Genomic DNA, 245,874 nt, shown 5'->3' on the forward strand with positions numbered 1-245,874 from the left:
GTACCACAAATGATATTCAAGAAAAGCACGAATGGAAATCTAACCTCTCTTCAATAATAAGTATGAAAGCTTGTTCATTTAAGATCTTTTGCCCAATATATTAAGTATTTTATCCACATGAGAGCAATTTAATTAATTTTCAGAGTATAAGATCAAAACTTATATACTTGAAAAACATATTATCATGTTGGATCATTAATTCTTAATGACTTCAAAGTTTTTTTATGATAATAAGAGCATTGGGGCACAAATACCAAAATATGGATCCATGCAATTTTTTGATACATCTTAGAGCTCTTTTAAAGATTTTCTTTTATTCCTTTAGAAAATAAGCACAATTTGGTACATATAATAATGAATTGGCATAAAAATTGAAGTTCTAAAGAACAAGCCAATAAGAACTCATTAGTAAATTCCAAAAATAGGTTTTCTAAGAGATACTCAAGAACATTCAACACATTATTCTCTCCTTTTGTCATTAAGTTAGAGGCTCTTAAGATCAACTGTTTGAATTGCAATTTGGTTCATGATTTATGCATAAGATATATTAACCAAATAACAAGCCTCAAGGTGTATCATAAAGATTTTCAGATTTAAATTTCAGATGATACATATTGGAGAGTATTAGGATCACTTTTCATTTAGTATTCTTTCTCTCTCCTTTAGTTATAGATTTATGCGATTAAATTCCATAAGACCTCTCCTTCTGAAATTTTCTTTTTCTCCCTCAATTGATCATTCCATTTAAGAGTTTAAAATTTGAAGATAATGTTCAATAAAATTGTCAATCTCAAAAAAAAATATATTTTCTATAAGTTTCAGCGTATTTTCATAAGACTCAAGGTTTGAGATAAGACAACCTTTATAGAACTCATCTCAAGGTATAAACTTATAATTAAAGCAAGTCTTGCCATATAAGGAGGTTCATCAAAATCAATCCATAAAAATCAAGGTATGCATCAAATTAAAGTAATTTTTAGGATAAGATACTGAATATCTAAAGCTCCCCCTCAAAAGATGCATTCCTCTTTAATCATTCTTTTTTTTTGTTGAATTTCAGATTGTAATGACAAGTGTGAATAAAACTGAAATTCTATGATATCGAGAATGTAGAGTGATCTAGAATTATTCAAGATTTATAGCAATCACTCTTTTTAATCTTTCAAGAACAAGTTATGCTTCCTCTTAATTTTTGAGAAAATGTACTGAAATATTAATTAGAAAATGATTCATTTGAAGCTCAAATTCTTTCAAAAGCATTTACACATTTTTTTTAAGAATCATTTGAGTGAGCTGAAATGTTTCTAGACTTAAGATCATTCACTCTTTTAATAATATATATATATTTTTTGATGGAAGTCTTTAATAATGTAGGAGAGAGAAAAACATGTAGATGATCATTGAAGTATATATAGTTATAGAACTCAATTTCTTAATCATAGTTTTTCAGCAATGTATACATGAAGCACAATAAATCTTTTTAATATTAAAATAAAATCATATATTTAAAAATATTTGTTTGCAATTAAGATCATTGAAAGACACATCATTTGGACCAATATTAGTACACTTTAAAGATAAGAGATGATATGTTTCGGATGCGTATCGGAGCAATCAACCAAGGCATCAAAATTAATTCTGTTTTTCTTACATTAAGAATTTATTTAGAAATCATATTGAGTTTAAGCTTTTATACAAAATCAGATTCTGAATTACATAAGGATTTTCAATAGAGGCTTTCAAAATCATAATTTGAGATATGTATCTTCCACATTGTAGCTCATCTTAAATCATTACGATTGAAAACACATATTTCAAGCATATAAGCGCATATTCAGAATATTTGTATTTATGTTGAGTTTTGGTATGAATTAGAACATTATATACCAAAATTAGGCAAGTTGAAAGATAAAACAAAATCAATTCATTTTGCCTAAATAGAGATATACTTCTCTTCTCCTTTTTACAAATTTATTCAACTTTCAGATTTCAAAAATGATTGTGAACGACAAATCTAAAATTTCTTTTCAATAATACCATAAAATAACTTCATACAGTATTTTAAACATTCAATCAAATTATCCAAGCATGCAACATTACAAAATATTGAGAATCCATAATTCAGAACATCATGCCATATGCAAAATGTATCATGTGTTAAGTCATGCATTAAAATATTAAGAAAAAGCATGTCAAGGATCAAAATCAATTCTTTTCAAATAAACTCCCCCTATTTAAATATAATTTTGCACTGATTTCATCCTTAAAATGTGTTTTCAAGTGATTAAAAATTTGACTTGATTCTTCTTATATACTTTTATTTACTTTGTCTTTCATTTTTACTTTCTTATGCTCTATACTCTATTTGCTCCCTATCCGGTGGAGTTGGAAGGGGCACGAGGTACTACTACTAGCCTCCCTCTTGTGCCGTCCCTAATATACCCTACACCGAATAGTTGGGTCAAATAGTGCCGGGTACTACCACTAGCCTCCCCATTGGCACCATCCCTATGATGAGCAATATAGAAAATTTATAAAGTTCACTTCAAACTCTCCCTGTTTAAGTGTAATTAATTACGAATTTTATCCCTTCCAGATGTGCCGAATATTTTATTCTTGTTTTGCTTTTCCTTAAGATTGGAGTATTTGCCTTTACTTAGATTTTACTTCTCTTGAATAATATCCATTTTCTTTTCTTTATCTCTCTCTCATTTTGTTATTCTCAAGTAATTTACATGAAAGAGCAGAATAAAGAAATAATCTTATGTATCATATAGATGTATATCATGCAAACAACATTTTCATTGTGCTCAAGGATTCATAACTTCTCACAAGTTATTTTAAATCAAAATTTTAAGCATTTACTTGTGTATTTCATGGTTATGATATAGGCAAAGAAATATTTTAGTTTGAGCAAACCATGAAATAATTTCTAAAAGCATAAGTCAATTAATGCATATATAGACATGATATCTAGAAATTAATATTTAAAAAATTTAAACATGCCACAATAAGATTTAAGTTATTGACTTTGCTTAGCTAATTTATGAGAGAGGTATCTAAAATTACCGATTCATTCTGCATTCTTCAAGTCAAATACCTACTAGATTTCTTATGTATGAACTTTTGGCTGAAGAAGGTCCTCTCTCTTGTTTGCATGTGAATGTTTATTGTATCTTACATGGAGATATCCTTCAAGTTGAAATCTCTCATTTTCTTGCTCAAGATCCTGCATTATTAACAAAATTCTTCTCTTTCTTGAAGGAAAGTCATCAGTTTCTTCAAGATACAAACCATTCATCCTACATATTTTTAACTAAATGACTCAATATAAGATATGACAATAGTTGAATATTGAGTCACTTTACTCAAGAGATTGCCTAAGTATAAGCAAGCACATATCACTTGAACTAAAGAGATAGTTTCATTAACCAAGATGGTTCAAGGACAAGCATGTGAGGCACTAGGAAGATTTATCAAGGTTAAATCAGTTTCTTATTTTCTAAATCAATTTAGTTTAGATTTTATTTGCTTAAGATAATTATCAACAAGACATGCTAGCTAAGTTTTAATCAACTTATCTTAAACAGTTGTTTCTATCAAAATTCAGATTATGATTTATTTGTTATCAATAAAATACGATTCATGAAGTCTTTCACAAGGTCACATAATGAGCATACAATCTGGTCTACTAGCTGTATGATAAAATAATTGTTCTATCATGCTTCAATACAGCTTTAAAACAATAGATCTACTTTGCTCATCCTTTTCAAATTCTACAAGATGGGATCATAGACATACCTTCTTCATGCCAATCTTCTATGAGAGTTTTCTTGCGGACTAACTTTGGTCAATGAAGATCCCCTTTCTTGTTTGGCTTAATTTGGAGTTCGAGAGAAAATGTTAATTCATTCATCATACATATTTCAAACTCACCTTGCATGAGCTTAGTAAAATCTTCATATAAATCATTAGTAGAACCAAGAATGATGTCATCAATGTATACTTTGAGCAAGTAAGATATCACAAATTCTTCTTTTTGATGCAAAGATTTATCACTATTACTTTCTATCAAAAGGTTGCTTAAGCTTTTATATCATGCTTTTGATGCTTGTTTCAAATCATATATTGCTTTATCATATTTGTAATGAGTGTTTTCAAATATGGTGGTTATTTAACATATATCTTCTTTAATAAAGTAAGCACATAGGAGTCCATTCTACACACTCATTTGATAGAATATAAAGCTCATAAAGCAAGTAAATGATAATGGTGATCTTGACTTCTAATCATACAAGAATCTCATCAAGATCTATTTCATCTTTTCTTGATTTAGTCTTTTAGTAGTCATCAATTTTTCTTCATTAAGTGCATTTCTGAAAAACTCAATTTGGTTCTAATTATTAACATGTTTTCAGATTGTTATATGTAAAAGATTAACCATATACATATATAATTTGATTTTAGTATCTTGATAATAAATCATTAGTCTCATAAAGAATAAAATGACTTGATATTTCTGCAACTAAAATCTTTTCATTGAATATTCTATATGCATTGCTTGATGAATGATATCCAAGGATAGACATATCTCTATCAGATTTGGCATTATTTTCATAAGAACATATCAAGCATAACATGTACGACTGAAAAATATGAAAGATATGCAATAGTTTATTTTCTATTTTTCAGAAGATCAAAAGGAGTTTTCATCAAAAATAGATATAATAGAAATCATATGTATGACAAGCAGTGATGATAGCTTTTAACAAAAATCATTTAAGTAGACTATCATACACCATTGTCTTTTTCATTTCTTCAAGAGTTCCATTAACACTATTTTACTTATGGTGTCCTTAGTGCTGAAATAATTGGATTTAATATTATTTTCTGTATAAACTTTATCAGGATTTTGGTTTTCAACACTGTGCCTTGAACTCTTTATCTTCACAGTTTGGAAACCTTTTTCATTTGAAATACTTTTACAAGATTTAGCAAATACAGAAAATACTTTAATTTTATTTGCCAAGAACAAATCCAATATAAGCTTTTGAAAACTTAGTGATGGAAATAACATCTTTAGATTTAGAAATTGATTCTTGTTTGTTTTCTTAGTTAGCATGCATAGCAAATTTTGACCTTTCAGAAGATAATCTAAGTAAGTCAATGACAAGGTCTTTTGAGATTAAGTACATACTAGCATGAGTTGATTTTATATGCCAAGGATGGTTTCTTTAATCTTGGTATTCATAGTGCATATATTCAAAATCACACCAAGTACACATTATCATATCTATGATCAATAATCAATAATACCATGGATAAAAACTCTCAATCAAGCATATAGAGAATTCATAGAGTTATTCTTAATAAATTGATTAATCATTTAGCAACTTATCCAATAGTGAGTAAAGTATACTATAAAATGAAATGATTTGATTATATTTCCAAAAGTATTTTTTATATCACAAAATTGATCAATACTTGCAATTCATATCAAATACTAAAGCAAAAATAATGATGAGATGCAAGGATTATTGATTTCATTATTATTATTTTTGTTAATTACTTTTCATAAGTATATTTTAAGTTTCTTTTGTTCCATGGGTATCTTGGCACACCTATGTCTACATCCTCATATTTTCATTTTGGGTACCCAAGCTTGCTTGGGTCCTTGAGAGCTAGGACATATGGTTCCTTTTGGAACCCAAATCTGTTTAATAGTAATAACTTTACCATTTGATTTAATTGTGTGAGAACGATGGGAAAAGTTGTTATGCCCATTTTTTTCATGTTTGAAATAAGTTATCTTATTTAATGGTTTGCTTGGTGAATTGATAACTTTTTTCTCTAGAGATTTATTGTTAAGTAAAGGAGTCAAGCCAAATTTTGATTTATCATAAGCAACATATTGGCTTTCAAACATCATTTTTAATCGTTTTGAACTTACGGTGAATTTGTTAATAAAAGATTTTAATTGATTAATTTCTTTACTTAAGTTTTGATTTGCTTTAATTAAACTCTGATTTTTTTGAATCAATTGTTCTAAATTTAATCTTAAGCTTTCATTTTCAGAATTTAGTTTATCTTGTATCTCATCACTAGAATTTCTTTCTTTTAAAAATTTTCAGATTTAGTTTCTTAAGATTTTTATTCTTTATAGCTAATTTTCTACATTCACCATACACATCATGAAAAGCATTTAATAATTCATCATAAGGAAATTCTTCTTGAGAATCATTTGATGTAAAAGTAGATTCAGATTTTACCTTATCTTCTTGTGCCATAAAGCACAAGTTAGTTACCTTTTGTAGTTTTTTGGAGCTGAACTGCCTCGGAGTCGACTCGGATCGTTTTGGAGTCGACTCGGCTGACTTGGGAGTCGACTCTAGAGCGCTTGGAGTCGACTCGGCTCTCAGAGTCCCCGAAGTTGGTTCTTTGCCTTTTAGTCTTGCTTTCTTCTGAGAGTCGACTCGGACGTAACTAGGAGTCGACTCGCCAAACTTCGGAGTCGACTCATAACCTTCTGGAGTCGACTCGGTTGCAGGGTCTGAAATACATCGTTCTGTCTTTCTTCTGTTACCCTTAGGAGTCGACTCGAAAACGTCGGGAGTCGACTCGGCAACCATCGGAGTCGACTCGAACCTTTCTGGAGTCGACTCGCTGACAGGGTCTGAAAATCTGAGTCTCTGCCTTTCAGACTGTTTTCCTCTAGGAGTCGACTCGGACAAACTGGGAGTCGACTCGGCTGATAAGGGAGATTCTGCAGTTTCACTGTTAGTATGTAATTGAAGCACATGTGAGCTAATCTGAGATTTATCATAAATATTTTTTAAAGTATCCCAGATTTTTTTAGCAGATAAGCATGCAGAAATCTTATTAAATATAGTTTCATGGATAGCACAATATAGTATGTTCATAGCATTGTCATTCAATTGTGCTAAGTCTTTTTCATTAACAGTTTGAGAGAGTGTGTGAAGGTCATTTATTATGATATTCCATAAATAATAGTTTTGTGATTGAATAAAAATGCGCATGCGTGCTTTCCAATATGTGTAGTATATGCCATTAAATAGTGGAGGTCTATCAATTAATTGTCTCTCTTCTAGAAAACTATCTATTTGAGTTGTCATGATCTTTGGCTCTGGATCGTGAGATCAACAATTAACTTTAGAGCACCTGCTCTGATACCACTTGTTGCCCAAGGTGACAACCCAAGAGGGGGGGTGAATTGGGTTTTCTAAAAATTATGTTCCCTAATTTTTACTTTGAATAGAATGCAGCGGAATAATAGGATGTTATTTACTTAAGCTCTAGGCAATTACAAGTAAAGCAGTGGAAGATTAAGCTAGAGCAATTATACTATGGCTTTAGGGTGCAATTGATCTAAAATTAACTTATAGTTGTATGATCAATCTTAATCTATGTGTATGGTAAGAATAGAGTGGAAGCTAAGCAAATCACTTATAACTCTATAGAAAACAAAGCTAGAGATATTACACAATCAAGCATGAATGGAAGGCATGAAATACAAGAGATAAGGCATCACAAACACAAAGATATATAGTGGTTCGGTGCACCCCAGCACCTACATCCACTCCCCAAGACCTCTTGGGAATTTCACTATAATCCTTTAGATTACAGTCGGTTGTTTTACAAGCTCACAACCCAACTTGTTGTTTTGCGAGATCACAACGAACTCGGTCGGTTTTTACAGGCTCACCGACTAGAACCAACCGATTGTTTTCACGGGCTCACAATCCAACCCAGTTGGTTTTCCCAAAGGCTCACCAACCACAACCTTACAATGATTGTTTTCCGGGTTCACAATCAACCCAGTTGGTTTTCCCCAAAGGCTCACCAACCACAACCTTACAACGATTGGTTTTTCCCTTTGGCTCACCAACAAACCTTAACCCCTTGATTCAATTCCTTGATTGAATCAAGTTACAAGATATTAGAACAAGAGTTTAAATCAAATACAAGCTTCTCAAATAAGCAAATATAGCAAATGTAAATAAGTAAAGAAAAGAGAAGAAGCCCTCAAACTAATTTGTAGATGGAGGAACTCGGCTTCTTCTTCACTTGCCCCTCTTCTGATTTTGCACGAAGTAGAGGATCTCCGAGGCAGCACACGGATGGAGAGGAAGCTTTGGGATTCACTTGGATGCTCTTCTTCTCTCTATTTTACTTTGAATGGCCCTTTTGTGCTTATGGGAGATTTTCCTTGTAATCTCTTTGAAATCTCTTTCCTAAATGTTTTCTCCCACTTCCATACCCTCTTCCCTAGCTCTCCTCTTGATTTTATAGCTTTAGAGGGAGTGGAAACAAAAATCTAGCCGTTAGAGACAAAAATAGAGCCGTTGGAATCAAGAAAAAACTAGCCGTTATGCCTCCCAGCGTGCTAGAGTCGACTCGGCTGAAGCAGGAGTCGACTCGGCTGAAGCAGGAGTCGACTCGGCTGAAATAGGAGTCGACTCGTGAATAGTAGTCTGCCGGCACTGTAGCTGGGAGTCGACTCCGCACTGTAGCACTGAAGTTGGAGTCGACTCGAGATCACTGTAGCGCTGAAAATCAACTCTCTGTCTTTTTGTTTGTTCTCAGTCGGAGTCGACTCGTAAAGTTCCGGAGTCGACTCGAGCACTGTTCTTTGAAGCTCTAGAGTGCCAGAGTCGACTCGGAACTTCCAGGAGTCGACTCGAGGACTATTCTTTTGAATCTTTCTTTGAGTTTGCTCCTCCAACTTGAATCCTTTGAACTTGAAACTTGGCCCAATTAAGTATATCTTTCTTCCAACTTTTTGAGAGCTTTTGAGGCCTTCTTCTATTCTTCCAACTTGTTATGTTTCTAGCAAAATAAAAATAAATATCTTTCTTCTTGCAACATAAACATTAGTAATTATACTTCAAAGTTTTGTGATCATCAAAATCAATCTTTAACTCAATCTTTGGGTCATCACTAAGAATACATACATACAAAATAGATCCTTCATAATTTGCCCGGTCACATTTTTCAGATTTCATAATATATATCATAATTTTAAAATAATTATTAAGATGCCTAACCTGTTTAGCTAAGTACAAAACACGTATCAAACTTTAATCCACTAATAATTACTTTACCAAATAATTTAGAAAAACATACTTTGAAGCATTAGGTTACTTACATCTTTTCGCTTTAAATCCCACTTTAGGCAAACATGTCAGATACATCTATTTAATATTATTAAAATATTATTAACTTTAACATAATTTCATAAGTCAAAATTAGATACTATGGTCTCATGCCCCCAAATCAGTTCGGTCCGAGCAAGGAGGATTCAATAGGTTAGAGGTGAAGATCGAAAGTAGCCAAATCTAGCTGGGGTTGAAATAATGGCCAGTCCACCGCTCGAGTATCCGGACGGTTCAAGGTCTCTAAACTGGGTCAACTTAGATTCGAGCAACAAGAAGAATAGGGCTTACACTAAGATCTCCGAGCATGTCTAGAGAGAGAAAAAAAGAGGAGAGAAAATCTTAGCTCAGGTTTGGATTAATCTTGATGAGAATTTCATGGGACTTTAGAAATTCTCATCAAGATTAATTTTTTTTGGGTCATATATATGATGTACCAAAGCTTGAAGTTCATGAGTTTGTTGCACTACTGATTTTTCATCTATCATTTTATAGTCTAGAAACTTTCCTACAATGTATTTTTCTATACCTTCATCTTCCTTACCATATTTTTGTTCCAATGCATCCCTTAACTCATGTGCAGTGGAAGTGGTGGAATACATATCATGAAGTGTATCAAAAAGAGCATATGAAATTCTACTACGGCAAATAAAATCCTTTTCTATATTTGATTGTGGAGGGGTGGTAGCAGTGGTTGTTGAATCCAGAGTGGTAGAGGTGGTGGTACCCTTAGCAGGATTAGGATTTTCAATAACTGAATACAATCCTAAAAGGGTCACCCAATAGTGCATTTGGCACTGCCAGTTGCTAAAATTTTGTCTAAATTTTTTTTCTGGTTTGGTGGATCAGTGTAATCATCTAATGATGCCTTAAGCACAATAGCAAACAAGATGAATCCTACTCTAAAATTGTCAAAAAATAATCTATCTGCTAAACTCTTATAAATCTCTTTTATATGATTTTATTATTTTATCTTCAATATTTAATTAATGACTTTTTGCACGCACTAAAAAAAATAAATTAAGTTTTAATATTTCCTAGTTCGAGGCAAGCTATGAAAGGTGCTTCCATTAGAGTGGAATTCACCCTACTTAGGTGCAAACAATTGATTGCAGTCTACTCTCAAGATACAACGAACCGTTTCGTGTTTTTCTTGAAGTGCATTCTAACAAAGGAGAATTAGGGTTGAACCCGAATTAGCCAAATCTAGATACATTGAAAATCAGTAATTTTGATTGAAACAATTTTTCTCAATCCTCTTATATGTGGACACAATCCTCTTCGCAAATGCTTATTGAGTGTACTTGAGTTTACTCACTTACTGCTCTCAATTTTTTTCTCTAATTTGGAGTTATTTAGATAGAAAGGGGAATGTTTTGAAGGATACAAAGTATGATTCCTCTTCAATTTATAGATGTGAAAGGATGAGTATGATTAGATGCTTAAGCATCCTTTCATTGAATGCATCCCTTCACATAATCCATCCATTTATCAAGGTTGTGTCCCTTGGGGTCACCATCGGATCAAATGCATGTTTTCATGAGAATGCATCTTTTCATCTACAGAAGTCTTCCAAAGAGTCCGTTTGCAAAGCATCTCTTCGGGATGTCTTGTGAAAAGAGAAAACGTCTCTATACTTCTTTTTAAGATACCGCATGAGAAACAATTAGAAATGTGTCCGTAGAATTCTGTAGAATTTTAAGAGAGGAGAAAGATAAAGATAGAAAATTAAATCTTATATATTTAGAAAGCCAAGTTATTTGAAATCTAAGATAAGTTTTTATATTTAACTAGATTTATGTTTTGATAAATATCCAATATGAAATTCTAAAATCCGAAAATTTTGAATTAAATATTTTATTAATAAACCAACAGTTTGTAAGTCGATGCCTATGTGGAGTAATTTGCCCATTCCAAAGCAAGATTTTGCTACTTGGAGAGCTACAGAAAGTCGTTTACTGAGGACTTGCTCTAAGACAGGAGAGGAGATCTTGCCTCGTTTAACATGCGGAACGAGAGTAAGTTTATTTATTATTTGCTGCTCTCTTGTTTGCATACTAGTTGGCCATGGAAAGTAATTAATGCTCCTCAAGTATGCTATGAGTAGTTCTCATGTACACAAAAGATAAAAGAAGAAGTTGGGGCTATTCGCATGCTTTTCTTACAAAAGATAAAGTCATTAGACAGCAAGATTCAGATCGTTACAAGATTAAGTGGCTCTTTCGATCGAGGGGAAATTTTAAGGATCTTTGTGATTGAAAAACTCGATGCCCTTCCTGATTGTATAGAGGCGATAAAAACTCTTGGTCGTCAAGGGAAAATTATGCCAATTGGTTTGCTGGAAAAATAGGATTCCTGTTGTTTTCCCTTCTATTTATAAAATAATGGATGCTTATGTATTTTTGGCTGTCCAAAAAATAAAGTAGAAATCCCCGTGGCCCAAGTTTTTATCAAGGTTATCCGAGACCAACAAATGTGCCCATTATGTAATATTTAAAAAAATTAAAGTTGATGCCCAAAGATATGCAACTCGATCTTATGGTTGCTTATTTTTAAATTTTTTTTTTTGGTAAATAATAGGAGAGGAGGGGAAGGGGCAGAACCCCACTCGCGTAGCAGCTTTCATTGGACTTTCTTTCCATTAGGAAATGTTCGATGCGGGTTGCAAGTTTCCGCGTGTCTTTTCCAATCTATGAAAAATCCTACTGGGTCATCCTCGTGTGAGTTTGTTACCCCAGCGCCACCTCAGTACTGATGGAAGAAAAGCATATCCACATAGAGCCATCCGGGCGTGGGGCATGTGGTCCTCTGATTTAATCGACGTCCGCACGTTTCGAACCCTATACTCTGTTAACCATCAGGCGATTTTTGGGTAGCGCATGTACACAGAGGATAAATATATATTTATTGAAGAATTATAAAGTTTCTTGTTCCATTAGTATTATTTTGCACCCGTAAAAATCTTTGATCGGTTTGCAAAATTAGATAAAAGGATGCAACAGATGCCCAATTAATGAAGCCTAAAGTAGACCAAGTAGAAGGAATAATAACCTATTAAATGTAACGAACATGCCTTTTAAGTATCAAAAGAGCAAATGCTACGGAAACTCAGAAAAAAATCATTGGTCACTCGGGTGCCATGCACGAATCAATTGTCTTCATTTAGTGGCACGCTTCACGGTGCTAATTCAAAGGGAGCAATCATAGTTTAAAGTAATAAAAAAAAAGGTTTTGTTATTACAAGAGTTGCTCCGAAACTAGACCCGGCCGTCTGATTCTGGCAGGCTTGGGTATCATTTTTCACCACTAAAACGAAGATCTTTGATGGGTTTGCAAAATTTGATAAAAGAGTGCAACGGAAGCCCAATTAATGAAGCCTAGGTAGACCAAGCAGAAGTAATAATAACCTATTAAATGTAACGAGCATGCCTTTAAGTATCCAAAGAGCAAATGCTACGGAAACTCAGAAAAAATCACAAGTCAGATGCCTTGCACGATTCAGCTGCTCTCATTTAGTGGCACGATACATTCAGAGGGAGCAATCATAGTTTAAAGTAATCAAAAAAAGTTTTTTCATTACAAGAGTTGCCCCGAAACTCGACTCAGCCATCTGATTCTGGTGGGCCTGGGTAATGGGATTCGGATCAACAGGACCGGATGGTTTGAAAACTTAGGCTTGATTAACAATTGGATGGGCCTTGGGCTCATCAAATTTAACCTGTCCCTGTTCGGCACTGTTTTATGTAATACGTACAAAATATATAAATTTAATATAACTATACTATAGTATACTATATATTATATTATGTACGGTAGTACTTTGCTACACTCTCTAGGACAATATAATATAATATAGTATAAAATGATATAGTATAGCATGGTATAGTATATAACATAACTTAATGTGCAATATAAAATGACAATGTAATACAACATGCATAACATAACATAACACAATACACGGTAATACAATACAGTACAACAGAACCTAATATAATATAATATAATATAATATAGCTCAAATTTGGTCCAATATCTGAGTTGGTCTGATCTCAGTTATATTGAGCCAAGTTGTCCTCAGACTTGGCCCATCTTTTTGTTCAACGAGACGGGCTTGGACCATCTATTAGTGTTCATAATGGAATATTCTCGTGGAAACAAACATTTACGCCTAATTATTCCGGCCTCCCATCCGTTGCTCTTAAATTTTATTATATTATATGTTATATTTGGCGTTTTCTTTTGGCAGCCTCTATGAAAACAACCTTAACAGCTGTATGCACAGGTACTCCATCAGCTGGCGTAATTAGACGATGAGTCATTAATTTAAAAGGGCCCCACTAAAACTTGAAGGAAAGGAACGCGCGTAGACTTATAATAGCAGTGCATAGAGGTTTGTAACATCCGTTTCTTATAAAAAATTTGACAAGAATATTTATTACCAAGGAACGACTGCCCCTGAGAGGCCTAATCAAGGTTCGCAGCGGTCTTTTTTGACCTGGTCAGTATCTGACCACGTTCAATTCATTGCCACCCGTACTCATAGAATCTACGCCAAAGTCACCCTACATGCTTTTATGAAATAAAATTAGACAAATACCCCTTCAAATTTGAGCTAATTATACTCCTAAAAATTTAGAAGGTTCCGTATAGCCACCAAAATTTCATTTTTGTTGTAATATAGTTCAATCGTTTATCTGAATCTTAACACTGTTAACAGAGTGAAAGAAAAGATCAAAATATTTTTGATTCAGAGAGACCAGATAGTGGCTCTCACACAATCTTAAAACACTCCGCCTTTTATAATTTATCCACTTGTACAGATCTCAAAGCGCTCCATTCTCTATCATCTATCCACTTGCACAGATTTCAAAATGCTCCATCCTTTATCATCCATCCACTTGCTTAGATCTCAAAGTACTCCATCTTCTATCATCCATTTGCTTGTATAGATCTCAAAATATTTCATCCACTATCATTGACACACCTGCATAGAACTCAAAGCACTCAATTTGTCATTTATTAGTCTGCATAAATCTCCAAGCACTCCATTTTTTACCATCCATTCGCTTGTATAGATCTTAAAGCACTTCGTCTCTATCATCCATCCATCTGCACGATCTCAAAGCACTCAATCTTTCTCACCCATTGACCTACATAGATATGAAAACTCCATGCTGTATCATTTGTTATGAATACAGATCTGAAAATGCTCTATTTTTTATCATTCATCTACTTGCACAGATCTCAAAGCACTCTCTCTTTTGTCATCTATTTGCTTGTACAGATCTCAGTTCATTTGTCTCATAGATGTTAAAGCACTTTATCCTTTGTCATTCATCTACTTGCCCCAATCTCAAAGCGCTTCATCCTCTATTATCCATATGTTTACCTAAATCTCAAAGCATTCTGTCCTTTATTATCTACTCACCTTCATAGATCTCAAAAGCATTTCATCATTTATCATTCATCTGCCTGCATAAATCTCAAAGTATTGCATTCTCTGCCATTTATCTATCCACACAGATCTTAAAGCCCTTATTTTTAATTTACACTAGAACAAGAGCCCCTTTCTTAGCTGGTGAGAAGGGTAGTTCCGAAATTTTATAAAAGTTTAATTATGAGGTGACCCTCACGTCATAATTTTAGTGATAACTAGACCATATTGTAACGAATTTCAAGTTTTGGTGGCTAATCATACTTTTTAAACTTATGAGATTTAAGCGTAAGCATCCTAAATTTGGAGGGGGTATATCTATAATTTTTCTATTTTTTCTGCTAAAAAGTCATTTTACGTTATTGCAACCTGATGGTAAATGCAAAGATGTGAAATTTAGTACTTGCTTTCTGCTGGCCGGCAGAGCTTTTGGACTTCTAGAGACGGTATGGGATCTCTAATTTGATCCATGCTAAGGCTGAAAGATTTGGAAAATGGTATACTAACATGAGGCCAGATTAATAATCCAGAAATATCACCAACTCCAAAAAAAGCTTCAGCGACCGAACCCTTCCGTAAGCAACGGATCTTCTACAAAAACCTTGACCCCTCGAAGATGTTGACACTGCCCTGTAAGTTTGGCATTGAGAAAGCTCCAGAGGAACGGGAGTTGGAAGACTGACTTGAATAGTGGGAGCCACAGCAAGGAAGCTTTAATTAGAGTTATGAGAAAGGATCCAACAATACCATGAAGAAAATCCTGAGCCACCAAGATAGTAGCCTGATGATAAGGGGACGATAATTCCACCCGAATTGCCCGAATTCGAAACTTGCAGGCGTCGATTAAATTAGGGGACCGAATGCTCCACGCAGATTGGCTCGTTGGCGGTGATGCTTTCCTTCCACTTATACTAAGGTGGCGCTGGGGTGACGTACCCACACGTAAAGACGATGAGCCCAGTTAGATGAGTCCACGGGACGAGGAAAGTACGCGAAACCTACGACCTATATTGAACATTTTTTTGTGGAAGGGGGGCTAGTGGAGGCTGCTGCGCGAGTGGGCCCCCCTTCCCTCCTATAAACCACAAAAAAAAAAAGAAAAAAAAAAGTCCTGCCGTCCGAGGAGTGGAACTCCCGCTGCCATGCACCCTCCAGCCGTCGCATTCCGTTACCTGCCACTCCAGAAGACTTGTGTGCGGTCTTCCAACAATTTCTCGAGTAACACATAATGGAATGCGACGTCTATTTCATCAAAAAAATAATAAAAAAAGGATTCCGGTCTAAACACTCCGGCACCAAGTCTCCAGAGCTGAGGTAATCGGCCAGCGCAGTGATACGATATCTGCTTCCCACGAAGCCGCCCAAATGAGGTTTTAAGCTTTTATCTAGGTAAAGTGGGAAATGACAGGATAAGGCTATTCCAGAACAAAATGGTCCATTTTTCATTTCTTTCAGAGTTTCACGGATAGAGCCGGAGAGAATTTAGGAGTGAAATCTGCTATAGTTGAGTTAATTATTTATTTATTTTTTTGCTGCATAATTTCTAGTGGCTGCAGGCGATCACCTTGTCACTGGTATCTGGAAATTAGACGGTCAAGGAGGGAAAGTTTTCTAAGATGTGGTTTGTCATTACGTTTCCCTGAAAAAAAGAGAGGCCATCGCCATCGGGGGGAAGGGAATCTCATACAATTCAAACTGGACCAAAAGTTTTACCATTTATTAAAAATTTAATAGACCGGAGAAAAATCAATTTACCTAGTTAGACACCGTGCTAAGCTCTTCAACCATAAAAGAAGAATCTAGATTAGAACTTGATTCACGTTCTGTGGTCTGCCAAGTACCTTCTCTAGCTGCCCAAGCCACCAAATGGCCTTGGGATGTCTCCGATCCAACATACCAAGCATGGCTCCCTCCAAATCTAGAACCCTTCCATCCCTCCAACTTTTGCTGCCCCTCTTCCACCTGCTGTCCATCCTAATCCCCCTTGCAAGCCCGCTCTCCTTCAACTACTCTGGTGATGATCTGAACATGGGCAAGATGATTTACCAGGGTGACGCCTTCTTCGACGGCAGCATCGTCCAACTCACCAAGAACCAGGCCCACATGAACCTTAAGAGGAGCTCCGGAAGAATGGTATATCCTGAACCAGTGACTATCTATGACGAAGCTTCCGTCATCAACTTCACTTCATGTTTCTCCTTCTTTATCTATGGCTTCAAAAGACCAGTCAGTGCAGATGGACTCGCCTTCTTCCTCTCGTCATACCCTTCGGCAATCCCAGATTTATCCTGCGGCGGAACTCTCGGTCTGTTTACCAGTCCTGATGGCAACATAACGCTCCCGAGTACTGTCGTTGCCGTCGAGTTTGATACCTTCTTCAATCCTCAGTACAAGGATATAAGCGCCAACCATATGGGAATCGACGTCCACACGATATACTCGGTTGTGCAGCTGGACTTGAAAGCTAACATGAGAAAGAACACGACGTTCAACGCGTGTGTTAATTACAGAGCTAGTACCAAAAATTTGAGTGTCTTCCTCAGTAATGCCTCAGATCCTACAAGGAATTGGAGCCTGTCTCATGTTGTTGACTTGAGGAAGGTTCTGCCTGCTAAGGTAGCCGTTGGCTTCACAGCTGCCACAGGTAACAGGACCGAACAACATAGCCTTGTATCCTGGAATTTCAGTTCCTCCGATTTGAGTTCTCAGGGTTATGGTTCTAGACCAAGCCCTACTCCAAGAGCTAGACATCTTTATATATTTTTGGGGTCGGGTATTGGCGCCGTGGTCTTACTATGTGGGTTGGGTTTGATGTGGTTTATGAGGCGACGTTTACGCAAGAAAGGTGATAGAGGGAAGAAAGAAGTAGATATGAGTATTGATTCGTTGATTAATGTTGCATTTGAGAGAGGGAGTGGGCCTAGGAGGTTTCCTTACAGTGTACTCGAGAGTGCTACCAAAAATTTTATGGAGGAGAGGAAACTTGGCGGGGGAGGATTTGGGGAGGTATACAAAGGGGTGCTGCGTGATTTACAGCTTGAGGTGGCCATTAAAAGGATATCCAGGGGTTCCAAACAAGGGACGAAAGAGTACATATCAGAAGTAACGATCATAAGCCGGCTAAGGCACCGCAACCTTGTTCAACTCATAGGCTACTGTCACGAGAAAGGCGACTTGCTGCTTGTTTATGAGTACATGCCGAACAAAAGCCTCGACTACCATTTGTATGAAAAGACAAGATTGCTCGCATGGCCGGAGAGGTACAAGATAGCTCTGGGTTTAGCATCAGCGTTGCTATATCTTCATGAAGAGTGGGAGCAGTGCATCATCCACAGAGATGTAAAGCCAAGCAATGTGATGCTAGATTCAGGGTTCAATGCTAAACTTGGTGATTTTGGATTGGCAAGGCTCATGGACCATGACTCCAACCGGGAAACAACAGTTCTGGCCGGGACCAGGGGATATATTGCACCGGAGTATGCTATTACAGGTAACAAAATCTATGCCACTATAGTACATTTTGCGAGATCTTTTAATTGCTTCTTAATAAAATTGAAAGGCATCATAGTTATTTTACTTCTCCTGGATAAAGATGGTAAAGATGGCAGGTCCGTCACACTATGGATGTGTGGTCATCCAACATGGCATGGCATTAGCTGCACTTTAGGATGTGGTAGATGTGTGAACAGTTTCAGCAAAATTTTTTAATTTTTTATTTTATCATGTTCAACTCTATGTATTTCTCTATCTGTGATCCATGATGACAGATGTGTGCATGATGTGCTCACGCCTCTTAGTGCATCAAAAGTAAGATGCATGAGGTGGTCGATAAGAGCTTAATTCATTACAATAGGTACCATATAGTGTCAAAGTACTAATTTACCCTTTTGTTGAAAAGACATATATGCCACTCGAATTTATGCACTCACTAAGTAAAAAGATTTATGTGCAAAATCGCCTAAGAGTTCCATAAAAATAAGATCAAAATACGGTAATTTTACTGAATAAACTACGGAAATATGTAAGAGATTTAAATCACCGTTACTCTAACACACACTTTTCTTTTTTGAGACAAAACTCTTCGCACATATCAAGGTCTATATGCATAGAGTTATGATGTTACACCTAACCTGTCTGACCTATGATATTTATGATTTGACTTGTCCCAGTCTAAAACAAGCTAAGTAGTGGTCCAAATTCTTATGCCTCAATCAATTATTGTTTGCTGTTGGTGTCTAGTAGTCTGGGTTATTCCTGCAGAACCATGTCTATAAAATGAAATCATCAAGCTCTAGAGAAACCAGAAAAAAAGAAATCATTCAGTTGAAAGAGTAATACTAAGTCGCTCGTAAAACTTTGCTCGCATATGTCTGTAAAATTTTAATATCATTGAAAATGCTAGATCATTTTATTTTCAACAAAATTAAATTCTAGCAATTATAAGCATTTGTTTATTTTGACAGCCTAATTTAATTATGTCGTAACATTCCACAGGAAAAGCTAGTAAAGAGACTGATGTTTTCAGCTTTGGAGTAGTTATATTAGAAATTGCATGCGGTAGAAAGCCTTCTGAAGTGGAGAAGGATGATCAAGTGAATTTGGTGGAGTGGATTTGGAAACTTTATGGAAATGGAAAATGTTTGTCTGCAGCAGACCGAAGGTTAGAGATGGAATTCGATGAACAACAAATGGTGTACTTGATGGTTGTGGGACTATGGTGTGCTCACCCTGATAGAACTCAAAGGCCAAGCATGAGGCAAGCAATCAATGTACTTAAATTCGATACCCCATTGCCAGATTTGCCACCCAATATGCCCGTTCCAATGTTTCATTCTCCTCCAAGAAATGTGCCTGCTACTCATTCAAATTCTGATAGCTGCTCCGTAATTTCAAACACAGCTCTGTTGGGCCGTTAATGGTGAGTCATGTTAGAAAAGTTTAACAATGATACCATGTTACCCATCATACCAGTGATTTATAATTCAACTATATAATTAGGTACTTTTTGTTTTTGATAGGTGTTTCATTATATGATCGGGTGTTGTATGTCTTTGCCATAAAAGCTTGAAATGTAATATATTTAAAATCTCCTGCATGGGCAGCTGTAATGATAATTCTAGTCGAGAACATGTTGTACGTTATTTTGATATGCTTATCTCCAAGGTCATGTAATAAAGTATTCAGTTATGCTTTGGTACCTTAATATTTTATGAGCCATTTGTATATGTAGATTGGATGACTAAAATTAAACCTCTAGCTGGTTGATACCTGATATAATACCTAAGATATTTGTCATAACCATCCATTCAAGTATAATAAGTGAGAAAACTATTGATTTCTTGTTTGTAAGGGGAGTTTTTCTCAAATTGCGAATCTCCACAAGAATTCTTAGACCCTCCTCGACATCAAGCTGTTCTTATTGGGTCCATGCATCCATGTGATGAGCATGGGCAGCCTCAATGGAGATGAAGGGAAGGAACAGGCACAATGCCAATTAGGGACATAGATGAAGTTCCCATGGAGGGAATTGCCGGAAAAGAGGAGATGAAGATTGACGGAGACGATAGCAGTGCAAAGAAGACAACAAGGGAGAAGGAGATCGTACTCTCTCAAGAGAGAGAGAGAATGAGATTGCGGTGAGGCTGGATTCTGCAATCCAAGGAGATAGGGGTAAAAGTCCTTCAATTGGTTATGGTGGTAAGCTAGCAGCATTTTTCAACATAATAAGCTTGTCTAATCTAGTTTTAGTATTCAAACCAAGCAATTCCTATGGATTCCCAACAAATTACCAGTCCGTCCTCATTCCCTCCTCCTCTCCTGGACTACCCCCTCATCTTGGACCATGGAAACTCCTCCCTCATCTTCCATCCAAATGGCCTCTTCCCCTTTCCCATGGCCCACAAACTCTGTTCGACGTATGGTTCCATAAATTGCTAATAGATACGAAAAATAATAATTGCAAATAATAATAATAATAATAATAATAATGATACAAATTATGAAAATCAAAAGAATGAAGGTGTGTTTGGATCGAGGTGTGTGAAATTTCTGATCTAAGAACGAAATATGTCTTTTTGTGCAAGTCTATCGCAAGATCGTGCCCAAGGTTCAATGAACTAGAGCTGAAAATGAATCGGGTACGGATAGGATATTGAAATATCTATATTTGTATCCATATTTTTCAACGAATATGAGTACAAATATGAAAATTAAACGGATATCAAAATTAATATCCATATTTCTTCTAAACGAATATGGATAAGAATTAGATATTAGGCATATCGATATTTGTTATAAACGGATATGGATACGAATCAAATTTTGAATATATCTATTTTTTTTAATCCAAATATGGATATAAATCAGATACTTTTCAAATATTATTCAAATTTGAGCAAAATTCAGTGATGAAAGCTAGCAATGAAAACATGATCATAAAAAGAAGATTTAATTTAAAAAAAATATAATTTTGACAAGTATTTATTAGTAATAAAAACCAACAATTTTATAAAGGATATACCGCTCAAGGTTGCTTGTCACCAATCGCCGTATAGAAACTAGAAAGTGGGCAGGATCTTCGAAACCGTAGCTGCTTGAAGACGATGAAGAGAAAAGAAGGACAAAATAGATGAACAAGTGGTTTAAGCGTTTCAGGCTTGCAGGATCATTTGAAAGATTTTATTCGAACTGGAATCTGCATTCAGGTTACGATCATTCGATATCTGAATTGCTTTTAGTTTAGATTTGGTTAATCATTTAATTGGTTCTCTGATTTAACTTAACTTAAACTTTTTCTTTTCAGTTATCTTTATTGTACGGATATCCGGATCCGGATTTGAATCCGAAAAAATTAGGTATATCCAGATTCGTATCCATAATCGAAAGATTTTGAAACTGACTATCTTGATCTGTATTTGAATTCGATCGGACCAAAAAAACAGTATCGAATTCGATCCGAATCGAATATAAAAATGGATATGGTTGGATATAATCTAATTTGCTTTTAGCCCTACAACGAACCCAGCTCAGCCTAATTTTCCTATCATGAGCACGATCACATTTCAATTGCCATGGAAGAGACTAAGAAAGGCTTAAAAGAGACTAAAAACTGATGAAAGAAGAGCAGGAAATAGAGGGCAATTACAAAGGAGCAGCAAGTGGCCTATAGGCTATTGTGGTGTACTAAAGACCCAGATCTTGGGGCTCAATCCAATTCAAATTCAACAGAATGTGCGGCCAAACATGCTAACCACGTGTGTGTCCATGCGGGTGCCACGCCACGCCATGCAAGCCCATGGTTCCTAAAGCCCAACTTGGACTTGGACTTGAGTGAACTGGACATCAATGAACGCTAGCATAGTTGCATGTATTTATCCAACGTGGGACTATTAGTTATATAATTTCAAAAATATGAACCATTTTTAAAAAAGAAGCATTTAAGCTTTTATTTAAAAATTTTATTTTTTAAAAAAAAATGAAAATAAATATCTCCAACAAACTATGCCCCAATTTTCTCTCGGTTTTGAGCTTCTTATTTTGCCCTCCTTGTTTTTGTTTCAATGTTTCATTTCTACTTAATTAATCCCTTACCATTTGTTAAAATTTTTGTTAAGTTTTGGATTTGGATACAATTCAACAAGTCTGTCTTTATAACTGTTTCTACTACCATCCCTTACCTTCCGCTGTCCTTTTTCTTCTACAAGCCTGATATAAGCACCTCTAAATGCCTCTTTTCTCATCTCTAATCTTGTCTTCAGGGACCCACTCTTAAATAGAGCATGAGATATAACGAAAATATAGAAATATAAAGAGGAATGGTGGTGGAATCTAACCTGTGATCAGCTCTCTCTATTGCTTTGTTTCAACTATTAAGCTCTCTTCTAGACTTGCTTATTCGCTTCTAGTTCCAATATACTTCTTTATCTTGTTTGCTCGCAAAGAAGGCCAAGATAGGATCCTCTTCAGTCTTTGAGATTGAAGTACTTGACAGGCTCTCAATAAACCGAGAGAGAGATACAAGGTGCTCCAAGTATAGCAACTAGAAAGGGCATGGAAATTTACGACTCAAGGAAAAGAATCCACTGTCAGGCATCATCTTGCCTTAGTACATGGGACACTCCAAACATCATGCTAAGGGAATATAGAGAAAGGGAGAGAGGCAAGGAGGTTGGGGTTGTTTTGACCCCGTCGAGAAAGTCACATGTTAGATTAGAGTGCACCACGGAAAAGTGAATTATCATCAAAGTTACTCTTGAGGTAGTCAGTAGGGCAGGGGTGGAGCTGGATTTGTGATTAGAGGCCCAAACTCATGTTTTGTGGTTACAGAGGGTTGCTGCTTGGATAATATGTTGCTATATTGGGGGGTGATCAAATATGCTACTATCATCCTACAAGCCAACCATATTATTTTGGAGGGAGATTCGAGGAAATCTGATCAGTCAAGTGAGGAAATAATTTGACTCGACTAGCGCCTGCCCACCATCATTGGATACTTGGAAAATCATCAAGAATCTTAATGGCCTTTTGAAATGACTCATGTTTATTGAGAGGCAAATATTGCAAGTGATTAGGTGACATCTTATGTAGCTAACTATTTCAAAGATGTTATCTTGGAAAACTTTTCTTTGGTTCTTATTTAGCTTGAGGATATTTTGTTTTCTAATTTATTTGGATGGTTGATTCATCCACTTCAATAAAAGAAAAAAGAAGTGAATTATCTAAGCAAGAAATCAAATACTCTAAGCATGATTTAATCAACATATAGCATACGAAATTAGAAAAATCAAATTTGAAAACTAAAAGGCCAAGGAAAAACTAGATCTATGCTAATATAAAAAGTAACTAGTAGCTACCCAAAATGCTTCACCATCACCAAGACTCCAGGAAGAAACGTTGCCGTTATGTGCCATAATGAAGGGCTCTACCACTAATCTCATTGTTATCCCCAGCATCCTCCAGGTCTTGTGCCTAATCCATCATGCATAAAGAGAGAGCAACATGGCAAAGCGAACTCAAGAAAGAGTTAATTTCATCGATTGACGAAACATTAGGGTATATATAGAATTTATAGGCCCTGAAATCTCTACAAGTGCTAAAATCAATGGAGTGTCCATATAGACCAAAGAAAACTCAAAAACAAAGTCCTTGAACAACTAAGTAAGCCATCTCTTTATTTTCTCACTTCTAGAAGGATTTATTTATTTATTTTTTATTGATGGTGACCTAGCTACTATTGGAAGAGCTCGGATGATAGTTATTCTATCATCGGATGCTATCTGATGGTTACTAGTCCACCTCCGGATATTAATCTAGTTTTGGTCTTCAAGTTGAACTCAGATCTGATAGAGTTCATCTCAGACTCGGTTGCTTCGTGGCCAACTATTCTAGGCGGTAATTCACCATTAGATGTTTTTGACATGGTCTCTTCATCTAACTATAACTGTGGCCCCATTGGATGGCTTCTGAAGGTGCAGAGTTGACCATCAGTTCGATCTGACCCATTTTGGGGTGCCCTTTTAGCATTTGGGCTGGGCCTGCCCTGTGTCCAGTTTTGGTTGGATGAGAGGAGAGGATGAATGAAGAAAAAGAATGGAACATTACAGGAAACTGTGATTTGAGGGACAATAGGAACCAAACTTGGGAGAACAAACTGGCAGCTTTTTTTTTAGTTTTTTAATTTTTGCTTCAAGACAAAATAACCAAGAAGCTAGAGTTTTGCATTCTAAGACTTCTTTTTTATGGAAGATAACTAATCGAGGGTAGTTATCTTTACCTTTAGATAATCCTCCCTTATTTATTTATTCTTAGGCTAGTAAAATCCCTTGTTTGTCTGAAGAAAGTTGATATGGTGCTTAACAATTTTTTGACCCCACTTGTGCCCGAGTAGAGCCAACCGATTGCCACCGATATGTCTTAATTGGAACTTTTGAAAGATTACCGTGAATTGGATATTGATGATCATAGATATGGAGAAGTGGACTACTGGCAACCATCTATGTAATTTCTTGTGTTATTCGATGCATTTTTAGTTATTACAAAAGGCTAAAACGATCCAAAATGCATGAGGGCACTCAAATAGAAAGATCAAGAGTAACGCCTGCCTAGAAGGCAAGGCACCATATGTTTGGGTGAATTTGTATAATAATCTTCTCTTGTCAAATATATTCATATGCCCTCGTTTTAGTTTGGTATTGCTCAAGCTTTAAATAAAGCAGCTATCAAGAAAATTGAGAGGAGCAAGGGCCAATGACAGAACTTTAATAATGTGGAAGCCCCTGCACATAATTGTCATATGACAACACCAAAATATGCATGTCGACGAACTCACTCGACCTCCAACTTCTTAGGAAGTCCCCAGCACTTGCCTCGACCCATACCTTCTGGCTTAAGTTGCATGCATCCTTCCAATTCATTGACTTGAAGAGGAGACTCGCTAATTAATAGAAAGTTAACGGATACTTCTTGCTGATCAAGCCTTTGATATATATATATATATATATATATATTAACAGCTAACAAGACTGGTTTCCATTAGCTTACACATGACAGCCAATATATTAATGACAACTGCCGGATCGCGTCCTAGAGCCACTTTAAGATATGTGTTCATGCATGATCGCACGTGGCCACATATCTCAAAGGACGGATAATCTTGTGAATATGAAAGGTATTGAACGGCATGGTTTTCATTGTAGATCATAGACACCGACCTAGGATCCAAAAAAAGCACCAATTAAATCAAGAAATAGTAGTAAAAAAATTATTTTGGAAGAAGAAAAAATTATTTTTAAAAATAAAGGCCACAATAATGTATTTAGCTCGCCCACGCAAAGATGACTCAAGAAAAAGAACTCTTCCCAAACTTCGCACCTCACTCTCTCCCCCTATTAATAAACACCACACACCCTGGAACTAAAAGACAGAAATATTATTTTCTCCCAGAAAAAAACAACTTTAGATATGTTAAACCTAAAACTCAACCTAACTAGCTTGCATCAGCAGATAAAAAAAAAAATTTATTAATGAGTTGTAGTTCGTGATGATTCTAATACTCCCCTTCATTACGAACTCCATGCAAGAATATCGTACTTGTTGATGACTTGAAAAACATGGTAGCCACAGCCATTATATTACAATAACAGCAAATGCAATGACTTATTGAGCTAATAATTAAACAACACAGCTCCTTTATTGGCTCAAACCATAACTCTTTCATCAGCTCATCCCCTTGATGCGTATCTAGGAGTCAATGATGTTCTCCAGCACTTTTCCTTAATATTGACTCCACAGTCACTATGCCAAGATTCCATCAAGCATCGAGCTTGCACCAAGAAACGTCAAATTCTTAGTTTTTATCGCTACTCGCTATAGCATTGGCCATTACCTACAAATTAGTAAAATTAACAACAAAACTTTAGCCATATTCACATGCCTTTAGTTAAGCAACACTATATATCTGCATACAGTTAGCTTCTATACACTAAGTCAAATCCTCATGCGTAGAGTCTGCTAACTATTCAAACTCTAGAGTAGCTTCAAAATTAATTAGGGCACTAAAAATCTTGTTGAATATAAGGCAAAATATGAATTATCAACATTAAGAATGTCTTCATGTTTCTTGATCTCTAAAGCGACTTCAAAATTGGTCAGCTCTTCATCTTCATGGTTGAGTAAATCTTCAAAAAAAAAAAAAACTCAATATCTTGGAAGCTTTAACATGAGACTCTTTTGCATGATATGGCTCTTCAATATGTACATCTATGGCTAGATCAACTATAGGATCCTTAAACTCCTATGAAATTTGAAAATCAGCTTGTTTTTCAATTTTGATCTCTTCCGAATTTGATACAACGCTATCTATTTGATCAGGCTCCTCCTGCTCTAGGTTTTCTTCTAGACTTGGTTGATCCTTGAGTTGATCAACCTTGCCATACTCTGAAATTTCTTTTAAACTCGATCCAACCTCTAACTGATCAAGCTCTTGTTGCTTTAAATCTTCATCTTTAAATTAATTCCACACTTCATTTGGATTTTCGGCAAAGTCTGAAACTAAAACCCACACTTTAAACAATTTTTGTTGGAAAACATTTTGATGCCCTGCCTTACTAGATCTTTAGTGGACAGCCATAAAATTAATTTTCTTCCTTTGACTCCTCTATATATTGGGAGTGGAGATAATTCTCTCTATCAAATGTAGCTTAGATAATCAACATCACATTTTCAGATTTGGGATTCTACTTTCTTCTTGCAAACTCATTGTAAAGAGTATTTGTTGGCATGATCTCTGACTCTTTCAAGATATCCTACAAATCTTCTCTCATCAGATATGATTTAACCATAGATTTCCAAATAGGACCTTTGGTATTATTCAACTTATGGAGTAGACAACTGGTAGCAAAAATGGCTTTATGATGTTGGTGAAATCATCCATGATGGTCGAGATATCGAATTAGAGTTCCCATATTTATAAATATATACTATGAATTACTAAAAGCTCTAGAACCATACTGAACAATTATTTTTAAAACCTCTAACAATGAAGTCACCGCTCTATAAATTGTACCCTAGATAAATCTCAATGAAACCGCACAATGCTTGGCAATACTTCAGCCTCACTCTGATGCTATGTGAAACAACATGTTTTCAGTGTGGATCAAATGTGTTTGTTTAGGATCCAGAACAAGTACCAATAAAATCAAGCAATAGTAGTAGAAAAAAAATGGAAAGAGAAAATTTTATTTTAAAAAATAAATGCTAAACACTACAAAAGAAAGGATATCTCCCGACGGTTTTTTTGGTCTTTACCGACGCTTTTAAGCGTCGGCGAATTTCCAGCCCACGCACCGCAAAGCGTGGGTCAGACGTCGGGCAGGTGGGCGTGGGTCCGGTTTTTGCCGACGCTAAGAGAAAGCGTCGGCAAAAACAGGACTTTCCCGACGCTAATTAAAGCGTCGCGAAAATACTCAACGCCGACGGCGTTAGCAACCTGTTTTTTTAAAAAAAAATTAAAAATAGATGCATTAATGGCTTTCGAAAGCAAAGGAATTAAAGCAAACCCAGCGTTCATAGTTCCGGCAGCTCTCTTCTCTTCCCCGCCTCCTCACCTTCAACTCCTTCCTCTCCCTTGCCGTCCGCCTCTTCTATTCTTCCTTCTTCTCCATTTACTTCGGTTTCTCCCACTTCTGTAGCCTCTGGCTTTTCTATTGCCTCGGTCTCTCTCGCTTCCTCTCCCTCCGCTGAGCTGTCTTCTTCTTTCTTCTCCTCCTCCCCTTCACAAAAGGCATTCTCTTCTTCGGGAATGAGGCCTCCTTTGTCAACGGAGAAGCTCCATCTTCTCCTACGTTCGACGGAGAAACTGGCTCTCCTCGCTTCTTTCTCGCTGGAGTAGCTGTGACTCCTTACATCCCTCTCCGTGGAAAAGCTGTGCCGCCTCCTTTCCTTGTTTTTGGAAGAGGAGCTGCGCCCCGCTCCTTTCCTTTGCTCGGCGACGCGGGCCCGCCGCCTCCTCCTCCTCCTCCTCGATCGTGTTCAGATCGATCCCCATCCTCTCCCTCCCAACACCCCACGCCAAAGAGTAGCAGAAAGAAGAACGGAGAAGCCCAAAGGTGCAGTAGATAAAGAAAAGGGGAGAACGGGTGGGGTCTCCGGTGTGGGATTAAAAGAAGAACTTCGGCGGATGGAGCGGCTGGGTGAAAAAGGAGGGATCGGGGGAGCGGCTGGGTGAAGAAGGAGGGATCGGGGGAGTTGGGCCCCTTTTGGCCTCCGACGACGCTTTAAAGCGTCGTCGTCTCTAAGATCGGGGGACCGGCTGGGTGAAGGAGGGATCGGGGGAGTTGGGCCCCTTTTGGCCTCCGACGACGCTTTAAAGCGTCGTCGTCTCTAAGATCAGGGGACCCGCTGGGTGAAGAAGGAGGGATCGGGGTAGTTGGGCCCTTTTGGCCTCCGACGATGCTTTAAAGCGTCGTCGTCTCTAAATTTCACCCGACACTATCAAAAAGCGTCGTCGAGTTTCGACCCCCGCTCGAAATTCGCCGACGCTTTTTGATAGCGTCGGCGGGGAAGAGTCGGCAAAACCATATTTTTTTGTAGTGAAAATAATAAGTTTGGCTCTCTTTCATAAAGACGCCTTATGAAAAAGAAGCTCTCTTGATACTTCGTGTCACTCTTTCCCTCTCTTAATAAAACACCAAATATGCTCTCTCTCTCATTGGAAGATAGAAACATTACTATCTCCTACTAAAAGATAAACTCAGGTATATTGAGTTAGTCTATAATTTTTTGACCCAACAGGTCATTTAGATAGGGTTAGGTCTATGTATAACTTGGTCCCAATTCAAAAAAATTGGGTCTGGTTTGAGTCTGGGTCGAGTCTGTTTGTTCGAATTTGGTTCATCAAAGGACTATCAAAGTGTAACAAATTTACCAAATTAAACCAAACTAGAGTATTCATATCCGGAAATTATGGTAGAGCAATGGAAGTGATTTCATCAACCGGATCGGAAGAGAATAGAGCCTGCATATTCCACTGACCTTGTGGTAGAGCATTTAGCGTTGTTGGCCAGAAAAAGAATAAGGATATTCCATACCCAAGTATCTGAAAGAACATGTACTCTTATACCATCGCCTATACGCCACTCGAAAGCAAATCTAAGCCACTTGGAATGATTAACTATTTCCTTCCAAATCGTAGATGCTCTTCTACGACAGTTGTAGTCCTCCTATTTGCCATGAAATTCATACATTGTTGCAACCACTGAAGGCCATAAAGAATCTAGATCAAGAACTAAATTTGCGACCCGCGGGTCTAAATAGTTTTGTAGGTTTGGGTCGGGTCGGGTTGGAGCAGGTCGTAGGCGACACCCCATGGTCGACGGCCCCGACGGTGCCGGCAGCGCACCACGCTCGGCGACGGTTAGCTGAATGGGAGAGAGAAAAAAAAAAAGCAAAACAAGGGAGTCTTGTTTTCATATTAATCCGACGGCTTGCCGACCGGACTCAAAAGGAATGGTGGCCCAAGACCGGAGAAAAGAAGGAGAGGGAACTCACCTTGCCTCCGGTGAGCTTCTCTAGCTGGCCCAACAACAAACACTCCGAGCTTCTCCTACAGATCACTTAGCAATCAAAAGGTCTAATGGAAGAGCTCCTCGGTTGATGCCAGGGAGGAGGGGGATGAGTGCCTTTATAGGCGAGGCTTAGCTCGAATTTGGTAAGCCTTGATCTCCCTCTTCCGGTGGAATCGGAGGGGAAAATGGAGAAGGGTAAGGGAAGACTCCGATCGAAAGTCTCCCTCCCCTGCCACACGGGCCGAGCGGGCGCAGTCACCCAGGGGCCGGTCTAGGCGCCGTGCCCCGATGCCCAATAAGGTAGGTTCTTACACTAGTACAATATAATATAATATAGTATAAAATGATGTAGTATGGCGTAGTATACTATATAAAATAACTTACTGTGTGCAATATAAAATGACAATGTAATATAACATATATAACATAATATAATATAATATAATATAATATAATATAATATAATATAATATAATATAATATAATATAATATAATATAGAATAGATAGGATAGAGGCAGGGCGTGGCAACAATCCGACAATTCTATATGCTTTTCTCTTTCTCTCACTCAGACATACACAGTGCTATTCCCGTGGAAACAAATATTTACGCCTAGTTATTCCGGCCGCCCCACCCTTGCTCTTAAATTTTATTATATCATATGTTATATTTGGCGTCTTCTTTTGGCGGCCTTGCAATGCACGCACAGCTATCAAAACACGGCCTTAACGGCTGAATGCACGGGTACTCCATCAGCTGGCGTAACTAAACGATGAGTCATTAATTTAAAAGGGCCCCACTAAAACTTGAAGGAACGTGCGCAGACTTATAATTGCAATGCACAGAGGTTTGTAACATCGGTTTTTTATAAAATTTGTCACATCACAAGAATATTTAATATCAAGGAACGACTCTCCCCGAGAGGCCTTATCGAAGTTGGTAGCGGTAATTTTTTGACCTAACCAGTACCTGACCACGTTCAATTCATTGCCACCCCAATGTTCGCCAAGGTCACCCAACCTGCTTTTGTTAAATAAAATTAGACAGATACCCTTCAAATTTGAGCTAATTATACTTAGATCCTAAAAATATAGAAAGTTACATGTAGCCACCAAAACTTTATTTTTATTGCAATATGGTTCAGTCGTCTATCTGGATCCTAATAACATTAATAAAGTGAGAGAAAATACCAAAATATCCTTGATTCAGTAAGGCCAGATAGTGGCTCTCACACAATCTCAAATTATTTCGTCTTCTATAATTCATCAACTTATACAGATCTCAAGGCGCTTCATCCTATCATTCATCCACTTTGCGAAGATTTCAAAATACTCCATCCTTTATCATCTATCCACCTTCATAAATCTCAAAGTACTCAACTCTCTATCATTTGTTATCTGTACAAATTTTAAAATGCTCTATGCTCTATCATTCATCTATTGCACAAATTTCAAAGCACTTTGTTTTTTGTCATCCATTTACTTGGACAAATCTCAAAGCTCTCCATTCTCTTATCGTTCATTTGTCTCATAGATTTCAAAACACTTTATCCTCTGTCATTCATCTATTTGCACCAATCTCAAAGTGTTTCATCCTCTATCATGATCTGTTTGCATAAATCTCAAAGCATACTATTATCTATTATCCATTCACCTTTGTAGATCTCAAAACATTTCATCATTTACGTTCATCTGTCTGCATAAATCTCGAAGCACTACATCTCCTGTCATTCATCTATCCGCCCAGATCTTAAAGCACTCATTTTCAATTCGCAATAGAACCAAAGTCTTTTGCTCAGCTAGTGGGAAGGGTGGTTATTAAGTAACCTTCGCGTGATAATTTTGTGGGCATAAGTGTGGCGCATCCAAAGTAAGGAATGCAAGAAACTGCAGTGGAAACAGTAGAAAAGTCGACTCATGCTGATCTGGGGTCGACCCCTATAGAGCTGGGGTCGACTCATACTGTTAAAGGGTCGACCCCAGGCATGCGCTAGATTTACGTAGAGACGGAAATTGGTCTTCTACCTGCTTGAGACTCAGATAATTTGGGTCTTGAGGGGGCTAACTATTATTGGACTAGGTTTAGGCTTAAAGAGAGAGAGAGCATGCAAGTCCTGGGTATACATGGGCTTGGGTTAAGTGCTTTCTCGTGTGGTTTAGCCTAAGGAAGTTTTTGGGTCTAAGTCATGATTGACCATGTATATATACACTCATGTATTTTGTGTATGTGGGGAATGAAATAAGATGATACCTCTTTTTCTCTGAAAATCTTATTCTTTTTCTTCTCTTCCTCTCATGCACGTAAGCCGCCATCTCCAAGAACCCTAGGGCACACAGCCATCAAAGGAGAAGTCCTTCACGTCCAAGGACTTGAACCATCCATCAGCCGCACGGCAGAAAGGGAGAAGTCCTAACTTGATTAGGACTTATGTCCGGTTATAAGGAAGAAGAGCGTATTTACGCTTGGCTTTTGTTCGGTTATAAGGAAGAAGAGCCTATTTAACTTGATTATCCCCCACAATTGATATCAGAGCTTATGAGCACAACAAATTTTGGTGATAAGTAGACCATATTGCAACGAATTTTAAGTTTTGGTGGCTAATGAATACTTTTAAACTTATGATATTTAAGAATAAATAGTCTTAACTTGGAGGGCTATAGCGATAATTTTTCTACTGTTTCTGCTAAAAAGTCGTCCTACTTTGTTGAACCTGATGGTCAATGCAAAGATGTGAAATTTAGCAAGGCTGAAAGATTTTAAAAATGCTAAACTAACACGAGGCCGGATGAATAATCCAGAAATATCACCAACTCCAAAAAAAGCATCAGCGACCGAACCCCTTAGTAAGCAACAGTAAGCAAACCTTGACCACTCGAAGATGTTCGCACGGTGTCCTGTGAGTTTGGCGTTGAGAAAGTTTCAGAAGAGCGGGAGGTGGAAGACTGGCTTGAATAGTGGGAGCCACTGCAAGGAAGCTTTAATAGTGAGAAAGCTTTAATCACGGCCAAAAACACCCTCAAGGCTGTCGTGCCGTCGGAGGGTTGGAACTTCCCTCTGCCTCCCTCCAGCTATCGCATTCACTCGAGAAGACTTGCGTGCGTTCTTCCAACAATTTCTCTAATGGAAAGAGGCGGCTATTTCATTAAAAAAAAAGAAAAAAAAAGATATCGGTCTAAACCCTCCGGGCCCAAGTCACCGATATTCCAGAGCTGAGGTAATTGACCTCCGCAGTGATACGATATGTGCTCCCTGCTAAAGCCGCCCAAATGAGGTCAAGTTTTTATCTAAGGAAAGGCCACCTACAGGCAAGTGATCCAAACCCCCAGGTCTGGTTTTGTAGCAGAATAAGCAATCCTCAGGAGGATAGGTTGCTTTTTGACTGGATATTCTTTACCTACTTTCTAAATATCCTGAAAGAATTATCTGATTCGATGTGAATTATTTTGGCTGCTACGGATAGAGTCGGATAGGATTTAAAAGTGAAATATGATATATCGAAAAATCAAATTATGTGCCAAATTTTTGGACGCCATAACTTCATCGTATAATAATAGATTGAGGTAATATTTTTTTTTCTTTTTTAATTAAATTGGGTAACTTCTCGAGCTCTATAATCTAGCGTTACCTCTCAAAGGGTGAAACACACTAACTGATCATAATAAAATTCCATTGCTTAGGTCTCCAAATAGGCCGGTGAAACAGAAAATTTTCTTCTTAAAAGATATTTTGATCGGGTATATCTCCAAATCTAGAATGAATTAAATAGAGCAGTTGAAGCTAAGTCTATATAAGAGTCGATACCTAATTTCTGCATAATTTTAGCTTTTTCATGTTTATTTCTACTGGTCATGCCTATTTTGAAAAATTGAGTTCAATTTAAATTAGAAGAAAAATCCTATTCAAATTATGCAAAGACTGGCCTTACTATTAGAAACTATATATCTCCGTTTATCTATCTTCAATTGAAAAAAGAACCAAAAATTTACTTTGATTATTTTTTTAAAAAAATAGTAAAATATTCGAGTTTAACGGATAAAGAAAATATATCCTTATCCTTGTGCTACACGTGTGTAACAAGGAGTGCTTTGAGTTAATTTTTTATGATTTTTCGCTGCATAATTTCTGGCGGCTGGAGGCCATCACCTTGTCGCCTCTACAAATTTGTCCGCCAAGGAGGAAAAGTTTTCAAAGCTGTGATTTGTCGTTACGTTTCCCTCAAAAAATAGAGAGACCATCTCATACAATTCAAACCGGACCAAAGGTTTTACCATTTATTAAAATCAAAATTTAATACACCAGAGAAAAATCAATTTACGTAGTTAGACACCGTTCTAAGCTTCAACCATAAAAGAAGAATCTAGATGAGAACTCGATTCACGTTGTGTGGTCTGACAAGCACCTTCTTTAGCTGCCCAAGCCACCAAATGGCCTTGGAATGTCTCCTTTCCAACATACCAAGCATGGCTCTCTCCAACTCCAGAACCCCTCCATCCCTCCAAATTTTGCTGCCTCTCTTCCACTTGCTGTCCATCCTAATCCCCCTTGCAAGCCCACTCTCCTTCAACTACTCTGGTGATGATTTGAACATTCCAAACATGATTTACCAGCGGGACGCCTTCTTCGACGACAGCATCGTCCAACTCACCAAGAACCAGGCCGACATCAACCTTAAGAGGAGCTCCGGAAGAATGGTATATCCTGAACCAGTGACTATCTATGACGAAGCTTCCGTCATCAACTTCACTTCATGTTTCTCCTTCTTTATCTATGGCTTCAAAAGAGAAGTCAGTGCTGACGGACTCGCCTTCTTCCTCTCGTCATACCCTTCGGCAATCCCCGATTTATCCTGCGGCGGAACTCTCGGTCTGTTTACCAGTCCTGATGGCAACAAAACGCTCCCGAGTACTGTCGTTGCTGTCGAGTTTGATACCTTCTTCAATCCTCAGTACAAGGATATAAGCGCCAACCATATCGGAATCGACGTCCACACGATATACTCAGTTGTTCAGCTGGACTTGAAAGCTAACATGAGAGAGAACACGACGTTCGACGCGTGTGTTAATTACAGAGCTACCACCAAAAATTTGAGTGTCTTCCTTAGTAATGCTTCAGATCCTACAAGGAATTGGAGCCTGTCTCATGTTGTTGACTTGAGGAAGGTTCTGCCTGCTAAGGTAGCCGTTGGCTTCACAGCTGCCACAGGTAACAAGACCGAACAACATAGCCTTGTATCTTGGAATTTCAGTTCCTCCGATTTGAGTTCTCAGGGTTATGGTTCTAGTCCAAGCCCTACTCCAAGAGCTAGACATCATTATATATTTTTGGAGTGGTTGGGTATTGGCGCCGTGGTCTTACTATGTGGGTTGGGCTTGATGTGGTTTATGAGGCAACATTCATGCAAGAAAGGTGATAGAGGGAAGAAAGAAGTAGATGTTAGTATTGATTCATTGATTAATGTTGCATTTGAGAGAGGGAGTAGGCCTAGGAGGTTTCCTTACAGGGTACTCGAGAGTGCTGCCAAAAATTTCATGGAGGAGGAGAAACTTGGTGGAGGAGGATTTGGGGAGGTATACAAAGGGGTACTGCATGATTCACAGCTTGAGGTGGCCATTAAAAGGATCTCCAGAGGTTCCAGACAAGGGAAGAAAGAGTACATATCGGAAGTAACGATCATAAGCCGGCTAAGGCACCGCAACCTTGTGCAACTCATAGGCTATTGTCATGAGAAAGGCGACTTGCTGCTTGTTTATGAGTACATGCCAAACAAAAGCCTCGATTACCATTTATACAAAAATACAAGACTGCTCGCATGGCCCGAGAGGTACAAGATAGCTCTGGGTTTAGCATCAGCGTTGCTATATCTTCATGAGGGGTGGGAGCAGTGCGTGATCCACAGAGATGTAAAGCCAAGCAATGTGATGCTAGACTCGGGATTCAATGCTAAACTTGGTGATTTTGGATTGGCAAAGCTCATGAACCATGACTCCAACCGAGAAACAACAGTTCTGGCCGGGACCATGGGATATATTGCACCAGAGTATGCTATTACAGGTAACAAAATCTATGCCACTATACTAGATTTTGCAAGGAATTCTAATTTACCCTTTGTCGAAAAGACATATATGCCACTCCAATTTATACACTCGCTACGTCAAAAGATTTATTTCCAAAATCACCTAAGAGTTCCATAAAAATAGGACCAGGATACAGTAATTTTACTGAATAAACAACGGAATTCTGTAAGATATTTAAATCATGGTTACTCTACACATACTTTTCTTTTTTGAGAAAAAACTCTTTGCCGCAACAATATATATATGCATAGAGTTATGATGTTAAACTTAACCTGTCAGACCTATGATTTTTCTGATTGACTTGACCAAATCTAAAACAAGCTAAGTACTGATCCAAATTCTTAAGCCTCAATCAATCATTGTTTGTTCTTGGTGTCTAGTAGTCTGGGTTATTCCTGCAGAACCATGTCACACCTTAAATTGAAATCATCAAACTCTAGATTAACCAAAAAGAGAAATAACTCAGTTGAATGAGTAATACTATGTTACTTGTAAAACTTTGCTTGCATATGTCTATAAAATTTTAATATCATTGAAAAAGCTAGATCATTTTATTTTTAACAAAAATAAATTCGAGCAACTATAAGCATTGGTTTATTTTGACAACCTAAATTAATTATGTCGTAACATTCCACAGGAAAAGCTAGTAAAGAGGCTGATGTTTACAGCTTTGGAGTAGTTATATTAGAAATTGCATGCGGTAGAAAGCCATCTGAAGTGGAGAAGGATGATCAAGAGAATTTGGCGGAGTGGGTTTGGGAACTTTATGGGAATGGAAGATGTTTGGCTGCAGCAGACCGAAGGTTAGATATGAAATTCGATGAACAACAAATGGTGTACTTGATGGTAGTGGGACTATGGTGTGCTCACCCTGACAGAAATCAAAGGCCGACCATGAGGCAAGCAATCAATGTACTTAAATTTGATACTCCATTGCCAGCTTTGCCACCCAATATGCCCATTCCAATGTTTCATTCTCCTCCAAGAAATGTGCCTGCTCCTCCTCCAAATTCTGAAAGCTGCTCTATAGTTTGAAACACAACTCTGTTGGGCCCTTGAAGGAAGGTGAGTCATGTTAGAAAGGTTTAACAATGGTACCATGTTACCCATCATACCAGTGATTTATAATTCAACTATATAATTAGGTACTTTTTGTTTTTGATAGGTGTTTCATTATATGATCGGGTGTTGTATGTCTTTGCCATATAAGCTTGAAATATAATATATTTAAAATCTCCTGCATGGGCAACTGTAATGATAATTCTAGTCGAGAACATGTTGTACGTTATTTTGATATGCTTATCTTCAGGGTCATGTAATAAAATATTCAGTTTTCTTTGGTACCTTAATGTTTTATGAGCCATTTGTATATTTAGATTGGATGACTAAAATTAAACCACTAGCTGGTTGATACCTGATATAATACCTGAGATACTTGTCATAACCACCATTCTAGTACAATAAGTGAGAAAACTATTGATCTTTTGTTTGTAATGGGAGTTTCTCCCAAATTGGGGAATCTCCACAAGAATTCTTAGACCCTCCTCGACATCGAGCTGATCTTAGTGGGTCTATGCATCCATGTGATGAGCATGGGCAGCCTCAATGGAGATGAAGGGAAGGAACAGGCACAATGCCAATGAGGGACACAGATGAGCTAGGGGTAAAAGTCCTTCCTCATTCAACCTAATAAGCTTGTATAATCTAGTTTTAGGAATCAAACCAAGTAATTCCTATGGATTCCCAACAATTTACCAGTTCGTCCTCATTCACTCCTCTCCTGGACCACCCCCGGCCCTCATCTTGGACCATGGGAACTTTTCCCTCATCTTCCATCCAAATGGCCTCTTCCCCTTTCACATCGGCAACAAACTCTGTTGGACGTATGGTTCCGTAAATTGCAAATTATATTCAAAAAATAATAATTGCAAAATATAAAGTAATAATAATAACAATAATATATTATGAAAATCAAAAGAAAGAAAGTTTGTTTGGATCGAGGCCTGTGAAATTACTAATCTAAGAATGAAATATGCCTCTTTGTGCAAGTCTATGGCAAGATCATGCCTAAGGTACAACAGACAAGAGATGAAAATAGATCGGATATGGATCGGATATTGATATATCCATATTTGTATCAACGGATATAGATATTAAACAGATATAAAAATTAATAATCACATTTCTTCTAAATAAATACGGATACAAATCGGATATTAAACATATCCACATTTGTTATAAACGAATACGAATATGAATCAGATATTAAACATAACCATATTTTTTTATCCGAATATGAATATAAATCAGATACTTTTCGGATGTTAATCAAATTTGAACAAAATTCAGTGATGAATACTAGAAATGAAGACATGATCATAATAGAAAGGTTTAATTAAAAAAAATATAATTTTGATAAGCATTTATTAGTAATAAAAATAAACAATTTTATAAAGGATCTACCACTCAAAGTTGCTCATTACCGAAGTAGACAGAATCTATGCTGCCACTAAGGCATCTAACAACTGTCTCTGGTTTGCAATCGCCCGATAGGAACTAGAAAGTGGACGAAATCTTCGAAACTCTAGTTGTTTGAAGACGACGAATAGAAAAGAGAGACAAAATAGATGAACAAGATGTTTAAGCCTTTGAGGCATGCAGGATAATTCGAAGGATTTTATCCGAATCGGATATCCGTATTTGGGTTACTATCTTAAATGGCGGTCATCTAATTGCTGAATTTCTTTTAGTTAAGAATTGGTTAATCATTTAATTGGTTATCTAATTCAACTTAACTTAAACTTTTTCTTTTTACTTACCCTTATTGTACGGATATCTGAATCTGGATCTAAATCTAAAAAAATTAGGTGTATCTGTATCTATATCTGTATCCGGAAGATTTTTGAGCTAATTATCCGAATCCGTATCCAAATTTGATTGGACCAAAGAAATAGTATTCGAAACCAACCCGAATCAATTATGGAAATTGATACAGCTGGATATAGTCCAACCTAGTTTTAGCCGTACAACAAGCCCAGCTCAGCCTAATTTTTCTATCACGAGCACGATCATGACATCTCAATTCCCCCAAAGAAGAGACTAAGAAAGGCTTAAAAACGACTTACAAAATAATGAAAGAAGAGTAGGAATTAAATAGAGGGCTATCTCTTGGGTTGTAGGCTATTGTGGTGTACTAAAGACCTAGGACTTGGAGTTATTTTATAGGCTCAATCCAATTCAAATTCAACAGAATGTGTGGCAAAACGTGCTAGCCACGCGTGTGTACATGTTGTTCATGGCACCGCCAACATAGCCGAGCGCATGCATACGTGGTTCCAGCCCATGGTTTTGAGCTTCTTATTTTGCCTAAAGTTCTCTCCAACAAACTATGCCTAAATTTCTCTCGGTTTTGAGCTTCTTATTTTGCCCCCAATTTTAGTTGATCATTGTTTCATTGCTAATTAATCCCTTACCATTTGTTAAATTTTTTGTTAAATTTTGGATTTTGAATACAATTTAACAAGTCTGTCTTTATAATTGTTTCTATTACCATGCCTTACCTTCCACAGTCTGGCTTCCACTGTCCCTTTTCTTCTAAAAGCCTGATATAAGCACCTCTAAATACCTCTTTTCTCATCTCTAATCTTGTCTTCAGCGACCCACTCTTAAATAGAACAAGAGATATAATGAAAATATAGAAATATAAAGAGGAATGGTTGGGGAATCTAACCTGTACTCGACTCTCTCTCTATTGCTTTGTTTCAACTATTAAAGCTCTCTTCTAGATTTTCTTATTTGCTTCTAGTTCCAATATAGTTCTTTATCTTGGTTGCTTGCAAAGAAGGCCAAGCTAGGATCCTCTTCAGTCTTTGAGATCGAAGTACTTGACAGGCTCTCAGTAAACCGACAGACATACTCGGTGCTCGAAGTATAGCAACTGGGAAGGGCATGGAAATTTACGACTCAAAAAAGAATCCAATGTCAGGCATCATCTTGCCTTAGAGGGAATTATCGGCAGGAAAGTCGCATGTTGAATTAGAGTGCAACACGGAAAAGTGAATTATCATCAAAGTTAAATTTGAGATAGTTGGTAGCGAAGGGGTGGAGCTGGATTTGTGATTAGAGGCTCAAACTCATGTTTTGTAGTTACAAAAGGTTGCTGTTTGGATGATATGTTGCTATGTTGGAGGGTAATCAAATATGCCACTATCATCCTACAAGCCAACCATATTATTTTGGAAGGAGATCCAAGAAATGTGCTTGGTCAAGTGAGGAAATAATTTGACTCGACTATGGCCCGCCCACTGAAGTTGGATATTTGGAAAATCATCAAGAATCTTAATTGTCTTTTGAAATAACTCATGTTTGTTGAGAGACAAATATTGTCCGTGGCGTCCTATGTAGCCAACTATTTATGGGATGCTGTTTTAGAATACTTTTCTTCGGATCCTATTTAGCTTGAGGATATTTTCTTCTATAATTTTTTTGGATGGTTGATTCATCCACTTCAATAAAAGAAACAACAAGTGAATTATCTAAGCAAGAAATCAAATACTCTAAGCATGATTTAATCTAAATATAGCATACAATATTAGAAAAATCAATCTTGAAAACTAAAAGGCTAAAGAAAAACTAGATCTATTCTAATATAAAGAGTAACTAGTAGCTACCCGAAATGCTTCATCATCACCAAGACTCCATGAAGAGACGTTGCCGTTATGTGCCATGATGAAGGGCTCGGCCGCTCACCTCGTTGCTATCCCCAGCAACATCCAGGACTTGTGCCTAATCCATCATGCATAAAGAGAGAGCAACATAGCAAAGCGAACAGCGAACTCAAGAGACAGTTAATTTCATCGATTGATGAAAGATTAGGGTATATATAGAATTTATAGGCCCTGAAATCTCTACAAGTGCTAAAATCAAAGGAGTCTCCTTATAGGCCAAAGAAAACTCAAAAGCAAAGACCTTAAACAACTAAAGTAAGCTATCTCATTATATTCTCACTTCCAGAAGGATTTTTTTTTTCCGATGGCGACCTACCTACTGGAAGAGATCGGATTATAGTTATGCTATCATCGGATACTATCTGATGGTTACTAGTCCACCGTCGGATATTCTAGTCTTTGTCTTCAAGTTAACACTGATTTGATGGAGTTCATCTTGGACTTGGTTGCTTCGTGGCGAACTCTTCTAGGAGGTAATTCACCATTAGATGTTTCCCATTGGATGGCTTCTGTGCATAGTTGACCATCAGTTCGATCTGACCCATTTCGACTGGCCCTTTTAGCATTTGGACTGGGCCTGGCTTGTGTCGAGTTTGAGTTGGATGATAGGAGAGGATGAATGAAGAAAAAGAAAGGAACATCACAGGAAAGTGGGATTTTGAGGGACAACGGGAACCAAACTTGGGAGAAACAAACTGGCAGTTTTTTTTAGTTTTTTTATTTTTGCTTCAAGACAAAATAACCAAGAAGCTAGAGTCTTGCATTCTAAGACTTCTTTTTTATGGAAGATAACTAATTCGAGGGTAGTTATCTTTACCTTTAGATAATCCTCCCTTATTTATTTATTCTTGGGATAGTTAAATCCCTTGCTTGTCTGAAGAATGTTGATATGGTGCTTAACAATTTTTTGACCCCACTTGTGCCCAAGTAGACCCAAACGATTGCCACCACTATTTCTTGGAACTTTTGAAAGATTACCTTGAATTGGATATTGATGATCGTAGATATGGAGCAGACTGGCAACCATCTATGAAATTTCTTGTGCTACTTCGATGCATTTTTAGTTATTACAAAAGGCTAAAAGGAACCAAAATACAAAAAAAAAAAAAAAAAAAAAAAAAACATGAAGGCACTCAAATAAAAAGATAAGGAGTAACGCATGCCTAGAAGGCATGGCGCCATATGTTTGGGTGACAGGAACCTTGTAAGCTAGAGAATTTGTATAATAATCTTGACTTCTCAAATATATTCATGTGCGCTCATTTTAGTTTGGCATTGCCCAAGCTTTAAATAAAGCAGCTATCAAGAAAATTGAGAGGAGCGAGGCCAATGAAGGGTACACCTCCATGAGGATTTGCCCTCTTTCTCTGATTTCTTCTAGTCTGGTCCGAATTTGTCTAGTCGTCGAAGCTTTCCGTCCAAAGCGACGGAAGTCTGATCTCTAGTGGGATTACTGCCTCCGTACCAAAGGCAGCGTTGAAGGGTGTCTCCTCGTTAGGGGCTCGAGATGTTGTCCGGTATGCCAATGAGACATTATAGAGCTCTTCGGCCCATAGCCCCTTTGCCCGATCCAATCTCGCTTTCTGCACCTATAGAATTATTCAGTTGGTCACTTCGGCCTCTCCATTGGACTGGAGGCGCATCGTCGAAGTGAACCACTGATTGATTCCAAGCTCGGTGTAGAACTTTTTGAATTGGGCATTATCGAACTGACGCCCATTATTGGTGATTATTATCCAAGGAAGTCCAAACCTGCAGATTATGTTCTGTCAGATGAAGTCCCGAGCTTTGGCTTTGGTAATTCGAGCTATTGTTTGTCTTCCGCCCATTTGGTGAAGTAATCTACCCTACAAAGAGGAACTTGCGCTGCCCTATTGCCAGCGAAAAGAGTTCGAGAATGTCAATCCTCCATTGCATGAACAGGCAAGGGGCACTGATCAGTGCCAATGGCACCACCGGTCACCGTTGGATGTTTTCATAGCGTTGACACCGATCGCACTTTTTGACAAAGTCGGGAGCATCCTTTTGCATGGTCCGCTAGATGATTCCCACAGATGTCCTTGTGCTCCTCCTTAAGTGCATAATCTACTTTGGTTGGACAAAGGCACCTGAGAAGCGGCAATGAAAACGGCCTCCAATGTAACTTGTCATTGAGGAGGACGTAGTGGGAGGCTTGTCGCTTTATCTATCGGGCTCCCCCCCCCCCCCCCCGCCCCGATCCATAGGCACTTTATCATCCATTAAGAAGTCGATGAGGGGGTCTATCCAGCTAAGCTCGACGTCGGTCTTCAGCACTGCCTTGGGCTCGTTGATGCTCAGTGCCTCTAGGACCTCGAGGTAGGTGGCTTTGGTCAGCTCGACTGTCTTCGATGTGGACAACTTTGACAGCAGCTTGGCTCTAGCAATCTCTATTTGAGGGATCTGTTATATGTCAAAACTATAAAAGGCTGAGGTAATATCCTTTATATTTGTTGATATTTGATGATTGATGGCCCTCAAGCCTCGAATTCTCCTCGCATTTGGCCGACCACTAATTGGGAGTCCCTGAAGACCTTCAATTGCCGAACTTTGGGCTCCTTGGAGAGATTGAGCCCGATGATGAGTGCTTCATATTTGGCTTTGTTTGAGGCTGAGAACTTGAACCACTGATTATACTCCATGATTACTCATACTCACCAACACCATTGCCCCTTAGGCCCGACAAACTATCTATGTACAGGATCCATGGCCGCTTAGTGGCTTTTTTCTTGGGGAGCTCAGCGGGATCTTTATCATAGCTCCTGCACCTTGATTGATGGTTGAGGTCGATACTGTATGTCAAATTCATCGAGCTCCACTGTCTGCCCCTTAGGCCCGACGAACTATCTATGTGCAGGATCCACGGCCACTCAGTGGCTTTCTTCTTGGGGAGCTCAGCGGGATCTTTATCATAGCTCCTGTGCCTTGATTGATGGTCGAGGTCGATACTGTATGTCGAATTCATCGAGCTCCACTGCCTATTTTGCCAGTCGACTTGCATTTTTAGACTTTACAAGATTTGCCTCATCAGCTGGTCGGTTAGGACATAAATCATTTTCTCCAACTTGGAGTATCTAGTCTCAGCATCTCACACGATCTGTAAATTGGCTATTGGCACCTTTCTTCTTCCCACACTAGGACCAAACTTACCACAGATAGGGAAATGGCTAAGTATAGGTAAAGCATTTCTCCAATCTGTGGTTTTATGAGAAGAGGCGACGAGGCAAGGTATTCTTATAGTTAGTCGAAGGCCTTTTGACATTCCTCGATCCATTTGAATTTTTTTGGATGCTCTAGGGTCATGAAGAATAGGTGGCAGTGCTTTGCTGATTTGGAGATAAATCTTGCCAGCGCTGCTACCTGACTAGTCAGGAGCCTTCTTTTTATTCAGGTGAAGTGGCAGAAATGTAAACCTTGTAGTTCTAACTCTTTTTACCAATAAAGGATACTGAGAGAAAGAAGGTGGATAGGAATGTTCCAACTGAAAGAGATGAATAAGAAGAGGCACTGAACACTTTGACGGCCTTTGGGGGCTTCATGTCCTACATTGCTCAGATTTTCTCCGGATTCACTTCAATGTCGCACTGCATCACCACGAACCCCAGAAATTTTTTTGAGATGACTCTGAAGGCATAGTTCATCGGATTGAGCTTCATTTGGTACCTTCTGAGGGTTGCAAAAGTGTTCTTCAGGTCAGCGATGTGCTACTATGTTGTTTGGCTTTTCATAAGCATATTGTCCACATACACCTCCATATTTTGGCTGATCTGCTCTTTAAAAATTTTATTGACAAAGCACTGGTAAGTGATCTCTACATTCTTTAACCTAAAAGGTATTACTTTGTAGCAGTAGAGGCCTCTATTAGTAAAAAAGGTCATTTTCTCCTTATCCTCGAGCATCATTGGGATCTGGTTGTACCCAGTGAATGCATCCATGAAAGTTAAAAGCTAATGTTCCAAGGTCGTATTTATGAGCTAATCAATCCTCAGCAGTAGGAAGATATCTTTTAGGCAGGCTTTATTTAGGTCTGTATAGTCGATGCAGACTCGCCACTTCCCATTAGATTTTCTGACAAGTAAAATTGTGGCTAGCCAGATAGAGTCACTTATCTCGTGTACAAAGTCGACCTCCAAAAGCTTATCGACCTCCCAATTTATGATTTGTTTTCTTTTTGTGGTGAAGTTCCTTTTCTTCTGTTGCATAGGTCGATGAGTCGGGTCCACGTTGAGCTCATGAACCCTTACCTCGAGGCTTATACCTGACATGTCAGCAGCCAACCAAACGAAGACATCTGTGTTAGCTCAAAGAAAGTTGATCACTTTGGCTCAGTTTTCTTCACTTAGGCTAGAACCGATCTGAACAGTTTAGTCGGACTCATCTTCCTGTAAGGGGGCCTGCACCAACTCTTCAACCAATTCTCTTCGTTGCTCCTTCAGCTCGTCCCTTGTGTCCAGCCTCTTGATCGGTAGGGATTCTACCGGCTTCTTTCCTTTAAAGGTGGCCATGTAGTACTATTGAGCTATCATCTGGTCACCTCGAATCTCTTCCTCTTTGCACCTCATGAGGAATCACATGAGCAAGTGATAAGTAGATTCCACGGCTCGAAAAGCATTCAAACTAGGTCGATCCAAAATTGCATTGTAAGCTGAGGGAACTTGAACCACAAGAAAGTCCAGCCGCAAAGTGTTACTTTGGGATCAGATAAAGTGTTATATATATACATATGTGAGCCCCTGCACGTGTGTGCATGTATATGTGCATGCGTGCGCGTGTGTGCATTTGGGATCAGATGGGAAAGTTTGATATTTCCCCCCTTAATTATTTATTTATAAAAATATAAATGCCTACATTTCAAATAGTTGCGGGTTTTCAAAGGAGCATTTACTGGTTCCGTGTTGACTTCCTAGCCAGAGTGGTCTTTTTTTTTTTTTTTTTTTTTTTGGTAGAAAGCCAGAGTGGTCTTCGGTCTCATCCATCGGCTGGACGATATGCATGGTCCCGTCCCGTCAGTGGTGCTTGCTTCGTCTCCATCTTAGTTTTCCTCGAGTCAAGGTCAACTTTATAAAATGCTAAGCAAAAAATAAAAGCAAATAAATAATCTAGAAAATCAAGATTTCTTTTTTCATGTTTTTTAAGGAGAGAGTTTTCAGAAATATTTACATGGCCTGATGCTAGTTTAGCGGTACTCGAGATTCAGATAAAGCAGCCGCCAGGAAAATTCACATGGATTTCGTCCACCCGAAAAAAGGACAAGGATAAGAACAATGAAAATACATGGCATGCACATAGAACTAATAGTGGGAGCCACTGCAGAAAACTTTGCTTCCCAGATACGTCACAGGCTATTCTCGGAAAGTTGCATAGATTGACTTGGACGTCTTGACCGCATGAACACAAGACTTGATAATTAATTAATACATTCCGGCGCTCTAAAACGGGCATCTCGTAACTTTCCAACAAAAGAAAAAATTGCCCTGAGGCACCTAGGAAAGTTATAACCCATGACTTTAACAAATTCTCCTCACTGATTTGCAAATTAGACCATAGCCTAGCAAGTTTGATAGAACATATATTACAAGCTGATATGACTGGTCCTTTGTTAAAAGCGGGCCTCTTACAAAAACTAATAAAAATATTTATAAAATAAGTACGAAAATGAGTTTCCCAGAAGATTCAAAAATAGATGCGCCATTTTAAATAAAAAAATTAAGCCACCTCGGATTGTATCATACGACCTCAAATTTTAGCTGAAATACATGGTTCAAGCTGACATGGCATGTCATTCCAATTAAGCCACTACGGAAATTTTTCATATGGTCTCTTTAGATAGTATAATAGATGTACAAACTACAATTAGACCATCTCATATTTGTGGTTGTTTCAACGCAAGATGTTGCTGTCATTTATACCAGTCGTTTGCTTTATATCATTGAATATTGTTGTTTACTCAATAATTCCTAGAAAGACAGATTTTCTTTGCTGGAAAAGAGCAAGAAAGATTGCTAACTTGTGGTTCGTCATTATATTCTTTGACTGCAAATTCCTGTTTGTTCTCCTTTCATGGTATATAGTTTCCCTCAGCCAGCTGTTTACGAAGCTGCGCGTCATTGAATATTCTTGAGTAGCCTTTTATAGCCGTCGTTTGCTTTATGTCATTGAATACTATTCTTTACTCAATAGTTCCAAGTGGTTGGGTCCGGCAAGATAGATTTGCTTTGCCAGAAAGAGCACAAGAAAGATTTGCTTTGCGTTTCTCCTTATATTATTTTATTTCAGATTCCTTTTTGTTCTCCTTTCATGGCAGTTTCCATCAACCTACCGTTTGAGAAGCTGCACGTTCCTTGACTTTCTACGGCCAAGTATGGACCAGATCTTCCGCCACAGTAATTGTACCAAAATATTTTCAGTTTATACAGGTTCAAGCTTGATGGGTTACAGAAGAATCTAGTCAGATACCGTGCACAAGAACCTCAATTATAAAAAGGTTTTTTTTGCATATATGGACCATCAAAAATATTTGAAATTATATCAATATCCTCACAAATTTACTATTTTCATATAGACCCTCATAAATATATTTTTTTGCATGTATACCATTATAAATATCTAAAGCCATATATATTAATATATACCCTTGCAAATTTTTTACTTGGATGTCTACCCTTGCAGATTACTGGTTTTTGCATGTATATACTTATAAATTATTTATTTTTGTATGTATACATGTATAAATTATTTATTTTTGTATGTATACCATTAACTCAATAATGATAGGTGTGCGAGAAGAAATAATTTATAAGAATAAATAAGGAAATAGTAAATTTGTAAGGTCTTTTGGGCAGCTGTTCACCGTTAGATCTCGCTAATACAACCTCCTATGGTTTTCGTTACCAAGATATCTTTCTTTTTTCCTAGGATTTTTTTGGAAATCAGCTCCCATGCTGCAAACAGTCAAATATGAACAAGATAAGGATATGAATGTAAATTGCAAATTTGTGAGGATATTGACAAGAAGATTCCTGCAAGTTCCCACTCACTTGCCACGTCACAGGATGGACCTCTCAGATGCACAGAACCGGCTTTCTAATTTGATAACCTTTGATTCATGGTTCAAAGACACTGTTGCTCATTGCATAAAGCTAAGCAAAACGCCTTGGCATGCGTCTTTTCCCCTTGCAACCATGACTCCTTGCTGCAACCGCCCCAGAACTCCTGTTCCATCCCTCCGACTCTTATTGCTGTCCCTCTTCCAGTTGTTGTGCTTCATGATTCCCCATGCAAGTCCACTCTCCTTCAATTACTCTATCTTCAATCAGGATGCAACGGGAGACCTAACAAGCTACGAGGACGCCACGCTTCAGAGCAACGCCATCCAACTCACCAGGAACCAAATGAACACGTACTTGGAAAGGAGCATGGGCAGTGTTGTGCATAATGAACCAGTGCATCTCTGGGACAAACGTTCAGGTAAACTCGCCGACTTCACTTCGAATTTCTCTTTCACTATCGATGGCCTCAACAAATCAAGAAGCGCCGACGGGATCGCCTTCTTCCTCTCGTCTTACCCATACTATAATGAGACCTTCAATCATTCATGGGGTGGGGCTCTTGGGCTATTCGACCGCAATGGTACTAACATGACGAGAAACAAGATCGTCGCCGTCGAGTTTGATAGCTACATAAACCCCGAGTATGATGATTCTAGTGCCAATCATGTGGGAATCGACATCCACAGGATTGTTTCCGTTGCGCATGTGGAGTTGAATACAAGTATAAGGCAAAAAGCCATACTTTTTGCATCTGTTTGTTACAATGCTAGTACTAGAAATTTGAGTGTCTTCCTTAGCAATTCCTCAGATCCTAGGAGGAATTGGAGTCTGTCTTATGGTGTCGACTTGAGGGATTACCTGCCAGAAAAGGTTGTCGTTGGCTTCTCAGCCTCCACAGGTGACCTGTATGAGGTACATACCATCTTCTCCTGGAGTTTCAGTTCCAAAGATCTTGGACTGAGGCATAAAAGGTCTAAAGCCTTGGAGTTTGCTATTCCTTCAGGAATTTTAGTAGGTTTGTTCTGTGCGATGTTTTTTATCAGAAAATATATGCGTAAGAAGGTTAGTAGAAACATGGCAGAAGACGAAGACACGGCTATGGATGTTTTAGTCGGTGATGCAATTGAGAGGGCCAGTGGGCCTAGGAGATTTCCTTATAGCTTACTTCTGAGTGCAACGCATAATTTTGCAAGGGAGAGGAAGCTAGGGGAAGGAGGATTCGGGGAGGTTTACATGGGAGTATTGCATGATCCAAAGCTTGAAGTGGCAATTAAAAGGTTCTCTAAAGATTCCAAGCAAGGTAAGAGAGAGTACATATCTGAAATCACGACCATCAGCCAGTTAAGGCATCGCCATCTTGTGCAGCTTATTGGCTATTGTCATGAAAGGGGCGACTTGTTGCTTGTCTATGAGTACATGTTGAACAGAAGCCTTGATTACCATCTATATGGCAAGGATAGATTTCTTACATGGCCAGTTAGGTACAAGATTGCTTTGGGGTTGGCCTCGGCGTTGCTCTACCTTCATGAAGAGTGGCAGCAATGCATCATCCACCGAGACGTGAAGCCAAGCAATGTGATGTTGGATTCAGACTTCAATGCTAAACTTGGTGATTTCGGATTGGCAAGGCTCATGGATCATGATTGCAACCCACTAACAACGGTTTTGATGGGGACCAGGGGATATATTGCGCCAGAATATGCTGTTACAGGTATGAGAAATATATATCATTATAATGCATTTAGCAAGGCTTTTTTAACTACACTTAAAACTGAAAAGGATGGCATTTTAATTGCTTCGCATGTCTGCTTTCTTTTAGCATATGCCCAACTCATATCATTCCATCGTTGCTACATTTCTTTATTTTTTGCTTGATATATTCATTGCTACATTTCTTTTTGAAGAGATTGCATTATAGATAGCTGTGGGATGTGAGGCTAACAAATGCATGGATGCTAGGGATGAAATTGGACCAGATAATATCCATTCAGATCTATTTTCATATCCGAATCTATTCAAATTTGGATAAAAATTTGAGTATTCGACTAATATCCTTATTCATATCCATATCCGTTAAAGAAAAATAGATATTGATATGAATAGATAACTATCAGATTCATATCCAAAGATCCAATTCCCTTGTAACTTTATTTAATTTTATATAGCACTTATGAACTTTAAGAAAACAAATAAATAACCATATTAATATATTATGAATTTGATTTATCATCCACTTAGTAATATTTTTAATTTTGTAATCGTAAGATTTAATTATTTGACTTATATCCATATTTTTGATACTCGATTTATATTCACTTCTTTTTAAAATAAATATGAATATGAATTTTTGCATTCGACTAACATCTGTATCTATATTCATCAAACAAAACAAATATAAATATGCTCGATCTAATCCAATTTCAACCCTAACATATGCATGTTATACATGTAGATGTGTCTGGCATATGTTAAGAGAAAAAAGTATGACCAAGAGTTTTTTTTTCCTTTAATTTTCTTTTTCTTCCCTCTTTCTTGCTTATCCAACATGCATTTCACCAACTCAACTCATAAGTCTAGCCCGGTCCTAGACGCATATTTGCTACAGACGCAAACATGCTTCAAGTCCATGCAGGATGGAAACTTGAGGCCTAGAAGTTTTATCTGCAATAAAGATCATCAGAGATTTTTCTGACAATTTCGTTCTCAGATTTTTAACTAAAAATTTGGATTTTTTTCTCAAAATACCTTTTGAAACATGGAAGTTAAAAAAAAATACATGAAAATATCTTTCCCTACATTTGAGTTTCTATTTCGTTACGTCAATCAGTCCCATCAATTGCTGTCCATCAACTTGTGTCATTACTTTCAGAAAGAATGACAAAGGGGCCTACCCACGGAGGAAAAATCCACATTTCTAATTCACATTGTAGGATATCATAAAAAAAAACAAAAAAAGTTCACATGGCAGGAGAGGACCGACGCCCGGTGAAAGGCAGAAATCCACGCGTTTAACGCACCACTAGACCGAGATTTCCTAGCCTGAAGATTATTCAACTCCAAGCCAATTTCTTCCTCATATATCACTATAGCTTATTGTTTAAGGGCCTCCTCTTTCTTCTTTGTCCACCAATGAGCTGGTGGACCTATTCCAACCAAATATTTCTCCATTCTACGTATAACAATTCAGAATTTCATCCAAAAAAATCTAACCCGAGATCTCCAGGATGAATTACCGTCGTGAAACTAAACAAATGCCTACATGAGTTCTTAGATACTCGAATCCACTCTGCTACTATTTGTAGAAACTTAGAACCACATCCAAAAAAACTTGTCAGAAGATATTATGTAAATTCTTTGATTCTTTATAAGTATCCAAGATCTTTCTAATAAATAACTAATGTAGGACTAAACACATGCTCTTGTAGATCTTCGAGCTACGAGGACTCAAGCTTAAGAGATTAGTTTACAATGCAGACATTCTCTTTATCTATTGAGCTTATCCTTAGGAAGACGCCGACTGCAGTTCCATGAAATACTGGAAGCTCACACCATTGACATAAGAACATGGTTCTTTTGTGAATCCAGTCATCCCACAATGATTCTTTCCACTGATACAACATGAGCTATGTTCTTAAGCAAATTGTCTTGATTTCTTACCTACGCCCTCAAACTCAGCTTGGCAGAACGAGCTCGCGGGCCTAATTGTGAATATCATCATTTCGCTTGCAAACGTGTCCACGTGCATGAATACTAATGCACCCACACATGCTTATATGCACGAGTGAAAGGAACTCTTAATGCATGCTTACTCTAGATTCCTTATGGCATGATTAAAGATAGAAACTACGTTAACCCGATGAAAGGTGGAAATCTCTTGTGGAAAATTCATTTTCAAAAACTATTCAAGACGGGATCAGAGATTGCTCATACTTCTACTTACATATCAAATCATCAGAAAAGTAAAGTTATTGTCTCTTAATCAAATTAACAATGAGTAATTGTGTGTATAAAACTATTTTTCATGAACTAATTAAATGCAATACACCATGCATTCCAACAGGAAAACCTAGCAAAGAATCTGATGTCTATAGCTTTGGAGTGGTTATATTAGAAATAGCATGCGGCAGAAAGCCCATTATTGAAGATAAGGAAATGAAGGGTAAAGTAAATTTGGTACAGTGGGTTTGGGAGCTTTATGGAAGAAAGATGTGTTTGACTGCAGCGGATGAAAGACTGAAGATGGAGTTTGATGAGCAACAAATGGAACGCTTGATGGTTGTAGGGTTATGGTGTGCCCACCCGGCATCAGATCTAAGGCCATCCATAAGGCAAGTGATTCATGTTCTTGAGTTTGATGCTCCAGTACCAAATTTGCCACCTAAAATGCCTGTTCCAGTATACTGTCCTCCATCTGGAGATTTGTTTAATCCTGGATCAACTTCATCTGATACATACTCTGCTTCATCATGGTCGATATCTGGTCGCTGAAGGATGGGAAGTCATGTGAAAAGGTCTAATCTTGAACCTATACCAATTAGATAAGCAAGTTTTGTTTCAGCAATACAAGGAAGTTCCTAATTACATAGCATGGGCATTTTTATTGTTAACTATCTTTGGTTGTATATGACCAGGAAAGTGTATACAGAAACATGCAACATCTATTTGAATTTCTGGAAGTATAATATGTTGTTTGTGTGTATTGTGAATTTGTAAAATAAATTGAATAATAAATATATGAATAAATAAATCTGACCTCAAATGAAGATTCAACTATGTTAGATCAAGGCTAGTGTTTGACACTGTCCTTGAGACAGATTTCGCCCTCCACACAGGTGCTTTGGATCTCGTGAGCGTCTGCCTCCCAGGATACAATGATCTTCACAAACAAAAGGAGCACACCAATTTGTTTGTACGGCGAACCAAAAACTGAGTTTTTGTACTCTCTTTGAATGCTCTTTCCGAAAAGGCTTGGGTCGGCCATTAGTGCTCTTTTGTTGTAAGCTTTTAGGCCTTTGGTCTGTCAGTTGCCGACGCGGAACTCACTTATGCTCTCTAAGAACTCTAGAATGAGAGAACTAGATGAATTGGAAAAATTCAGTGTTTAGAATGGTTGGAGGAAGGCTCTATTTATAGAGTTCATGGTGACTTTTCAGAATAGACACCAAGTGAAGAGACATGTCTTTTCTATTCAAATGAATAGACACATCCCTATGAATAGTTATGTCTTTCATGCTAATAGTCATGTCTTTTAAATGAAAAGATGTATCATACAAAGATGCAATGAAAAGATGCAACTCTTTTGAAGAGACATACCTCTTCTAAGAAGCACCCTTTCAAGTGGGTCATTTTGCAGCCTATTTTCTCATTCACCTATTATAGTCTAACAATCCCCACATGAATAGAAAATTGGCTGAATGCATGTAAATGTTAATGCAGACACTTAAGAGAGTATATTGCGAAAAGATTCTGCATCGAGATAGGTAGCTTTTGGCCTTGAACCTTCTCTAGTGAAAGGCTATCGGATTTACTAGCTAAATAGTGAACAAGATGTCTTGAACTATTCAGCTGATTAAGTAAATCGAATCAAATAGACTTCACACAGTCTCTTTTCTAACACAGTTAGTTCTCATGATTGTGTTCATTTTGGCCCTGAACAACTCCTGGTATTCATGAGTGCTCTAGAGAATTCAGCCTTAAAAAAATTCTCTTAGAAGCGGCCCCTTCACCCTCATATAGGTGACTCTTATTAGGAATATCCTGCTATATCCCACTTAGATTTTCAAGATATAAGAGTTCATTAAAAGCGAAGCTTACCCTTAATTATAAACGCTGCAGGCAGCACTAGTTAATCTTAGGAATAGGTTGGAGATTTTGTCTACCTAGTGCTTATGTTAAGCCACACATAATTCGGTTGTCCCTTTGAACCTAGATCTTGGGATCTCCAGTCAACTAGGTTGGGTTGCCATTATGATGACTCTTTAATTATAGGCTTTAATCCCATTCCCCTCGATGTGCAATTTACTTGCTCTCTAGTTAAACCTTTAGTAAGCGGATCCGCAAGATTCTCTTTAGACTTTATATAGTCTATCGATATAATTCCATTTGAGAGCAATTGCCTTATGGTATTTTGTCTTCGACGGATATGTCGAGATTTACCATTATACATATTACTGTATGCCCTTCCTATTGCTGATTGGCTATCACAATGTATACGTATTGCTGGCACAGGTTTTGGCCATATTGGAATATCCTCTAGAAAATGTCGAAGCCACTCTGCTTCTTCTCCTGCTTTATCTAAAGCAATAAATTCAGATTCCATTGTGGATCTTGCAATACATGTTTGCTTAGAGGATTTCCAAGACACGGCACCACCACCAAGTGTAAATACATAACCACTTGTGGATTTTGTATCTTTGGTATCAGATATCCAGTTTGCATCACTGTATCCCTCAAGTACAGCTGGATATCTTGTATAGTGCAAACCAAAGTTTAGAGTGTATCTCAAATATCTAAGCACTCTAATAATTGCCTTCCAATGATCAACTCCAGGATTACTCGTATATCTACTCAATTTGCTAACTGAGTATGCTATATCGGGTCTAGTGCAATTCATGACATACATTAGACTACCAATTATACGAGAGTATTCCACTTGAGAAATGCACTCTCCAGTATTTTTGGCTAAATGAAGGTTTATGTCAACAGGTGTTCTAGCTACATTGTTATCTTCTTTGTTGAACTTTTCAAGTATTTTCTCAATGTAGTGAGATTGAGATAATATAAGTCCATCAGATGTTTTAGAAATCTTAATTCCTAATATAACATCTGCAACACCTAAATCCTTCATGTCAAACTTACTGGATAGCATTCTCTTGGTAGTTTTAATGATTTCATTATTACTACCCAGAATGATCATATCATCCACATAGAGGCAAACAATGACATAGGCTTGGCTATCATTTTTGACATAAACACATTTATCACATTCATTGATTTTAAATCCATTTGTGATCATGTGTTTGTCAAATTTCTCATGCCATTGCTTAGGTGCTTGTTTTAATCCATACAGGGATTTAACAAGTTTGCACACTTTCTTTTCTTGTCCTGGAACAATGGTACCTTCAGGTTGTTCCATATAAATCTCCTCATTTAAATCACCATTTAGGAAAGCTGTTTTAACATCCATTTGATGTATTTCAAGGTTATACAATGCTGCAATAGCAATTAGCATACGAATGGATGTTATTCTCGTAACAGGCGAGTAGGTATCGAAATAATCAATACCTTCCTTTTGCTTGTAACCCTTTGCCACAAGTCTAGCCTTATATTTATCAATTGATCCATCAGCTTTCATTTTTCTCTTGAAAATCCATTTACTACCCAAAAGTTTACTTCCAGGTGGAAGATCTACCAATTCCCAGGTGTGATTTTGCATAATGGATTCAATTTCACTATTAACAGCTTCTTTCCAAAAAGGTGCTTCAGGAGTGGACATTGCTTCTTTGAAGCTTTGAGGCTCATTTTCTAATAAATATGTTAGAAAATCGGGACCAAATGACTTTGCAGTCTTTGCCCTCTTACTGCGTCTAATTTCATTGCCTCTTTCTTTTTCAATGGACTCATGATCCATATCACTAGTTGCAACATCATAAGTTCTTTTATGAGAACTTGTATCACTTGTATTTTTGCATGGAAAAATATTCTCAAAAAATGATGCATTTCTAGATTCAATAATTGTATTGACATGTATTTCAGAAATATTAGATTTATGCACAAGAAATCTATAAGCAGTACTATTATTTGCATATCCAATAAATATGCAATCAATGGTTTTAGGTCCTATTTTGCTCTTTTTGGGAGTAGGAACCAATACCTTAGCCAAACACCCCCACACTTTTAAATATTTGTAGGAAGGTCTTCTACCTTTCCATGCTTCATAAGGGATTTTGTTTGTTTTCTTATGGGGTAACTTATTGAGTATGTAATTTGCAGAAAGCAAAGCTTCCCCCCACAACGTAATCCTGAACTTATCAACATAGCATTCATCATCTCTTTTAGAGTTTTATTCTTTCTTTCAGCAACACCGTTTTGCTGAGGTAAATAAGGCGCAGTAGTTTGGTGAATAATGCCATGTTCTTGACAGAACTTATTAAGTGGTGCATCATATTCACCACCTCTATCACTTCTAATTGCCTTAATTCTTTTGCTAAGTTGATTTTCAACTTCATCCTTGTATTGGACAAACATATCTAATGCCTCATCTTTGCTTCTAAGTAAATACACATAGCAGTACCTTGTGCAATCATCAATAAAAGTAATAAAATACTTTTTTCCTCCTCTAGTTTGAATATTTTTCAAATCACATATATCAGTATGTATCAATTCTAAAGGTTCAGTACTTCTTTCAATTGAATGAAAAGAGGATCTTGTTAGTTTTGATTCTATACAAGTCTCACATTTATTACTAGTATCAATATCAAATTTAGGCAATAAATCTAAACTTACCAATCTACGCATAGTATCAAAGTTAACATGTCCTAATCTACCATGCCACACATTTGAGGACTCAATAATATAAGCAGAAGATAAATTCTTATTATTAATAGATGGTACAATAGTCGTTACATTCATCTTAAAGAGCCCTTCGCTCACGTACCCTTTGCCTAAATAAATCCACCTTTAGTGAGTACAAATTTGTCAGACTCAAAAACCAACTTAAAGCCATTTTTGCTCAACAATGACCGAGACACGAGGTTCTTTCTAATATCAGGCACGTGCAGCACTTCGTTTAGAGTAAGTTCTTTTCCCGAAGTCATCTTCAATATAACCTTGCCCTTGCCTTCAACTTTTGAAGTGGCAGAATTACCCATGAATAGTTTTTCACCACTAACTGTTTCATAGGAGGTGAACATATTCTTATCAGAACATATGTGTCGAGTAGCCCCAGTGTCTACCCACCATGTCTTGGTATTGGAAACCAAATTTGCTTCAGATATGACAGCAGAAAAATTTAATTCTGCAACATTCGAAGCTAGCTTATCCACCTCGGTTATATTAGCTTGTGGAGACTTTTTCTTGAAATTCTCGTGTGCCTTTCGGTAGCGACAATCCTTAGCACGATGGCCGGGTTTGTTGCACACATAGCAATTTCCCTTGAATCTCTTTTCGTTGCCACTTTTGGTATCTTGTTGATCATTATTCTTTCTTTTTCTTTTGTTGGTCTTTTGTCCCTCTTCCACCACATGAGCCTTGGACTCCATGAAATGGTTTCCAACCTTTTTCTCAGAATTTCGATTGTCTTCTTCAATTCTCAATCTAACAATCAAGTCTTCAAGTTTCATCTCCTTGCGCTTATGCTTGAGATAATTTTTGAAATCCTTCCAAAGTGGTGGTAATTTTTCAATAATTGCAGCCACTTGAAAAGACTCACTTAGTATCATCCCTTCAGTATGAATGTCATGGATGATCACTTGGAGATCTTGAACTTGACTTATGACATCCTTGGAGTCGACCATTTTGTAGTCTAAGAATTTGCCCACAACGAACTTCTTTATTCCAGCATCTTCCGTTTTGTACTTCTTATCCAAGGATTCCCATAGTTCCTTTGCCGACTTGAGAGGACTATACACATTATATAATGTGTTGTCCAATCCATTAAGAATGTAGTTTTTGCATAGAAAGTCAGAATGCTTCCATGCTTCTACAGCGGCCATAGTTTGAGCATTCTCTTCACCCTCGGCAAGAATAGGAGCCTCTTCACGAAGAACCTTCACAAGATTCAACGTAGTGAGATAGAACAACATTTTTTGTTGCCATCTCTTGAAATCGTTCCCATTGAACTTTTCGGGCTTCTCTCCATGGCTCACATGTGAGGCAATGGGAATGGCGGTAGGCACCACATTGCTTGAACTTAAAGCCATCTCTAATTACTAAATAAATGAATAATCTCAAATTAGAATGAGTAATATCAAAATTTAGTTTGTCAAGTTAATGCAAACCAACAATGAACAAATTTTGCAAACAGAATTATAAAGTGTATATATAAAACTATTTGTAAATAATTAAATAAATACAAAATCACAATATACACAATATAAAAAGTGGAAATCTGTCTTAAGATTGTTGTTTGTGTGTATTGTGAATTTGTAAAATAAATTGAATAATAAATATATGAATAAATAAATCTGACCTCAAATGAAGATTCAACTATGTTAGATCAAGGCTAGTGTTTGACACTATGTCCTTAAGACAGATTTCGCCCTCCACACAGGTGCTTTGGATCTCGTGAGCGTCTGCCTCCCAGGATACAATGATCTTCACAAACAAAAGGAGCACACCAATTTGTTTGTACGGCGAACCAAAAACTGAGTTTTTGTACTCTCTTTGAATGAACTCACTTATGCTCTCTAAGAACTCTAGAATGAGAGAACTAGATGAATTGGAAAAATTCGGTGTTTAGAATGGTTAGAGGAAGGCTCTATTTATAGAGTTCATGGTGACTTTTCAGAATAGACACCAAGTGAAGAGACATGTCTTTTCTATTCAAATGAATAGACACATCCCTATGAATAGTTATGTCTTTCATGCTAATAGTCATGTCTTTTAAATGAAAAGATGCATCATACAAAGATGCAATGAAAAGATGCAACTCTTTTGAAGAGACATACCTCTTCTAAGAAGCACCCTTTCAAGTGGGTCATTTTGCAGCGAATTTTCTCATTCACCTATTATAGTCTAACATAATATGTTGCTATTTTTGTGTATATCCCCTATCAGGGGCCGGCTTTGTTTAATTTTGTGTCAACTGCATTCAATACATGCCTTGCTACGTCAAGCTCAATATTTGGTCATTAAAGGATGGTAACTCATGGTAAAAGGTTTATTATTGACACCTACACCAATTAAATTAGCAAGTTTTGTTTCAGCAATACCATTAAGTTTCTTGCTACACAGCATGGGCGCTACTATTGTTTACCATTTTTGGATGCATACGACCAGTAAAGTGTTCGCAAACTCTTGATGCATTAGGTTCCTTAGCTGGTTTGATCTTAGTTTGGATTCAATCTGAAGTAACAGGTCGTCCTATTCATCATGGCAAATTCTCAATAAGTACTTACTTCTCCATTAACAGCAGCAGCCACACTTCACTGTTACAAAGGTCTATGGCTGCATGACAGAACAAGCCGCCTTCTCTTCTTCTTTGAGCAACTAAAGCTCTTGAAGACCCTCGTCCAGGGACCATGGGTAATCATCGGTGACTTCAATGTGATGTGCTATTCCTCTGAAAGAATAGGAACCAGTAGCAATGATTTTATTACCTCCCTTGCGTTAACAGAGATAAGCATTGTTAGCAGAAGATTCACATGGTCTACTTTTAGAGAGTATGCCAGTTTGGCGAAACTTGATAGGTCTTAGCGAAATATAATACAAAGCATGGAATAGGATACATCTTTTTCGATAAATCACTATGATCACATAGAGTGCATACATATAATAGGAGAGAAATATACCTGCTAAGAGATATGGAGGCTGCGAAAGCATATGATTTTTTGCAAATTACTATTCCAACTACTTTAATCCATGTGCTATTTAGAACATTTCTTAACTCTCGGTCTCCATTCCTACAAGCGAAGGAGATGAACTGCAAGAAGCGGTTATCACACAAGTTTTCTCTCTCTCTCTCTCATTCTCTTCTTTCTTGGAGAAGAAAAGAACCTTGCTTTTTAGCACCCTCTCTTATAATGTATACCCTTCTTTCATGAAATTCAACAGAATAAAGAAACTTAGTTAAAAGGGAAGTAAAAAACCTACTTCTTGAAAAGAGAAGCAAGTAGCTTTATCATAGGATAAACTAGCCTATAATCCACATGATGGCAGGATATGGTTTTCTTAATCCTATGGACTAGATCATTAGATCAAGTATGCCAGAAAAGATAGGCTCACCCCATGTGAATCTACCATCCTATTCCTAATTCTTATCTAGTCTGGATAAAAAAAATTAGCCAAGCTCGCTAACCGATGTTTATGTTCTTGGATTGCTCTCTTGCAACCCAATCCCTATACAATGCATTGGGTGCTTTGCTAGAGAATTAAAATGCTCGGATCCCTATCTTCACTCGACCATCCATTCTCATCTCTCATTAAAAATTTTATGTTATAATTTAATTCGGTGAAACTTAAATGCCTTGGATCACTCTCTTTACTCGACTATGTAATTCCGGCTTTCATTAAATTTCTATGATAATATGTACAATCCACCATTAGATCATTTTCTATGTAACCTCGACAAAATTCGATGTGCATAAAAGTTACTGTCAATGCTAAAGACCAAAAGATAAATGTTAGCAATTATGCATTTTAAGATCTATAATTGGAGGATATACCATAATAAAATTCCAAGCCAATCAGAACAATCATAACTGGTCATTACATAAGTAGAGCCTCTATTTTAGATATATTTAATAGATTGAACAAACACAAGAAAAAAGCCTGTGGTTTATCAAAACCCTTCTTTCTATTTTTAGGTGCTTATGCTGTCATAATGTTGTTGTGGAGACAAATTTTTATTGCAGTATACATTAGATAGTCAATTAGAACTTGGATGTATCTTGTATTTTTTTGATCACTGAGCTATAACACTGATTTCATTATTTTTACAGTTTGTATTAATTTAAAATGAAATGTGATGCAAATACTCGAATATTTTCCATATGAGATTGCACTATATGTGTCTCCTCCTGATTGTGATACACTAATTTGGCTCATTTTGAAGGAAAGAATGGATTAGAACAAAAGAGGAATGAAGAAGAATAGAGACTCAAATAGAGAAGAGAAAAGGATTTTGGAAGGTATTATAGCATAAGGGGAAGCAAGGGAAGAAGGGCAGGTTTGGGTTTGAAAATAAAAAAAGAAAAAAAAAATTGAAGGGTATCATTGCAAATGAAAAGGTCATCTGCCGACTGCCGGATTTATCCATGTGATCATTTAAGACATTTCCTAGGGGTATTATTGTAAAAAACAAGTCAACAAAGGTTGTCGACCCTTTTAGAGCATTTTGTAAGGGCATTTATGCAAGAAGGTAGTTATTTAATTCTTAAGCAGAGGATTCCTGACGGCGTTAGGTAGAAAAGTCATGGCAGGGTTAAATCTACAAAACATACTGGCACTAGAGTAAAAATGCAAATTATAACTTTCAAGCGTAGATATGTAACCAGGAATTTTAGCAAGGATATATATGTCAAAACCTCGTCACATAACTGTTTCATTAGGGACCATTGCTGATGTGATGGTAAAAGGCTTGGGCTGATTGGCACAAGACATTGCTGTTTATAATAAAAGAGTAGAATAATTCAAGGAAGTCTAAGAAAGAGGGGGTCCTCTTTTTCTTTTTTAGGGACAGGAAAATCTCATCTATTGGTTCATTGTACATATCTATTTTAGTCTAAATACTCCTGGATGACCGATAACGTAGTAGTACCGTGAGGAAAAGGTGAAAAGAACCCCCATCGGGGAGTGAAATAGAACATGATAATCATATATGGTTGGACAGAAATTCTGGCGTGTTTGAAGGTAGAAGATTACCGCCGAGGATGGTGGTGAATAGAGCGATTCGTCATGCGAGGGAGATCATCACAGCTACCGCGAGGTTCTCTTCTGGGATGGCCGGGGACATCTGGGGTACTTCTTCCGCTGTCACAGCGCCCAGGTTCGTCCTTGTTTCTTGGGTACCCCCACCCCCTGGTTATCTCAAAGTGAACTTCGATGGTAGTATGTCGGTGGACGGAGTGGCCGGAGGCGTCGGTTTGTGATCAGGGATCATCTTGGGAGGATGATAGCAGCTGGTGGTCGTCGCACGCCCGGACTTACTGCTGTTGGGACGGAGTTGCGGGCAGCTTGGGAAGGGATATCCTTTGCCAGGCAGGTACTGGGTGCTGAGCGGCTCTGCCTTGAGGGGGACTCCTCTGTGGTGATTGACTGGGCTCGTGGATTGGATAGATATGGTGACGGCCATCCCCTTATCCGTCATATCCGTAGGTTGGCTCAGGAGTTGAGCGATTTTCAGGCTCTACACGTTTTCCGAGAGACAAACCGTGCAGCTGATTGGGTGGCCTCTTATGTAGCCCGACATTCTGGGGAGATCATTTGGACATCGGTAGGAGGGATACCCCCTACCTTGTACTCTTTTTTTGCTTCCGATATGGCTGGATGTACTCAAGTTAGAGCTATATGAAATGCCGTTTTTAACCAAAAAAAAAAAAAAAACATGATAATCCACTTGGTTGGGGGACATAATAGATACACATACAAATATATATGAATATACGACCTAGAGTCGTAGGAGAATACCCCCGAAGCCACGGGCAAAACACCTGGCATAGAGACCCAATCTTGAGTAAAAAAGATACCGCGACTTCGGTCTTTTTCAATAAAATCATCACGTAATAAATCATCCATATTTGTAGCAATAAATCCATATTTGTAGCAATGAAATAATATTGTTCCTTCCCTATCGTTGATCAGAGATTTTTATATGAAAAATACGAATCGGAGTTTGAAGAAGGGGAAGGAGCCGTCGACCCGCAACAACAGGTTTTTGTTTTTCTAATGAAGGGGGTTTTCTTCTTCTAGACACATTTTTTTTCTATCTATCTTTTGGATAATAGACCGAAGACTTAATTAAGAGCAGAACATATGGTTGCTTGTAAAAGATTAAATTTCAAAGGAGCGAGGCCGTAAGAGAGAAAATTTGGAGTAGAACTTAGGAGTGTGCACGGTTTGGATCAAATCGGTTTCAGAGAATTTTTAAAACCAAACCTAAAACCGAAAACAACACCTAACCAACACAATACGAAAATCGATTCAAACCGATCCGCAAAATTTGGTTCGGTTCGGTTTGTTTTATCGGAGAGAAGAGAGAACTTCACCTGTTGTAGAGGAATCAGCAATCGGCAACCTCTCCCATTACTCAATCATGCTCTCCCCCCTTCCTTCAGTGCCTTAATCCCGGATCCTGCTGGTTCCACCTCCACTGCTCCTGTGGTTCTGAACAAGATTCTTGCTATCCCAGTGACCATAAAAGAGCACAATCCTTTAAAATTCTACAGGAAAAGATTAAGTCCATATCAAACTCCTAAATCCTCAGAGAAGCCTGGAAGATGAATCTAAGTCCCATTCGCCGGTGGGGAAGAAAGTCGAGGCAAGTTACATAGCGCATTTGCCAGCAGAGGCGGCCATGAGTAGGAGTTCTATCTGCTAGACGGTGCAGGGCTCGAACATGAAGCACAGGTCTAGGATCTGGAGGTCCAGCAGCAGCGGCACAACCACCTCCTCCATCTTTGTCGCCACCGACAGCAGCTGCATTGGACACCTGCTACTCTGCACCTGCGTTGCCTCTCATATTTACCCCAACATCAAACATAGAAAAAATAAATCACGCCAATCTAAAGTTGGCCTCGTTACCTCGTAGCTAGACCGGCTTCCTTGGCTTCTGTCTCTCCTTACCTGGGCCTTCTTCTAGTTTTTTTCTCTACAAATAGATAGGAATGCTCTGATCTGCTCTGCAATGCTTGTCAGAGAAGAAATGGATCTTTCTAAAGTTCTAAAAGACGGACACGCCTGCACTTTTTGGTGTAAAGACCACTAGGAGTTTTTCATAATTCTAAGCTTTCTTGGCCGTCTGATCTATCGCATTGGATTTGGGTTTTGCTGGTTTGAGGAAAGAAATTGAGGATAAAAAAAGAGGGGATTAGGACGCATTAAATGAGTTGCTACCAGCCGGCTGCCGACCAGCTTGTGTGCATGTGTGCTTGCGAACAAAAATCATGCAGAGGGCGGGGACCGGAGAAAGAAATACGACACAGACTTCTAACGGTACATACTATATAATTAAATAATACACACTAAATAAATTAATTATATAGTAAATTAATAAATATTTCTAAGTAAATCAGTTCATAGTTTCTAAAATATAATATTCATGAGTACACAATACACAATCAGATGATACATATCTAGCAAATTAGTTATCTAGTAATCTAATATGTAAACATTATATTCACCAGTACCCTATATGGCCGAATGATACACACTCATAGATTTTTTGATACATACTACAAGCCTCTTTAATCTAATCTAGTAATGATCCAATATATACCTATAAGTAAATTGATACGTAATTTCCAGAATATATTTTTTTATCAGTACGTACTTCATAGTCAGGTGATATATCAAGCAAATTAGTCATTAGCAAGCCGATACACACATTTAAGTAAATTGATACATAGTTTCCAGATTATGGTATTCATTAGTACCAGTATACAGTTTTCTAGCTTTATCTAATTGGTTACATGTGTATCATCTGGACATATATTGGCTCGGAACTCTTCCAAGGGTAAGCACGAATTCACAAGACAACTTTGGACTCATCATTGGTCCACTAAAACATATATAGAGAGAAAAAGTAATGTTGCCACTGAGAATCAGTCTGCCCTAGGCACCGAACAAATGGAGCGTGGGTGCTGGAGGGCTCGACGATCGAATGTTTGGATTTTGCTGAGTTGAGACATGAGGCGGACGGTAGTTGTCGGGATGCTGTTCTGCAACCGCGCTCTAACCTGAAAAAGTACAAACGTAGAAGTCCTCTTGCCGGGATGTGTCCAGCGGGAGACTTTCCGATGCCTAAGTTAGTATAATACTCAAAGAATAGGAGGAGGTTCTTAGTAATCTTTCAGGGCACCCGAACAGTTACCTGAAAGGTCCCCTAGAGAGTTGGTTGTTTATGCGAAGGTGTGAGCCTATCGCCATAAAATTCAGGCACGTGAATTGGATAGGATTGGCTGGCCTTCACATATTCCGAATATCGAGAGCAAGCATTTCACACGCAGATCGCACCCTGCCTGATAGGTCGGTGTAATTTCAGAGATCGCTTGAGAATCGGCCTGCCCTAGGTGTCAAGCGAGTGGAGCATGGATGCTGGAGGGCTCGACGATCGGCTGCTTGGATCTTGCTGAGTTAAGACTTGAGGCATACGGTAGTTGCCGAGATGCTGGTCCAGACTGTACTTTCAACTAAAACATCATAGACGAAGAAGTTCTCTTGCCGGGGTATGTTCGGCGGAAGACCCTCCGATGCTTAAGTTAGGACAATACTAAGGAAATAGGAGGAGGTTTTTAGTAATCTATTAGGGCAACCAAGTACTTACCTGGAAGGTCCCATAGAGAGTTGGTTATATATGTGAAGGCAAGTGCCTGTCACGATAGAATTTGGGCACATAGATCAGCTAGGATTGGATAGCCTTCGCACATTTCGAATATTGGGTAAGGGCGTTTTGCATGCAGATCGTGCTCTATCTATTAGGTTGGCATGATTATGGGGATCGCTTGAGATCTCGGCTCTCGTGTCACTAGCTGCAAGGGGTTTTGAAATTCAAATATCTCCTAGTGCTTTCGGGCTTAGCTGGCCCTGACTGGTGGTGCTTTGGCCTTATTGTGAGCTTTGGTTGGACGGCTCCTTCGGCGAAGTGTGATCGGTCTCGATGCACATCAAGTAACGGAGGAAGGGGGGTGGGGGGGGGGGGGGGGTGGAGGGGGAGAGAAGATTACAGAGAAAACAAGAGGGAAAGAGAGAAAGGGCCATGGTCAGCCACCCCCATTGCAACGATCCCCGGCGTCAGCAATTGTGGAGACGTACCCCGAGCGGCGTCGGCTCCGGCGACATCCCACGTCGGTGGTGATCGACCGGACAGGAAGAAGAAGAAAAAAATGAAAGAGAAAAATACGTTGGCCGGCCAAGAATATACAAGACAAGAAAGACGACCAAAAGAGAAGAAAAAGAGCTCAAGTCCCTTACCCAAGTCCAGCAAGGTCCTGCGGCCGAAATGTTGGAGAAACTCCAAGAAAACTTCCCGGACAAGGCTTGAAATCAATGGTGAAAATCGATGGAGCTCGAAGCTGGGATGCTAGAGATTGTTGAGGATCAATTTTTGTAGCTAAAATATGGTGTTTATCATTGGGAAAATGGAGTCCTAACTCCTTCAGCTGCCGGAAACGGGGAAGACGATGGACTCCTTTCAGGAGTCTCCATCTCACGTGCGAGCTACGTGAGACACGGAATTTAATTTTTTTTCCTTTTTCTTCTTTACTTTAAGATTGAAGCAGAATATTTGGGCCTGCATAATCTTTTGGGCTGGTCGATGGACCGGGCCTCACACCAGCCGCATGAGTTCTTAATACATATTGCAAGTGACGAGAAGTTGTCAAGCCATGGGCCATCACCTATCCTATTTGACCGCTGCAGTTTTTTAATTACCAATTTTTTCCATCAAATGGTTAAACAAATATGGTTCTCATTCACCAATGCGGCCGTTTGAAGATGAGTATGGGACCACAAACTCTCTTGATTTTTAACTCTCTGATAGCAGAAGGAACTTTCCATTTTATTAGTTATTAAACGTTCCATGATTTAAACAATTGACTTAAGTGCTATCAGAGAAGCCGATAAACAACTGACGTCATTGAATATGGTACAGGCAAGCCAGCTCAGACGCACCTAAACAAAGATCAAGCTTTCCTCGGTGACGGGGCTGATTCTGATTTTCCTTTTAAAGAGAGCTAAGAAGCCAATATGGGACTAATAAATTGATACAAGTTTGTGGGCAGCAAGCCCAGAACAAAAACCATATAAGGCAGGCACTAGAGAAAGAAATATAGAGTAGACTTCGTATTTTGCTATAATTTTTTTTTATATCCATCTTAAAGAAGAAATCTGAAAGTTCAAGACTCTTCTTAGTAACGAAGTTGTTAGTCTTGTAATTAAAAAGAAATATATTATTCTTTTTCTTCCTTATTTTTATAATATGCCTTTTACCAATACATACTATATAACCAGATGATATATATCAAGCAAATATAATTATCTAGCAAGTCAATATACACATCTAGATACATCTATACATAGTTTCCAAAATATGGCGTTCACTAGTACACAACATTGCACGACCAAAGGCTCCAAGCTGGTATTATAGACCAAGAGGTCCTGGATCGGCATTTTGATGTCCTAGGAAAGTTTCAGGTCGGCGTTATGCTGCCTTAAGAGAGTTCCGGTCGGCGTTATGTGGCCCTATAAGGAGGTTTGAGTTGACCTTCCTATGATTATCTACCATAAACCATGGACGGTTATCATTTTTCTAGTTACGAGTTCTGGCTCTATAGGTGAGCAATTGTTTGGGCAAGAAAATATTAAGAAGAAATTGTTGAGGAGAATATTTTTCCTCCGAGTTCATAAATCGAGCAGTAGAACAATGTTCATTGTACTTGAGTCTTTAACTAGTAGAGATAAAAATCCCTCAACACAATCATCTACATGTTTATAGAAAATTTGTAAATAGATGAATTATATATTCATGATTAAATAAAGAATTTATGTTATTGTCTATATGATTGCGAGTATTTTACATACGTTGGTATTTGTATTATGTGCTAATGGTTTGATGATATGTCCCTTAGTCTAGCTTTTTATAAAATTTATTAATTGATGATTAATCATGTAGACTATTAGTAAATTAAGAAAAATTAAAAATTCGATATAATTATATGATAGGGTATGGGCGGCATTTAGATTGGTTGGTCACACAAGAAATATGGTATATGTGCTAGGTCAATCTTGGGCTAAGATGCAGTATTATATTTAGCATACCATGGGCTAGAGCGTGACTATAGCTAGTCCAACGTCAGAAAAATCAATTCTAAATAATGAATTGTGTTTAATCATAGTTGTGACATAATTAAATTGAATTTGACAAAATTGTAAGTATGGGAAAAAGGGGGGCATTGGATTAGCCGACCATGTATGAAAAGTGGTATATCAACCATAGGCTGAGTTGTGATATTGTGGTTGCCGGCCATGCGTGGAAGCATCGCCTGTGTTTGGCTACCACAGGCTGGAGTATGGTTGTGATTAGTTCAATATTGGTATTAAATCAAGTTGTTAAAATGTGTTTAACTATAAGTAAATTGAATTTTTCATAACTATAAGATTGGGAACAAAAGGAGCAACTGGACTAGCCAAAATGTCTGGAATGTGATACATGTTATGTCAGCTATGGTTGAGATGCGATATTGTCGACAGCTATGGGAGGAAACGTGGTTTGTGTTTAGGCTAGCCACCGGCTGGAGCATAGGTGGGAGTAGTCCAAAGTTGGAATGATAATGCTATCAGGATCTAAATTGTGCTAACCAGTTAATGAAAGTAACCTCACTAAAATATTGTTGAATAGAACTTTTGATTGGATGATATATGATGTGTCTACATAAAACCGTGATGATATATGACATGTATCTCAAAACTCCCATTACTGCTGTTATATATGTAACTAAATTGCTATATGCTTAAAATTTGATGTATATGCTAGCATGGCTTATATGGGTCTTTATAATTATATATACTACATATGTTGAGCATTACTATTTTCCTATCAGCTTTATATTGGCTAAAAGATGTTTACATATTCATGTTGGTATGCATGTGTGGAGGATTTATATTGGGCTTATAGCTCATATTTCTTATTGAATTTTTTTTTCTAGAGTCACAGGATGCATAGTTTTGAATGGGACGTGCACGGGTTCGAACATCAGAGTTATTAGCTAGCTACATTATTTATTTCTCATACCAATAAACAACTAAAAATTTTATAATCGAACAAGTTGGTCATTCAACTATAGTGGATTTATTTAGTTGAATTATTTGGCTATTAATTGTTGAGTTATTAAATATTTGTTCATATTAGATCTTGCATAATTTTTAGAGCATCACTCTAACGGGTCATCTTCTGTTGGGTCACAGACAGCGCCAGTTGACAAATAGCATATTAGTCTTGATAAAAATCATACTTTGTTGGACAGAAGCAAGGGTTTATTTCTCTTTCCTGTTTTTATCCTCTTTTTATTTTAATTAAAGTTGGGGTAGGTTCTCCCTCCATTTTCATCAAAAAAAAAAAGAGGATTTTCAAATCATAACACCAAAATGATAATCAAACATTGACACTTGTGACTTACTGCAAATCAAATGATGATGCATTATTATTTTCAATGGAACTAGGTTGACAGTTGGAAGGTGCCTATTTATGATGCATGTTTCATAAATAACAACTAAATACAGTAAAATAATAAACAAATTCAACATATAAAACAAAATAGAATTAGAAAATATACATAAAAGCGATAAAAATAAATTTGAAAATGTAACAATCAAAACCTAAGATTGGTATAGTAAATCAGCTGACAAATATAATAGAAAGTACAAAACACAAAAAAAAAAAAAAAATATTTGAAAATGATAGAATCTAAAAAATAAAAATAGAGCATCTTATTTAGATATAATCAAAGTGAAACTAATAGGTAATAACTAAAACTAAAAATATGCAATAAATATAATAAAATAAAATAAAGAAAAGTTGTAACTAGAACGTTGCTTTCCAGTAATCAAATAGAGACTCCTAACAAGTATCAAGGTCTCATACGGTGATACAGGCACATTATAAAGAAGAAGGGGCATATTGGCACGAAACAGAGGAGCATGCATGGTGTCAAAATTAGGGGTGGCAAAATATGATCCGATCCGCCAACCCGACGCCTGTTCTACCCGCCATAAACAGGTTTGGGTTTGGCCTAAACAAGTTCGGGTCGTAAACAGGTCGACCCGTTTAACCTGTTTATTAATTGGGTTGGATACGGATTTTAGATGTCTAACCCGTTTAACTGTTGGGCAGATTAAACAGGTCTAAACGGGTTAAACAGGTTAAACGGGTCTAAATAGGTCTAAACAGGTCGGGTTGGGCAGGTTAAACAGGTTGGGTTGGGCAGGTTAAACAGGTCTAAACATATTAAACGAGTTTTCAGCACACAGCTCTACCTTGCCCTCCACCACATCCCGACCCCGTGCTCCACCGCATTCCACTCAAGAATGCCTTATCCGGTCTCTAAGCCACCGGTGCCCTTCCGCTCAATTTCCTCAACGATTTTCAGCATCAAACCCACCGCATCACCCCACCCATCCTCCCTGCCCAAACCCCTCTTCCCCTTAAACACCCACGGGCCGACTCCACGGGGGGCTTCATCAGGCCCCACGCCCACACGCCCGCCCACCCCTTCCTTAGTCTTCAGGCCCAACAAGTATCAGGCCTGCGCCACCACTGCAGCCCATCTTTTCCTTCTCCACGTTTATGGGCCCAACAGGCCAGACCCTCTTCCTTTAGCTTGCCCTCACAACGTCTTCAGCCCATTTAGCCCAAAACCCAATCAGGCCCGACGAGTTGCTGCGATCCGGTCTGAGTTAGAGCCATTTGACGAGCTGACTTACTGCACAAGCCATTTGACTTACTTTGGTGGGCCGCTTTCGTCGAGGTCGATTTCTTTCCAACCGAAAAGAGTTGGTACAGATACCAGTGCCAGGTCAACCATCACTCGAGTCTACGGTCGCCACAGGGTCCAACCAGTTCAAGTCTTATGATGTTATTTTGGATTGATTTTATGTAATTTTGTTTTATTTTATGGACTTATTTGCATATTGTTATTTTAGGGTTTTTATGAGATTGTTTTCTATATAGGAGTCCTTTTGTTATTTTGTGACCCTATATAAATGAATCGTTGCACTTATTTAGGGTTGATGAATGATTAAATGAAATAACCTCATTTCTTTCTGAAGCTCTGGTATGAAGCCATGGCCAGAGCCAGATAAGAAATCTGGTTCTTCTTCCTCCCCCTCCTCTTCTCCTCTTCTTCTTCTTCCCCCTCCTCTTCTTCCCTCTTCTCTCTCCTTCCTGCAGTTGTCCTGTATCATTAATTCTCGCCAAAGGTCATGTACATCCATAAAGATGATTCCAGTGGACAAAAAAATCTAAGCACCATTCTGAAATACTCAAAGATATATATAATGTTCTAGGGATTAGAGGATCTAGGTCTATATATGTACTAACCACCATGTCACCAATTTCTGGACATTACCTCAAAAAGTTTTCATAACAAGTTGAATATAAGAAGGTTGGACTTTATGTTTCTGAACAATTTCTTAGCATGCATGCACCCTCAAACTTCTTATCATTTTTTCAGAAACATTCCTAGTTCACCTCCAACTTCTATGCTACCTTTTTAGCATCAATCCTTTCTGATAAAAGGATCCATCAATTGTTTTTTATAGTCAATCCATCACTGCCATTAGAAACTCATAGGCAAGATTAACCATTAATGTCTCTAAGAAGACAAAACCAGACAGTAAGTTTCGGCGGCATATGCCTTATTTGTGTATCTATCTTAAAAATATGTGATGCATATACATTTGGAATCAGAGGAACATGAGGATGTTCAAAGAAGAACATTCAGAAAAGACAACGAGGTTGTGATTACAGAGCAGAGAAAATTTGGAGAAGCTTCAGAGTTTAAGCTAAATGGGCAGAGTTCTTGATTGCAAAGGAGTGACCACAGTTGGGCATGGCAGAAGCATGCAATATTACCTTTTGGACTCATTGTTCTCTTCATTTTCTTTATGTTTTCCATTGCATTTGTAAAATACTAGATGTATATTGTTGGGGTTATACTGTTTAGCCACTTTAGTTAATGATAATATTTATTTATTATTGTTCAAAACACAAAATAGTCAAAACATCCTGTGGCAATACACCTTGACTTGGAGGCTTTAAGAAGATTGGCACATATCACAGTTAGAACAATGTGTTTGTGCTTTATCCCTCAGCAAATTAATCATTTAGTAACTTAATACATATTTTCAAATAAATTAATTTTTTCCTGAAATATAATATTTTATATTATAACGTTTTTTTGCATGAACACCCTTATCAAAATTCAAATTTACGTGAATACCCTCTTAAAATTTATATTAATTTCTGTATCCTGATAAAACATTGTTTTTGCACAAATGCTCCAAATATAACGGTTCAATAAAAACCATATTTATTTTAATTAAAAATAAAATAAAATTTTGAAATTATTTTTTTGTCCTCTATTGCGATCGCCTTATAAATATTTTTTTTTGCACATCTACCTATTAAGGATATTTTAGTCATTTTAATTTGAAAATCATTAATTTTTTAACGGCATTAAATGGAATAGGTATATATGCAAAAATAAATATAAAAAAGTATAGAATAGCAAAATAAGTGTTTTACGAAGGTATACACGCAAATATTAATTTTAGAAAGGTATCATGCAAAATTTGATATTTAGGATAATATTCATAAAAAAACTCTATATTATACGACGGCCCGTAAATGACTGGTAAACCTCAGCCTTTTCACTTCATTCTTGGGGGATGTTAGGACTAGCTCATCCCATTGGACTCACCTGGCCCTGCACCCCTTGAGGACAGAATTTCCATCGCCAGAAGGGCCCCTCGATGATTCCATGCTCCGTTCCCCATTTGCTTGATGCACGGAAAGTGTTCGGTAGAAAGCCTCAGTCACAGCACGAAAATCAGCGCATTCGCTCACCAGGGAGCGCAACCTAACTTGCTCTGATCTTTCTAAAGTTTTGAAGGATGGATACGCCTACAGTTTATGGTGTAACTGTAAGCCGACCAGGGAGTTCCTTTATAATTCTATGCTCTCTCGGCCGTCTGATCTATTGCATTCGATTTGGGTTTTTTTTGTTGTTTCAGGAAAGAAATCGAGGATGGGTAGTAAAAACAGGTGGCAGAGGTTGTACCAAAAATAAAATGGAGGTGGGGTTCAGGACGCATTACATGAGTTGGCACCAGCTAGCCGCCCGCTAGCTTGTCTTCAAAACGTGTGGATTCTCGTGCGTATGGCTTGCGAACAAGGATCTAGTGGGGCGGTCAGGTGTGGGCCTCCAATCTTACAAAGTGAAAAAAAAGACTTCTTACCTACACAATCATCTATTTTACATAATATTTTTTATTTTTAAAATATTTTTTTAAATATATATTATATGACCAAATGATACATACCAAATAAATTAATTATTTAAAAAATTAATATATATCTTTAGATAAATCGATATATAGTTTTCAAAATATGATGTTCAGCAATAGACAATACACGATTACATGATGCACATTTAGCAAATTAGTCATTTAGTAATCCAGGCAGCAGTGGCCGACCAGTAGGTCTTTTGGGCATTCGGATTCGGAAGTTAGAGACTCAAGAGGTTGCTTGCCTGTGACTGGCTTATTGCTCTTATGGTAGGGCAGTAGCAAGAAGCCTCCATAGGGAAAAACTTTGGGAATAAAAGCAATCCAGGTTTCATTAATCGATTTCGGAACCGAACCTTCACGGAAAAAGAACTGCACAGCAAGGACGAGGTCCTCCTGAATAATCTCCCAACACGACTGATAAAAGCTACCTTCGTACCCGTCATGGACGTTACCCCCCTGCCCCCTCGGGGGGATATCCGGTCCATAAATGGACCTGTCACCTGGGAATTGGTCGTTACCCCCCTTCGGCCTGTGGCCTCGTCCCCCTCAGGGGGATTTACTTATTCGCGCACACATGCGCGCTGTAATGACACAAGGTGTCATTTTAAGCGAAGGTGTTATACCGAAGGGGATGAGCCTAAGGTTATATCCCCTTCAGGGGGATATAACTACTTAGGCGAACTCCCCCCCCACTCCTACGTGAAAGTGGTAACGTAGTTATTTTTCAACAAATTAATATATAATTTTTGAAATATTATATTCATTAGTATACACTACATGGTTGGATGATACATACTCATCGATTTTCTGATACATACTACAAGCTTTTTTGATACAATCCAATAATGATTCAATGCATATCTCTAAATAAATCGACATATAGCTTCCAGAACGTACTTTCTATCAATACGTACTACATAGCAAGATCATACATCAAGCAATTAGTCATCTAGCAACCCAATATATACCTTTGTGTAAATTGATATACAGTTTTCATAACATGGTATTCATCAGTTCTAGTACATAGTTTTCTAGCTTTGTCTAATTTATGTATCATATAGATATATACTATTTACTGGTGAATATTATATTTTTGAAAACTAAATATTGATTTACCTAGAGGTGTGTATTAAGTTGCTAGATGACAAATTTGCTTACTGTGTATCATTTGGTCATATAATGTACATTAAAATTTATATCCTAAAAATGAGGAAAAAAGAGAATACCGCAATTTTTTAGTCACGAGATTGACGACTCCGATAGAGGAGTCTTTAACCTTTAGATTTCTTCCCTAAAATGAATATAAAAAAAAACATGGCAAAATAAAAAATCAGCCCTATATTTTTTTGTCAAACCTCATATGATTTTTGTTCTATGCTTGCCGCGCACCAGCTTGTATTAATTTATTAGTCCCATATCGGCTTTCTAGCTATCTTTAACAGGAAAATCGGGACCAGCACTGTTGCTGAGGAAAGCTTAAGCTTCGTTTGGGTGCATTTGAGCTGGCTTGTCTGTACCATGTTCAAGGACATGCAACTGGGTCAGTTTGGATTAAATTGATTTTTAAATTTAAAATAAAATCGAACGAAATAATGGATTTGGATCGGTTATATGGTTTCATCGGTTTTCCCAGCGGAACTCGTTGCTGTTCACCGAATAAAAAACCTGCGGAAAGTTTCAACATAGACTTGGCCGAAGACGTTTTTTTTTATATTTTTTATGGATAAGAGAGAAGGTTTAATTAAGCGTCGGAGCGAGTCAAAGTTTCTACGGGGCGAGGTTTCGAGACAGAAAATATCATATTATTTTGGGTGAGAGAGAGAGAGAGAGAGAGCTAATTAAGAGGGAAAAGCAACGTCCACCAGCAGATGCAACTTCCTAAAAAAAAATTTTATAATGTCAGCATAATTTTAAAAATTACGCAACAATCTATATCAGCCCCTAATATATTTTTTATTAGCATAATCATATATTATTAGTATTATTTTTTCGTTAATACGATCTTGTTAGAATGATTCTAGAGATCATATAACAGTTTGTATCGGCGGATAATATTTTTCTTTGTTAGTATAATCCTATATCAACTTATATTATTTTTTTTGTTTGGAGTCTGTAAACGAGTATATATATATAACAACTTAGAATTTCACCCAAAATGGCTAGCTAGAAGATATCATTTGAGTTTCTTGATCCTATATAAGTATCCAAGATCTATCCATCGATACACGTCCTCACAGGTCTTCACATACTCTCTCAATTAAACCATGACGTCTTCGTCACGCTAAAGGTTCAAATCCATTCAAATCTAATTACAAATATCAGGATCAGCCCGTGGTTAACTCCAATAGAACGTGCTGCAGTGTCTCTTAGTCCTTATAGGTTATATAGGCTGGGTCTGCTCTGATATCATTTGTAACAACCCAAAATTTCATCCAAAATGGTTAGCCGAAAGGTATTATTTAGGTTCCTTGATCCTATATAAGTATCCAAGATCTATCCAGCAAATAACTGTGTGGGACTAAAAACACACGCCCGCTCGGATCCTTACATACTCCCTCTGTTTAAGCTCTGACGTCCTCGTTAGGCTAAGGGTTTAAATCCATTCAAATCTAATCACAAATATCACGATCGGCCCGTGGTCAGCCCCAATGAATCCGTACTGTAGTATTTTCTAGTCCACATAGGTAGTGGGCCAAGTTCGCTCTAATATCATGTGTAATAACTTCAAGACCTCATCCAAAATGGCTAGCTGGAAAGTATTATTTGGGTTCCTTGATCCTATATAAGTACCCAAGATCTATCTAGCAAATAACTGATATGGGACTAAACATACGCCCACACGGGTTCTCACATACTTTTTCTGTTTAAGCCTTGACGTGTTCGTCAAGCTAAGGATTCAAATCCATTCAAATCTAATCCCAAACACCATGATCGGCCCGTAGTCAGCCTCAATGGATCTGTGCTGCAGTGTCTCGTAGTCCACATAGGTTATGGGCCAGGTTCGCTCTGTTAATATTTTGTAACAATTCAAAACCTCACTCAAAATAGCTAGTCGAAAAGTATTATTTCGGTTACTTGATCTTGTATAAGTACCCAAGATCTATCCAGCGAATAACCAATGTGGGACTAAACCGTGACGAAGACGTCATGGTTTAAATGAGAGAGTATGTGAAGACCTGTGAGGATGTGTATCGATGGGTAGATCTTGGATATTTATATAGGATCAAGAAACTCAAATGATACCTTCTAGCTAGCCATTTTGGGTGAGCTTTGATACCATTTGTAACAACTCGGGACTTTAACCAAAATGGCTAGCTGGAAAGTATTATTTATATTCCTTGATTCTGTATAAGTACTAAAGATCTATCTAGCGAATAACCGATTTGGGACTAAACACACGCCCGCATAGGTTTTCACATACTCCTCTCGTTTAAGCCCTGATGTCCTTGTCATGCTAAGGGTTCACATCCATTCAAATCTAATTACAAACACCACGATCGATCCATGGTCAGCCCCAATAGAACCGTGTTGCAGTGTTCCGTAGTCCACATAAGTTATAAGTTGTGTTTGCTCTGATCCCATTTGTAACAACCCAGAACCTCATCCACAATAGTTAGCCGGAACATATTATTTGATCCTGTATAAGTACCCAAAATCTACTCAGCAAATAACCAATGTGGGACTAAACACACGCCCGCACGGGTCCTCACAATAACTCCTGAAATGTACCGAATGTGATATATTAGAGAAATAAAAGCTCTTTTTCTCTTGTTTGTCTCTTCTTCTACAAATATTTTAACATGGTGTCAGAGCCGCCGATCATCTAATTTACTGCCACCATCTCTTCTGCTTTTGATATGGTCATCGTTGCAATGTCTGGAGGCTTTGAAGACCTCCATTGCTGATCTATCGATTTCTATTCTCAAGTGAATCAACATCCGAATATCCTCTATTTTTCAGTGGATCTGCTGATCTTCTATTTTCCCACATATTCTCTATTTTTTGGTGAATCAACATTCGAAGATTTTATAATCCATAGTAAATCTGCATATCCTCTATTTTCGGTAGATTAATACTCGAATATCCTTTGTTTTATAATGGATCCATAGCTCCTCTTCATTATTTTTCTCCTCAGCTTCAGATCTTCAATCGTCTTTCCTCACCATCACTTGGCCCCTTTCTCTCCATCTCCAGTTTTATTTGCTACTTCCACCTCTTTCACCATCTATTTCAAGGTCTTTTGCTACTCTCCCATAGTGTCTCCGTATACGAGGATTGTCAATCTTTAGTTGCCTTCTTTTTGAGCTTTGTTCTCGCTATAATTATCATCTTCTATGTATCTTCTCGCTGCCATATCATCAAACAAGTCAATCAGCCACATCGGCAGACACATCAATCTATTATTTCAGTCAGAGACATCGACAGACACGCCAGTTTGCTATATTAGTCAGTCTTGCCAGTGAATGCATTAGTCTACCACGTCAGCATTACGAAATATTTCAATTTGCTGCATTAGCTTACTTATCTGCTGTATCTGTTTCTAAGCTCCTATGTCAGTTTTTGTTCAGCCATATCAAATTATATATTGTCATATTAGCTTGATACATCAGTATGCTAGATTACCTTCTAAGTTATTACGTCAACTTCTAATCTACTACAACAATTTTTGAATTATTATAACAGTTCATGTTCTGCCACATCAGGCTCTGTGTTGCGACATCAGCTCTTGATCTATTACCACTTCAACCTCTGAGCTACTATGTCACCTTATAGTCTATCACGTTAGCTTCTTGGCTGCTATTTCAGCTCTTGATCTAATATGTCAACCTGTATTAGCCAATAATATTTTTTTTATTAGCGTAATTTTGTATTGGTCAATATTATTTATTAGTATGACTTTGTTAAATTGATTTTATGGATCACATAATAACTTATATCAGTGAGTAATATTTTTTTTTTTAACATGATCCCATATCGGCCTATATTATTTTTTTTTGTATGGAGTCTGTACATAAGTCGTATATATAACCCCTAAAATGTATCAAATGTAATTGAACATAATAATAAATTTTTTTCTTATTTTTTTTTTGTTTTTCTCTCCTTCTATAAATATTTTAACATATAATTTTCTGTGCCAGTCACATGCAACTTCTTAATAAAATTATTAAGAGAACCTGCACACGCAACTTCTTATTAAAATTATTGAGAGACCCGCATCATTCCAATTCATTGACTTGAAATTCAGTGGGTTGTGCAGCTTTTTATCGCACCAAGTCTTATGCACCGTAAAATGGCACTAAGTCATTTTTTTCAACCATGGAACGTTTAATAACTAATAAGATGGAAAGGTCCATCTGCTATCAGAGAGGTAAAAATCAATTGAGTTTGTGGTCCTGTACTCATCTTCAAACGGCCGCAATGGTAAATGAGAGCCCAAAGTCCGGTTTCTCCCAAAGGGAGGTACGCATGCAAGTGATGCTGTGGGAGAGGCGAGAAAGGTATCAGAAGTTGCTGGTTATTTAGTCCACGGAATTAATCCATATTTGTTTAACATGTGATGAGAAAATTTGATAATTTAAAAGCTGCAATGCTCATAGGATAGCTTGACAACTTCTCCTCACATGCAGTATATATTAAGAGCTCATGTGGTTGGCTTGACTAGTTGCTTGTAATTATATCATTTTCAACTTAGCTTGTATGACTTTCTTTTTGCAATTTATACGGGTCAACTTTTGCTAGGTCACAGATGGCGCTAGTTGATAAATAGCATACTAGTCTCGATAAACATCATACTTTGTTGGATGGAAGTAAGGTTATTTCTCTTTCCTCTTTTTGTCCTCTTTTTATTTTAATTAAAGTTAGGGTAAGTTCTCCCTCCCTTCTCACAACAAAAAGCCAAAAAAAAAGAAAAAGAAAAAGACAATGAAAGGAGCATCTTGATGAGAATATGATGGCCTTTGGGAGTGGGTTTTGGAGTCACCCTCGGCAGGTTCATGAACCACCGAATGGTAGGTAATGCTGCTGCTCTTCCTAAGCATGATCCTCAGCAGGTCCAGAACTCCTCTTCCATCTATCCAACTCTTGGTCCTCCTCTTACAGTTGGTGTGCGTCAAGATTAGTCATGCGCTCTCCTTTAGCTACTCTAGCTTCGATGCCACCGCAGGAGGCATAACAATGGATGGGGACGCCTATTTTCTTGACGGAGCAATCCAAGTCACCAAGAACCAAGCCGACTCTTCCATTTTAAATAGCACCGGCAGCGTTGTATATAATGAACCTGTACTTCTCTGGGACAAGGCTTCAGGTAAACTCGCTGACTTCAGTGCAAATTTCTCGTTCATTATCCAAGCCCTCCAGGGAAATGTAAGCGCCGATGGGATTGCCTTCTTCCTCTCATCATACCCTTACCAGAACGCGAGCGTGAGTGATTCAAATGGTGGGGCTCTTGGACTATTTCTCCGTTCTGGTGCTAACTGGACGAGGCCGAAGCAGATCGTTGCTGTCGAGTTCGATACCTTCAAAAATCCTGAGTATAACGATTCGAGTGCTAATCACATAGGAATCGACTTCAACAGGATCATCTCTGTCGCGCATAGGGACTTGGATACTAGCATCAGAGAAGGCCACAGATTGGATGCATCAATTAGTTACAGTGCTAGCACTGGAAATTTGACTGTATTCCTCAGCAATTTCTCTGATCCTAGGATAAATTGGAGTCTGTCTTATGGTGTCAACTTGACGGATTACCTGCCAGAAAAGGTTGCCGTTGGCTTCTCAGCTGCAACAGGTAATCAAACTGAGACACACAAGATCCTCTCTTGGAGTTTCAACTCCACTGATCTTGGACCAAGACCACCGAGACACAAAAAGTTTGCCTTGTGCTTGGGTCTTGCTATTGCTGCTGTAGTTCTATTATCATGTGTGTTATGTTCTGTGCGGTTTATAAGAAAATATATATGCAAGAAAGCTAGTACAGAGATGGAAGAAGATGAGGAGGAAGAAGAAGATATGACTATTGATATTTTAGTCAGTGATGCGGTGCAGAGAGCCAGTGGACCTAGGAGATTTCCATATAGCGTACTTGCAGATGCAACCAATAATTTTGCTGCCGAGGGGAAACTTGGACAAGGAGGATTTGGGGGGGTTTACGTGGGAGTATTGCATGACCCACAACTTGAAGTGGCCATTAAAAGGATCTCGAGAGATTCTAAGCAAGGGAGGAAGGAGTATATATCTGAAATCACGATTATCGGTCAATTAAGGCATCGTAATCTTGTCCAGCTTATTGGTTATTGTCATAGAAGGGATGACTTGTTGCTTGTTTATGAGTATATGCCGAATAAAAGCCTTGATTACCATCTATACAACAAAGATAGATTGCTTGCATGGCCGGAGAGGTACAAGATTGCTTTGGGGCTGGCCTCGGCATTGCTTTACCTCCATGAAGAGTGGGAGCAATGTGTCATCCACAGAGATGTGAAGCCGAGCAATGTCATGTTGGATTCAGAGTTCAATGCTAAACTTGGTGACTTTGGATTGGCAAGGCTCGTCGATCATGACTGCGACTCGCTGACGACTGTTTTGATGGGAACGAGGGGATACATGGCACCTGAATATTCTAACACAGGTATGAGAAATATGAAGTGTTATTTTTCAACAGGCTTATTAGCTATCTTTAAGCATGCAATAGGGCAAATCATTCTAATTGTATTGAAGTTTTCTTTTCAAAAACGCTTTAGTAACTCGGAAATGTAACTCAAAAAGTCACTCAGCGCTGGTGTGTTGTATTCTTCTTGCTTCCTTAGCGAGCCTAGCTTGTGAACTGCGCCATGTTTTGAAGCAAAGTGGAAAGTGGAAGAAAGCTGAGTGACTTTCTTGTGTGATATTTCTGAGTAACCACGCCATTGCTCTACTTCTAGTATGAACAAACTTGGCGATAAATCTTGCATCAGTATATGTTGAATGTGTGGTTCGTACTTGTATTAGTTTATTTCTGTTACTTTAGTTATAGGAACAAACAAACACCGCAATGCTTTAAAGACGAGCTCTAGTCCGGTTTCGAAAGAACTAACTTCAAGCCTTTGCAAGACCCATGTTGGATGACTAGATCATAATAGCAAACTTTGTATCAAAGTTTTATATCCCATTAAAAAAATCTTCATTTTTTTTGTGATAGATAATTTTAAAAATTATTTTATTAAAACACATCATATTTTTTTAAAAAAATTATTTTGGGTTTTGGTGATTGATATCTTGGACAACCAAAAATGGTAAATAAAAGAACATAAGAAATATATTTTTTGTTTGAACTTTTGGTTTATTAGTTGTGATGCACGCGCAAACACACCAACAAGTAATTAATGATTTTAGAGTTTATCTTACAGCCTATTATATAGTAAAGTCAATAGACGGGACAAAAGTCAATAGTTGGCTTTTCTTATCTTATCTTCATTCCAAGCAGTACAGATCTGAGTTGTATCATCAGTTGCATCATCAACTGCATAGGATGGTAACATTTATATACTAATTGTAAAATTATCATCAACTTGATCATCAATTGCTATTCCCAAAATGAACCATGAACAACCACCTCCGGGAAAATGAACCATGAACTTTCATCATATTTCTCACAACCAGAGAAAAAATGAAGGAGAAACGTTGAGAGCAGAGTGAGATAGAGTAGTGAAGGCTTTGGATTTTTCGGAGAATGGAAGTCAATAAAACTACTGAATACTAGCCGCTGTGATATTATTTTTTTACCTTTGGGGTAAGTGGGCAGGGGCTCAGCAACTTTGATCCTTGATTAAGAAAATTTGAACGTTTGCCGGGTACATAGCTGGTGGAAATTAACTGCTCCTCACACACACTGACACACGCACACACACGCGTACGCGAGCACAATTGAAAAGTCTTTGAATTTAGATTCATTCTGAAATCCGTTAACTTACAGCATGGTTATTCTTCAACTAAGTGAGTGATGTGGAGCGCTTGTGAATTTTTCTTTTCTTTTCTTTTCTTTTTTAAGAAAACCATTCAACAGGCGATGGCTGGTTTGTCTAGAATCTCTTGTAAGATTTTGCTGATGCATCTACTTAGATAGCTAGCAAATTATTGAAAAGAAAAGGTTGGTATTCTCCTTGCAATTCAGCAAAACAAGAGTAATCATAAATTTAAAATTATTTTTATCAATTAAATAAAATTCTCCATAAAATTTTATAGGAAAAGCTAGCAAAGAATCTGACGTCTACAGCTTTGGAGTGGTTATATTGGAAATGGCATGCGGTAGAAAGCCAGTTGAAGCAAGAAAAAAGAAGAGCGAAGTTAGTTTGGTAGAATGGGTGTGGGAGCTCTATGGAAAAGGAATGTGTTTGGTTGCAGCAGATGGAAGGTTAAACTTAAAGTTTGATGAGCAACAAGTGCAACGCTTGATGACCGTGGGACTATGGTGTGCCCATCCAGCTTACAATCATAGACCCTCGATAAGACAAGCAGTTCATGTCCTCCAATGTGATGCTCCATTACCAAATTTGCCACGCAAGATGCCTGTTCCAATATACTGTCCTGCAATAGAAGACTTGTACAATCTTGCCTCAACTTCATCGAACATGTACTCTCTCACTTCAATATCCGGCCGCTGAAGGATGGTAAGTTATGCCTTTTGTATTTTTTATTTATTGTGTGAGAAATAAGGGATAATAAGTCATGTTAAAAGGTTGAATTCCGACATTCAGAATGGCATGTTTCTTTCTTTTTTTTTTTGGTGCATAATGGGTTGTTTCTCAAACACAATTAGTTCATGCAATATGATGGCATTGTCATTATTAATTGTTTTTGTCTGGACATGACCATAGAAAATGCATGTAGAATAAATGGAGATCCACAAGTATTTCTGAAAATATAGAACATCGGAAAAATCTTTCCTTCTGAGTATAATGATCTTTTCATATCATAACACTAAAATAATAATCAAACGTTGACATGTGACGTAGTGCAAATCATACGTTGACGCAGTATTATTTTCAATGAAACTAGCTAGACGGTTGGTAGGTGTCTATTTATAATGCACCCTGGGTTGACATGTGGCTCGATCTGCTTGAAAAATCGAGCTGGTGCTTCGATTAGAGCTGCTGTGCCCCTATATAAGGGTTTTCCCATCCTTTGAACTCCACTTCTGACTCCATTTTCCTTCTCCATTCGGGTGCTCGAGTCATTCAAGCGCACGGGCAGTGCTCTGATGAAATCTTTTGTTTCTTGCTCCAGCATCCTCTATCTCTGGTTCCGGCATCCTCCGTCTCCGGCTCTAGTATATCTGTGTCTCTTCATTTCCAGTAGGCTTTCGCTCCTTGGTTGCTCAGTTCTTTCGTCGTCATCTCCCTCGCTACCTTGTCTCCTTTTCCTTCATCTTCATCTCGCTCATTATGAGAGACCGTGAGGTTAGTACCCCTGAGGGGAGTTAGTCATCAGATCATCCTTCCCTAGCTCGGCAGCCATTACCTTCGGTTGAGTTTGAAGCCCAACCGAGCCCGGACCACGAGGCGTCTGTCCTTACACAAAAGGAGATGGACCTCGTGCGAGCCTAACATTTTATCCCTCCAAAATTCGTCTTCGAGCTCGCCCATCCTAGTGCCTGGGTCACCCAACCTCTTCTTTCTCTGATCGATCTGTATGAGAAAACTCTGAGGGTCAGACAAGACGAGTCCTTGTCGGCTTTGTGTCTCTTTATCTTCTCTAGGGCATCCAGGCCTCGACTTTCCTCTTTTGGAGGTGCTTCACTTTGCAGAAGCATTTCCGAGACAGCAGCTGATGGTACTTTTCTCTAAGAAAAGATTGCCAGCCGATCCAAGATGCTCCTCTTCCTTTCACGGATGGAAAGGGAGATTTTTCTTGGTCCGCTCCGAGCAGCCATGGAGGTTGAGACCACATGGAGGGCACCCTGGACTGATCTGAGTCGTTCTCCGAGGTTGGCTGGCGATAATTGAAGGCCCTTAGACAAGCCTATGGAATTTCTACCAAAAGTTGATCTAAAAACTTTCCTTTTTTGTTTCCCTATTTTTCGACCCTAATTTTGTCACTCTCAGTTTTTAGCAACCATTACCACTGCCACATATTATCGGAACCCCAGGTTGGTGCTTCGTAATTGAATGGCGAAGGCTCATCCGTTGGAAAGCGAGGTAAGCTATGATGAAGTTGAACCCTTGCTTTTTAGACCAACCCTCCATATCGGATTTTTTTCATCCGCCAGCCATCCTTGTCAATGGTCGTTCGTTGCCTCCCATCAATGCCATAGGCTGCCACCCTCCGAGAGTGAACTCTGAGAGTAAAATCCCTTCCTCTATTTTGAGGGTGAAGCATTTGTGGTTCTCTCTTTCTCTCTCTTCTCTTTCTTTTACTTTCTCTCTCTATATGGTTCTATGCACCTCAATGGAGAATCCTAATCTCCATCTCTATGGATCCCAGATTGACCCGAATAGAGGCCCCTTGATCGGCACTGATGCAACTGCGTATCATGTTGGCCTTCTCCCTAACCTCCAACTGGCATCTCTGAACCCAATAATTGACAACCCCTTTTACTATCCTTGCACTAATTGGATACTTGCTTTGTGATCCACTATTTGAGTCATCCAGTTTTGACCCACCCAAGCTATTGGATAAAATTACCAGGCTAGTTAGGTCCCTTTTCCTCTCTCTCGAATTTTTCCACCATTAATCATAATTACTATAATTTCTGTAATGGTGCAACTGTCCAGACAAGAAAAGGCTAAGCAAGAAGGTTTTACGCTCTAATCCTTAAATTAAGCTAAAGCCCTAATTTCTTTATGTATTTATTAGTCTTGTATTTGGTAGGATGGAAACATTTGGGCTAAAGTTATTTTGGACATGAAGATTTTGATATTAGAAAATTAAGATTTAATTAATTAATATTGTTGGTACTTGATTAATGACAAATTGGTCTCATATTGATGATCAATAATTAATTGGACATGTTATGCATGCACTCAAACTAGTAAATATTACATCTGAATGTTGCTGATGATAGAGGTAAGGATCTTGTGTGAGATAACGGGCTGAAGCCGGCAGCCCCAGCCGACTTCGGCCCAATGCCCCTTTTGGAAGGGGCTAGAGTAGGGGATCGCAGTCGCGATCCCCTCCGGGTTCTTCGGGCGCAGAGGCGTCGCGGGCATTCCGCAACTGCACCGCAGTTGTTCCACGTCCAATTTGCGGCCGCACGAGCGGCCGCTGATTTCGCCTCACTGCCTCGATTCCCGCAGTGGAGAGCCATTGAAATTGGGTGATAAAACCCCCATTCCTCCTCCTAAGACCACCTCCGAGGCCTCTCTCCCTCTCCTCCCTCTGCTCTTGCTTCCCAAGTGGCCGGCGTGACGCCTCGGCCAACCACCATCACCACCCGAGCGTTCCTCTGTTTTGAGATCTACTTTCCCTTCGGAAAGCGCCGCCGCTGCCGCCGCTTGTCTGCTACATCGAGCAACCGCGGCCGAGATCTCCCTCCCACCGCCTCTGCCACTACCGGCAAGCTCCCTCCGCTCTTCGATTTCAAGCTTAATCATGCTATATTCCTCCCTTTGTTTTGGCCCCAAACCAAGACCATTCTCGATTGTTTCTCGACGTCGGCCACCGCAGCGGCCCCTGGCCATCGACCGGGGGATGGCCTCCAGCCACCCTTGTCTCTCTTCCCATTTCTTTGTTCCCTTCTTCCCTTGTCTGTGGGAGTTTGGGGAAGAAGAATGCCCATCGTGGGCCGAACTAAGCCAAGCTTGTTCACTGTGGGCCCAACATGGGCCCAGTTCAGTTGTGTTGGGCTTAGATGGGCCGTACCCATTGTGGGCCCAATTTGCGCCTACTTCAGCCGTGTTGGGCCGTACCCATTGTGGGCCCAACTTGCGCCCACTTCAGCCGTGTTGGGCCGTACCCATTGTGGGCCCAACTTGCGCCCACTTCAGCCGTGCTGGGCCCTATTGGGCCATGCTTATTATGGGCTGACTCTAGGCCCTATTGAGTCGTGCCCAATATTATATTTGATTTTGCTTAGCTCTAAAATTAATAAAAAATAATTATATTTAATGACATTTAAACAGGTGAACCTGATTCGCCTAAGCATGAAGAAGTAACTTAATACTTCAAAATGTATTTTCTAAAGTGTTTGACAAAGTAATTATTAGATGATTTAATTTTGAAATATATTTTGTACTTAGTAAAATGGGTCAAGCATGTTAAATATTATTTAAAAATGTTGTTACATGTTACGAAATCTGTAAAATATAATTGGATAACTTATGATATCTATTTTTATACGTATATATCTTCAGCATGACTATGATCTGCTTTGGCCCCGCCAATGGGGTTTATTTGGTAGCCCTATCGACTTGTATCTGTGAGGAATCGATTTCGACACCGCACCACCGGTGATTAGAATAGTAGATTTGGACACCGTTGCCACCGGTAATTAATAATAGTGGATTTGGGCATCGTTGCCACCGGTGACTAATAATAGTAGATTTGGACACCGATGCCACCAGTGACTAATCATAGTGGATTTGGCACTTTGTGCAACCTATGCCACTGAGTTCTATGGCCGTAGCCTACATTCGTGGCATGACAGATTTGGTGGTATTAGAGCTTAGGTTAAGATCACTAGGGATCGTCATTGAAATATTTATATTTGAGCCTAAGTTTTAGAATCCTAGGATTCGTCGGAAAGGTTAAGAGATGGGTAAGAACTAGACAAGGGGATAATTTTTATTTGTTTTTGCTAATTATTCCATATTATTCTGTTTGGATGATCTTATGACATTTGTCTATTTTATTGAATTAGAATGTCGCCTCGCCATGTCCATAGTCTAAATCAGATGCTTGGGGGCTCTTGGGGTAGTGTCCCTACTAACTAAGCGATCGAGGCATCACAAAGCCCGAGGCCCCAGAATGAGGCCTTTAGAATTCACCAAGAAGGAGGGGCTGGTCAATCAGTCATCAACCAGCCAATCCTAGGTCAATCAACAATGACTCCAAAAATTGTCGCCGGGAATCAAACCCGGATGCTCGAACTAATTGAGGAAGTCATCGGGTTAGTACGCCAATAGCGACAACAACCTCAACAATCAGTCCAGCAGGATATTGTTCCTCTTGATCAAAGAAGAAGTGTAGCAGAATTCAAGAAAATGGCTCCTTCAGCTTTTAAAGGCACCACTAGTCCTCAAAAGGCCGAAGCTTGGATAGGTAAAATAGAGAAAGCCTTCAGGGCAATGGAGTGCATTGATGAAGAGAAGGTCAGATTTGCCATCTATATGCTTCAGGATCAAGCTCATCATTGGTGGAAGTCTGTGGAGCGCACATTGGCACATGTGCATGAGTCAGTTACATGGCAGAAGTTTCGCACAGCCTTCTACTCCAAGTATTTTCCTTCTAGTCGCTTGAGGGAGCCAGAGAGGAAATTTCTCAATCTGTCTCAAGGAACTATGACTGTGGATGAGTATGAGGTAGAGTTTGATAGGCTCTCTCGGTTCGCTCCCACCCTCGTTATGGATGCAAAGTCCAGAATGAAGAGATTCGAAGAAGGGTTGAAGTATAGCAGCTGCCATATACTAGACTCAATCATGCCTCTTAGTATCTCAGCCTCTGCAGACTACTCAAACAATTGTATGCCCTCATCATAATCAAATTGAGCTGGCCGACTCTTGAAAGTGAATCCTAGGTTCTTCGGTGTTAAGCATACTGAATTATTTTTTTTTTTTTGAAAACCATGGCTGAACCTGATCGGGTTGCCTACGTACCCCTTCATAAGGAGGATCAAGCCATACGTAGTTTTTTTTAAGTTTTAAAATGCAGCGAAAAAATCGAATCAAATAATTTAATTCATGCATGCTTACAAGATCAAATCTAGGAATCAACACCTTAAGAACACATAGGATTATGCCGGAATCGTTTAAACAATTATGCTAAAACTTTCATGCATGATTAACTATCAGATCTGAAAGGTAAACACTCTATTCCGATTAATCTCCAAATATCCATTGAATGGATTCTGGAGATAACTCCGTGAGGAGCCCCAAAGGAGGGTAAAACCTCGGAGAATCAGACCTAGACCCTGACTCCAAAATAAAAGATTAATATAGAATTAATACCTTTTATGATGGAAGAAACTTGTGAATCTGATCCTTGACTTCGCAGCCACGCACACGAATGGCCTCTACGAGAAGTACATGCGAAGCCCTAGGTAGATCGTCTCCGCGGGAGTGCTAGCTCGCGCAGGAACGCTGCAATGGCTGAAGCTTTCTCCTTCTAAACACTAAACCTTTGATTGTTCTACAAGAAGATGGAGGATGGATGTGAGGAAGAAGGAGAAGAAGGGATGGAGGCTCTCAGAAATTTTTTTTAAAATTTTTTGAAACTTCTAAATATTGTATATTTTGAACCCAAGGCATGGGGGTCTTTTATAGCCAAAAGACCACCCCATGCCTCACACCTAATTTAGCCAACTAATTTAGCTGATAAAATCCCCAAAAAATTTTGGTGGTTTGCAGCTAAGAAGAGATAAACATATCCAAATTTCGTGTATTTTGGATCTCTAAAAGATAAGAATTCATACGTCCAAACTTCAGCCGCAGACCACCCTATTTCATGCACCATGCAATCCCTACAAATTAGGAAATTCATCTAAATCTTTCTAGAAAGATTTAAGGTGCCATTTTTATAGAAAATATATCCCCATGCCTCCTCTCTTCTCATACCAATTTTTGGCCAAAATAAGGAGGATAGGCATGAAAAATATTGGGGATAAATCAAGGTGTCATTCTTCTCCAAGAAGATAAGGATGGATTCCTAAAATTTAGGGATTCTTCTCCTTATCCAATTCTGATTATTTGGACTCATAATCCTCATCAAATAAGGTCTTCTAATTGATTTGGATCAAGCCCAATCTAATTGGGTCAAGTACCATTAATTGGGTCAAGCTCAATCTACTTGGGTTGAACCCAATGCAATTAGGTCAAACCCTGATGCAGCCCAAATTGAATCCTATTCAATTTGGCTCAACCTAAGCCTAATTACTTAATCAAATTGAGTTCATTAGCAATCTAATTGCTAATTAATCCTCCAATAATTCAATATTTATTTTAATGCAACTTTTGCTTAGGATAATTTGTCAATCGAATTGACCAAATTATCCCTGAATGATTCTTAATCATCAATCAGCCATTTGATCAATCTAGAAACTTTTATACGTGTGACCTCATAGGTTCAAACCTAAGCCGGTAGTATAGGAACATCTTTCTATACTAATCGATGTGACCATCTAGTAATGGTACCTGACGTCCGGATAGGCCGAATATATACGAAGCAAATATTCCGGAATCTTGGACTATGGTTACTGTATAATTCAATCCCTTTGACTCCTAATGCCAGGATGATTTAGAGCTCGTTGTTAACCCTATAATTAGTACATCCATTATGTGATTAACTTTAGATATCCCGTGACTCCTCACTGGGATTATCCTGGCCAAGGTTTTGCTAAATTAATCACAAGACATTATCTCCTGTTTCCAGGAGGGGTCAATTCTATCTCGACTCACAACTGACTACGCAAGTACTTGACTGCACCCAGTGACCTTCCGTCACTGAATTAGAAATTCAGGTAGTCCGGTACCAAAGTACAGTGAGTTATTTACTAGTCACAGGTTGCGATCTCAGGTCAGAGGGCCAAACTTATACCCATATCCACTCGGAACATCTCTTGACAGTAGAGCATTCCGGAATTGGTCACGTTCAGTGAAATGTACTCCTACACTTCACCTGTGTGGCATACCAGTGTCTCCACACTCCTTGGTTAAGAGGACAACCAACGTATATGTCACACAACGACCTAATCTCGATAATGCTGTCGTCCTGGTAACAGCATATCATTTGATCACGAACAGTTTTAAGGACTTAAAGATAAATCCTCCTTTATCATAAAATAAGTCCTAAGGACTTCATCATATAAGAGTTCATTTGAACATGTAATGATGAATAATGCCAAATAACACTTTATTAATTTGTCAATTCATTTACAAAATTCAATCATTAATATGCTGACAATTGACATTTAGGATACAAATCCCAACAACTCTATCTTCTCACCTCTCTCTCTAAGTCTGTCATTCTCTCACAAAGCCTAGTGACCGATCTTCGAAGATATGCAAGCTCAGAACTCTGCTCAGTCGGCATCTAAGTGATAGTAGAAATATGAGGCACTAGTGTCATGTCCGAGGAAGAAGCCATATATGTAGCCTCAGAACTCTTTTGTTGCATCGAAGCCCTAGCTACTACAAGAATAACGGCCACCTGTTTAGATATGGTCTCGAGCTAATCATCATCTGGCCAAAAAGATGTGGGTCGAGAACTGCTCTCAGGCTGACGAGTCTGTGACTCAAACTGGAAAGCCTCCACAAAGTGTCTCCCAAAAGAATCAAAAGTATACTGCTCAAGAAGAAGGTGGTATGATAGATTTAATATTCAATGTTATAATTGCACGAAGTTTGAGCACTACTCTTCAAATTGTTGGAGTACTACTAATCAAGTTGATGAGAAGGTTAATTATGGTGAAAAGAGCAATGAAGAAGAAGAGCCATTTCAACTATTAGCATATAAAGGAGAGCAAGGCAATAAAGACGAAGCATGGTATCTTGATACTGGAGCAAGCAATAACATATTTGGCAAAAGGAGCTTATTTGCGGAGCTTGATGAATCAGTCAGTGGTCAAGTTATTTTTGGAGATTCTTCTAAAATTCTGGTAAGACACTCATACATTTATTTTCTAATGTTTACTATGTGCCAAATATGAAGAATAATATTTTGAGCTTGGGGCAACTTTTGGAGAAAGAATATAATTTTCAAATGCAAAATCATACTCTTGCTATAAGAAATTCAAGAAATAGATTGATTGCAAATATTGAAATGACAAATAATGGAATGTTTATTCCAAACATTCAAAGTGAAGTTGCTATGTGTTTGAAGGCTTGTTTTAAAGATTCATCATGGCTTTGGCATTTGAGATATAGTCATCTTAACTTTGGTGTTTAAAGTTTTTATGTAAGCATGATTTGGTAAAGGGATTGTCATTCATAGAAGATTCAGAGCAGCTTTGTGAAGGTTGTCTTCTCGGTAAATATCATAGAAGGAGCTTTTCAAATGAAGCAACATATTGAGCACGGAAGTCACCAGAACTTATACACACAGATATTTGTGGGCCAATTGTTCCTACCTCTTTCGGTGAGCACAGATATTTTCTCACTTTTATTGATGATTTCAGTAGAAAGATATGGATTTATTTCTTGAAAAATAAATCGAAAGCTTTTAGTGCTTTCAAAAGATTAAAGATATATGTTTTGAGAAAAAAAGTGGTTATACTATTAAATCCTTGAGATCTAATAGAGGTGGAGAATTTACTTCTAAAGAATTTGAAGCTTATTGTGAAGAGAATGAAATTCGTAGACCTTTAACAGTTCCATAGTCTCCACAAAAAAATGAAGTTGCGGAAAAAAGAAATAGAACTATCACTACACCAAAAAAGAAAATTTCCGACTCTTATTTGCCGACGCCTATTCCAAGCGTCGGCAAAAATTTTTCTCCGTCAACATTTGCCGACGCTTTTTAAAAGCGTCGGCTAATGACGACGCTTAAAAGCGTCCTCAAAGTTAATATGTAATTGACGACGCCTTTAACGACGCTTTTTAGCGTTGTTAAATAACGACGCTTTTAAGCGTCGTTAAAAGCATCGTCGGAAGCCAAAAAACCACCTCATTTTAGTCCCACATCGGTGGATCTGAAAAAGAAAGAACTGTTTATATAGCCAAACCCAACCACTCTACATGGATGGAATGAAGGTACCGATCGGGGAGGTTGTTTATATTTCTCTTTGTGTTCGATCAGCACCATGGAATGGAGGAGAAGATGCAGACTGCCAATGGTAATTTTCTTGGCAAATGGTAATTAGCGACGCTTTAAAGCGTCGGTAAAGGGTGACGCTTTAAAGCGTCGGGAAAGAGCGACGCTTAAAAGCGTCACTAAATTGTAATTAGCGACGCTTTTAAAAGCGTCGGAAAATATTTTTTCCACTGTAGCATAGGCGACGCTTTACCAACGCTTTGTAAAGCGTCGGGATGGTTTCTACCGACGCTTAAAAGCGTCGCTAATAGCCAAAAAAAGCGTCGCTAATGTCCAAGTTTTTTGTAGTGTATTCTTGATATAGTAAGATGCATGTTGAAAAGCAAAGGTATGTCAAAGCAATTTTGGGCCAAAGCAGTAAATTGTATCATCTACATCTTGACTAGATACCCTACAAAAGGCTTGTGGAATGTCACACCACAAGATGTATGGTCTAGTAAGAAGCCTATTGTTTCTCATTTAAGAGTTTTTGAAAGTACTGTTTATGCTCATTTATCGGAAGAAAAGAGAACTAAACCTAATGATAGAAGTACTAAATATGTTTTCATTGGTTATGATGCTTGCTTAAATGGGTATAAATTATATTAATCCATGTAATGAAAAGTTGTTGTTAGTAAAGATGTTGAATTTAATGAAGAAGGCATATGGGATTGGAGTTCTCAAGAAGAGAAAAGGCAATCCGGCACATTTATTCAAGAAGAGCAACCAAGGAATGAAGAGTTATAAGCACCTACACCATCTTCATCTTCATCTTCATTCTTAGCAGAACCAAGTTCAAGGCCAAGAAAAATAAGAAGACTAAGTGAAATATATGAGGTAACAGAAAATCAAAATAATCTGACTCTTGTTTGTCTTCTTGCCAATTGTGAGCCTGTAGATTTTGAAGAAGCCATTAAGGATCACAAATGGAAGAAAGCTATGGATGAAGAAATTAAAGCTATTGAAAAAAATGACGCATGGAAGTTAGCTATTTTAATGGACGGGCACAAAGCAATTGGAGTAAAATGGGTATACAAGATGAAGAAGAATGCACAAGATGATGTAGAGAAGTACAAAGCAAGGTTGGTGGCCAAATGATATAGTTAAAGGTATGGTATTGATTATGAAGAGGTATTTGCTCCTATTGCTCATATGGAAACAATTAGATTGATAGTTTCTTTGGTGGCTCAGTTTAAATGGCAAATATTTCAAATGGATGTGAAATCGGCATTTTAAAATGGTTTTCTTGATGAAGAAATATATGTTGAACAACCACAAGGTTATTTCAAAAAAGGAGAAGAGAAGAAAGTTCTCAAGCTAAATAAGGCTTTTTATGGCTTAAAGCAAGCTCCAAAGGCGTGGAACCAAAGAATTGATTCTTGCTTTCGTGTAAATAATTTTTATGAAGAGTCCTTATGAGCATGCACTCTATAGTAAGGTGAACAAAAATGGAGATATATTTCTTGTTTGCTTTAAGTCGATGACTTGATCCTCACAGGAAGCAATCCAAACATGTTCATGTAATTCAAGAAATTTATGATTCGGAAGTTTGAAATGACAGACATTAGCTTTATGTCCTATTTTTTGGGCATAGAAGTGAAGCAAACTGAAAAGGGCATTTTTATTTTACAAGAAGAATACGCATAGGCAGTATTAAAAAAGTTCAAGATGGAAGATTGTAATCCGGCAAACACTACAATAGAATGTGGCACAAAATTAACGAAGTATGGTGATACTGAAAAAATTGATCCTACTATGTTCAAGAGCCTAGTTAGAAGTCTTCGTTACTTGACATGCACAAGGCTGGATATATTATATGGAGTTGGACTTGTGAGTCATTATATGGAGGAGCCAAAATCATATCACTTGAAGGCCGCTAAAAGAATTCTTAGCCACATCAAAGGTACTATTGAACAAGGCTTATTTTATTCTTCTTCCAAAAATTTTTGTCTTGTAGGTTACTCGAATAGCGATTCGGGAGAAGACTTGGATGATAGAAAAAGTATTTTCGGCTATGTATTTTACTTAAGAGACACTACATTCGGATGGTGTTCGAAGAAGTAATCAATTGTTACTTTTTCTACATGTGAAGCTAAATATGTAACTGCCTCCTCCGGTGTTTATCATACAATTTGGCTAAGAAAACTACTAAAGAAGATACAATTTTTACAAAAACAACCTACAAGATTGTTCCTTGACAATAAATCTATCATATCACTAGCCAAGAACCCCTTATATCATGAAAGAAGCAAGCACATTGATACTCAATATCATTTTATAAGAGAGTACGTGAAGGACAAGGAGATCAAGCTTGTACATGTTAAATCTCAAGATCAAGTGGCAAATATATTCACCAAGCCTCTCAAAGTTGACACCTTCCAAAAATTAAAATTCAAGCTTGGAATAATTGATGGAGGAGAAGAATCAAGTTTAAAGGGGGGTGTTGGATAATAAACTTGATTCCTATAGTGATGTGGCATCCAACTAGCATCCTAGTTGGACAGTCAAAGTCAAGTCAAGGTTAAAAAAATGAAAGGCCAAGGGTCACAAGAGTCATCATGAGTTATAAAAGGTTAAAAGTCATAAGTTGTAGAATGTGAAGAGTCATGAGTTATTAGAGATTTAAAAGTTATAGATCATAGGTATATCAAGAGTCATGAGTTAGAAATATTAAGGATAAAGAGTAATGAGTTAGAAATATTAATGAAGTTTTAGAGTCACATGAAGTCTATGTGAAGGGTTGTAAGCATCTATTTGTATGGTGTGAGTTAAATAAAAATTATCCTTCTTCTAAACTTTGTTTTTGAGAGTTTCTACTACCTTCTTCTTAAGTATTCTTCCTCGTCTTTTTCTAAGAGGAATATGGAGGGCGACCCTCTTTTTTCCAAATATCTTAAAAAAGTAATCCAACCATTTTCATTTATTAAATTAGTTGAAAGGAAAAACAAGCAGTAGAGACTGACGAATGCGATCTCTACATCACCCAAAATGCAAATTGAAACCACTTTACAGAACATAGATGAAAAAAAAATCATAATTGTCTCTTTAAAATTTCCTGTTCTTTGAAAAGCATTCATGGCTGGTCTTGACCTTTGGAAATTTCCCAAGCTCTGATTCACTGTAAAAGTTTCCTTCAAGTGAAATGACAGGGCAGCAAGGTGATTTGGGTTGAAAAATGGTTCTGAAAGTTGATAATGCTTGTCCAGGTCCATGTTTCTCGGTCGAATTAACAACATGGTCTGCAAGTTCACAGTGGGCATAACGAACTATATCAGAATGCTTCAAAAACTTGTACTTCATATATATTAGCAATAATTTTTTGTTAGAAGATGCATACGTATGCAGATGTCGCCACATATGCATGCTATGAATACATGTATGACCTGAATGCCAAAGTGAAACTTGCCTGATACTACGCAACCACGGCACCTGATTTTGTTGAGAGTAAACCCGAGTTGATGCCATTTGTTTGATCTGATAATTCAAAATAAGCAAACGAAATGTCTTAGAACTAGATGGAATTGGATAAAGCAACACATGGAAGCGCAAATATTCTTTGATCAACTCTTGTTTTTTTTTTTTTGATGAAATATTCTTTGATCGACACATACTTGGTGGGGTTTTGAGGACGAAGAAACATGCGCCAATGACAAAATAACAGAGTAGGAGAACAACTCCTTTCAAGTAATGTGAAGTCCCATCCTGCAAAACACATATATATCACCCATGTTGTGAATGCAAAAATACGCATATCAGGGCAATAAGAATCAGACGAAGTAGAGCCAATAAAAGGTGGTCAGTGGATAAATATTTATGCGGACAGTTTATCAATCACCATCTATTTTTGCAGGAAAATCTAGTCCAAATTTAAGTTAGCTACAATCAGATATCTTCTGATATACATTTTCTATAGGAACTTGATACATATAAGTCAGCAATTTAAAGAGAAACAATCTTATTTAACTTGAAATTTGATGAACGATCAAATTACCTGAAGGGTGAAGGTTGTCACCAATATTGACAAGATTAATGAGCCTGTCTCTAATAGTTTGAAATCAAGATCCATATCGACTCCCATAATCCATGCCACAAGCACACTTAGTGGAACCTAAATCATGTCAAGAAAAATTATTATAGAGTCTTCCTTAATCAACAGAGGGAAGCTAGCTAGGTTGTGCTTTGCAAGCTCCTTAAATTCTCACCACAAACATGGCGACCTGAGTTGCTGATCCTAAGGAAACTCCTAGTGTGATATCCTGCAACATATCCGCATGTATGAGCATTTAGTTTTGCCTCTATAAAATCATGTAGGAATATGAGCACTTGGTATTCACTGACCAACTTGTTCTTAAAAGCAAATATGACGGCACCCGCGTGCTCAGCAGCATTTCCGACAATGGGTAGCAAGATAATGCTTATGAAGCTTACAGATATGCCCCAAGATTCTGAAGCATCCTAGATGAGGAAATGAAAAATGCCATGGTTATTGGAGTTATCAATAAAATAAGCAAAACAGAAATAAATCTTACTAGTCTTTTGAAGAAGAATGCAATAATCCATCAAGCATGAGAGAGCCGACTGTATTGATATGCTATATTTCATCATAAAAAATCTTATATCCAGATCAGGATGAGTTAAAGCTACACTACAGTAGAGGAAGAAATTGGGAGAGATGACAAGTGGGAAATTAGAACTAAAAGAAAAAAGAAAGAAGACTCCATATGCATACCCACAGCAACCTAGCCATTTATTTCTTCAATAGCAACAAAAAGTTCTGTACATGTATGGAAAGACCATCTACGTACTACAGAGAATGTTTTGCATTGAAAATTCTTGGCATCCCTAAAAGATAAATCCATCTTCTATGCAACTTCATAGGAAAATCAATTTCAAGAGAATGCGTAATCGCTCAAGAGTCCATGTAACTTTACATTTGTGTTGCCCGTACTTGAATTGCTAAATTGCATCCTTATATTACTCACTATCACACCATGGAATCTTGAAGCTTCAAGATTAGATAATTTAGAATGGTGTCTACCTCTCTTCTGAGAGACTACACTTTATATTTCACTGATCATTGTGCATGAATAATTTTACACAACTCTTGAGCATTCTGCTAGAAATAGTCAAATCGTTCCCTCTCTCATTTTTTAATTTCATTAGTAAATATGTAACCAGATAGCATCTGCAAACACAAACCCACACCCATCCCCACACACAAACTCACGCATGCACGCACATGAGAGAGAGAGGATGTGTGGGAACATTGAGTGGCGAATTTTACCTCAATTGTGCCAACAATATATTCAGATAGTATTGCTATCACAATCGTCATTCCCACCAGCCAAGCCAGTGCACTTGGGAATCCAATGACCGGCTCTTCTTCAGAGGTCACATCATCATTGTCAACATCTTCCTGCCGACAACATGAAAGGAATTAGAAGTAGGAAGGAGAACATAACATAAATCAATGGGATAATTTGCTGATATTAATTAGCTGTAACAACGTGGTACAGTTCTGTTGGTGTTGTTTAGGGCCTTTAAGCATGGGAGCCTTGCATGGCAATCAACCATGACAAGCAAAGGGGTTGGTTCAAGTAACTCACCTCTTGCGATTCGAAGAGTTGGCGATGAGTCTTCAACTGAAAGAACAGGAACGCAATATAGGCAAACAGCATGACAAAGCTGCATGCTCTCGACAAGTCCAGTATTGGAACCTTGGTCACTGCGCGCTCACCAGAGCTTATGGCATACCTCAACCCCAACGGCAGCAAGTGGCACAAGGCAGCCAACATCAAAAGGCCCGAGTTCGCATCAGCTTGCTTCTGCAGAACACAACACAACCAATTAAAGGTGGAGGCAAGGTAGCAGGGGATTGGCAGCAGAATCAGAAAAAATCAAGTAGGCTATATAGATCAGAATTAGGTGCAACAAAACCTCATTTTATTCCACAACTTACTCGATCATACAACTGCTCCTTGCGAAGGTTGGCGATGCCACCGCAGAGGAGCGAGGTGCCAAGGACAAGCAGCAGGTTGGAGAGGACAGAACCCACCAGGGATAACTTAACCACCTCGATCTTCCCCTCATACAATGCAAATATAGCTATGATCAATTCTGTGGCATTCCCACATGTGGCATTCAAGAGACCACCCACTGCAGTTGCATTACACAGTTTTTAGTACATAGAGATCGATTCGCATGCTTCAAATCATATTACAAGCAATCCAGACAAAAACATGGACATGATGTTAAGGAATGGAGAGAGTGTACATACCAGTGGGGCCAGTATAGTGCGCAATTTGCCTGCAGAATCGTATTCAGGTAGGGGGAGAAACTAGGTCAGTCGATGAGATGACATGTTATAGCTGAAAGACACGGTGAAATAAGAAAGAAAAGGATGTGCATCTAGTGTCCAAATATCATCGCTTTCTAGAAATCAGCTAGCTTAACAAAAAGTCATGAACTCTTCCTTGGTGCAACAAATAACTCTCTTAACTCGGCCGTAGTGTTTATAGAGCCAATCTATGTAGCAGTGCTAACGAAGTGCGCAAATCGCAGTGTAAATAAGTTGCCAGCTATTTTACCAGTATGAATATCAATGTAATTTGATTGCAATACACCCCCACTCAAAATCTATATTTGAGTGCCTGGGGACAAGACTGACTATTAGACAAGCTATTATTTATTATTATAATGAAAATAATGATCTATATTAGTAAAGAAATAATTTCTTGTCAAATAAAAGATATTTCTTTCGGCTATAAAAGAAATAGTTTTTAGAATATCATATTTTATTCAGTAAGCAGTGTAAACGTCAAAAAATAACTGTGATAGCAGAATAATAGTGTCCAATACAGCCACTATTACAATTCCTATTTTATCACAGTTACTATATTTTTAACGTTTGACGGGGTCAGAAATGAGCGCAGATGGAGATTTGTCCTCGGGTTGTTTTCAGGTGTGCGCTTGTTGTCTGCGGACTGGCCGACGATTCCCGGAACAAACACGAATGGCCGAGAACGAGAGAGACAAACTTACTCGGTGAGGAAGCTCACGCGCTCAGCCAGAGGAGTCAGTCCCAATAAACTCAGCGCGAACACCCATGCCTGTTCCATAATCGGATCAGCGGAATAACTATTTTAGAAGGCCAGAGAGATCCATGTGCCCATGGCGGCTCAGACGAGGAGGAGGAGGGAAAAGAAAAGAGAGAGAGAGAGAGAGAGAGAGCGAGCAAAGGCATACGCGACCGAAGTGGAAGTATTGGGCGGCGATGGCGAGGGGGACGGCGGGGAAGAGGACGAAGAGCTTCGTCCCGAGGAAGATCTCCTGCAGGTTGGCGAGGAGGCTCCGCAAGAAGCCCAAGGGCACCTTGGACACCAGCGTCATATCCGACTTCTTCCGCAGCGACGACGACGACATGTTGTGCGCGGTCCGCCCGTGCCCGTGCCCGTGACTGTGGCCGTGGCGCAGCAGCCCGCTCTTGAAGTCGCCTCCCTCGAGGCTCCTCCCCGCCTCATACGCCGTTGACGAAGCCATGGTCGCCGCTTGGCTGCCCCTCCTTTAGAGAGAGGATGAATACGAGATACCGGGCAGTTTCACCCACCCACTCTCTGCAACTTCTTCCCACTTCCCTCACCTGCCCGTACTCCGTACCCGTACTCGTACTCCTCCCACTGCACCTCCCCCCTCCCCAGGTTTATATCGCTCGCCCTCAGGACGTTTATGGGAGGACAGGAATCTTAGAGACACTCAGAAATCCCACGAAAGAAACGCTACTAACCTGGGGGATTCCGTTTTGGTGTCCCGGAAGGCACAGATATTTTGCCACGTCGCTCGAGCAGTGAGGGAAAGGTTGGCGTCACGCAAGGTGGCCTCGGCAGTTATGGAAAGTACAACAGGGTTGGATAACGAACGTTCCACGAAGCTTCACCCGGTGTCCGATATGGCAAGCCCGGTCACAGTGGGCGAACGGCACGCCATGCATGCTTGATTCATGCAATCATTGCCACCCAATTAATCTTTTCCTGTAACGCCCCGCACAATTAATAAAGTAAAATAAAAAGGCTACGAGTGGCCCCTCGTCCACCACAATAGTTCACGTGGCTTACCATCGGGATATTGGCACGGTGGAGATGGAGCTCTAATTTGTGGCTTAGATTCAAAATGCGCCGACTAAACATGGAGACCGAATACTACCTATCCGTTTACTCGATGAAATCGCTATCTGATTCGTCGTTATTTAGATGGTGTTAGTGTGACGTATTCATACGTGAGGCAATCCATCAATGAAGAGGATATGAGTAAAACGAGCAAGAGGCCCAGTGTGGAGTTGCTACGCGGATGAGATTTTTCTCACCTCTCTCTTTTCTTTTTGCCTAAGCAAAAAAATAAAATAAATAAAAAAATAGTTCCTGCGGCTTAGAAAGCTCTGGTCTGACACAGGTTTGACGAGCCTTGGTACGTTGTATTAGTTTTTTCGGAAGATTTTGTGTGATCAGAAGCATATCTTCTACCATCTCTTCATGAAAACTTCGATTTTGGACTCGGGTAGTTTTGGTAGGATACAAACCAGGGATTTATTAATTAATTTCCACTTTTGTAAAAGTTTTTGTGTGATGGGAGGGATTCTTCTACATCTCTTAATTGCTAATATTTATTCAAATGAGAAATAGATTTGGTAGGATATAAACCAGGATTTGCTAATTAATTTTCACTGGTGCTCGGATCATGCAACGCACTTGGCACATGCAATGCATTTGCTATAAAACTTTTAATTTGCAGTTATCTGATATGATAGGATACTGGCGCATTCAATGTCCATAGAAAATAAATATGAATTAAGAATGTTGCTGGGACCAAGTAATTTACATCAAAATAGGCCAAAACGAAAATACAATTATTACCTCCATTGTCTCTTGCTCATCACATTGGAAAGCGTGCTATTAGTTGCACCCTAGTGCGTCCTTTGATGAAAGCAAACCAGATTTTGTTGCCCCATACATGGCAGACGAGTGGTTAAGGAAAAATTGTATTGATACAGTAAATTATTAGGTAACTTTAATCCTCATTGATTGGAATTTTAACATCCTTGCCAAGTTTCAAAATTTATTTAATACCCGTTACCTAGCGGTTATACATGCGGGGAGAATATAGTTGCATGCAAAAACTAGAATAAATATATGCAACATAAGAGTAAGTGTGTGAATTTTATACTAAAAATTAAATAATACTAGTCAAGGGATTTCTCGTTAAATTCCTGTAAAAAAAAGAAGTATTAAGTTTCTATTTTTAAAACAAAATCCTCACCGCGGCATGCATCATGGATTCATGGTAGACTGAGGCCCTATTTGGGGGAGCTGTTGGCAGTAGAGCTGTTGGAAGTAGAGCTGTTGGAAGTAGAGCTGTCTGAAGCAGGGGTGCAAATGGGTCGGGTCGGGTCGGGTCCTAGGTGACCCCGATCCGACCCGGTTTTTTGTTCGGGTCCCAATTTTGGACCCGGACCCAACCCGGTTGAAGATCGGGTTGGGTCGGGTCGGGTCCGAGTCGGGTTCGGGTCGGGTCCGGGTCTGATTCGGGTCGGGTCGGGTCGGGTCTGTTTGGTAAATACTAGAACAGTCAAAAAAAAGAATAGCCAGAAGTTCTTGTTACTGTTTGGAATGATTCAGAGGGCACCTGAAATATTTGCATTAGCAGTGTTTAGCTTCATTTCGATCTGGTTTCTTGGAGGGCTTGTTGTCTTTCATGCCTATCTTATCACTTTAAACCAGGTGCACTTATTAGTTTCTCACCTCTGTTAGTGTTTAATACTGGGGACTCAAATCGGTGCAATTCTATAATCTTCTTGCCGGGAAGGACAACAATAAGTGGGCATTGCTAAGCGGAAGTTGAGCATTTAAGTAAATGGGGCTACCTTTCGATGACTGAAATGGTAGTCATAACTTAATATATGTTGCAATTCATTGGACTACAGGAACAGTCACAAATAAAAAGCTAATGCAAATATTTGGTGTGCCCTCTGAATCACTGACCAACAGTACCACAACCCATGCCAAAAAAAAAAAGAAAAAGAAAAAGAAAAAGAAAAGACTTTCTTTTGCTTTTCCTCTCTCTCTCTCTTCGGGTCCATTCGGGTCGGGTCGGGTCCGTTTGGTAAACCCAGACCCGACCCAGAAAATGATTCGGGTCCAATTTTAGGACCCGACCCGGACCCGCGGGTCCTAAAATTCGGGTCGGGTCGGGTCTACGCGGGTCGGGTCGGGTCGGGTCACGGGTCGACCCGACCCATTTGCAGCCTTAGTCTGAAGTAGAGCTGTTATAAAAAGCTGTTTATTGTTTAGTAACTACATTCGTAAAGTGCTGTGGTACTTTGTTTTGTGTTTGGTAAACAAACTGAGAAAGTACTTTTGTATGACAAAATTACCATAAAGGATATTGCATAGTATCATACAACAGAACATAATAAAACATAACATAAATTAATACATAAATATACGATATAGTATAATATTATTGTAATATAAAATAATATTATGTTAATATAGTATAATAGTAATATAATTATTAGAGTAAATTAATATTTGGTAATATAACATAATATTAAATTATTTAACATAACATATTAATGTATTATGATATAATGCAAAATATATTATATTTATAGTATAATACAATAATAAAAGTATAAAATATTATAATTATTAGTATAAATTAATTTCTCATAATATAACATAATATTAAATTATTTAAAATAACATATTAATGTATTATAATGTAATGTAATATAATACAATATTTATAGTATAATACAATAATAAAGGTATAAAATATTATAATTATTATTATAAATTAATTTTCCATAATATAACATAATATTAAATTATTTAAAATAACATATTAATGTATTATAATGTAATGTAATATAATATAATATTTATAGTATAATACAATAATAAAGGTATAAAATATTATAATTATTAGTATAAATTAATTTTTCATAATATAACATAATATTAAATTATTTAACATAACATATTAATGTATTATGATATAATATAATATGATATTATATTTATAGTATAATACAAAAATAAAAGTATAAAATATTATAATTATTAGTATAAAATAATTTCCTATAATAATTTCTCATAAAATAATTTTTCGCGGTCCAGGGGCTCTTCTTCGTGGTCCACGCTCGAGGAGGACCTCGGCGTGGGCCGCGAGGTTGATAATAAAAAAAAAAAAAAACAATAAATTGATTTTGGAAGGTATGGAAAAGGATTAAAATTTTTTTCTTCTAAAATGTGGTTCAAGAGATGCATACAAAAATTGAAAAGAAAAATACATTTTTCTTACGGAAGGGAGTCTGACGGCTAGGGTTCTTGGCTCCAGCAGATTTTTAGGTTTATAAAGGGACAAACTATGTAATTATGTTATTTTGATATGGGCATTTTTGTCAAAAATACAGCTTTCCGAAAAAGCTGAAACAGCTTCCTCCCAAAAGCTGTTTTCAGCTTCCCGCAAAAGCTAAAATAGCTTTTTGAAAAATTTACCAAACACAGTTTTTCATCTAAAAGTACTTTTGGAGGACCAGAAAGTGCTTTCTGGCCCTCCAAAAGCTCCCCCAAACAGGGCCTGAGCATCATTCCCTTTAAACTCATGAGGGGGAGGTGGAAGAGGGATTTGGCACACACTTAGAGGTATGCTCTCCCCACCTTAGGTGAAATATAGGAGGAGAAATTTCCTAGAATCTTCTTATAAGAATTAGACAAGAACAGCAGCAACCAAGTTGTATACGTTGTCCCTCCTTCCCTGACCTGGCCGTTATTAAGCACAAGACGTATATACGACACTGACTGCTTCGGCATCTTCATAGGGATGGAAGAAGGTCTGCGGAAGCTTCCCTCCTTCCAACTCCGTCCCAGTTTCCCATAAATTTGGCATCAGCTGGCTTGCCTCCGAGCAAATGCATGGCAGCCAAAATAGAACGTCACTGAGTTAGTGCAGATATACCTGCATGATTTGATGTTGCCGATCTTTTTTTTTTTTGTTACGAAACTTAGTTTTTAATATTAGTAACTTATGATTTTATTTTCTATAATTACATATTAGTATGATGAAGAGTTACATATCTTTTGGATTTTTAGTCATATAGGAGTTATATGTCTTTTGGATTTTTAGTCATTTGGAAGTTATATGGAGTTATAAAGATTTTATTTAAAAGGAGTTATTTGAGATTAATTTGGAGTTATGAATGGTGTAATGGCCAATTCAATTAGAAAGGTTAAAAGACTATCTAATGGTGCCTATAAATATCCATATACTCTAGTTGTTTTTTTGAAATTAGTGGAATGCAAGTTATTCATGTGTGCCTAAAATTCTCTCCATTTTTCTTCCATACAGTAATTTGTGAGTGTGAACCTCCAACACTTTTCTACACATTCGTGTCCGTCACAGGACAATCTCTCTAATCTCATGGTTAAGCAGGATTTGGTATTACTGTTGGTCCCAAACTTGTTGGCTCAGATCCAGGGGCGGCTCAATACATTCTGGGGCCTAAGGCGAATCCAATGAACGGAGCCTCTTTTTTTTAATAATAATTTTTTAATAAATATAAAATACTTAAAAAAATATAAAAAAAATAGATAGCTATCAAGTACATTATTTCAACAAAGATACATGAATCTAACAAAGATAAACAAGAAGCTTTTTCAATTTAATATAATTCTTGAATGGAAGCACATAAAAATAATTACTCTAAATGAAGGGCGATGAAACTGATTAAATAACTGAGATAATGCTTGGCAATACTGTTTACCATGAAAAGGTCATCCCATGGCACTTCATGATCAAGGTAAAGAAAAGAATTTGTCCATAAAGAAACCTCTCTATAAAAGAAAGTAGGGTCATTATGGAAAATTCACCCCATCCCACCATCTCCCATTCAAGTGAGTACCCAAGCGGCAACTGCAACATCAGGAGAAAACTAAAAGAATCTCCACCCTCGAAGAAGTCCATCTCCAATCCCCCTATCTTTCTTCCGTCTTCCGGATGGCCCAGCTGGATCAGGAGTAATGTGAGGAAAAGAAAACCAAGACCAAAACCAAAAAAGAGAAGGGATGAAAGATAAGAGTGACTTCAGGCGTCTATCAAGCCAACCAAATCCCTCCTCTCTCTCTCTCTCTCTCTCTCTCTCTCTCTCTCTCCCCCACCCAAAACAAAACTACTGTCCCCAACTTCCCAAATTGCCCCCTGCAGGCCAGGAAACTCTCCACCCCCCTTCCATCAAGGGGGAAGACTCGTAGCCAGCTCCAGATCCCGTTTTATATGGGGCCTTTGCTTCCTTTTGGTCAGCCTCCCGGGGCCTTCCATTGGCCCGGGGCCTTAGGCGACCGCCTCGGTCGCCAAGGGCTCGGGTCAGCCCTGTTCAGATCCTGCCTTCCAAACTGCGTTTATGTATCTTCTTCGATTGACATGCAATAAAGATTAGCACACAAATTTTTTGAAGTATCTCATCCTAGACATGCATTGGGTCTCATCTTTCCAGAGCAATTCATTGCAGATTCATGGTTTTATGTAGCATTTGGGGCTAATATATTCTCTTTCTTTGGATCCACTCAAGCAACTAGCTAAGCTAATTATATTAAATTATGGTCCATGGGCCAACCTCCCACAAGTGCACAACCAATCGATGGGCTCCAGCGGTTCCATGTAACAACAGAACGCCAGTAACATTTTTCTCAGCATCTACAGCTTCGATATTCTACAATAAGTGGCGCGCAGGAAGAAACAGATAGCAATTAGTATGAAACTGCCAAATTCATGAATTTGCATAACCATTTACCAAATTTCTCGGATATGAAAATCATTGCAAAGATATATGGATTATTACATAAGCAAAGTGTTGCCATCAAAGCCCGACCTGACTTGTGAGCAAAAAAAAAAAAAAAAAAAAAAACAGATGTTGCCGGAGAAAATGCAGCAGATGACCCTTCAATACAGAATTTTGGCAAGATAGAAGGGTAAAGGAAAGAATATTTGAAGAGCAGAGTGGCAATATTGTCATGCCCCAAATCCAACATCTGGGTCGGCTATGTGACATGGCAGCATACTTCCTAGGGCAAAGTGCTAGAGAATATGTAAGGCCTGAAAGTTTTTTACAACCTCAATATTACTAAACAATAATAATCATAATTCATAGCAAATAACAAACTTGTCCAATTTCAAAATTTAGTCATCCGACCGATATCAGTGATAGTCGATCTATTCATCCTTTCACCCATGATCCTAACCATAGCCAAGTACCAAATATTTTGCAACTCTAATAAAAGAGAGAAAAGGTGGTGTGAGCTTTACAGCCTAATATAAAAATCTCCACATATCCATACCAACACTATAATACAAGTTTGAAAATAGTAGGTAATTGTTACACAAATATTATAAAAACTGATTATCAAGAATGCTCAAATAAATAGTATGCATATGTACATCAAATATCAATAAAAATCCAGCCACTAAAAGGTGATATAATATATGATATCTTATAAATTTTTAATAGTATTTTCAAGCAATTTATCATTCAAATATCAATAAAAATCCAACCACTAAAAAGTGATATATCATATGATATCTCATAAATCTTTAATAGTATTTTCAAGCAACTTATCATTCTATTCCTTTTTAATCCAATCTGGATTCAAGATTAATTATCTTTGCAACTTTGGGCCAAATTCCGATCATGTTTTCTGCCTATGATAGGGCAATCATTAGATGTCATATTTTTCGTCAGTGACAAGGAGTCGATAGTGTCATATTTTGAGCCTGTAACTGGGCAATCGATGATAACAAGATCAGTCCATATATAGTCCTTGTCCATTCAATCAAGTTCACATCCACATATCAATTTATTTATTTTCGGCTTTAAACTAACCACGATCATGTTTTCCACATGGGGTAAACAATATATATCATATTTACTGCCCGTAATGGAGCAATCTATATAATATGGTTAGTCCAAAGCACCACATTCATTATTCCGATTATGTAAATATAAGTTATACTCATATATGCATTCATCATACTATCAATCACAAATATATATGATCAAAACAAAATTTAGTACAGAAACCATCATAAAAGAATCCTTGCATCTTACTTATCTCAATCATTAGTATATCCCACAAAATATCTATAAACATGCAGATGGGTGTACAAGAATTTTTATCTCTACATCGACAACCCAGACAAACTAGCCACCTATCTACACCGCAACCTATAAACTAGGGTGCAGAATCTTGCTCAACATCCTCTTATCTAGAAGATAGTTCTTCTATAAAACCAAATCTCATTATTAGAATAACCATAATCATCCATGGAATATGGTAGATGATCATAACAAGATTAGTCTAAAAACCTGGGACCCCTCTTACGGTCCTATAATGCTGACTCGGGACCCTTTCTATAGCTGCATAATGCCGACCCAAAATCCTTCCTATGGTTGCATAGCATGGACCCGAGACTAATGCCGACTCAGAGCCCCTAGTTGCATAATGCTTGCCCAGGACCAGTATCGGCTTAGGACACTTGGTCGTGCAATGCTAGCTTGGGACCCCTCCAATGTTCAACCCGAATCCACATGACAACTCTAGACCCACCACCAGTCCACTAAAAAAACATGCTGAGAGAACATAAATAGAGAGAGAAAGAGTGATGAAGAGAGAGAGCAAGAGAGACAAACAAAGAGAAGGCAAGAGAGAAAATAAGGGCTCGTTTGGTTCGCGGAAAAAGAAGGGGGGAAAGTGTGGTCAACGGGAAAGTAATGAGATGCCTCTTGTTTGGTTGGAGTTTTCAAAGGAGAGAGAAGGGAAAGTTGTATTCCCATGGGAATGTGATTCCCACATTTCATGGGAAAGTCTTTTCCATGAGAAACATGGGAAAGTTACTTTCCCATGAGGCGGGAATCACTTCATTTTTACTTTTTCCCAAAAAGTCCCTTCAGTATTAAAGAAGCATTAAAGAGGCATTAAAAACCTAATTTTTATTAAGGGCATAATAGGAATTATATATAACTTTCCTAGGAAAGTGGATGGCCAACCAAACATAAGCACCTTGGAAATTTGTCACTTTCCCATGGTCAACCAAACATGCCAAAAATACTTTCCTAGGCATCCTCTTCCTAGGAATTTGTTTCCCAGGAATCATATTCCTAGGAAGGAAAATGCTTCCCGCGAACCAAACGAGCCCTAAGAGGGAAAGAGGGAGAGACATGGCCAGCCTCCCCCATGGCGGCGACCTCCAACAACAATAGTACCAGTAGCAATGACTCCGGTCCTTAGCAACTTGAGTAGGGCTACATACGGCGATGGTCATGGTGACCAGCCAGATGGGAAGGAAGATGACTCCTATTGGGATTCTTCCTCCCCCATCCCACATGCCATGCACGCAGTCAGCCCAATGGCTGGCCCAGCTCAATCCAAGCCAGTCTATGCCAAAACAAAAATCAATTCTCACATAAGCAAAGTGTTGGCACCAAAACCCTACTTAACAAAGATGGAGATCTGACAGTTGATGGCGGGTTTGCTCGAAAAGGGAGTCTAACCTATGAGCAAAAAAAATGATCAGAGGTTGCGAGAGCTAATTCATCAGAGAACCCTTTGATTCCTAAGTCAAGCAAAGTTTTGGCAGAATAAAAGAGTAGCAAAAAAAAGATCTCAAGAGCAGAGTGACAATATGAGCTAAGCTATGTGTTTAGTGCATACCTAAATCCTCGGTCCCTATATATAGAGAGTTGAGGGTATACATCTATTATGATGGGGCTCCAAGATCAAAGGACGAGCTGTAACCATCCTTCCTTATCTAGATCCCCTTAATTGCATGGAGCAATAATTAATCCTCTTGTCTTGCCTAGAATTCAAATCTAGCATACCACATATCAAATTATCATTGGACACCGAATTCGAGCAATAACCATCGCTAGGTGTCAAATTGGGCTACATCACTTGGCCCCACTTTCGAGTTTGATGGCTTGGTCCATCTCGCGCACCTCCTCTTTCTACTTGACAGTCATCAGATGTCCTAAGGTCTTTCACTTCTTTCTACTGCTAATGAAGTGACCAATGAACATATGGCTAAGCCAGTATAAGAAGCTAATCGAGCCAAGTCGAAGGCTTGAATACCATAGTCGAATAGCTTTTCTGAGTGTAGAAGAGAAAAGCTCGATGCATAATAGCATTGGTTGCTCCTTGCAGAATCATGAGAGACTTGGAGATCTCTAGATAATCCACCAGATCTGGGTGTCATCATAGTGCTTGAATTGAGACATCATAAATCTCCTTGATAGGGGCTCCTCCAAAATTTATCTAGTGAAGGGGGGCTCATTGGCAACCTCCAGGTTGTTACCAACTTCTATGTTCCTTCCCCTTAGCACTTCAATCTTATTGTTCATTCGTTCAAATTTGCAGTTGAGGTTGTCCTCCCTCCCAGAAAACCTCTTGGGTCAGCATGCAAAGGAGTGATCAGGGCTAGAACACATTTTGAAATGGGTTCCAGAGTGGCTGCATCATTGGCCTCACTCAGGATTCTTAAGGTGAGGATAACAGCTGCTCTAAGTTGGGTTGTCTAGAAGGTTTAGCTTGCTGACTAGAGGATCGGTTGCTTGCTGCTGTAGGCTCTACACCATGGTCGTGAGGGCTTGCACTTACCAGATGACCAGGTTGAACTACTTAGCATTAACAGCCCTTGGAGCTGACTGAGGGTCCTTAGGAGGTTTTAGAAGGTTGAGGCCGCCATTAGCTACAACGAGAGCTAGGGGACTAGCTAGATACCCATCTAAGCTTGGTGGATGGCCTCTTGGTTGTTGCTTCTCTTGGACTTCATGGATTCAAACTTTCTTTTGCTTCATTCCCACAGATGGTGCCAAGCTATTGCCACCAAAAGCTAGTCAATGGAGGGTCTACTATGAGAGGGAGTCCAACCTATGAGCACAGAAAATATCAGAGGTTGCCAAAGTTGATCCATTGGGAGACCCTTCAATGCCTAACTCGGGTAGGGCTTTAGTAGAATAGAAGAGTAGAGGAAAGAAAATCTAAAGAGCAGAGTGATAGTATGAGCTAAGCTATATGATCGATACATATCTAGGTCCTTTGGTCCTATTCATACAGAGGTGAGGGTGTAGATCTGAGAACAAGTTGTAACCATCCATCCTTATCTAGGTCCCCTCAATCATACAAAGTAGTAACTAATCCTCTTGATTTGCCTAGAATTCAAATCTAGCATGCCACCTATCGGATTGTCATTAGATGCTAAATCCAGGCTGTAACTATCGTTGGGCATTGAATCCAACCTACATCACAAAGTAAATACAATAGATATAGCAAACAATTGGTATGTTCCCATGAGCATATGCCAAAGTATTGGCAAAAGCTAGGAAATTTTCAAATTGTAGTGACATGAGTCTAGAAAATAGGTAAGAGTGCCGATTTTACTTGGGAAACAAGAAAATGTGTAAAAAGTGTCCATTTCTTCTTTATTTTTCTTTTAATTTGGTAAAAAAGATTCTCCAGACTTCAACTAAGCAGACGTGTAACAAGACATAAGGAAGCAAACTACTTCTTACCACTTCTATATTCTACTATCTATTTGTTCTCATGCACTATCTTACCACATGCATGCTCATCAACCTTGATCTTAGACTTAATCCTAAGGGAACCTAGCAAGCACTTAACACCTTATCTCCATCTCTAATTTCAATCAAATGATTCCCAACCCTATAATTTCTTGTTTTATATGGTTAGTCTAGTTATCCCTACATCCTCTCGCTGTCTCTCCAACTTCACCACTAGGGTAAGCTAAGGAAACTCTCATCATCTCATAAATATATTTCTTCCTAAAAGACAAAATCCTAGGGTGCCTCAGATCAAAACCTAAATGTGCCAGGGGTTGATCATAGAAGGCAGGGCAATAACGATGAAGGAATGTTATGCCTAGACCCTCTCTATCTAGCTAACTCTTCATGTAAGTAGCGACATCAACCCATGATTTTTTCTATATAAAAGCTTCGATTTATAAAGAGAAAACTAAGCAAGAATGCCCTCAAGTTGTAAGTGTTAGCTCACTTCCTTCTTTGGTTAGGAACCGTTAAGATTCATAGATAAATCATTTCATCCATTAGTTTAGGTTTCTTATTATCTCCTTAAGAAACATGGATGGCAACTCTGTCCCTCTCTTCCCCTTCATCACCCTCATTTGACATAGGTGCTTTTTGGATAGGCACAAAAATATACTATTATCCAAAAAGCAAAAGCTGGACTATTGGATTCTTACTGTAGTTCAAATATATTTTTATAATCCAATCCCGATTATTTGCATCCCGATTACAATGATATTTTGGCATGCTTGCATAATTTTTTATATTTTTAGTTCAAATATATTTCATTCAATTTGTCATTAGTCTTTAAATTGATAGCAACCAATTATAAAACTTTCAAGCAGCTTGTGCAATGGACCCCAAATTCCAAGTTTTCATGTTTACTTTATAAATTTCCACAATGATTCTGGCATAACATACCCCCTTTTGAAATTCTCATTCTCCATCATAATGGAGATGAAAGTTATTATTGATTATTGCAGTAAAATTTTAAATATAATAATAGTAAAATAATAACGTTATTCAATAATATAGCTAACTGCTTGCAGAATAAATTATTAATTTTCGTAAAAATGATTATCTGAATTTAATTGATGCAATATTAATCATGTGAATAGAAAATAGAAAATAAGTTTCCCTGCCAACAATTATTAGCTGAGGATGTTGGTACATCTCCTTTAAGAACTTTCCATCAAAGGATGTTCAGAGTTTCATTCTGAATATTGATAAAAAAGAAAAGTATTGTTCCTGCAACAAGATAACATCTTAATAACATCTGTCGTTTTTAATGACTCTATCGCAATATAAGATCATTCTATCACACCTCTATTGACCTGAGCAAAACATCACTCTGCTGCTCCTAGCAGATCAGCATGCACCAGTACTACCAGTAAAAATCCGACACCTGTATGATGTAGCCCGAATCCGTTGACCTGAAACGTGTCAAACAACTGTTTGTGGATCGCTGAAGATACCGACTTGTAGGATTGGGAGGTGACCGCAACGCGGTCTGGTCGCGGTTTTCAGTTCCCGCAACGGTTAAATCCGGTCCCATAGGGAAAACCGCCGCCACTGTACAGAACTCCGTCCATTGACTGCAGTCCAGTCTTTTTTATTCTCTTACCAAATCCGTCGATCTATTCTCTTACAAGAAGAAAACGTTCCCGTCCAAATCACCACCACCCACCAAACCCTAGGGCGCCTCTGGACTGGGCTGTTGAAGTCTCTTCGCTTCCTTTCTCCAATTTCATCAACTTTTCTTGCAGGAAGATTGGATTTTGGGGATTCCGGACTGATTAATCTGGCTTCCAGATGAAGTTTTTTGGTGTTTTTGGTGGGTAATCTGTCAATAATGGCTCCGTATCTTCTGGTTTTGGTGATTTTGGTACATATACAATGGAATTTGTTAGCTGGGTCGTCTGCGACCTATTTGATGGATTGTGGGACTGATCGTGTCGGCTATTTGAAGTCGACGGATCAGTTTGAAGTCTATATCGGTCAGAAGAAGGCGGAAGATGTCGGTTTGATCTGTGAAGAGTTAGAGTTGTGTTTTAGAAATGGATGTTCTATCTGTGACTCGAATGAAGAGGCGTGGGCGAGAATTGGCAGGGAGTACTGCAATCGGGACTTTTCGGTCTCTGCCCGTCTGGAGAGCGATATAGTTTCTGGTAATTCTGGTCTTCAGAACTTTTTTTGGGGGGGCATATTGGTTTCTTTACCTTTCGTTAATCAAGGGATTATGTCGTGGAACAATTCTTCGTGTCGATTTTAATTGTTTTAGATCCTATGGAAGTCTTTGAATTGAGATTTTAGGAGCATAATTTTTAATAAGACTTTGGAAGAGAGGCACCATGCAAGGAAGAAGCTGCAAAATTTCTATACTTACAATCACTTACGGCGGACAGGGAATCGTGTAACGTTTAGCATAGCATCTCCAACTTCCAGCCTCTTACGATTCTTTCCTTCCCGTCTGGTTTGTGGAATAATTGCCTTGGACATGCTTTCTTGCCCACCTCAAGACTACACTAGGAGATGTCTCATGTTAGTCAAATTATATGTGCTGCAAAATAAAATAGCACTTGGTTCTCCCTTTTTCATTTAGCGAAGCTAAGCTTTTGGCTTCTTTTGATCATCTGCACTACAATATTTAGGGCCATGAATCTTAATTTTTGTAGGTGATTATAGTTATCAGGTTGCTTTCCTATTGAACTTTCCTACTTCAAGTAGGTCTACTTTACATGTCGTATCGCATCCTTGCATCTAGTTTTGCAAATCCATTAATGGATTTTAGTATCATGGTGCAAAATAATACTAATGAAGGAAGCTTGGTCATGTTCTCAAGATTACTAATGCATTTTTCCTTCTAAATATATGTCCCATGTACCTCATCTATCTTGTCAATGACACCGCATGATTCATTTTTAGGTGCAAACCTTGTTATGGTCTTTGTACTTCTCAACTTTCTTATGTATCTTAACAATTCAAATGTACATGCATTGCCCTTTACCTTTTCCCTATGGCAAACATCTTAAGCCTCCGTTTGGTTGCTAAGGCTGTCTTACCGTGTTACAACCAATTCTTGCACCTCAAGTTGCAAGTTTTGGAGTAAATCACAATCTTATGGCATTGACTCTGATAAATGCACAGTTGCTGAGATGAACGTTCTATCACATATATGAATCACATGCACAGGCTCCTATTCTGAATAATTGAATGAAGAAGATATCATGGATAGATACCATTCTATCCACTTCTTAAAGACTTTAACCTGAGGTGGACCTCTGCTAAGAGTTTTCCATGAAAGTGACTTGACCATGTAAAGAAGTAGTAATTTCTTTGAGCAGAAATAATGGATGCTAAGAATATAGCTTAGTAGTAGTATGAGTTGTGGGAGATGAATTAGCAATAATGTCTATAAGATGTGATGAGAAGCTCAAGCGGACATGATGATGGTGGGGAGATCACAAGCAAGGGGCACCAATATGGCTGACAAAATGAAGCGACAACAGTGCATTGGGAAGATGATGTAACCAATGGAGATCAGCATGGAGCAATGTTGTGACACTTTAACTAGGATGACAAAAAATCTCTGGGTGCCGCTTATAGGAGATAATCTACTAACGGACACAAAACACAGCAAAGCAGGTCTTGAATCCTTAGGAACATAGTGTGAAGGAAATGAGTAACCAATGGATGGCTTCCATGGTCAAGAAAGTAGCTGGTCCTTGATACAATGATCTCAAGGCAACGAGTGTTATTTGTTTTTTGGTGTATATTGTGGAAATGAACTATATATCATTTGGCTTTGCCTATAGACTGGAAAAAGTCTACAAGATATAATGGTGCATTAAATGAGTTAGAAAAATAATAAGATCAATCATCAGTTGACCAGCTAAATGTTCCAAATATTTTTGGCACTTTTTAACTTCATGGGAACAAAGTTGAATGGTGTATTGATGATGTCTTTGGTATGTATATAAAACACTCTTGATTGTATATGGTCCAATGAACAAACACTATTTAATCCATTTAAGTTTTTAAAAAAAATTCAATTTTTCTGGTTGATGTTAAGCTTGTCATCTGGATAAGCTTAACATTGGTGATGGAGACAGGCTTAGTTTATCGAATGAGACCTTTTACTTTACCTTTTGCTGCCTTATATCTATGCAAATGAAATGATTTTTTTTACAGTGTATGACTGCTTTTTTTTTGGTGCCCTTTGTAGTGAACCTACTTAGATTGAAAGGGAGAAAGTTTTTGCTTCAACCGTTAGTAAATGGTACCATCACTGATAAGCTAAGCAAAATGAGTCAGACACAGGAGAAACAGCAGCATCGTGATTTTGATTTGGCGCCAGATCATCTTATGCTAGCTGTACCAGGAATGTTCCTTCTATGTTGGGCTATACTTTGTCCTTGCTTTCATTCAAAAAGAAAAGATGTGAGTGAGCATCCTGTTCTAGCCAGAGAGATGCATTCAAGTAAGTTAATTAAGCACAATTTTGAAGTCTGAATTTTAGTAGCATATAGATTGTTATACATTAGCATTATATGAGTAGCTTTAAGCCTGTTAGTGAAAGTTTTAACTGATATTTATTGGCTTATTTTGTTGCCTCAAAAATGAAGATTATTCCTTTAATGGAACATTCTTTTTCCTCTTCATGTTGACTCCTTATAAGCCTAGAGTAAGTTTGGAGATTTGCTCCTTGGTTGCACGTGCTTAATCTACAGCCATCAAGGTAGGTTTTCTACCAGCCAACATACTTTCTAGGTTTAATGGCAGGTCTCTTTCTTGCCTTAAGTTGTCTAGTCGAAGAATCTGGAACCAATACCTTACTTTAAGTTCGTAAGTAGTAGTAAAATCCCTTTGTGCTGTTTTCTTGACTTGTGCACCAAATCCGCCCATTTGATAGAAAAGGCTTCGATCATATTGGTGATTAATATATTGTTCTATCTGCTGCTATTTATGTTCTCTATGCAATTATTGCTTTTATCTAACTAAACATATTCCATAGAAAAAAAGAAAAAAATATTTGGTATTTCTCTTCGCACAGTGCCATTGCACAGCATGGCTGACTTCAGTTTTTGTTGACATCAATAAAAAGCATCAGGTTCTCTTAATGACCTTGGCAGACATGTCTTTAAATCGTTCTCTGAATAGGCAAGCCAGGCAGTAGAAGGCAATAATGCAGCAGATAGAATGAACTAATTCTTTCTAAACCCTGTGAGCTTGATTGCTGATATCCTGCGGACCTGTGCTATGATCTCATGGTTTATATGAAATAAATGAAAGATTTTGTTTCTTAAAATGAGAGAACTCGTTACTTTCTGTTATCCAATGCATCATAATAAAGAAAATCTTTAAGCTACACAGGAAAACTGAAATTTCACAAATATTGATTCTAGAGTTTCTGGCTTGCCTACTAAATGTTCAGCCCTTCTTTTTTAAGATTAATAATCGGTTTATGTATTGGCTCTCTGAATTGGCCATGGAGGATCATGTGTTGCTGCAGTATTTTGAGATAATGCCTCGGTTTCTCCCTTACAAAGCCCTATTCTGTCACTGGAGGTATAGAATGACTGAAACCTTGACTCAGAACCTTATGGGATGACTGCTAAAAGCTCCAATCCTTCAGCCTGGTTTCTTCTTGACGAGGAGAATCCTGCTTCTCTAAGGATATTACCAGAAAATGAATCAAAAATTTTTAAGGCAAATGAAGATCATTAATTTCTTATATATTAAGTAATGTTGTGTATATTTCATTAGGCAGAAGGAAAGAGAAATGAGCACTTTACAGTTAGAAGAAACTCTCGGATCGAAACTATGATATTAATTACTAGAATGTTTTTATACTCTTGTGGAAAACTCATATGTTGTTATGCATAAATCAATATATACTCACACTTTTTTATGGTTAAATTATATCTGTGGAGCAGAAAAATTGGCAATGTGAGATAATAAGATAGAAATTCATCTTTTACCCTCTATTTGGTATGAAGGATGGATTAGATGAAAGATGGATAGGAGAGGAAGGATGGATAAGAGAGAGGATGGATGGGTCTTCTATCGTTCATTCAGTGTGTTTGGTGAAACATAGAAGAATAGATGAAAATGATTCTCTCCTCTGTTTGGTATAGAAGGAATGAAAAAAAGGATGAATGATATTTGGATGACAAATTTAGTAAACTATCCTTTAATAAAAAGTATCATTATTATCAAGTTATAACACTTATTTATACTAAAGAAGTAGGGTAATATATAAACTTATTATCTTTATAATTTGTAATTATATAAAAATTAAATAAATATTTAATTTTTATTTAATTTTAATAAATAATTTTATAAATATATATTTTTTTAATTATATAAATAACTAATTAATTAACGATAATTTTGTCAACGTAAAAACCCACCACTCATATACTCCATCCATCCTTCCTTGCATTCTTCTAATTTGGGAGGATGCAAATTGATGGCCTAGGATGGATGGGCAATCCCTCATTTTTATCCATCCTTCTTAAGATTTTTTGAACCAAATGGTAGATGGGGTCCATATCCTTCCAACCCCATCCTTCCACCCTCTTATGATCCCAACCAAACACAGGGTTAAATTTCTCAGATAAGTTGGAGTCAATAGCATTACCTGAAGGTTGCAGTACTTCTGTAACTAAGCTAGGACCTTTGGGCCTATATATTATTTATTGATGGATTCTATTTACTTATCATCAATGTCAGTGGAAAATTTTACTAACAAATAGCTTTTGATGTTTCAGTGGATTCAGTTTCCTCTTTTGAAAGCTCAACCCCTGAAAGAACACCAAGAAATTCACTAAGAACACCTCCTAGTCCATCTCGATTTTCGCTATCTTCTCAACCAAGTATCATTGGACCATTACATCTCAGCATCGATCAGATTGCCAGACTTACTCAGAACTTTTCATCTTCACTAAAAATAGGTGAAGGTGGTTTTGGAACTGTCTACAAGGCTGAGCTGCCAGATGGTCAGGTTGTTGCTATTAAGCGAGCAAAGAAGGTGATATGTTCTTTTACTTTTCTTAAGACGAAACTCCTTTTCTGTGTCTTTAAAAATTTCATATGCTCAGGATTGCTCTTATGTTATATTATTGATGGTATGCAAATTATGCATTCAACATGTGCTGATTATCCATACGGGAAGCTTATCCAAATGCCCCTAGTTAAGGTTATATTCTGAGCATATCTTCCTACTAACACAGTTTTAGAATTTTTTTTGTGGGGCTCATCCATTTTAATAATTTGCAAGCTTTGCCATGGTTGAGACACATATATTGTGATAATGGTATGATACAGAACATTAGTTTTACCAATTACAAATTTTCAACTCATTCATGTTTAAAGAGAAGTGTTTACGAGATTTACTATGCTTCTCTTTTGCATAACATTGAGTTCTTTATTATGTAAAAAGTTGATCAATTTCCTTGTTCTTTATTATATTAAAAGTTGATCAGTTTCAGTGAGGAGTTGAACTTTTTCTTTTACTCTTGAATTAGTTAATGCTTGCATATAATAGTGCTTTTCTGTTATTTCCTGATTCTCTGCTGATTAATGAATGAGAAGAGAAGATGATACTGACCAACAAAGCCATTGTATATTTTTATGATTTGTAAGGAATTTAAATTCTGGAAAAGATATTATCAAACTAATAACATGTACTAAAGTTGCTAGTCTATGAAATGACAATTTATAATTTTGCAATGCACATCATCAATTCAACTATGGAAACGCAATCTGTTGGAAGTTACCACCTCATTTTGATTGTTTTGAGTAAGGTTTGCCATGCCGATCAGTACCGGTACATACCGACCGTACCGTACTGGTACCAAATCAGTATAGAGTACGGGGGATATACCGATACTCGATTCATTGAACTAGCTGCCATACCAAACATACTGAGACTGTAATACGATGGTATTGGTACGAGGTCCAGTACCGAGATAGCGAACCTTAGTTTTGAGCGAGAAATAACAATAGTGATGAAGCTCTCACAATTTGGTAACCTTCAAACTGTATTTATCTATTTAAATCCAAAACTGATCTGACTTAAAATCCTTGTTATATGGTAAATTGATAAATTATCAATAAACCCCCCACTTTTAGCATTTAACTCTTTCTCTCTTTGTATATGTGTCTGTGACATTACATATTATGAATCCTTTGTTCATTTTATAAGGAAGTAATCATTATCAATGATGAATATTTTTCTCTCAAAATATTATGTAGTTGTTCGCTGTTATAATTTAATTTTTGACAGGAACGTTTTGCTGACCTACGAGCTGAATTTAGAAGTGAAGTTGCACTTCTCACCAAAATTGAACATAGGAATTTGGTCAAGTTACTTGGCTACACTGATAATGGAAATGAACGTATTATCATTACTGAGTATGTTTCAAATGGTACTCTCCGGGAACATCTTGATGGTATGTTGTGAATGTTCAAATTCTTAAATATCACATCAATTATGTAACTTAGAATTGTTAAATAAGTTGGTTTATTTGGCAGGTAAGGGTGGGAGGATTTTGGACTTCAGTCAACGGCTAGAAATAGCCATTGATGTTGCTCATGGTTTGACATACCTCCATCTATATGCAGGTGAGCTGCTATTGATTCATCATGGAGGATAGATTCTTACTTTACCCCATGTTTGAGAAAAGAAGTTTTCAGCTATAATCATTACACATATATATGGACACTAGTAGCATGGGGTGCACTTTGTCTTGATTCCGTGTAGGCCTTTTTTCTTTCACTTGGTGACTTGATGTTAGATGACTATGATGTTTACTTGTAATGTGATTTTTGTCAGTGGACTTTTGATTGTTTTCGGTCCCTTTGTGAAGCCAAAAATGCCCCTCATCTCTTATTTGTCCCTTTTAATTTGTCTTTCTATTTCTCCTTAATGTGGGGTGTACCTTTCTCCAACTTAGCATTCCTTTTATCTGACACATTTTATTGATCTTCTTGCCATTACATCTCAGACAGGGAGTCACAAAGTCATTCTCGTGGTTGAACAATTTGCTCTCAAGGCTGCAAAAAGCACTGTTTATGTTTTCAATATCATCTATTTAGACACTGCTGGTGCTGGTCACCTTACCTATTAAATGACAAATTATTGCCAAATGTACTTTGATGCATATTACGTTAATGCCTTCCTATCAGTTTTAGGACTTTTCTTGCGAACTACAGTGTCAAGACTACAAAGTATAAATGGTTATATCATCTTATTTGGGTCTTTTTCCTGATTACCGTTTAAATTGTGGCACATTCTTTTATAACAAGTTATAGGCATCTTAGTTTGCAACACATGGAGAGTTGTTTGAACACCAAGGATTCTGATACAAAACCCCAAGGGTTCAGATACTGCTAGTGGGCTCGATACTAGTCGTGCCTAGTATATTGTATCACAGTGGTACCAGAAGTTCTATGCCAGCTGGTACATTGTTGACCGGATTTTAATTTACTCGTTGGACAAGAAATATTTTAAAAAATAAGAATGAAAAAGCAATTTTGAAAATTTGAGACTTATTGTGGTCTTTCTTTTTCTCAAAATATATATTAGAGCATAGGTTTTAGATGCCATCATCATATCATACACAAAGTTCGATATATCTAGGGGTACATTATTAATTCTAAATACTGTACCTGACCTGGAAATGTTAAAGAAGGTGTTATGAATATAAAGCTATTAAATCCATGAACCAGTCATACACCAGATAACAAGTCAAACTCATACTGGTATGGCATGCGAACCAATTTGTACAAGACCATTTTGAGGTTGTAAAAAATTTTGTTCAATACAACTTTGTCTATTTGCTCCTTGACCTCTCAATAGAAGCTATTTGGTTCCTAACATGTCCTTGTTGATTCAACCAATCTTCTTTTGGCCTTAATGTTGAATTTCAACCAAATTGTGCCTATCTTGAAAAGTCTCTGCATACATGAATAAGCGACTGGTGTTGGTTTCACAATCGAATGGTTTAGCTATATGGAATTTTGCCTGGATCTGTTAAATTAGGCTCTGGTATTGGTCTTGGCATGTTGAATGAGGTCCATGCCTGTTATTATATCCTGAGTATTAGAAAATACTGATTAAGGTGGGTATTGATAGTAATAAGTCACAACTATGATCTATATGAGATCAGCTCTGGTTTTCTTCATGTAAAACTGTGTATAGAGCCAAAAGAAATCTGTGGATTACCATGATCATAGCAGCATTCAATATATAATGTGAGAGAAAACTTTTGGACTTGTTTGACTTCAATATTTATTATCATAAAGTACATGGCTTTTTTCTATTTTAATTTAGTTTTAGGAATACTAGTGATCCTGAATCATTTATATATCAGGATGGATGCATGTGTATGAGATTAGGGTCCGATATGGAGTGGATGTATTGGAAAATTTACCTTTTTGAGTTATGATTATACTTCAATACATTGTGACTTTTTTCTAAGTGACTCCTCCCTCAGCCATTTTCTACTGGTGGTTCTCGAACATTTCATATCTAACCAATTTTCTTTTTGGTATCATGTCCTATTAGAGAAACCTATAATTCATCGAGATGTCAAGTCATCAAACATTCTGCTGACAGAAAGCTACAGAGCAAAGGTGGCTGACTTCGGATTTGCAAGAACTGGTCCAATGGAAGCAGATCAGACTCATATTGAGACCAAAGTGAAGGGCACAGCTGGATATGTGGACCCAGAATACCTTAGGACATATCGCCTCACACCCAAGAGTGATGTTTACTCCTTTGGCATACTGCTTTTGGAAATCCTATCCGTACGTCGTCCGGTAGAAGTGAAGAGAAAGGCTGATGAAAGGATAACTGTTAGATGGGTAAGCATAGCAGATCTTCGCTACGAAATCATTTTGATAAATACTATGATGGTTACTAACTTATTATTAGAAAATTTAATAAAGTCACAAGCTATTCTGATGTTATCCTTAATTTTTATCGGGAAGGAAAACTAAACATGATATTTGTATGGTTTGAAGATCAAATTTTAGCACATGTTTTTCCACCTCCATCTAAACCTGTGCAACTTGGTGATTCAGGCCTTCAACAAATATAACGAAGGCAATGTGCGAGGCATATTGGATCCTCTGTTAAAGGAAGTGGTAGATGAGGAGGTACTAAAGAGGATTTTCGGTTTGGCCTTTCAGTGTGCTGCTCCTACCCGAACTGATCGGCCTGCAATGAAGGAAGTTGTAGAACAGCTGTGGGAGATAAGGAAAGATTATGCTAGGAGTCGTAGGAGAGCATGAAAAGCAGCTATGCTTATCTGTAAGTTTAAAGGCAAAATTATTGATCTGACCGATAGGGGATCAGCTATTTGTATCAGATTGTTGTCGTTTCTAGTATACGATGTTTTGGGCATTCAGATGCCTTGTCAAGTTCTTACATTTTCATAGAGAGCATAACCTTATTTGGAGAGTGGACAGGTTTGTCAGCTGTTGATAGAAGGACTTTATTTTTGTACTGGAAAGTTTGATGATATAGTTTTAAACCTGGAAGCTTTGATAATTCTTACTTCCAACTAAAAGTTTTTGGGGTTATGCTGTATTTAACTTGCTCAGAATTTATATTGAGAGATGCATCCACGATCGTTGCATATGTTCATCATCATATCCAGATTGATGTATATATTATGATACCCTAAAGATGAACTGTGAAATTTTGGTTATTTGAAACTCGTGTAATCCAATGCCATCATGAAACTCAGAGCAGCAAACCATAAACCATCAAGCCTGCTCCTCAATATGGAGGTCAGCTAGCAAGGCATGCCACAATGTCATAGCTGGAGTCTGACACATAAACCTCAATCATATACAAAAAGAACGGTCCGAATGATTTATGTTACAGGTCCACAAGAACAACCACTGAGACAGGCTACAAAGTTGAAGCAGCTATACGCAAAGATGGAAGTCATACCTTATCATATTAACGTCGACATCTATTTACCGTCTCAGAAAGCTTTTATAAGCCCTTGGTTCATGCCGTCTTCCACCATGGATTGCTAATGGTATTTAATGTCTTCGCTCTTAATCAACAAAAGCATAGGATAATTTGAAATCACATCTTATAATTTGCAACCAGTTTCCTTTATTATATACTACAAGGAGACCTTTGTACATGGAATGTGGAGGTCGTTCGCTACCCCCATGGCCAGCTCACTTTTTCATGGTGTTTGGAATCTTTGGATTTCCAATTCGCTGCATAACAGTGCCTTCACAGCATATAGATCAGATACTGGAGGAATATCTTGCCACCGGATTTCATGTTAAACGCAATCAATTGATGTTTAGATCATCCGTATACGTTTATATTACAATCAAAATAAAAGACTTGTATGCGGTTGGGGCAACTATCACAAACAAATCAACAGATTCAGAATCTTTTGCCAGTTATTTTCCCAAGGGAAACTCAATACTTCAACATGCAATTTTATATTAATATTAAAATGCAGTCGCTGATATATGACAAAAACTATCATCTAAAAGTTGAATTCTTGGACATCAAACTCCAGTATGAGACTCAAGAAAGCATACAAGTGGCTATTGCTCTGAAATCTGGAGATAATCAGATTATTTTGTGGTACTACTTGCTATCAGAAGCATACAAGGCTAAAAACCAACCCATGTTAACTAACTGATTGAATAATGATGTCCTCTGTAAAAAATATTAACTTGCAACAGATATCTAAACTAAGAGTGGCGTTGAATCCTGTATAATACAATTGAGTATACATCTCCAAAGGCACTTTGGAAGGAGAAATAGAATCTGTCTCCTCTTGTGTCTGCTTCCTCAAATAGTTTGATATTGACTCTGCACATATAGAAAAACTTTGGAGAGATTTCTTGTAAGCTGTACCCGTTTCCCAAAAATGCTTAATTTCTAGATATGACTCGCTTCCTTTAATATCCACCATTTGAAAGGTAAATGCAAAAAGTTAGATGTTCACCAATTGGAGGAAGAAAATCTGAGGCCTTACCATTATTCTGGAATGGTTACAATCAAACTTCTATGCGGAAGTGCTAACAGAGGCTGCTAAAAAATTTAGTAATAGTGGACCTTCCGAATCGCAGTCTCTTCCATCTGCTCTTCAACAGGCAAGGATGCAGTCCCAGAATATGCTCAGGCATGAAATCATGCCTTGTCAATATGCCCACTACAGGTGCCCTCTGCAGTAACTCAGTGAGTATCAGAGATGGAAACAAAGCCAGATACGGACACTAAAAATTCTTAATATCTATCAAAAAATTGAAAAAGACTATAAAAAAGATACCAGAATTTATCTTGGCAGTAGCCAGTGACTTAGGTTTTAGATGTACTCTGATAAAGGTGGTGGAGACATAGTTTATATTAGACACAATGTCACTTACTGAAGAGGACTTTGGAACAACCAAGAGGTGCCTTAGACCAACTTCACGGAAAAGTATGAGAGCTTTTGCCAGTGACATAGTCTCGACAACAGTGTAGGGTGAAGTGTTTGTAAATGGATGCAAATCAATGTACATTTCCATCTCTTCTGTAGTCAGCTCTATATTGTCGATGCTGTCACGCTTGCCAGAGCCGCGCTTGGCAAAATCATCAGCAGAGAACTGTTTTGAAGCATCAACCCCTGAGAGTGCACAAGTATGAAGAAACTCTCTTTTCTTTAATAAGACAAGTAGGTGTGCACGAAGAACTAGGCCAAATAGCACAGGTGAGTCAGAAAATGGAGGCTCGTCGATAACAGGGAATCCATGATGGCCAGTTGTTTTCAGAACATGGACTATATTACCAACCTTCTCTACACCATGAAATATCTGCAAAGGACCAGTGACCACATCACTGACCGTGAGCTGCCTCATGTAGGGTTCTGCATGGGCTTCAAGATAAGGCAGACCCTTCAATTTGACAATCATATCATAGATGTTTGCATTAAAAGTGTCGGCCACAGTTTTGGATATGAGCAAAACAAGCATGACCAGGGGAAGCAACAGGAGATTGTTGGTCAACTCTAGGATGATTACACATACAGAAACAGTCATCCTCATTGATCCACCTAGAAGGGAAGCAGATCCAAGGATTGCAAAAAGCCCATGGTCCAGAGTTGAATGTCTACCCATAAGCATCCCAACGAGGCGTCCATAGGTCGCACCTGTCAGAATGAGAGGAACGAAGAGGCCAGAAGGAGCAACAAGACCATAGCTCACAATCCCTAGGAAATAAGAGGTAACAAAAAACAACAAGATCGAAGATTTTTGGAACACAGAATCTGTGCCAGCACTATAGAGGTTTCTAATTGTGTCATCATTGGTGTTGAAAAATAAGCTAGCCAGATCATTGTATTGGTTAGGCGGGCACTGGAACTTCTTGAAATTACCAGACCTGCCTATTGATGGGCAATCTTCTGATTGGTCAGCTGGGCAAGGTCTACAAGATGCAAGCCAGGGTAGCCCGAAAAGGCAACAGGATGTGAATATGGAAATTGTGGCAGCAAGAAGCAATTTGTAGCCAGTGCCTTTCCTGAAAATAAATGGACAAATATTTCCAAGATGAACAATATATCACTTTGCAAAATTTGCAGAACTTAGAAAAACATATTTGAAGAATAGTGCCTTTAAAAGATAAAAACATTAATAAACTATTTTACATATGAAATGATTTTTTTTTTGGCTGTTGAAGGACGTTTGGTTATGCAATCAATGATAAGCTCCACGATTCGTCACTTGTTAAAATTCTTAGCGTGTCTCAAGAAACATTGAGCTAATCAAAAGAAAGAAAAGGAAACGAGGGAGAAAGTGATACATACTCATTGATAAGATTGTAGATTCGAAGAACCTTGTCCAGGATAAAATTGTAGAAACTCCCCAATATTCCTCCAATGATTCCTAAAAGGATCGCTGGCGGTAAGTCCACCAAGTGATAAGCAGCAGTATCTGAAGTCACATCAAACATTATAAGCCCACCCTTTCCAAACAAACCACACTTGCCACTTCTACATATGTCTATCAGTGCCCTAAGCACAACAGCAACTACAGCTGCTGTGAAGAATGCTCTCCAAAGTAGGGCACTTCTCCACCTGTAAAGCCAAGGACCAGTATCAGAATCATGAAGACAGTGTGAAAAACGCTGCTTATGGAAAGCACGAAACTAAGTCAGGGTTAAAGTGCCTGATCTGACAAGAAATGAAGCAATTCCTAAGTAATCACTGATGCATATTTCAAGGTGGACAAACTGTCAAAACTTTTAGTTTTTTCCTTTCTTTTAATCACTGCTATTAGAAAATGAAACAAAAGTTTCAGTCTGTATTTTGAGGAAATATTAGATGACTAACACATATAGAAATACTACTTACCTATGACAACTTTGGTAGTTGAGATTACATTCGCTCATATCTAATTTTGAGAAAAATATTCACTGGCTTTCATCATAGAAAACCTACTCACTGATTCCCTCTTCAGAGCATAAACAACCTCCAGGACATATATATAGAACAGCAAAAGAACGTATATAGCTGGAAGTGAACTATGTAATACCATGATGATACTGATTCAAGGGCAAACAGAACACCACCGACCGGCGCTCGGAAAGCAGCAACAACCCCAGCACCAGCCCCACAAGTTACCAGATCCCGCCGATCTCTGTCATTCTTGAAATACCTCAGCCATTTACATGTCAAGTGGAATTTACGGGACCCGCCCTGCCCGAGTATAGATGCTATGCACGCTCCTGTATGCACCATTGGGCCTGCCTTGCCCACATGGAGAGATGACGACACCGCAGCAATGCAACCAACTACCTGTCGATCCCAACTAACATTCAAATCAAACATTTTGCTCAATTAAAGTGGAAAGCTTTCTCCAATTCACTGTTTGTAACAAGCATGCAACATATATCATGTTTAATGAATCATTATTCAAGTCTCAGAAAACACCTCCATATAGACTGTGCTTCAATTGTTGATGGAAACGAACTGTACAAGTACGGTAATTCCGACCTCTTGCTTTCATCAAACCTTTTCTTTCCCTTTTTTCCGATAGTTAGGTGAATAAAACAATATAATGATAAAGAACCAAAGGAATTTGATTCAGCAAAGCATAAACTAAACAGGGTAATGAAAAATGACCAAGCACATCAATGAGAACTTGCAGACCAGGAAGTGAATGCTTTAATTACAGGGTTCGAAAAAGGGCAAGAAAGTTTTTGCTACTGACTCAAATCAGAGTTTATAAATCTCAGCTGATAACTGGATCACAGAGAGTAGAGCTCAAAGAGAACTCAATCACGGATATGAAAAATTTGTTCGTTTGTGTAACCTGATTACAAGAAAAACGCCATTTAACAGGAGGAAACAATTCGGCGATCCCAAAATCTCACCTTTACAACCAGAGTCCTCAGCGAGAATATATCCGGCGCGTCCACGCCATTCAAATAGGCCTTCACTTCCGGTATGCCCGATCCGGCCGCCGCCGGCGCCATGTAAGCCGTGATGACCGATGCGAACATCGTGAGCACGAAATTCGACCCGGCAAAGACCGCAAAGGCCCATCCATACCTAAGAATCCCAGATCAACAACCAAAAAAATCCAATTTTTACAATCAGAACGAAGAAAAATCCGATTTTTACAATCAAAAACAAAGAAAGACGCGATTTTGATCGGATCTACGCGATGGTTTCTTACTTCCTGGCGAGCATCATGTTGGAGGTGACGACGAACTTGACGCCGGCTATGTTCTCGACGGCGAGGTTGTTGAAGAAGCCAACGGCGCCGGCTAGGGCGCCGATGAGGAAGCAAAGGGACCACTTGAGGGTGACGTAGCGGAAGATGTGGGAACGGCCGCGGCTCCGCCAGTCCTGCTTGAAGAAGTCGTTCTCGATGAGCTCGTAGTCGAGACTCTCGATCGGACACACGTGGGCGCCGACGATGGCCACCTGGGATGTCGTGTTCGACGCCGACCGCCGGAGGTCGACGCGGTGCTGCTCGTCGACCAGCATCTCCTCCTCCTCCGCCACCACCGCCGCCGTCGCCATGACAGTGGATCCGAGTCGTCCTTCTCTTCTCTTCTCTCTCTTCTCTCTCTTCCACTAATAACTTCTTTTGTAGGACGCTTCGTCTGTGCGGCTACTGGGAGTACGGGGAGAGAGAGGAGAAGTTGCGCGGAAGAACCGAGTGCAATCGTGGGGTCGTACGGGAGGGAGAGAGAAAAGGGGGTTGGAGAAGTGAACGGGTCGGAGATACGGGGAGGACAAGCTTCTACTGTTAAAGTGGAGTAGGGACTTGAAATGCACCGCATGAGATTTGCTGACATCCTGTACCAAACAGTATAGTGTTGTATATAAAGAGCTCAGAAAAAACGAAAAGAAACTCCATCAGAGCAATGGAACATAGCGGCGAGGAACGGGAGACCGCGTGGGAAGTGTTGTTGCTGCTAAGAATTATGTCCCATACGGCGTCCACCGTCAGGCCATGCACGCCGAAAATCACTGCCGCTTATTTTTTATACAATAATATATCAAGATAAATGTATATTGAATGAAATTTATAGAAACGAGCAGATGCGGCGGCAGCACGCAAGCCATATGGTGCAAACAATGTAAGGTATAATTTTTTCTGCAATGGAAATTGTAATACATTACTTGTGGAGTTATATATGTGTTTTACTTGCTTGTGAGTAGCAGTAATATGGATGGATACACTTGTATATGTTAAAAGTATTAGAAATTCTATTATTATTTGATTCTTTTACACATACATAGATCAAAAATTTGAGATTATTTTTTGTTGTTCTTCTATTGAGGTGGCCTTTATTATTGTGTTAAATGAATCTACATGAGGTTTATAGAAACGAACGGCGGAGTTGGCAGAATGCAAGTCATGCGGTGCAGACAATAAAAAGTATAATTTCTTCTACCATAGGGATTGTAATACATTTGTGGGGTCATATATAGGTTTTATTTAGTTGTGGGTAGCGGTAAGATGTATGGACATGTCTGAATATATCAAATTCTATTTCTATTGAGGTGGTCCTTATTATTGTGTTAAATGAACCCAGCTTGACATTGGTATTTTATTTGCCACGCGAGCACATATTAATGGAAAGGAATTTAAATGATGTTAGTTTCCCACCTTGATAAGGGAAAGTAGAGATGGACATTCAGTGAAGATTTTAAATCCCAAAAGTCAGCCTATTAGGTAAACGATGATCCTATCTTAGCTTTTCCTTGAGCTCCATTCTCTTCTCATGATTGATGCCCTCCTAAACCTTGCATTTTATCCACAAATATTTATTGCTAGGCTTGCTTGGGCACTACCTTCAACCCTACTATTTTCATGCAATCTTGTAAATTTATGTGCATATATTTGGACCTTAATTATGGGGTAAACGATCATGTAGTAGTTGATTATTTAGATCCATATCACTTTATGCCATGCAGTCCTACACAAGCTCGTAAAGTATGGGTCATAACATTTGTGAATTATAACATATTGCAGATAGAAATAGACTACTTTGAGTTTTAAGTGTGTCCTCTTTAGCAAAATTAGAGCATGTGAGAAGTTAAACAAGTAGGCCAACATGAGTTTATCGGCATGGCAATAATCGCTAGAAGTATATTAAAACGCCAAAAATCTATGTCGGGCACACAAGATGTCAAGGGTCCAAATATTGATTCGAGATTATCAGCTTTACTAAAAAAATCCAATCATTTATCTCATTTGATTTCACATGTTCTGCAATCATACAATAAATTTACAAGATATATTAGTTTCTTCTTAAGTAATGAGATGATATGTAGATAAAATTTCTACTAGAATTTTTAAACTTGATCCTTTTCATTTTTTCCCATAATTCATGACTTAGCTATGGATTTAGTGATGGTTTAAGAAGTCAAAACATCATCTCATAAATAATAATTATGTAGTTACAAGTGATGAAATATATTTTTAACAATCTTAAAAAAGTCTGACACCGGACCTCTACAGCTTTAATAAACTGATCTTGCGTATTATAGCTTAAGGATGTTACTATGAACAAAGCACTTGACATGTTGGTGAGATCATTGAATGGTTGGTTCCCATGAGGTCCCCAGCTTCTTTATAATTCCCTGCTGGTTTAAGCCAAGATTTATATAGATTTATCTCGTTCTCTACGTCGTGTGGGGACCCATCCCCCAATAATTAGCTGTCTTCATGCGTCGATAAAACAAGCAGTAGTTTTCCCTTCACAAATACCCGTATGAACCTGGTGGAGGTATCCATCCATCAATCTCAAAGTGGCGTGGATGGCGATGACTTAATCAGCCAGCAAGCCGGCCTTGGAGTTGGAAAGGGTTGAATTGGGGGTTGGTATTTTAGTTTCAACATGCAATCTGGCTTAATTAAGCTAGTCCTTGTCCCACCCCAATCATAAACTAGGATCGAATACATTTAAGAGGTTAAATAAATGGTAAGAAATGTTTAATCAGATGGAGAATCATATAATTTCATACTACTACATATTTCCTCTCACATTTATTTCGCATGTCTAAATATACTTAAGTAAAAATAGATGAGAGGAGAACTTATACAAAGATATTTAGAGTACATGAGATAGAGATTTATATGATTCAAGTTTTTGGATCAGGCTAAATTGGGTTCAGGTTAGGTCGAGCCCATTTCCGAAAAAGACAAGACTCAATCCCCATGCAAAATTTAAGTCAGGTCCAATTTTTGAACCTGACCTAACCTACGGGTCTTCAAAGAAGGATCAGGTGGAGTCATGCATTAACTTGACCTACTTGCACCCTGTTCGAGACCAATAGCATATCCAAAGATTTTTTGTTGCGAGAGATCTTATAGGCCAACCTCGAACAAGTCTATTTGACCACTTCTATGAAGCATATTCTAGATTGGGGCTCCTTCCAGCCCTTAGAATTACCATCAACAATGGAGATGAATTGAAGTGGTTCATAAACACTTCTATCAAAAAAGTCCATTATCTCGACTCCTAATACATTATCGACTTATGTTCTCCAGCCCACGTAGTTTGTAGGAGAAAGTTTTATTGTCACAATATTATCTAAAAGATTGATGGCTAAGTGTTATGGAAATTTGGTAGAATTAGAAAATGTCATGAAAGAGGATGTAGCCATTAGTAAACTCACACTAAGAGAATCTCAGGAAAATTCTAATTTTATTCATAATATTCATTATGATGCAATACATCACATATATATAATATTTAGTGCATAATTATACAACATAAGAAAATTTGTAAGGTAATCAATATCATGGCTTTTATAGAAATTTAAACCATGATGATTTTAGTACGAGGATCAATAATGCAACTTTTATGGATAATCAATATGAAAATTTTTATGGAAACTTAACCATTATAATTTTTGTAAGAGAATCAATACCAATAGCTATTATGGAGAATCAATATCACAACTTTCATGGAAACTCGATTAACCATGATAATTTGGTAAGAAGATTAATACTACATCTTTTATCAAAACTCAAATCATGATACGTTTGGTAAGAGAATCAATACCACAGCTATTATGGAAAAGTAAAACGTTTATGGAAACAGAACCATGATAATTTGGTAAGAGAATCAATATTTCAGCTTTTATGGAAACACAAGCCATGATGGCGGCCTAGAAAATCTATGTTCAATCACTTAGGAGAATCAGAATTTTTGAATTCTCAAATCTTGATCTAGCCCAGTTTTCTTATCAATCATTCGAGAGAAGCAGAATTCTCAAATCTTGATCTAGCTTGGTTTCTTCATCAACCACTTGAGAGAATCAAGGTTCAAATTTTAAACTTTTGAATTTAAGTTTTGAATTAATGAATTTGACTTTTGAATTCTCAAATTATAATTTGTATCCAGTTCCTTTTCCTCATCTTGAAGGGTGGTACATGAAAAAGTAATGATTTACTGCTTTGTAGAATGGGGTGTACCTGAAGTTGACCATTCGAATGTTATGTTTAGCTATTATATTATTCCTTTCTTCCTCCTCTATCTTCATCTCCCCTAGCTCTCTGCACCTAGCTCCTTCCATTCTAATTTAATAAACATAATGGAATATGAGGTAGGGCAGAACGTCTCGTGCTTATCTCAAGGCAGGGCGGAATGGGATGGATAGAGTCAGACAAAATAGATTGGATAGATCGAGTTGGATAAAGATGTAAAAATTATTTTTTTATGCAAAACAAATAAATAAAAAAGAATATAAAAATAAATCTTAGTATTTGACATAATATTAAACAAAATAAACATTGATGACATTCCTAAAAAAACATTGATGCATTTACAGAGGAGTTGGTGCCAACAAAAAATGCCAATTAGGTTGAGATCGATATTCGTTCTTTCTCTTTTTTGTGAGAAATTTGGATTTTGCTGCTGCCATGTGAGATAGGAAAGAGAAGAAAGAAGGATGAGATACAGAATTGAGCATTAACGGAGATGTGAAGAGATGGGTGGATCGCTTTCCTTTGTCGCCCATTCCTTGGATTACTCCTTTGAACCCCCTTGTTCGGTAGGGAATGCAAGCAACATGTAATCTTTTGATAGCGATGTGGCAGTCATCCGATGTAAATGAAATCTAGACCTCGAAACAACATCCAATCTCTATAAATAGACATTATCCGAACTCGCCACTGTTTTATCCAATCTCTACACGTGCTAAAGGCGTACGTATTAAATCCTCCAACGGAACGCCGCCGTCTGTCCCCGGCCCCGCGTATCCTATATAGCGTACGGACAGCGATGGTACGTCGTTTTCATACGTACGACACGTATCAGCCCCTCCGGGTCTCTCTTGTTGCCGTAAAATCTCAGTGAAATATAAAGGAGAAACGGGAGCGAAACAGGCCGCTAAAAGTTTCTCTTTTCCTCCTTCCCGGCTTCTCCTTGTCGACTTCTTGGCTTCTTTCCTTGTTGAGAGGTGTAGGAGGGTTTGGAGAAGCAATGGCGTTCTTTCTCGGGCTGGTTCTGGGGATCATCGCTGGGCTCGCGGTGTTCATCGCTTTCCGCCGCTCCGAGAAATCGCGTTCCAGGTGCCGCCGCGAACTGGTGAGCATTTCGCTCTTCTTTTGGTCCTTGTTCTTGGCGTTCTACTGCTACGGGGTTCTTTCTTAGGTTCTTGATCGATTCATTTCTCTCATGAAGATTGATGTTGGGTGAAATCATCGAGTCTTGATAAAGTGATCCCTGCTCTTAGTTGCCAATTTTTTAAGCCCGCTCGTGGTTTTGTAATCCATGCAATGATGAAAAAGAACAAATCGCTGCTTTGGTGGTTTTGATTTTACTGCACGTCTTTTTTTTTTCCCCATCTTGATGTATTTTTGGGACTAGAAGCGATCCATGTGCCGCCAAGGACTGGTAAGAATCCTACTCTTCTTTGGCTCTACCTTTTCTTCAAGAATTCTCCTTGTTTCCATGGTTCTAGTGCTGCTTCATTCTTGGTGCCTGTTTTCTTATTCTTGAACAATGCTTTGCAGGCAATTGTAGCTTAGAAGTTTTCTCTGGATCGTTGTTTCCTTCTGTTTCTTGGTCAAGATTGATGTGCATCTAAATCGGCGAATATTGATAGATCAGTCCTCATTCATTCAATACTTTATTACGTGTAGTCACCAGATTTAAGTGATGTACTGATTTTTAATCCATGTAATTGATGAAAAGAGCAAATCTGTTCTCTGTTTTATTTACACTCTGATAGATTTCTCATTCCTGATGATTATGACATTTAGGATATGATGTTTGATATCCTTAAGATGTGGAGTTTGGCGGGGCAGGATTATTGGAGCGTGTCATGGCTCTAGATTTCATGTGTAGATGGGTCAAGAATCTCTGTTTAAAGGAGCTTTTTCTTTTTCTTCTTCTTTTTTTTAACAATAAGGAAGAAAAGAACATTTTGGAGGAGGTCAAATGTTGCCATATAGATGATTAGGAGGTTCCTGTGTCCTCAATCATCAGATTGCTTCTTCTTCTTTTTTTTTTTTTTTTTTTGTTTAAAGAGAAAATATGGGACCCCTATCAGAGTATCAGAATTTTTGATGAGCCCCAACAGCTGGAGGCCTGTACGATGTAAGCACAATATCTGGCACAATTCATTAAAAAAAAAAAAAAAAGGTTTGGGTGGGCGTAGGCAGAATGCGAATGCAGGGAAGCAATGCAATTATAATCTCTTATTACACCATATATTTAGGTTTCTTGTTGTAAGCTGTTAGGACACTCTTAATTGTCACTGCCAGTTAATATGCTATAGATCATTCAAAAGAAAAGAAAAGGAGCTTGAAATTCTTTTATTTCATAATTCATCTGTTCATATGTCAGGTCATATATGTTCTTATTTATCCGTTACTTATTTATTCATTTTCCTTTGTCCTAAGGCATTTTAGAGTGTCATACATATCAGATTATCACTGACAATTTATTGTCTTATAGATATTGTTTAATATTATTATTTATAACATGCATTAGTTTCTCATTTACAAATTTTGTCCCCTATTTTCTATTTTTTTAGATGCTCCTGTGTTTAAATTATTTCAAAATAATTGTGGATAATTTCAGACTGAAACCACTAAAACCAAAACCGTCGAAATGGCTGAAAGATTTTATTTTGCCTGTGAAAGGAAATTGAAATGTGAACTGAGACTGAAATCATGTAGCACATGGAGTGGAGATTAGTTGTCCATACAAGATCATTTTCTAGAAACTTATTGAAAGGCATGATCGATATCGCGCGCTTGTTCTTGTCAGATATTCTACCCAACAGAAGTTAGAATGTTGCTTGTCTGATTTGGTTCCGATGACAGAAGAGTATAGCTGTGTTATTGCAGCTTCTAGAACTGAGAGGAAGTATGTTTATTTCTTGATGCAGGCTGATATCGTCGCAGCCTCTGCAAGGATGACACTTGAAGATTCGAGGAAGATTCTTCCTGGAGAATTTTTCCCGTCATGGGTAGTTTTCTCACACCGCCAGAAGTTAAGTTGATTATGTTTTTTTTCACAATTGTGATTTTTTATCTGCCACCACTATTTCAGTGTATATTGATATTGATTTTGTTCTTCTTGCAGTTGAAATGGCTAAACCAGGAGCTGATAAAAATCTGGCCTTATGTTAATGAGGTACTCCCCTGTCTTCTCTTGCAGCTTCAGATTTCTATAACCTTTTAATAGTAATTTCTCTCAGACATCATTATGTCTTGCTACTTGTAGCTGGGATAATTAATGTATTCTTGACAAGGGAACTTGTCTGCATGTATGACAATATACTTGTGTTTGTTTTATCGTTGTTACAGGCGACATCTGAGCTGATAAGAATTTCAGTTGAGCCAATTCTTGAACAATATAGACCTGCCATCATAAATTCCCTCAAGTTTTCAAAGCTAACTCTTGGTACTGTTGCTCCTCAGTTGACAGGTGGGGTTTTTAACCCATAGTTAGCTCATTCAATTTCGTACCTTCTGATGCAAATTCTTTGACAAATTTTTCATAGAGTAAGCCTTATGCACAGGTACGAATTATTAAATGTGAATCTTGGTCTAGTATAGTGTATAGCAACAAATGCATATCCATGTTTGAAACTTAACAGCATTGTGTAATGAAATTTCTCGAGAAAAAGAATTGCATTGTAACTTTGATCCTTGCATTTGATGTATTGTAGTTTTGGATATGGCGGGATTTACAACTTTTTCATCTAACCAGTTTGAATCAGTCTTAGAGGCAGATGTATGCAAATTTTCTACCTGACTGAAGTTTTCAAGGGTATAATTGTTTAAGTTGCATATCCTCTGTGCCTAACTGAATTCCTTAAATGCATCCTGACATCATAAATTACACTGGCAAGATCATGCTATTGATACGGTTGAATCATGAGTTATATGTTTTCATGAACTGTGATGCTGATGAAATCATGGAACTATATGCCAAGGCATGTTTGTGTTGCACAAATATTGACAGTTGGCAAGAACCTTTGCAATAGAAACCTATATATGGGCACTAGTAGAAAGTATATGTTTGGCTGAACCCTTAGGCAGACTAGATGTCAATGTAAATGTTTTGAACTGATGGCTGATGAGTCATGATCAAGATAATGCAGGAAACTCTTTTTCTTGTTATTTTTAACCTGGCCTATTTTGTTGATTAAGATCACAGCCATGATGTTGATGGACCAGAATATGATACTTCTTAGAAGTGTTTACATCATGGATAAATTTATATGGAACACTGAGGACTATCAGAACATATATTTTCCTTTTTTCTCGAGAAGTCAGGAGGAGGAACAAGACACTCCCACCAAAAAAAATATTAATAAATAGCACATATTGTTCCATTTTAGTATGCTCATTTATAACTATTGTTGATACATAAGTTATGTATTGAAGAATATATTGAAATACCAAATCGAATCGACAGGGAATCTGGACAGTTCCCCATATCAGTTTGGAACTGGGGCTGAACCACTTGGTTTGCACCGGTTCAGCCTCAATTCGCAAATCCCCCACTCCCCCCATTTCGATAGTAGAAGAGGGAGGTTTAGAAGGTATGATTGCATGATATGTTGTAGATATATGGATTTTCTACATAATGTCACCATAATGATAATTTTCATTAACTCAATAATTTTTAAAATTAAAAACATACTTTTGGGCTAAAAATTTAAAAAATAAAATAATTATCAAAAAAATTATAAAATTAGTAGAATGATTAGAGTGTGCATGCTTCTTCTATAAAAATTTGGTGTCAATTTATTTCAGTTTGAATATGACCATGTGCATCGTGACATAGGCCCAAATTTAAATTTCAAAAAAAAGTAATGTTTTGTGCATAATCATCACTTGAGAAAAATTTATATAGCATCTTTGGTAGGATGCTACACAATCCGAAGTTAAATTAATTTTTTAATATTTGATATTAAAATATTATTCTAAAATACAAAATTATTTAAAATATTTAAATAATAATAAAAAAATAGTATTATGTATGGATAATTTAGAACTATTTGTGAAGTAGAAAAATGATTTTCTGCATTATAGTGAAAATTCACTATTTTTTAAAAAATAATTAAATAACAATGCTTTGAGATAAAAATATATGTAGCATCCTTGTTAGGATTCTACATTACTCTGAATTTAAGTAATATATATTTATAATTAAATATTAATTTATTATATAAAAATTAGTAAAAATTATTTAATTAAGCATAAAGTTATAAAAATTTGTATTATATGGAGATAATGTATAGTTATTTTTTGGGCTAATTTGGTGAAATTTTAACTACAATATAACTTCACTATTTTTAAATAATTAATTTCCTAAATATCAATTGACAAAAAAAAATTGACATGTGCTTGATAAACTTGTAGGAATGGATCCACTTAGAAAGAAAAGACCCAAAGCATGGTTGGAGCATGGGCAGATGCTTCGGACTAGCACCATTGGAGGTGTAGGTGGTGTGATATTACCAAGATGTGGTAGTGGCCCACGCCGACAGCACCGACACATTGCCAGATGATGGATCTTCAAATCCTAGCCACTGCCTCCTTTCCTTAATCAAGTGTTGGTCACCAAAATTGGGTAATCCGTGGTACAAGAAGTGCTAGGCACCAAACCAGGTGAGTTGATGTAAACCCAAGTTCAGTTCGTTTTAATGGATGGGCTCAAATTTCATGCATGGCCTAGCCGAAACCAGCCTACCAGGCTTAAAATATAGGCCCATGCACGTCCAAAATGCTTCAAGCTCGGACTAGCCAAGTAGGTCATCTAGCATTTGAGCAGGTCTACATCCAGACGAGCCTGGATAACCAATAGTAGATGGAGAAGATTGCCAGGCATAGAGCTCAGTTTGGGCCCTCATATTATGAGTCAGGCTTTAGTTCGAGAGCCACTAAGGCAGATCCGGAGTTCAGAAGATAGAAGAACTTTTTCATGCAGAAGTGGTTGAATGACCTCATGTACATCCACTACAATCTGCCTCTATGGTTAAAGTGCATTGAACAGGAAGTGGAGCTGAAGTACAATGATCCATTTCACAATGACTTCGTGCATGATGAAGAGGATCCAATAATTGGTTGGCTTGAGGGCCACAGCAGAAGCTAGATGAGCTAGGATGGCCTTCTCGACTAGCCAGTTTCATAGACAAAGAGGCTAGGAAGTATTAGGAGCAATGGGTAGAACGACATATTCTACGCTCACTTCCAGCCAATCAACTATAAGGGTTGGGAGGGGTGAGCTGATCATCGCACAGCTTTATGTCAGAGCCACCCTTCTAGCAATTTGATTAGAATATGTTTAGGAGAGGTTATCATTGTACCTAATCTACACAGGGTGGAGGGTACAGTTAATCCTCCTAGTAAAGTCAGAGAAAGAAGATAGTTGTTTAGGTCAGCAAGAAAGGCAAAGAAAAGGCAATTGCATTTTCTTTGGAGAGACTCGAGGAGAAATTAATTCACTCTGATTCAAAGACCAACGACTCATCTGATGATCAGTTTTCCAGATCATCACGCAATACCAGTGGTGATAGTTTGAGGATGATGCATATGGTGTCTAGAGAGGTAGCGAGGCATAAGGCACTACAACTTATGACTCACAAATCCTGGGTAGTCTTCGATTCATGGATGAGTCCCAATTTACTTATAACACAGGATAAGGACTGCTGTGCATGATTTGGTAGAGCCCGCAAGGATATCATTGCATGTAGGAGACGAGCACCTCATGGTTGTTGGGGTCCTGATGCTGCTGTGGTAGATGGCATCGCATGTGGAGTAGAGTCCTTGGACATATCTGGTTCTGAGTTACACATCAGCAACCTATGACCCACATGCACATGGATCGTCTGAGGTATCGTATTTAGGTGGTTACTATCCTTCGTTACCTCATCCATCTTTTGGGTTGGATTTTACTGTCGGCATCTTCAAACTGCCAGCCCAATCTCAGGCAGATGACTCCTAAGGTAACTATCTAGTGGAGACTAGGGAGGACTATCGTAATATTGACCTCTTGAAAAGTTGGTGTGAAGCTCCTTTAGAATACTATTATGATCCTGATGTCTATAAGGCAACACCCATCAGATTCGAGACGTCGTTATGTATTTTATATTTTAAATATGTCAAAATTGATTCAAATTGTTGTATTATATGTATTATACTTATAAGTATATTGGTTGGTCTATTTCAATTATATTTCATAATAACAAGGTTAAAATTGCAAATTAGACAACAATCTCAATCAAATTTCTAAGTATAAATAAAAAAAATGAGAAAATAAAAAATTTAGAAAACAAAAAAAAAATAGCATACCAGTCAAATAACCGGTATGCCAACCCATGCTGCATGTAGTACGATACGAACCTATCATAGTATCGTATCGAAGCTGATCGATACCATTCCTCACCAGTTGCTGACTGGTATGGGTCTCGGTACCAGTTTGGTGAATCTTTATTGTAACTATATTGTACTGCAGTGACTGCATATTTAAATTTATGATGAATCTTAAGACATCAGGTGCAAAAGGTGTTGCACCTACTCCCACAATGTTGTATGAGTCAGGATGTTGGGCAGTTAAAAAGCTATAGGCATGTAAGTGTCATCCAAGATGAGTCTTAATTCTTCAAAGATGTTACCCACCTATTGATTGTCACTTAAATATCGTGTTTGGTCTCCATTATATGTTGGTCATACTCTTATCTTTATAATATTTTCCATCTTATTAAAAAAAAGGACGAGTCTTATAGAAAAAGCATTAACTCAAAAAAATGGGGGCTTTTGACTTTGTCATCTGATCTTCGTTATTGATCTTATGTACATTGCTAGAGTAATAGGGTATATCTAGTTGGGAAGTGGTAAAGAGGAGTTTATAGATAATAATGAACAAAGAATGACTTTTCTCATCATTATGAGGCAATTATATGGAATTTCTTAGATAACATATATCATTTTTTGGTGGAGACTAAAATTGAAGGAAAAGAATATAGAATAGCCTTCGTGGGAGCTACTTATTATCTAGTACAATGTGGATTTTATCTGTTTACACCCTATCTTGACAACTTAGATGGAGGTCATGAATAAGCACCACATAGATTAAGTTTGATAGAATCAGTGCAAATGAGAGCCACATGTCTCTTGCTGAACTGGATAAGACTTCGGTCGTGATAAATTTCACCAAGTGAGGAGGCATAGGACGAAGGATGAGGGTTTGGTCATGGTGTTGATAAGCAGGCTAAAGGCTTAGGACTTGGCAGTGATCAGTCATAATATGTAGAAATAGACCAAAATAATTGAAACGGTTCGAAACCATTCCCAAATACAAGAATTGTTTTATAGGCCAAAATAAAATAGGCGCTAATGTAAGTTATGACTGATAAGATATGATTATCAGTTTGATAGTTGGTGCAAAGCAATCATGCTAATGAACATGCATAGAGGAGGATAACTAGTATCAGTTATCAAAACCATTAGGAGTGGAGGCCAGACATAATGACAATCGTTATAGTATGCAATTATTATCTGTTAGTATAAATAAGTAGAAATTATACTTTGTAATGGACCCTTTGACATCTAATCCAATGCATTTTATCTTATCTTAGTTTTATCTACCAGTAGTTTCTACTCTAGGAGTAGTTGTAAACCTTCTACCGTAGCCCAATGCTACACCCACTACCTAATCCATCTCCTTCGAATGGTGATGTGACGGTGGCGAAAGTTTTTGAAGGTCAAAGCACCTAGACGTCATACTACTCTTTATCCTCCCTTCGATCATCATCATCATTTTTTCGGTTGATCCACTGTTGGTGGCATGCCCGTGCTCCTTTACCCTAATCTTTTGGCTTGTCACCACTCTCTTCTGGCACATTCGGATGGAATGGAAAGATTATCAATAAGGTTTGTACCACATCCGGTGGGATCTTAGGTAGTCATCATCATATTGGTTTTGATACGATACTGTGAAGTTGCCATTATGCTGTTGCAAAAGGTAATCAAGGAAGCAACTGCAGAAAAAGTAGTTGTTGTGTTAAAGCCACTTTTGGAGCGGTATGCGACATCTTTGGCTTTGATAGTAGAATGGTTTGAAAAACTTATTTCTGTGGTTGAAAGTCGATACATTAAGCCCCAGTGCATTCTAGCATGTCTTGTAGAAACCCATTCCATTTTCTTGAAGGATGAGTAGGTTTTACATGGAAGTATTGTGGTTTATGATGAACTTAAATTTGAGGCTTCAACTCATCAAGAAGTAACCGCCAAAAACTATTCGATAGAGCTCTCAGAATTCTTTAGTCTAGACAACAAAGTTGTGTATCAGGACGAGAGAATGCATGCTTCGGTCAAGGATAACAGTTGTCCCTTTATGGATGGGCAGTAGCATTGTAGCCTTGTGGTCATAAGAGCTGGGGGCAACCCCATCAATAGGAAAAGCTATGCCTCCCATAGGTATCGTGCGTATGGAGGTTTTATGCAAGGGGGCATTATCACCTTATTTTTGTGTGGAGGTGCTACAAGGTATGGAGATCGATCATTTGAATGATCAAAGCTTCTTATGTAGATTATGGACCAAGGTACGCGGTACTGACTGTACCGACGTACCGGTGGGCATCGATACCGGTATGGTACCGAACCAAACCGAGCCGAACCGGTACTGTACTGATGGGGCTAAAAGCCAAAAAATTTTTGGAGCCGGTACGGACTGGTCGGTTCGGATTGGTACCGGTTCAGTACGAGCCAGTACCGGGCCGGTACGGATCAATACCAGTTCGGTACGGGCCAGTACGGGTCGGTACCGGCCGGTACGGTTCGGTACGGGCCGATACGGGCCGATACCGGTTGGTACGATTCGATACCGAAATATGTAGCTATACCGTACCGATAGGGTCCGGTACCGGTATGTACCGGCCGGTACCGACCCGTACCGACCAGTACGGCAGACCATGTTATGGACAATATGAAACTATGAATTTTGGTGCTATACAAAAAGCCACTAGAAGATCGGAGTAGTGATAAATTCGGTGTGAAAGAGGAATAAATAAATAATATTATATTATCTAGTAAGAAAAAATTCTATAAAAGTTTCGGCTAGCAGATAATAATGCCCCACTATGCTGGGTTCCATTCTATAGGTCTTTCATAACTTTAGTTTCTTCCACTCTTCTTGGAGGACTTTGGGTTCCAATTCATAGACTTTCTAGGAATGGTCCTTCAAAGCGGATGTCGGTCAACTCTGTTTTGAAGAACTCGATCCAGCTCTTCTAATCAATGTTGAAGATCATTGGCCTAATCTGCTAGGGGATAGGCCAAACACCAAAAAAATATTGATGCTCAAGTCATTAATGGGAAGCTTGCATTGAAAGAGGCATACAAGAAATACAAAGTTAGAAGGTCATGCTATTTTATTACAATCTGATATAATTATACGAGTATAAGTACAAGGCTGATTGAATTGATACTTTCAAGATGCTCACTTCTCTCCTGGCCTCAGTAAGTCCTTTGTCGTCTCATCAAAGCTTTAGAATAATCTAGTAGCCTACACATCATCATCAATTGCAATGGAGGTAGACTAAGTACAATATGTAGGAATAGACCGAAGCAACTGAAACGGTCTTAGAGATATTTCTAAGTACAAGAATTGCATTATAGGCCAAAATAAAAAACCGGCTAATATAAGTCATGACCGATGAGACATTATTATCAGTTTGATAGTTTCTACCCTAAGAGTAGCTATAACTTTGTTTTCACTACCATAGTCTACTACACCCCTTTACCGTAGCCTAGTACTACACTTTTTACCCAATCTATTTTCTTCGAACGGTGGTGTGACAATAGTAAAAGTGCTTGAAGGTCAAAGCATCTAGATCTACGGTACTCTCTATCCTTCCTTCGATCACCATCATCATCTTTCCGGCTGATCCAATGCCAATAGCATGACCATGCTCATCTTCCCTTGCTATTTGGCTTGTCACCACTTTCTTCTAGCACACCTGGATGGAATCTTGCCAACAGGCCCCCTGGCATGTCCATACGAGATGGAAAGTGCACCAACACTATGTTTACTCGAACAGAAGGATATTTAACCTAAATTGTTTGGATCACAAGGGCATATAAGAAAAACACTAATTGATTCATTGAAGTCAGTAGAACATGTCAGCCTTATATTAATGCATTCTTGGATAACTAGTCTGTCATTGCCATTGTGATTACATTCAATCAGGTATGGAGATGGATGGCTGTTTTTTCATTCATGTGTCTGAAAAACGAGATTGCAATCATGTATATCTATTCATTTAATATGCTGGCCAATTCTTCAATATGCTTTTTGGCAAAAGAGAAGTGTTTAAGAGACGCAAACTCGGAATGGTGTCTATGTTAGGATGTGAGACGGCATTCTGAAGCCAAGTGGAAGAATTTTGAGTTTGTGGCTTTATAAGCTATTATGGTGGATTTTGGTTATGGATGGAAGCTCAAACTTCCAATTCTATCCCAGCTAGGTAGCAGCTTAGGATATATTGTGGAATTAGTAACTGATGAACAGGTTTCATGGCCCTCACCAGATCTGGAAGCCCCGTTGATCAGAGGATAATCATCCTTTAGCTTTTTTGGAATTATAGTCATTGTTGCAGGCTAACAGCTGTCCTGCTGCTGCCTCTGTCATGTTGTATTGTTCCAGCATTCGGATTCATACAAGGTTGCTATTTTTTCCTTGGTGCTGGATGCCTTTCTCCAAAGAGCTGATAGAGGCATGTGGCAAGCTTAATTTTGGTCTGGACTATATTCATTATTTAACTGCTTGTTCTTTTAACATAAAAACATCTTTCCAGGGATCAAAACCAATTATCTTCCCATACTATATTGCTTATATACTGCCAGTGCATAGTTTATAATTTTTTGGTTTTTTATATTGTGTTTCATGTTGGTGTAATTACCAGCCATGATAGAAGTATCTTCTATTCAACCCCCCTCTCCTACCAAAAAGAAAGAAGACATAAAAAGATTTAGTTCTTTAGACTAAGTTGTCTATGCCATCTAATGCATATAATAGAAAAGTAATATATTTCAGAGAAACTAGACTTTCTAGAGTTTTCTTATGGATTTAAGGAGATCTGTCAGATCATGAATGTGATTTTCAGCATACTATCTTTAGGAGTTTCAATGATTGAAGATGATCAATCTGCGATCACCATGGAGTTCGAGTTGCAGTGGGATGGGAATCCAAATATTGTACTCGACATTCATACAAAATTAGGTGTTGCACTGCCAATACAGGTAAGCTTTCTTTACATTCAGCAAAGTGGATGAAAATCCGATATGGAAAAGATTACATCAATGTTTACATTTTATATAGAATATAACTAACAAATTACATGTTCATAGCTGTCCGAAACCATGATCCTGACCACCAAGTTTGTCAGCTTTATGAATCCTTGTACTCAGTCAAAATAAGTCCTTAGATATCTCAAAGCCTTGAAAATCTTGTTTGTCACATTGAGTGTTTCTCTGATTCTTGTTAATCTTTTGAAGTTTTGAACTACCTTTCTGTTATTACAACTTAGTCTTCTCTCCAACATCTAACCCAATAGTGACATAGTGATGGAGAACAGCTCAAAATAGTTTAGTCAGGTTCATTTATTACTAATGAGGTGTGTTGGAATGATGTAAAACTACAATGAAATCACTAACGAGGAAGTAACTAATTAATATACTTAGAATTGGTTATTGCTTCCCAGGGGCAATATTCTCATATGACATAATTACACAAGCATGAGCATATGTCTAAACAAATACTATGCATAATGTCAATACTTACAGGTTATTTATAAGGCATATTCCTAACAATTAATGATTACATATCAAGTAGAAAGACCTGATAGATAAAGAAAGCACATCGTACAATGGGTCATCTTAGAGAGATGAAGCTGCAGCATGTTGGTCATAGTCTGAGGCATTGCATGGTATTTGTGATTGACGTTAAATTTAGTGATATGTTCTGATTCAAGCTCGTTAATGAGATGAGGGTTCCTTAGGGAAAACCCCAGAGCCATTTGTAGAAAACTTATCAATCAGATTACTGCCTAAGAATTATTTGGCATAAGTATGAGACACTAATTAGCGGGACTAGAAGAGGATCAAAAGATTTAACATGCTTATGAAAAGCTGTGGCCAAAGATTTCTCCCTAAAACTCAGGGACTAACAATTTTGAACTTTTAAAAATCACAGGTAGAAGAATGCAATTACTGTAGGCCTTTAAAAAGTTTGGGTTAAAGAATATTTAATGTCTAGAAGTTTCAAAATTGGCTCAGAATTCGAAATTTTTCAAAACATGCAAACACTCAGGTATGTAAGTATAAGGGGTGTGGATTTTTCAGTGAAATTTACCATGCAACAAGGAAAGGTGGCTTCTAGGATTTTCACCTTCATTAATGTAGACCAGGTTCCATATGAGGGGAATTAAGGATCTATGATAAATCAAAGTTGTTGTACTAGGCTTGCTTAGTTCAAACATCAGCTCGACACACAGACAAGTGGTAAGAGGTTTGCTGTTGGTTTTTCACGTAGTTGGCACATTAAAGGCAATCTGCTGGTATACCCATTCATTAGTGATTTAGTGTTCAAAACAAATATCCATAGGCAATGGCCTACACTACCACACTCATATATGTAACTCCTCAAAAGTTATTGCAGAAATTTTGCCGCCATCACATCCAAAGCAAAGGTCTTCCTAGAATTTTGTTGTTGTTCAAGCTTGAAGCAACTAGGGAGCTATTTGGAGAATAGCTCCAGCACCATGCTTCTGCTCTCTTGTCTTCATGGAACATTTTGTCATCGTATTTTCTGGTCAGAAAGTTGGGAGTCCATTAACAATTACCTATTTGTGGGCTTGAAATCCATCCACACAACTAATCGAAGTATCTGCTTCTTTTATATGGTTGTTTAGTTAAATGGCCAACAAAATATACAAAGTCATATATTGTATTGTAATACCGTCCGTATAAACATATAGGCACATTTCTATGTCATGGGAATCAAAAAATTAAGTAACATATTTTTATCATAATTGTCATGATATTGACTTGGGGTTTGTTTTATGCGTGTATGCATATATATTATGTATATATATCTAAACTGAGCACCCACATTATCAAATTTTGTTCATTAAGTCATCATATCATGCAAATGTCTGCCATTATAAGATAGCATTAGTTACAATAATTGTCATGCTCCCGACCTAAGATCGCGAGTCGAGGGTCGCAGCAACTACCGTATACTCATAGGGAACCCTCCCCACAAACATGCAAGATATCTCAACACGATATCATAAATAAGCAGTGAAATAAATTTAAATAATCAATATTCAAACTTTAATTTAAATAACTAAAATCAAATTTTAATATCTCACAGAACTAACAATATTTATAAGTTCTTATATCAAACTCTAGTCAAATCTTGATCTAAATTAAAGATGTCAAATTCCGTCTCTAGTTACTCTCTCGATCATAACCCTGTGCCATCTTATTCTTCAAAATTTGAAAGACATAACTAATTCTGTTTCAAAACAAATTACCACGAATAATTACTTACAATAATAAAATACAAATTACCACGAATTAGTGTAAAGACATAACTAATTTTGTTTCAAAACACAAATCCATTAAAATACATATCTTTTAAATATTCATAAATATATTCATAAATTTGATTTGAAACAAATCACATTCAACTCAATAGTCTTTATCGCCACGCTTATACCCTGTGGCTAGGCCAGAAATAGTACCGTACTTATACCCTACGAAGTGGGCCAGAATACTATACTTATATCCGATGAAGTGGGCCAGAATACCACATTTATACCCTGTGGTGGGGCCAGAAGTAGAACCAATGAGCTCAATAATAATCAAAGTGCTAATGCATAACCGCCAATTGACAGGATCCAATACATAGTCAGGCTAAGAGTTCAAATCTCATATATGTTAACATTCTTTTATATATCATAATCCAATCAAAATATGCATATACAATGTAACATCAGTAAATAATATAACAATATTCCGAAAAATATTACTCTGAATTACATATTTATTTTTCATTCAAAACACCATCTCATACAATTTATAAATCATATGTAAATTGATTAACAATTTCTTCGATGTAAAAATAATATTATATAAGTGAAGAATCTAGAAAAGGCAGATCATTACTTAACTTGGGAGCGAAATCGAACTATAGGTCCAAATAATTTCGACAATCCCTCTTAGAACCTACGACTCTGGCGAGCACTCCATTGAAATCTCCAGTGAGCACCGTGAGCTAAGACCATTGGAAATCAAGAGGAGAAGGAAAAGAAAACAACAATGGTCCAACGGTGGTGATCGAAAAATTTATCGGCGATGAGGTGGAAAGAGGTGTGGGGATCTTTAAATAGCCGTTGGAGGCTAGGTTTCCTAGCTCTCATAGAAAATCGAGATGGAGGAGGAGTCTGTCTCCTACTGTAAATCGAACAAGACTTTATCTCCTTTTTTTCGGTCTCCTACTCCAAATCAAACAAGGCTCTATTTCTTTTTTTTCGGTCTTCTACTCCAAGTCGAACAGGGCTCTATCCTTTTTCTTTCATCTTCTGCTCCAACTCTTACATCTGGGACGGTCATGTGGACTAGGCTTAGTTCCTTATTAGTTAGGTTGGGTGTTACAATAACACTATAAAGTATAAACTACTAGTTTCTTATGTATATTTGTTCTATAAATTAACAACACTCAGTAAGGTAATATTGAATCTGTTGAGAATCTTAAGGAATCCATCATAGGATGGTATTAGTTATCATCAGCCAATCATTATTTCATTAATGAATACAACTGAGCTACAATTCATGATTATCGTACTATTCATAATTTAATATCATACAGTATGTTTCATCATAATACATAGGATGAGCATACAAAGGAGGCAAATTCATGCACCATGCTGGGTAGTTGTCAGTATGGCAACTCTAGGATTATCAATGTCAACTAAGCTCAAATGTAGGGCATGAACATGTCAAATATCATATAGATGTTAAGAGCTGTAAGTGATACCAATACCTAGAACTCAATTGGAATTGAGAGAAAGATTTGGTGACACTCCATGGGAAAGATATTGATCCTCTTGCACTATGTTAAAAAGCCAAATATGTAAATCCTGCAAAAATCAGAGAATTGACTGATGCTATACATGGAGAAAAGAAAAAATCATATTGTTTCTGCAAGTTAGCCATTATAAAATGTTTGCTCAAGTTCTTTAAGTATTAATACTAGATGATCTCATAACATTAAATCTTACGCCATAAGTCATTGAGCCTGGTTTTTAATAGTTCTAGTTCAATCTGCTTCAACTAAAGTATTTTATTGCCCTATACATCTAAGAAATTATAACAAACAGAATTATTGGTGTTATTTTCTTGTTATTATATGAAAATAAGCATGCCTCCTTGTTTGGTCCTTTGCCACAAAAATATTGTGGTACTAAGAACTAACAAATGCTCATTCTGAATCTTGATGGTCCATGTTCCATAGGTAAAAGACATCAGATTCACTGGGGTTCTCCATTTAATCTTTAAACCGCTGGTTGAAGTTTTTCCCTGCTTTGGAGCTATATCTTATTCTTTGAGAGAGAAGGTACTAGTTATTTTCCCTGCTTACTTGGCTTTGGTATTGGATATATTCTTACACGAATCTAACAATGAATTTTGTTTTATTTGCAGAAGAAGCTGGATTTCACGTTAAAGGTTATTGGTGGTGAATTGTCATCTATTCCTGGAATTTCTGGTGCTATTGAGGTTTGAGCATCCATCACCATATCCGAATCCGTACTTTAGAATATGGATTTATTTTAAATGTGCTTCATTGGCATGCATCCAGGAAACAATACGGAATGCTATTGAAGACTCTATAACATGGCCAGCACGTAAAGTTGTTCCTGTATTGCCAGGAGATTATAGGTATCATGGCATTACTGGTTTTATATCTCCCATGAAGAATAGAATATCAATCACATCTCTGAATGCTCTCTTTCACCCCTTGGGTTTAGTGACCTTGAACTGAAACCTGATGGCATATTGGAAGTAAAGCTTGTGCGAGCAAGAAATTTAACAAACAAAGACATCATAGGAAAAACAGATCCATATGCCGTGCTGTACACACGACCATTACGTGACAGAATGAAGACTAGTAAAACAATTGTAGGTCTCCATGCAGTTTTTCTCTTCCATCTTCCTAATCTTGTTTCTTCTAACTGGAAGTAACTTGTGATTCTTTCAGAGCAATAACTTGAACCCCGTCTGGAATGAGCACTTTGAATTTGTAGTTGAAGATGCAGCTACTCAGCATTTGGTAGTGAAGATTTATGATGATGATGGGTTCCAGGCATCTGAATTGATTGGTTGCGCTCAAGTGATGTTGAAGGACCTGCAGCCTGGTAAAGTGAAGGATGTTTGGTTAAAGCTTGTCAAGTATTTGGAAGTTCAAAAGGATAAGAAAGATCGGGGTCAGGTCAATTTTCATTTATAGTGTCAAATATATTCATCTATCTGTAAACATTTCTATCTATAGTGTCAAATATATTCATTTTTCGGTCAGTTTTCTCTATCTATAAACATCTCTGATAAAAGACACTTTAGTTAAATATATACTGTCAGGCTCCAAGCTTCATATATACATATGTTTAAGATGCTTTACAAAAGCAAAATAAGATACTGATATGGAATTAAACTTAATTAGACATTTAAAGCATACAATAGTTTCAAATAGAGTGAAACCAAAAATGCAGTTCAGAAAAATTTATATTGATAGCAATGTGGTATATACAGAACATGGTAAATATGCATTGTGTCTTTCTTTCATTTTGTGTGTGAATTTATATGTATTTCTCTTTGGGAAGTCTGAAAGCTTCTTTGAATAATAACCCTAGCTGCATCAGGTGCACCTGGAGCTTGTCTACTTTCCTTTTGGCATGGAGAACAAACTTTCTAATCCTTTTTCAAGCCAGTTCCAAATGACTTCTTTAGAGAGGACTCTCAAAAGTGGGATAAATGGAACAGAGGTCACTGATTTTGACAGGACGTCAATGCACCGGAAGAGGGAAGTTATTATGAGAGGAGTGCTTTCTGTGACAGTTTTATCTGCAGTGGACTTGCCTGCTATGGATATAATGGGAAAGTCTGACACTTACGTTGTGCTCAAGATGATGAAAACAAGAACAAGGAACAAAACAAGGGTACTTTGCGATCTACATGTGCCTTACTACTTGTTTTCCTTTCAAATTTGGAAATAACATGGCCTGTTCTCAGGTTGTGAACCAGAGCTTGAATCCAATCTGGAATCAGACTTTTGACTTTGTTGTTGAAGATGCACTACGTGATATGCTTATTTTGGAAGTTTGGGATCATGATATATTCATGAAGGTACCTTTTCTTCATCCTTTTAATTTATTGTACAGTTAGATGCATCATCATTTGTAAAAGACTTGGATGGAATCTACTTCTGCATTACAGCAATTAAAAGTGTTTTTAGTATGTGCTAAGAAATTTCTTGGTCAACATCTTGCTTTTTTGTGTGTTCAGCCACCTAGCTGTTTACAATCATGTTTAAGAGTTGAGTCTGTTTGCTCAATTCTGAAACTAAAGTTATGCCATTAGTTAAGCAATCATGTTAACATTTTTGTTGATCATTTCAGGACTTCATTGGGAGATGCATCATGACGCTGACGAGGGTTATGATGGAAGGGGAATATGCAGATAGTTTTCATCTTGAGGGGTCGAAATCTGGAAAACTAAATTTGAAACTCAAATGGATGGCACAACCAATTTATCGGTATTCATAATGGATGTAAGCCATATTGATTTCCTCTTCGATGCACAGGATAGTTAACTCTTTTTATGTCTTATGGTTTCTATACAAGGCCTCAGGCAAATTGCTATCAGAGAGGAGTTGTAAAATTGATTGCAATTGCTGTTTGTTATATCATTTATTTCATTTGGCCCTTGTTTTTCTATGGAAGCCAATTCTTTTTGTAACCATTGTATACTGTGAATGTAGAATGCAACAGCAGGAATGTTTGGTAAGTCATGATGTATGAGCACTGTAAACCTCCTGTTTTGACTTTGGAGTATCTTTAGGGGATGGAGAATTGTTTCATTCTTGATATAGAAGACAAATATGTAGCTGAGAAGTGGGTTGAAAAAAAGAGAAATAGTTCTTTTAGTATTATTTGTTGCAAGGTCTTCCGTATCAGCCGGTACGGGGCAGTACAAGCCAGTACGTACCGGTACCGTCTTGAACCGGTACCGGATCAGCGTGGAATCCGGTACCAAAAGCTTATCATTGGAGAACCGGTACGGAACCGGTATGGAACCGGTACAGAACTAGTACGAGACCGGTATGGGCTGGTACATGACCGGTACGGGCCGGTATGAGACCAGTATGTGGAACCTCAAAACTCGGTCATTTAACGGAACCTGTGCGGAACCAGTACAGGCCGGTACGGGACCGGTATAGGGCTGGTATCATACTGGTACCGCCTGCCACCGGTACGCCAACCGGTACCGGTACGGCAGACCTTGATTTGTTGTTTGCTTCATCTAACACTCTGGTTTCTCTTCTAACATATTTGTTTATGTTAAGAGGGGCCCTCTATTGACTCTATTTATTACTCTCGTATGGTTGCATTTTATCTATATTCAATTATTCATCAATAGATTATTGTCCTAACTTCTTTTATGCCTCGGTACTCGAAAGCCTGCTGCTTGGAGAGCTTTACGGTTTGGACAACTTGCTTTGTCTCAATGGAACATAAGTTATATGTATAGTTTTAACCTAATCTTGGATGTTATATGGTTTACATGGATGAATAAGGTCAATAGTGCTTATTATGCTACCTTTGAGATCAAAGCGAACTTCTCTAGTGCCCCCCCAACAAATGATCCCCATGTCTCATTGGCCCTCGATGAATGATGTGCTTAAAATCTCTTAGTTTGAGGTGATATATTAGCTACATGAGTCCCTCTTTCTACAAGTTTTATAAACATCTATAGAAATGTAGACAAAAGGATCATCTAAGCTTTTTTTACTAGATAACAACGTCCCCTCCCCCTTCCCCCTGTTTTCATTGACATAGAGCTTCTAGTAATGGGATAAATTGGATACATTCCAAGCAAACCCATTTTTATTTATATTTTATTTTTAAATTTATTCCGGCCTTTATTCCAGTTTGTCTTGCTAAATGTCAAAAAGGAATTCCAACAAATCTTTTTACACTTTCCATCAAATTTGAATAAAGTTATTTTGAAAAATGGCAGCATAAGTTTATTCCTTTCTGTTCCTCTGATTTCATCCCCAATATGCCCCTTCTTTTCACTTTTCTCTAGTAACATTGTTCCTAAGCCAGAAAGAGTCTTGCAAGTAATAAGCGGAATACATGTTTAGATAGAAGATCTGTGGCATGATTCCATTCTTTACATGTATCGAGTGACTTCATAGGTTTTCTAAAAGACTAAAACACATTCGTAATGTGATAAAGAAATGAGAGGAATTCTAACCCTTAGTAAACCAATGTAAGGATGAAATCGGATTGGATCGGATATTAATATATTTATATGTATATTAGTTTTGTTTAACGAATATAAATACAGATGCAGATATTTATTGGATGTAAAAATTTATATCTATATTTATTTTATATGGATACAACGAATACCAAAAGTATAGATGTGAATATAGCTATAAATCGGATAATTAAATTTCATAATAATAGAATAGCAGATATTATTAAGTAGATGGTAACTTAAGTTAATATCATGTCAATATCGTTATATATTTTACTTAAAAATTTATTAATGCTATGTAAACTTGAATAAAATTACAAATAGAATTACATATTTCGGAGTGAATAATTATTTATCCGTATTTATATCCATTTTTTTATGGATATAAATATGGATATAGATGTTGATGCTTAAATTTTTATCAATATCTAAATAAATTTGGATATAAAAATAAATTCGGATGGATATTCTCCGATCCACTTACACGTCTAAACCCATCACAAAATTAAAAAAAAATATATCTTAAAAATTATCTCATATATGAATTTCGCTGTATCCTTTCCCACCCCATTTTGTCTTAAAGGAACGTTTTCTGACAAGCTGTACCCAAGCAGCTGCCTGCACGTGCGAATCGTCTGATACATTCAAAAATCGAACGACAACTTCCTGTCGCGCGCCTCCCTCCCACCAATAAAACTAAGGCAGGCTATCCGCTTCAGTCCAACACACGGAAGAAGTATCGTCACCTCACCAACTTTAGGGTTTTCCGCTTTTCTTAGCTGATTTTTTTTTTTAATTGCATGTTGGGAACGACTTCGTACCTCGTACTCAGAAAATAATAGAATACAGTCGATAAGATAAGCTCCTCCTCTTCTCCTCCTCCTCCCTCTTGCTCTGCTGTCTTCTTTTTGGCACCGGCCTGGGCCAGATCTCATCGACTTTTGATCCCTTCTTTCAATCTCTGACTTGGAGGACGGAGCAATAGCAATGGCCTTCGTTGCCGGCCTGGTGCTTGGGATCATCGCTGGGCTCGGGCTGGTCATCGCTTTCCTCCGCTCCGAGCATTCCCGATCCAAAAGCCGCCTCGAGCTGGTGAGCTATTCTGATCAGAAAACGATGCCCGTCCAATTTGTAATCTTTATGGTTCGGTCCCTATATAAATTAATGCTATCACGTTCAGATTAGGAAGATAACGTTCTTTAGTTGACACAATAAATGGAAAGAATTAATCTGTCACTAATATGTTATGGTTCTATTACTGCATTCTGATTCTTGATTCTCGATCAACGTGTTATACTGGAGTCCTCTTTTTCCCCTTTCTGGGGGGAAGCTATAGATACAAGTTTTTTGCTGAATTGTTACCTGCTTATGTTTCTTTGATCGAGATTGATGTCAGTCCAAGTTGGCAATTCTCGGTAGTTCCAATCACTGTCTGTTTAATTCTTTGTTAGGTGGCTGATAGTCATCGATTTTTAGATAGCTAAGGAGTTCTAATCGACATGGTTGATGATCATAAGAAATCTGTTATTTTGTGGTATTATCTTTGATACCATTAAGGTGTAAAATTGGTGTCGTTGGATTGTGTAGCATGCTGTACTGTCATGGCTCTAGATTCCATGTCTAAATAAATAACTATATGATCTGCCTTTTAGAATTAGGAAGAGAAGAATTTCTTAAGGGAGGATAAGCACCCTCACTATGATGACTAGGGGGTCCTAATCCCTCCAAGTGATGGATCATCCAATCATCTCTTTTTTTCTCTTTATTTTTTCTTTTTATTTTTTCATCAAAGATATGATGGATTGTATCAGAGGAGCAGACAGTTCGATGAGCCAAAACAGGTGTACCTGCATGACATAAGCACATTATATGGCACGGATATTTGCAAAACTTTTCAGTGGGTATAGGAAGTTTGAGAATAAGGAATAGGTCAATTACTTCAAGTACAATCATTTAGCATGCCATGTATTTAGTAGTTTCATTTTTTTTTTTTTTTACATCTTTGGCTAAAAACTGCTAGGACCCTCTCAATTGTCACCCTCAATTAATATGTCAGAAATATGTTTGTTCAAATGTTTATATGCTGAGCCAGCTTGTTCATATATATCCTTTATTTATTTATTTATTTACAAAGACATCTTCATGTTGTTAATATTTGTTCATATTAGAGCATCGCCAACAATATATCATCTTATGCATATTGTTTAGTATTTTTGGGAACTTGCAGTATTTTCTTGTTTTCTGATTTTCCTCAGTTTCTATATATGTATATATATATATATATATATATATATATATATATATATATATATATATATATATATATATATATATATATATCTGTGTTTTAATTATTTAAAAAATGATAACTTAGGGATCTAAAACTAAACCATTTAAATGGCTGAAAGTTTCAGTTTGTCCTTCAAAAAAAGAACTGAGGTTGAAACCATATAGCACAGACTGGAGATTTACATGTCCAAGCTAAGCTATTTGCTAGAATACATTTCTGAAAAACTAATTGTTTAAATCTAGGTCATACAGTGGGTTTGTTATTGTCGGATCTTCTATTTAATAGGATTTAGAATCTTGCTTTACCAATTTGGTTTTGATTAGAGATGATTGTAGCTCGTGTTATTTGTGCTTCTAGAACTAAGAAGTGTGCTTATAACTTGGTGCAGGCTGCCATCTTGGCGGCTTTTGCAAAGATGACAGTTGAAGATTCGAGGAAGATTCTTCCAGGTGAATTTTACCCATCATGGGTAGTTTTCTCACGCCGCCAGAAGTTGAGTTGATTGTTTTTTGTTTGTTATTGTGACCCTTTATCTGCCACTTGTATTTCAGCATTTATTGATGCTGGTTTTGTTATTCTTGCAGTTGAAATGGCTTAACCAAGAGCTGATAAAAATATGGCCCTACATTAACGAGGTGCTTCTCATTCATTTCTTGCCGCTTAGGATTTGAGCATTGGAACTCTGGAATCTTTAAGTTTTTATATTAATTTCCCTCAGATGTCATTATAAGTAGCTTCTTTTAGTTGAAAAGGTTGACGTATTGTTGAGATGGGACTTGTCTGCTTGTATGGTGATGTACTAGTGTTATCGTGTCTGCTTTTTGTTTGCTACAGGCAGCATCTGAGCTTATAAGAAGTTCTGTTGAGCCAGTTCTTGAACAATATAGACCAGTGATGCTAGCTTCCCTCAAATTTTCAAAGCTAACTCTTGGTACTGTTGCTCCCCAATTTACAGGTGGGCTTTTCAAAATATTGCTAGCATATTTGACTGACTGTCTGCTGTGATGCAAATTTCCTGATAAGTTTTTCATTGAGTAAGCCTTATATACTATGCTTAATTCTAATTGTTGTAATGGAAATAGGTGAAAGTGGAGCGGATAATATCCATCCAGATTCATTTTCGAACCCAAATTTATTTGGACATGGATAGAAATTTGAGCATCTGACTAATATCCATATCTACATGCATATCTATCAAATAAAAATGGATATGGATATGGATAGACAACTATCGGATCCGTATCCGAATATCCGATTCTATTTGTAATTCTATTTAATTTTATATAGCATTCATAAATTTTTAAAAGAAATAAATGACCATATTAATATGCTATTAACTTGATTTACCTTCCACTTATTTTTTTTGATTTTATGGTCATAAAGTTTAATTATCCGACTAATATTCATATTTATATCCATATTTCAACTAAGATTTATATTTATATCCATACTTCTAGTATCCAATTTATATTTGTATCCCTTCAAAACAAATATCGATATAAATTTTTGCATCCGACTATCATCCGTATCTATATTTGTATTTGTCAATAAAACAAATATGGATGTGGATATACTAATATTCGTTCCGTTTCTGATCCGGTTTTAGCCCTAAATGGAAAGCTTCTTTGAAGAAGAACATGTTTATGGATGAGAAGTTTCTCAGCATCATTGGTTTTCACTTTTGTGTAAGAAAATTCTAGACATCATTGCCATTGTATACAGAAAATGGAAAAACAACTAATATGACATTTTTACACATAACAAAGTTCCATTTAGCAACCAACTCCATCCACATGTAAGTTCCATTTTTACACAATCCATGTGTCACTCACGTGATGCACACTAGCATTCTTTCTCTCACCCTACATGTAAGTTCATGATTGCATGAGGTTATAGACCCAGCATGAATCATATGTTTCTATGAACCATGACATTACTGAGGTTATGAAGCTATAAGTATTGGCATGTCTTCATTGCATATAAATGTTGACAAGAACCTGGCAGTGACAATTAGACATATATATTAGTGGAATAAATATATGTCTAAAGAGCAGGCAATCTAGATATGAACATAAACATTTTAAACAGATTGTTGATGAGTCATCATAAATATAGTGCTGGCACCTTTTCATGCTGCTTATGATTGTAGCCTTGATGTGGATTGACCAGAATATGATACTTCTTTAGAAGTGCTTGCACCTTGATAAATTTATGAGTAACTACTAAGGACAATATAACAAATTGTGTGATATTGTCTGATTATTTGCAACTAACTTTACTCATATAACTAACATGTTACATACTGAAGAATATATTGACAAACCCTATTAGTACAATGATTTTGTCTATGAATCTTACACATCATCTGCAAAAGGTGTTGCACCTGGACCTACTATTATGCTGCATGGATTAAGATGTTGGGCAACTAAAAAAGTGCTGGCATGTAAGTTGATCATCTCGCAGTTGAGAATGCCAAGGCTGTGCTGTAGAACTTGGCAATACAGGGTCAGAAATCAGTATATTGAAAAGGTATAAAAAATTTACACCTGTTGAGTATGAAGCTGTAGATAACTAATTGCCTGAATGTGATGACATTTGCATGGACAACTAATACTCAATACTCTGTTAGAGGAGTGTAGCTCAGGTTTTTAAAGGGTCAAGAAAGTAGAAGGGGCGAGCTAGAAAAACCTAAATCGAAGTTCTAGAGAAGGATTTAAAAGACTTGCATCGATAAAGAATACACCCTCAAGGGGGATGAGTGGAGAGAGGCTTTCAAAAATTACAACCAATAGTTGGTTAGGACAAGAATGCTTTGTTAAGGTTCTGGCTATTGTAACTGGATTCTGAGTTCACCCTGAATGTCACAGTTCAGTAGTGTACTGCTTGTTGCATAAGCATGATGTTGTTAAATAGAAACTTGAAAATGGAACTAAAATCGTATTTGTCATATTAGGATCTCTTGAACATATAATGTTGTTTGTAAAAAAAAAAAGGAAAGGGATTGCTAATGATATAATAAGGCCTTCCTTAGCATGTCAAGCCAAGATCGTGAGATAGGTCATTAAAGTTAAATTTTGAAATTTGTATTCAAATCTATCTTCTATTAATCTATAGTTTGATATATGAATACAGCTTCACTAGCTTGATGTAGTTTGATCTACGAATAATTCTCGGATTGGGCTGCATGAACCCTGGTTTGATCAAAACCCAACCCATTGTAAGACCTGGATGGACCTAAGTCTATTGCCCAGGCAGTCACCCAGTCTCTTCGTATATCACCGACATGACTGGCTTAGCAATAAAGACACACAATGAATTTTGATTCAACTACTCCAATATATTATTAGAGTTTCATATTATTTCAATCAAATAGCATTTTAACATACCTTAAGGCATAGACAGTGAATGTAAATAATTAGAAACACTTTTAAGATAGATTATGGTTTCTGCAGTTCATACCGAACTCATAAATAAACATGTAAGTAATAAAGATATATTATGATTCTCTTAGATCCAAGTCGAGCTTCCTGGGCTGTCCATCTTTTTCCTGGTCAGTAAAACTTTAGAATTTTGAATGAAAAACCTCTGGTGTCCGCTTGTTTAAAACTTGCATGAGTCATTGTGGCAAGCTATTAGAGATGATCTCACCACCTCCATCATGTTGTCCCACCATGAGATTCAAGGTTTCTAGTTTTCTTAAGATGTTATGTTTCTGTATCCTTAAAGATGATCGAGGCACCTCACAAGCTTAAACATTGATTACGTCTTCATTGAATATTTAGTGACTTTGTTCTTTAGACAAAAGTATCTTCCAGGTACTTAAAGCTACCATTAATTCTGCCATGCTTTGTTAAATTTTTAAATATTTAATCTCATTTATGTTGTAATTTGCTGAGGAGAGGCACTGGTAGTTGTCTTTACAAAATTATTGTCTGAAGATTGTATTACTTAATTCTGGCCTATTCATGAAGGAAATATCTTCCCTTCAATGGGGAAATAAAGCAAGCGTATTAAATTCTTTATGTTAAGTCTTCTATGCCATCTAATGCAAATGATACTTAAGCAAATTGTTAGAATAAATGGTCTTTTTTGAGCTTACACATATGATTTCAACTTATTCTCTTTAGGAGTTTCAATCATCGAAGATGATAAATCTGCGATCACCATGGAGCTGGAGATGCAGTGGGATGGGAATCCCAATATTGTACTTGATATTCAGACAAAATTTGGTGTGGCATTTCCAATACAGGTAATTATATATTACTCAATGGGCTAAGACTCTAAGTCTCACTCAATAGGCTAAGTGGTAGATTGTCTAATATATGAAGACCTCTACTTTTAAGAACTTTATTGTATTTGTTAAAGTCAGTTATTAAATTTTATAATGCTCCATTGTTGAACTTCTCTACTAATTACCTTTCATTTAAGGTGTTATTTGTTTCAGTTGCAGTTTTAAAGGAAAACAATGATATTTAAGTTTTATGTAAGTATAATGATAAAACAAAATAAACATCCTCTTAAAGATCAATGACTAGGATCATAACCACAAGTTGATCATATATATCAGCTTTGTGAATCCCGTCTCCCAATTAAAACATGTTCATGGAGATCCAAAAGCCTTGAAAATCTCGTCTGCCTTATTGATAGATTATTCATTTCCTATCTAACAGGCCTTGTACTATCACTAATCAGAACTTGAGAGTTAATTGTTTATTTTGAATTTTCCATAGTTTTGAATTATCTCCTGTTATTACAGGTAGCTTATCTCTCCAACATCTAACCCACTAGGGTCATAAGTCATAACAATGGATAACAGCTCAACATAATTTGCTTAAGTTCAACTATGACTAATGGAGAAAGTGATGGAATGACATTAATACAGTGTATTCCCTAATTAGGAACATCCTAAATTCCTAATAGACAGTTTCGGTTAGGCATTACCGCCTAGAGAAATATTCTACAAATAATTCTACAAATCATATGGATAAATATGAAACTAATCATGAGTTATGTATGACAAAAATATTTATAGGTCATCTACAAGACACTTATTCAAATAATTCAAATTCATGCTGAATCATCTAGTGGGGTCCTAATAGATAGTGAAATTGCATAAACAAATAAGTCATTTTAAAGTTCACGAGTCCATTGTATAATAAAGAGAAGAGTGTTTGAGGCATCTCATAATAATTGACATTAATGTTAAATTGATTAATGATGTCATGAGTTTAGCTTGTTTCTAGGAGATGAGGGTTTCGAACTTACAAATTTTAAAAAGAAAATTACAAAAAAACATGGAGTGGCATAATATTCAAGTATTAGACCTTAAAGCTTAAAAGCAAAAAAGCTAGTTACTACTAACCTAATTTGTTACAGTTTAATTTTTGAAGTTAATAATTAATATTTTGCATGATGTTAGATAGTCCGCCATTATAGGTAACCAGATGAAAGCTCTTTAATTCTTTGGGACTTGACTAATTTTATGACACAGTCAATCATGCACTGTTTGTGGAAACTCTCTTCGAGGGCTTCAAAAGCCTCAAAGTCGCATCACAGTTTGATGAAGTGGTTTTTCAAGTTTGCATAAAGATGTCAATCCTAGAATCAACAGTGTTAACTAAGCTAAAATATGGGGCACAAAGTGTCAAATAACAGATAATTGATGAGCCATAAACAAGTTAGAACTTATTTGATGGGAACTGCAAAAAAAGTCAGTGGCACTTCATGGAAAAGGCTCGATGCTTTGATACCATGTTAAAAAGACCAGTATAAATGAAAATAGAATTTTCATCTAACAACACAACTGACTGATGATATATATGCATAACTTTTAGTGCTAAATTATTGAGGACAATAAGCAGTATTATAGTTTTTGGATCTAAGCTTTTGACCAGAGGTAACAGATGACTCCACGTGGAACACTGATCTTATACCATAGGTAAAGCTTTTGAATCTTAGCTTTTAATAATTACAGTTCGATCTTCATTCTGAGAGTGATTCACAACCTTAATGTCAACATAGTTCGCAACTAAAAAAAAATTATTCTCTTCTACAAATTAGACATAACTTTCTATTATCTTTTTGTAACTTGATAAAAATTAGCTCATTTCCTTATTTGTTCATGGAAATTCTACAATCAGGTTTTGCATCATTTACCACTAAATTCTGCTTGTTGTGCTGATAAACAAATTGATTATGATGACAATGTTGGTCATCCATTTTCAAATATAGGTAAAAGACATCGGCTTCACGGGGGTTTTTCGTTTAATCTTTAAACCACTGGTTGAAGAACTTCCATGCTTTGGAGCCATATCATATTCTTTGAGAGAGAAGGTGAAAATTTTCTCCACTAATTACTTGGTATTTCCTTGCATGAATATGATGTTAAGACATACACTTTGATTGTAGAAATATCTGGATTACACACTAAAGGTTATCGCTGGTGACATGTCATCTATTACTGGAATTTCTGGTGCTATTAAGGTTCAAGCATCCACCACTATAACCCACCCCATATATTGGGTACGCAAGGATTTATTATTTAATGTACTTGGCTAAGATGTGTATCCTTATCCAGGAAACAATACATAATGCTATTGAAGACTCTATAACATGGCCAGCACGGAAAGTTGTTCCCATATTACCAGGGGACTACAGGTATTATGATGTTGCAGGTATAATTTTCCAGTGAAGAATGCAATTTCAAATGCAACTGAGAATGTCAATTATTTCCTTTTTTGGTATAGTTTCCTTGAGCTGAAACCTGTTGGCATACTGGAAGTCAAGCTTGTGCAAGCAAGAAATTTAACAGACAAAGACATCATAGGGAAGTCAGATCCATTTGCTCTGCTGCATGTACGCCCATTACCTGACAGAATAAAGAAAAGTAAAACAATTGTAAGTCTTCATGCAGTTCTTTTTCCCATCCATTTTCAATCTTGTTTCTTCTATTTGTTTTTAACTTCTCATTCTCGTCAGAACAATAATTTGAACCCTATCTGGAATGAGCACTTCGAATTTATAGTTGAAGATGCAGCTACTCAGCATTTGGTAGTGAAGGTCTATGATGAAGATGGGGTCCAAGCATCTGAATTAATTGGTTGTGCTCAAGTAATGTTGAACGACCTTCATCCTGGTAAGGTGAAGGGTGTTTGGTTAAAACTTGTCAAAGATTTGGAAGTTCAGAGGGATAGGAAAGATCGGGGTCAGGTCAGTTTTCAATATCTGGGATTACTGCGGATTCACAATTTTCCCTTTTATTTATTTTTTCCTTAACACTATGCATGTTAATTTACATTACCTGGTTCGAAGATTCACATTTCGTTATATGTAATATAGATGCCTTATAGGAGCGACATAGAAATATAGATATGCTAAATAATAGAAATTAAGATATTTGATGTATACCAGAAATCAACTTAAGCAAGACTAGATAATGCGGTGTATAATATAGAAATACATGTTCATTGTGCCATTAATTTGTATCGTTTCATTTTATAATGAGTCTGCAAAAATATTGCATTTTATGGAGTTTCTATATAGTATCTAAACATGCAGCCTCTTGTGTTATGATCTCTTGCTCTGGTGAGATTATTACATAGAGATAACTAATGCCAAGGCCTGCTCATAGAGTTTTATGGTATCAAAGCATAAAATTGTTGTTTCAGGACTTATGCAGCCGGAATGCCCTTCCATGTTAGATCCACATAAAAAGTTAATCTTCATCATTGAAGATGCATCCCCTTTGTCCAGGTTTGTATTTGCTTCCATTTCTCCCTTATTGAATAAATTCCTTTTCCTTTTTCCCGAGATTAGAAAGCAAGTGACCTATTTGACCCTAATTTAAATTCGTCGTAAAGTCCACCAATGCATATATTTGCCACTTCTATGGTCCTGCATCAAGGGACTAGAGAGAGGAGCAATGATGTCAATCCTTCAAATTGAGTAGGGAACTTTCATTATCAATCACCAATGAAAATCATGGTGAAAAACTTGCAGCTGAACTGCTTTATCAAAAGAGTCAAAATGACCTCATTGTCATAGTACGACGTAACTTGGTGTGAGAGGTTACTATTTTGGAAATCTAAGGATTTCGGACCAAAAGCTTGAGCTAATAGGAGGAAGCACCTTAGAGTTTTTAAGGACGATCAATGTCCTTTGAACAGCTGATGTGGACTTGTCACGCTTCGAACCTGTAACCCGGGTCGGCCACGTGATACGGCTGCATGCACCCTAGGGCAAGGCCCCAAAGAATATGTAAAGCTTGAAAATTTATTACAATCTCAATATCACTAAATAATAATGATCTCAATTCATACCAAATAACAAAACTTGCACAATTACAAAATTTATTCATCCAATCGGTAACAATGATGCTTTATCTATTTATGCCCTTCACTTGTGATCTCAACCATAGCTAAGTACTGAGCAAGTTGCAACTCTGAAAAGAAAAGAAAAAGGAGGTTGTGAGTTTTACAACCCAATAAGAATCTCTGCACATTCACACAAATATAATAATATAGTTTGAAAATAGCAATAAGCAATATTAAAATGAAAACAAATATTATGAACCCTGTTTTCAAACATCTATTATAACTCAATTAAATCGACAGATCTTTGCATATGCAATAATCAAATATTGGCTTATCAAAAGAGATATATCACAAATACCAAGAAGTAAACTTTCATTTGGCATTGGTTTCATGTGTCTTATCATCCATTTCTCGTTATCTTAATTTCAAGTTTCATAACAATTATCTTTCCGGCTTTGCACTAATCAAGATCATGACCCAATTCAAGATTGCTAATCCTATGCATAAGCCTGTGGAGGCTATCCCACACATAAGCTCATGGAGGATGTCTCATGCGTAAGCCCATGGAGGTTGTCCCATGCGTAAGCTCGTGGAGGTTGTCCCACCTCTTATCCATCTGATTTATATGTTATCCTTGTCAAATCAAATTCCAATTACATAGCGTATTTCTCACAAATTCAAGGTATTTATGATCATTGTTTATATAGTCATGTTTTCAATATATGGTGCATATAATAATCATATAAGTATGTGCACACCGAAAACTATATAAAGCATATCTTCTCATGCGAACCAAATCCATAAACACAAACCTCATGATGCAAAACCAGTGATATAAGTCAATAAATATATATATATATATATATATATATATATATATATATATATTGGTAATCAGATGCAGAGATTCTTACCTCTACCGTAACCAACTCAGCTACAACTCTACTAATCCTCACCTAACATGTCTAGTTAATTTAATGTCAATATAAAACCAACATATCCTCAATCAACGACCAACAATATTAATAAATTAATTTCTCACTAATTTCATAATTTTAGTTCCAATATTTGAATTACCTATATTTTCTCTATCCTTCTTTGATTAAAAAATAAAATAAATAAAGGATTAGGGCCTTACCTCGATTTAGAAACTAGGGTATAAAATCTCATTGGGCTTCTTTATGTTCGGATGACTACACCCCCATACAAAACCAGAGCTGACTATGAAAACAGATTCGTATAGGATGAAGTAACAGGCCGGCTAGATGACAACACCCAATTATTCGAATCAGTCAGCATAGTGTAACCCAATTCATCTGATCAAGAAATATATATCCAATCAAAAAAGATAATAGATCAGGAGTCATCAATTATGGGTTCATTGGTAGCCAACAAAAATTAGGGTGAAGGAAGGACATGCGTTGACTAGGTAGCAGCGTCCGACGATCCGGATCAGTCCAACTAGTCAACTCATGAAACAAGAATCAGACTATAGTATACGTAACATAATAGAGATTCATGATGATAGAATCCAATGGTGCTCGGCGATGGTCGGGGTAAAGCTGATGCGCTGCATGGCCACAAGTGGGGTTCAAGACTCTCTTTTCTAAGAGTCAACTAAAGGTCCATTGAGGAGGCCATGACCCTCCTCTAGGGTCCATAGATCCATGCAAAGAGAGAGAAAGAGAGGAAGAAAAAACAAAGAAAGAGAGAGGAAAGAGAGAGAGAAAGAGAAAAGAGGCGAGAGAAAGAAGAGAGAGGGCTCTCTTCTTTTCCAAAGTAGGGGAGAGCCCATCTCTCCCTTTCTTCTCGGATTAGGGGTAGTGCGACCAAGGTGGCCATGCTCCGGTTGCGGTGGCCAAGGGCAGACCCTCCGCCAAAGCATCACCAGCAATGGTGGTTGGTCGGCATAGAAAAAATGAGAGGAAGATCAAGAAGGAACCAACAACTCGGCCTATATCATGGCTATCTTTCTGACCAATGACTACCCAACTTTGGAGATCCCAGAAAGCGGCGAAGTTTGGCCCCATCCGGCGGCCGGTGGCAGTGAACAAGTAAGAAGATGACCGAAATAGGGCACCCCTATTTCGGATGGAATCCCGACGATTCGCTGGCTCAGATCAAGGTGGCAATGGCTAGAAACCAAAACAAGGAGAAAGAGGATTGCCTCAGTCCGGCGAGGTAGTCTGGCGACTTCTCTAGCAAAGATCCAAGAAAAAGATTTGGAGAAAAAAACTTGAGATCGGCGGCTATTCCTTGAATTATCGGTGATGGAGTTCAAAGGAGGAGGAGGACTTTAAATAGATAAAATCCCTAGGGTTTTGATAAGGTTTGCTCGCCCTAGGACTCTTAGAGTTCGGCAAGATTGGAGAAGAAGAAGACCCCTAACCAGAGTCTTCCTCTCTTCGCTCACACGTGCAACACATGTGCTCCCTCCACTCCACGGGCCCTAGCCTCTCAGGTCGGTCTATTAGCCCGAGGGACTAGCTATTAAAGGACTATCCTTCAGCACCTTGTCTAATGTAGAGAACCTACAAGATGAAACCTTCTCAAGGGCAACACGTGGAATGGAAAGGGGAAGCATGGAGCTGTATTGGAAACAACAAGGGAGTAGACCAAGCTCTAGTACAATCTTAGGAATCCTACTTGAAAGCCCAAGCTAAGAGGAGAGTACCTACAAGATGAAACCTTCTCAAGGGCAACATGTGGAATAGAAAAGGGTGAGCATGGAGTTGTATTGGCAACAACAAGGAAGCAAACCAAGCTCTAGTACAATCTTAGGAATCCTACTTGTAAGCCCAAGCTAATGGGAGAAAAGGCCCAAGAGTATTTAAGGACTGTCGACACCCCTTGCACAATCGATGTGGGACTATTTTTTAATACGCCCTTTCATGTGGAGAACCTGCAGGATAGTCTTACATCAGTTATACAAGGGATGTTGATGATCCTTAAATACTCTTGAGCCCTTCCACTTATTAGCTTCTTAAAATTCAAGCCAAAAATTGGAGCTAATAAGGGTCCAAGAGTGTTAAAGGATCATTAGCATCCCTTGCAGAGTTGATGTGTGACTATCTTTCAATATTCCTCTCACGTGGAGAACCCGTAGGATGGAAACTTCACAAGGGCAACATAGAATGGAAAAGGGGAAGGGCAGAGCCATACTGGCCAATAATGAGGGAACAAATTGGACTTTGATGTTGTCGTAGGACTACATCCAAAAACTCAATTTAATAGGAAGAAGGGCCCAAGAGTATTTAAGGACCGTTAATAACCCTTGCACAACAATAAGGAAGGATCCAAGAGTATTTAAGGACTATCGGCATTCCTTGCACAACCAATGTGGGACTATCCTTCAATACCCCTTCTCATGTGAACAACCCACAAGAAACCTTCATAAGGACAACATGCGGGATGGAAAAGGGGGATCATGGAGCCATATCGGTAACGACTAGGGAATGGATCAAACTCTAATACTGTTTTAGGATACCGACTCAAAAGATCGGGCTAATAGGAAGAGGCCCAAGAGTATTTAAGGACCATCAATCTCCCTTCCACAACTTATATGGGACTATCCTTCAACAAGAACCATTCTTTTTACTTGCACCGCATTCAGCTTTAAAGAGCAAAGGTATTTCCAATCAACGTTATAAATTTCAGCTGAAGATCCATTTAGTTGACACTAAGCCAAACTCACCCTTGGTTGCAAGTTTTGGCCAATTTTGTTAACTTTAGTGATTTTGGCCAACTTTGGAAAAAACTAACCAAAACCAATTATAGGTGATACTTTATAAGATTATATCTTTTAACATCATGTTTAGATCTCTTCTTAATTTCTCTAAGTATGCTTGTGTGGTTGATATCAATTATGGGTCTTCAGATACACTCTTCTGTGAAGGATTAACATATAGATGGATGAATGGACGCATGGTGGATCAAGATGTAGTTGCACTCATAAGCGATAAATGTCCTCCCTAGGACATTTATATAGGTCAAAAAATGAGTTCCTTTCAGCTATCTTAGGAGCAAGCAGATGTTGTAACCTTAGTTGACCTAGATTCCTTCATAATTGATCAAAACATTTACTGTATATATGCATGTGTGTGTGTGCATAATGCTTACTTAAAGAAAACATAAAGTTACTTGAAGATGAACCTAAAGCTCCTGAGGATCTATCACCATTGCAGAGAAGCAACATAAAGAAGAAACTAGTTGATAAGTATGAACATTGGGATTATTCTTCTATTGTTGTTGATTAGCTAAAGCTCACTTCATATGATGAGGCCAAGGGCATTGGTGTTTGGGAGGATGCCATGAAAAAAGAAATTGCAGCTCTTAAGAAGAATGAGACATAGGATTTAGTTTCTTTGCTTAGTGGTATCTCTCCTATTTCTTGTAAGTAGGTTTATAAGGTGAAAAGGAAGAGTGATGGCTCTATTGAACGCTATAAAGCTAGGCTTGTAGCAAGAAAATTTTCACGAAAGTATGGAGTTGACTTTGATAAGGCCTACAATCTAATAGCAAAATCAACTACAGTCGAAGTGCTTATTTCTTTAGCAGCTAGCAAGGGTTGGTCTTTGTAGCAAATGGATGTCAAGAATGCCTTCTTATATGGTGATCTTGATAAGGATATTTATATGATGCAACCTCCCGATTTTGTTGACTGATGCAACCTCCTGATTTTGTTGACTCCTCTCTTCCTATGTTTGTTTGCAAACTTAGGAAAGCTTTGTATGATATCAAGTAGGTGTCTAGAGCATATGGAAAAAAATACATAATATTTATTATTTTGTAGCTATTCTCTATCTTCTGTAGATTCTAATATATTTGGGAAGCACACTAAGGGTATAGTAATTGTTTGCCTCTATGTTGATGATTTGATTGTTATCGCTAATGTTGTTGATGAGGTCCATAGTGTTTGTGGACAGCTATCTATACGGTTTGAGATGAAATAACTTGGTGAATTGAGATAGTTCCTTGGCATTGAAGTTGCTAAGCTTAAGGATGGCTATTTTGTTTGTTAGAGAAAATAATCTCTTATTTATTGAATGCATATGGATTGGCTAATTGCAAGCATATACGGACACCAATTGAATCAAATTTAATGTTGAGCAAAGAGCAAGGCAAACTTCTTGATGATCGTGCATGTTATGGGCAATTTAATTTATTGGACTCTTGCAAAGCCAGATATTTCTTGTGTAGTTGGACTGATATATGCAGTATCCTCGGCGGACACATCTTGATGCAGTTTTACGAATCCTAAGGTATATTGCTAAGGATGTTGATTATGGTATTTTATATATTGATAATTCTTCAATCAAGTTTGTAGGCTTTACAGATGCAGACTAAGGTGGTAATGTGGATACATGTAAATCTACCACTGGTTATTCTTTTAGCTTGGGATATGGAGTTGTTCCTTGGTGTAGTAACAGATAGCCTATCTTGTACAAAGACAAAGTATCATGTTGTTGCGATAGCAATTCAGGAGTCGACTTAACTTATGAGGTTGCTTGGTGATTTAGATTGGGACGCTAACTATATTGTTCCTCTTTATTGTGATAATGAAAATGCTATTCATTTAGCGAAGAATCTAATGTTTTATGCAAGGATAAAGTACATCGACGTTCATCATCGCTTCATTAGAGAAAAAGTTGCTGATGAAGGAGTTGATTTGCTTCCAATTTCTACAAAAGACCAGCTGACAAATATCTTTACGAAGGATTGGTGGTTGAGCGGTTTGAAGATTTGCACAGTAAGCTCGGCATTGTTAGCATGGAGTTCGCAATGAGGGGGTGTGTTGGAGTCATCACGAACTCCAATGCTTAATTAGCTTTTCTTTATTTTAGTGTTGGTCTAGGAATTGAGACTTAGGATCAACATACAAAATTTTATCTTTTAGTGGGCATTGGTTTCCTATTGTTTTTTGAGTTTGGGTGGGAATTGAACTTATGTGAGGGCTCTTTCTTTAGGGGAAGCATGTGGCGTCCTAAAAAGGGAGAGCTTGAGGCGCCTTTTCATAGGGAACATGAGGCATCTTTTGGTATGTGGTGTAAGAAAGAAAGAGAGAGAGAGAGCTTGTGGCTTTCTTGCTTGTGAGAGAGTTGAGTTTGAATCTCGGCTTACAATTTTTTAAACAAAATATTTTTTCTCCTCTTAAATTTCTCTTCCAGCATCTCTTCCTTGTTATAATTTTTGGTGTTTGTTCTGGATCCTAGCGCGTTTGATCTACTCCAGGTAGCATGCTGTTCTGCAGGCCTTCACTGAAGTGCTAGCCCTTAGGGAAGTGGTGCGACCAATTGAATTAACAATTCTTGGCAAAAGTAAGGTCATTTTGGTTTGTAATGTGATTGTTGGAATCTATTCAGCATATTCCTTTTTAGTTGATATTTAATATAGTGTACATGTGGGTTAAAGCATCCAAAATAGTTGATTTTGGTTTGTATATATTGTAAGATGTCTAAATAAATATTGATGGCCCAGCTTCTGAATCTATGTGCCCTACAACATGTTTTAGCACATTAACTTGATGGATGGTGCATCCACATTTAGACAGCCCTATCTCTAAACATATGATTTTTCGTTTGGAAGATGTTTATTGTTGTAGATTATCGCATCATGTTTTCATTTGGATACTTCCTTACTGGAATTGCCATCAAATTCAGTTGAGTGTGGTTATCTCTCTATCATTTATATCTAGATATACATACCCACTTGCATGCGCACGTGTATGTGCAAGGTTGTGGTATAGACAGGGTGAAAGAAAGAGGTCTGCGCACATGCCCATGTATACACACATATGCACATGCCTATGTGCATGCACACACAGATGCAACTACAAGCATGCAGGCATGCACATAAAAATAAAGCCAGGTGCATGTACGAACATGCAGGAATATGTGCACCGCGCATGCCCCCACATGTGCACGTGGCAAAGGTTGTTACACGAGAGCAAATTAGAGAGATTTAGACACTGCCGAAACTATCTTAGTAGCTTTCTTACTAGGCATGCACTTGAGAGTAAAGAAGACAATCTTCATAATTTAGTTGGGAATTAAATGTGTCATACTTAGCCTGTGTGATTGAATCTTTGGGCTCCATTTATTGCCTCAGTGAAATTCGCAAAAATGTCCTTGCCTTTGATGCAAGGGGAATAAAACAAAATCTAGGTAGCAAGGGTGGTGTGTATAGAAACCTTTCTTTTCTGCCAATTTCTATAATAATGCTGTCTTACATATATGTATATGTATAAATACTATATACATACATGCATGCATGTGTGTATGTGTATTGAGAATGCCCATGAGTATCTGTAGTAGATTATGCATTTATCAGGACCAGCTATTTGGTTACATCAGTAGAATCATTTATCTTTTTGTTATAAAACCCTTCTAAACAGCCCAGATTAAAGAAAATCTTGGTAAATTTTTCTTTTATTTTTCTTTGTACAAGTTTTATGTGAGCTTACTTGTATTTCTCCTTGAGAAGTCTGAAAGTGTCTTCCGATAATTGAACTTGTCACATCAGGTGTACCTTGAGCTTCTCTACTGTCCTTTTGGCACGGAGAGAGAGTTTCCTAATCCTTTCGCAAAGCAGCTATCATTAACTTCTTTGGAGAAGGTCCTTGCTAATGGGGCAAATGGAACAAAGGTTGCAGATTTTGAAAGAGCAAGACAAAGGAAAAGAGTTGGCATGGCGAGAGGAGTGCTTTCTGTGTCAGTTATATCTGCAGTAAACTTGCCCGCTATGGATATTACAGGAAAGTCTGACCCATATGTTGTGCTTAAGATGATGAAAACCGAAATGAGGAACAGAACAAGGGTAAACCTGTGATCTACGTGACTTCCTGCTACTTGTTATCCTTTTGAATTTCAAAATAATATGGGCTAGTGCAGGTTGTGAACAAGAGCTTGAATCCGATCTGGCACGAGACTTTTCACTTTGTTGTGGAAGATGGGCTACATGATTTGCTTATTTTGGAAGTTTGGGATCATGACATGCTGAAAAAGGTATGTCTTTTTCATCCTATTGATGCATTAGTAGTTGCAGCGACTTGGTTAGGATCTACCATGTTACAACAATTAATATTATTGTTAGTATAACCCAAGGTTCCCTATGTTGGTACCAAGGCTCAGACCGGTTACCCAGCGGCACAGTTTAGTATGCGTCCGCATTGTTCCATACTAGGTTATTGCTGACACAGCAGAGAGGGCAGGGGAGAGGGAGAACGGGAGAGAGTAAAAGAGAGAGGTGGGGGAGGGAGGGAGAGGGAGAGGGAGGGAGAGAGGAACAAGGCCGGTGGAGAGCAGCTCGATATGGCAGAGAGGGAGAATGAGGGAGAGGGAGAGGGAGGAAGAGCAAGGGAGGGTGGCAGACGTTCGGCTCAAGGCCACTAGTGACCGGGAATGAAACAGGGTCCTGGAGGGGACCTCTTTTTAATTTGGAAAATTTTAAGTGAAGTCGTCAAATCTCTTGCTGACTTCATTTAAAATTTTGTAAATTAAAAAGAAGCCTCCTCTAGGATCCCTGTTTGCGGATTCTTCGCCCCTCCGCATGGCTCCCTAGCCATCCCGGTCTCTCGATTTCATCGCCAAAACCATCCTAATCTGCTGCCGGTATGGCTTAGTATGCTCCAAACTAGGTGGTTCGAGATGGTTCCACCTTTCTTGGTCATCTAACATGAACTAAAGAGTTATCTTGCTCAACATCTTGGTTTGGATATTTGTCCGCTTGGTTGTTTCTAAGCACATTTAGAGTTGAATCTTGTTACCCAATTCACATTATGTAGGTATAACATTCTGTTCCTGAGAAATCATGTTAACCATCTTTTCTATCATTTTAGGACTTCATTGGGAGATGCATTATTACGCTGACGAGAGTTATAATTGAAGAAGAGTTTGCAGATAGTTTTTGTATTGAGGGGTCAGAAATTGGAAAGCTAAATTTGAGTCTCAAGTGGACACCGCAGCCAATTTACCAGGATATATGATCAATAAAAGCCAGTTTTACCTCCATTTCATCGTGCAGGATTGGCAATTCCTTTGATTTCTTTCTCTTAAACCCATGTTTGGAGAACATCTTGATATATAATTCAGTTCTGAAGGTAAGACAAATTGCAGCCACAGCCGTGAAACAGTGTTGTAATAGCCGCTTGTTGTATCATTCACCTTGGTTATTCTCAGAAATTTTTTTAATTCATCTTGATCTCTGTTTTTTCGGATGAAAATCGTAGCATACAACAATTGGACAGAGAATATTTTGGAAAATCGTGATGTGTAAGAATTGCAACTGACATTGGATATTTGATATCGGAGATATTTAAGGTATATAGAGCACGGCGTGTTCTTTTTCATATCAAAGATATACTATGTAGCTGCAGATTGAGAAAATGAAATAAGAAATCGTTCTTGTCATATTTATCAGTTGTTTGTTTTCATCTATGCCCTGTTGTGCCCTCATCTATTTGATATTCTCATTTCAATTTCATTTCATCCAAATTGTTTAATCATGCATCGGAAGACTGTTGGCCGTCTCTATTTTAAACCAGCATTCCTGAAGACTGCTAATTTTGTTTCTAAGAGGACCTAATGCTTGTTACTTGGAGAGACTTGATGATGTGAAACTGAATAACTTGCTCGACATTAGAGAGCACACAAGGCCATGCAAAACACCAGTCGTTAGCTCCTTCAAAACACTTATATCATCAATAAAGTGAGACAGTCACAGACCTTATCACTTCTTGAGGAAACTAGAAGAGAGGCTAACTGAAGAGATAGGCTTTTCTCCACGAGAAATTAAACGGGAAAATATTTAGATATTTCATTTACTCGGGCTGTTCCATTATTTCTAAGCTTTGGATTGTTTAAAGGGCTTTGCCATTGGATTTTCACCTAACAATGAGCCAGGCTTCCCATAACTAAATGAGGGAATGAGTGTTTAACCGAAAAAAAAATAGTCTCGATGTCTCATAGTCCTGCATCTTTATCTTAGGCCCTGTTTGGGGGAGCTTTTGGAGGACCAGAAAGCACTTTCTGGCCCTCCAAAAGTACTTTTAGATGAAAAACTGTGTTTGGTAAATTTTTCAAAAAGCTGTTTCAGCTTTTGCGGAAAGCTGAAAACAGCTTTTGGAAAGAAGCTCCAATTTGAAGCTTTTGGGAGGAAGCTGTTTCAGCTTTTTCGGAAAACTGTATTTTTGACAAAAATGTCCATATTAAAATAACATAATTTTATAGTTTGTCCCTTTATAAACCTAAAAATCTGCTGGAGCCAAGAACCCTAGCCGTCAGACTCCCTTCTGTAAGAAAAGGTATTTTTCTTTTCAATTTTTGTATGCATTTCTTGAACCACATTTTAGAAGAAAAAAATTTTAATCCTTATCCATACCTTCCAAAATCAATCTATTGTTTTTTTTTTTCATCAACCTCGCGGCCCACGCTGAGGTCCTCCTCGAGTATGGACCACGAAGAAGAGCCCCTGGACCGTGGAAAATTATTTTATGAAAAATTATGAAAAATTATTTTATACTAATAATTATAATATTTTATACCTTTATTTTTGTATTATACTATAAATATAATATCATATTATATTATATCATTATACATTAATATGTTATGTTAAATAATTTAATATTATGTTATACTATGAAAAATTAATTTATACTAATAATTATAATATTTTATACCTTTATTTTTGTATTATACTATAAATATAATATCATATTATATTATATCATAATACATTAATATGTTATGTTAAATAATTTAATATTATGTTATATTATGAAAAATTAATTTATACTAATAATTATAATATTTTATACCTTTATTATTGTATTATACTATAAAAATTATATTATATTACATTACATTATAATACATTAATATGTTATTTGAAATAATTTAATATTATGTTATATTATGGAAAATTAATTTATAATAATAATTATAATATTTTATACCTTTATTATTGTATTATACTATAAATATTATATTATATTACATTACATTATAATACATTAATATGTTATTTTAAAGAATTTAATATTATGTTATATTATGAGAAATTAATTTATACTAATAATTATAATATTTTATACTTTTATTATTGTATTATACTAATATAATATATATTACATTATATCATAATACATTAATATGTTATGTTAAATAATTTAATATTATGTTATATTTCCAAATATTAATTTACTCTAATAATTATATTACTATTATGCTATATTAACATAATATTATTTTATATTACAATAATATTATACTATATCGTATATTTATGTATTAATTTATGTTATGTTTTATTATGTTCTGTTGTATAATACTATGCAATGTCCTTTATGGTAATTTTGTCATACAAAAGTACTTTCTCAGTTTGTTTACCAAACACAAAACAAAGTACCACAGCACTTTACGAATGTAGTTACCAAACAGCAAACAGCTTTTTATAACAGCTCTACTTCAGACAGCTCTACTTCCAACAGCTCTACTTCCAACAGCTCTACTGCCAGCAGCTCCCCCAAACAGGGCCTTAGAAATTTAAGTGCGTACGTGGCAAGTTATATATAGGCGAACACGAGATTATAGCCATGAATTCTTATCTACTGCATTTATTGTATATATGTAATAAAATGGAGGCCCTGCGTGCTGAATTTTTCACTTTTCATATGGATGCTAATATTAATGATGGGATTTAGATCCTTCTCACATTCCATATTATTATTAATAAGTTGAAAGTCGTGTATTAATTAAATCAATATATTAATTAAAGTCATATAGTAATTAAATGAAGGCTATACAATAATGGTTTTTAGTTATCACCATGTAGTCATTAATATCAATAAAGAGATTTAAATTCTTCTCATATTCCATATTATCATTAATAAGGTGAAAACCACGTACTAATTAAATCAATACATTAATTAAAGTCATATAGTAATTAAATGAAGGCTATACAATAATGGTTTTTAGTTATCATCATGTAGTCATTAATATCAATAAAGAGATTTAAATTCTTCTCATATTCCATATTATCATTAATAAGGTGAAAACCATGTACTAATCAAATCAATGGAACAAGGGAGCTAAAACTGTTAACAAACAATTGTAGGCTATAGAATAAAGGTTTTTAATTTGTTAAGCAAACATTATAGCAATTACAAAAGAATTTATAAAACAATTGAAATAAATAAATCCAACATTCATATTTTGTTTAATAAAATATAATAAAGATATATACCAAGAGAAGACATATAAAATAAATATACTTTTAATTCATTCCAAAAGTATGTTTTATATCATATATAACAAACTATATATTTATAATTTAGTTTTAACTCAAACTCAAGCTAATCAATAAATCTATGGTCTTGAAATTTAGTATAACCTGTATTCTAGCTCGTACAAATATAATTTACTCTATTACTTCAAGCAATAGTTGTTACAGTACCATAATAGTGTCGCGATGGTTTTGACAAATCTACGTAACATTGTAAAGATAATATACTACACTGTTATATTATATTTTAAAGATAATTTTAAAATAGATTAAAACATTATATTACTACATCTTTGGATTATCCTCCTCCATGGCATGTACACTAAACTCTACTTCCATGAAACCATGGTTCTTCTTGTGTGCATGACATGCTATATTCTAGGAAAGGACTTATACTATATAATTAGGGATAGGAGTATATAAAAAACTAAATTTTCTGCCTAAGGGTATATAACTTGGGACATATTCCAAATTCTCATTAACAGATCCGAATATCCGCCCGAATCCGTTTACCCCCTCACGTCAATCTACTCGCGCCCAAAAACGGAACCCCACACGGCACTGTCCCCGTAATTTGTTCAACTTCCCCCCGGTACCTGCTCCACCTACTACATCCCGTCCGATCTCAATCAGACGGATGTCCTCGCACCTCGGATCCCGCGTTCACCTTTTCCTGTCGCTCCCCTCCGCCCACGTCCAACCTGCAGTCAGCTCTTGTCATGAGTCTGCCCGCCATTCGCTCTTCTTGCCGGGCCCCACCCATCACTTCCCCTCCATCCATCCCGTCCGATTCCCATCCTACGGTCCGGAACAAAACCCAATAAATTATAGTTTTGCATTTTTTTAACCACCAAGAGTTTTTATATTTTGTCCTTCTTCCTTGTGGTGTAGTCCTCAATTTTTTTTAACCCAATTTATTGATTCCGAGTCCATGACGCCAACGTACTGAAGCTGACCTAAGCGCAGTACGCGTGGACTTTAATAGTCCTGTGGACGCATGTAGCACTGAGCACGAATGACAAAGTAAGCGTTGTATTGCAATCGCTGCTCAGTTTGTACAAAAGCTTAGAATTCGCTAAGGAGCTAATCCGACCACGTGCCGCACGTTTGGCCCGTGTGGCCTGGTCCTTGGTTCGCCGCCCGCCACTTCTAAAGACTAGTGGTTATAGAATTGGGAGACCGAGCGATGGATCGGAATCGAGGAAGAGCGGTAGTTCTAGTACCCTCTTTCTCTTCTTAGCTCTCTCCCTTCTCCCCTTCTATAGCGTTTGGCTTCGTTCGTTAATGGAAGAGAGGCAGAAGAAGGAGGTCTTGAAGGCCCTCGAAGCGCTCAGGAAGGCTTCCAAAGAGATCGAAGCCAACCCCGACGGCGGCGGCGGACACGCCGCCTCCCCTTCCATGAAGGCCCTCCTCGAGCTCCAGACTGGCTCCGACGACCTCCTCTCCGGAGACCCCCACCTCTCCACCCTCTCCCGCCTCCTCTCTCACCTCAAGGATCTTGCCCTTGCCCTAAAATCCAAGCACCAAAAGTCCCGCTCCTTCTTCCCCCACTTCCGCCGGAGGTCCGGCAAACACGAAATCTCCCGCGTCGCCGGGTCGATCGGGACCGAGATCCAGTCCTGGATCGACCGGGAGAGCGTGGATCGGCTGATTTCCGCCACCGACGACGAGGAGCGGGTGGCGCTGCTGGCCGCGCTGGAGGTGAGGCTCGCCGGGGAATTCGATCGGGGGCTCCAGGAGGTGCTCCTCCGGTCTGGGGCGTTCGCCGCCGTGGAGTCCGCCCTCGCCGACCCCGCGGCCTCGAAGCGGGTCCGGGAGCGGTCCGCGGCGGCGGTACTGGCCATGGTCCGGTTCAACAAGGACGTCTTCGTCGGCCCCATCCTGATGGGCCCCACCGTCGGCGCCCTGGTGGCCATGTCCTCCGCCGCCGCGCTCGCCGCCCTCAACGGCCTGATCGCGGCCATCCGAAGCCCGCTCGTGGACGAGCTCCACGCCCGTGGGGAGATCCCGCGGCTCGTCGGGCTCCTCGCCGCCGGCGAGGTCGAGGTCCGCGTCCTCGCCCTCGACTGCGCCCTCGAGATCGGCTACTACGGCCGGAAGGATGCCGTGGACGCGATGCTCGCCGAGGGCCTGCTCAAGCGGCTGGTCTCGCTCCAGATGTCCGATCTCGGGGGCGCCCTGATCGAGATGGACGGCGAGGATCGAGGGGCGGAGAGGGGTGGTGACGGGATCCAGGCGGGGGGAGTTGGGAAGGCGAGGCGAGGGGAGAGCAGGGAGTCGCAGTACCTGTCTACGCGGCCGTTCGCGAGCTGCGTCGCGCGATTCGCAGTGAGCGTAGAGGTGGGGGAGGGGCTGAGGCAGAGGGAGAAGCGGGCGTTCAAAGCGGAGGTGCTGGCGAGGGTGAGGGAGGCGGTGATCGACGAGGCGGAGGCCGCGACCGTGCTGGCCGAGGTCCTGTGGGGGTCCACGCCGTGGTGAAAATCCAATTTAGCACTAGAGACCAAAGGACACAGCATGGCCCGGATGCCCGGACGGGCACGAGACAAGGAGGAGAAGATGATTGGTTTCTTCTTCTCGGGCTTCAACGTGGTTGAAAAAAGGCCCGTAGGATGTCGATGGGGTGGGTCTGCTCTTGTACAGGTGTTCATTGGTGGTGTTCTTTTGGTGCCCATTTGGTTGCCATTTCATGTTTGTTGTTAGTTGGTGTAAGAGAAATGATAAAAAAAAATGGAGAGGGAATGAGAAGAGGACAAGAAGATGCGAATTATTTGAGAGAGGAATGGGGCCATGGATGAAATCTAGGTGAACTTAGTTGTTTCTAGAAATTATATACATTTTTTTGTTAATGTTGTCCTGATTTTTTTTTGGTTTTCTTTTTTGTATTATCTTTGATTCGGTGGATAATTGAGGGTGAATTTAAGATTGCAAGCATATGATGGATGCATTTTGGAGCTACTTTCAAGCATCACCGCCACAATTATTGTAAGGCACCGATAAAGAGACTGGCTTGGGTTGATGCGAAGGATTTAGAGAGATGATTTCGGTTGATGAGGATACACTGCATTGATTTGACGTTGTTGCTTCATTTGGGACCCTTTGGAAGAAGTTAAGCGAGCTGGCTTGATCATTCTTATTTAAAACAAGGAGGAATTATGAATGCCATAGTCGCGGACAAGACAACTAGAAGTGTCAATTCACTCGCATGGAACAAACTTGAGGCCAATCAAGCTAAGGGTGATGTGTTCGTGCCTATGTGGCGGCTGCCCGTAAGTGAAATTTTGTGCTTCTCGAGTAATGTCTCTTATGGTTGTTTAACTGGTTTTCTTATATTCAGAATTGCTCAAATAAATGAAAGCATGAATCGTTCGTCATTAATTATTTTTCTCCTTTTGTCCTTTGCACTGATTGCAGCCATTCCGTGATAGTGCATGTTGGAACCAACTTGAAGGGCCTGACCCGGTCACGCCCTGAACCAGAACATAACAAACACCACATATTTGTATAGCAGACCATACAAATATGCAAGACTACAGATTATATCAAGTAACAATAATTTCTAAAAATTTATTTATTTAAGAATTTATTCAAATGTTTCTTATAATAGTTCCAAAATGCCATAGGTCAACATTTGTTAATTATTAATATAAATTAATTAAAATATTTTAACTAGTACGACTAAAATTTAAATAACTAAAAATATCTTCAAAAAAGTTAGCATACTCCCCAAGTTCGGAGCAATCATGTATTAGATATGAAAAATACAATCATGTATTTAGATATGAAAAATAGAGAAAATATAATAATAAACTATACAAGCCCAATAAGCAACATAACATTTCAAAGTGGGGTCAAAGCATACTAAAAAATTAGTTAAAAGTACAAAATATTGATTGAGAAATAAATCATTTCTCGAATAATTTATATATCTTTTTAAAGTGTACTACTATTTTCATAAAGCATTACCAGAAATCAGATATCAGGCTATGGCAACTAACCTAGTGGCATGGCTCAGAATACACTAAGTGCCCAAGACCATTATTATTGACCACCGGTTGTACGGTGTCCTAAATACCACTATTCTAGTCATCGATGGTACGGTATCTAAATCAGTTTCTCATAGATTACAAGTCGATAGGGCTAACAAATAATCTCCATTGGCAGGGCCAGATCATAGCCTTGCTGAGAATTCATATATATATATATATATATAACAACTTTTGCTCAGTTACATTTTTCAGATTTCAAAATATAACACATAACATATTTTTAAATAATTACTATCATAACATCAACATGCTTGACTCGTTTAACATATATCATAATTATATTTAATAAACTAAATTATTATTTTACCAAAAAATCAAAAAATATATTTTGAAGCATTAGGTTATTTACCTCTTCTTACCTCACAAATCTCACTTCAGCGGATCAAGTGCCCCTATTTTAATATCATTAAAATATTATTAATTTCATCATCATTTCAAAAGTCAAGCGAAGTCAGAATTAAACATTATTGAAAAACGACATTATGCCTCCAAATCAGGTCGATCAGGTGATAGTTTTCGACTGCCCAGGTCGACCTAGGCAAGGTGCTTTCATCGAGTCATGCTTGGACTAGGGCACAGATGGTTCTATAGAGATCAGAGGTGATCAAATTTAACAGGACCAAGCTGGGGGCTAGCACGCTGCCTAATGACCCTTCACTAAGGTCAATTTAGAAATCACTAATAGTCGTATTTACGGGTTCTAGTCAACTCTCTCAAGAGAAGTTCAGATAGAGAGAAACTTTGTAGAGAGAAACAAGAAGGAGAATAAGAGAGATAAAGTAAGGAAGAGAAAGAGAGAGGAGAGAGAAAGAAGAGAGAGACTCTTTTCTTCTTCCCCAAAATAGGGGAGTCTCTCCCCTTCTGACAGATCTAGGGGGCAGTCGATGGTGGCTCAGCCCCAAGCGAAGGCGGCCATAGCGGCTCTCAATCACAGTCATATTCGGCAACGGTGGCGGCAACGGCAAAACTCGGAAGAAAAGGAGCCAAAATAGGGCTCCCTATTTCGGATGGTTTCCTGGTGATTCGCCAACCCAAATCAGGATGGTTCATGGCTGAAAGACTAGGAGGGAAAGAGAAGAAGAAGAAGAAGCCTATCTCGGTCAAGCGAGGTGGTCCCGCAACTCCTACCAGCAACAAGTCGAAGAAGAAGATCGAAGAAGAAGCTCGGGATTGGTGGCTCAAAATCGGATGAACTCGAAGGAGAAGCGAGGGGAACTTAAATAGCGGATCTCGTCCTTATCTAGCCGGTCTCCGAATCAGGATGAACTCTTGATCTTCATCATAATTGGGAGGGAGTCTTCGTCGCGATTGAGAGGAAGAAGACTCCTAGGCGAAGTCCCCCTCCCGATCCTCATGTGCGTCGCATGAGAGGCTTCGGCTCAAAAATGGCTGGGCCAGTCAAGTAGACCAGGCCCAGTCCAAGAGCTTCACAAGCCCCGCCGATGTGAGGTCCTGATCTTTTGGGTTCATCCCAAAAGTTTTCCCTTTACCCTGCTAGCCAAAAGAACTAGCACATGCCGGCTGAAGTATGTCCAAATTTGTATGTTTGTATGTTTGTAAAAGATGGTGCATCTTACTTTGAATTATTCTAAAAAAGATATCTGGAACCTTTATATGTAGTATTACTAATTACAAAGTTTATGGGCATTTCTTTTTATTTTTTAATCTGAGCAATATATAGGATTTTGACCCTAGATCTTCTCCAATAGCAAGTGTTTAGGATAGAAGTGCCAACCAAGCTAACAATTGTCGGCATGAGGATTTGGGGCTTGCGTTAAACGTCTAGGTCAAAACTTTAGGGCATGCTGGACCTACTTGAGTTTGGAATTAACCATTAATTGACTGAGAAAATCTTCAAGTTAGATCATCAAGTTTTTAACCAAAGGGATCTAATATTCTTGATGGTTTCTCAACAAAGAGACCTTAAGGCCCTATTTTTGATGGGATGTGTCTCATGTGCATGGCCCCACATGCTTCATTTTCTGCACCATTACGCTCCCTATCCCATGGATAGTAGACATGAATCTTATAGAACTCTATAGCTGCTTTCTTAACTCCATTTCTTAAAATATTTTTAGGATTGTTGAACAAGAAGCAATAGAACAACAAAACCAAGAGGTTATAATTAAAGGTAGCAAAAATTGACTTAACCTAAAAATTCAACATTTTGGGTCAGATTTGGGTCAAGGGTTTTTAGTTTGGCCATGTATGGATCGTTTTCTAATCTGAACTTTAAACAAGTCGAATATAATATGAAAACTTTAGTTTGACTCGAGTTATGAGAAATTGAATTCTATTGAGACAAAAAAAAAAATACTTTAGTTCGTTTGAGTCAATATCTTGGATAAGAATTTTTGAGTGATGATCTTTTAATATCAGTTGTTTTAATCAATTTTGGAAAATAGTAGGTAAGAATTATAAGCATTAGAGATAGTTAGTTTAGGTATATTAGAAATTAAGTCTTAGAAAATAGATTAGGTAAGGATCAAATATATGATTAGAAATAACCTGTGTGTACATATTGATCGAAAAATCTTGACCCAATATTGGGTTGATTAAGGTACAAGTCAAGATTTTGTGTGTTGTAGTCCTATCGAAAAGGGTTTGCTTAAGTGAATAATTAGGACCAGATAAAAAGTCATATCGAAAAACTTGGGACATAATATCCACAAGAAGATGGTAGGTTAGCTTGCTAATAAAATCTCTTTGTGTTCGTCACAAAAATGTTCTATATAATCATTATCAATCCCATCTGGCATGTTTAATAGACAAGTAAGAAATCGATATCCAAACATGACATATTATTTAAATTGGTAATATTACTTGATCTATGTAACTCCTTTTATACAAAAATCAAGTTAAGTTGATCTGAGTCTGTGAGGACACATTTAACCTACTAAACATGATCAAGAAGCAAAACCTATTAATTCTGCATAGATAACCTGATTTGATGTAAGTCTTCGAGATAAATTAGCTATGAGTTATAAATGGATCTAAGTTCTCATCTGTGTCTAGTCACGGTACTTATTAAATAAGTCAAGCTAAGCAAATTAAGATTCTAAACTTGAACACAATTTGGCTAATAAATGGATTAGTGAAATCGGAGTTGTTTTCAATGGAGAATCTTTTTGTGGCAAACCCAAACCTGCAATTTTAAATCGAATTCACAGATAGGCTTAAATATTGCCACCTCTGTTTAGGAGAAAGTTAAGCTACACCATTGTTTTTTTGGTGTAAAAGACCACAATACATTTCATCAAAAATCAAATGGATACAAAAAGATGAAACTAATAATAATAATAAGAAGAAGAAGAAGAAGAAGAAACGGATAGGAGAGCCTACCTGGGCTAACGAGTCCAAGCAACAGTTACAAGTTCAATCTCTCGCATGCAGTCCTAGGCCAAACGAAAATTTTGACCCAGATATATGGGCCATCCGCTTAGGCCCAACAACAGTAAATCTAAATTTCGAAATTCAAAATTGAAACTAAAATTGAATCAAGTCGGACTCCATCCAAGCATCTCCTCACCCTAAAAGCCTATCTAAAAACTTGGACACTGGAATAAGCACCACAAAGATTCTTAACCTATCCGATATAGAACTATTATTCCTCAACAATTGATATGCATTGTCCTCGTATACTTCACCATTCCCCGACTGGGACAAGGGACTGTGCACTAAGCAAAGAAAGGAGTGGTGCTAGAAGGTAGCACTTTTGTGGAGTTCATATTTTGGATGCATCAGGAATCATAGCATCATGTTGTCTCGGACTGGTACTCCTAATTCTTATGTGACCAAGTATCATAATATAGATCCATGTGGTTAAGCCCTCTGCATCTCAAAGCTTCACATACTTTCTAGGAATGGCGGACTTTCTTTAGGTAGCGTTTGGTGGCCCAAATGGAATCACTAAAATGATCTTAGATTACTGGTAATTGTTATCCGGAGGTACTTTGATCCTGAATGATTTATGATCATCATGTTTGGTATACTATGTTCCAGTACCAATATCTATGAATATATATTGGGTATTCTATAAAAATCCAAAATTACTGACCGTATAATACCAAAATCATCCTTGATATATTGCATAAAAATATATTTATTAATTACACAAAATATTATAATAAAATATTGACATATCTATTAATATATTAATTATTAATATATTCTATAAAAATATATTTATTGGTCCTATAAATTATTAATCTTATAAAGATATATTAATTGTTATGATAGAATTAATATTTTTATTTATACTTATAATATATTAAGTATTTTTTTCTTCAAATTTCAGCTCAAGATTTCTGCCTTAGGGTGATCTTGGATTTCCAACCTCAAGAACGGGTATTCCATCATTAAGTTGGGTGGTAATTGGAAGAGTGAGGGTGATTTAGGATCACTACTATATAGGATCACCATAATGCAATCAAACATGATGATTTCATCATTTCCACCCACATCAACTTTGCTTTTAGGATGATCACCCTATACCAAACGCTCCTTTTCCTAGCTCTCGGCATCAGTGTTCTTCGTTTGTAATAGGATTTGGCACTGTTACTTCTTCTGACATGCATATGTAACGATGCATTCTCATAGGAAATATGAAGAAATCATAGTGACTGGTTTTTTTTTTTTTTCTTCCACGTGCATCACACACATCAAAAATTAGTCAAGCATGTAATAGAGACATAAGATTTTCTATTAACTAGGTCCAACTTGAATGGGTCCAACTCGATGTCGTTGTTTATTCTAGCCCACAAAATCCAACAAAATCTACCCAAATTGAAAGTTTCATCTGACTTAATTACCTCCTTTCAATCAAACAAAAGATTTGATTGTGTGTCAAACTCATTAAATAAAAGTGATACATAAACTTTTATAAAACTAAGATTGTATTTAGTTCAAGCTTAGGGGTAGGTTTCATGCCTGCCAACAGGATTTGCAAAATAAGCATAACCAAGGAAAATTATACCAGTCAAACTTGCTTAGATAGATATAACCAGTCCAAGGAAGAGCTGCTGTAAGTTATTCTTTGACATAAATATTTGTATACAACTATTCGCATGGACAACTTTTATTATTTTCATTTTTCTTATTCCCGTACCAAATGAAGCCTGAGATTTGCGCAATTTTAATATTTACTTGGAAAAAAGAAAAACAAATGCTATGTAAAAGAAGTATAATTTGAAATACTCTCATCTCTTTTCTATTACACTTCCATTATGGACATCGGGAAGGCGGCGGCACCGTGGCCATATCGAACTCCTTGCCTAATGAGTCTCTTTCCATGATCTCGCGTCGCCAAACTCTCGTCAACCAAAATTATTATCTCTCGACATTTTCCACAAGGCATTAGGTTATTGCCAAAATCACTTTTTTCAAAGAGGATATGGCTATTGAAATCTGCATGCTGCCATAAACAAGTGGAGTGCAAATGCCTGACTAATTGGAACAAGTAGCATTACTCCAAAAAACTTCAAAAGATCAATTTAATTAGTGATGGTTGATTAGGGATAGTCAATTAAAGAAATACTTTCAAGAAAAAGTCAATTGTTGGAATTACGTGATCATTTTGTTCAAAAGACCAAAAACTAAAAATTATTGAGGAGATAAGGTGCATTAATTCAAAAACAAACTTTTATTTCAAGGATTGGTCGTTCAGTCATCAAGGGAGATGGCTTTCCTGTTGTTGATATGAACAATTGGACATTCATTCACTGAATAAGAGAATCCATTCTTCTTGCTTCAGATGCCGTTATTCCTCCGGTTCCTACTTCTTTCTACTGCCAAGAGGCCATTACATCATTCCTAGGCAAATCAATCACTCATCTCTTGCAAAACTTCCGTTTAGAGAGAGCGTGTTTATTGGTTTAAAAGCACTACAACTTTATTATAATCATCAATTTGCTTATTAATTTAGTTGTGACGCTAGATAATGATGTACTTTGGCAATTCTAGCACTTAATAAAGAGGTGGATTGATAACTTTGGTAATGCTCTCCCTTTTTTTCTTTTGAAGCATCCCTTACTCTGTTTGACCAACCGACAAGTGATGGATTGAAGAAACCTGGGTGGACTGCATGAAAAGATCTTCCGACTATTTATACATGTCATGTTCTAAATTTTAATGGTTCAACTCCCAACAGAATTGACAAGAAGAAAAAAAAAATCAGTACTCTGAGAATGTGAAATAAGAATCATCTTAGAATTTGATACTCATATGGTGATATCTTTGAAAGAAGATCGTTAGTGACAAAATTTTGATGAAAAAAATCAGCAATAAGAGTATAATCTTGATGATGAAAAATTAGCTTTCATCACGCAACTAGATTAGCATATTTTCATGATGGAAATTATTTTTGTCGAAATATTATGTCACCAAAAGTCTAGCGTCAATTACCGCATAGTTGACGCATCGATTGGGTAGATGTTTCAACTAAGACAATGGTGATCATAATATATAGTGAAGAGACTTCTTTTATCTATACAAAGATAGTGAAGAAATTTTTTTTAAAAAAAAAATTGAGGTGTATGAAGAGTGAAGACTCATTCTAAGGAGATTCTGTCTTCAAATTTGGAGAGGTGTCTTGAATTGTTAGCCATAAATCATTTTTGATGATGCAACCATTATTTAGTACCAAGAGGAGGAAAATGGAAAAGGCTTATGCATGCATCATTAGCATCTCGATAGCACCATTTATTTGTTAAAACAGGCCTTATTGTCATCGGTATTGACCACTCTAACTAAAATAAAAATGATTATATATGTTCATTTGTTGTGAGAAGCTCATACGAGTATGAGAGAAGACCATACGGGCATTTGTCAAGTGACTCTTGGAGAAGTACAAAGGATGAGTTACTCAAACTTGGACACTGGTTAGTAATTAATAGAATTTCAACCAACTTGTCTTTAATTTGACCACCGCTGTAACAAATGATACGGACCTGCTTACATATGATATGCCGAGGTCCACCAATTAAACCAATGGTCAGGCCACAGTGATTGATTGGATCAGAGGTCGGAGGTGTGCAGGCGAAGGCAAGCCGCTGCTACTTGACATTCGCAGTCTACTGCAGAGTGTGGTGCCCATTAGGCCAAACATGGCTACAGAGAAACAAACTATGCGGCTGACTGAGTTGTTCCTATGCGACTCACCATTCTGAAGGTTTTGTTTGGAGAGAGAGTGACATAGTGCCGGATTCTCTATCTGATTTGTTGTTTTCAAATTTTATTGGCCGCATCCACACCTGTAGAATGTAAGCCGCCGTTGTACCAAAAAAAAAAAAAAAACAACGGTCCAACATAGTAAAGTCCTACCAATATATGCAAGTCCTTCCTCTCTACTTCCTAGACCAAGTATAAATCTCCAACAAGGTTGCTATGATGTTGGTGTCCCTAAGTAACACAATCACAAAAAGTTTAAATGCTTGATAATTTTCAAGTCACTTTAAGTCTGAGATCTCCTATTCCAAACATAAGTCTATCAAGGGGTTTTACTAAACTTAAGCTTCGTACCATATCCATCCAACTAATAGGTTAAGTCCAACCTAGCTCAATAAGATTCATTAGACTTGTCGTTCTTTTTTGAAAACTCATATGTCTAGTTCAACTGTGGATCAGATTTACATGACAATCCAGTAATATAAAATACTCTTAAAAGTTATAAAAAGTGGGATTGTACTAATTATTAATTGGAGGGTTGAGAGGATCAGTTAACGTGGATTTGTAAAAAAACATAACATATCCTTAAGAGTTATAAAAAGTAAGGATATTTTTTATCCAATGAAAAATGGGTAGATTGATAACCTACTATAACATAGAGTAGGTTATCAATCCCCATATATATATATATATATATATATATATAACTTAATTAGAGATAGCTCTATTTATCCCTAATTAAGAAGAAGTTAACCATTATTCATTTATTGCAAGTTATCCAACTAAACAATATTTGATTTTGTTTATTCAAGTTCAAAAATTTGACATGTTTAACTTATTTAATAATTTCATATACAAAAACTTGTTTAATAATTAAGTTAAATTATGTTGGCCCATTGATGACCCATTTTACAAGTCATTACTGGCGTCAAATTGCTTTGAGAGGTCGATGCAAAATAGACTTGGTATGACAGGTTTCTTAAATAAATTACATGGACTAGAGGAGGTGTACGTTACATAGACCCATTTTACAAGTCATTACTCGTGAGGTCGCTCAAAATAGACTTGGTCTGACTTGTTTCTTAAATAGATTACATGGACCAGGGAAGGTGTTATCTATCTGTCAAATAAGTTTAATTCAGTTTTTAATTTTTGATTACATGTTGTTATCTATTTTTGAGACAGATCACATTGCTTTTCCAAAGAGAAAAGTACTGGCGGAGAAGAAAGAGAAACAGCAAGGAATTACCGAACAAGAGGATGAGTAAGACTTTATCAAGAAGCAGACTTATGCACACTTAAAAGCTTTCTAAAGATCAGTAAGTACTATTTCTTAGATCAATCAGTACTCGCCTTGTAGTGTTGTCATACAAGATAAGCAAGTCGTTCGCCTGTCCGTGGGGCGAATCGAAATTAGAAAAGTAAACATATGATATTTGGATTGGCACTTCTTTTAATTTTGCTAGTATTTGAATCCATCGCCTGCATGCCCCATTCAATGCAATAGCTAGAAAGCAATCAATTAGTTTACCAAAAATTATACATATATAAAAAGCAATCATTTAAGTGTTTTAACTGGTACGGTGAGAAACTGGAAAGCATCATTCATGAATCTCCATCATATTTTTTAGGAAAGGAAGAACTTTGGCAACAAAAAAAGGTGATAACACCGTCGCCGTTGGTGAATTTACCGTTGATGATGAACCCAAGTGCTCAACGCTGCATGTGGCTGCCACTTGGCTCTAACTTAACGGCTCTCTCTCTCTTCCCCTCTGTTTTTGTCCGGAGCAATTATTTCATGCACTGCATCCACCACGTCATGCAACCAATCACAACCTGTCGTTTCTATGGGCCCTACTCATCAAGCACCAATCTCGATGCATCCTTGCATAAACAAACGGCTGTGGAATAATTTCTCTATCACATGGCCCTCCCTATAAAAGGCCCCCACCCCACCCCCCTTATAGCTGCAGAAAGAGAGAGGTGGGTGAATGAACCGAGATCGAGAGGCCAGGATTGAAGAGAAATCCGCGAGAAGGGTCTCTTATCCTATCCTCCGACGGACCTCGTCTCTCTCTCTCTCTCTCCCCTCCCATCCTCCTCATAAGCTCTCCTTCTCTTTCATTTGTTCTCTTTATTTAGCTGCAAGAGTTCATCTTGAACAAAGGGAGGTTGGTGCTGAAAAGTATCCACAAAAATATTGTCGTTCTGAGTCTCTCCCATGGCCCCCAAAGCTGGCCGGGGCAGGGGAAATAAAGGCAAAGGTGAAAAGAAGAAGAAGGAAGAGAAAGGTTTGTTCTGCCAATCTACACTCTTTCTCTCTCCACGCACATATGCAAGTATGGAGTAATAGTTGTTGTTTTCTTCCTTTTTGTTCTCTGTTTAATTTTATTTTCAATATGATTCATCTATTCTGGGCTTGAGGATGGTGGCAAGGAGCAACTACACCATTTTTTGATTCTCTGTTTACATATTGCCAACCTTTTATATTTCCTATTTGATTTAATACACATAATAATCCTTTTGAAAATAAATAAGCCCGTTTCCCCTTATTGTTTTATGTTCTCTGTGGAGTTATAGTTGTTGTTACGGTCAATGCTTCGTCATTTCCTATTGATTCTTTCGTTTGGGTTCAGGAGTACTGTTAAGAAAATCTTATTTTCCTTTGCTCTAGATATAAAAGAGATGGCTTTTCCTTTTTCCTTTTTGTCATTTTATAGCTGCACTAATGATAGCATTCTTTTTACTTTCTTTTTCTTTTTGATACAAATTTATCAATTTAGGAGTGCTAATAAAAACTATGGCTAATAAAAACTTACTCTCCTAACAGTTGTGCCTAGTATTGTTCATATCACCGTGGACACACCAATGATAGCATTCATTTTCTACTTTCCTTTTCTTTTTTATACAAATTTATCAATTTAGAACTGCTAATAAAAACTCACTCTCTTCACCTAGTGTTGTTGATGTCCCTGTGGACACACCATTGATAGCATTCTTTTTCTACTTTCCTTTTCTTTTTCATACAAATTTATCAATTTATGAGCGCTAATAAAAACTCACTCTCTTTACAGTTGTGCCTAGTGTTGTTCATATCACCGTGGACACACCCTATGAATCCCAAGTGACACTCAAGGTACTTCTCTGTTTTCTGCTTTAGAAAAAAAAAAAAAAACAGATACAATCATTTAAATAATTTCCTAAAACGCACTCTCTTAAGTAATTTCCTAAAACTTGTAGTCTTAATTCTCTCTATTATTTTTTTTTTCTTGTTGCTATTTTTAGGGAATATCCACAGACAGGGTACTGGATGTGAGGAAACTCTTGGGCTCTCATCTGGAAACGTGCCACCTCACCAATTATTCACTGATCCACGTGGTAAATAATGGCGAGAGAAACAGAGAGAGAGAGAGAGAGAGGAAAAAGAAGGCTTCTTATTCTATCTATATTTTTTATTCATATTTCTTTTAATTTTGGAATACGAAACAGAGGCAGTTCTGGTTGCTTGGAATTTTACTTTGGTTTCTTCGGCTAATCAATGACCATGGCAGGCTCGTGGGCAGCGGTTGAACGATGGCGTGGAAATCGTGTCACTGAAACCATGCGTACTAAGGATCTTGGAAGGTGAGTGGGGATGCTGCCAAAGTTGCAACTTAAGATAATAAATATTTTAATTTCTTGGTAGAGATGATAAATAGCTTCATTAATGTCTCTCATGTTGGTGGTAGCTTCATTCCTTGACTTTTCAACTCTTTTTGAACTATGACTTGAAACTCTTGGCAGTGCTTTTAAAGAGAGATGGACGAGTGTAAAATAGAATTGCTAGTTGAATATTTCTCAAAAATTTTAAGATTTTTAACAAAAGTTGGGTGCATTTTTTTCCCCAAAAACTTAAGGCCTTTTTTAATATTATTCTAGCTGGAATATCTAAAAGCAGTTATTTTTTTTTTATTTTTTTTTACTTTTTTTTCCTCGGTGCATTACTATAGGCATGCAATTGTCAACAAAGTTTGCCGCATTTGGATATTAATTGTGCACATATTTGAACATTTTATGGGCCTCACTTGTTAGCGAGATAGGACCACAAATTAACAAAGAAAACTAATGTGTCGAATCATGGTCAACTAATCTTTTTTACTCAAGATTCATTTTGTTTATCAATCATTGAATAAGAAAGATCGATAACATTCCATGAAAATAGCTGCCGCTAGAAGAGGCAGCTTAAACGGCTGTAAAATTCCCCCACTTTAATTTCTTGTCCTTTGCCTTGTCGCCATCCGTTCTGAATCCAATGGTTTCGGCTCTGCAGTATCTTTCCAATTGATTCCATTCAAACTTAGTCATAATAATGCTTTGTCACATATTCTATGTAAGTAAATTATTGTCTCCTATGAGACAAACCAGAACGCTAAGAGGATCAAGTTAGGAACGTATTGTATTGGCCGCCAGGGCTTTCGTCCTCTCCTAACATCCTCATAAGATACTTAGGCATTTGATTAGCTCTCCTGTTTGGTTGCGAGCAGTATATTTGCTGCTCGGCCCAATCATTCTTATGTTGAATCTAGGGTTAGGTGCTGAGTATAAGGATCTAAAGAAGCAAGTTAGATCTGATGCTTATTGGACTATCTGATGCAAAATGACTAAAATGTAAGAAATTTGAAGAAGATGCCAACCATGTGGGGCAAACCATAAATTCCATGCACAATGTATGGTCAATTCGTTTAATGATCGATAGGTCTAATTATTTGTTGGTCGGATCAAACCACTCCCTATGCATGCACATGTGCTCTACATTTATTTTTTCAGTACAGTAAGAAATGGCTCAATTAGTACAGATGAGATGTGTCGCTTCGTGGGCTCAAACAATATATAACCTAAAATCGACACATGCTTTTCTATTTTGAACTAATATAACTCATTGATGACTTAGGATCACTATTATCCTAAGTCTCAATTGAATAAGGTTGTACCCCATTTGACCAGAGCTAAATCTTAGACGGTTGTATCCCATTTGAAATCTTGATCGATACAATAAATTCGAGATTAAAAATTATTTTATTTTTTAACTTTAAAAATTACTAATTATAAATTTATTAAAAATATAAAAAATGTATAAAAATATCAATCAATATAAATATTTTGAATTTTATTGATTTATATCTATTGAGAAAAGAGGGCCCAGATGTTTATGTATCATTTTTTTTTTAATTTTCCCTTCTACTTTGCTTATTATATGTGGTCCTGTGCTTTAGCATAAAGATACCTTGAGGGGACACACGAGATATTGTGATTTGTCCCATGATCGTCGGCAATTTTGTGAGGAACGATGCAAATTGTAAGCCTTTGTCTGCATCTGTCCTCGTGTCATTGCTCTCTATTTCATCACAGTCCTTCAACCTGGGGCGTGGAACATTTGGAGTTGAAAATAAGCAGCAAATGCAAACGTTGCTATGGCCTTCGAGTCAATTTATTCAGCTCTCCTTTTTGAATTCTGTTGGATATCTCGATAAATAAAAGCAAAATAGTTTTTTTTTTTTTTTAATTTTGGATAAGGTAAAAACACAATAGTTTCGATGTGTCCCTTGGGAGATGAAAGCTTTTTCTTTAAAAACTAAATATTGGTGACCTTTAATTTTAGTAAGTGTTGGTTTTTTGGGCTTAGTTGGGCAGTTTCTTCCTCTCTTCCTCTTTTATCTGCACACTATTCACGGCAAGACTTTTCTCCAAAAAAAACAAAAAAAGTTTCAATATTTTAGAGAGACAAACATGAAGTATCAACTTTCTTTCATCTTTTTTTCTTCCCTCACAAGCATTTGAATGGTGATTTTTGTATTCTTTTCATTATGATTGAAAACTCAGTCTTCTAATGTTGAAAATTTTATTTTGGCACTTTTTAAAATAATTCACGAAACTTGAAGTTTTATTTAATATATATTTTTTTGTATGTTATTGGTGAGAGTTTCAGTATTTGTCCATGCAGGGAAAAAGAAAGCCTCTTGGTGTGTCTTATTATAGTTAAGATAGTCTTGCATGCCATCCGTCCAATCAAAAAAACAAAGAAAGTCTTGCGTGTGAGTCACACTCAGTTACATTATTCTCAAGTTATGATAGATAATTTGGGGTCACGCCCATCAGAGGACGTGGCTGCTTTTTGACTAAATAGAATGAGTCAATGGATATCGCATTTTCTTCTTCCTTTCTCTACTTATTTTTAGTTTTCACAACGCACGAGCTCGGAGCACTTTAGAAAAGTCATCACCCCCTTGCCACTCCATTTGAAAGGAAGCACTTAAGAATTAGAAAGTCCATCACGTTACTTTTACGAGGCATGTGTTGTTGATAGATCTTATGGATAAAATCAATTGATACACTTGGCTTCAAACTTCTTGAATTCAAACTCTTGCAATGACCATCTTGAATCAATCCACTTTCATTTTTGTTTCAGTAGTAGAATTGTTTTAGTGCCCATTAGATGATCCAATTATTTAATCAAAGCGATGCATGGAGTGTGACTTTAGTCAAAACCATACTAACATAGCGTTGTGGAAAAACTCAATCTCATGGATGCATTTTCTTTAAGAAAAACAAGATTCATGCTAGCAATTATTCCATTAAAAATTTCAATCATGTGTCGACATCAGAGTTTTTGGTTTTTGTGATATTATGCACTTTTTAAAAAGATTTAATTGATGAACAATACCATACATGTGAAACACATGATTGTTGGTTTTGCATCAATGAAAATAGCTAAGTCCAATATTAGCAATGTTACATGAGATTCAAAATAAAACTCCAAGCAGTAACTCTGGTCGATATTAATTGACCAGATATGCTTCATGTAATATGATGGTAAAAAATAACAATAAGTTATTTTAATATTTACATAAAAATATCACTATTTAGATTGGCCAGATTTTTTTTTTTTCATGACAAACATCTTAATTTGACAACAGTTACAAGGTAGATTGATGATTGTTAGTGCAAGAGCTATTATAATAAAATAATGGCCTATTAAACTGATTGTATACTTATAATTATATTAAAGATTGTTATGTACAACTTTAATGAAACAAAAAGATGTTATGATATTTCAATGATTACATGTTCAATTTTTGTAATCCTCCACACGTGCAGAGGACTACACGACGGAGGAGCAGGCGGTTGCGCACGTACGAAGGCTGTTGGACATCATCGCCTGCACCACCGTGTTCGGCAAGCACAAGGACGGCGGCGGCAAGCCCAAGAAGCAGCAGACCTCCGCCGCCTCTCCCTCAGCCGCCGCCGGAGCGAATGGCGGACCCTCGTCCGGGCCCTCCTCGTCGCCCACCGCCGGCGCCTCCACGGCGGCCGCCGACGCGAAGCTCCCCTCGGCGCCGTCCCCGGACGCCTCGATTCCTGCGATCTCGGAGAAGTTCGACATGGCGGCGATCCAACCGCCTCCGAAGCTCGGCGATTTCTATGATTTCTTCTCCTTCTCCCACCTTTCCTCTCCCATTCTTTGTGCGTACATCTCTATCGTCATTCTTCTAAAGATGGTATCTTTTCGGTTCTTTTGGTCGGCGCGAGTCTAAAGATCGTTCTTTTATTTGTAGCTGTGAAGAAACGTGAACCGGGGATCGCTGGAGATCGGGGGGAAGGCGATTACTTTGAATTAGAGGTGATTCCTTTTTATATCGGCTTCTTCATGTCATACTAGTTGATGATTTTATCCATGTTAAATTGCTACCTGAATTGAGGCGATGCCGTTTCTTGTTTTTAACATGCATGATCATTGCTTGTTGAAATTCTTGAGAGAACGAATGGAGAAAGGAAAAGAATGGAGGCCATTTTGATGGCCTTTTCCATGTAATAAATGTTACATGCTCTTTTTTTTCTTTGTCCAACTTTAATGTTGATCTCATCATAAAATAAGTTTTTCTTACCAGCTGTCATTACCAGGAATTGATCAAAATATTGCATGATCTTTTTTCTTGCTGAGATTCTCTGAAAAAAGAGAGCAAAGAAAGGAAAAGAATGGAGCCCAAGTCCATAGTCTTGCCATGTAATAAATTATCTGTTTTCTAATTTTCTTGTTATATTGTGATGGTGATCACTTGTATCTTAATGGTCATAGCTACTGATAAATGATCAAAAAATTATGTTGAAGTGTCTTAGTACTGGTCATAATAATTTCAGACGTTTATATATCAAGCTGTCAATGCAATTGTAAATCGCTCATCTTGCATCACTTAAAGAGGCGTCCTAGCGCTGAGGCTCCTACAACTATGGGGTCTAAGGAGGGTCAGAAATAAGCAGCCTTACCCTCATGTATGTAGAGGTTGTTTCCGTGTTTCAAACTTATGACACTCAAGTAGAACTGATCATGGGCTGGGCCTCGGGCCTAAACCCTATTTATTTTTAATCGGGCTTTGGGTTGGGCCTGTGTAAAATATGACATTTTCTATGCCCAAGCGCGACTCCTGATTAGCTTTATATGTAGGTCATAATAGAGCAATCTTACTATTGCGCCAATGTCTGTCTTCTTCATCGTGCATCAGTTATGCTTATAAGTTTGGATTTTTAGTTATAGTGTGATGTTTCACCAGTATGTGATGCCTTGCTTAATATCTTTGATCAGTGACACAGTTTGATGGGACCCATTGATGATTGTACTATTTCTATTTCTTTCCTTTTAACGTAACCCAAGACCTCATATTATAGTGTACTAAGGAATTGCAGGGATGTGTGCAGGTTAAAGTTTGTAATGGGAAGTTTCTAAATGTGGTTTCTTCGGTCAAGGGGTTTTATGCAACTGGGAAACACAATATTCTGTGCCACTCTCTAGTGGATCTATTGCAGCAGCTTAGCAGAGCATTTGCAAATGTAGGTGACTTAAATTTTCTTTCGTGTTTTGCTTGAATCCCATATTCCTTTTGAAAATCTTGTTGCTTCCCATTTGCTGTATTAGTTTCCCATCTCAATTGTAGTTCTTGTCATAAATGATGCATAGCAAACTTTCTTGCTCACTTTTCATGCTGTTCCCAAACTTGCTTCATGTTATGGAAAATATGCACACTTTCAGCAATTCAAATCTAATTATTTAGCGTGATGGTACATGCCTTGACCAACAAATATGATTTCATGATTATGTGCAGGCGTATGAGTCCCTGATGAAAGCCTTTATAGACCATAACAAGGTGTTAACTGCAAAATTAACTCTATTTAATTTTTATGTTGGAAATTGTTAACGATACTTGCAGTTATAGAACTATCCACTAAAGTCTATACTTCTCAAAAAATTTCAGTTTGGTAATCTGCCGTATGGATTCCGTGCAAATACATGGCTTGTCCCTCCTGTTTGTGTTGAGTCACATTCAAAATGCCTCTTGCTGCCAACAGAAGATGAGAACTGGGGAGGGAATGGAGGTGGGCATGGACGAGATGGTAAATATGTTGATAGGCGATGGGCAACAGATTTCTCAGTTTTGGCAAAGATTCCATGCAAAACTGAAGATGAGAGGCTGATACGAGATCGGAAGGCCTTTTTACTTCACAGTCTATTTGTTGACACAGCAATTCTTAAAGCTGTTTCAGCAATTCGTCATCTCATGGACTCCAACATAAACTTGACTGCTTCAAACGGGGTTCTGCACGGTTCAGTCATGCATGAAGAGCATATAGGAGACCTGAGTATAATTGTAAAAAGGGATATGCCAGATGCTAGCGTGAAGCTTGAGGAGAAAGTTGATGGGAGCCAATTACTTCAGATGTGCACCAAGGAGGTTTCCTCAAGGAATCTTGTTAAAGGCTTAACTGCTGATGAGAGTGTGGTTGTTAAAGTAAGAAAGTGATACTCATTATCTGTTTTATTAAATAACTCCACTTTAGGAGTACAATTTAGGAGTATCAAGTCATGAGAGAACTTGATTACTTTGCAGGATACCGCCACTCTAGGAGTTGTCATTGTTAAACAATGTGGCTATACTGCTACTGTTAAAGTCTCGGGGCATGTGAAGGACAAAAATTGTGCAATGGAGAGTATTTACGTAGATGACCAGCCAGATGGAGGTTCTAATGCCTTAAACATTAACAGGTTTGCAAATTCCATGTCTTAGCTGACATACTGTTTTAGAACCATCTATTTTTTCTCAATAAATCTTCTCATCCTCAACTACTGAACCAAGTTTTTAGAACCATGCCTACCATACAATGTTAGACAGTAGACGTCCTTATCGAAACTGCTGAACCAATGCTTTATACTGCCAGAATTCTTGAAACATATATCTGGCCTCCTGCAATAAATATGTATAGGAATTACCAAATCTCAAACAAGTCAATATTTTTGTAAATACACACCCAATGTCTAGAATGTTGAAAGAAGTACCTTTGCTAAACTTCATGCAACACAGTCTATTTTCTATTTGCATGCAGTACTGTTCCAATCACAAAATATCATTTTAGTTTTTCATTCATAATAAGAAATCCTACACATGCACACGCACTCAGTCTTCAGAAATTCTTTCTGCAGCTTAAGAATATTGGTTCCCAAGTTAAGCAACATGGATCCATCTGTGGGGCATCAATATTCTTCTAGTTCTGATGATGCGGACGCAAGGATTTTAGCAAGGAGGGTACTAAGAAATAGCCTGATCAAGTTAGAGAAAATGTCTGCCGCTACTGAGGGACCCATCAGATGGGAACTTGGTGCTTGCTGGTTAGAACATTTGCAGAAAAAGGAGACTTCAACAGTTGAGGAGCCAAAGGGCAATAAGGAAGACAGTTTGGCTGAACCAATTGTTAAAGGACTTGGAAGGCAGTTTGAACAGTTAAAGAAACTTAAAAAGAAAGCAGATCCAGTTGGCATGTCTGAGAAGGAAGATTTTATTACCGGCAGCACGATTGTAACAGATTTGGAGAAATTAGCACAGAGTGAACTGAATGAGGAAGTTGAGATCAGGAAACTGCTTTCTGAAGAAGCCTTCATGCGTTTGAAAGATTCAAGAACTGGTCTTCATCAGAAGGTCTGTAAGCAACTTATTCTGGCTTACTTGCATCCATATCTTTTGAGATGATATTCTGTTTAAATGTAGCTCTTCTGAAGTCACATGGGGAAAAGTAGCTTTGATATTAACACTTTAAATAATCAGAAATAACTGAAAGGTAGATTAACTATCATATGATAAACCAACATATGTTAATGAGAAAAAGACTGCCATTTGCATGTAAGTTTGGAGAAACTAAAAATATGTTGAAACGGTGAAAAACACCCACTATGGAGGGCAATAGCCATTAACTATAAAACCGATACATTATAGACCAGAAATGGTGCAGATACATGCAGTGCTGAACCATTTACCTCAATTCTCTACAGACCAATTTGCAGGATATCTGCTAGAGGTCTTTGCTTTTCTTGTATACATCTGCTACACTGATTTTCTTTTTTGTCAGGTTTTGCCCCAATATATTTACTGCTTACATGGGCATTTTGTGATTAGTTTCACATTGTCATTTAAAGTCTAACATCATGTCCTATTGACTCAATTTGCTGCTTGAAATAGTCAATGGATGAGCTGACCAAGATGGCACAAAAATACTATGATGATGTTGCGCTTCCGAAGCTGGTAATCTTTTATCCGATCAATGTACTTCATAAATTATGTATTTAATTGTAATTGCATTCACACTCGAAGCTTTTGGATTTGGTCTAAAACAACTATCACAGGTGGCAGATTTTGCGTCACTTGAGCTTTCTCCAGTTGATGGGCGAACTCTTACTGACTTCATGCATACAAGGGGACTTAAAATACGTTCCTTAGGACGTGTGGTGCGTACAGAAAAAATTGACTTGATGAATTTCTGTCAACATTTTGTATTGCCCTTGCATCCAAAACAAATGCAGTTATTTTTCTTTATCTCTTCAAACAAATCAGGTTGAACTTGCTGAGAAGCTACCACATATACAGTCAATTTGTATTCATGAGATGGTTACTCGTTCCTTCAAGTACATTCTACGAGCTGTTATTGCTGCAGTGGACAATATGTCTGATTTATCTTCTGCAATTGCTGCAACTTTGAACATCTTGCTAGGGCCCTCAAAATTAGAAAATGGTGATCAGGATCTGATTAGTGAGCATAATCTCAAAATGAAGTGGGTGGAGACATTTATTCTAAAAAGATTCTGTTGGAGGCTAAAAGATGAATTTCAACATTTAAGAAAGTTTGTGATTCTCAGAGGACTTTGCCATGAGGTACTTTTGTTAAATTTGAGATTATGAATTTCTGGAGTTCTCTGGTTAAAACTTTTGTGTTCACGCCCTGATGCAGGTTGGGTTGGAGTTGGTAGCTAGAGACTATGACATGGATAGTCCAAACCCATTTGAGAAATCTGATATTATCAGCGTAGTTCCTGTGTACAAAGTACGGTGCAACATATTTTAGTACTGAAAACTTTTTTTGTGTTAAAAGCATTTACTGATTGAGTTAACTCGCATGCTGGAATTCTGTTCTGCAGCATGTGACCTGCTCATCTGCAGATGGTCGGAACTTATTGGAATCATCAAAGACAGCATTGGATAAAGGAAAGTTAGAAGATGCTGTTAGTTATGGCATAAAGGTGGTCAAGTTAATTTTCTGTTTGATATACATGCGTATATATGTGTTTTGATGCTCAAGCTTATCTTGATCACCTACCGCTGCCGAATCAATTGATAGCTTCTCTGCATTTTTTTTCATGTGAAGGCATTATCAAAAATGATAGCAGTTTGTGGTCCATACCATCGGATGACTGCTACTGCATATAGTCTACTTGCAGTAGTTCTTTATCACACTGGAGATTTTAATCAGGTTAGAACATCTGGGGTACATATATTCTAATACTTTGAGATGCCTGCATGAAGGCCATGTATTTTTCTAAGTTCTGGAACCTGGCCACAATGTTATATATGGTGATATATGACATTGTGGTGATACATATATGGTGATATCTTTTAATGTTATGACACTCTTGAATCTTGATTTTGCTTTGTAAATTTTTGCACACTTTTCCCTATGTAGCATTAGAGAGCATGTTCATATCTAAGGAAATTATGCATCATTCAGTCTTTTATGATTAACACAATAGATTATATTAAACATTTTCTTGGGTTTTATAGGCAGCCATATATCAGCAGAAGGCTCTAGATATTAACGAGAGGGAGCTTGGTCTTGACCATGCTGAAACGATGAAAAGTTATGGGGATCTTTCTGTTTTCTACTACCGACTCCAACACATTGAATTGGCCTTGAAGTAAGTCCCACAATGTTTGATATTTTTTTCATTCTCAAGCTTATATTTTTCAGGGATCTTGTTCTTTTTCTTGTCTAACTAGAAGCTAACTTCTATATTGGTTTGTAATGTATAAACAAAGGCATTTGTTTTGGTAGATTATACCTGGACATGTCAGATATTTATTATTGCTTCTGTCAGTATCATTTTTTCGTAACTTTTTCTTTATAACTTAGAATGCTGAAACAAGTATTCAAGACTTTTTAACATGCTGATGTGGTGCTTTGCTTGGCATATTTATAATGGCTTGGAGGGGCTTTCTTCCTTTTCTTTTTTAGAAACTTAAATTATACAACTATACATCCATTCTTAATCAGGGGGAAACTTCAGCTCATTCTTCTAAAGATAAAACAAATTCTACAAACACTATGTTGCTGATGTAACCATATGAATGATGTGAGATGTTACAAACAGGATATGCAGTTTGTATACATTATTTGCTTTGTCTTATAATCCTTTCTTTTAATACTGAATGTCATGTTTGCATTTGTAAGAACAACTCATGTGTCTTTTTATTTCTTTTTATTTTTATTTTTTGTTAAGGGCAAGCTAAGAAGTATTGAACTATAATTAATGGGGTGGAGGTCAGATCACAGTGAAAGCAATTGCATGGAAACTAAAGTGACCCTCAGACTTCCCAGTATATCCTATAGTTGCAATATTTTGGGTGAATAGGTGAGGGTTCACTAGAATTTAGTTATTTCAAGAGGTAATCTCTCTTCATCTTCAGCAATAAGATGTGGCTTTGGGGAAAGACCAAGCCAAAGGAAGGGAATAGTGTCGATAAGGGAGGCAGCTGCAAAATGTTGCAAATTATGTGAGCTAGTTTTGGGTCAAAAAGGTTTAGCTCATAGAAGGCAGCGCCATCCTAAACTGCTCAGTTTGGGGCATACCAAATCATACTGGGGGCGGACCAGAATGGTTTCGCCCCTCGGTTCAAGAAATCCGGCAAGGGTGGGGGAGAGAGAAGGAAAGAGAGAAAAAGAGAGGGAGGGAGGAAGAGAGAGAGGGAGGGGGAGAAAGAGACCGAAAGTGGGAGAGAAAGGGCTTTCGAGCCCCCACCTTTTCTGACCACATGAAAATAGGGGCGGGGCCCCTATTTCGAAACAGAGGCTCCACCCCTTTTTTTTGATTTTTTTTCAAGTGAATTAGGAGGAGATGGGGATCCGAAAGCGCTCTCTCTCTCTCTCTCTCTCTCTCTCTCGGCTGCTCTCTCCCCCCTTGCCTCTCCATCACTCTCCCTCTCCCTCCCACCCTCTCTCCAAACAAAAATTTCAAAAATAAAAGGGCCAGAACCCTTGTTTTGTTTTGAAACAGGGACTCCGCCCTTGTTTTCGTGTGGCTAAAGGAGATGAGGGCTCGAAAGCCCTCTCTCGGTCTCTTTCTCTCCCCCTCCGTCTCCCTCTTTCTCCCTTCCTCCCTCTTCTTCTCCTCCCTCCCTCTCTCTCTTTTCCTCTCTTTCCTTCTTCCTCTCCCCCTCCCTCACTAGCTCTGGCTATGTCGGTACTGGCCCAGAATAGTGCAGCATGGTACCATACCATACCGTACCGCCAAACAACTGGTATAGATCCCAATATCGTCATAGCATACCTTGGTTTAGCTATAATTTTGGCTTTGATATTTGTGATGAAAGTGGGCAGTTATAATTACTATAGAACTGCTGTTAAAATTGCAGCTTTTAATAACCTTGAACATCATTATGTCTCATTTTCCTAATTCCTACTCATCAAGTATATTGTAGTGACTCATTTCCCTAGCTGTGTGTCATTCGAAAATGATACCATGTGGGCTGCAACTTTATAATGTAATTACTTATTTCTTGCCGGAAGTTTTAGTTAAGGTGCAATGTAATGAATGAGGAATCAAAAGCATAAATAGGAAAAAAAATGCAACAATAAATTTTCTAGACAAAATATAAAGGATATTTTTTAATTCAAAAAAGGATATAAAGGAAATAATTATGGTTTTTACAGAACGAAGTGGTAACTCAGTTTCTTAATATGATAACATGAGGTTTAAAATGTGGTGTAAAGAGTTTTCAATATTGCATGCTTTTGATGATCAATAAATTTTCTAGACAAAGTATAAAGGATATTTTTTTTATAGTTCAAAAAAGGATATGGTTTGTGGGGATCTCTAAAGGAAATAATTATGGTTTTTAAGGAACAATGATGTAACTCAGTTTCTTAATATGATAGCATGAGTTATAAAATGTGGTGTGAAGAGTTTGCAATATTGCATGCTTTTGCATTATAATCATTGCCTTCATATGTGGTTATCTTAAAGTATATGTGTGTTGGTTTAAGTGTCATAAACAAAGTCAAATTTAGCAAAAGTCAAATACTAAAAGTTGGCCTTGTGTGGGATATTTCAGTAAGTCGCTACCATCTTGGGCAGGTTAATAAGAAACTATACATTTGGTGTTCTAAAATGATCAAGAGTGCATTCAAAGAATGGAGCTTCCTTCTTTGAAATATTGTAAGTTGTAATATCAAAGTCTTAATTAATGATCATTATTCCTATTGCTCTTGCTACCATAGTATTTAAAGACATTGTTGCTTGGACGCGAGTCCATCCCAAAATGTCATGCTACATATCAGACACATTATACAGAAGATGCGGGACTTACCAGCTTTTTAGGGTTAGTGAAGGGTCAGACTCTTCAAGAGGTGAGTCCAGCATAGCTCTTTGCCATATCCAAGCACAAAGAAAGGATCACAGGCTTAGAAAAAGAGAAGAGGGAGGGAAAAGAGAGAGCACAAGATGCAGGAACCTGAAAATGCTACGAATAAATCCCTTTGCTTCCGCCTGGACTGCTTGTTGCCTTCTTCTCCATTGTTTGTTGCATTGCCCTTACCCTATGGAAAGGGAAGCATGTAGCATCAGGGAGGTAAAAAGCATAGCTAGACTTTCCCTTTTGCAAATTCGATTTGGATCCTCTATTTCATGGAGGATTGTAATTCTTCAGGGCCAAAATACCTACTTTACCCTCAGCTGTAGCAGTTTACATCTCATTTAGGAATAACTTTTTGAGAATTCTCTATTATAATAAGCTATTGTTACCCTTTCCATCAAAAAAAAAAAGCTATTGTTACCCATTCACTTGGTCTCCAGTGCTAAACTGGGAGTGGCCATACAAGAATAAAAAAAGAAAAGTACGCAGCTGGTGCTAGCTACCAAAGAAGCAATAAAAGCATGAGAAATCTGCAGTTTTTTTTTTTTTGTGATTCTTTGTTTAATTAATAAAACAACAAATCTCATCCAAACAAATTTTGTAGCAAAATTCTGAAACAAAGGTTACAACTTACAAGAATTATTCTGTCACTCTCATTGCTTCCAATCAAATAATATTTGCTATCTATTTTTATCTTTTAATAAATATGTTGATTAATATTTTTTATTCTATAATGCTATGAATTTAATTTATTTTATAAAAGTAATTTCTCTGTATCCCCATATCTTAGTATCTCCCATTTGAAGAATCAAACGCCCGGATATGTGTCTATATGTGATTCTTGTATTGCTGTTCATGTGATGCTGTGTATAGAATGTACGAGACTGGTGATATTCATGCTCTCCATTTTGGCATCCTACACAGCTAGCATGGCGCTTTAATAACCCATATTCTTATGTTCTAGATCCTAAAAATGTGATAGGAAGCCATAGCATTCGGACAGACTGTAATTATCAAATCTCCCAGCCCCATCATTTGATGAACTCCTAGAAATTGAAGCATTATTTAATATGCACTTGTTCATCTTTTTTTTTCCTGGAGGGGGGAGAGGGCAACCTTGTTTAAAGAAATTTGAAAACTTTATATACAAAACCATTTTGCATGTTGTATGATCTGATTTCTAATAAAGACAACCATTCAAAGAACCATTTGGTTCTATTCTTGTAACTTATGTTCTCATCATGATTAAAGTTTTCATACATAAGAAGAAAATGCACAAATTAAAGGTGATGATAATGGTATGTTATGATATAAATGTTTAGTAATGTGTAAATTGATCATCACCCATAAAGATGACATCCTTGGTAAAGGGACATTTGACTATCATACCGCTTCCAGAGATTTTCTTTAAAGAAGAAGGACAAATCTTCTCGAATATATTGGCTTTGACTAGGACCATCAACTAACATACATAATACATGTACATATGTATATGTATATATAGCTATTAATGATATTTTGTCCAGAAAAATCACAACTCTTAGTTTAATCCTGAACATCATATTCATTCATCCTAAATCTTAAATAGGATAGCTAGTCGTACAAAGGTTTGAAGCAAGGTTTGCCGTGCCGGTCAGTACCGTACTATACCAGATGTACAGTATCATACTAGTATAGAACTGGTATGCAATCTTGTACTGTACTAACATTTGGTACACCTCGCCATCTCATACCATACCGCATACCGATACTATAATAGAATAGTACCAGTATAGGGTCCAATACCGAAACAATGAACTTTGGTTTAAAGTTTAGCTTCTAGAATTTTCATCCGACTCTAAGTCTTGTGCTGATCCTTGTTCACTGCATAATAGGGTGCTCCCCCACCTCCTTGACATATGACTACTAAATTCCAAGAGCATTGTCCATGGCCAATTTGCTTTGCAATCAAGGGTATGGACGTTCACCAAGGGTTTTTGACTTCGCTCTTCATGATGGCCTTTTCTGTCATGGAATTTGAACTAGAGAAATGTAAAGAAGATATATTTGAAGGCCATTCAGCAAGGAATATTTTAAGGGATATCTGAAAAAAGAGTATGGAATCTGGATCCTCTTTGTGGCCAAAACCCTATGTCCATGAAGTAATTGGCTCACATAAGGGGGGCCATAGAGCAACCAGGGTAGAGGAAGTCAAATTGTGGTATGGCGTAGGCTGTACGTATGGCAATGTAGTTCCCAATCTCCTACGGTCCCACCTTTCTCAGGCCATTTGGAAAATTGTACTGTCTATTTTGTTTGGTTAGAATTTTTTGAAAGGAAGATTAGAAATTTTTACAAGGAAAAAGTTAGGCAATTTTTCAAGAGATGGTGCAATGAGATTTCTAATTTTCTACCTTGTTCAATTGCCAATCCACCATTTTTGGTATATACATGGGATCACAACTATCCTTTAGTTGTTTTAGATATATGAGTTAATAAATCAGAAAATACCCTATTAAAGAGTTATCTTTGACTCATGAATCATACTGGAGGTTAAGTGGGGATCAAGAAATTGGATTTTTATTTTTATTTAATTAAAAGAAAAAAATATTATCAAAATACTTAATAATTTAGATGATTTGATATGTTTGATCTTGCTTTGAATGTCATGTTTATATAGGGTGTTACAATGATTGACTTGAATTTAGTCCTAGTTAAGATTAGATGCAAAACATAGTCAATAGAATCTGGATACTATTCTTAATTTTGAATATCTATAGCTGGTTGAAATAGTTAATATTTTATTGATGAAAAAAGACTTGAGCAAATAGTGGTGCTATTTTGTATTATTATTCATTATTTTTTATTATAACTGCTAATAACAACATATATATTAGCTGTCTTAAACAATTCCCTACAAGGCTAAACTGCTCCAAAGAAAATAAAAGTTATGTCCGTTTATAACAATAAATAATAGTATTAGAAAAGTGCTTTATCCTTGCCTTGAGTCTCAAGTCATCATTGCGAAAGAAAAAGTGCAGATACATCATAACACCAACTTGCCAGGAAATTTGAAATTCTATTTTTTAATTTTTCACCATGACAAAAATTTCAAAAAAATAATATATAATTTTGAAGGCACCTCATGGTGTTGAGTAGGAATTTTCTAAATATATTGGGGTTGGTCATTTAAAATCACGGTTTGGTAGCCTCAAGACTTTTCCTAGTTGGATGGGCTAGAGGGCTCCATTGACTTGGGAGACATTTGTTCAATTTGGCTAACAAGAGAGTCATGCGAATTATGGAACATACTAATGTATAGGAGACATACTATATCAAATCGTGAGCTTGTTGAGTGGACATTGAAAAGTCTACATAGATTGATCTCATCTTGTAAATAGGCTAATCGAGCATAGCAATGTGCAAGGACTAGGACTAGGTGATGCCACATGGCCACCTTGGACTACCTTGGATGCGGCCAAAATAACAAATATGCTGGGAGGCACATATGTATTAGTATTAACAACATGCATGGTCCTCAAAGAACAAGTTTGCCTAAGCAACGACAGTTAACAGAACGATGACAGACGGACAAATGGCTTTTAAAGTGATAAGCTCGCTGGAGCAATGGTAATTAACAGAACTGGAGACATCGGAAACAGTGAGCCCGAGGAGCCATGTCCTTTTCACAATCACTAGCAGGGGCATGTTCTATTTAAGAGGCCGAGAAGAAGAGTCAGGTCATCTTCATCAGCAACTCCAGCAACAACACAACTCAATTACCATGGAGTTTCAGTTCTTATCTCTATAGCCTTAGGAACTAGTGTAATCCTATAGCATCATCAACACGCTAGCAATCAGGAGTGATGAAGGTACTTGCTTTAGTTGCATCATTATCTCTTTCTTGTTATCTTAGGACTAGTGTTTAACTTAATTACCTAGTACCTTAGGAATCTGAAGTCCTCTTCATTAGGCAATCCAATGATACCACAGCCGCCTACCTATAAATCCATTTTTGTTCACTAGCCTAAGCCATCAAACGACCTCCTTTGTTCTAGGAAAACGGATAGTGACCTTGTTGAGCTGTTGATTGCTGACAATGATCAGAGGCCAACACATCCATAAGAATTTGAGATTAATTGAGCATTCTAATTTAGGAAGAGAAAGTCAAGTATAGACGAGAATAATAAGATAAATTTGAAGAAAAATATTCAAGAGAATAAGACTTGAAAGTATTTTCGTGTTTTTTAGAATAAAAGTGCAAAAGTTGTAAAACATTCCCATTTTTGTACAGTTGTTAAGATTGCAAAAATTATATCACCATTTCACTTTTTTTGAGAAATCTATTTATATTGAGATGAGAAAAATAATGCAATCGAACTTCATTTGTCTTCTTAGGATACTAGTGTTTATAATTGTTATGTTATAGATAGATTTTTAAATTCATTTGGAATAGGAAATGATAGTAGTTTTTAGTTTCCATTCTTGGGTTATTGAAATGATCCCAATTTTGATCAAAGTTTTGTTACTTGAATAACTTTCAAGAATGAATTAATCTAAAAAAAGATTTTATTTTCATTCCATTAATTGTCGGGCATAATAGACTAATCAACCCATGATGTAGACCATTTTCAAGATGGCACAAAAAATGTCTAAAATTCCTATGGTCATTAAAATTGAAATTATTTGATATAAGTATTTAATTTAACATGCACAAAATTTCTGTCCAAAAATGATCATGATGTCTAACTCTAAATAAAGAAATCCTCCATCTAAACAACTCTCTAAATAGTCCTCATATGACTAAAATTCCAAAAAAGGAAGAAAGTCATCGTAAAATAAAGTCAGCTTCAATTCACTTTTTGATCCAAAAAGATATTAAAATTTCACCAAGGGCTGTGAGATATCCATTGCAGATCTCAGGAGTCCTTTCGATGAGTCTAGGATCATAGGAATTTAATACTTCTAAAAGCCTTTTCTGAAATTGGAAGAAACTCATAACTGAATTACAGCCATAGCTTGGCCACTATTTTACCCAAAAACCATTGAAATTTTGTCGAGAGCTGCGAGATAGCCTAACTTTGCAAGAAACTAATTCTCGAACTTCTACCAAGAGTTGAGTTCTTGTTATTGTAGATATGATCGAACTTTGAATCATAGGACATCTTATTGCAATACCCTGCACTATATTATTCATGATAGACTTGCAGAGGTGAGTTTAAATATAAGAATCAAGGAAGCCCAACGACTGTGATCAAAACCTAGCCACTACTGAACCCCAGAGATTAGTCCTTTCCATTGAGTCTGAGATCATCAAAGTTGCTATTTCTGCAAGAAGTTATGTGCTTCCAAAATTTGGAAGAAAATTGTTAATTGTAATTTGTAACTATAACTTTTCGCCATGTTTTGATCCAGAAATCATTGGAATTTTTCTGAGGGCCATGATATATTAATCGTAAATGTTAAAGAGACCTTTTCAAGAAGTTCATGGTCATTGAAATTTGATATTTCTGCAAACTGTTATAGCTTCTGAAAAATTATTGGTTCCATATATCATGGCAAAGACAAATGTTTAATCTAACATATCGTCAAACTACAATTCTAACATTTGCATAATTCTAATGTAATTATATAATTATATTAGATGACAATTATGAAATAGTTGTAACATAATAATGGTGTAGCTCGATAGTATTCAAATTTCAAACATTTTTATCTTCAAAACTACAATTTTAATATGAATGTATCTCGTAATATTCTAATATAAATTTGTGAATTTTCATAATTAAGTTGTGATTGATTTTGACTTTTGATTTTATTTTTCCTTCTGCACTTGCATTTACACATATGTTTTACAAGTGCGCGCGCGCGTAAGCATTTGTGAGATCACTTATTTGGTAAGCCTATGAGATAATTTTTTGCTATGATTTTCATCCATGTATTGGTGTAAGATCATAAAACATTCAACTGGGTATTTACTGCAGTAATGCTATTTCTACTACAATATCTTAAATTTTCATTTGCTACTTGATCTTGCCCCTTATATTGTGACCTTTCACTCCTTGTGAGGTCAATGTGGGGGAAAATGACGGAATCTAAAGGTCAGAATCTCAATTGACTTTACTGCTTTAGTTAAAGCTGAACCCCTAATTAAAAAGTTGCGCACTCCTGGTCACCACCACTATGCACAATTTAGCCAATGACTCTTTACTGTGGTTATAATGATATAGAAGTGTCAAGTGTTATTGTAGTATCTAAAGGTGGAATTCCAAAAGTATATGCATATAATCTCGGTACCAGACCCGTAAAGGTACCATTATATGGGGTGGTACACACCAGTACTGCAAATCTTCTTCATATGTATGTATTTGCTTATTCTGAATTAAATGCTATTGTTTTAACAATTGTTCCTTCTCTCAGGTATGTCAATCGTGCACTCTATCTTCTGCACTTCTCATGTGGACTCTCTCATCCAAATTCTGCTGCAACATATATCAATGTGGCAATGATGGAAGAGGGCATGGGAAATGTTCATGTTGCACTTCGCTACCTGCATGAGGCCCTTAACTGCAATAAAAGATTGTTAGGAGCTGATCACATTCAGGTCTCATCTCTCTCTCTCTCTCTCTCTCTCTCTCTCTCCCCCCCCCCTCCCCCCCTCCCCCCCTCCCTCCCCCTCGCCACCTCGTCCCGTGTGTGTGTTTATCTTTGTGCTTCTGTGTTGCAGGTCATTGTTGAGGTTTGTATATGTTTAATGCGAGTGTAGCTCTAAACCTCATGCTGTTGTCATTGGTGCACATGCATATGGTTGTTATGGTGTTTGTGTCTATTCATTGTTTTGCACGGATACACACACTTGCGGGCATATGAACACGTACAGAGTAAAGTTTCAGGCCTTACAGAGAACTGGAAGTCCAGTTGAATCCATATATCAATCTGCCAAAAATCACATAAAAATCAATATTTACATATGACAAATTTTAGTAGTACAATTGCTTAATAGATTTTTATAGTAGGCAGTATGAAGATCAAATTCATCATCTACAAAGTTTCTAGCTGTATCCAATACCTAGCTGCATAATTGAACTTCCATACATCTGTTTGACAGACTGCTGCTAGCTACCATGCCATTGCCATAGCTCTTTCCATGATGGAAGCCTATTCTCTTAGTGTGCAACATGAACAAACCACATTGCAGATACTTCAGGCCAAACTTGGTTTAGAAGATCTTCGTACAAAGGTTGCCTCTACATTCATATCTGTCATATTCCATTAGATGGGCATAGGAAGTAACATAAAATTGAGTATTATAAATTTTTGTGCAGGATGCTGCTGCATGGCTTGAATATTTTGAATCAAAAGCTTTAGAACAGCAAGAGGCTTCTCGTAGAGGCATCCCAATGCCTGATGCATCTATTGCAAGTAAAGGTCACCTTAGGTGTGGAAATATTACTCCTTATTTAGATGGTCTAAATGTTTATATATATATATATATATATATATATATATATATATATATATATATATATATATATTCTTGAAATCTGAGACCTTTTACTTTTTCAGTGTATCAGATCTCCTTGACTACATAAACCCAGAACAAGATACAAAAGAAAGAGATGCACTGCGAAAACAGCGGCGTTTAAAGGTAAATTTGTTTATTTGTAATTTATCTTTAGCCTTTCAAAGCCAAACAAATTTAAAGAAATTTTTTCACTATAGCAAAGTGCCCGGTGCCAAATTGAAACAATTGCAGATTTTGCTCCTTCAATGTTGTTGTTGATCTTGAATTGATTGATTTCCCAGATATTCTGTTTTGGATGATTAAAATTCGAAATTGTAGGAGTAATTGTTGAAGTGAAGTATGTATAGCTCATGCAACTAGATGTATATAGTTACAGACCTGAACCAAGTAAAGCATGTAAAGCATGTCCCAACAGTAATAATGCACAATGTTAACATACTACTCTATCTCCAACATATCTCTAGCAATCACGAATTGTATACTAGGTCTGCCATGGGAACGAGTGATCAACCATGCAATGGATATTAGATCTGCTGAAGGGAAAGGACGAATGTCAGAATGGTAGCACAACAAACAAAGTATGACCTTATATAAGTAAACACTCTGGCTTAGCTGCCAGCTCCATAACATGAAGAGGATAATCATTGACCCAACTGCAAAGGGGGGTCATGAGCATGATGATGCATTTATGTAGTTGACAAATAAAAGGAAGATGCAATGTTGGTGATTTGATACTGCGAGTAGCGACATGATGTCATATTGGTAACCACCACAGTGCAGACAAACTACCATGCTGAACCTTGCTGTGACATTGATGATAAAGAAATCAAATATAACTTTACTGCTAAAGAGTCATCACGTTGCCTAAAAATATTGTTGTCCTTTGGGGAAAAAATATTTGATTTTAAAATAAGGTGCAAAGTTGGTAGCATGACCCATCAAATATTGGATCTAAGACTTGCATCCAATGCATGAACTCTTTTTCCACTAAAAAGTTCTCTCATTCTCTCTCTCTCTCTCTCTCTCTCTCTCTCTCTCTCTCGTGCGCTCATGCGCGCTCTCTGTGTGAGTGTCTGTCTGTGTCTGCATGTCTCCCTCTGTGGGTTTTCATTTGTTGTATATATTTAACATGTTTTTTAATTGGCTATTCATATCTTCTAGTATTTAATGCAGAACAACAATAAATCTAGTCAAGAGCAGTCCATCTCAGTCACAGATGATTCTCAGTCTGATGCACAATCCCTAACCAGTCAGGACACAATGGAACTCGAGGAGGGGAAGAAATCTGAAGAACATCACTTGGAAAATTTCAAAGAGAATAACAGTGTAACTCAACATGAGCTGCCACAAGCGAGTGTGATATCACCTGAAGAATCTTCTGATGAAGGGTGGCAAGAAGCCAGAGGAAGGTTTGGACATTCGCACAGAAAATTTGGCCGCAAGAGACAAGCTCTAACTAAATTAATCATAAACAGCTCAGAGCCTGCAAGTTCTGCAAATGACAGTTACGAAAGAAAAACTGTCTCTTCAGCACTAAAACCCAATGTGGCACCATCAAGGGCCCCTCCAATTGATATTTCTTCTGGTGGAAAAGTTCTAAAGCCTACAAATGTGACTGTTGGAGGAGATTCCAACAAACTACAGGTAAAGACTCCCTATACAGATACCAATACAGAACAAAATACGAAAGCTTCTGTTACCGGTAGGCTCACTAATGTGGCTTCAAAGTTTGTATCTTACAAAGAAGTAGCAATATCACCTCCTGGTACGGTCTTAAAGCCAGCATTGGATCCAACAGAAGAAACAATAGAAGTGATGGATGGTACTCTAGAAAATGCCAATCCGGTTGATGCATCTAAGGAAGAAGAGAAGTGTTTGGAAGAACCATTGGATGAGGAAATACCAACTAATGATAGCCAAAAGGAGGCTAACCTGAGTGAATTAGATCAATTGAATGGAGAGGAGAAAAATCACAACACCGATGTGAATGAGGACTTGTGCACTTCCAAGAAAGCCACAACAAATGGAAGCAAGCTTTCAGCTTCAGCTCCTCCGTTCAAGCCAGGCTCGCTGTTGTCTGTGTCCCATCCATATAACTCAATTGAAATTTATGATGTAAGAGCTGCTCATCAGACAATTTCACCTCGGTCTATGGAAATCCCCTCACCTCAATCTATTCATACTAGGGTACCTTGCGGCCCAAGATCAACCCTGTACCACCGAACTGGGCATTCTTTCTTCAGGAAACAAGGTTGCTCAAAGAACCAGAACACTGTTGTAAGATGCAACTTCACTCGGAGCAATATGAACCCTCATGCACCAGAGTTTGAACCTCAGAAAGCTTCGCAACAAGCAAATCATGTTAATGAGTACTCAGAAGCTCAAAATCTTGTAACTGAATCAAGCCAGCAATTAGATCCTCCAATCATCACGAAGGAGGAAACTTCTACTGCAGTTTCAGAAGAGAGAACAGAAGTTGACAAAGTCATTGATGCCGGGAAGAGTGGGAATTGTAAGGGGAAAGACAGCACCCAAAACTTACAGAAGACTGAGATGGCAAGACAAATTCTATTAAGCTTCATTGTTAAGTCAGCTCGGGACAGTTTGGACCCTCCAAAGGAAGCTCAGTCAATTAACAAACCAAATGAAAATGAGAGCAAAGTGAATATTAAACATTGTGATGTAGCAGCTAAAATGGAGTCTACTTCTGAAGCCTATGCTCATGGCCCGTTGAAGGCAGTAAATATGTACAATAATAAGGATGCAGAAGGATTTACAGAAGTATCAAAGAGGAGGAGAAGCAAACAGCATTTCAGCAATGCAGTAAATGGTTTGTACTCTCAGCAGTCAATTTGCACCTCAGTTAGCTGAAGTGTGGAGATGAAACAAAGGCATCAATAAAATTTCTGGGAGAACAAAATGAGATCTCTTGTTACCTATAATGTGGCAGACATACACACTTTTTGCTATGAGGGTCTCTAATTTCACCTGATAGTTGCTTTACAAAAAGCAGTTTGTCAATAGAAGCCCTCACATCATACAGTGATCTCTTCATCTGGTCGCCTAATAATCCATGGTCCTTTTGGAGATTCATGGTTGTTACTGCAAAGCCTTCATGATATTTCGTTTTTAAGTTTTGGATGTTGTTCATCTGGAATTTTGGAACCTGAAAGTATTGTAGAAATTGAGAGAGGGGTTTAAGAACTAAGATTTGATGTCGTTTAACAATTCTTCTCTTTGTGCTGAGCATGGTATCATGGTTCTCTCTTTCTATCTCATGGCCATACATCTTCATGTTGCTTATTTCCCTAACAACTCCTTTATTTTTAGGTGATCCAACCTTCCTTTTGGTCTCATTTGTTTTGATATATGTGAAGTGGCTCGTTACATTCACAGGCTTTTGGTTGCCTGTGATTGGAATTGCAATGTGAGTAAATTCTATGGCATCATGGAATGGAGCATATGCAGCCACTGCTGTTCTGTTTGGTTCATTCATTGCATGTGGTTGCAATTGCAGAAATTATTATTATTTTTTTGTTTGGATGCTTACAGCTGAATGATTCATTAAATCTTTATGTAATAGTGTACATACTGAAGGCTTCACACGTATGGCAGCTTTTCATGTTATAATCAGGATTTCTTTTGCTGTGCCCTTCAGCTTACATGAAGCTAACATGAAGCGAGCTTTGACCACAGGAGAAGAAACAGGATGGATAGTTTGTGATCTCAAGCTATAACATCTCGTCCTCATATCCCCTGGAAGTCTAGAAACGCTGTCTTCCTTGATCTTAACTTTCCAGCAACAAAGAAACCAAAGGAAGAGAAAAGCTAAGGCTCTGTTTGATATTTATTTTTTTCTCTTTTTTTTAACAAATATATCGTATTCAATGCAGAAAAAAAATTGATTTTTCTGTTTTTTTATTCTTTTAAATAATTTTTCTTATTTTTGAAAGAAATAGAAGTGAAAATTTTCTTTGATCTATCCTTCTACAAATCCATTGAGAAGTCTAATGAGATGCATATGGTAATAGAGCAGGAAAATAAGAACAGATTTTAGAATTATTAGCCTACCATCGTAGGACAACATCCGGGTCTTCTAAGAGTAGTCTCTTGTCGGTTTTCTCTAGCAAGGGTACCAGTCTCTTCTTGCAAGCTTTCGATCACTCAGTAGACTAAGGTAGGAGAATGGAAAATTATCAAGATTACGGTTGAGCAAGCTGGCAAGCAAGGTTCGTTGTCTTGGTATCGGATCTTGTACTGGTACTACACTAGCACAGTATCGATATGATATAGTACGAGATTTTTTTGGTGTACCGAATGTTGGTATGCTATCCGTACACTTGGTATACCATCCGTACCGGATATCAATACCGAACCAGTATGGTATGGTACGTCCAGTATCGTCCGGTTCGAGCCGGTATGGTGTACCGTGTTGGCAAGGTTAGCGACTTTATCTTGTTCTACGTTGATATTGATCGGTGAGCTTTTTCAAAAGTTGATCTTGAGGCCTGTGGAGCATTCGGATCCTAAAAGAATAACTTTGATCACCATAATATTCATGGGGCTTGCGTTCCCAATATATGGTGGAATCGCAAGCCAACTGTAGACTCCTTATGCTATCAATGTCTCTGTTACTGCCCGGAGATATAATTTGACCAGCCATTTCCAATGACATTGATAACATATCCAACCTAATATACATCTCTCTTACGAGACATGCACTTGCCTGGTGAGCAATTTAACTAGTAGTCCAACAATGAGGATGAATGAAGAAATCTGGACCAGACTGGTTGAGATAGAAGGAAGGCGATGAGCCTCCTGCAAAGAGAAGACAAAAGATAATTCATGATTTTTTTTATTTATAATATAATTAAAAATAATAACAATATTTGATGCAAAAATATTAATATTTTTATATTATATTTTTATTTTGAATAATTTTTAATTTTACTATTTTAATCTAAATTTGGTTGAATCAATGATATGGGTCCTTGACCAGGTTGGTCACTGTGCATATCATCTACGATTTGCATAATAAATTATGTTCTGTATCAAGATATAACTTAAATCTATATCTGTTCGGAATAAATATGGCTATGCATAATATTTGATTGGTAACCGTATTCATTTGGAACAAATATCCATATTTCTATTCAGTGAAAAATATGGATAGGTATATGGATATGAAAGTTTTTGATATGGATTTCATTCATTTTCGGTCCTATATAAAACAAGTAGAACCTCTTGCAGATATCCTCTCGGGTGCATATTCAATGCCTTCATGCATTGGATTGACTATATAATTGCATCTCTTCGACCTTATGAAATAATTTGTATTTCTATCCCCTTACGTAGGTAACTGCATCCATGACCTTTGCCTCCAATATAGCTCTTCCTTCCTTAGAGTATATGTCTTTCAAGGATCTTATAGAAGTCTGGCTTGTTGTTCTTCTGCGGAGGGATCGATCTTTTCTTCCAACTTATCTAATCTATCCAACTGTGAAATGATTTTGATTTTATTCTCATCCATGATTTCCTTTCATCAAGCACCCACCGTTTGAGACCACTATTGCATTGTCTCAACTTTTTCAGCCAAGCTCCTGCCATGCAGGCGTTCCCATTCACTGAGAACCAGTTCTACTAGATGTTCTCACCAAGATCCTGCTCTTTTGTCTGCACTGCTCGAATCTAAATAGACTTTTTCTTTGGGCCGTGGGGATAAGGATCTTCATAAGGCACATGATTTGAAAAAGAGTGCCATATGGATTGCTAAAAGGTAAGTGGAAATGATATTTCCCATTCTATTAATGAGGAACCTATCCAGACTCACCAATATAGGCTGCCCTCGTTGGTTGCTCCAAGTACCTCGTCAGATCATGGTTTTCTGAACCATCAGGAGCAAAGTTGGCATTTTGGCCTATGATAAACCACCTATTTGCTGTATTTGGTACTAAAAAACCCGGTTTGCACCAGCTCTATAGTAGGGTTGGCACAATTGGATCGGGTACAGTTCGGATCAAAAATTAATCAAACCAAATCAAATTTGTTTATTAAATAGGTTAAAAATTTTAAAACTGAATCCGATCAGTTTTAAATAGGTAACCCGATCCGACGTGTATAATCTATTTATTAAATAGGTCAAGTTAGGTTTTAAATGAGACAAATAGATTTAACAGATTAAGCGGGTTTAGCAGATTTCAAATAGATTAACAGGTCAAGTTATGACCCGATCCAATTATTAAATTAGTCAAAATGGGCTAAACGGGTTAAAGGTTTAAACCTAAACCCAACTGTTGTGGGGGGGGAGGGGGCCTTGTTTTACGAGGGCCCTTTTGTGGGACAAAACCGTGAGGGCAATCCCCCCGTCAGCGCTGGACGTGCGGGCCGGAAACGTCTCCCTCCGTCAGCGCTGGACGCGCGGACCGGAGCGCCCAAAGCGGACAATACCTCGTGGGGGACGCGGTCTCTTTCTGCTCGGCTCGGTTGGGACTAAGGCTGTTGCCGGGGTGAAAATCCCGCAACAGATGGCGCTAGAAGGAGGGCAAGCCTCCTCTCTCCATTGACTACCCTCCAGGACTGTGGGGGCCCGTTGGGGTAAAACCTGGCCGGAACCTTCCCACTGGGGGGGCTATGTTGTGGGGGGGGAGGGGGCCTTGAATTTAGTCCCACATCGGCTAGAGCGGAAAGGTTCCGTGCCTTATAATGAGGAGGGCGAAGCCTTTTCCTCACGAGGGCCCTTTTGTGGGACAAAACCGTGAGGGCAATCCCCCCGTCAGCGCTGGACGCGCGGGCCGGAAACGTCTCCCTCCGTCAGCGCTGGACGCGCGGACCGGAGCGCCCAAAGCGGACAATACCTCGTGGGGGACGCGGTCTCTTTCTGCTCGGCTCGGTTGGGACTAAGGCTGTTGCCGGGGTGAAAATCCCGCAACACCAACCTATTTAATAAACAAATCTAGACGAATCGACCCATTTATGAGCCAAACCCATTTATATCAAACTCAAACCTACTTAAAGTGAGTCGTTCATGTGTCGGATTGATAGATCGGATCATAAATTGCCACCTCTATTTTATAGAGATTATCAGGTAAATGTAGCAGCATCCCGTTGACTTACATGTAGCTTCTGACGGTTGAGATTTAGTTTAGATAGTTGCCAACCCTCTCCTTTTGAGCAAGGACTTGGGTTTAGACCTATATGGATTGGATGAGCAATTTGTTCATAGAAGTGTTGTTGGATTGTTTTTGGTGCATGTAGATCCTGAGCTAGACCTAGACTTTTTAGGCGAAGGGAGTCCAGTCAGCATTTTAGTGAGCTCTACTCATCCAAAACTTAGGAGGTCGGATAGGATTGGATAGAGATGGAGTCCAAAATGAATCAAATATGAATTATGTTTGTATTGGGTGGGATTGAGAATAGGTTTGAGTCTTAAACAAGTACCATTATTTTGAAAAATTTAATTTCCTGCACCCACTTAAAATTATCCAGTAATGGCAACCTCAAATATAAATTATTTAAAATAATACACATATATACACACACACATACGCACACTATACATTCTAGGTAAACTAACGGACTAGTTATGATCCAGTTAGTCTCATAAAAGCTAAATCCATGTCTTAAATAATATATGATCACATTAGATCGGCACGAGTTGCTAAATCTTTTTTTACCTGGTATCTAGCTATGAAAAATACACTGGTCTGTATTCATACGCATGCCTGATGCATGAGTTACATGTTTGAACTTGAACCGAGCTGGATTTAGCCTCCCAGGAGGACCAACCTTATTAAATATCAGGAACAAAAGCACCCATAACCTGCCACAAAGCGAGATGGGATTGGTCCTTTCTACCATGCACGCAACTCCTCCGCACCTAGAACAAAAATCCTATGGTGCCCACACGAGAGGAGATCATGTGAAGCTGTCTTCCTTTTAGCTATGTATCTACTACATTCATTTTAAAGTAGAAACTGAAGAATCAAAGCGAGACAAAACTTCTCCTACCAAGAAAGCCTATATGTCTCTTGTCTTTAAAAAATATATGCATATGTGAAGTGTTGCATGCGACATATCTCTTTCTTCTTTTTCTTCAAGTCATTATTCTCTCTCCATCCATTCTTCCTCCTTGAGTCTTTTTCTCCTTCTTCAAAATACGGAGTCCCTTCCCTCCCATGGTCATGAACTGTATTCACTGGCCAGGTGATATACATTTAAAAAATTAATCATCCAACAACATGTACACATCTTCAAGCAAATTGATATATAATTTTCAGAACATTATATTTGCTGCTACATAGTACATAACCTGATGATACATATTTGATGGATTTCTAATACATACTATAAACTTCTTTGATGCATACCCAACAGTGACCTAAAACAAACCGTAAGGTAAAATATTGATATACATCCAAACAAATAGATATTCAATTTTTAACATATCGTATTCACCAATATAAAGTATATATCCAAGTGATACACACTCGATGAATTTCTAATATATACTTTAAACCTCTTTTATATATACCAACCCAGTCCAAATAAATCGATATATATCTTAAAATAATGATGCATAATTTTCAAAATATCATGTTGACTATTACATAACAAATATCCACGTGATATATACTCGATAGATCTCTAATACATACTTTAAGTTTTTTTTAATATATTTTCAGCAACAATTTTGCACATAACTCCATGCAAATTTTTTACGATTTTTAAAATATAATATTTATCCATATTTGGGGATAGATGGCTTCACAATGAAAAGATTCGGAGGGGAAAACCTCAAAATAGAGAGAAAAACGACTGGGAAAGGAACAAAAGAAGAATACGGACAGATGGCCTCACGGATTCATATATTTTATTTTTTAATTTTTGTAAGTCACGAAATAAATGGATCCTAATAGGAGAATAGATGTGATAGGATATATATATTTAAAAAAATTTCGCTCCGTAAGGCCTCTTGGTACCCACGCCAAAGGGGCCCTCGCCAGCTACACTAACCAAAGTCAACCCAGGAAGAAACGGGGAGCAAGATGTGACCACTATGCTGATCTGCAGGAATACCATACCTAACCTTTTGTTCTCGGTCGAAAAAATATGTTTCCGGCCAGTACCCGGGACCCGTTCGATGTAATGTGCAGCCATCAATGGATCTTTCTTTATTGGGTCATTATTACCTCTCATTACTTTTGTTTCGCTTTACCTTAACTCCGAATCCTGTACGGCCCATACTCATATAAATAATTCTGAAAGTCCACTTCAACAACTAAAATTATACCAAAACATTAAGGATGGCAGAGCAAAATGCCTCTACTTTTCCTTAATACAACAGAAAGGAAGAACAAGAGAATGCCTAAACACATGGTAGCCTCTACACGCTCAGGCAGTAGCATTAATAATAGCTAATCTTAGAGGAGAACATGACCGCATAAAGAGAACATAGCGCCCGCATAGTTCCTCATAGAAAGAGGTAATAATAAAAGTAATCTTATAATTACATTTTCCTACTTCTCTAAGAAAAAGATCGCAGGGCGTAACACACACACCCACTTAGAGAGAGAGAGAGATCTCTAAGGAGGAGAGTCTCGGTGGCAATGGAGGGGGAACAAAGCCAAAAGCTTGGGCGGCTCTCCGCCACTCCTCGGCGAAGGATGGAGGTAGAAGAAGCCCTTCTCCACTGTCGCTCTCTCCTCCTCCTCCTCCTCCACTTTCTCCTTCTTCAACGAAGAAGGGGACGGCGTCGTAGGACTCGGAGAAAAGACGTTAAAGAAGAAGGGATCCATAGGAGAAACCGGAGAAGAGAAGCCGGCCGCCACCTCGGGTTTACTACTCCAAAGGTGGCGATGATGAGGTTTACTACAGCGAGCCGAGGAAGGGCCCAGCTCGATCTCCAGCTTGGCTGGGGCCCGTCGCCTTTCCTGGAGCTTCTGCCGCTTCAGCAAGCTCGCCGGCGGGGGTGGAGGAGCTGGGGCCCGGCTACTGCGAGGGGTCCCACTGACGGGGAGCTTGTGAGGGGAGTCCTCGGGGACGCCGGTGAGCTTCTGGACCACCGCCCGGAACGCCCACGGCTCCGCCTGCACGTACGTTGTCTTATTTGTAGCAATCCACGTCGCCTGCGGCGGCGGCGGCGTTGGAGGAGAAGAAGAGGAGGAGGGGTTGGACTCCAGGTCTTTGGTGTTGGTGGGTGTGGAAGAAGCCATCAATAGGTGGCTTAGAATAAGGAAGTGGAGAAGGAAATTAAAGAAGAGAGGGGAACCAAAGCATGAGATGATAGTGGGGTTGCTTTATACTACTGTTACCATGCTCTCTCTCTCTCTCTCACTCACTCACACATTCTCTCTTCTTTCTTTACTTCTCTCTCTGTCTCTCTTCTTTCTGTGCTCCTTTCTCTATCTTCTCTCTTTCCTTCCTCGCTTCTGCCCCTGATGTACGGGCATTAAGGCGTATGGTAAATGGTAATGAGGGAGAGAGAGGTGGAGGGGTGGTTTATTAATAGAGAGGGATGGGGGTGGCAGAGGGGCTCAAGGCCTTCTCTTCCCTAATGGGACGTGAAACGAGGAGACATAGGAGTCTCTGGCTCGCTGCTCTCTTCTCTCTTCTCTCTTCTCTCTCTTCTCTCTCTTCTGTCCGTCTCTCTCTCTCTCTCTCTCTCTCTCTCTCTCTCTCTTCTTTGGTGTGGTGGCTGGTTTGCGTGAGGGAAAGAAGAGGGGCAAGAGTTTTGTTGTTTTATCAGGATCTGCTGCATTTAGGACAACTCCGAACACCTTTATGAGGCATTTGGGTGACATCCTACGTAGAAACTGTTCGGCTGGATGTTACATTTCGGACGTTTCTAGCAAGTTGGTGTTCTGCATCGCATGCATTGCATCTTACTGGCTTCATGCTTTTTTTTTTTCTTTTTTCTTTTTTTTTTTTGGGGGGGGGGGGGTACCAGTTTCACGCTGTTTTTGTCATTGCCTCATGTGGTATCATTTCGCCGGCAGCTAAGATGCTGTTTGATGACGTGTCTCCTTCTTATTGGTTCATTTGGGTTAGTCTAGCGTGTGTCCCAGCAGCAACTTGGTTGGACGCCAAACGCGTCTTCCAGTCTTGTACGTAGAGCAGCTGTTCAGTCCCAAACGGCAAACAAAAATTCTAAGAGGCGCCACATACTTCAAATCTTCCTTCTAGTGCTTACGTAGGACTCCATGACTGGCTTGATGCATGAACCAGACAAATCCTCACTTGCCACGTTGGACAGGTAATCTACTGGTGTTCTGTAGCATCAGAAGGGATATGAATGCTGTTAAAAAGCTCATTTGCGAGAGTCTCAAACATTTTTGTACCAAAAAAAAGAGTCTCAAACATTTAGCTCTCCAATTAAAGCATCTGTTCTTCTATAGGTACAGGACTTCCCCCTCCATGGCTATCTCAGAGAGGAAGAGAGAGAGAGAGAGGGAAAAAAGAAAAAGGCTTGCACCTGTGCCTTTCTCGGGTTTTGGGGCAAACAACTATACCTTTGCGATGATCATTTTCGTACGACGTTAGGCAAATTAAAATGTTAAGTCAAATCAAGTATGGTCGTCTTTCAATACTTTTTCCAAGTCTCTGGTGCAAAATGGTAGCAAGCGTGCCAGGTTTCATATTCAAATTTATTAATAAATGTTTAGAACTTGGCCTTGGCAGCAAAAAAAAAAAAAAGAAGAGGAGATCATTTCAGTAACACATGTACTTTGACCGTATTGTACCTAGTGACATTGCATTTAAGCAAATGCATTAAGATGCAAACTCGAATTCATTATAGAGCTTGTCTGCCGAGTTTTGTTTTTTTCTTTTGTTGTTGTTCAGTTTAATATATATTGTTGATCTTTTTTCTACCAGCTTAATTTTTTTGAAATAAATTGATTATTTACTACATTATTCAGAGCTCACGTAAAGGAGATAAAGGATGGAGATGGGTTGTCTCGTAGTGCCCCCCCACCACACACACACACACACACACCAAAAAAAAGCCAAAAGTTACACACAATATAGCACCCAAGTGATCTATTGAAAAGAGGTGGTAGCCTTTACCCACTCATCCATTTCTCGTCAAATGGTAAATCATGGGGATGCCCCCTCCAATATGGTCCATGGTGACTCCTTGGAAGGTTTGGAGTCAGGGCAACGACAAGACCAATCACACAGGGTCGCAAGCAATTTGTGGAGGACCCATCATGTCAAGTAGGTTCCAAAAAATCTGTGGCTGGGATCACGACATACAAAAATTAAAATTAAAATTAAACTTGAATCGGATACTAATATATTTATATTTATATTTATGTTATTTGATAATACAAAAATAAATATTAGTCAAATGTAAAAATTTGTATTCATATTTATTACAAATCGAATACCAAAAATACAAATAGAAATATAGATATAAATCAGATAATTAAATTTTATGACCACAAAATTAAAAATATTACTAAATGGATGAAAACTAGATTAATAGTATGTTAATATGATTATTTATTTTTTCTTAAAAGTTTATGAGTACTATATAAAATTGAATAGGGTTATAAATGGAATCTGATATCCGGATACAGATCGAATAGTTGTCTATCCATATTCATATCTCATTTTTTTTTACATGAATACAAATACAGATATAATTGGATGCTCAAATTTCTTTCAATATCCAAATATATTTGATTATAAAAAGGGATTTGGATAGATATTATCCAATCCACTTTCACCCCTAGTAAAAACATGTGCCTTATTTTTTTAAAAAAATGATATCATACACTACAACAAAATTAATTATTAACAATATTTTTTAAAAAAGAGCAAATATCGCTACTATTATTTTTAGGGTATTTTCTTATGTACCGTCTTAAGATAGTATCCAAAATTAATTGTTGGTATTTTCAAAAAATTGTCGATAAAAATTTCTAATTAAGTGGCACAAATAAATACCCTTAACATTTCAGTCCATGTATTTTATAAATGCCAATAATAAATTTCTCAAAAATAAACAATATAATCTGAAACTCAAACCAATGTCCCATGTTTGAATAGCAAGCTCTAATCCACCAAGCTACAATTTATATTATTTATTTAACTTATAAATATATATTAATATCATTAAATAATTATTCAATATACATTTTAATATTTCATATTTTAATCATTATTTTTTAAAAAAAATATTTTTACAAAAACAAAAACAAACCTACTTTATTTTATTCTTTATGTTATTTTCAAAGTTTTGTTGTTAAAAATATTTAAAAAATAATTTTGTGTGTCACTATATTCATATATATTACAAACTCTTTAAGAATATCTAATTTATGATTATTTTTATTTATGCTATGATAAAATAATAATAATAATTTTTGATGAAAAATATTAATATTCTTATATTATACTTTTATCTTTAATAATTTTTAATATTTTAATACAAGCTTGATCGAACTAGTGATCTATATAGAGTAATGCTAAGAAAATATATTAACTAGTTGTAAAAATTTTCACCACAAAAGATTCCAACCATGAGAAATTCGATTACCACCATAATATATATGATAATATATTTGATGGCCTCATTATGACCAAATCCAAGCTTTGTATAAAAATAAACAATTTAAGATTTAGCGACAATCTTCCAAAATACCACAAATAATATTATTACTAGCATATTAATTAAATGCCATAATAGCAGTTTCAATTTTCGGTGCTTCAAATTATATCGCTAGAATACAAATTTATAGCAATATTTACAATAAAATACCAATAATAAAAAACTACTTTTGAAAGTTAACAACATTTATACTATAATGCAACAAAAAAGATTTTTAATGATATAAGAAAGGAGTTCACAAAATTGTTTTAGTATGATTAACCACATATGTCGCCATTCAATCAGCAGCACTATTAGCTTCTCTATAAATATTTATCCCCTCATAAAAAAGTAGAGTAGAAGCTATTATTCTAACAATCCAGTACCAATGGATGGAATGTTAGTTTTAGTAATTTACAGATTTGACAACCACCAAATTACGATCAACGAGTCACCTTCAAAAATAATGTGGGTTGCCTTCAGATGCTTCATCGCATGCAACTTAGCCATTGAAATATTGTCTCAAAAACTCTTACAACACTTGCTACCACTAGCGCACCGCTTGTACTTCTGATAACAAAGTTAGTCCCACCAAAATCATATTTATTTAAAATACTGCTATCAAAATTAATCTTAAAGAAACATGAGGATGGAATAAATCATTTGAGGGAACGCAGAATTTGTGTTATAGGAACCATAGAATTTGCCTTATTATTTCCTTCATAGATTAAGATAAACACTAGACAAATGTCTCATAATGTGTCAGCTTGTAAATTAGAGAATGACTTGATGTTTGTGGGGCTGTATTTCGATTGACCACCAATGGTGTGTGTGTATGTCTATATTAATCCTTCTAATTATAAAACAAAAACATTTTCTATTATCGCATTCATCACTCTTTGGTTAGAGCTTGTCTGATCTTCTTACTCTCTCCAGCAGTCCAACCCCCCCCCCACCCCAAAAAAAAAAAAAACAAAGGTTTCAGTGGGCAAAAATTTTAACCATATCTCCATTTGCAAACCAAAATCCACAATTGATATTGTTGATGTTGCAGCCCTGCAAAATTACTTGATGTGCAGATCAATGGCTTCATTATCCAAGATTATCCACCTTTCACTTGCCTCTAGAAGAATATGAACTGCTCGAACAGGTAACGAGAAAAGAGTCGCTTTTCCAAGGAAAAGAGAAAAGAGGAGTTGGAAAGCCATTATCGACACAAAACTCTGCATCCTGCAATACCTCCCAATGATGCCTGCAAAGTGTAAAGCCTATCGGAAGCATCCCACAACTTTTGAAGTGCAATATTTTGTGTTGGGTTTTATCCACAAATTAAATGAAAAATGTTTCTTTAGCCCATTTACCGATTAGAAGATTTAGCTTATATGAATCACCATTGGTTTAATACAAATAATGGCAATCATTTTAGTATGCCGAGGTCAGAATCAGACTGGGATATTTCTGAAGCTGCTGGGTCTCTGAACCGTTACCTATCGGTGTCATAACTCATCCTAGATTCTGTGTAATGGTAATTTAATGTCATGATTTTTTTTCCTCGTACAAATGGATGGACTTGGTATTACAAAGTGGCGGCATGGTAATTTATGAGAATAGAATAGGAATAGTAAGCCCTTTGCTTCTTCATTGGCCTATCTTCAGCAGGGTGCAAGGATTTTTGGAATAGCATAACACAATAAGAGTTTTATGTTATATAATGGTGTAAAGAAGCTAATTGTATCATGTTAGAAACACAAGCAGATATCCTGAAGCTATTAACATTAACCACGAATGGAACAAGATGGGATGCCTACAGTAATAAAAATGCCCTTTAAGGACTTGAGACAAGAATTCAGTGAGTTATCTTGTTACCAATTTTTAATTAATCTGATCTTGATAAGAACAGCAAGCAATGTCAGGGCATGGGCCTTTTACTCAAGGACTAATGCCATGGGGCTCTTCTTATGTGCTTAGAGATAGTTCTCTTGCCATGTGGCAAAAGGGAGTTGGTGCAACTCATGGATTTTGTTTCAGTACTAGAGGGTTAGTTGATTATTAAATTACCAAATCAGCATCTTGTGGGTCTAATTAACTTTTTTTGTGCATAAAAGAGGCAGCCCAAAACATTTCCACACCCAAGTATATACAATTTTATGCTTAGGCTTTTAGGCCAATTTGTACTACAAGTCATAGGTGAATTTTTTTAGTACCATCTTACTGTCTTAGTTGGAAACTTCTTTTATTAGCTCATTTATGCACTTAATTAATGTAGTTTCATCCCTAAAATATAGAGAATGGAGTTTCATCCATAAAATATAGAACCCAAAGTAAATATAACCCTTTTCAGGTAACCTAAATCTAATGAAATTAACATGTTTTCAATTGCCTATGACACCAATTGGCAGAGGTGCTGTGCTTCTACTTTTAGATCCATCATACAGGAGATTGGGTCCATAATTATGCAAGACAGAGTGGGCTCTGGTCAATCATATGAGCTAGCTCATATCCATCAGTTTTTAACCTATACGTGAACACTTGCTTGGTGTGTTGGGTCCAATTGGATCCTTTCAAAGAACATGGGCTTTGTTCCATGAAGTGCTAAAAGCTATTCAAGCTCAAAGTTATTGGTTGTATCATCCTAGTAATGGACAAAGAATTCTGAAGGGTTATTTTTTTTTTCTTAATGAAAACGTAGGTATTCCCTCGTTATTATTTATTAGATCGGATTTAATATGCAGGAGCTTTGAGCTCTTTATTTATGAGAACTATGGGGACCTACCTCAACAAGGTGGGGTAGTGCATGACTACATCTTGAAGCAATTTACTATAGAGGAGAAACCTCTGTTCTCCAATTGAACTTTCTATTCACTGCATTTTGCTTTGATGAGCTCCACCTTTCGGTCACTTTGGTCTGTTTTGAAGGATACTATCCAAGCACGTGTTTAGAGAAACTAACGGAGCTGCAGATTGAATGACCTTTTATATAACTAATCACTCCGGAACTTGTTGTTTTCCGATTTTATTAGATGTATTCATACTAGAATTATATGAATCATCCGTTTTAGCAAAAAAAAAAAAAAAAACTGTTTCATGATTTTCTGATAGGAGTATGCCTGGAACCAGAACACCGTTGCCGTTCTAACCAAACTCACCAGGTGGTGATAGCGAGTATAAAATCCATTGTCTGATTCATAATATTCTTTGGTAGGGATGCTCTCCATTCTCTCTTGTGTCTTTTTCCAAACTGATTGAGAATGTTGTTACTATCTGCTTGGTAGTAACAATCCCGAAGAATTATTGGATGGTATGTTTGCCGGTTACTTTCCCAGATGCGTGAGTAATGGGGCTCTTTCCTGCCCTTTTATATCCATCATCATCACAATCTTAACATCACCCTCCGCATGTCATAATAATTAGCTGGCAAAGATAGAGGCTGGGGACCTTCCCCTGTAGTTGGAGGAGACCAAACATCGCCATCCAAAAGCTTTATTTGACCATAAAGAAACAATATTATGATAACAGAGAGAGGTCCTATCCCCTTATTGAAAGAATCAATTGGGCAGTACCAGACAAGCAGGCAAATTTTCAAAGATGGTTTCGGTTAACCTACCAAAAAATGACAAACTAATATCGGTCTGGTTAAACCTATTTCTATTCTACAGTAAAAAAGACAAATTTTGATTCTTTTGTTTGGATACAAATTTTTATGATGAAATTGATAAATCGCATATTAAAATGATATACATCAAGCATCTCAACGAACAAGTAGGTAAAGTCAAAGAGCCTTCTGCTTGGCCATTCTCAAACTAGCTATTAACATCTTAGATAATATCATCCTCGGAAGCAGGCAATTTTTTATATTTCTCCTTGAAATATCTTTGATTCAATTTATTTTAACAAAAATTTACAAAAAAGGCAATTGCCAAATTTCTTGTTGAACTTGTTCTTTCATTTTCTCAGATTGTCTCCTCTCTTTAAGTTTTAGTATGATCGTACTAAAAAGACTAAGATAGAATTTTAAGGGGAAAAGAAAAGAAAGAAATAAATTAAAATATTGTTTTATGTTTTTCTCAAATGTTTATGTATGTTTCCATTTGCCAGACTAAGCTTGAGAAAAATAGAAATAGTTTTTTGTTTGCATGCTCTTGTGTCACGAATTTCTCTTATAATGAATAATTCCGACTCTCTATTCTGATTTTTCATATTATTTGTTTGAGTTGACGCTAAGTTAGCACCACGTTATCTCCTAAGTGTCTTCAAAGTATGGCAAATGCTTCAGGGTTCCCATCATGCACATATAAAAAAATAATTTAGATCCATCTTGGCAATGTTATGTTTAACAATCCAATGTATCAACCCTAATTTTGTGATTCATAACAATCTCATTTCAACTCGTGATAGGAGACAACTTTTTGTGCATACAAATTGAACCAAGAATTGTTCTTGAAGCATAAGCATGCAGTCCAAGCAACAAGTTTGAGTGTCCCTTAAAATAGTAGGACGTTCCATGTGATAGAATTCATCAGGATCATCGGATTGGCTCCATTAACTCTTTCTATTTGCAATTTATGTATTTATTTATTTTTGTCACATGAAAGGTAAGCTACGGTTAAAAATGTCTTTAAATTGGTAAAGAAGAATGAAGGAAAGGTGCCAACTCTTTGACCGGGCCGGTCTAATAATGAATGTACGCATTCTCCTTTCGTTTTATGACGCCTCAACCCCACCACCTAAAAATTCCAAGTAGAAGAAGAGACTAATAAGAGGGGGCGAAGCGAAGAAAGATTTTGTCCCAGATCTGACATTAACGAAACAACCGCTATTTTTTCAGATGCCGCCATAAAATCCGAACCGGTATTCTAGCTTCGCCTTGCTTTCGGATCCGGTTACCGACTCCGCCTCCTCTCTTCGGTCTTCTCCTGCCGACAAAGAAAAGGAGAAGAAAAGAGGGGCTCCAAACGAGAGGAAGAAGGGAACCGACGCAATTCCATCTCTGCCTCTCGATAGCTGAGCTTTCGCCGTTCGCAATGGGGCCTGGCGGGGCCGGATCGCGGGATTCTCGTAGGCGAGGAGGCTTGGTGTGGATTGGCGTTGACTGGCCGGCGCCTAGATCTTCGTGACCTTTGAGCTTCTTCGTTCCTCGAGAGGAGCTCGGGTTTGGATTGTTTCTTCTTCTTCTTCTTCTTCTTGTGTGTTGCTGGATCGGAGGAGGAGAAAGAGGTATGGGTTGGAGGTACAACGCTGGGTTGCTTCTCATCGGGGCGGTTGTTATTATATGGGTCACCTCCGCGGAAGTGACGCAGGTCGGGATCCCTTTCCAAAAATTTCATTTTTTTTTGGTGTGTTTTATCTTTTTATTTCAATTTGTTTGCTATCTATTGTTGCATGTCTTTCGTGCTTTGAATTGTGGGCTTTTATGGAAACCCTTTTCAAAAAATTTAGTTTTTTTGCTCTTTTTGTGAGTACCTAATTTTGTTGGTCTGAATTGGTGGAGATGTCATCCAAAGGTTTTTTTTTTTTTTTGTAAGGGACAGAGTGTGGTTTAGATAAAGTTAAAAATTTGGACTTTCTATATTTTCGGTTAAGAACTCTGTGAAATTTCATAACTTGGAATTCTATGCCTCTTCTATGGCAGAATAAAAGTAAAAAAAAAAAATCTGGAGAACTTCATGAAGTTGCTAAGGACAGGAACAAAATTATAAAGATGATGTCACGCCTTGAACCCGGGGCGTAATAGATGCGGCATATTTGTACGACGGACCATACAGATGTAAGGCTACAAATTATATCAAAACAATAATAATTTCTGAAAATTTATTTAATCAATAACTTAATTAAATAGTTCTTACAATAGTTTCAAAATGCCATAAGCCAATATATACTAACTATTAACATAAATCAAATTAAATACTCTAACTAATCTGACTAAAATGCCATCAATTGAACATATCTTCAGAAGATCTAACGCATTTTCCAGTCCCGTGCGATTATGCATCTGGATTTGAAAAATAGAAAAAACATGATAATGAGCTTCACTAGCCTAGTAAGCAACACAATACCTCAAGTGGGGTCAAAGCATGCTAAATATTTAATTAAAGCACGCCAAATATTTAATTAAAGCACAAAATATTGACTATGAAATAAATCATCAATAATGCATATTTCTCTTTTGAAATTTATTATTATTTTCATAAACTAATATCAGAAATCCAACATCAGGCTATGGCTACGTAGTTCAATAGCATAGGTTGCATAAAGTTCCAAAAATCACTATTATTAACTATCGGTGGCACAATGTTTACCACTATTTTAATCACCAATGATATAGTATTGAAATCAGTTTCTCACATATTACAAGTTGATAAGGCCAATAAATAATCTCTATTGGCAGGCCAGATTATAGCCATGCTGAGAATGCATACATACAAAACAGATTTTTCATAATTTGTCCGGTCGTATTTTCTAGATTTCATAACATATAACATAATTTTAAAATGATTATTATCATAACATTAACATGCCTGACCCGTTTAACTAGTACAAAACAGATATCATAATTTAATCAGCTAATAATTATTTTACCAAGTAATTTGAAAAACACACTTTGAAGCATTAGGTCACTTATCTCTTCTCGCTTTAAATCCCACTTCAAATAAACGAATCAGGTGCACCTATTTAATATCATTAAAATATTATTAATTTTAACATCATTTCAGAAGTCAAAATTAAACACTACTGGAGAATGACCTCATGTCCCTAGATCAGTTTGGTCAGATGATTATGCCCAACTGCCCAGGTCGGTCCGAGCAAAGAGGATTCAATGGTGAAGATAAAAAAATAGTCAAATCTAGCTGAGGTTGAAGTAATGGCCAGTCTACCGCCTGGGTATCAAGGTGGTGCTGGGCGTCCACTCAGGGGTCAACTTGGATCCGAGCAACAAGAAAGGTAGGGCTTTGAACTAATAACTCTAGGTCTTGTTTAGCGACAGAAAGAGGCTTAGAGAGAGACTCGATCCAAGTCTTGGTCTATTCCTGATCACGGGCTCGGTCCAAGTGGTTCGGGTCAACTATTAGGGAAAAGATTTAGATCTACTCGATTAAGGAGAGTCGGGGACTATTTTCTTTTCTCTTGGCCCAAATGGGGATGAACACGGTCCAAAATGGACACGACCAACAATGGATGAACAGAGCCCAAAATGAATAAACACGGCCCAATAGGGTTCTTCATCCCGTTGACTAACAAAACAAGGAGGAAGGGGGAAAGAGGGAGGAGAGGCTGGAAGGGGTGGTCGATGGCCTTGCAGTGGCCTGGCCAGCGGCTCTTGGTGGTGCGGTGGCGCAGCCGGAGGTGAGTGCCACGATGGTTCGGCCGGTCAAGAGAATAGAGAGGGGAAAAATGAAAGGGGCAAAGCTCCTAGCTACCTTAGGTGGCAACTCCTTCGGCCAAGGAGGAAGCAAGAGAACTTATCAGGGTGTGGCGGAGCCGAAGGGTCTCCCGACGACGACAGCTCCCAATGGGAAGATGGATCTCGGAATAGGGAAAACAGGGGCAACCAAAGAAAAATCCAGAGAAAGGAAGGAGATCTGAGGTGGCGAAGCTCGGTTGCGGCGGTATGTCAGATGCTAGAGGGAGGAAAGAAGAAGAACTCGTTAGGGGTGGATTGATTAGAGGGTCGAGGGGGTTTTATAGGAGGGTTTTCGAAGGGGTCATGGCTCGTTCACTGTCGTGATTCTCACGATGGTTGAGCGTGATCGGCAGCCGTGGAGCTACTGCGGAGCTGCCGCGGATCCGGCCCCTATCACGCCAAGAAAGATGGAGCAAAGGATCGCGTTCGCAATCCTCTGTTCTGGCTTCTCCTCAAACCATGGGCTGAAGTCGGTTGGGCCTGCCGACTTCAGTCCAATACGGACCATTCAAGGCCTGTTCTTACAGATGAAAAATCATTATCCAACATGGAGTCAATTATCAATTGGAATTTAGAAGGGTTGATGGAATGAGTCATCATGGTTTTTATGAGTTATTGCCAGTAAACAGTTATTTAAACGATGTTATGATGAGAATAATGCTTGAAGGATAAAAATGAGATTGCAACATGTCCATTGGCAAATGTTGGATGGAAGCTTAGCTACCTGAGGCACAGAAGAGGACTTCGGTGCAGTTGTGTAGGTGTGGATAAGCAACTCTCTCTCTCTCTCTCTCTCTGAGTGGGAGAGAGAAACTGCTTAGGAAGCAAGTACTGGAGTGATTTTCTTGAGAGATTCAAAAACAGGTTCAACACCCTGAATAGAATCTTCTTACTGCTAAGACTGCAGTGGGATCTTGGGCTAGAATCTAAGCGGAACTGAGTACTGGCTATGGGAGAAGAAAAAGGTAAGGAGGAGAAGTAGATGTATAAGCTATGAATTACAGGGAACAAGTGATTTTTTTGGGTTAAGTAGATGGCTTGTTGGTCTAAAATTTGGAGGTCCAATAGAGGTGGATTGGAATCCAGTTCTTATATTTAAAATAAGGGTCAAAGACATTTGCCCAGGAATTTCTGGAATGCAGACCTTTGACCAAGAATTGCTGGAATGTAGACCTCTGACTTCACTGGTGGTTGGGAGTCCACCCTTCTATGAGAAGGAAGTGTTGTCTAGCTTTATGAAAGCTTAAATCAGGAAATGAATTCCAAGATCCTTGGTTTTCTACACAAGGAATCAAGATTTTAATATCAACAGTTGGCATGCTAAGGAGCTTAAGGATGCTAGGCTCAACCTTAGTTCCCAGAATTGAGAGTGGGTGGGGGAGTGACTGGAAGTGCTAATGAAAGGTTTTGAAGGGACCATGGAGCATCTTTATGGATAATATGAAATATAATATATTAATATCAAGTAAAATCAAGGTTCACTGTACCAGTGCATATCCCCCCAAAGTGGACATACTTTATCGTATCGATACCAAACCGAGACTCAGCATGGGGATTCAGTATGCCGAACTAGATTCGGTATCAGGTGTATTGACACAACACCGACATGGTACCTGTATGGGATTTATAACCGAGATTGCGACTTCAGTAGAATACTTTTTGTTGGTTTCCTTTTTACTAAGTGGATGCAAAATTTGTGTTTAAGAAAACAAAATCAAAGGTATAGTAAGTAGCAATATGGAAATCATGCGATGTTGGTATTATTAGTTAGCAGTAGCAATATTAGAAGTTTGGTTAGAAAGGTTGTTCAAAAGTTCAAACAGCGAAAGCCATACTCTATAGTAGGTACTTAGTGCTCCATAGTGGGAGCTAGTTCTTCATCATTTTTATGCCGTAACTTCTTAAACCTTCCCCATTTCTTTGGTCTATTTTTGAATTGGATATTGGTGAACATGTATGTGGCCTAAGTTTGTTCCTCTCTATATGGTTGAGAATTACATTTTTATTGCATCTTGTTATTCACTTTATATGAAGCATGAATCACTCAATTGTCAAATGATGTCAAACATCATAAATGGTTGTTAGTAGCATGGCATCAATGAGGAACTAATTCCATGGAAAGTGTAAGCTGTCAAGGTGATCCAGTCAATTAGATACTTGTTGGAAGAAGCATATCCTAGGATCAACTTAGTTACATTTCTTCAATTAATTTAGTCATAATGGCTTAAGGCCTTAAACAACAAGCTTTTTTTATTTATATAAAAGGAATTATTTCTATGTTTTGTTCACGATGTATCTTGGTGGCCCGTTAACAATTATTTTTAAATGATTAATGGGACTTTGGTACATTTGTAGCTAGTTGGAAAGCTAAATGATTCAAGGGGGGTTATTGAAAGATAACCTAGTATGTTGTGTTGGTTTTTTGATGAAATCATGTGGAATTAAACCCCTTCCTGAAAATTCAACCTGATAAGAACGCAGAAACTAACTTCTTTTGGGCTATATTTGGCTTGTAAGGCTGGTCTACTCTTTGAGCTGATTCGTTGACTTTTGGATATCTGTAGCATAATTGCTTTTAATTTGTAAATTCTGAATATCCTTACCACTGTCCTGCAGGGCATATTCACAGACTACAAACAGCCATTCGCAGTTACTTATTTGGGGGCCTCTCTCATGGTTGTTTATTTACCAATAGCATTTATCAAAGATTGGTTATGTAATTTTTTGAAAAGGCATTCTTCTAAAAGAGGTAGAATTTCAGAAATCATCATCAAGTCTCCATCTGGACTGGATTCTTCTCTTAAAATTGGTGGGATGCAGAAAATCTTGGAAATGGAATCACAAGCCCCTTTAACTAAGAAAGACAGTGAACTAGAACATTCCGTACAAGAAGAGGAAAATCCATTAATTGTCAAACTTGATGAAGTTGAAGTTGAAGTTGAGGTGCTGAAAGAGAATAGAACGTTAACCACTAGGGAAATTGCAATGTATGCATGCTATCTTGCCCCTCTTTGGTTTGTCACAGAGGTAAGATTTTACTATCATTGCAGTATTTATTTTGTTACCATATGTTGTTTTTATTTATGTTTTGGGCTGGTGTAAGGAATTGTTGATTATAACCCTATCCTGTCTCTTTTTTTCCCTGCTAGATTTGTAAAACTTAGTTTTGATGTAAGTGAAAAGATGAATGTTTGTTAGTTTATTTTTATTTTGTTTTATTTATTTTTATCTTTTGATATATTTGAAAAATGTTTGCCGCTTCCTTTATTGAAATAATAAAATACTTTATCAAATTTCTGCTTGAAAGATTCTTATCTATTTTTCTCATTTATCTTCTTATTTCAACAATTTATTCTTTTTGATGAATGAATGAGTTTTACTCATAAATCTACTTATTAAACTAGCAACAGATACTAAAATATTTCTCATGTTGGATGAATACAGTATTTGTCAAATGCAGCACTTGCACGAACTAGTGTTGCAAGTACTACTGTACTATCTTCAACTTCAGGACTCTTTACTCTTTTCATCGGTGTAATTCTGGGCCAAGATTCCCTAAACATAGCAAAAGTAGTTGCTGTTTTTGTTAGTATGGCCGGTGTTGCTATGACAACTCTGGGTAAGACGTGGGCAGCGGATGAGTCACAGTTGATCTCCTCTGGGTAAGCTCTTCTATATGCGTGTTATATGTGGTTGGTTTACTTTGGGATGAAAAGTTTTCTGCCATGCTTTTTTAAAGGATTCATTTGTTTATTTTTTCTTTTGCTGAGAGTGCTTTCTTGAATTTATATTAAATGAACTTAAGCTAAGCTAGTTGTGAATATGCTTTCTACAACTTCTATAATATTTTAGTTTAGTCATTTTCATGTCCAAAGAATTTCTTAGCTTTATGTTTGTAATGGGCAAACTTTGAGCTTCAGCATTCTATGATGCGCAGGAATGGGCAAAGGTCTCTTGTAGGGGATCTTTTTGGGCTTCTTTCAGCTTTGACATATGGTCTATTTACTGGTTGGATATTATCCTTTGCATTCTTCTAATCGCTAATCGGTTAAATGGATTATTGGGCTACCACTAATCTCAGGAACATTATTTTTGCAGTTCTGCTCAAAAAGTTTGCAGGAGAGGAAGGACAAGGAATCGATGTTCAAAAGCTGTTTGGATATGTTGGACTCTTTACACTTGTAGCTCTATGGTGGCTTGGTAAGGCTCAACTATCATGTTAGTCATAAACAACCAATCCTGCAAGCACCACCTGCAAATCCACCCCCAACCACCCAAAAAAGAAAAAATGAGGAAAAAAATCCACACCCACACCAAAAAGAAAAAAAGCGGAAAAAGAGAAGATGCACCCCAGTATTCACAGGGATGATAGATAGAAACATGTCATTTGGTGGTGGTTAACAACAACATGTGCTATAGTAAGATCGCAAAAGCACCCTGCAAATTAATTGATCTATGAGTTGTCGAAATGTTGCATTCATTACAGTTACTACATTTGCTCAACAATACCTAGTACTTGTAGACGGGAAAAGAACCATGGGGCATCCTTTGGGAGGATTAAACAAGTGGAAAAAGATAATAGAGCGCATTACTTACTTCAAACTCCTTTGAGTTGCCTGAATATCAAAAACTAATATATGTACATGATACAATCTATAGAATTGCTAGTAGTATTGGCATCATAAAGTACCAAGATCATCATCTTATGGCAGTTCTGCTAATGCATTAGTCCTCTCCCGTTCTTATGAAAATATACTGGCCTTTGAACCTGTTTGATCGCAAGTAACTGGTGGCATGGTTGCACTAGGTAAAATGAGTTTTCCTGTGCTTGACTAACTAAAATTTGGCAGGGACCATGTAAATTACCAACAACTCCTCATTTACAGTAACCTGCCCTCTGTTTAGAATGGTCATAAATTAGTTGTAGTTACTAAGGCTGCAGTACTCACACTTAACTTACATGAAATATGTATTTTATATGAGCAGATACAATCACCCAAATGTCATATTTTGAAATACATTAACTAGTGACATATGCAAACGAACATCAGAATATGACTAAAGTTGCTGTTACTATAGCAGCATGCAACCCCAGCTAGATGAAAACTCCTATTACTGGCAACCAGGCAGGCCCTTTATTTTTGAAATGCAACAGGCCTAGGATCTAATGCAAAATGATCATGAATATATCTTAAATTAGGCCCCCATCTGGATGCTTCTCATGATAAAATTGTTGTTTAATGATAAATGAAGAGGATTCAAGCTCTCCAATATCATCAATCTATTGTCCTATTTTTTTTCTCTCTGATTGGAGTGATATATCGCTATCCTTTCTGAACATAGTGCAACCACTGAACCATCTGTCGTTAGCTTTGTTGCATACTCTTGTAAATGTATTATTTTTCTTTTGTTTTCTTTATAGTGTGGCCATTGACTGCATTGGGGATTGAACCCAAGTTCACGATACCTCATTCAGCTAAAATGGAAGAAGTTGTTCTTGCTAATGGCTTTGTTGGAAGTGTACTCTCGGACTATTTCTGGTATGTGCGAGACATCCCTGAACTTTATGTATATTACATAGATTTGTTCATTTGATGAAGGATGATCTTTATGTAGGGCATTATGTGTTGTTTGGACTACGCCCCTGGTGGCCACCTTAGGCATGTCCCTCACTATACCACTTGCCATGGTTGCTGATATGGTCATTCATGGTCGGCACTATTCAGCAGTCTATATTCTCGGGTCAGCTCAGGTAATTCAATATGGTGGTTTTTAGCGTGACTATATGTATGCTTTAATTTAGACTTTATTATTTTATCTAGATGTCCAAGCAGCTTGCCTTGTGTTACTGCTTAAGCAATGGAGGTACATATATTGTTTATTATAAAATGAATATGATTGACATTTATTGGGAATTACTTAACTGTAGATACTATTACTATATAGATTATACCTTCATATGCACAAATTGTCATTTGCTAGTGTTCATCTCGTGCTATCAAGGAAAACACTCTTTGCTGCATCTCCTACCATCAGATGCAAGCTTCACCCTTGCTGCTGTCAGGTTAATATTGAAAATGCAAGCTTCACCCTTTCTTCGCTTAGGGGTGAGGGTCATAAGAATCATAGGCAAAAAATGCATGATTGTTAATGAAATGATATGTTCAATTTCTTGTTTGAAACTTTATTGTCGACTCTAAATTTTCAACTTGGATGAAAATTTAATTTGTGTAGCCCACGGAATCTGCTTTAAATTTTGATGAGTGCATTCTGAAAAATATATATTCTTTCTGCCACATTCAAATTGTTTTATTTGAAATTATATTCTAGTCAAGGTTTTAAATCTCGTGGGATGAGGGTGCCCCGGTTTCTCCAAGGAACTGTGCTATCTCGCCCCATCCTAGAGGCCATTCTGGTTGAGGATTCCGATAGGTATCCTCTGTCTCTTTGCCGTTCTTCTTTGCTCTATTTCTTCTCTTTGTTTATTTTTTCTTCTTTCTTTTCTTTCCTTCATTGTTTCTTTCTTTCTTCTTTTTCTTCCTCCTCCCTTTCTTTTCCTTCTTCCTTCTTCCTTTCTTTCCTTTCTTTTTCTTCTCCCTTCTTTTCTTTCTTTCCTTTTTTTTCTGCCTTTCCTTTTGTTTTCTTTTTTTCTCCCCTCCTTTCCTTTCATTCTTTTTTTTTGCTTTTTCTTTCCTTCTTTTCTTTTTTTCCCTTTTTTCCTTTACTTCTTTCTTCTTAATATTTACAGCCAAAGAGAATCTTGCTTTACATTTTGCACCATGAGCTGCAAGTGTGCGCACAAAAGTATATATGCTGTATATGAATAGAACATTTTCACAGCTTAGCTTGTTCAAGTTTCAGATTTGCAGCATGTTTATTTGTTAATCCATTCTTTTTGTCCTATATTTGTATCTGCAGGTATTTGCTGGGTTTGTAATAGCTAATATTTCAGATCGCTTGTCCCAATTTTTGGGATTATAGCACATTGAGCATGTTATGAACAAATACTGATAGTGTTATGCTTTACACAATCATTCTTTACTCTGCATCTCAAGCGGAACCTGTCATCTACGCACTTCATCGGTTTGTTATGGGTCTTGGATGAATGTGGTTTTTCAACTCATTCAATTTTGTAGGCAACTGGGGGCATTGTTACGTTCCCATTGGTGCTGGACGTAGCTCCAAAAGCAATGAATGATTCTTTTGAGCATTTTTTTTACGTGTGTTGTAAAATGTTTGTCAAATGTAATATAATTTTCTTTCATGTTTGGTGATCTATCAATGTCTATACTCAGTTTTAGTGGAATGTTTAGAAGACCAATGTTTTTCTTTCGTCCATTTTTCTTGGTTTATTTATCCTCTTCATCTGTGTGAGTATATGTATGCGATGAAAGATAGCTCATGGTTTGATTTCAATCAGTTTTCTTATATTATTCACATCCTGTCAATGTTTGCCGAACCGCCCGGTTTGGGTAGTGCTGAGCTGATTCGGTGCGAAATCAGGTCGGTTTGCCTATTATTTTCGGTTCCGGCCAGTTCGATACGGTTGGAACTGGTCCCAAATCGACCGAAATCAACTGGAAAGGGTTCGAACCGGCCGAAACCATCCGGTTCAGATCAAACTGGGTGCGAACTAGTTGGTTTGCACCGAGTCAACCTGGTTCTGAACCGGGCCCCTCATTGTGCACTTGTCTGATGCTTGATTCAAGTTGGGAAGGCTCGAGAAGGTCTTTCCAACAGCAAATGAAAGTGGCAGAGAGATTTTCGCTGCTTTCCCTTCTCAAACACTCAAAAAATTCGCCGATTCAGCAACTTAGAAGGATGATCCAAGCTTAAATAAGGTATGTTTTTTCTCCTCTATCTTCTTTTTTTGGAGCTTGAAAAGTTAGCTCAAAATTGTAAAATAAAGGAAGATCATGCTAAATTTTCAATTTCGGCTATTATGTATTGTAGATCTATGGACGATTTACATGATGACATAAAAAAATTTAATTTTTGGATTATATATAATTTTTTAAAAATTAAAAATATATTTTTGATTAAAGAATAGATTTTTTAGATAAATAAAAATTAAAAAACTGTAAAATTAGAAACGTATTTAGGGGTACGCAATCTACTCTCCATAAAAATTTGGTATCGATTTATTCAAGTTTTGATATGATTATGCGCGCAGTAGCCTAGGCCTAAATCTAAAAAAATTGAGAAATAAGTAAACTTTGATACATGGCAAGGGCCTACAAAAAATATATAGCATCTGTTATTGGGTTCTATATGAATCTGAGCTGAAATTAATTTTTTTAAATATTAATATTTAAATATTATTTTTAAATTTAATAAATAAATAAAAATATATAAATAATACAAAAAAATTACGAAAAATTAGTAGTACGTGTTATATAATTTAGAAGTAATTTCTGAGTTAAGAATTATATTTTTTCTGAATTTATGATATTTAAACATATTATTAAATTTAAAAATTATTAAAAATATATAAAGAAAAAAAATGAAAAATTAGTATTATGTATTAGATAAACTAGATGTATTTTTTGAGGTAAAAAATTATTTTCGTTATAACAAAATTTACTATTTTTAAATAATTGATAAACTGACATACCTGATAAACCTGCAGAAATGGAGCCAGAGCGTAAAATTGGCCGTGATCATGGGCAAATGCTCTCGGATTGGCAACATTGAAAGTGCAACTGGTGCAACAAAGAGTTCAAAAGAGGAAAGGTAACTAGGTTGAAGCAGTACTTAGTTGGTGGTTATCCCGACGTATCTATGTGCCAGAATTGCCCATATGAGGTTCGACAGGTGATGAAGAAACACTTCGCTATCACTCTAGAGAGTTAGAGGAGGTGTCGGCTCCAAATGACAAGAAAGCGCAGATCCAAGTTGCCATGCAGGTGAGCCTGGATGATTAGTGACAGTAGGATGAGGTGGCCAAACATAAAGCTTGATTTGGGCCCTTGTATTATGAGTCAGACTTCGATTCCGTAAGCAACAAGGCAGATTCAAAGTTCAGGAGAACTTCCTCAGTCTAGAAAGCCGTCAACAAAGGCAGTTGTTGAATTGCATCCATACTGGGGGCTTTTGGTAGTAAAAAGAAGTCATCTAGAGAGATTTCATCAAGAGCAACAATCCATGATTTCGATCCACATGCCTTCCCCAGTAGAGATTCGAAGCAGCAGAGGGTTGACTCAATGTTGAAGAAGGATAAGAAGAAGGATATGTGACAAGTTATTGGATCCTAGTTCCACTTCAGCCACATTCCAGTGAAAGTAGCAAATAATATGCACTATAGGTCTGCCAATTTTGCCATACAGGCTGCCAATTCCAGTGTAGATCCTCCAAGCCCGAAGGACATCTACAGTAAGCTTTTTGACAATAATAAGAAGCTAGAGAAATTGATTGCCACCTACAAGAGCAATTGGCCCACATATAGACTAACGATGATGTGTGATGATTGGACCAGTCCTACCAAACAGAGCACTTTCTGATATATTGTGATACGAAGACTTTCTTCCACAAATTGGTTGACCCTTCTAATCAGGTGCACGACGTCGCGTACATCCTCAAACTAATGGAAGAAGTGATTGATTAGGTAGGAAAGGAGAATGTCATGCAGGTCATCACTAATAAAAGGATACAATATAAGACCGCCGGGGAGATCTTGATGGAGCGGCGACCACATATTTTCTGGACCTCATGTGTTACACATTGTATCGACTTCATGTTGATAGTCATTACAAAGATTAGTAGCATGCAGCAGACAGTGGAGACAACCCAAACCATTACCAGGTTATTTATAACCATACGTGGGTCCTTTTACTAATAAAGAGGTATGCAGGGAGAGAAATTTTAAAATCAGAAGTTACACGGTTTGCTACTAACTATATTGCACTTGATAGCTTTCTCGAAAAGAAAGCATACCTATGTCATATGTTTGTCAATCCTGAGTGGCAGAAAAGTATATATGTGAGGATTGACACTGAAGGGAGTAGTGTTGAGGACTTGGTGACGAGCCAGATATTTTCGCAATGGGCCACTGCATTAGTGAAGGCTATCAGACCATTGTATGAAGTGCTTCAGGCCGTGGACAATGAGAGGTATTCTCAGATGGACTTCTGTATCACATGATGGAGAGGGCAAAGACTCAGATCATCGAGGCAGATCCGACGCTTGCTTAGGAGTACAATGCCACTTGGTTAGAGGGGCAGTTGATGTGCCTCCTGATTATACTGATGATCTTGATATCTACGAGAACCATCGCCACTCGACCCGATTTTAGACATCGATATGTATGCTGTACTTTAACTGTATGCAATTGATTGTATTATTTTATAATTTTTATGTCATTAGTTAATTTGAGGATATGTTATGTTGTTTCTTGTAACATTCAACATCTTACTAATCATTTTATGATTTGTATCATTTTAAAACAATAAGATGCATCATTTAAGTTAAACCGGAATCATAGAAACATTAAAAAAATATTAAGAAAACATCAAAAAAATATCAAATTAGACTTAAAATCATTGAAAAAGTTCAGAAAGAGTAATTACCAATTAAATATTTTTGAAAACTTTAAAAAAAATACCGGTTACGGTATGGTACCGGTTACCGAACTGTACCGGCCGCCGATCAGTATGGGTTCCGGTACCGGTTCAGCGGACCTTGCATCCAGCAATACAATAATGTAGTATATGGAGCACACGTTCAAGAACAAATTGGCCATAATTTAGACATATAAATCACTAGATGGTGCATAAATGGCCTTAGTTTGCAATATTAGCATGACTGCGTATTGCAAGTTGGCTCAAGATTGGGCCCCTTTCCAGGTTGAGTGTGGATTGCTTTGGTGGATTGTACTTGAAGAGCTGTCCACAATCTGTTTGTGGAGAGTAGTTACAATCTTGTCGGGTTTGCTGAGTTTGTTCTTTTTAACTTTATTCATTAAAAACAATTCCTTTTTTCTTTTTAATAAGGTCAGTTCCTTGGCAATCTAAAACATCTTTTGCTATGGTATGTATCAGAACAAATGAATGTTTGATCATGACATTCAAGTTTAATTATCACTGTTTGGTCGACAGTGAGTTTTGTTAAAACAGATATCCATAAAACATCGCTTTCTATAGCAAGTTTTATGAAAAAAGAGAGCAAGAGAGGAAGACTTGTGTTTAATAAATTCTATTTTTCAAGCTTCATGACATCGTTAATTTCCGCACCATGATTTTTTTCCAGTACTTGTTTTGGTAAAATTTGACAACCGAACAGCCTCAGTTAAATCTAAAAGTTTCTGTAAATGGGAATCCCAGTTCCCTCTCAATTTTGTGAAAGCGTGGGAGAGTGCAATCCACGTAACTTTCATGTAGAATTACTTTTAACTAAAAGGATGATGGTATGACCGAATACAACCTAATCAGGCATGCTGTCGATGTTTTTGGTTGGGAGGGCCTCAACTTTTATCGGTCAGCATACAATTCAGTCTTTCCAAATTTTTAAGGATAAAAGTAAACTGGATAATATTCATCCGCATCTATTTTATTTAAATCTATTTAAATATGAATAGAAGTTTGGGCATCCGAATAATATTTATATCCATAAAAAAAATGATATGAATATGGATAAATAACTATATATTTCACATTCGAATATTCGATTCTATTTATAACCTTATTTACTTTTATATAGTACTTATGAATTTTTAATGAAATTAAATGACCGCACTAACATACTATTAGTATTAACTTGATTTACTTTTCAATTAGTAATTTTTGATAATTTGATCATAAAGTTTATTTATTTAACTTATATCCAAATTTAAATTTATACTTGTTGTATCTGATTCGTATTTGTATCCATTTAAAATAAATATAGATACGAATTTTTGTATCCAAGTAATATATGTATTCATATCTATATTCATCAAACAAAATAAATAAAGATTTGTCTCCTTGATACTCAACTCTAGGTGTTGGCCATTGTGTATGCAAGCAACCATGGGCCTCTAGATGAAGTTGCCAAGGGTCACTGATCTGAACATTCCTATTGCTGTTGCCAGGATTTCAGTTCATCAGTTGCATCCTATCATGCGAAGAGAAAACAGGAGGATTGCCCTTCCAAGACAACGGGGGAAATAGTGATTTCAGGAACTTCATGCAAGCTTCCGCCTTGATAGGTCTGGGCTTTTCTAGACCACAGTGGCTAAGTGGGGCTCATAAGAATACTCTTTAACCAGACTACAGTGATACGAAGGAGGCATAACCATATTGCCAGCATTATGGACAGCAGCACAGGCACCCTAGAATCTGACTTCAAAGTCGAACAAGAACTGAGGAACTTCTACCTCAACAAATGGGCGAAACAATCATTGCACTCCCCTAGATATGCCTCCTGCTAGAGGAATGTTGATTGAGGGGGACAGAGCTCATTTAATTATACCGGTCACTAAGGCAAATATTTGGTAGCATTGCAATTAATGGCCTGTAATAAAGCTCCCGGACAAATGGTTTAGCTCCAAAACTCTACAAAGGGTATTGGAATATTATAGGAAACAACATTTGTAGGGTGACCAAACATTTTTTCATGCATGGAAGGCGACCTTTATCCCTCTGATTTTAAAATGCAGCAACCCTAGTCTTCTTTCCCACTACAGGCCTATAAGTTTGTGCAACAAAATCTACAAGATTGCTGCTAAAATCCTTTTGGAAAGTGATGCATATAGTATTAGAGGGGCAAGCTGACTACAACTGACCACAACAAGATCTACAAGACGAGTTAATTTATGTATGAGCCTCCCGATTTTCCATCAACCCGAGTACACAAGTAACTACATGTTTAAAAAACAATGTTGTTTCTTTGAAGTTCAAAAAGTCATCAGCCAACAAGCTTGGATTCACTAGAGAAACATTAGGACAATTTGGATCAAATTACCGAGACCTATTCTCCTCGAAGTACTGTCAATTCTTGATTTCCTCACAAACTAACTCTGATTTCTAAGGTCTAGCAAGCTTAACACAAGAGATAACATAATCAAATCATCAAGCAAAACAATTACCCATTCAGTGTAATTCTAATGCCATGGAACATGCGCCAACCATGGTAGGTATTTATCCAGTGCGGTTCTGATGCCATGTAGCATGCACCAGGTTAGTTATTCATCCAGTGCAGTTCTGATGCCATGTAGCATTCACCAGGTTCGCCTCTACCTACATAAAACATTATTAGAGCAGCAGAGCAGTATCTCTTCCTCCAAAACCATATTATCATGTCTAGAAGTGACTTGGGTCAAAGACAAGTCAAGACTGAAATTAAATGCCTAACAAAACCAATATTTCTCGCACAATTATATATTTCATTTTTGTAACAACCCAAGACCTCACCCAAAATGGCTAGCCGGAAGTTATTGTTTGGGTTCCTTGATCCTGTATAAGTACCCAAGATCTACCCAGCGAATAACCGATGTGGGACTAAACACACGCCCGCACGGATCCTCACATACTCCCTCCGTTCAAGCCCTGACGTCCTCGTCAGGCTAAGGGTTCAAATCCATTCAAATTTAATCACAAACACCACGATCGGTCCGTGGTCAACCCCAATGGATCCGTGCTGCAGTGTCCCCTAGTCCACATAAGTTATAGGCTGGGTCCGCTCTGATACCATTTGTAACAACCCAGGACCTCACCCAAAATGGCTAGCCAGAAGGTATTATTTGGGTTCCTTGATCCTGTATAAGTACCCAAGATCTACCCAGCGAATAACCGATGTGGGACTAAACACACGCCCGCACGGGTCCTCACATACTCCCCCCGTTCAAGTCCTGACGTCGGTGTGAAGCCCAATAGTCCCACATCGGAAAGACTCGTTCCAGAGCCTGGGCATATGAGGCAGGTGTCTCCAAATCCTGCAGACGCGTTTTGGATGGAAAACAAAACCGGGGAGGGGTGAAGGACGCTTGCGTGAAGCCCCAGAACAGGACAATATCTGGCAAGGGAGCCCCGTGTTCCCCCCTCATGTGGCCCCCACGTGGGCACTAGGTGCCTCACGTGCCTCGCAGAGGCGAGGGCGTGACATTTGGTATCAGAGCCGAGGACGGCTCTTGTCCGATGGTGGGAAGGGTGTGAAGCCCAATAGTCCCACATCGGAAAGACTCGTTCCAGAGCCTGGGCATATGAGGCGGGTGTCTCCAAATCCTGCAGACGCGTTTTGGATGGAAAACAAAACCGGGGAGGGGTGAAGGACGCTTGCGTGAAGCCCCGTGTTCCCCCCTCATGTGGCCCCCACGTGGGCACTAGGTGCCTCACGTGCCTCGCAGAGGCGGGGGCGTGACAATTTTATCAATGGAAACAAAAGTGGCATCATATTGGAAATAGCTCATCCTTACCTCTGAACACAAAAGGGGACATGCCATAAGATAAAGAATTCGCCCACTGTAGAGTCCTATTCTCCTCTAGATGCTAAACAATGGCCAAGACACTGGAAAACATGACTGCATAAATGTAGCTAAAGATTACATTTCCAACAATTCTTTAATGTCAATGTTACAGATGATGCATGCTCTGAAAAGGTCCTTACAATTCAACATGCCCCTCTCCAACACTAAACTGCGTACACTTGAATATCCAGGCATTCTTTTCATTCCAAAAGCACAAGTGACATAGCACGTAATATCCGGATATCTTAACATCCGTCTTGTATAGAAGAGTCAGCAAAATATTACAAGTTTGTATCAATTAGCAAAATGTGCAGGCAAAGGAGGAGCTGTGTATCTTGAACTTAAGGTGGAAATCATAAGTTACCTCTATATGAACGAATTATTTAAAAACAACACATATGATATGATATTAAACAAACAAGATCAATATGAGTGTTGCGCCTGCACTTGGTTATGTAAAGAAGTTTGATAATAATACTCCATTTTGAGAACTCTTGGAGGAGAAAGCAGCTTAAATATCAACGAAAAGCTTGTGTAATATACAAATAGATGACAGATTGCTTACCATATGTAAGTTCAGCAATCAAATCTACATGCACCATCATGCAAAAAAATAAATACAAGATAATCCCTCCAATAACAAAATAATCAAAGACTAATAATCAATGGTGCAAAATTAGGCAAGATGAATCATCTCATGTGAGACTTACTGTGTAATACGCAGGCTTCACTTCACATAGCCTTTGAGGCAAATTGGATAGATCTGCATCGTCTTGTGAGGCAAGGCAAGCATCAACAATTTTATTTTTTTATAAAGTCAAAAAAAAATCTTATGTTCAGATTAATATTCATCATAAATTAAAGGCTTCATAAGTGTGGAAATTGCTGTCACACTCTTTTCATTTATCACTGATCATCTGCTACCATGCCATGCCTTCACTTTCTTGCACCATCAGCAGCTTCCATGCAAAATATTTTATTTCCCTACTCTACTTCTCCCTAGATCCTTCTTAGGTGCCAAATCCTCCCAGTTTTCTTAATATTGCTAGCTTCTGTGGCCTTTGTTTTCATAAAATTGCTAGCTTGCATGGCCTCAGAGAGAGAGAGAAAGAGAGAGAGAGGATGCACTCCATTGCAAGGCCCTTTATTACTGTCACTGTAATATTTGATCAAGACATGAAGAGTCCATGCTGTTACCACAACTAGATACAAGGGGTGCAAATCCGTGCATTTTGAGCAGCAAGCTCCCAACAAACACGTAATAACG

At 37.6% G+C, this 245,874-nt stretch overlaps 12 protein-coding genes and 1 long non-coding RNA gene across 20 annotated transcripts; 9 read left to right on the forward strand and 4 right to left on the reverse strand.

Moving 5' to 3' along the window:
• Nucleotides 1-16,394: 16,394 nt before the first annotated feature.
• On the forward strand, nt 16,395-19,813 carry LOC148714536 (L-type lectin-domain containing receptor kinase IX.1-like). Its single transcript, XM_088715161.2, has 2 exons — nt 16,395-18,100; nt 19,105-19,813. Exons 1-2 carry the CDS (start codon nt 16,477-16,479, stop codon nt 19,524-19,526), a joined length of 2,046 nt encoding a protein of 681 aa, XP_088571287.2. The 5' UTR covers nt 16,395-16,476; the 3' UTR covers nt 19,527-19,813.
• A 14,203-nt stretch (nt 19,814-34,016) lies between these two features.
• LOC103722631 (uncharacterized) lies at nt 34,017-52,234 on the forward strand. Its single transcript, XM_039117407.3, has 4 exons — nt 34,017-35,723; nt 36,384-36,775; nt 47,358-49,251; nt 51,601-52,234. Exons 1-4 carry the CDS (start codon nt 34,034-34,036, stop codon nt 52,026-52,028), a joined length of 4,404 nt encoding a protein of 1,467 aa, XP_038973335.3. The 5' UTR covers nt 34,017-34,033; the 3' UTR covers nt 52,029-52,234.
• Nucleotides 52,235-61,609: 9,375 nt separating this feature from the next.
• Nucleotides 61,610-63,495, reverse strand: LOC120105158 (uncharacterized). The gene is made up of 3 exons (XR_005507534.3): nt 63,000-63,495; nt 62,746-62,921; nt 61,610-62,628 (listed from the first exon to the last, which is right to left on the reverse strand). It is a non-coding gene; the product is annotated as an uncharacterized LOC120105158 (long non-coding RNA).
• Nucleotides 63,496-78,268: 14,773 nt separating this feature from the next.
• On the forward strand, nt 78,269-82,304 carry LOC103722624 (L-type lectin-domain containing receptor kinase IX.1-like). The gene is made up of 2 exons (XM_039133161.3): nt 78,269-80,106; nt 81,699-82,304. Exons 1-2 carry the CDS (start codon nt 78,495-78,497, stop codon nt 82,115-82,117), a joined length of 2,031 nt encoding a protein of 676 aa, XP_038989089.3. The 5' UTR covers nt 78,269-78,494; the 3' UTR covers nt 82,118-82,304.
• An 11,983-nt stretch (nt 82,305-94,287) lies between these two features.
• On the reverse strand, nt 94,288-99,014 carry LOC103722627 (vacuolar cation/proton exchanger 1a-like). Its single transcript, XM_008813247.5, has 12 exons — nt 98,640-99,014; nt 98,436-98,503; nt 97,672-97,700; nt 97,354-97,550; nt 97,001-97,219; nt 96,679-96,810; nt 95,733-95,849; nt 95,597-95,650; nt 95,386-95,502; nt 95,006-95,096; nt 94,801-94,868; nt 94,288-94,633 (listed from the first exon to the last, which is right to left on the reverse strand). The coding sequence occupies exons 1-11, from the start codon at nt 98,931-98,933 to the stop codon at nt 94,807-94,809; spliced, it is 1,380 nt and encodes a 459-aa protein (XP_008811469.4). The 5' UTR covers nt 98,934-99,014; the 3' UTR covers nt 94,288-94,633; nt 94,801-94,806.
• Nucleotides 99,015-111,523: 12,509 nt separating this feature from the next.
• LOC103715903 (calmodulin-binding receptor-like cytoplasmic kinase 3) lies at nt 111,524-121,616 on the forward strand. Of its 3 annotated transcripts, none has more exons than XM_008803694.6 (7): nt 111,524-112,205; nt 114,263-114,517; nt 116,811-117,070; nt 118,328-118,493; nt 118,576-118,665; nt 120,611-120,909; nt 121,129-121,616. In XM_008803694.6, exons 1-7 carry the CDS (start codon nt 111,890-111,892, stop codon nt 121,336-121,338), a joined length of 1,596 nt encoding a protein of 531 aa, XP_008801916.2. In that variant the 5' UTR covers nt 111,524-111,889; the 3' UTR covers nt 121,339-121,616. The 3 variants fall into 3 exon arrangements, with proteins under 3 accessions (XP_008801916.2, XP_008801917.2, XP_088571290.1); XM_088715164.2 differs by having other exon boundaries at nt 111,616-111,871; XM_008803695.6 differs by lacking the exon at nt 114,263-114,517 and having other exon boundaries at nt 111,613-112,205.
• Nucleotides 121,617-122,631: 1,015 nt separating this feature from the next.
• Nucleotides 122,632-127,570, reverse strand: LOC103715901 (putative chloride channel-like protein CLC-g). 3 transcript variants are annotated; one of them, XR_015975041.2, is made up of 7 exons: nt 126,745-127,570; nt 126,440-126,617; nt 125,599-125,861; nt 124,872-125,141; nt 123,360-124,585; nt 123,066-123,255; nt 122,632-122,899 (listed from the first exon to the last, which is right to left on the reverse strand). XR_015975041.2 is itself a non-coding variant. In XM_008803692.6 (7 exons), the coding sequence occupies exons 1-6, from the start codon at nt 127,092-127,094 to the stop codon at nt 123,109-123,111; spliced, it is 2,337 nt and encodes a 778-aa protein (XP_008801914.3). In that variant the 5' UTR covers nt 127,095-127,531; the 3' UTR covers nt 122,632-122,899; nt 123,066-123,108. The 3 variants fall into 3 exon arrangements, 2 of the variants coding, with proteins under 2 accessions (XP_008801914.3, XP_008801915.3); XM_008803692.6 differs by having other exon boundaries at nt 123,457-124,585; nt 126,745-127,531; XM_008803693.6 differs by having other exon boundaries at nt 122,632-123,255.
• Nucleotides 127,571-131,949: 4,379 nt separating this feature from the next.
• On the forward strand, nt 131,950-149,885 carry LOC103715911 (synaptotagmin-5-like). The gene is made up of 13 exons (XM_039117358.2): nt 131,950-132,121; nt 133,932-134,042; nt 134,135-134,179; nt 134,353-134,473; nt 143,180-143,301; nt 147,581-147,682; nt 147,769-147,843; nt 147,926-148,005; nt 148,095-148,245; nt 148,325-148,555; nt 148,983-149,279; nt 149,353-149,466; nt 149,739-149,885. Exons 1-13 carry the CDS (start codon nt 132,017-132,019, stop codon nt 149,883-149,885), a joined length of 1,701 nt encoding a protein of 566 aa, XP_038973286.2. The 5' UTR covers nt 131,950-132,016.
• Nucleotides 149,886-152,327: 2,442 nt separating this feature from the next.
• Nucleotides 152,328-171,616, forward strand: LOC103715900 (synaptotagmin-5-like). Of its 2 annotated transcripts, XM_088715162.1 has the most exons (13): nt 152,328-152,697; nt 154,284-154,386; nt 154,478-154,530; nt 154,730-154,850; nt 158,023-158,144; nt 160,127-160,228; nt 160,304-160,378; nt 160,473-160,552; nt 160,642-160,792; nt 160,874-161,104; nt 169,729-170,022; nt 170,097-170,210; nt 171,044-171,616. In XM_088715162.1, exons 1-13 carry the CDS (start codon nt 152,593-152,595, stop codon nt 171,188-171,190), a joined length of 1,698 nt encoding a protein of 565 aa, XP_088571288.1. In that variant the 5' UTR covers nt 152,328-152,592; the 3' UTR covers nt 171,191-171,616. The 2 variants fall into 2 exon arrangements, with proteins under 2 accessions (XP_088571288.1, XP_088571289.1); XM_088715163.1 differs by lacking the exon at nt 152,328-152,697 and having other exon boundaries at nt 154,284-154,387; nt 154,480-154,530.
• A 4,039-nt stretch (nt 171,617-175,655) lies between these two features.
• On the forward strand, nt 175,656-177,864 carry LOC148714537 (uncharacterized). Its single transcript, XM_088715166.2, has 2 exons — nt 175,656-177,291; nt 177,411-177,864. Exon 1 carries the CDS (start codon nt 175,774-175,776, stop codon nt 176,965-176,967), a length of 1,194 nt encoding a protein of 397 aa, XP_088571292.1. The 5' UTR covers nt 175,656-175,773; the 3' UTR covers nt 176,968-177,291; nt 177,411-177,864.
• Nucleotides 177,865-187,664: 9,800 nt separating this feature from the next.
• On the forward strand, nt 187,665-212,408 carry LOC103715898 (Tetratricopeptide repeat (TPR)-like superfamily protein). Of its 3 annotated transcripts, none has more exons than XM_039133138.2 (23): nt 187,665-187,990; nt 188,774-188,835; nt 188,985-189,077; nt 189,251-189,323; nt 192,834-193,199; nt 193,292-193,356; nt 194,430-194,561; nt 194,834-194,875; nt 194,984-195,517; nt 195,617-195,771; nt 196,207-196,699; nt 197,237-197,299; nt 197,401-197,502; nt 197,609-197,926; nt 198,003-198,095; nt 198,190-198,291; nt 198,417-198,521; nt 198,830-198,963; nt 208,076-208,259; nt 208,764-208,895; nt 208,981-209,093; nt 209,222-209,303; nt 210,354-212,408. In XM_039133138.2, the coding sequence occupies exons 1-23, from the start codon at nt 187,921-187,923 to the stop codon at nt 212,049-212,051; spliced, it is 5,211 nt and encodes a 1,736-aa protein (XP_038989066.2). In that variant the 5' UTR covers nt 187,665-187,920; the 3' UTR covers nt 212,052-212,408. The 3 variants fall into 3 exon arrangements, with proteins under 3 accessions (XP_038989066.2, XP_038989064.2, XP_088571293.1); XM_039133136.2 differs by having other exon boundaries at nt 187,669-187,990; nt 210,342-212,408; XM_088715167.1 differs by lacking the exon at nt 194,834-194,875 and having other exon boundaries at nt 187,669-187,990; nt 210,342-212,408.
• A 6,212-nt stretch (nt 212,409-218,620) lies between these two features.
• On the reverse strand, nt 218,621-220,109 carry LOC103715897 (VQ motif-containing protein 11-like). Its single transcript, XM_008803688.5, has one exon. The coding sequence runs from the start codon at nt 219,389-219,391 to the stop codon at nt 218,762-218,764; it is 630 nt and encodes a 209-aa protein (XP_008801910.3). The 5' UTR covers nt 219,392-220,109; the 3' UTR covers nt 218,621-218,761.
• A 7,397-nt stretch (nt 220,110-227,506) lies between these two features.
• LOC103715896 (EamA-like transporter family) lies at nt 227,507-237,446 on the forward strand. The gene is made up of 8 exons (XM_008803687.5): nt 227,507-228,068; nt 232,787-233,197; nt 233,615-233,832; nt 234,108-234,178; nt 234,269-234,370; nt 235,593-235,710; nt 235,787-235,922; nt 237,089-237,446. Exons 1-8 carry the CDS (start codon nt 227,988-227,990, stop codon nt 237,149-237,151), a joined length of 1,200 nt encoding a protein of 399 aa, XP_008801909.3. The 5' UTR covers nt 227,507-227,987; the 3' UTR covers nt 237,152-237,446.
• The last annotated feature ends 8,428 nt before the right edge of the window (nt 237,447-245,874 follow it).

The sequence above is a fragment of the Phoenix dactylifera genome, chromosome 2, assembly GCF_051530095.1.
Source record: "Phoenix dactylifera cultivar Ajwa chromosome 2, Ajwa_hap1_PhDact_Kaust_v1.1, whole genome shotgun sequence".
Classification (NCBI taxonomy): Eukaryota; Viridiplantae; Streptophyta; class Magnoliopsida; order Arecales; family Arecaceae; genus Phoenix; species Phoenix dactylifera.

Coding starts and splice junctions, on each gene's coding strand:
- LOC103715898 (XM_039133136.2), top strand. CDS start 187,921: ATGGCCCCCAAAGCTGGCCGGGGCAGGGGAAATAAAGGCAAAGGTGAA. Junction 187,991..188,773: donor GAAGAAGAAGGAAGAGAAAG/GTTTGTTCTGCC, acceptor CTCTCTTTACAG/TTGTGCCTAGTGTTGTTCAT. Junction 197,927..198,002: donor TCAGAGGACTTTGCCATGAG/GTACTTTTGTTA, acceptor GCCCTGATGCAG/GTTGGGTTGGAGTTGGTAGC.
- LOC103715900 (XM_088715162.1), top strand. CDS start 152,593: ATGGCCTTCGTTGCCGGCCTGGTGCTTGGGATCATCGCTGGGCTCGGG. Junction 154,387..154,477: donor AGTTTTCTCACGCCGCCAGA/AGTTGAGTTGAT, acceptor TGTTATTCTTGC/AGTTGAAATGGCTTAACCAA. Junction 160,793..160,873: donor TAAAGAAAAGTAAAACAATT/GTAAGTCTTCAT, acceptor CATTCTCGTCAG/AACAATAATTTGAACCCTAT.
- LOC103722631 (XM_039117407.3), top strand. CDS start 34,034: ATGAGAACTCGATTCACGTTGTGTGGTCTGACAAGCACCTTCTTTAGC. Junction 35,724..36,383: donor ACCAGAGTATGCTATTACAG/GTAACAAAATCT, acceptor AACATTCCACAG/GAAAAGCTAGTAAAGAGGCT. Junction 36,776..47,357: donor ATTCTGAAAGCTGCTCTATA/GTTTGAAACACA, acceptor AGATCTCGCTAA/TACAACCTCCTATGGTTTTC.
- LOC103722624 (XM_039133161.3), top strand. CDS start 78,495: ATGCTGCTGCTCTTCCTAAGCATGATCCTCAGCAGGTCCAGAACTCCT. Junction 80,107..81,698: donor ACCTGAATATTCTAACACAG/GTATGAGAAATA, acceptor AAAATTTTATAG/GAAAAGCTAGCAAAGAATCT.
- LOC148714537 (XM_088715166.2), top strand. CDS start 175,774: ATGGAAGAGAGGCAGAAGAAGGAGGTCTTGAAGGCCCTCGAAGCGCTC.
- LOC103715903 (XM_008803694.6), top strand. CDS start 111,890: ATGGCTCCGTATCTTCTGGTTTTGGTGATTTTGGTACATATACAATGG. Junction 114,518..116,810: donor AGCCAGAGAGATGCATTCAA/GTAAGTTAATTA, acceptor TTGATGTTTCAG/TGGATTCAGTTTCCTCTTTT. Junction 117,071..118,327: donor CTATTAAGCGAGCAAAGAAG/GTGATATGTTCT, acceptor AATTTTTGACAG/GAACGTTTTGCTGACCTACG.
- LOC103715901 (XM_008803692.6), bottom strand. CDS start 127,094: ATGGCGACGGCGGCGGTGGTGGCGGAGGAGGAGGAGATGCTGGTCGAC. Junction 125,862..126,439: donor TGAGGACTCTGGTTGTAAAG/GTGAGATTTTGG, acceptor TGGGATCGACAG/GTAGTTGGTTGCATTGCTGC. Junction 124,586..124,871: donor ATCTACAATCTTATCAATGA/GTATGTATCACT, acceptor ATTTATTTTCAG/GAAAGGCACTGGCTACAAAT.
- LOC148714536 (XM_088715161.2), top strand. CDS start 16,477: ATGGCCTTGGGATGTCTCCGATCCAACATACCAAGCATGGCTCCCTCC. Junction 18,101..19,104: donor ACCGGAGTATGCTATTACAG/GTAACAAAATCT, acceptor AACATTCCACAG/GAAAAGCTAGTAAAGAGACT.
- LOC103722627 (XM_008813247.5), bottom strand. CDS start 98,933: ATGGCTTCGTCAACGGCGTATGAGGCGGGGAGGAGCCTCGAGGGAGGC. Junction 97,701..98,435: donor CGCGTGAGCTTCCTCACCGA/GTAAGTTTGTCT, acceptor ACGATTCTGCAG/GCAAATTGCGCACTATACTG. Junction 97,220..97,353: donor AGGAGCAGTTGTATGATCGA/GTAAGTTGTGGA, acceptor TGTGTTCTGCAG/AAGCAAGCTGATGCGAACTC.
- LOC103715896 (XM_008803687.5), top strand. CDS start 227,988: ATGGGTTGGAGGTACAACGCTGGGTTGCTTCTCATCGGGGCGGTTGTT. Junction 228,069..232,786: donor CCTCCGCGGAAGTGACGCAG/GTCGGGATCCCT, acceptor ACTGTCCTGCAG/GGCATATTCACAGACTACAA. Junction 233,833..234,107: donor TCACAGTTGATCTCCTCTGG/GTAAGCTCTTCT, acceptor TATGATGCGCAG/GAATGGGCAAAGGTCTCTTG.
- LOC103715897 (XM_008803688.5), bottom strand. CDS start 219,391: ATGGCTTCTTCCACACCCACCAACACCAAAGACCTGGAGTCCAACCCC.
- LOC103715911 (XM_039117358.2), top strand. CDS start 132,017: ATGGCGTTCTTTCTCGGGCTGGTTCTGGGGATCATCGCTGGGCTCGCG. Junction 148,556..148,982: donor ATAAGAAAGATCGGGGTCAG/GTCAATTTTCAT, acceptor TAGCTGCATCAG/GTGCACCTGGAGCTTGTCTA. Junction 149,280..149,352: donor GAACAAGGAACAAAACAAGG/GTACTTTGCGAT, acceptor GCCTGTTCTCAG/GTTGTGAACCAGAGCTTGAA.